This window comes from Erinaceus europaeus, chromosome 4 (assembly GCF_950295315.1).
Source record: "Erinaceus europaeus chromosome 4, mEriEur2.1, whole genome shotgun sequence".
Lineage (NCBI taxonomy): Eukaryota > Metazoa > Chordata > Mammalia > Eulipotyphla > Erinaceidae > Erinaceus > Erinaceus europaeus.
The window spans coordinates 32,155,320-32,443,677 of record NC_080165.1 but is presented as its reverse complement, the minus strand read 5'-3'; the positions used below and the strand labels follow the sequence as shown (position 1 = coordinate 32,443,677).

At 42.7% G+C, this 288,358-nt stretch overlaps 5 protein-coding genes and 1 long non-coding RNA gene across 17 annotated transcripts; 4 read left to right on the top strand and 2 right to left on the bottom strand.

The window, feature by feature from the left end:
- The first annotated feature begins 56,070 nt into the window (after positions 1-56,070).
- LOC103114578 (N-acetyllactosaminide beta-1,6-N-acetylglucosaminyl-transferase-like) lies at positions 56,071-82,816 on the top strand. Of its 2 annotated transcripts, XM_060189175.1 has the most exons (5): positions 56,071-56,182; positions 56,361-56,408; positions 61,892-63,001; positions 72,087-72,190; positions 82,508-82,816. In XM_060189175.1, the coding sequence occupies exons 3-4, from the start codon at positions 62,080-62,082 to the stop codon at positions 72,146-72,148; spliced, it is 984 nt and encodes a 327-aa protein (XP_060045158.1). In that variant the 5' UTR covers positions 56,071-56,182; positions 56,361-56,408; positions 61,892-62,079; the 3' UTR covers positions 72,149-72,190; positions 82,508-82,816. The 2 variants fall into 2 exon arrangements, with proteins under 2 accessions (XP_060045158.1, XP_007524335.2); XM_007524273.3 differs by lacking the exon at positions 72,087-72,190 and having other exon boundaries at positions 82,508-82,812.
- LOC132538027 (uncharacterized) lies at positions 82,266-94,041 on the bottom strand. The gene is made up of 3 exons (XR_009549438.1): positions 93,992-94,041; positions 82,589-82,668; positions 82,266-82,285 (listed from the first exon to the last, which is right to left on the bottom strand). It is a non-coding gene; the product is annotated as an uncharacterized LOC132538027 (long non-coding RNA).
- On the top strand, positions 91,544-169,373 carry GCNT2 (glucosaminyl (N-acetyl) transferase 2 (I blood group)). 3 transcript variants are annotated; one of them, XM_060189174.1, is made up of 4 exons: positions 91,544-92,808; positions 155,192-155,284; positions 158,785-158,847; positions 167,142-169,373. In XM_060189174.1, exons 1-4 carry the CDS (start codon positions 91,890-91,892, stop codon positions 167,330-167,332), a joined length of 1,266 nt encoding a protein of 421 aa, XP_060045157.1. In that variant the 5' UTR covers positions 91,544-91,889; the 3' UTR covers positions 167,333-169,373. The 3 variants fall into 3 exon arrangements, with proteins under 3 accessions (XP_060045157.1, XP_060045156.1, XP_007524325.1); XM_060189173.1 differs by lacking the exon at positions 91,544-92,808 and adding an exon at positions 121,401-123,167; XM_007524263.3 differs by lacking the exons at positions 91,544-92,808; positions 158,785-158,847 and adding an exon at positions 121,819-123,167.
- A 28,240-nt stretch (positions 169,374-197,613) lies between these two features.
- On the top strand, positions 197,614-210,020 carry PAK1IP1 (PAK1 interacting protein 1). 3 transcript variants are annotated; one of them, XM_007524264.3, is made up of 10 exons: positions 197,614-197,772; positions 200,185-200,347; positions 203,585-203,705; positions 203,779-203,853; positions 204,601-204,653; positions 205,438-205,583; positions 205,673-205,770; positions 208,311-208,410; positions 209,307-209,427; positions 209,572-210,020. In XM_007524264.3, the coding sequence occupies exons 1-10, from the start codon at positions 197,689-197,691 to the stop codon at positions 209,766-209,768; spliced, it is 1,158 nt and encodes a 385-aa protein (XP_007524326.1). In that variant the 5' UTR covers positions 197,614-197,688; the 3' UTR covers positions 209,769-210,020. The 3 variants fall into 3 exon arrangements, with proteins under 3 accessions (XP_007524326.1, XP_060045155.1, XP_060045154.1); XM_060189172.1 differs by having other exon boundaries at positions 197,615-197,772; positions 200,182-200,347; positions 209,307-209,423; positions 209,571-210,020; XM_060189171.1 differs by having other exon boundaries at positions 197,615-197,772; positions 200,182-200,347.
- A 4,757-nt stretch (positions 210,021-214,777) lies between these two features.
- TMEM14C (transmembrane protein 14C) lies at positions 214,778-223,910 on the top strand. Of its 3 annotated transcripts, XM_060189170.1 has the most exons (7): positions 214,853-214,902; positions 214,981-215,050; positions 215,790-215,853; positions 216,378-216,454; positions 218,134-218,235; positions 222,243-222,330; positions 223,411-223,910. In XM_060189170.1, exons 3-7 carry the CDS (start codon positions 215,831-215,833, stop codon positions 223,466-223,468), a joined length of 348 nt encoding a protein of 115 aa, XP_060045153.1. In that variant the 5' UTR covers positions 214,853-214,902; positions 214,981-215,050; positions 215,790-215,830; the 3' UTR covers positions 223,469-223,910. The 3 variants fall into 3 exon arrangements, with proteins under 3 accessions (XP_007524337.1, XP_060045150.1, XP_060045153.1); XM_007524275.3 differs by lacking the exon at positions 214,981-215,050 and having other exon boundaries at positions 214,778-214,902; XM_060189167.1 differs by lacking the exon at positions 214,981-215,050 and having other exon boundaries at positions 214,798-214,902; positions 215,776-215,853.
- A 4,067-nt stretch (positions 223,911-227,977) lies between these two features.
- On the bottom strand, positions 227,978-287,422 carry MAK (male germ cell associated kinase). Of its 5 annotated transcripts, XM_007524265.2 has the most exons (15): positions 287,317-287,422; positions 279,664-279,976; positions 275,416-275,470; positions 272,507-272,628; positions 270,852-270,931; positions 269,748-269,880; positions 268,148-268,319; positions 266,542-266,709; positions 262,534-262,845; positions 261,091-261,263; positions 255,278-255,426; positions 240,024-240,155; positions 236,742-236,816; positions 233,101-233,220; positions 227,978-228,374 (listed from the first exon to the last, which is right to left on the bottom strand). In XM_007524265.2, exons 2-15 carry the CDS (start codon positions 279,762-279,764, stop codon positions 228,220-228,222), a joined length of 1,947 nt encoding a protein of 648 aa, XP_007524327.1. In that variant the 5' UTR covers positions 279,765-279,976; positions 287,317-287,422; the 3' UTR covers positions 227,978-228,219. The 5 variants fall into 5 exon arrangements, 3 of the variants coding, with proteins under 3 accessions (XP_007524327.1, XP_007524328.1, XP_007524329.1); XM_007524266.2 differs by lacking the exon at positions 236,742-236,816; XM_007524267.2 differs by lacking the exons at positions 233,101-233,220; positions 236,742-236,816.
- Between the last annotated feature and the right edge of the window lie 936 nt (positions 287,423-288,358).

The following is a 288,358-nucleotide window of genomic DNA, read 5'->3' as shown; positions in this document are numbered from 1 at the left end:
AATTTACATCCACCTGTCTGGGTCAACTGTACCCCAACTTACAAAATCCAGACAATTTTGACCTGATATAAAGAGAGCATGCGGGGCCTGGTGGTCACACACCTGGTTAAGTGCACACATTACAGTGCGCAAGGTCACGAGTTCAAGCCCCTGGTCCCCAGCTGCAGGTAAAGCTTCATGAGTAGTGAATCAGGGCTGTAGGTGTCTCTATCTCTCCCTCCCTTGCCCTCTCAATTTCTCTATATCAAATCAATAAGTAAAAATATTTTTTAAAAAAGAGCATGCCACTTAATCACATGGTTAGCTTTACTGACAAGGGCTATGTAAACACATGCTAGTAACATTCAAAGATGTCTTAAAAATTATGACATTTCCTTAAGGAAATTGATTCACTCCAACCTATAAGTGGATTATATGGAATAAATCTTTATGAGAAAGTTTCTTGTTGTATTTTGGTTTTATTAATTAATTAATTAATTAATTTTTTAACATTTATTTATTCCCTTTTGTGGCCTTTGTTTTATTGTTGTAGTTATTGTTGTTCTTGACGTCGTTGTTGTTGGATAGGACAGAGAGAAATGGAGGGGAAGACAGAGAGGGGGAGAGAAAGATAGACACCTGCAGACCTGCTTCACCGTCTGTGAAGCGACTCCCCTGCAGGTGGCGAGCCGGGGACTCAAACCGGGATTCTTACACCAGTCCTTGTGCTTTGTGCCACATGCGCTTAACCAGCTATGCTACCGCCCAACTCCCTGTTGTATTTTGTAAAGTGCGAAATGAGTCTTACAGTGCTATTTATTGTCTATAAAACCTTCTCAGCATGTAAAAAAAAAATATTGACTTCGAAAATTTAAATGCATAAAAGTCAGATAAGGAATATATTTATTTTAGCCATAGACTATGTAGGCCATGAAGATCAAAAGAATTCAGCAGGGGGGTGGGAGGTAGAGTACTGGGTTAAGCGTATATGGCACCAAGCACAGGGACCCACACAAGGATCCCGGTTTGAGGCCACTGGCTCCCTACCTGCAGGGGGGCCACTTCACAAGGGGTGAAGCTGATCTGCAGGCATCTGTCTTTCTCTCCCCCTCTCTGTCTTTCCCTCCTCTCTCCATCCTATCCAACAACAACAGCAATAACAACAATAACAACAACATTTTTGTTGACAGTAACAAAATGGAAAAAAAAATGTCCTCCAGGGACAGTGGATTTGTAGTGCAGATACCGATGCCTAGCAATAACCCTGGAGGCCAAAAAAAAGAAGAAGAAAGAATCCAGCCAACTCTCCCTTTTGCCTTTACACACTGCAATGGGAAATAGCACCAGGAAATTTATAAACTCTCCAATTTTCCAGATATTTGATTGTTTTCTTTGTAACTGAAACAGCACTGAAGAGTCTTCAGTGTCTGCACACTGTACATTCCATCTAAATTTCATGCACTGGTTTATACTCAGTGCTTATTTTGTCTGTATGAGATGGGGAAAACTGACAGGCATTCTTTGCACAGTATTTTCTCATTCTAAGCAATTATCTCTAGAGGAGGTGGCCTGGTCTAGGTCTTTGAATTATTCAACTCATACTCATAGAAAATCTTCCATGGGCCTTGCACTGTTACAGACTTGGAGCTAGAATGACGGCAATAAAGGACAAGGATCCCTGCCTGGTGGAGTTTTTGATCTAGAATAGGAAGTCAGGCAATCAACAAGATGCATCAATAAGCTGTGTTGGAGAATAGTGGAGCTAAAAGGAAACAAAAATGAGAAGAGAGGGAGCCAGGTCAGGTGGCACAGGGGGTTAAGAGCAAGTGATGCAAAGCCAAGAGATGGCCTAAGGGCTTAAGGATCCTGGTTTGAGCACCCAGCTCCCCACCTGCAGGGGGTTCGCTTCACAGGTGGTGAAGCAGGTCTCCAGGTGTCTGTCTGTCTCTCTCCTCCTCTCTGTCTTCCCCTCTTCTCTCGATTTCTCTCTGTCCTATCCAACAATGACGACAGCAATAACAACAACAACGATAAACAACAAGGGCGACAAAAGGGGACAAATAAAATAAAATTTTAAAAAAATGAGGAGAAGTAGTTCAGAGGTGCTGGAAGAGTATACCACCTCTACTTAGATAGGAAGGTCTGAGAAGGTGGGGTGGGGAGAAAATGACCTATCCACCACTGGGGACTATTCCAGGAAGAAGAGTCAGCAAGTACAAAAGCTGCAGGCAAAAGATGTGATTGGAAGAGGCACACAGTGAGAGTAAGGACTGATCAGGCTAGAAAGGAGTTGAGAAATGGGTGTGTTTAGAGCTGCTTAGGTGTGAGCCCCTTAAGAGTCCCATGAATATTAAGGGCTTCTCCTAGGAGGAGGAAGCAGTCACGGAAGGGTCTGAGCCAAAGAATGATGTGACGTGACTCATGTTTTAACAGGGATGCTTTGGCTGCTCTGTCACTGGAGGGAATAAGTGGAGGCAGCAGAACCGGTTTGGAGATTGTAGCAATAACCAGACACTTTGACAGCACCCAGGGGTGCCAGCAGAGAAATGAGATGAGACCCCAGACAGCCTGAAGTTCCCCAGTTTTCAGTCAAGGAAATTCAGCTGGAGAGCACCCCTGAGTAAAGTCTATGAAGAGTGGAGAAAAGCCACTGAGCATGGACTCTAGAAATCAAATGTTCAGAAGAGAGAATAAACAGTTACGGCAAACGTGAATTCCACTTGGAGAATTTTTTTTAATCTTTTTACAGCTTTGAGAATTGTATTTTAAAACTCACATTCAATTCTTTTTAGGAAAAAATGCATTTGTAGTTCACTTGCTCAACAAAGTTTAACCTTTTTTAAAGAAAAAAGTTAGCTAATACTGCCATCTACTGGAATGTTGTTCCAAGCTCACTTGGATTTACTCTCCCTTTGTCAGTATTTTATACGTGAATTTTTTTCCTCTGCCACATGTAGCAAGTTGGATGTTTTGCTCTCAATTTAATCTCACTGTAAGTATTATTTTTAAAGATTTATTTATTTATTCCCTTTTTTTGCCCTTGTTGTTTTACTGTTGTAGTAGTAGTTGTTGTTCTTGATGTCGTAGTTGTTGGATAGGACAGAGAGAAATGGAGAGAGGAGGGGAAGACAGAGAGGGGGAGAGAAAGATAGACACCTGCAGACGTGCTTCACCGCTTGTGAAGAGACTCCCCTGCAGGTGGCGAGCCGGGGACTCGAACCGTGATTCTTATGCCGGTCCTTGCGCTTTGCGCCACGTGCGCTTAACCTGTTGTGCTACCGCCTGACTCGCTCATTGTAAGTATTCTAAGAAATACACAAAGGATCAAACATGATAAATCTGACCTTTGGCTTCTTCTAAGCTGCTGAATTTGACAAGATAAGTTGTAGATGGAAAGATGGACGGAATAGCTGCTTCCAGAGAAAACGGAAAATCTCATTAGTTTTAACTTTGCATTTAGCTCTCAATCACAGAATCTTAGATGTTCTAATCCATTTACTCCATAAATAGTGAGGGCTGAGTTCCAGTGCCTGGTGTTGAAGAGTAAACTCACAGGTGTTCACCTATGGACTTCCACTAAGGGGATGATGGTAGAGAGACTTCCAGAGAAGACACTGGCCTCCTGTGATCAGTACAACATACAGTGCACTGTGGATCCTAATGCCACTGTCCATGATCATTAATTCACAGTCTTTTGACTTCCCTCTCCCTCCCCCTCTCTTTTCTAGTTTTTACTAGATAGGACAGAGAGAAATTGCAAAAGGCTGGGAGGATAGAGGAGAGAGATTGACATCTACAGACCTGATTCACCACTCCTGAAGCATTCCCCATCTGCAGGTGGGGAGTAGGAACTCAAACCAGGGTCCTTACACATGATACTACGTGTGCTTAACGAAGTGCACCACTGCCCCCCCTCCACCCCTAGCCCCCAGTCTCTGATTTCTCTAGGGAGAATGTCAGATGGTGTGACCTGAATGTGAAATTTGTCAGTCAGACGTGTGCAAGCCCTTGAACCTCATCATTCCACTTATAGGAATTTATCTGACAGGTGTTATTGCAAATGTGTAGTGCTGGTTGGATAGCATACATCGCTTCTCACTGAGTAAAGTGCTATGTGCTATCAATAAGGTACTCTTTATATAAGTAATGACAATAGATTCATGTGAATGAAAACGTTCAGGATGAGACTAGGGTCAGCAAAATAGCTCACCTGCATAGTGTACCTGCTTCGTACCTAATTCGAGTCTACCTACCTTATCCCACCACACTCCCACATTGGAGGAAGCATTGGTGCAGTGGTCTCTCTCTTATTCTCTATCTTTTTTTTTAATTTTCTTTTTTTCCCTTTTGTTGCCCTTTTTTTTTTTTATTGTTGTTGTAGTTATTATTATTGTCGTTACTGATGTCATCGTTGTTAGATAGGACAGAGAGAAATGGAGAGAGGAGGGGAAGATAGAGCGGGGGAGAGAAAGATAGACACCTGCAAACCTGCTTCCCCATTTGTGAAGCGACTCCCCTGCAGGTGGGGAGATGGGGGCTCGAACCAGGATCCTTATGCCGGTCCTTGAGCTTTGGGCCACCTGCACTTTGCCCACTGCTTAACTGCCTGACTCCTCCCAGAAATAGTTTTGTAGAGGTATTTTTAATTTTATTTTAAATGAGAAAGATATAGAAAATGACCCACGGATTTTTTTGTTTAATCTAAACGATCTAGAAATACATTAATAAGTTTTACATTAATAAGTTCCTGGTCATAATATTGTCGTTGCAAAGAACCTGAGTGGCTGAGAGGAAAATGAGAAATAGAGAGTGTTTGCTACTTGCCATGTTGTATATGCAGAATTTTCGGACATGTCCATGTATTTAATTAATTTTTTTTAACATTTTTTTTATTATTTCCTTTTGCTTCCCTTGTTGTTTTATTGTTGTAGTTATTGTTGTAGTTATTGTTGTTGTTATTGATGACATTGTTGTGGGATAGGACAGAGAGAAATGGAGAGAGGAGGAGAAGACAGAGGGGGAAGAGAAAGATAGACACCTGCAGATCTGCTTCACCACCTGTGAAGCTACTCCCCTGCAGGTGGGGAGCTGGGGGCTCGAACCGGGATCCTTACGTCAGTCCTTGCGCTTTGCACCACGTGCGCTTAACCCACTGCGCCCGATTCCCTGTCCATGTATTTTCTTTCCTATATATAAACTTAACTTATTTAAATCTTTTTTTTTTTTTGATAGAACAGAGAGAAACTGAGAAGGGAAGATCAAAAGAGAGAGAAAGAGAAAGAGAGACACCTACCTGCAGCACTGCTTCACCACTTAAGAGGTTTCTCCCCAACAGGTGGGAGCAAGGGCTTGGACCTGGGCCCTTGCATATATTAATATGTGTGCTAAATTGGGCGTGTCATCACCCAGTCCCCTAAACTTTAATTCTTTTTTTTTTTTATTTAATAATGATCAACAAGACCATAGACTAAAAGGAGTACAATTCCACACAATTCCCACCACCAGAGTTTCGTATCCCATTCCCTCCATTAGAAGCTTTCCTGTACTTTATCCTTCTTGGAGTATAGACACAGGATCATAATGGGATGCAGAAGGTGGAAGGTCTGGCTTCTGTAATTGCTTCTCCACTAGGCGTTGGCAGATTGATCTATATCTCCAGCCTGTTTCTTTTCTTTTCTTTTCTTTTCTTTTCTTTTCTTTTCTTTTCTTTTCTTTTCTTTTCTTTTCTTTTCTTTTCTTTTTTCCCTCCAGGGTTATCACTGGGGCTTGGTACCTGCACTACGAATCCACTGCTACTGGAGGCCGTTTTCCCCATTTTGTTGCCCTTGTTGTTGTGCTAGTTGTAGTTATTATTGTCATTGTTGCTACAGATATTGTTGTTGGGTAGGACAGAGAGAAATCGAGAGAGGAGGAGAAGACAGAGAGGAGGAGAAAACAGACACCTGAAGACCTGTTTCCTATAGACCTGCTTCCTGCAGACCTGCTTCACCGCTTGCTAAGCGACCCTCGGCAGGTGGGGATCTCTGGGCTCGAACCAGGATCCTTAAACGCTGGCCCTTGCGCTTTGCACTTTGTGCGCTTAACCCGCTGCACTACAGGCCAATCCACTCCCACCCCCCAGCCTGTTTCTATCTTTCCCTAGTAAGACAGAGCTCTGGAGAGGTAGGGTTCCAGGGTACATTTGTGATATTTTTTTTATTTATTCCCTTTTGTTGCCCTTGTTGTTTTATTGTTGTAATTATTATTGTTGTTTTTACTGATGTCATTGTTGTTGTATAGGACAGAGAGAAATGGAGAGAGGAGGGGAAGACTGAGAGGGAGAGAGAAAGATAGACACCTGCAGACCTGCTTCACTACTTGTGAAGCGACTCCCTTGTAAGTGGGGAACCGGGGGCTCGAACCAGGATCCTTACTCAGGTCCTTGCGCTTTGTGCCACTTGCACTTAACCTGCTGTGCTAACGTCCGACTCCCCAGTGATAAATTTTAATTCTTTTTTAATTAGACTTTTTTTTATTTAAGAAAGGAGACATTAACAAAATTATAGGATGGGGGGGTACAACTCCACACAATTCCTGCCACCCAATCTCTATATCCCATCTCCTCCCCACTAGCTTTCCCATTCTCTATCCCTCTATCCCAGGGTCATTGTGGGTTGCAGAAGGTGGAAGGTCTGGCTTCTGTAATTGCTTCCCCGCTGAACATGGGCATTGACTGGTCGATCCATTCTCCAGTTTGCCTTTTTCTTTCCCTAGTAGGGTGGGTCTCTGGGGAAGTGGAGCTCCAGGACGCATTGGTGGGGTCTTCAGTCCAGGGAAGCCTAGCTGGCATCCTGATGGCATCTGGAACCTGGGGGCTGAAAAGAGAGTTAACATACAAAACCAAACAAAGTGTTGAAGAATCACGGACCCAAAGGATGCAATAGTGGAGATAAAGTGTTGGGGGGTACTCACTACAAACTCAAGTGTACTACTGCTTTCAGGTATATTTGCCCTGGTTTATGGATACTTGTGGACATATGCTCTATCTCCTGGAACCTGGTCTATATCTAGGTTTTGGGACTTTGTTAGGAAGTGAACCACCTGGGGTGGAGTTAGAGAATACTATGAAAGGAAAGGTCTCACCCAAGTGATGAAGCTGAAGGGTTGTCATTCCACACCTGAAGTCTCTGGACACAGTCTGAAGTGAAGCATGCTGGGGTGGCACTCGTTGTGTTGATCAGGTTGCGATCAGCGGATGCAATATTATTTGATAAGAATTGGGAGAAGCATGTGGGAAAGTGGGCCCTACCCTAGGGTCCCAGGGCTGGGGGAAGTTTAGGCTCTATAGTGGAAATGTGAGGTTCCTGCTGTCTTAGGGTTCAAGAAGACAATGGATAGTTATTGTTAACATCACATTATTTGGTAATTGGGTTAACTTTGAAAAGTCCCTTTTTTAGACATACAATCAGTTTCCCCCCTCACATATTAATTAGTGATTTGATTTATATGACTACAGTTTAATGGGTGTGTACATAAACACCATTCCCACCACCAAAAGATTGTGTCCCATCCCACCCACCCCCCCACCCCCGCACCCCCCCCACCCCCGCTGGCCCAGGAAGCCGCATGTCCATCCTCCCCCTCACCACAGGGTTTTTACTTTGGTGTCCTACTTTCAATTTAGTCAGATTCTGCTTTTAGTTTCCCTTTCTGATCTTCTTTCTCAACTTCTGTTGATGAGTGGGCTCATCCCATACTCATCTTTATCTTTCTGACTTAGCTCACTTAACATAATTCCTTCTAGCTCTGACCAAGATGGGTCAGAGAAGTTGAGTTCATTGTTCTTAGTAGCTGCTTAGTATTCCATTGTGTATATATACCACAGCTTTCTCAGCCACTCATCTGTTGTTGGGCACCTGGGTTGCTTCCAGGTTTTAGCTATTATGAATTGTGCTACTATGAACATAGGAGTACACACATCTTTTTGGTTGGGTGTTATGGAGTCCTTGGGTATAACCCCAGGAGAGGAATTACTGGGTCATAAAGGTCCATGTCTAGCCTTGTGAGAGTTCTCCAGACTGCTCTCCACAGAGGCTGGACCAATTTAAATTCCTACCAGCAGTGCAAAAGGCTTCCTCTGTCCCCACAGCCTCTCTAGCATTTGTTGATTCTGTGCTTTTTGATGTATGCCATTCTCACAGGAGTGAGGTGATATCTCAGTGTTGTCTTTATTTGCATTTCTCTGACAATCAGCGACCTGGAGCAGTTTTTCATATGTTTGTTAGCTTTTTGGATCTCCTCTGGAGTGAATGTTCTGTTCATATCCTCTGCCCATTTATGGATGGGGTCATTTGCTTTTTTGGTGCTGAGTTTGCTGAGCTCTTTGTATATTTTGGTGATTAGTCTCTTGTCTGATGTATGGCATGTGAAGATCCTCTCCCATTCTGTGAGGGGTCTCTTTGTGTGATAGTTTCTTTGGATGTGCAGAAGCTTTTCAATTTGATGTAGTCCCATTGGTTTGTTTCTGCTTTAGTCTTTCTTGCAATTGGGTTTATTTCATCAAAGATGTCCTTGAGGCGTAGGTGGGAAAGTGTTTTACCAATGTTTTCCTCTAAGTATTTGATTGTTTCTGGTCTAACATCCAGGTCTTTTATCCATTTGGAGTTGATTTTTGTTTCTGGTGAGATAAAGTGGTTCAGTTTCATTCTTCTGCATGTTTCAACCCAGTTTTCCCAGCACTGTTTATTGAAGAAAGCCTCCTTCCATTTAATACTTTGGGCCCCCTTATCAAAGATTAGATGTCCGTCCATAGGTGTGGATAAATTTTAATTCTTAGTGAAATGCGAGAGAAAAGACCTAGAATATCACTGTAGCACATACAATGCTCAGGATCAAACTCAGGACTTCATGCTTTTTATACACGGTGTCATTTTTCAAGCTGTGTGATTACTTTAAATAGATTGTATTCATGAGATCATGAGATAGCTCACCTGGAAGGGTACACACTTTATCACATGCAAGGACACAGCTTTGGCCTCCTGGTTACCATATGTAGCACTATGTAAAAGGGAAGGTTTTGCAAGGAATGGAAGGGTGCTGTTGTGTCTCTCCTTTCTTTACCTCTCTCACCCTCTGTCTGGAAAAAAAAAAGAAGGATCCAGTGAGAAGGGTAGAGTTACATAGGTTCAAAGTCCTAGTGAAGACTTGGTAGCATAAAAAGAAAAAAAAAGCAGGAAGAGGAGGGACAGGCAGAGGAGGAGGAGAAGGCAGAGATGAGAGGGGGAAGACTTATTTATTTTTGTGAGAAGAGAGGGAAACCAGAGTACCGCTCACCTCAGGCACATGTGGCGCTTGGGATAGAACTTGGGGCCTCAGGCAAGTAAGCCCTATCTTCTGCTGCTGAACTCTCTTTTTGGTTATTCATGCATTTTCTTTTTTAGTTCTTTTTGATTTTTTTTAAATTATTGGACAGAGACAGAGAGAAATTGAGAGGGAAAGATAGAGAGAAAGAGACAGAGAGACACCTGCAGCCCTACTTCACCACTCGTGGGACATATACTTAATGGACTACTACTTTGCAATTTAAAAAGATGGGATTGTGTCCTTTGGGACAAAGATAGGTGGAACCGGAAGTGATTGGTGAAATAAGTAAGGAGGTAAAAGATAACTACTGATGACTTCTATATTCATATGTGGCATATAGATTATCAAAATATATGATCTTGAGGGGCCGGGTGGTAGCACACTTGGTTGAACACACATGTTACAATTCTCAAGGGACTGGGACTCAAACCTGGGGGTTTGAGTCCCCGGTACCCACCTGTAGGGGGAAAGCTTCACGAGTGGTGAAACAGTGTTGCAAGTGTCTCTCTGTCTCTCTTTCTCTATAACCCCCCTTACCTCTTGATTTCTGGCTGTCTCTATCCAATAAATAAATAAAGTTAATTTTTTTAAAAATATGAACTTGAGGGAAAAAAAAGAGTGGTCATACTATCTTTAAGACTTGTTTGAGAACTATGGTGGTTATGGGGGAGGGGACTCTTTGGGGAGATGCCCAAACTTCGTGGTGGATGTGGTATGGAACTATCACCCAGTACTCTTATAATCTTGTAAATCATTATTAAATCACTAATAAAAAATTAGGGAGTCGGGTGGTAGTACAGCAGGTTAAGTGCACGTGGTACAGAGCTCATGGACCAGCGGAAGGATCCCGGTTTGAGCCCCCGGCTCCCCACCTGCAGAGGAGTCACTTCACAAGTGGTGAAGCAGGTCTGCAGGTGTCTTTCTCTCCCCCTCTGTCTTCCCTTCCTCTCTCCATTTCTCTCTGTCCTATCCAACAACGATGACATCAACAACAATTATAATAACTACAATAAAACAAGGGGAGGGAAAGACAGAGGGGGAGAGAAATTTAAAATAATAATAAAATAATAATTATTATTATTATAATAAAAATTAAAAATTTTATTTATAAAAAAAACAACCACTGACAAAGCCATAGGATAAGGGGGATACAACTCCACACAGTTCCCACCACCAGAACTCCATACCCCATCCCCTCCCCTGGTAGCTTTCCTACCCTTTAATCCTCTGGGAATATGGACCCAGGGTCATTATGGGGTGCAGAAGGTGGAAGGTCTGACTTCTGTAATTGCTTCCTCGCTGAACTCCCAGCCTGTCTCTCTCTTTCCCTAGTGGGGCAGGGTTCTGGGGAAGTGAGGCTCCAGGACACATAGGTGGGGTCATCTGCCTGTGAAGTGAACCTCCTGCAGGTGGGGAGCCAGGGGCTTGAACCAAGATCCTTCCGCTGGTCCAAGCACTTCATGCCACATGCACTTAACTTGCTGCGCCACTGCCCAGCTCCCATGAAAGGTTTCTTCCATAACCATCTTGTTACCTCCCTCACATAAACAGAGATTTTACATAGGAATAAACTTTGATGCCTGAAAAATCTTAGAGGCATTTAAGTGGAGAGGAGAGGATCACTAGGCCTAAGCACGAGCTTCGCAAAGGTCAGGCTCAGGAAAAAACTAGTATAGTCATGGGACCTTTGGAATATAACTAAAATAGGCCTACTAGCTATCTTCAAAACAGACCCCAAATCTTCACCTGCAATATTCCAGCCTTTAGGTTCATGATTAGTCAACAGTTTGTTTGGCTTTATATGTTAACTCTTTTTCCAACCACAAGGTTCCAGATGCTGCCATAATGCCAACTGGACTTTCCTGGGCAGACGACCCCACCAATGTGTCCTGGAGCCTCACTTCCCCAGAACCCTGCCCCACTAGGGAAAGAGAGAGACAGGCTGGGAGTTCAGCGAGGAAGCAATTACAGAAGTCAGACCTTCTACCTTCTGCACCCCATAATGACCCTGGGTCCATATTCCCAGAGGGTTAAAGGGTAGGAAAGCTACCAGGGGAGGGGATGGGGTATAGAGTTCTGGTGGTGGGAACTGTGTGGAGTTGTATCCCTCTTATCCTATGGTTTTGTCAGTGGGTTTTTTTTTATAAATAAAAATTTTTTAAAAATAAAAATAGTGCATATATCAGCTTCATGTCCTAACAATTCTACACTTAGTCCTTAAAAAAAATAATAAGAGCACAGATCATCAGAAAGACTTCTTGAAAAGTATTCACAGCATTACTCACAATAACCCCAAACTGCAAATAGACAATGGAACTGTAAGTTGGGAAATGAATAAACCAAGTCTGGTGAATTCCTATGTAGACCAGGGCATAATAAATGTCTGAAATGGCCAGTGCCTAACTATCATTTCAGCAAATGTCCTGAAGGAGCAAAGACCATGTAACTGTGTCACAACTCTGTCTCCATCAAAGTCTGAATTCACAACAACAAGGGAGTTCAAAAAAGAACTGCATGTTATTCTGAAAGCATAGAGTAAACTTGGATAAGTCTTCCCCCAAACAAGAGTTGGAAGATCTGTTATCTTTTATAAGTTTCCATGTAGTTAATACAAAAACTCTACCAAGTAGTTAAAACTCTTTAATTGTTCAACATCTTGGACACCTAGGATTGTGTGTTTTCTGTTCTTGCAAACACTCGAGTTTACTTTCTTAATAAGAGAAAATTCCATTGAATAAGAGATCTTGGGTGCTAGGTGGAACCCCTTAGTACAGCGAGAGATGCATCGATGGGCAACTCTGGGTGAGTCAGAAGTCAGTGTGTAACCTCTGATCACAAGTCTCAAATGTTTCCTTATTTTAGCTGATTTATATTTCAAGTTTGACACTCCATAGCAAAATTGTAGTGTTAGAACTTTTCTTTCTTTTCTTCTTTCTTTCTTTCCTTCCTTCCTTTCTTTCTTTTTCTCCTATGAATTATTTTTGGACAAATAAGTTAGGCTTTCCCACTGTAGAAGAGGACCAGGGACTTGAACCTAGGTTCTTGTGCATGGTAATGTATACATTCTACTGGATGTACTACCATTTGGCCCAAGAAGGAAGCATAGTAACAGTTTTTTCAAAGCCATTTGAAATTACAACCAACGCAACGATTGCCACCTCAACATGCTTCACTTCAGACTGTGTCCAGAGACTTCACATGTGGAATGACAACCCTTCAGCTTCATTACTCGGGTGAGACCTTTCCTTTCATAGTATACTCTAATTTCATCTCAGGTGGTTCACTTTCTAACAAAGTCCCAAAACCTAGATATACACCAGTTTCTGTGAGAGAGCATATCTTCACACGTATCTATAAACTACTGCAAAATATATACCTGAAAGCAGAAGTACACTAGTGTTTGCAGTGAGTACCTCCCTAACACTTCCTCTCCATTATTCCAAGCTTTGGGTCCAGGATTCCTCAACAATTTGTTTGGCTTCGTATGTTAACTCTCTTTTCAGTCACCAGGTTCCAGATGCCAACAAGATGCTGGCTAGGCTTCCCTGGATTGAAGACCCCACCAATGTGTCCTGGAGCTCAGCTTTCCCAGAGACACACCCTACTAGGGAAAGAGAGAGGCAGACTGGGAGTATGTACCGACCAGTCAACACCCATGTTCAGCGGGGAAGCAATTACAGAAGCCAGACCTTCTACCTTCTGCAACCCACAATGACCCTGGGTCCATGCTCCCAGAGTGATGGAGAATGGGAAAGCTATCAGGGGAGGGGGTGGGATATGGAGATTGGGTGGTGGGAATTGTGTGGAGTTGTACCCCTCCTACCCTATGGTTTTGTTAATTAAGCCTTTCTTAAATTAAAAAAAAAAGAAAGTAATTACAGACACATTGTATATCTTTCCAATATACTGCAGAATGCATCTCCTCCAAATTATATACTAGCTGGATTTGAGGGGAAGGGAAAAGATGATGCATTTTTAGTTACTGGGTTGATGAGGGAGACTGAGTGCTCTGGATCAAGAGTTTTGACCAGATTTGGATTTTGTAACTTGCACAACAAAATGCCACCCAGACTTCTACAGCCCAGGCAGGAATTCTATCCACTTATTCCTGGGTGAAGCACATTCAGCTTAAAAGATTCTTGTCAAGCTAGAATTGGTGAGTGAAATAAACCCATCTCACTGGATGTATCTGTGTGACCTACCTCCAGCCCTTCAAATTCTCAGAAGGTATCAAGAATATGCAGATGCATTACTCAGCTGGAAACAATGAAATGTTGCCATTTGTAACAACACAGCTGAAGTTGGAGAGTGTAATGCTCAACAAAAGGAGAAAGACAAATACTGGGTGATCTCAGTCATATGTGGGATGCAAAGAAACAAAGCAAGAGAACAGACAAGAAAGCAACCACTGAACTCAGAGTGCAGAACTATGACTGCTAGAGAGGGGAGGCCTACAAGGGCACAACGGGTGTGTGTGGTGTACACCAATGGATGATGGGGGTGGGATTTCAGCACTTTAATATTGGAAGTGGTGTAACAATTCAAATTTAATTTTTTAAAACTGTCATTAGGATTATCACTGGAGCTGAGTACCTGCAAAATGAATCCAGTCATCTTGATAGCTTCTTCCCCAGACCCTTTCTTCTTATTTGATAAGACAAAGAAATTGAGAGGGGAGTTAAAGAGGGAGAGAAAAAAAAAATTGAGAATTGGAACCCTGGTCCTTGAGCATGGTAACATGTGTGTTCAGCCAGGTATGCCACTTCCCCCCCACTCCTCAGCCCCCACCCCCATTCCCAACAATTTAGTTTTGAAAATGTATGCAAAGCACTTCTGAAACATACAATGTTATGACCCAATGTCACCTGAATATGTATTATGTAATATGTAATAGGCATTATGCAATATGTAAAAAATATAATATTTTTAAATAAAAGTATGATAATAATAAAATAAAATGCTGCACTGAACAAAGTCAAAGTGTAAAGAAACTTCCTTGCTCCTCTTTCCCCCACATCACACCTCAGTAGCAGCTGGCATTAGCAATAGACATTTCAGGGCATTAATTGTAAAGATCGTAATTCTCTTCACTTTTTTTTTTAAAGGAGACACTTTTTTTTCTTTTTTCTCTCTTTATTTCCTTTTGTTGCCCTTGTTGCTTTATTGTTGTTGTTGTTGTTGTTGAATAGGACAGAGAGAAATGGAGAGAGATGGGGAAGACAGAGAGGGGGAGAGAAAGATAGACACCTGCAGACTTGTTTCACTGCTTGTGAAGGGACGCCCCTGCAGGTGGGGAGCCCGGGGCTTGAACTGGGATCCTTACGCCAGTCATTGTGCTTAGCGCCACCTGCGCTTAACCCACTGCGCTGCCGCCCGACTTCCTCTCTTCAGCTTAATAAAATTTCTTTCCGTGGTCCGGGAGGTGGCACAGTGAATAAAGCGTTGGACTCTCAAGCATGAGGTCCTGAGTTCAGTCCCCGGCGCACATGTACCAAAGTGATGTCTGATTCTTTCTCTCTCTCTCTCTCTCTCTTCCTATCCCTCTCATTGGTAAATAAATAAATTTAAAAAAAAAAGAAATTTAAAATTTCTTTCCTGTGCAGTTTTACTGGTATTTTGACATTTACCTGATCAAATAATGTCAGCATTCCTATCGGTAGTATGATGACACCCAAATTGGTTCAAGATCTAGTTCCACATTTTAAATGTATTCTTATATTAAAATTGCCTGAGAAGAATAGCATTTTGAAATAAAGAGACATCTTCTAGTTACCACAACATAGATTTCAGTCACATTCATATTCCTTAATGTTCAGTGTGTAGATCCACTAAACTAGAAGCTCAAGAAACAAATAAACTTGTTTTTATTTACTGCCACAGAAGCAGTATAGACCATTAAAAACAATATGTATTCATAAACAAGAAAATGATAGCATGGCAATACAAAATTAAGAAGGACATTATAACTGGACTAGGACATGCCTGGCTGATTTCTTGCCAGCAACACATTTTCATCAAGTCTCATACATATTCAGCAAAATAAATGGCATGCCAATGAATTCAAAACCAAAACATTTATTTCCCAGCATCTGTCTGTGGGAATTATGTAAAATACTTAATGCAATGTGTTTTCACTGCAATCCTATTTTTGTTTCCCAATCACTGAATTTTCATTTAAACCAATATGTTTACCTGAGACCCGGGTGCGTGTGCTTATGAGTCTGAAATACAGTTATAGATACAGGCAAAATGTGTTGGAGACCCAAGTGATGAATTTTGATACAACTCATCCAATTTTCCAAGACATGAATTCTTATTTCCATGAGACACAAGCTCCTATAAGAGTGAACACACCAATTGTGAGGCTGGTGAGAGAAACATGCTATGTATGTACTGACATTTGGAAGCTTCCCTTAAAACCTTGTAACCCAAAAGATGAGGTGTCCTAGTTGGGGAGTCCTGGGATTCCCACACAAACACGATGAGCCTAGACCTCGACTAGATCCCTCTCCCCATTATCACTGGTCATCTCCATCAAGAACAACATAATGGACCCTTTGGTGGTCCCCATAAGACCTTGCCTTCAATGTGGATCAACAATGGTAGAGAATGTTCTATCCTCCAAAGGAGGGTTGAATGGATGACATACTCTATCTACCACCTGAAGAAGATGGGTCCTGAAATTGGGCAGCTTGGAACGTTCCCACTGATGACCACAGAATGCAAGTTCAGTCCTACAGGGATGTAGAGGTTACATAAGTTCTTATGCTGAATATGGGCCCCAGATCAAATCAGTGGGGTTTACAGTCAACAATATTTATACACTTTTCCCATATTTGGGAGCTACTCTCTTCCCTGATCCAGCTGACTACCCCCTTTTCCAGCCATGACATCATCTCCCCAGACAATAACCTGGGCCCACCTGCATATCAGATGTCAGGCTCAGGCAAAAACTAATAAAATCATGGGCCCTTTGGAATATACTTAAAATGGGGAGTTGGGCGGTAGCACAGCAGGCTAAAGCGCAAGGACCGGCTTAAGGAATATACCTAAAATAGACCTACTACCTATTTACAAAACAGAGGCCCCAAATCTTCATCTGCAATATTCCAGCCTTTAGGTTCATGATTAATCATCAATTTGTATGGCTTTATATGTTAACTCTTTTTCAGCCACCAGGTTCCAGATGCTATCATGATGCCAGCCGGACTTCCCTGGGCAGAGAACCCCACCAATGTGTCCTGGAGCTCTGCTTCCCTAGAACTCTATACCCCATTAGGGAAAGAGAGAGACAGGCTGAGAGTATGGATCGACCTGTCAATGCCCATGTTCAGCGGGGAAGCAATTACAGAAGCCAGACCTTCCACCTTCTGCAACCCATAATGACCCTGGGTCCATATTCCCAGAGGGTTAAAGAATAGGAAAGCTATCAGGGGATGGGATGGGATATGGAGCTTTGTTGGTGGGAATTGTATCCCTCTTATCCTGTGGTCTTGTTAATGTTTCCATTTTATAAATAAATTAATTAAAAAAATAAAAAGGGGAGTCGGGCGGTAGCGCAGCAGGTTAAGCACATGGACCAGAAGAAGGATCTTGAAGCACATGGACCAGAAGAAGGATCTTGGTTCAAGCCCCTGGCTCCCCACCTGCAGAGGAGTCACTTCACAGGTGGTGAAGCAGGTCTGTCTGCAGGTGTCTATCTTTCTCTCCCCCTCTCTGTCTTCCCCTCCTCTCTCCATTTCTCTCTGTCTTATCCCTGGAGGCAAAAAAAAAAAAAAATCACTGAAATAAAGAACTGTTTTTTTTTGAAAGGATAAACAAAATTGACAAGCATTTAGGTAGACTCACTGAGGAAAAAAAAAAAGAGTAGGGAGTCGGGCGGTGGCACAGCAGTTTAAGCACACATGGCACAAAGCGCAAGGACTGGCGTAAGGATCCCGGTTCAAGCCCCTGGCTCCCCACCTGCAGGGGAGTCACTGCACAGGCGGTGAAGCAGGTCTGCAGGTGTCTTTCTCTCCCCCACTCTGTCTTTCCCTCCTCTCTCCATTTCTCTCTGTCCTATCCAACAATGACATCAATAACCGCAACAATGCTAAACAACAAGGGCAACAAAAGGGAAAATAAATAAATAAATGTAAATAAATAAATAAATAAATAAAGAGAGAAGACCCTAGCAAACAGGGTTAGAAATGAAAGAAAATTTACAACAGGTGCCACAGAAATACAAAGCATTGTAATACTACTGTGACCAATTTTACACCACTAAGTTAGGACCTAGAGAAAACAGACAAAGTCTCAGAAACATACAACCTCCCAATAATGAATTAGGAGAAATAGACAAGTTATGAGCAAGGAGATTGAAGCAGTAGTAAAAGGTATCTCCTAAAATAAACTCCCAAGACCAGATGGTTGTACTAGTGAGTTCTACCAACCTTCAAAGGTGACCTATTAACTGTCCTTCTCAAGCTTCTCCAAAAATACAGAAAATTCTACTAAACACTTTTTTGAAAATGTACGCATAATGAGTAAATAGAAAGAGCCAGGTGGCATATGATTTATAGATATAATTTTATTTATTTATTTATTTATTTGGAAGATCAGTGGTTTACAGTGTAGTTGTTGGCACATCTCACCAAGACAGATATCTACAAAACACTTTCACTCCCAAATTAGGTCCATCATCCTGCTCCAGGACCTGAAAGTCTCTACCTCCTCTGCCCCCAGTACTCCCTTTCTGCCCTTCTTTTTCAGAGTTATTTGCTTTGGTGCAATGCACCACCAGTCCAAGTTTTACTTTGTGGTTCTCCTTTCTGTTCTTAAGCCAGAAATAGAAGGATGAATATGGGATGATATCATTCTTGGAAATAACATTTCACTCAACACGATTCCTTCAAGCTCCATCCGAGATAAGGTGAAGAAGATGACTTCATCATTCTCAATAGCTAAGTAGTATTCTAGTGGATACACACGACAACTTTCTTAGCTACTCATTTTTTGTTGGACACCTGAGATGCTTCCAAGTTTGGGCTATTGGAAGTCGTGCTGCAGGGGCCCAGCTGTGGCACAGTGGGTTAAGCGCACATGGCTAAGGATCCCGGTTCGAGCCCCAGGCTCCCCACCTGCAGGGGGGTCACTTCACAAGCGGTGAAGCAGGTCTGCAGGAAGCAGGTCTATAGGAAACAGGTCTTCAGGTGTCTGTTTCCTCCTCCTCTCTGTCTTCCCCTCCTCTCTCCATTTCTCTCTGACCTATCCAACAACAGCGATAGCAATAACAATAATAATAACAACAACGATAAAAAACGAGGGCAACAACAACAAAAAAGCCTCCAGGAGAAGTGGATTTGTAGTGCAGGCACCGAGCCCCAGCAAATAACCCTGGAGACAAAAAAGAAAAGGAAAAAAAAAAAAAGAGAAAAAGGAAAAAAGAAATTGTGCTGTTACATAATTTGTAATAACCAAAACCTTGAAACAACCCAGTTGTCTAACAACAGATGAGTGGCTAAGCAAGTTGTGGTATATATACACAATGGAATACTACTCAGCTATAAAAATGGTGATTTCATTGTTTTCAGTCCATCTTGGATGGATCATGAAGGAATCATGTTAAGTGAGATAAGTCAGTATCAGAAGGATGAATATGAGATGATCTCACTCACAGGCAGAAGTTGAAAAATACAATCAGGGGCTGGGTGGTGGCACACCTGGTCAAACACAAATGTTACAATGCTTAAGGACCCAGGCTCAAGTCCCCAGTCCCCACCTGCATGGGGAAAGTGCTGCAGGAATCTCTCTGTCTCTCTCCCTCTCTATCTCCCCTTCCCTCTTGATTTTTATCTCTATCCAATAAATAAATAAAGATAATATAAAAAAGAGTTTTTAAAAAAGAAAAATAAGATCAGAAGGGAAAACACTAAGCAAAACCTGGACTGGTGTTGGTGTATTGCACCAAAGTAAAAGACTCTGGGGTGTGTGAGGGGGAAGGGTTCAGGTCCTGGAACATGATGGCAAAGGACCTAGTGGGGGTTTAGTTGTTATGTGTAAAACTGGGAAATGTTATGCATATGCAAACTATTGTATTTACTGTCGACTGTAAAACATTAATCCCCCAATAAAGAATTTTTTTAAATTGTGCTACTTTTGAAGTAGGGCACCAAAGTAAAAATCTCTGAGGGCGAGAGCAGAAGCTTGGCTTCACTGGGGGTTGGGGGCTGGGATGGAGCACAGTCTTTTGGTGGTGGGAATGGTGGTTATGTACACTCTATTAATTTGTAGTCATATAAATCACTATTTAATTAATATGAGAGGGGGAAATTGATTGAATGTCTCAATCTTTTTAATGAACAGACCATAGCCCGAGTCTTTGACATATTGACTCTCTTAAAAGCTTAGACCACAGACCTCAATAAGTCCCTCTCTCCATTGTTACCAGTCATCTCTATCAGCAACAACAAAATAGATCCCTTTGTGGCCCCACCATAGGACCTTGCCCTCAACTTGGATCAACAACAGTAGAGAATTTCCATCCTTCAAAGGGAGGCTGGACAATATACTCTATGCTACACCTGAGGAAGATGGGTCAATACTGAGGCAGCTTGGAATGTTCCTACTCATGACCACAGAATGTGAGCTCAGATCTACAGGGATGCAGAGGTCACACAGGCTCCTAAGCTAAATATGGGCCCCAGACCAAATCAAATCAATGGGATTTACAGTCAACGATATTTATACCCCCTTTCCCTTATTAGGGAGCTACTCTCTTCCCTGATGCAGCTTTCTGTTCCTTTTCCAGCCATGACATCATCTCCCCAGACAATAACTTGGATCCACTGGCATAACTAGTATAGCCACAGGCCCTTTGGAATATAACTAAAATATGCCTACAAAATGGAGGGCCCCCCAAGTCTTCATCTGCACTATTCCAGCCTTAGGTCCATGATTGGTCAACAATTTGTTTGGCTTTGTATGTTAATTCTCTTTTCAACCACCATGTTCCAGATGCTAGCAGGATGCCGACCAGACTTCCCTGGACAGACAACACCACCGTGTCCTGGAGCTCTGCTTCTCCAGAGCTCCACCCTACTAAGGAAAGAAAGAGACAGGCTGGGAGTATAGATCAACCAGTCAACACCCATGTTCAGTGGTGAAGCAATTACAGAAGCCAGACCTTCTACCTTCTGCATCCCACAAGGACCTTGGGTCCATACTCCCAGAGGGTTAAAGAATAGGAAAGCTATCAGGGGAGGGGATAGGATACAGAGATCTGGTGGTGGGAATTGTGTGAAGTTGTACCCCTCTCATCCTATGATGTTTCTGTTTTGTAAATAAAAAATAAAAAAATGAAATTAAAAAAAAGCTTAGACCAGGGAAAACTGAAGCAATCAGTGGCACAGCTATATACAAATAAATTATGGTGATATTGTGTCTGATACAGTAAATCCTAACAATGGGATTTTTCAAAGTTAACCCAATTGCCAAATAATATAGTCATAGCAATAACTACCTATTGCCTTCTTCAACCCTAAGACAGCAGGAACCTCCCGCTTCCTCTACAGAGCCTATATTTCCTCCAGTCCTGGAACCCTTAGAGTGGGGCTCACTCTCCTACATGCTTCTCTCAACTCATACCAAATGATATTGCATCTGTCGATCTCAACCTAATCAATGCAAGGAATATCACCTCAGCATGTTTCACTTCAGACTGTGTCCAGAGACATGAGGCATGGAATGTCAACCCTTCAGCCTCATTACTCAGGTGAGACCTTTGGAGACCTTCACTTCCTAACAAAGTCCCAAAACCTAGATATAGACCAGGTCCCATTGAGATAGGGCATATGTTCACATGTATCCATAAATTGGGGCAAAATATATACCTGAAAGCAAAAGTACACAATAGTCTGTAGTGAGTCAGCATCAAGTTCATAATGAAATAGTGTCTACTTAGATACCCTCCTCACCTACTTCTTATTACAGTTCTCTCACTCACTCCAAAGCTAACCTCATCAAAGCGAAGATTGCAAAAGCTGAATAAGGGCAAGAGACTGGCATACTTTAATGATGACTCTTTAGTCACTATCAGGCCATTCCACCAGCTGGGGCCCTAATTGGGGAGTTCTGAGACTCCCAAACAGACATGATGGGCCTAGGCCTAGAATAAACCCCTCTCTCCATTGTTACCAGTCATCTCTATCAGGAACAACACAATAGACCCTTTTCTGGGTCCCCATAGGACCTTGCCCTCAACTTGGATCAACAACAGTAGAGAATTTCCATCCTCTGAAGGGAGGCTGGACAATACACTCCATGCTATGTTGTTTTCGCCGGGCTGGCTTCACGGGCGGGTAACAGATGACCAGGGACTCATGGTTGAGCTGTAGGCAGTATCTCTTTATTCATGCAGGATGCAGCACAATCTAAGCCGAGCTAAGCTAAACTAACAACTACAAACAACAATCTTGTCCTTATAAATATACTAGCCCAGTAGGGTGGGAACAGGATGCGACGCAGAGAGGGTGGAGAGAAAAGTGACTGGTGAAAATCAGTGTGAGACAAGGAGAGGGGGCGGAGCAAAAACATATCATGAACCAGTGGGGATTGAACCAATGCCCTGTAGTGGTTATGTAAATAGAATACAGTGGTTATGTAAATAGAATACAGTGTTAAGCAGGGGGTATTAAATCAATGAAACAGAAGGGGTCTCATGCATACCAACAATGCTACACCTGAGGAAGATGGGCCCTGATATTGGGGCAGCTTGGAACGTTCCTACTTATGACCACAGAATGTGAGCTCAGATCTACAGGGATGCAGAGATCACATAGGCTCCTAAGCTGAATATGGGTCCCAAATCACATCAATCGATGGGGTTTACAGTCAACAATATTTATACACCTTTCCCATATTTGGGAGCTACTCTCTTCCCTGATCCAGTTTTCTGGTCCTTCTGCCAGCCATGACATCATCTCCCCAGACAATAATTAGGATCGACCTGCATATCAGATTTCAGGCTCAGGCAAAACAAACAAACAAACAAAAAATAACAACAACAACAAAAAAAAACACTAGTATAGCCACAGGCCCTTTGGAATATAACTAAAATATGCCTATCAGTTATCTACAAAACAGAGACCCCCCCCCCCAACTCTTCATCTGCACTATTCCAGCCTTTAGGTCCATGATTTGTCAACAATTTGTTTGGCTTTGTATGTTAACTCTCTTTTCAACCACCAGGTTCCAGATGCTAGCAGGATGCCAACCAGACTTCCCTGGACAGACAATCCCACCAATGTGTCCTGGAGCTCTGCTTCCCCAGAGCCCTACCCCAAAAGGAAAAGAGAGAGACAGGCTGGGAGTATGCCCATGTTCATCAGGGAAGCAATTACAGAAGCCATACATTCAACCTTCCACATTCCACAAGGACCTTGGGTCCATATTCCCAGAGGGTTAAAGAATAGGAAAGCTATCAGGGGAGGGGATGGGATACAGAGTTCTGGTGATGGAAACTGTGTGAAGTTGTACCCCTCTTATCCTATGGTTTAGTCAATGTTTCCTTTTTATAAATAAAAACTTAAAAAAAAAACTAGTATAATCACAGGCCCTTTGGAATATAACTAAAATAGGCCTACTAGCTATCTACAAAACAGAGGACCCCCCCAACTCTTCATCTGTACTATTCTAGCCTTTAGGTTCATGATTACTCAATCTCACCAAAAAAACAAGTCCCTAGGTATATATTGTTAACATTTACCTATTTATTTAGGGGATGGAAGATAAATCTCCCCATAGAGCACATCCCTTGCCATCCATATGGCCTGTGTTGAAACCTTGGCACTCCATGGAAACACAGTGGCAGTGAGGGGTGCTTTAGGGCTGGAGTATGTGCATGCCTGTGCCTGTGCCTATTCCTGTGTGTGTGTGCGTGTGCATGAAATAGAAAGAATGAAACAATCTTCCTGGGAACAATGAAATCAGGCACAGACAAGGACCCAGTACAGCAGAGCACACTTATTTATGAGGGAGAAAGAACCAGAGCATAATTTTAACACACGTGGTACTGGGGTCAAATTCAAGACCTCACATATGTTAAATCCTGCCGGGCTGGGCTAGCTTCACGGGTGGTAGAGAGACAACCAGGGACTCATGGCTGAGCTGGGAAGCAGTATATCATTTATTAATCAGATACATCACCTTTTATGCATCTCTTCACCGGAAGTGGCAAGGGAAAGGAAATGACTAGGAGAGGGGGCGGAGCAAAAAAAAAAAGAGCACAAAAAGAACATAGAAAGCTTCCATCTAACCAGTGGGGATTAAACCAATACCCTGCAGGCAGGGCGGGACCCAGGTAAAACAGTGATTATGTAAATAGACCACATCTTAAGTAATACAGGCGAACCTAATGTGATGATCAAAACAGAAGGTCTTATAAGCAGAACTTAGAAGCATACCAACAAAATCCTATATTTTACCCCTGAGTCATCTCTCTGCCTGAACTCTAGGTGAAAGAAATACACATTAAAATTATAAGTCATGGAGGAGTTGGGAGGTAGTGCAGCGGGTTAAGTGCATGTGGCGTGAAGCACAAGGACAAGCTTAAGGATCCCGGTTCAAGCCCCCCAGGCTCCCCACCTGCAGGGGAGTTGCTTCACAGGCAGTGAAGCAGGTCTTCAGGTGTCTATCTTTCTCTCCCGCTCTCTGTCTTCCCCTCCTCTTTCCATTTCTCTCTGTCCTATCCAACAATGACGACATCAACAACAACAATAACTACAACAACAATAAAAAAAAAGGGCAACAAAAGGGAAAATAAATAAATAAAAATTGTAAGTCATGGGTTGGGGTAGATAGCATAATGGTTATGCAGACTCTCATGCCGGAGGCTCCAAAATCATAGGTTCAGTCTCTCGCACCACCATAAGCCAGAGCAGAGCAGTGCCCTGGTAGAAAAAAAAAATGGGATGCAGAAGTTATACAGACTCCTGTACTGAATATGACTAGACATGGACTCCAGATTGGATCAATGGTGTTTATAGTTAATGGTATTTATTACTTTCCCCAGATTTGGGTGTAAATATAACACAGCTTTCTCAGCCACAACACCCAACCAAAAAGATACGTGTGCACCTATGTTCATAGCAGTACAATTCATTGTCTAAAACCTGGAAGCAAACCAGAGGAGGGATCCAGACATAGTCCTTTGTTGGTGGGAATGGTGTTGATGTACACTCCTATTAACTTATAGTCTCATAAATCACTATTTAATTAATATGAGAAGGAAAAAATGGATCAAATGTCTCAAACTTTTTCATGTGTAAACCATAGCTCTGAAAATATGTTCCTTCAATCCAAGCAATTAAAACTTCAAATTGGTAATCAGATTGAATTCTAACAGTGGACTCAAATTGTTAATACATTTCTAATAATGACTTGTTCTTTGAAATATTAAATCTCCTAAAAGCTTAGACCAGGGAGAACAGAAGCAACTGATGGTGTTACTTTATAAGATACAGCTATATGTAAATAGCATAATAGGACATAAATCATGGTGAGGTCTTGTATGATACAGCAAATATCAACAATGGGATTTTCAAAATTAACCCAGTTGCCAAATAATTTGGTTACAGCAATAACTATCTGTTGCCTTTTTTTAAAATAATTATACCTTTTATTTATTTATTCCCTTATTGTTGCCCTTGTTGTTTTATTTTTGTAGTTATTGATGTCGTCATTGTTGGATAGGACAGAGAGAAATGGAGAGAGGAGGGGAAGACAGAGGGGGGGAGAGAAAGACACCTGCAGACCGGCTTCACCACTTGTGAAGCGACTCCCCTGCAGGTGGGGAGCCAGGGGCTCGAACGCCGGTCCTTGAGCTTTGCACCACGTGCGCTTAACCCGCTGCACTACCGCCCAACTCCCATCTGTTGTCTTCTTAAACCCTTAGACAGCAGGAAACTTCCCCTTTTTCTATAAAGCCTATATTTCTCCATCCTGGAAACTCTAGGATGGGACTCACCTTTCTGCATGCTTCCCTCAGTTCATACCAAATGATACTGCATCTGCTGATCCTAATGCAATCAATGCTACTAGTACCACCTCAGCATGTTTCACTTCAGACTGTGTCCAAAGACATCAGGCGTGAAATGTCAACTCTTCAGCTTCATTACTCTGGTGAGACCATTTCCCAGCTCATAGGACTCCTTAATTCCAGTTCAGGTGGTACACCCCTTAACAAACTTCAAAACTTAGCTATAGACCAAGGTCCATGAGATAGGGAATATGTATATGTATCCATAAATTAGAGGAAAAACATATCCCTTAAAACAAAGGTGCAAAATAGTTTGCTGTGAGTCAATAAATGAAGCAAGTAGAAAGACCCAAAACGACACCATAAAGTACCTAACGAAATAATTTCTAATTAGACCTAGATACCCTCCTCACCTGCCTCCTCCTATTACATGTCACTCTAAAGCTAATCTTGTCAGACAAAGTAAGAACGACAAAAGCTCAATAAAGGCAAGAGACTGACATACTTTAATGATGACTCTTTAGTCACTTCAAAGCTACTTGCATCACCTGGGGCCCTAGTCAAGGAGTCCTGGGATTCCCACACAGACATAATGGGCCTAGATTTCTAACAGATCCCTCTCTGTCACTGGTCATCTCGATCAGGAACAACATAATGGACCCCTTTATGGGTCCCTATAGGACCTTGCCCTCAGTGTGATCAACAATGGTAGGGAATGTTCCATTCTCCAAAGGGAGGTTGGATAACATACTCTACCTATCATCTGAGGAAGATGGGTCCTGAAATTAGTGCAGCCTGGAATGTGCCTAGTCATGACCACAGAATGTGAGCTCTGACCTACAGGGATACAGAGGTTACATAGGCTCTTGTGCTGACTATGGGCCACAGATCAAATCAATGGGGTTTACAGTTAACAATATCCATATACTTTTCCCATATTTGGGAGCTACTCACTTCCCTGATCCAGCTTTCTTTTCCTTTTTCCAACTATGACATGATCTCCCCAGTCAATACCTTGGGTCTTCCTGCATATTAGGTGTCTGGCTCAGGCAAAAACTAGTAAAGTCATGGGCCCCTTGGAATAAACCTAAAATAGACCTACCAGCTTTTTCCAAAATGGAGACCCCAAATCTTTATCTGCAATATTCTTGCATTTATGTTCATGATTATTCAACAATTTGTTCTCTGTCCTCTCCATCAACAATGGCAGCAATAACAACAGTAATAACAACAACAACAATAATAAACAACAAGGGCAACAAAAGGGAAAAAATAGCCTCCAGGAGCAGTGGATTAGTAGTACAGGCACCAAGCCCCAGCGATAACCCTGGAGACAAAATAAATAAATAAATAAATAAATAAATAAATAAATAAATAAAAGTCATTTGTAGAATACTCACTCTTAGACCTTGTGAAAAAAAGTGGAGACTCAGAAGAGTCTCTGAGGGGTGGGGTGGTGGCACACCTGGTTGAGCACACATGTGACAATGCACAAGGACTAGGTTCAAGCCCCTGGTTCCCACCTGCAGGGGGCAAGTTGTGTGAGTAGTGAAACAGTGTTGTATGTGTCTTTCTTTCTCTTTTCCTCTCTATTTCCCCCCTTTCCTCTTGATTTGTAACTGTCTCTGTCCAATAAATAAATAAATGTAATTTTAAAAACATAAATTATTTGTAGAGTCTGGGAGATAGCATAATGGCTATTTAAAAGACTATCGATAATGCTTGAGGCTCAAGGTCCCAGGTTTAATTTCCAGCACCACCATATATCAGAGCTGAGCAGTGCTCTGGTGAAAAAATAAAATAATAAAATAAAAACTTCATTTGTGAACTCATGATATTATCATATAAAGGAATTCTCAATAGAGCAATAATTCACAGCCTGTTTCATCTCAATTATCTAGCATTTCCAGAATTATTTGCTCACTACCTCTTTCATTCACAAAAATTCTTATTGATGCTTTGTGAAAAACTGACTTGAAGATTTCATCTTCAGGGACTGGGTGGTGGCGCATCTGGTCAAGCACACATGTTACAATGCGCAAAGACTCGGGTTTAAACTTCCAGCCCCCACCTGCAAGAGAAAAGCTTTGCTAGTGGTGAAGCAGTGCTGCAGGTGTCTCTCTGTCTCTTTCCCTATCACCCCCTTCCCTCTTGATTTATGGCTTTCTATCCAATAAATAAAAATAATAAAAAAATTTTTAAAAAGATTTCATCTTCAGTGGTCCAAGAGGCAGCACAGTGGATAAAGCATTGGACACTCAAGCACGAAATCCTGAGGTCATTCCTGAGGAGCACATGTACCAGAGTGATGTCTGGTTCTTTCTCTCTCTCTCTCTCTCCTCCTATCTTTCTCATTAATAAGTAAATAAAATGTTTTAAAGAACTATCTTAAGAGAATGATCTGAAGGGGCTGGGCAGTGGTGTACCTGGTTAAGTACACATAACACCCACCACGTGGAGGGACCCAGGTTTGAGCCACTGCTCCCTACTTGCAAAGGGGATGTTTCACAAGCAGTGAAGCAGGTCTGTAGGTGTCTATTTTTCTCCCTCCCTCTCTATCTCCCCTCTGTTTTCAATTTGTCTCTGTCTTATCAAATAAAATAGAAAGAAAAGAAAAAGAAATGGCTGCCAGGAGTGATAGATTCATAGTGCCAGAACCAAGCCTGAGTGGTAGCCCTGATGGGGGGCGGGGGGAGAGGGAGAATAATATGCATTAGAGAGAAAAAGGGATCATAGCAGAGTCAGTGGTTCTTACGCCATGGGCTCACCACACACATAGCCATATAGAATCCCTTACTCTCTCCAGGTTCTGAGCAAGAATGCAAGAGCAAAGCATGAATACCACTTTAACAGCAGCCCTGCAAGATGCAATTTGGGGTATAAACCTGTCAGCTGGTGGCTGTTTAAGATGAGCCACATTTAACTTTCTGAGCCTAATTCCTTGTTTAATTTATGGAGCTAATTTTGCCCTTACTTTAAGTATTGTTGCAAGAACACAGTGCAGTGGAACATTTACTAGGCAGTAGCTATCTTTTTTCTTTTTTAATATTTATTTAATTTATTTATTCCCTTTTGTTGCCCTTGTTGTTTTATTGTTGTTGTTATTGGTGTCGTTGCTGTTGGATAGGACAGAGAGAAATGGAGAGAGGAGAGGAAGACAGAGAGGGGGAGAGAAAGATAAACACCTGCAGACCTGCTTCACCACCTGTGAAGCGACTCCCCTGCAGGTGGGGAGCCGGGGCCTCAAACCGGGATCCTTACACCGGTCCATTAACACTTTGTGCCACGTGCACTTAACCCGCTGCGCTACCACCCGACTCCCAGACAGTAGCTATTATTAATATTATAATAGTGGTTTATAACAGATGAGGAATTTTATAAATGTATCCCAAACCTAAACTGGAGTCAGTTAATTATTTTTGCCTTGCTTTCTGTTCTTTAACCATTTGTTACTAGTATCTAGGCTGCTATAATGAAGTGTCATAAATGTGGTGACAAAGTAATAATTGCTTGTGACCTGAAAGGTGGCACAGTAGTTAGAGTTATGGACTTAAAACATAAGGTCCCAAAGTTAATGCCTGGCATTGCATGTGCCAGAGTGATACTCTGATTCTCTCTCTCCTTCTCTCTCTCCATCTCTTTCTCTAGCTCTCTCTCTTTCCTATCTCTCATATGAATAAATAAGTCTTAAAATAATAATAATTTATTCTCTTATTTGGACATCTGAAGTCTGAAATTAATATCATAGGACTACATTGAGGTGTCTTGAGGCAATACTCCCTCCAGAGGGTCTTGGGAAAAATGATTCCTGCCTCTTCCTGTCCCTGAAGGCTCCTGGAATTCCTTGGCTCATGGCCACATTGTTCCTGTCTGGATAAAAATCTGCTTTGAGGGGTCAGGCGGTAGCGCAGTGGGTTAAGCTCATGTGCTGCAAAGCTCAAGGACCGGTATAAGGATCCTAGTTTGAGCCCCCCGCTACCTACCTGCAGCGGAGTCGCTTCACAGGCGGTGAAGCATGTCTGCAGGTGTCTATCTTTCTCTCCCCCTTTCTGTCTTCCCCTCCTCTCTCCATTTCTCTCTGTCCTATCCAACAACAACGACATCAATAACAACGATAATAATAATCACAGCAATGGTAAAACAAGCAGGGTAACAAAAGGGGAAACATGGCCTCCAGGAGCAGTGGATTCATGGTGCAGACACTGAGCCCCAGCAATAACCTTGGAGGCAAAAAAAAACAAACAACAATGCTTTGTATAAGGACATCAACATTGCACTTTGAGGCTCTTCTGATAATTCTGGATAACCTTTCCACTTCAAAGACCTAAATCCATCTGCAACGTCCTTTTTTGTAACCTACAGCCACATGTCCAGCTTCTGGGCATAAGGATGTAAGCAGCATTTGAGGGGCCATTAGTCAACCTTTCTTACATCTTAAGAAAAGAATTCATACTGTTATCCTGCTGTCCAAAAAAGGGGCTGCTCCTGGGATAGTCATGTAATTACAATGCTCTGGGAGAGTTCAGAGGTTGGGACAACCCGCAGCAGAGAGCCTCAGGGGTGAGGGCACCTTCACAAGATGTAATCGCTTTCCCTGCACCTAGGGGTTACAGGCAGGTCAGTGCAGGGAAAACTGGATGAGTCAGATACCAGGAAAAAATAATTGCCTGCCAGTCCCCATCTGGGTGTGTAGATTCTATGCAATCAGAATGATGAGGGAGAAGAAGATGGATATTTTACTACACCATGATGAACTAGGTATTTGATTGCAGCAGCTCAACACTGGCACAAAGGGGAAACCTGATACTCATTTCAATTCCTCATTCCTTTGTTTCAGGGGATAGTTCTACAGGTGAGGGGTGTGGCCATAAAACCAGGAGGTGTAGTCGAAGGGTCACAGAAGCTTGAGGTCATCAGCAATTTTTTTCAGGTCGTCAACAATTCTGAATTTCCTGGCTCTTGATGGATTTTCCCTGAAATTCCACCCAAAACAGTTTGCTTCTCAGTCACTCCTTCTAGCTCTTCTTCACGCTGGGTTTTAGCTCTAAGGAAACGTGAGACAGACTTGTATCACCTTATCTCCAAATCCCTTTCTGCTCAAACCAGTCCTTAGAGCTTATCACTGTTGGGGAGCAAATATACATCACTCCCAAACATATCTTTGGGAAAAGGAGTAACTTCCTATGAGGGAACCCTGAGGACAAAATGTAGATCAGCCTTGAGATAAAGGCTTGCAGAGAGAAGCTGCTCTGTGGAAACAGTGGAGCATCACCACAGCCCTCGACAGCAGCTTGGACTAGCTTTCCTGAGACAGTTCCACAATCACTTGGAGGTTTTTAGTTGCGTCCTGGGACCACGTGGGTGAGCTTTCTCAGCTTCCGGTGAGCCTCCCAGGTGGACAGGAGACACTAGTGATGCTAACACTCTTCTCTTATTATCTTTTTATTTAAAATATATATTTTATGGGAGTCAGGCGGTAGTGCAGCAGGTTAAGCGCACGTGGCGCAAAGCTCAAGGACTGGTGTAAGAATCCCGGTTTGAGCCCCTGGCTCCCCACCTGCAGGGGAGTTGCTTCACAGGTGGTGAAGCAGGTCTGCAGGTGTCTGTCTTTCTCTCCCCCTCTCTGTCTTCCCCTCCGCTCTCCATTTCTCTGTGTCCTATCCAACAACGACGACATCAATAACAACAACAATAATAACCACAAGGGCAACAAAAAGGAATAAATAAGTAAATAAATATTTAAAAAGAAGAAAGAAAAAAACAGAAAAAATATTACATATATATATATTTTATGGGGACAGGGAGTGGTGCACCCAGATAAGTGCACACATTCGCATGCACAAGAGGAATGCTTCACAAGTGGTGAAACAGGTCTTTCTCCCGGTCAGTCTCCCCTCCCTTCTCAATTGATCTCTGTCTATCAAGAATAATAGAAAGGAAAAAAATACATATATATATATATGGTTAATAGGAGAGAAACAGAAAAGAGAGCAGAGCTCAGCTCTACTTACGGTGATATGGGGAATTGAACCTGGGACCTTGAAGCCTCAGTCATGCAAATCTTTTTGCAAAACATTATGCTATCTTCCCCAATCCACATTTCTCTATTATTAATCTGCTTCATGCTTGGTTGATTATTTCTCCCCCAGCCTTGAAGAACCCAGAGGAGTGGAGAATGACACCCCCCTATGATTTATTTTGAGCCCCACATGACATCCTGACATACAGAGTAGATAAGAAATAGTAGCTGCTGTTTTTAGCACTTGGACTCATTTATTCATTGATTTACCACAATTGAAAGTCAGGTGCCAGGGAGGTGAAGAAAAAGACAGGAAAAGGCACCATCTGAAGAGCAGACCTGAGCAGCTTAGGGTGCGGAGTGTTGATGCCCAGGTGCTGGGAACACGTGGGGATAGGGGCCTGGGGGCAGGACATGTTGTCTACTGTGAACAAACCAGGAGAAAAGACACAATGCATGCAGTCACCTCTGCTTACAGCACTCACAATCAGAGGGAAACATTTTAGCATTCATCACTTTGTTGTTAAATGTTTTTTAAAAAATATTCTTTTTTATATTTCTTCTCTTTTATTTCATTTTTTAAAATCTTTATCTATTTATTTATTTATTTATTTATTTATTAGATAGAGACAGCCAGAAATCAAGAGGGAAGGGGGTGATAAAGAGGGAGACAGAGAGACACCTGCAATACTGCTTCACCACTTGCAAAGCTGTCCCCCTGCAGGTGGGGACCAGGGGCTCAAACTTGAGCACTACAACATGTGTGCTCAACCAGGTGTGCCACCACCCAGTCCCTGTTGTTAAATATCTTTTCTATTTAAAGTTTTTATTTATTTATTTACTTATTTATTAAATAGAGACAGCCAGAAATTGAGAGGAAGGGGGAAATAGGGAGAGAGACAGAGAAAACTTCAGCCCTGCTTCATCACTCATGAAGCTTTTCCTCTGCAGGTGGGGGCTGGGGTTTAAACCTGAGCCCTTGCACGCTGTAACGTGTGCACTTAACCAGGTGCGCCACCACCCAGCCCGCAGTCATTAAATATCTTTAAAGCAAATAAAGGCGTGGTGGGGCTAGGTGGTGGTGCATCAGATTAAGTAAACATATTACTTTGAGCAAGCACCCAGATCCCACCTGTAAGGGGAAAGAATCACACGTGATGAAGCAGAACTGGAGGTCTCTCCGTCCCCCTTCTCTCTCAATTTTTCTCAATTATAGGCCCATTCTCAACTCTGACACCATCTTCTTAGACAACGTTTTTAGCATGTTAACTATTGTGCTCAGGCAAAAATTATTAAAGTTATGGGAACCTTAGAATATACCTAAAATGGACTTTCTAGCTTCTTCCCACACGAAGACCTGAAGATTCACCTGCTCTCTTCCTACTTTTGGGTTTCTATTTATTAAACTATTTGTCCTGCTTTATATCTTACTGCCTTTTAGCCACCAAGATGCAGGTGCTACCATGACGCCATCCTGACTTCCTGGGAAGACGACCTCATCAGTATGTCCCAGAACCTCATCTCTCCAGAACTCTACCCAACTAGGGAAAGACAGAAACAGCCTGGGAGTATGGATCGACCTGCCAAGATCCATATTCAGCAGAGAAGCAATTACAGAAGCCAGACTTTCTGCACCCCATAAAGAATTTTGTTCCATCCCCCCAGAGGGACAAAGAATAGGGACATTTCCAATGGAGGGGAATGGGACACTGAACTCTAGTGGTGGGAATTGTATGGAATTGTACCCCTGTTGTCTTACAGTCTTGTTAATCATTATTAAATCACTATTAAAATTTTTTTTAAAAGACTTGTGGAATCAAAAACAGTCTTTAATGTATGTCCTAATGTCTCTCACCTCCTATAAGCAGGATTTAACTTTTTTTAAATTTTTTAAAATTTATTTATTTGTTATTGGATAGAGACAGAGAAGAATTGAGAGAGAAGGGGGAGATAGAGAGGAAGAGAGACAGAGAGACACCTGCAGACCTGCTTCACCACCCGTGAAGTGACTCCCCTGCAGGTGGGGAGCCGGGGGCTCAAACCGGGATCCTTTTGCCGGTCCTTGTGCTTTATGCTACGTGTGCCTTTTCTTGTTTGTATACAGACCTAGTGAAGTTCTCTCACCTGGTGATAGCAGATGGTCCCAATTTTTCCTTTCGATTGGTATCCCCCAAACAAGCGTTACTGCTCCCCTTAAAACATGCCCGCACCCCTGCGTTTAAATCCCTGCCTTTGCTTACCAGAGGTCTTTAGCAAATCACCCCAAATCAGGTGACTTAAAACAGCACTATCAGGAGTCAGGCGGTAGCGCAGCGGGTTAAGCGCATGTGGCACGCAAAGCCCAAGGACCGGGCGTAAGGATCCCGGTTTGAGTCCCCGGCTCCCCACCTGCAGGGGGAGTCACTTCACAAGTTGTGAAGCAGGTCTGCAGATGTCCCCACCCCACCCCCCCAACCCCCACCCCCCGTCTTCCCCTCCTCTCTCCATTTCTCTCTGTCCTATCCAACAACAACAATATCAATAACTACAACAATAAAACAAGAGCAATAAAAGGGAATAAATAAATAAATATTAAGAATATATATATATTTTAAAAGTACTATCATATTTTCCTACAGTTATGGGGACAAGAAGTCTAAAATTAAGGATCAGGCAAGGCAGTGCTCCTCTCATGGCCCCAGGGAGGGTTCTTCATGCTCCCTCCACCCCCACCCCTCTGCCCAGCTCCTAGTATTGTTGATGAACTTCTATACACCCTGGGGGGACCCTGGCATGTCCATGGATCCCCAACAGCTGGGGGACTTCCACAGACCCTATGGACCCCAACGTACAATGGGAAGCCCTGACACATGTTATGGATTCCCCCAACATACACTGGGAGCCCCTGAAATCCCTGGCTATGGTTATCATTGTCCACCCCACTTTCACCCCCCTTGCCCTGCCTCTGTCTCCACATGTTTTTTTGTTTGTTTGTTTATTTATTTATTTAATTTATTTATTCCCTTTTGTTGCCCTTGTTGTTTTAATTATTATAGCTATTTTTGTTGTTGGATAGGACAGAGAGAAATCGAGAGAGGAGGAGAAGACAGGGGGAGAGAAAGATAGGCACCTGCAGACCTGCTCCATTGCCGGTGAAGCGACTCCCTCTGCAGGTGTGGAGCCCGGAGCTGAAACCCAGATCCCTAGCCAGTCCTTGCGCTTTGCACCGTGTGCACTTAACCCACTGTGCTACCACGTGGCCCCCCAACATGGTCTTCTTACACAGACATCAGCCATGGATTCCTGGCCCACGCTAAGCCAGTATGGCCAAATCTTAACTTGCTTGCATCTACAAAGATCCGATTTCCAAATAAGATTACATTCACAGTTCCAGGTGGAATTGCCACTGCCGGTTCCTCTGTCAGATTTCCCAATTCCCTGTGTAAGCAGAATGCTGCAACCCAGGCCCAGCTGAGGTCACACCGGGCCTTAGAAGGGAAGGCGTTAAATCCCCAAAGCCCAAAAACAGTAGGTGAGGGGCAGGGTAATTCTCTTTGCTGAGGATCCACAGTGTGAGTTACTGACTTGGAAACCTGGTCACATCCCAGGAGGTGATGTAAACTTACTGCCAGGATGGTGAGTGGGTTAAATGGTGACACACAAACAAACATCACCATATTTAGCCCCAGCACCTGTAAATATGATTTTTTTTCTCTGGGGAAGGAGGGCGTGTTCCTGCAGGAATCATGTGGCATCATAGAGAACAAAATTAGATCACCTTGAATTATCAGGTGACCCCAAATCCACTGACTTGTGTCTTATTTGAAAAGCACAGAAAAAGACAGAAGGATGAATATGGGATGACCTCACTCTTAGGCAAAAGTTGAAAAACAAGATCAGAAGAGAAAACACTAAGCAGAACTTGGACTGGAGCTGGTGTATTGCACCAAAGTAAAAGACTCTGGGGTAGAGGGTGGGGAGAGTTCAGGTCCTGGAACATGATGGCAGAGGACATAGTGAGGCTTGTATTGTTGTGTGGAAAACTGAGAAATGTTATTCATGTACAAACTGTTGTGTCTACAGTCGACTGTAAAACATTAATCCCCCAATAGAGAAATTTTTTAAAAAAGGAAAAGCACAGGGAAGTGATATTGTGACAACATAAAGGCAAGAGATGGGAGAGATCCTGGAGCGGCAGAGAAACCAGAGAGGCAGGAACAGACCCTCCCCTGGGACTTCCGGAGAAGCATCCAGGGATAATTGGATCTGACTGACTACCATGAACCCAGATGACAGCACTTCAAAGCAAGGGTCAGGGAGTCCAGTTAAGCGGGTTAAGCACATGTGGTGCGAAGCAAGGAAGGGCGTAAGAATCCCGGTTCGAGTCCCTGGCTCCCCACCTACAGGGGAGTCGCTTCACAGGCGATGAAGCACGTCTACAGGTGTCTTTCTGTCCCCCTCTCTGTCTTCCTCTCCTCTCTCTATTTCTGTCTTATCCAACAACAATGACATCAATAAAAACGATAATAATAACCACAACAATGGTAAAGCAAGGGCTAACAAAAGGGGGGAAAATGGCCTCCAGGAGCAGTGGATTCGTGGTGCAGGCACGGAGCCCTGGAAATAACCCTGGAGGCAAAAAAGGGGGGGGTAAACTGGACAGATATCCAAACAGGCACATCAAATAGTTTATTCTAGTCCAGATGCCAGTCACTTAAGATCTACAGATGAGACAAAGTAGGCACAAAACCTGGTTACAGTGGGGTGACACCCATGGAAGGTGCTTTGACCTTTATGCTTCCAGTGTTAAATATTCTGAAGCAGAAACTAGAAGAACACACCTCCCTCTAAAATTTCAGATTCCCTTCCTCCCTCCCTCCCTTCAGCAGTGAAAGAGACCACAGTTCCAAAGCGCCTTCAACATGGTGGAGGCTGGGCTCACATCTGGACTGTGCACATGGCAAACCAGTACACTATTTAAGTGAGCTATTTTTTGGGCCCCAAATTAGTTATCTTTTTACCAGTAATCTGAAGAGATCCCCTAGCTGTAGAGAACAATTTCATTTACAATTTTATTGTAATGTACATAATAGCCAGAAGATGGCGCCATGCTACTGTCTTTCACTGTTCCCACTATTTTTATCTACTTATTTAACAGAAACAAAGAGAACTAGAGATGGGGATGTAGAGGGAGAGATAAAGAGAGACACCTGAAGGGAGTCGGGCTGTAGCACAGCGGGTTAAGAGCACATGGTACAAAGCGCAAGGACACACATAAGGATCCTCGTTCCAGCCCCTGGCTCCCCACATGCAGGGGAGTCACTTCACAGGTAGTGAAGCAGGTCTGCAGGTATCTGTCTTTCTCTCCCCCTCTCTGTCTTCCCTTCCTATCTCCATATCTCTCTGTCCATCCAACAATGACATCAACAACAATAATAACTACAACAATAAAACAACAAGGGCAACAAAAGGGAATAAATAAACAAAAAAAATTAAAAAGAGAGACCTGTAGACCTGCTTCATTGTTTGTGAAGCTTTTACCCTACAGGTGGAGACCAGGGGCTTGAACCTCGGTCCTTGTGCCTGGTGACAACGTGCACCAAGCGTGGTGTGCCACCACCCTGCTCTGCCATTCTTTTTTTTTTTTTTTTGGCCTTCTGGATGCCATTTTTCACATTTTGTTGCTTTTGTTGTTGTTGTCGTTGTTGTCATTGCTGTTGTTCTTGTTGGATAATACAGAGAAATTGAGAGAGGAGGAGAAGACAGAGAGTGAGAGAGAAAGATAGACACTTGCAAACCTGCTTCACTGCCCATGAAGCGACCGCCCTGCAGGTGGGAAGTCGGGGACTCCAACTGGGATCCTTATGCGGGTCCTTGTGCACTTAACCCGCTGCACTACCGCCGGGCCCCCTCCAACTATTGTTCTTTCTAGACTGTTGCTCCCCATTGGCTTGGATCAACAGCCTTCTGGTTCTTGTCAACGTGAGGAAAGTTGGTGCTTACTGATTCTCACAGGGTTTGATATTAATTTTTCACAAATATTTTTTTATTGTGCAAACTTCCTTCAATACAATTAACAGATATTGTCACTAATATACAAAAATTATAGAATGGAATGATTGTAGGGCTTGGTGGTGGCTCACCTGGTAGAGGGAGCAAGAATGGAGTAATTGCGATAATTTTTAAATTTTTGTTCATCATTTTCATTTTCAAAAGATTTATTTTATTCTGGGCCAGGAAGTGACACACCTGGTTGTGCACACATTACAGTGTGCAAGGACCTGAGTCCAAACCCCTGTCCCCACCTATAGGGTAAAAGCTTCACAAGCTGTGAAACAGTGCCATAGGTGCCTTTCTCTCTCCCTCACCCCCCATTTTTAATATTTATTTATTTCCTTTTGTTGCCCTTGTTGTTTTATTGTTGTAGTTATTGATGTCATTGTTGTTGGTTAGGACAGAGAGAAATGGAGAGAAGAGGAGAAGACAGAGGGGGGAGAGAAAGAGAGAAAGATAGACACCTGCAGACCTGCTTCACCACCTGTGAATCTACTCCCCTGCATGTGGGGAGCCAGGGGCTCTAACCGGGATCCTTATGCCGGTCTTTGCGCTTTGTTCCACATGCGGTTAAGCCGCTGCACTACCGCCTGACTCCTTCTCTCTCTTTCTAACTCTCTCCTCACTCTCAACTTCTCTCTGTATCTATCCTAGATAGATAGATAGATAGATAGATAGATAGATAGATAGATAGATAGATATTCTAAAAAGAAATTCAATAAACCCAGGCAACATTAAGTGCTAATTAAAAAATACATACTTATTTTACATGAGAGAGAGCTTTGTAAGAGAAAGAGAGAGAGAGAGAGAATGAAGCCAGAACCCCACTCTGGTACAGTCAATACTGGGGATTGAACCAGCAGCCTCAGGCATGCAAATCCAGAGCTCTACCAACTGTGCTATTTCCCCCTCCACTGTGATTTTTTTCTGATGATAAAGTTATTTTCCACCCAAATAATGCAGCCAATAACTGTCAGAGCTAAGACTGCTTCTAACCATTAACCCATAGTCAGTTTATACTCCACGTGACTTCCCGCGGTTTTGGATAAGTATTATCTCAAGAACTTGATTCAGTGGTGGGTACAGTGAGTTTTTACACACACCCAAGCTCCTAAAATCTCATAAAGGTGTAAACCAATGTTAAACCAATTTAAAATCGTATAAAAGGGCCAGGCTGCAGCATACTCGGTGAAGCACACACATGACAGTCTGCGAGGACCCTGGTTCAAGCCCTGGTCCCTACCTGTAGAAGGAGAGCTTCATGAGTGGTGAAGTAGGGCTGCAGATATCTGTCTGTCTCCTCTCCTCCTCACTCTCCCCCTCTTTTCTCAATTTCTCTCTGTCTCTACCCAATAATAAATAAATGTTTATTTTTTTAAAGTCTTGTAAAAGACTGGAGCAGTAGTTCACATAGTAGGAATGATAGCCCACATGGTAGGGCACCTACCTTGTCATAGGTCTGACCCAGGTTCAAACCCTAGCACTACACAGGAGTGACATGGCCCCAGCGGAAGCGCTGAGCTATGGCTTCTCTCCTTTTGCTCCCCCCGCCCGCCCCCACTACCTCCATCATTCCCACCCCCATCCGTATCTCTATCTGGAAAAGTCAGCCCTGAGCAGTGAAATTGTTCATGTGCAATGACCCCATTACAGCAGAATAAAAAGAACGTATTTACTAGAGACAGAAGAAGTAGCACAGATATCACCTTGGCTGGAAAAACAACTGAGGCTCCAGATCAGATGGTGAATAAGAACCAGCGGGGCGATGGGAGTGGAGAGTCCTAGGGACCTGGGTGCTGGGTTGGTGCAGCTGCTGAGAGGAGGTTGTCTGTGCTGCCCGGCTCTGAGCAAACCCTGGTCATGGATAAGAGAAACCCCCACAATTCTCATAACCTTGTGCTCTCAAGGACTGAAAAAGAGGGGGGACTCCCTTCAGGTCAAGAAGAGCACAACTTTCTAAGCACTAATACAAATGTGTAAGGCAAACGAACACAGACCTGTAACATACATGTGAATTTGTGTGTAATATCCCCACCTGTATCAGCGCAAAAGGGGATTGTCCAAATCCCACAGGTTCGCCCTCAGGGAGTGACTGTCCATCATTTCCCTTTCAAGATCACTGTCAATGTTAATTGCACCTGCTCTAGATACCTTGCTCTGGAGTCCTTGAGATGTGGTTAGGCAAAATTAGATATGACACAAGTGTAAAGGATGACTGCTTTCAAAGATTTGGCATGAGAAAAGTAGAGATATATTTATTAAATCAATGCATATATTATTATTTTAGTTATATTTATTTATTTATTATTGGATAGAGACAGAGAAATTGAGAATGGAGGGGGGATAGAGACTTAGAGAATCAGAGAGAGAGATACTGGCAGCCCTGCTTCACCACTTGTGAAGCTTTCCCCCTGCAGATAAGAAATACTGTTATTATTTCGTTGTTATTCTTTTTTTTTTTTTCTTTTCTTTTCCAGAGCACTGCTCAGTTCTGGTTTATGTTGGTGCTAGGGACTGAAGCTGGAATCTCAGTGCTTCAGGCATGAAAGTCTTTAGTCTAATTACTATGCTATCTCCCCAGCCCCAATAAATATATTATTAGTTTAATCATTGTGTTGCTCTGATAATTTTCTTATCAATATACACTAGCTGTGTTATTTTATATCATACAAATTCATCATGCTATAATTACATTATAATGTGTGCTAATATGCTGCATGTTAGTTATAGAATTATGTATTAATTGTTTAGACTATTAAATACATTAATAACCATACATTATATCATAGGTTACATGTTACATATTGTGTTATATTATTGTACAAATCATGAGCAAATTGCTGTAATAAGTTGATGTGGAATTGTATGAACAATATATTGTCAAACATTTTATTAGAATTAATTCTACTGCAGTGGAGAGATAGCATAATGGTTAGACAAAGAGATTCTCACATCTGAGGCTCCAAAGTCCCAAGTTCAACCCCCCATAAGCCCAAGCTGAGCAGTTCTCTGGTTAAATTTTTTTTTTAATTTAAATTCCACCGATTTTTTTTTCTTACTTCTGGGTGAGGCTACTAAGAAGCACTATCTTAGCTGTCACTGACTTGCTCTAAGAAGAGGGTGTCCAGAGGATCACACTGGTTTGAAATGGAGGGTGGGGGTTGGGGGCAGGGGTGGGGAATGGAGCACCTATTTGAGGATTCTTCCTATAAGAGCACTGGTGTCCTATTCTCAGTGTCACACATTTCCCAGTCCTTCACTAAGCCCTCAGGGGCCATATTTTACCTGATGCTCAACACACATTGCTTCCAGAAGTTTCATGGGGTTTCCAGAAGCTTCACCAGGAAGATCATTCTCAAGAGAGTCTGAGCCTGGGTGACCCTAACTCAGCACCCTATGGGGCTTCTCCAGCACAACCTCTCTATTGAGTTGCCATGGAAGGTCAGGGTGATGATGGGGTTTTAGAGTGACAGGGTCAGCAACCAGAGTGGTGTACTGAGGTCAGAAGAGTCATCTGGGCTGACAGCCTGCTTCCTTTAAAGGAGGTTGTTGTAGTACCATAAAATAAGGCTACAGTGTTCCCTGTCATTCTTCCTTTTTTTTTTAATAAATATTTTTATTTAGTTTATTTTAGTGAGAAAGAGTAGATACAGAAGGGAAGATACCAAGAGAGAGAAAGACCAGAACACTGCTCAGTTCTGGCTTATGGAGGTGCTAGGGATTGAACCTGGGACCTCAGAGCCTCAGGCTTAAAAGGCTTTTGCAGAACCATTATGCTGTTTCCTCAGCCCACCCTTTTTTTTTTTAAACAATTTTTATTTACTTGTTAGAAAGATAGGAAGAGAGAAAGAACCAGACATCAATCTGGTACACATGCTACTGGGAATTGAATTTGTGATTTCATGCTTGAGAGTCCAGTGCTTTATCTACTGAGCTACCTCTTGAACCACTCCCCACCCCCCTGTCATTCTTTAGGAATGAATGACAAGGGCCAAGGAGATAGCATAGCAGTTGCTCACCAGACTTGCGTGTCTGAGGGCCCAGGGGTCATAGGTACATATCCTGTCATCACCATATGCCAGAGCTGAACAGTATTCTTGTTTCTGTTCACATGTGATGTGTGTGTGTGTGTGTGTGTGTGTGTTGATGATAAATGAATAAAATATCTTTGAAAGGAAATGAGTGATAGAGACTGTGTGGTGGCACATTCAGTAGAGCACACACCATGTTCAAGGACCCATGTTCAAGCCCCTAGTCCCCACCTATAGTGGAGAAATCTTCACCTAGGGGTGAAACGCTCCCCTCCACACACAATGGCAAGATCATAACACAACAGTAAAACCACTGTTCTGAGAGAGGCAACAATTAGTATTTATTAGCATAGATCAGGGACATCTATGAAACCACACTTTTGCTTTTCAAGGGAAAGTTATGCAATTAATTTTTTTTAATTATCTTTTATTTATTGAATAGAGACATCCTGAAATTGAGAGGGAAAGAGAAGATAGAGAGGGAGAGAAACAGAGACACCTGCAGCCCTGCTTTACCACTCGCAAAGTTTTCCCCCTGCAGGTGGGACCAGAGGCTCGAACCTGGGTCTTTATGCATTGTAACTAACATGTGCGCTCAACCAGGTACACCACCAACCAGCTCCATTTTTTTTTTTTTTTTTTTTTTTTTTACCAAAGCACTGCTCAACTCTGGCTTATTGCAGTGTGGGGACTTTGGAGCCTCAGGCATAAGAATCTCTTTGCATAACCATTATGCTATTTGACCCACCCTGCAAACTTGTCCTCCAGCAGGCAGTATTAACAGGAAAAATAACAGCTTCTCTGTAGACCATGCATTCACAAGATATTAATCACCAAACCCTGTCAAGCTTAGCAGTGAGAAAACCTCTGTTGTGATCATTGTAACAATATCCACTTCACAGCATCAACAAGGACTATGCCCTCCAGAGTTTTTTTGTTTTTAACTTTTTATTTATTTATTCCCTTTTTGTTGATCTTGTTTTATTGTTGTAGTTATTATTGTTGTTGTGTTGTCTTCATTGTTGGGTAGGACAGAGAGAAATGGAGAGAGGAGAGGCAGAGAGGGGGAGAGAATGACAGACACCTGCAAACCTGCTTCACCACTTGTGAAGCAACTCCTCTGCAGGTGGGCAGCCTGGGTCTCCAACTGGAATCCTTATGCCGGTCCTTGTGCTTTGCCACATGCGCTTAACCTGCTGTGCTACCTCCTGACTCCCCAAACATAGTTTTAAAAGCAGTCATGCAGGCAGTTCTGTGGAGTTGAGTGTGATAGTTGGGATTTTACTGAGGACCGGCTGGGCAGTCAATGTGGTGCAGTTACCTTGGACCATAGTGAAAATAATAGAGAGAGATGGGACATGACTCAGCAAATAAAGTGCAAACATTATTATGCATGAGAACCAGGGTTTAAGGCCCTGGCTAGCACAAGGGATTGTCTGGAAGGGGATCATTTCACTAGTGATGGAGTGCTGCTACTGTGTCTCGCTCTATCCATCTCTGTCTTATTGCCTAGACAAAGGGGGGGGTGGCCACTGGAGGGCCAGGTGGTGGTGCACTCAGTAGAGTGTACACTTTATCATGTGTAAGGACTTGAGTTCAAGCCCCTGGTCCCCATTTTTGGGGAGAAGCTTCATGAGGTATAAAGCAGTGCTGTAGGTGTCTCTCTTTCTCACTCCATCTCTATTTATCCTTTCATCTCAATTTCTTTTTTTTTTTTTGTCTTCATTTTATTTATTGGATAAAGACAGCCAGAAATCTAGAGGGAAGGAGGTGATAGAGAGAGAGAGGGAGTCAGACCGTGGCACGGTGGGTTAAGCACATGTGACGCAAAGCGCAAGGACCAGTTAGGACAATGACAACAATAAAACAACAAGGGCAACAAAGGGAATAAATAAATAAATATTTTAAAAAGACTTTGAGAGTTAGTGCAGATAATTGCAAAACCACACACACACACACACGTACGTCACCAAGTGAAGTCATCAGGAAGTCTGGTCAACAGGAAGAGCACAGGACTTGAATGCATGGCCGCCAAGTTTCCAGCTCCATCTCCTCCTCCTCCTTTTCTTTTTTTTTTTTTTTTTCCCTCCAGGGCTATTGCTGGGCTTGGTGCCTGCACCATGAATCCACCGCTCCTGGAGGCCATTTTTCCCCTTTTTGTTGCCCTAGTTGTTGCAGCCTCGTTGCGGTTATTATTGCCATTGTTGACGTTGCTTTGTTGTTGGATAGGACAGAGAGAAATGGAGAGAGGAGGGGAAGACAGAGAGAGAGGGGAGAGAAAGATAGACACCTGCAGACCTGCTTCACCGCCCGTGAAGCGACTCCCCTGCAGGTGGGGAGCGGGAGGCTCGAACCAGGATCCTTACGCCGGTCCCTGCGTTTTGCGCCACGTGCGCTTAACCCACTGCGCCACCACCCGACTCCCCTCCTTTTCTTTTACTGCAGTTTGAATGTAAAATGCAGACAGGAGTTGATCCTCAAATCTAACTTCCCCACTCCTATTTTTTTTTTTTTTGTTTTAAATTTTATTTTATTTTATTTACCAGAGCACTGATCAGCTCTGGCTTATGGTGGTACAGGGACTGAACCTGAGACTTTGAAGCCTCAGGAAAGAGAGTTTTTTTGCATAACTATTATGCTATCTACCCCCACCCTATTTATTTTTCTTTATTGGGGGATTTATTTTATTTCTTACATATGAAAGATAAACTTTCAGGCAGGGATAGATACCATAGTGGTTATGCAAAGAGACTCACATGCCTATGGCTCCAAAGTCCCAGGTTCAGTACCATCATAAAATAGAGCTGAGCTGAGCTCTAGGGAAAGAGAGAGAGAGAGAGAGGAGAAGAAGAAGAAGAAGAAAGAGAGAGAGAAAGAAAGAAAGAAAGAAAGAAAGAAAGAAAGAAAGAAAGAAAGAGAGGATGGAAGGATGGAAGGAAGGAAAAGAAAGGTAGACAAAGTTTCACATAAGAAGCCAGGGTACCTCTCTGGTACATGTGGCACTGGGAATCAAACTAGGAACCTCAGACTTTCAAGTTCAGTGCTCTACCAGATATCTTCATTTCTCTGTTTCGGGAACTATTCATACAGGTAGAAGGAGGGGCTTGAAACCCAGGAAGTGGGATCCAAGACAAACAAAATGATGACCTGAGGACATGAGGTATTCCCACTTCCTGAATCACAGTGGGTTTTCTGTGACTTCCTTCCTATAACAAAACTTGTAACTATTTCCATTATTCTGTAGGGCCAAAGCAAGTAGGAGCAGGGAGAGAAATAAAAGTCTCTGATTATTAGTCTCCAAAGTAAGTGTTTTGTTGTGGTCTGGGAGGTGGCACAGTGGATAAAGTGTTGGACTCTCACTGAGGTCCAGAGTTCAATCCGTGGTAGCACATGTACCAGAGTGATGTCTGGTTCTTCCTTTCTCCCTATCCCTCTCATTAATAAATAAATAAAATATTTAAAAAACTTAAAAATCTTGCTTAAAAAATAAAATTTTGCTACTTTCAAGCTGTGTGTGATTAACTTCAGACTAGGGTGAAGGGAGAAAGTCTCTAGGACAAGACCAAAAAGAGTTTAAATAATAAGTGTTTTGTCTTGTTTTGTTTTACTTTGCATTACTTTGCTTTGTTTTGCTTTTGCCACCAAATTTATCATTGAAGCTTGGCGCCTGCGTGACTGAACTACTCCTCGCAGCCATATTTTAAATAGAAAATGAGAGACAGAGAGAAATAGAGAGGGAGAGAGACACCGTCAGCACTGCTCTACTGCTTGTGAAGCTCCCTCCCTGCAGGTCAGGACAGGGAGCTTGAAACCAGGTCTTCATGCTGGGCAATGTGTGTGTTTCACTGGGTGTGCCATCACCAGGACCCACCTTTCCCCCAAATCAGTAACTGCTCTTTGCATAAACCACTCTTGGAGACAGAGTTCTAGCCCACCTCATTAACCCTCAGATGACCTCCTCCCTCCAGGGCCAAGGAAGGCTCTGACAAAGGAGGGGTGACTTGAAGTCAATAAATTCAGTTCAGCGTATCAATACTCTGCCAGAAGTTACCATGCTAAAACTACATTTGGAAAAGAAATGAATGGCTACAAAACTCACATCTCCATTTGTCCTACTGGTCTCTTTTTCATTTTTTAATTATCTTTATTTATTTATTGGATAGAGACAGCCAGAAATCTAGAGGGTAGAGGGAGGAAGAGAGGGAGAGAGGCAGAGAGACACCTGCAACACTGCTTCACCACTCTGCAAAGCTTTCTCCCTGCAGATGGGGACTGAGAACTGGAACCCGGGTTCTTGTACATTGTAACATGTTCGCTCAACCAGGTGTACCAGCACCTGGCAGGTCTTTTTCTTTTAAAGTAATAATATTTTTTAAAATTTATTTGATAGAGACAGAGAAATCTAGAAGGAAGGGGTGATAGGGAAAGAGAAAGAGAGAGACACTGCTTCACTACTTATGAAGTTTCACTTCCGTAGGTGGGGACTGAGGGCTTGAAGACAGGTCCTTAAGGATTGTAGCACCTTCACTTTACAAGGTGTACCACTGCCTAGCCCCTAGAGTTAGATTCTAGGGTTGAGGAGCTAGCATGATAATTATGCCAGATTTTCTTTTTTTTTTAATTTATTTTTTTATTTAAGAATAAAAAGGGTAAATTAACAAAACCATAGGGTAGGATGGGTACAACTCCACACAGTTCCCACCACCCAATCTCCATATCCCATCCCCTCCCCTGATAGCTTTCCCATTCTCTATCCCTCTGGGAGTATGGACCCAGGGTCGTTGTGGGTTGCAGAAGGTGGAAGGTCTGGCTTCTGTAATTGCTTCCCCGCTAAACATGGGCATTGACTGGTTGATCCATACTCCCAGTCTGCCTTTCTCTTTCCCTAGTAGGGTGGGTCTCTAGGGAAGCGGAGCTCCAGGACACACTGGTGGGGTCTTCAATCCAGGGAAGCCTGGACAGCATCCTGATGGCATCTGGAACCTGGTAGCTGAAAAGGGAGTTAACATACAAAGCCAAACAAATTGTTGAGCAATCATGGACCCAAAGCTTGGAATAGTGGAGAGGAAGTGTTAGGGAGGTACTCACTGCAAACTCTAGTGTACTTCTGCTTTCAGGTATATATTTTGCACTAGTTTATAGATACGTGTGAACATATGCCCTCTCTCACAGAACCTACTCTACATGTAGGTTTTGGAACTTTGTTAGAAAGTAATCCACCTGGGATGGAATTAGAGAATATTGTGAAAGGAAAGATCTCACCTGAGCAATGAAGCTGAAGGGTTGTCATTCCACACCTGAAGTCTCTGGACACAGTCTGAGCTGAAGCATGTTGAGGTGGCAATCGCTGCGTTGATTAGGTTGCGATTGGCAGATGCAATGTTATTTGATATGGATTGGGAGAGGCATGTGGGAAAGTGGGCCCTGTCCTATCCAAGGACTGGGGGAAATATAGGCTCTATAGTGGAGATGTGAGGTTCCTGCTGTCTTAGGGTTCAAAAAGACAATGAATAGTTAATGTTATCATCACATTATTTGGTAATTGGGTTAACTCTGAAAAGTCCTTCTGTTAGGGATTGCTGTATAGTACCTAGTATCTTATATAGCTGTGCCACTGGTTGCTTCTGATCTACTTGGTCTAGGCTTTTGAGAGAGTCCACATATCAGATACACAGCCTTTATATTAAAAAGACTCAGTCTGTGTTTTAAAAACTTCGAGACATACAATTAATTTTCCCCCTCATATTAATTAACTAGTGATTTATATGACTACATTTTACTAGGAGTGTACGTAAACACCATTCCCACCACCAAAAGACTGTGTCCCATCCCACCCAAGCACCCCCACCCCCCACTGGCCCAGGAAGCCGAATGTCTACCTTCCCCCTCACCACAGGGTTTTTACTTTGGTGCCCTACTTTCAATTTAGTCAGATCCTGCTTTTAGTTTCCCTTTCAGATCTTCTTTCTCAACTTCTGTTGATAAGTGGGATCATCCCATACTCACCTTTATCTTTCTGACTTAGCTCACTTAACATAATTCCTTCTAGCTCTGTCCAAGATGGGTCAGAGAAGGTGGGTTCATTGTTCTTCATAGCTGTATAGTATTCCATTGTGTATATATACCACAGCTTTCTCAGCCACTCATCTGTTGTTGGGCACCTGGGTTGCTTCCAGGTTTTAGCTATTATGAATTGTGCTACTATGAACATAGGAGTACACACATCTTTTTGGTTGGGTGTTATGGAGTCCTTGGGTATAACCCCAGGAGAGGAATTACTGGGTCATAAAGGTCCATGTCTAGCCTTGTGAGAGTTCTCCAGACTGCTCTCCACAGAGGCTGGACCAATTTACATTCTCACCAGCAGTGCAAAAGGCTTCCTCTGTCCCCACAGCCTCTCCAGCATTTGTTGATGCTGTCCTTTTTGATGTATGCCATTCTTACAGGAGTGAGGTGGTATCTCGATGTTGTCTTAATTTTCATTTCTCTGAAAATCAGCAACCTGGAGCAGTTTTTCATGTTTGTTAGCCTTTTGGATCTCCTCTGAGGTGAATGTTTTGTTCATATCCTCTGCCCATTTTTGGATGGGGTCATTTGCTTTTTTGGTGCTAAGTTTGCTGAGAGCTCTTTATATATTTTAGTGATTAGTTTCCTGTCTGATGTATGGCATGTGAGGATCTTCTCTCATTCTGTGAGGGGTCTCTTTGTTTGTGTGATAGTTTCTTTGGATGTGCAGAAGCTTTTCAATTGGATGTAGTCCCATTGGTTTGTTTCTGCTTTAGTCTTTCTTGCAATTGGGTTTATTTCATCAAAGATGTCCTTGAGGTGTAGGTGGGAAAGTGTTTTACCAATGTTTTCCTCTAAGTATTTGATTGTATCTGGTCTAACATCCAGGTCTTTGATCCATTTGGAGTTGATTTTTGTTTCTGGTGAGATAAGGTGGTTCAATTTCATTCTTCTGCATGTTACAACCCAGTTTTCCCAGCACCATTTATTGAAGAGAGCCTCCTTCTTCCATTTAATGCTTTGGGCCCCCTTATCAAAGATTAGATGTCCATAGGTGTGGGGTATGCCAGATTTTCATGCCTGATGCACCAAGATGCCAGGTTCAATCCCTAGCACTACCATAAGCCAGAGCTGGGTAGTTCTCTGGCAAAAATCAATCAATCAGACAGTCAACCACTCTATGCTAGTGGCCAGAAAATAGCTTACCCAGTACAGATCACAGATCACATGTTACCATGTATGAGGACCCAGGTTTGAGCCACTGGCCATCATATAGAACCATGTGAATAGTTGTAACTTCATGATTGTTGGAACAGTGCTGTGGTGTCTCTTCTCTCTGTCATTTTCTCTCCCTTTCTAACTCTCTCCATCTCTGTTCTTCACCATCTATTCTAGTGACGACCCTGATAACAAGATAAATGATAATAATATTAATAAGAGAAAGAGAAAATGAAAGAAAAAAAGAGTTCTATGCTTACTTTCTACTTCTAACAGTGCACATTCTGAAATATTTCCTTTTAAAACATACTTAAAGAGGGAAAAAAGTGAACTGAGGGGCCGACTGGTGGCACACCTGGTTGAACACACATGTTACAGTGCACAAGGACCTGGGTTCAAGCCCCCGATCCTCACCGGCAGGGGGAAAGCTTCATGAGTGGTTAAGCAGTGTTGCAGGTGTTTCTCTGTCTCTCTCCCTAAGTATTACTTCTTTCCCTCTCAATTTCTGGCTCTCTCTATCCTAAAAATCAAGATAATAGAAAAAGAATCTCCTTAAAAAGATTTTTTAAAAAATGAACTGCATTGTTGCTTTATTTACAATTCATAGGAGGTACAATTCTGCTTTTAACAATCTATATTATCCCCACCTGTACCAAGAAAGTTTCACCAGAGGTGAAGCAGGTCTGCATGCCGGGATAGCCTGAGGGTGCTTCTTCCCGAGCTAGTGCTCTCTGGGTTGGAGAGAACTCAACTGGAGCTGATCTAGGCTGTTGCGTGGGAGAGGGATCAGGAACTCGTGCTGCACTAACTTCGCAGGAGATACACTCTGGAACTCTCAGAGCCAGAAAGCAATTTCCAAGTGTCTTTAATCAGAAGAGCAGCTGTTTTTATACTCTCCAAGTAGGGTGGAAACAGGATCTGACATAGAGAGGGTGGAGTAAAAAGTGACTGGTGGAAGATCAGGGTGTGACAAGGAGAGGATCAGGGTATGACAAGGAGAGGGGATGGAGCAGGTGAGAATTCTACCACTAAACCATCAATGCTCTGGAGGGAGTGTGGTGCTTTATATAAATGTAAAAGTGATTTATGTAAATAGACCAAAGCTTTGAATGGGATCAATTCAATCCCTATATAGGCATATGGTTAAGCAGAAGCCAGGGGTAGCTGGCATACTACCCAACATCTGCAGGTGTCTCTCTGTCTCTCATCTTCTCTATCTCCTCCTGTCCTCTCAATTTCTTGCTGTCTTTATCCAATTGTAAATAAATAAATAAAAATATTTTTTAAAAAGAATCTACATTAGTGGGGCTGAGCGGTGGCACAACCAGTTGAGGGCACAGGCTATGGTGCACAAAGACCTGGGTTCTAGCCCCTGTTAAGAGGTTATGTGAGCCCAGGTGGTATAGAACCAAGCAGAAACAAGCCTCTACCTTTTTTAATATTTATTTATTTATTCCCTTTAGTTGTCCTTGTTGTTTTATTGTTGTAGTTATTATTATTGTTGTTATTGACATTGTTATTGTTAGATATGGCAGAGAGAAATGGAGAGGAGGGGAAGACAGAGGGGGAGAGAAAGACACCTACAGACCTACTTCACTGCTTGTGAAGTGACTTCCCTGCAGGTGGGGACCCGGGGGCTCAAACCAGGATCCTTACACCTGTCCTTGTGCTTTGCGTTACCTGTGTTTAACTTCCTGCGCTACCACCCAACTGCTCTACTACTCGCAAAGCTTTCCCCCTGCAAGTGGGGACTTGGGCGGGGGTTAACCTGGGTCCTTGCACTTTGTAACACTTATGCTTGACTAAGTGAGCCACCACCTGGCCTAGCCTTTGCCTTTGATGGTCCCCTTACACTGTCACAGCAGAGGCTGGGATGTGGATGAGTAGGGAATCACTGGTCTCTTTACAACCAAAAAAGAGGAATTCATTTTCTTTTCCATGGCTGACTCCAAAATGTCTGCAAATTCATCTTCACTTTGCCCTAAATTATGAACTTTTTTCTACAGTGGGTGGTCCATTTTCCCTGGATCTTGATGCTGTCTTGTCAAGTGTGGAGAAGAACAATTAAGAAGGTTGATGGAGGTGGGGTGGAAAAGGGGTAATCTTGGTTCCTGCCCAGGTTCTTGTCATCCTGGTGTACCTGCTGGGAGTTTACCACCTGCACCTACTATTCATACAAAGGCTACCAGAGATTACTCATTCATTTTTTAAACCAGAGTACAGCTCAGCTCTGGTTTATGGTGGTGTGTGTGTTGGGGGGGGGTTTGAACTTGGGACTTTGGAGCCTCAAGCATGAGAGTTATTTTGCATAACCATTATTCCATCTATCCCTGCACTTTTTTTTTTTTTTAAATAGGTGAGAGGTAGTACAAGATAGAGAGACACAAAAAGGGAGAGACACCTACATCATTGCTCCACCACTGCCATTGGTTGGGGACTAGGGGCTTGAACCCAAGTCCTTGGGCACCCTAATGTGTGCACTTTATTGGATCTGCCACTACCTGGCTCCAGTCAGGGTTATTCCTAAAAGTGCTTTTTCTACCTGAGCACTTACCTCACCCCTGTGGAGAACAGTCATAGATGGAACTGAGTCTGGCTTTAAGACTTTGAGCAGAAATCACATTTGAGGATTAAGGAATTCTGTAGCTTGTAGATGTTTTGGGCAAAGTGACAAAGGAAGCCCCAGACCCCATCTCCAGGGGTGAAGTTTCTTTTGTTGTTGTTGTTGCCCTTGTTGTTTATCATTGTTGTTATTATTGTTGTTATTGCTGTCATTGTTGTTGGATAGGACAGAGAGAAATGGAGAGAGGAGGGGAAGACAGAGTGGGAGAGAAAGACAGACACCTGCAGACCTGTTTCACCGCCTGTGAAGTGACCCCCCCCCCCCTGCAGGTGGGGAGCCGGGGGCTGGAACTGGGATCCTTATGCGGGTCCTTGAGCTTTGCACCACCTGTACTTAACCCGCTGCCCTACAGCCCAGGCCCCCAGGGGTGAAGTTTCATAAGTGGTGAAACATGTGTTACATGCTTCTCTCTTTCTCACTCCTTATGTATCTCCCTTCCCCTCTCAATCTCTGTCTTATCAAATAAAACAAATACATAAATAAAAGGGAATATATATTTAAAATTTAAATGATAAGGCAACCATGGTTCTATTTTATGAGCTAGAACTCTGGATAGATGTTAAGTGAATTTACAATTAATTCAGAGGTGCTGCATTTTTCATCTCTGGTTCCTGGGAAAAGCACCTGACTCCACTTGAACATGTATACAGAAGAGTAGTAGGGAGTTGGGCGGTAGCACAGCGAGTTAAGCACAGGTGGCGCAAAGCGCAAGGACCAGTGGAAGGATTCCGGTTCGAGCCCCCGGCTCCCCACCTGCAGGGGAGTCGCTTCATAAGCGGTGAAGCAGGTCTGTAGGTGTCTTTCTCTCCTCCTCTCTGTCTTCCCCTCCTCCATTTCTCTCTGTCCTATCCAACAGCGACGACATTAATAACAACAACAACAACAACTACAACAATAAAACAATAAGGGCAACAAAAGGGAATAAATAAATAAATAAACATTTTTAAAAAGGAGAGTAGTAATGTTCATCGTGTAGGAAAGCAAAAGTATTCTGTAATGAAATATGTCCTGGGAGTCGGGCGGTAGTGCAGCGGGTTAAGCGCAAGTGTGCGAAGGGCAAGGACTGTAGTAGGGATCCCGGGTCCAGCCCCTGCTCCCCACCTGCAGGCGGTGAAGCAGGTCTGCAGGTGTCTATCTTTCTCTCCCCCTCTCTGTCTTCCCCTCCTCTCTCCATTTCTCTCTGTCCTAACAATGACGACATCAAAAACAATAACTACAACAATAAGAACACAACAAGGGCAACAAAAGGGAAATAAATAAATATATAATAATAAATAAATAATATATATAAAGACATATGTCCTTTCCACTTTTTTTTTTTTTTGAGTCAAGCAGTTCTTTTAAATAACCCCCATTATCTGTTTCTTATTGTGGTAAAAGGAAACATGCGGTATGTCAATTTTCTTATTTCTGGGTAATTTTTGAAAATGCTAAGAAATCTTTTTCTTTACATTCATCTGTTAACTTCATGTCCTAACACAAGACCTTGGCTAAATCTACTATCATTAAAGATGCAGCTGTGATTTCTTTTCAACTACTAGCTCTCTTTTAAGAATTTTACTAGTGGGAGTCGGGCTGTAGTGCAGCGGGTTAAGCACAGGTGGCGCAAAGCACAAGGACCGGCATAAGGATCCCAGTTTGAACCCCGGCTCCCCGCCTGCAGGGTCTGCAGGTGTCTCTCTTTCTCTCCTCCTCTGTCTTCCCCTCCTCTCTCCATTTCTCTCTGTCCTATCCAACAACGACAACTACAACAATAAAACAACAAGGGCAACAAAAGGGAATAAATAAATAAAATAAAATATTTTTTTAAAAAAAGAATTGTATTAGTAGGGAGTTGGGGGATAGCACAGCAGGTTAAGTGCTTGTGGACAAAGCACAAGGACCGGCATAAGGATCCCAGTTCGAGCCCCCGGGCTCCCCACCTGCAGGGGAGTCGCTTCAAAAGCGGTGAAGCAGGTCTGCAGGTGTCTATCTTTCTCTCCCCTCTGTTTTCTCCTCCTCTCTCCATTTCTCTCTGTCCTATCCAACAACGACGACATCAATAACAACAATAATAACTACAACAACAATAAAACAACAAGGGCAACAAAAGGGAATAAATAAATATTTAAAAAATTAAAATTGTATTAGTGGTTCACAGATTGTAAAATTATAGGGATACAGATCTACACTGATCCTCTCATCAACATTTTATGTCTCCGGGACTCTCCTTCCCCCATATCAGTAACCACTATATTCTCATGAAGTCATAGAGGCAATTGCAGTTCTGTTCCTTCCTCTTGCTCTCTCTCTCTCTCTCTCTCTTTCTCTCTCTCTATTTTTAAGTTCATGTGTTTCAGTTCTACAACCAGGAAACTTAAAATTTCAGACCAAGTTTTCAAAATGTAAACCTTTTCTCTGCTCATCAGTTTTTGGCCAGTTTTGAACTGATTCACAAATAGGTTGACTGGAATTTAATTTGTGTCATTCTGAAGTCCCAGAAATGATAAAAACAAAACAAAACAACACAAGCCAACAAAGAAACAAACATACAGGGTGGGGGAAGAGGGTAGATAGCCTGATGGTTATGCAAAGATACTCTCATGTCTGAAGCTCCAAAGTCCCAGGTTCAATCCCCTGCCCACCATAAGCCAGAGCTGGGCAGTGCTCTGGTGTTTCTCTCTCTCTCTGTCTCTGCATCTCTCTCAAAAATAAAATAAAACAAAATAAAAAAAGAAACAAAAACATACATAACACAAAAAAGGGAACAGTTTAGTTTTTTAGTATTTATTTATTTTCCCTTTTGTTACCCTTTTAAAAATTGTTGTAGTTATTATTGTTGTTGTTATTGATGTCATCATTGTTGGATAGGACGGAGAGAAATGGAGAGAGGAGGGGAAGACAGAGAGGGGAGAGAAAGATAGACACCTGCAGACCTGCTTCACTGCCTGTGAAGTGACTCCCCTGCAGGTGAGGAGCCAAGGGCTTGAACTGGGATTCTTATGCTGATCCTTGCACTTTGAGCCACGTGCGCTTAACCCGCTGTGCTACCGCCTGACTCCCACAATTTAGTTTTATGAAGCAATCAAAGTTCATTCAGTATGTAGTATAAATTCACATAATCCCAGCATTAAAAAAATAATGATAATAAAACTTCATGGTCAAGTGCATGACCCAGTTTGGCCCAGCCTCCACCTGACTGAAGAAAACTTTCATGTGCTTCCAATTCTCTCTTGTCTCTATCTCTGTCTATCTGAATAAGTCAGCCTAGAGCAGTGAAACCCTGTGATAATGCTCCCCCCTCCAAAGAGAAAGAGAGAGAGAGAGAGAGAGAGAGAGAGAGAACTTAAAGGCATGGCATTTCTTTCTGTATTTTCTGGAGTGATTTTAAGAAGGTCCGGCATATCTTGTTGTCTCTACCCCTGTATTCTCTCTCTCTCTCTCTCTCTCTCTCTCTCTCTCGATTTTTACTTATTGTTCAATTTATTCCCCCCCCCCCCCGTTGTTGGGACTTCACTGCTACTGGCTAGCTTTTTCAGAGTGAGAGAGAGAGTTAGAAATCACAGCATTACAGCTTCCTTCAGTGTGGTAGAGACTAGCTTTTATTTTTTAAATTTAATTAATTAATTAATTTTCCCTTTTGTTGCCCTTGCTTTTTATTGTTGTTGTAGTTATTATTGTTGTTATTGATGTCGCTGTTAGGACAGAGAGAAATGGAGAGAGGAGAGGAAGGCAGAGAGGAGGAGAGGAAGATAGACACTTGCAGACCTGCTTCACTGCCTGTGAAGGGACTCCCGTGCAGGTGGGGAGCCGGGGGCTCTAACCGGGATACTTCTGTGGGTTCTTGCACTTTGCACTACGTCCGCTTAACCCGCTGTGCTACTGCCAAACTCCCTAAGGGTTAGATTTGAACCCAAGATGCACACATGGAAAATCTGGTGCCTGATTTGAGGTGAGCTATTTTGCTGGACCTCCATTCAGTTTTTTTTTTTTTTTTTTTCCCCAGAGTGTGTTGTTCAGCTCTGGCTTAAGGTGGTTGGGGAGATTGAATCTAGGACTTTGGAGCCTCAGGCATGAGAGTTTCTTTGCATAACCATTGTACTATCTCCTCTGCCCTCCAATGAGTTTTATAAATTGCTTCTAGTCATTCAGGAGAGAAGAATCTGGAAAAACACAGAGCACTTGACCACTTAAAGTATAGAACAGAATTCATTCCAGGATGGTGTGTGGGAAGCGCCTACAGTCTCTATCTGCCTGACCTAGGCAGATCTTGGGGCTCAGAAAAAGATTTGCAAATCAGGAAATCTTGGAATTTCCAGGTTGGGGTATCTCCTAAATCTCGCAGTTGAATTATGCTTTCCTTTCCCTTGCGGCCAGGCAGTTGCAAAGAAACCAGTTCAAAATCTATTACAACTTGACACTAGATTGGAAGTGCTAGGGTGTTCACCCTGAAACTAAGTTAAATTTAGGGAGAAACTTAAAAAGGTTTGCCAAGGAAACCTACAATTCCATCTCCTGGGGTAACCTCAGAGTTACTTAAGTGAATCAGAGGAGTCTTAGGAAAACCCAGAATATGAACCTATGTTAAGAGTATCCTACTGGGAGATGCTGACACCAGGGAAAGTTACTACACAGAGTAACCTCTCCCAAAATTCCAAGTCAGGGCACAGGACCCCAGCAGAGGAGATGAGAGGAGGAAGACACAGGGGTGGCGTCATGGCTAAACCTCTCAGAGCCAGGCACCTCCTCCTTAGGGCAGCCTCAGAGTATCTAGACCCAGCCTTAGGGGTGGGACTAAAAGCAAACTGAACTTTGCTCTTCCACATTCCTGCTTTTATTATTCAACTTGCAAACACTACAGCTAATGTCTTCACCTGTAAGAGCAGAGAGAGAGAACGCTTCTGGCAACGGCAACTGTAGCCTTCCAGGGAGAAGAGGTAGATTGGGCGGGCTGGGGAAATCTTGGGGGTGAGGTTGGGGAGTAGGCAGAGAGAGGGCTGTCAAAGGCTACTTACTGATCATATACTTACTGGTCCCAGAGGTATTATAGGACCATGGGCTTGTGCTCACACAGGCCACACTAGTTTTATTTTATTTTATTATTTTTATTTCCAGAACCTAGCATGGTGCCTGGCACAGAATACAAATTTCAACAGTGAAAGGGTAAGTGTGCTACAGGATTTTTATTCCCTGAGGTTTTCCAAAGAATAACGTGTGTTAACAATTTTGTTGTGTGGTGTACTTATTAAGGATGGTGATATTTTTTGTTCCTCTTCTTAAATCACTCATATCCAGACACAATTTAGTTACAACTGTTACTTTTTAAATAATTTCTTACTATAATGCCTTGCACCAATTTCTCATGCTCCAGCGGGAAGGACGGGGTGGGTTGGGGTGTTTTCAGACATGAATTAAGGTACTTGGCACAATCCGACATTTCAAATGTACTTTACTTAGTCATTCCTTATTAGGAATTTTATCTGGTAATGAAGGAAACTTAAAGAGAAAAGAAGAGAACAAGCCCAAGATGATCTAGGTAGCAATGAAGTTGTTTCGCATTTCCATTACAACTCATCTTCCAGATTTAAAGACAGAAGCAGGTTTTGCCAAATTCAAAGCTACATTTTTGTTTCCCTTATTTTTCTCAATTTGGGTCTTTGATTGTGTCTGGGGAAGGTCTCTCTCCATCCAGTGGTAGGAGTGGGTACCCATGCCTTCTCTGTGAAGTGTGAGCTTTGAGAAAGTATGGAGTAGGGGCCGGGTGGTAATGCACCTGGTTGAGTCCATAAGTTACAGTGCCCAAGGATCCAGGTTCAAGCCCCCACTCCCCACCTGTAGGGGTAAAGCTTCAGAAGCAGTGAAGCAGGGCTGCAGGTGTCTGTCTCTCTCCCTCTCTATCACTTCTTTCCTTCTCAATTTCTGGCTGTCTCTATCGAATAAATGAGAGAAAGAGAGAGAGGGAGGGAGGGAGGGAGAGAGAGAGAGTGAATGGGATATGCATGCAGGGTAGGGGCAGCTTCTGTACTTCTCTCTAATAGAACTTATGTGGGGAGCTTGTTGGCCTTGGACTCTTGGAGTTAAGCATCTTCCAGCTGTTAGCTCTTAGCAGTGACCTGGATCCCTCACATGAAGAATGGAGCCCTGGGAGACAGGGCAGAACTGGAAAAGGAGAGCTGGTCAACCTAGACCTGGGACTAGGCCCTTCTCACTGACTCCTGTCTCACCTATGTGAAATCTTTCTGTGTGAGTTGGCGGATGGAAGTTAGCTGTGGGGGCTGAGACTGACCTGTATGAATCCCTGGGTTGGATCTGCACCTCATATGCAGATCTGTGCTGCTCTCACAGGCCAGAAAGATGCCCTGGCTTCCCTCTTCCTCAATATCAATAAGTCTTGAAAAACTGAGGTCTTGGGTTCAGACTTCTCCTGTAGACATAATCTAGGACTAATCTTCAACTGGAAAGTGCCCTTGGAGAGCAGAGTTCTACCTCTGAGTGCTAGGGAAGAACCCTTTTCTCTTGCCTTTGTCAGCTCTCTGGCTTTAGCTCACCCTCTGCTTATCTACCTTGCGTTTTGCCCTCAGGCCTCTGTTCATTGCTGGCCACCTAGCTCCACCAGGAGTCCACTGTGGACTTGATTTTCAAATTGCAGGAGTGTAGAAGGGGTAGGTAATAATAAAGCACAGATGGGGGTTAGAGGTCTCTCTCGAGTAGTTATGGAGTTAGCTGTCTATGAGATGGAAGGTTTTTTTTTTTTTTTTTTCTTTTCTTGTTTGTTTTTTCTCAAATTCACCCATGAGAGTGTTGTAATGTTTCTGGTTAAACTACGCAGAAGCTCAAGGGCTTCCAAATTGGGGATTCTGTCAGTCATGACTCTTTGCCACCCCCCCACCCCCACCCCAGATACACAGGGCTTTTAACTGTTGTTTCAGGCTCTTTCCTGCTATTATTAAACAAACAAACAAACAAACCACACTGGTGAGAGTATCTTCAGATAAATCACAGGAACTGCTGTCATATAGAGAAAGTAAGGAATTTATTTGCATGAAAACAACTTGGGCTGGGAAACTTGCTGGCAAGTTTCAAAAAAGGAAGTGGGGTCTGATTCAGTGCTTAGTACTGTTGGGGTGAGGCGACAGTCTGTGCATATGAGTGTATTCCAGGAAAAGCATGCATATTTATGAGGGGGGAAGGCCAGCATGCCCTGCAGAGGAATGCAAGAATCACAAAGGGCAAGTACAGCAAATGGAGAAGAATCATCCTAGGGGTATACTGTAGGCCTAGGAGGTTTTCTCTGTGCAGCCTCCACTTCCTAGCCCAGGGTCTAGGTGTCCTGGTTCTGCCTCGGTCCAACAAAGGCAAAAGAATGTAACAGGTCAGCTGCTCCCAGAAAGGGATTTTTACACTCTACAAACTATAAACCTCGGGCCAAAATTTGCATTTCTCTTAGGGATTTATTCATTTATTAACATGGGGGGAGGGGAAGAATGAGAAGTGGAGCATCACTGAAGCATGTGGGATGGGAGTGGGAGGCACAGGCCAGGAGGAGCTGCAATGGATAAAGCCTTGGACTCTCAGATGCAAGGTCCCATTGGTTTTCTTTTTCTTTTCTTTTTCCTCCTTTCTTCATTTCCTATTTCATTCTTTTTTGTTTCTGTCAAGGCTTCACCACTCTGGGCCGATTTTTTTTTTTTTCCAGCTAGAGACAGAGAGACAGGGAGAGAAGGAAGGACATTGAAACTTCCTGCAATATGGTGGGAGCTGGGGGTCACATGCATGAAAAAAACAATAGCAAAAAAAAAAAAAAAACACCTCCCAAGTGAGGCCCCAGGTATAGTTTGTTAGTTTTTGCTTTTAACTCCAGAGTCCGTGTCAGTATTATTCAGGAAGAGGTGCACAGTTGCAATAAATAAATAAATAAATATCAAGAACAAAGCAGCAGGGCACTGAATGTCACCGATGTAAATATATAAGGAGAGAGAGGCAGAGACAAACAGTCTTAGAGAAGCTGGAAGGCCAGCAGGCATTCCTGAGATTGAAACCAGAATTTGGGTGACCTCATAGTGGTATACACGTTATCATGACCAAGGACCTAGGTTCAAGCCCCTACTCCCTACTTGCAGGAGAGAAGCCTCAAGAGTTGTGGAGCAGTGCTGCAGGTGTCTCTCCTCTTTGTCTTTCTACCACTCTTGTCTTTCACCTCTATCCAGAAACAGGGAGGAGAAGGAGAGAAAGCAGAAAAGAAAACCAGGATCATTTGTGTAGATCTTCCATTTGTCTTCTGTTTTCTAACATGGACATAGATGATATATATATATATTTTTTTAATATTTATTTTATTCCCTCTTTTTACCCTTATTGTTTTATTGTAGTTATTGTTGTTATCGATGTCGCTGTTGGATAGGACAGAGAGAAATGGAGAGAGGAGGGGAAGACAGAGAGGGGGGAGAGAAAGAGACACCTGCAGACCTGCTTCACCGCTTGTGAAGCGACTCCCCTGCAGGTGGGGAGCCGGGGGCTCCAACCGGGATCCTTAGTCTGGTCCTTGCATTTCAAGCCATGTGAGCTTAGCCCACTGTGCTACCGCTTGACTTTCGAATCATTCAATTCTAAAGTATTCCCTGATGCTCATGAATTGGACCTGGAGCCAGTGTCTCAGTGCATCAACTTTCAGTTGAAGTAGGAAAACAAGTCCAGTGTGTGTTCTCAAGCAGTGGTCATTAATGACCAGAGAGGACTGGAGGTGGGGCGGGGGTGGGGTTACTACACTATGTCAACACTGTAGCGTGAAGTTCAAGTGCAGGTTGCAGGGTTCTTGGCAAAGTCAAAATGTGTATGTCTTTGGACACATGATAACTGAGATACAGGATGTGAAAAGCATGTGGTATATTGTCTTTCTTTCTTTCTTTCTTCCTTCCCTTTTGTTGCCCTTGTTTTATTGTTGTAGTTATCATTGATGCCATTGTTGTTGGATAGGACAGAGAGAAATGGAGAGAGGAGGGGAAGACAGAGAGGGGGAGAGAAAAATAGGCACCTGCAGACCTGCTTCACCGCCTGTGAAGCGACCCCCCTGCAGGTGGGGAGCCGGGGGGGGGGGGGGCTCCATCCCGGATCCTTAAGCCAGTCCTTGGCTTTGCGCCATGTGTGCTTAACCTGCTGCGCTATCTCCTGACTCCCAGTACACTATCTTTCTAATGAAGATGTATGGGAAGAACAGTTAATCCCGTGTGCCTACATGTACAGATACAAAGCCAGATTACAAATCATTAGTATTTGGAATCTCACACTAATGTGATCAGGGAAACGGGGGTGGGAGGGAGGAGGGATGAAAACAGAAGCATGAGACCGGTGAGTAGCAAATACTTGCTTGTCCAGAAAACCCAAATAAGGGTTTGAGCCTGGGGCTAACACAACTCAGTTGTACACCCACATGCAGGCAACTACCAGCAAGACCAGTGGTGCCATTCGAGATGTGAGACCCAGCTGACGTGGCTCCAAGAAGGAGTGAGAGAGGAGGGAAAGGGTTTCCAAGGAAGAGTGACTACTGTATGAGTGTGTCTGTGAGAATGAATGAGTAAGCAAGTGGTGTGGGGAGTAAGTGTGAATGGTAGCAAATGCCCTCTGTGTGTGTGTGTGTATATATATATATATATATATATATATATATGGAGAATGTGAGTATGCAGGAGTGAGTGTGTGCATGGAAGTGTATGTGTAGATGAGCATGTGTGTCTGTGTGTGTGTTTGTGAGTGGGAACCTTTGTTGACAACTGTCCAGCTCTGTTAGCTATGGCTGCTGACTTATTTATTTTCTTTCTTTCTTTATTGGCTAGAGGCTGAGAGGGAAGGGGGTGACAGAGAGGGAGAGAGACACCTGCAGCACTGCTTCATCACCTGCAAAGCTTTCCCCTTGCAGGTGGGGACTGGGGGCTCAAACCCAGGTCCTTGTTCACTGTAATATGCACTCAACCAGGTGCCCCACCACCCGGCCCCTTAACTCATGTTTTCTTGTTCTGATACTGACCTATGAAGGTAGTAAAATGTGACTCATAGAGGCCCTCTCCACCTCCAGACGGCGGGTGATCCTTGGGTTTGTGTGACATAAACTGCCATCACTGATGTCAGTTCTACCCTGGACAGTGCTGGGTGACACGTGTATGTATCTATATTTTCAGCTGGTCTTCACTATTCACAGCTGGGCAGCAGTGCACCTGCTCTTGAGCCTGTTTTAGTGCTCCCTAGGTAGCAAAAACAGTAGAACCCTGGAAAGAATTGGAGTGGTGACCATGCACAGACTCTGGAGACAACACCCCCCAGTCACATGTGGGGCAGGGAAAAGGAGGGGTGAGTGGCTGGCGTGAGCACAGTGCTCACTGTCAGAGTTTTCCACCGATTCCTAAACTAGGCTGGATCTGTGGCTTTGACTTGGTCACTGGGGTTAAGCAAACAAACCAGGCAGCTGAGCGCAATGATTAACAGGAAGCAGGAGCAGACGCAGTTGCCAGCTTTTGGTCAAGTTCACGGCTCACAGAGATGACTTGCAGAAGGGCCACCCCGCCCCTCAGTGACGCTGTGGTGGGGACTGACAGGGGATTGTGGAGAATCTCATCCTCCTACAGCACCTTTTGTGTGTGTGTGTGTCGGAACAGGCTACAGGTCATCAGCTAATCCGGAAATGTGTTGACGGACAGGCACAAATGAGAGAAGGAAGGAGGAGGACAGGGACACCACCAGGAGGCACCCTCCCAGAAGACACTTGTGAGTTCTGGAAAGAATGTAAGTAAAGTGTCTGCACTTTGACCAGACCTCAGGAGACAGTGACTCTTGACTTTGAATAATGCGCTCTTGGAAGCACTGTCTTTTCACCGTGTCTCTTCTTACTGCTCTGATTTTTGTATTTGTTTACAATAACAAACTCTGGGAGAACAAACGTTTTCTGCGGGCATCTCTGTCCAATGCTTCAGTCTTAACTGAAGTCTGTCACCAGATCTCTGAGGGAAAGGTGTTTAACCCAGGAGAGAACGCCCTGAGGACTCCCGTTGGTGAGGCTACTTGTTCTGAGTATCTGGCTCAGGCTCACTACTTCACAGAAGCGCTCTCCACAGAGGAGGCTGACTTCCCTCTGGCTTATACAGTGACCATCCACAAGGACTTTAGCACTTTTGAGAGGCTCTTTAGAGCCATCTACATGCCCCAGAACGTGTACTGTGTTCATGTGGATGGAAAGGCGAGGGCTGAACTCAAAGAGGCCGTGGGAAGGATGCTGAGGTGCTTCCCCAACGCCTTTCTGGCTTCAAAGACGGAATCCGTGGTCTATGGGGGATTCTCCCGGCTGCAGGCTGACCTGAACTGCCTGAAGGACCTGGTGGCCTCTGAGGTGCCCTGGAAGTATGTCCTCAACACCTGTGGGCAAGACTTCCCCCTCAAGACCAACAAGGAAATAATCCAGCACCTGAAAGTGTTCAAAGGGAGAAACATCACCCCGGGAGTGCTGCCTCCTGCTCATGCTGTCGGAAGGACAAAATATATTCACCGGGAAATACTGAGTGACAAAACTTCCTATGTGCATAAAACAGTACAACTAAAGACCCCACCTCCTCACAACATGACAATCTACTTTGGCACAGCCTATGTGGCCCTCACCAGGGATTTTGCTGTCTTTGTCCTTCAAGACCAGCGTTCACTGGACCTCTTGTCTTGGTCCAAGGATACCTACAGTCCTGACGAGCATTTCTGGGTGACACTCAATAGGATTCCTGGTATGTACATCTCTTGATTTTTGTTTTCATGATTGAAGTTGCGTAAACTTAAGTCGCAAAGTGCTTAAGCAATAGTAAAAGGAAAAAGTGATATTTCTTTTTGAAATTTATTTAATTTATTTTTATTTTATTTATAAAAAGGAAATACTGACAGAACCATAGGATAAGAGGGATACAACTCCACACAATTCCCACCACCAGAACTCTGTATCCCATCCCCTCCCCTGATAGCTTTGCTATTCTTTATCCCTCTGGGAGTATGGACCCAAGGTCATTATGGGATGCGGAAGGTGGAAGGTGTGGCTTCTGTAATTGCTTCCCCGCTGAACATGGGTGTTGACAGGTCAATCCATACTCCCAGCCTGCCTCTCTCTTTCCCTAGTGGGGCGGGGTTCTGGAAAATCGGGGCTCCAGGACACATTGGTGGGGTTGTCTGTCCAGGGAAGTCTGGTTGGCATCACGCTAACATCTGGAACCTGTTGACTGAAAAGCAAATTAACATATAAAGCCCAACAAATTGCTGACTAATCATGAACCTAAAGGCTAGAATAGTGCAGATGAAGAGTTGGGGAGTGGGTATCTCTGTTTTATAGACAGCAAGTAAGCCTATTTTAGTTATATTCCAAAGGGCCTGTGGCTATACTAGTTTTTTTTTTCCCTGAGCCTGAAATCTGTTATGCAGGTGGATTCAAGTTATTGCCTGGGGAGATGATGTCATGGCTGGAAAAAGAATCAGAAAGCTGGATCAGGGGAGAGAGTAGCTCCCAAATATGGGAAAGGTGTATAAATATTGTTGAAAAAGTGATATTTCAAAGATCTTTGCAGCAGCTGTGTTTACCGATGTGTCTGACTGTGGCTGTATGTCACTTCATATGCTGTAGCTGTCACAGCAGGGCTGAGAGTATTTTCTGAGTATTAAACATTAACCTCAATTCTTCGTTCAGTATGATGGTGTGAAATCAAGAGTAAATATTATAAACTAAACTTAAGTGGCAACCTGAGCATTTTATTAATACTATGCACCTGTTCAAAGTTTCTTTCTCTCTCTCTCTCTCTCTTTTTTTTGCCTCCAGGGTCATCGCTGGGACTCAGTACCAGCACTACGAATCCACTGCTCCTGGCAGCCATTTTTCTTTTCTTTTCTTTTTTTTTTATTGGATAGGACAGAGAGAAATTGAGAGGGGAAGGGGACATAGAGAGGAAGAGAACAGAGACACCTGCAGGTAGGGAGCCGGGGGCTCAAACCGGGATCCTTGCACAGGTCCTTGCGCTTCATACCATTCGGATTTAATCCGGTGGGCTACCTACCACCTGGCCCCCTCCAATTGAAAGTTTCCATCTTTAACTTTGTTTACTTTCAAAATGAGAGCAACACACAACTTTTTTTTCCCTTTCATTTGTAAGTTCTTCCTTGGAATACAACCCACAATTTAAAGCACCATAAAGATTCCCAGGCCCATGCTTTCATTCTATAGACAAAGAAATTGGAGTACAGCTATGGAATATGCTCAGATTAGCCAGCTCACAAGTGAGCTTGCCAATTATAAACCAGGTAGAAGTCCCAATGCTCTGGTGACCCCATCAGATCGTTGCCATATCCAAGCCCCAAACCTTATCTCTGCTTCTTCTTCTTCTTCTTTTTTTAATATTTATTTATTTTCCCTATTTTCCCTTATTTTCTTCTCTTTTTTATTGTTGTTGTAGTTATTATTGTTGTTATTGATATCATCTTTGTTAGATAGGACAGAGAGAAATGGAGAGAGGAGGGGAAGACGGGGGGGAGGGGAGAGAAAGACAGACACCTGCAGACCTGCTTCACTACCTGTGAAGCGACTCCCCTGCAGGTGGAGAGCTGGGGGCTCAAATCAGGATCCTTAGGCTGGTCCTTGTGTTTCATGCCACGTGCGTGCGCTTAAACCGCTGTGCTATCGCCCGACTCCCTTCTCTCTGCTTCTTTTCTAAAAGTCTGCTTCAGAGGTGCCTTCTGCCCAAGGATGCCATTTTCAAGGACACCCTCAAATGATTCATTCTGAGCTGCTCTGCTGGGAATGGGGGCGTCACCTGAGCCCAGAGATCCCTGATGGGAACCAGAGTTACTTCACATCAAGTCTGCCAGCAGTCTGGCTCTCCACTTCAACCTAGCTTCCTGGGCTCTGTTGCTTTGCCCTCTATTTAGGCCCCAAGTGGCCCCAGGCAAGTGTGGCCAGGGTCACTGGGTTTAAAAATACAAAACAAACACAATTGCCTAGACATTGCAAATCCTTTAAGAGGTGGCAGGTCTCCTGGAAGCCTGTTAGAACAGGATTCCTGCATGGCCTTCTCACAGATGCACTGAAGGACAGACATATCACAGAAAAGAATTTGTGGTGGTTTGAACCACCAATGTCCAATTAGCTTGTACTTTTTCATTTCTGACCCACTTCTGCTCTCTGATTGCATCCCAGAGAAATGTAAGATGTCCCTCTGCCTCAGCCATGGTGAGTGCCAATTAGGAGAAAGGTCCACTCCGGGCCCAGGTACAAATTTACTCTCTGCTTTCCCTCTCAGTCAGTGGTCAGTGCCAAATGGACAAGAAGGACTACTTCTTATGGACCTGTCTTATTGACAATGTGGTCCTTAGATTTGAAGCTTTCAGAACTGACGGGTGATACCTGCCTCACTTGCCACAAAGAAACAATTCTGATTTGGTTCTGGGGCCACTTCCTAGAATTCAGATGGCTTCCCAAGATCTAAAGAACTACATCAGCAAAGGAAAGAAGCCTTTGTTGGTGAAGGTGGGAAGAAAAAAGAAAACAGAATACCTGCAGAAAAGAAAGAATGTGGAGGGAGTCAGGCGGTAGTGCAGTGGGTTAAGCACAGGGGGCGCAAAGTGCAAGGACTGGCTTAAAGATCCCGGTTCAAGCCCCTGGCTCCCCACTTTCAGGGGAGTCGCTTCAAAAGCGGTGAAGCAGGATTGTAGGTGTCTTTCTCTCCCCCGTCTTCCCTTCCTCTTTCCATTTCTCTCTGTCCTAACAACAACGACATCAATAACAACAATAATAACTACAACAACAATAAAAACAAGGACAACAAAAGGGAAAATAAATAATTAAAAAATTTAAAAAAAAAGAAAGAATGTGGAGGTTGTGGGCCTGGTGGTCGGACCTCCTGTTTGCCTCCCTTGACCTCTCATGGGTCAGTGTGTGTGTGTGTGTTTCTTCCTTTTTTTTTTTTATTTTTTTTTTATATTTATTTGCCCTTTTTGTTACCCTTGTTTTTTTTAATTGTTGTTGTAGTTATTATTGTTGTTGTTATTGATGTCATCATTGTTGGATAGGACAGAGAGAAATGGAGAGAGGAGGGGAAGACAGAGAGGGGGAGAGGAAGATAGATACCTGCAGACCTGCTTCACTGCCTGTGAAGCGACTCCCCTGCAGGTGGGTAGCAGGGTGCTCGAACCTGGATCCTTATGCGGTCCTTGAGCTTTGCACCACGTCCGTTTAACCCGGTACGCTACCGCCCGACTCCCCAGTACTGTGTGTTTCTATGCCATCCACAGGGAGGCTGGTGTCTAGGGCACTTGTTCTGCTGAGTTCTGTCATTATGTCTGTGAATGTGGTATGTGGTCCCACAGGAAGGAGCACGGAACCATGTGACCCTGAGGGCTCACGCTGGTTCCCAGTGATGGGGTTTTGTCCTCACTATAGCCAGAGGGATTTAAGTTCCTCAAGCGCAGACCTCAAAGAGCTTCCAAGACTTCACAGAACTTTCAGGACTGTCAGATATATGACAGGGCTGAGGGAGCAGAGTTTATGTTCAATGAGCTCCATTTTTATTTATTTACTTTCTGTATATATTTTTCATTTATTTTCCCCTTTTCGTTGCCCTTATTTTTAAAAATTGTAGTTATTATTATTGTTGTTATTGATGTCATTGTTGGATAGGAGAGAGAGAAATCGAGAGAGGAGGGGAAGACAGAGAGAGGGAGAGAAAGACACCTGAAAACCTGCTTCACTGCCAGGTGGGGGTCCTGGGGGCTCGAACTAGTATTCTCATGCTGGTCCTTGCGCTTTGCGCCAACTGAGCTTTACCAGCTGCGCAAGTCTTATTGTTAGGGAGACATCCGTGTTTCAGTTCGGAGTGCTTCAGCTCTGAGTGTTACAGCTCAGAGGTAGCCACTGTGCAGGGCAGGCAGTTACATTTATTTCACCATAGCAGAATAAGGTGGGTTGAAGCAGCTTTTACCCTTTTCCATTTGGGCATGGTACAAGCTGATTGGTTACAGAGCAGGAATGAAATGGGTGCGCTCTGATTGATTGGCTACAAAGCAAAAAAAGAGTCAAAGGGGCTGATTGGTTACAATCGTAGTCTGCCAAGGTGCAGTCACAAGCCTGCAATTTACTCATTTCATTATTCCCTACCCACTAAGCCACCTCTCCAGTGGAAAAAGCCACATTTCTCTAACCTTACGTCTTCCTTGTTGCACTGGAGATGATTTGCTCTCCGACTGTGGGAAAGATTGGATAATATATGAATTGTACCTGTCAGTAGTTCTTCAGTTCTTTGTAGGAATTTACTAAATGTTTCAGGGTACTGCTTCTTAAAGGTTTGATTTTTTAAAAAAATATTTATTTATTTATTCCCTTTTGTTGCCCTTGTTGTCTTATTGTTGTAGTAGAGGTTTGATTTTTGAGTATATTGTTACTATTCTAAAATTTTTCCGTGGCAAAAAGCAAACAAACAAACAAACAAAAAAAACCCCACTCACACACACACTCATAAACATTTGGTTTTGGTGCAAGGATGTCCCATATTAATGTCCAGTATACTCTCTCCCCTACTTTTAAATTTAATTACTTTATTTGTTTATTTTATCATTAGGGCTTTGTACCTGCATGATGCACCACTCCTTGTGGCTCCCCCACTCTTTCTTTTCAGGATAGAGGTAGAGAAGGGAGAGATAAAGAGGGAGAGACACATGCTGCACTACTTTACTGCTGGTGAAGCTTCCTCCCTGCACGTGGAAAATGCGGGCCTGAACGGGGTCCTGGAGCTTTGCAGAAAGCACTATGTTTCACTTCAGGTTTAGCTTCTAAGTAGCCTACAGGATGTGCATATGCCTGCCTTGCCCTTCCAAAGAGCAGTATCTAGAGTGTGGGTTCCCTCTTCTGCCAAGGGTAATATAAATTAACCTCTGTTGTGCACATAGAAGGCTGAAGTTGAATGATTTCCATTCAGTTCTGGTAAAGTGAAATAAACAGTTAAGGGAATTTGTCAGAGTCCCTTTTCACCATGAGAGGCTTTAAAATTAAACTCTCCAAAAAATGTAGTTAAAGTGGTTTGTTTGGTCAGGGCTTGAATTCCCTGGGTAATTGCTAGGCCTTTTGGCCTTTACTCTGTTTTCCCTGAAGCCCTTCTTTGCATGCCTGTCTCTGGGACCCCCTGACCCTCTGTCTGTCTTCTGTACCAGGAGCTCTGTAACCTCACTTTCCTGGTCTGTTTTGTGAGGCTTGAAAATACTGTATTTGAAAACTTAAAATCACACACAACTGCTGGTAAGGAAAAGAAAAAAAAAACTTTATTTAAAAGAAAGAAAGAGAAAACCATTGGCTCAAATCATCCTCACTTCAATTGGGGGGGGGGGTGGCTGTAAATATGGGTTAGCTACTCAATTCATTTCTAGACTCTAAACCCGCTCTTCCCCTGTGGTCCCGTAATTTTTTTTTTCCTCCACGGTTATTGCTGGGGTTCGGAATCCACTGCTCCTGGAGGTCATTTTTCCCCCTTTTGTTACCCTGGTTGTTTTACCATTGTTGTGGTTATTATTATCATTGTTATTGATGTCGTTGTTGGATAGAACAGAGAGAAATAGAGAAAGGAGGGGAAGACATAGAGGGGGAGAGAAAGATGGACACCTGCAGATCTGCTTCACCGCCTGTGAAGCAACTCCCTTGTAGGTGGGAAGTCCAGGGCTCAAACCAAAATCCTCCCGCGGGTCCTTGCGCTTTGTGCCACGTGTGCTTAACCCACTGAGCTACCGCCAGACAACCCCCCCCCCTCCCACGCCCGTCTGTACTTTTTAATAAAGTCTCCTCTCTTATGTGTTGGACTCTGGTCAGTCATATGCTAAAAGTTTATTTGTAAAGTTGGGCTGTTCTCTTTTTTCAGTGCAGGATAAGTAAAAAAAGAATTATAACTATGTTATTTTCTTTTATTTATTTATTTTCCCTTTTGTTGCCCTTGTTGTTGTTGTTGTTATCATTAGATAGGACAGAGGGAAGTGGAGAGAGGAGGGGAAGACAGAGAGGGAGAGAGAAAGATGGACACCTGCAAACCTGCTTCACCGCTTGTGAAGCAACTCCCCTGAAGGTGGGGAGCCTGAGGCTCGAACCAGGATCCTTACACTGATCCTTGCTTTTCGTGCCACATGTGCTTAACCTGCTGCGCTACTGCCCAACTCCCTAGAGTTATTGCCTTAAAGCGATTTTCTTTTTCTTGAAGGGTATTTTAAACTACAGTTTTTTCTCTATAGTAAACTAGAATAGCAGCCTTAATAGGCATTCAAATTTAGTTCCTTTCTTAAGCCAGTTTTTTTTCTTGAAGGATATTTTAAACTACAGTTCTTTCCACTATAGTAAACTAGATTTCCAGCCCTAATAGACATTCAAATTTAGTTCTTTTCATAACAATAATGTTATTTAGACTATAGAGTTTCCCTCCCCACCAATAAATGTAAATAAAATCTTTTTGAACACTGATAAACAATAATAGATATAGACCAGACTTTCTATCTTTTTTTTTTTATTTTTTTTTTTATTTATTTTTTCCCTTTTGTTGCCCTTGTTTTATTGTTGTAGTTATTATTGTTGTTGTTGGGTAGGACAGAGAGAAATGGAGAGAGGGAGGGGAAGACAGATAGACACCTGCAGACCTGCTTCACCGCCTGTGAAGCGACTCCCCTGCAGGTGGGGAGCCAGGGTTCGAACCGGGATCCTTATGCCGGTCTTTGTGCTTTGCGCCACCTGCGCTTAGCCCACTGTACTACAGCCCGACTCCCCAGACTTTCTATCTTAACAGTAGTAGGTGCTAACTAGAATTTTTGTAATGACTTCTGTATTTAAAAAAGTTTTGGGGGGGAGTCAGGCGGTAGCACAGCGGGTAAGGATCAGGGTTCGAGCCCCCGGCTTCCCACCTGCAGGGGAGTCACTTCAACAAGCTGTGAAGCAGGTCTATGGGTGTCTGTCTTTCTCTCCCCCTCTGTCTTCCCCTCCTCTCTCCATTTCTCTCTGTCCTGTCCAACAACAACAACAATAATAACTACAACAATAAAACAACAAGGGCAACAAAAGGGAATCAATCAATAAATATTAAAACAACAAGGGTAATAAAAGGGAATAAATATTTTAAAAATTAAGTTTTTTTATTATCTTTATTTATTTATTGGATAGAGACAGTCACAAATCGAGAAGGAAAGTGGTGAGAGAGAGCAAGAGAGACAGAGACACCTGCAACACTGCTTCACCACTTGAGAAACTTCCCCCCTGAAGGTGGACTCTGGGGGCCGGAACCTAGGTCCTTGTGCATTATAACATGTGTGCTCAACCAGGTGTGCCACCACCCAGTCCCAGAATTAAAAAAAAAATTTTAAGCTTTGTTTATTTGATTTGATAGTATAGAGAGAAACTGAGAGACACCTGCAGCCCTGCTTCACCGCCCTTGTAGCTTTCCCCACGCAAATGGATTTAACTAGATTTTTTTTTTTTTTTTTGGTGTTAACTACTGCTCAGCTCTGGCTTATGGTGGTACCGGGCATTGTACCTGGGACTTCGGAGCTTCAGGCATGAAAGTCTTTTTGCATAACCATTATGCTACCTACCCCTGCCCCATGATTATATATATTATCTCCACTTGCTCAGTTACAGGTTTTACAACTCGGCCTTCATGGAGTCTGCTGGTATGGGCTTTAGGTACAGTATCTGCAAACCTAGAATCATTCAGTGCTGACAGCAAATTGAATTTGAGTCACATTATGTTGCTGGTATTAAATATATATGGATGACAACAATAATAATAACAAGGGTAACAACAAGGGCAACAAAATGGGAAAAATGGCCTCTAGGAGCAGTGGATTCATAGTGCAGGCACTGAGCCCCAGCAATAAAAACCTGGAGGCAAAAAAAAAAAAAAGAAAAAAAGAAAGAAAAGAAAAAAAAAAGTAAATTTAGTTCTGCTTTCATGCAAATTTAGACTTTTGCTATGGTCCAAGTCACTGACAGTTTAGCAATAAACTAAGAACATCATCAGCTGCTTAAAAAAAAAAACTTTCTTGAATACAATTCAGTGAATTTGGGACTAAGTGCACAGTTGGGAAATTCTTAGCCCCAATAGGTTGTTAAAGATACTCATAACATCCTAACACTTCACCAGTGGTTGTTGCTTGTAGCAGGGAAAGGCACAGGTCTTCTAGAAGGGACAAGAATCAGTGCACTATATGAGCTGTTACATCTGGCTGTTGACAAATTGCCCATTTTCTAAGTTAGCAGGTTTATTTAAGTATAATTCAAAGATACCACAAAAATTAAGTCACAGCTCAGTATCACAAAAGCTGATCAGTTTCAATTATACACTTCAATGATCTTTAGCACATTTACATAGCCATGCAAACATTATCCCAATGCATTTAGATTTTTATCAGGGCCAGGTGGTGGCGCACCTGGTTGAGCACATATGTTGCAATGCTCGAGGACCCAGGTTCGAACCCATGGTCCCCACCTGCATGGGGAAAGCTCTGCAAGTGGTGATGCAGGGCTGCGGTGTGTCTGTCTCACCTTCTCTATTGCCCCCTTCCCTTTCTATTTCCCGCTGTCTCTATCCAATAAATAAGTAAAGATTAAGAGAAAAAAAAAGAGATTTCTATCACCAATTATCAAATGCCCCAGTGTAGACTCTTATACTCACCCCTGAAGTCAAATGCAGCAGCACCAGTACTTGGGGGTATTTGAGGAAGGATTTCTTTACCCTCAGGCAAAGGGAGAATGGGTGAGCAAAAATCTCTCAAATCCATTGCCCTTGGGAAAACAAATGCAAAGTGTTTTTTTTTTTTTAGGGCCAGAACATGAGGAGGAGCTTCAGGGTGGAGGAAAAGGAAGTCTGCTTCATCTTGTGTAATCAGAATCCTGGACCTCAGCTGCAGCCAGGGATGTGTTGCAGGTGGTTAATGTGTTAACTAATAATGGTCTAATGAACCTAGTTATGTTTTGCTATTAAGAAAGAAGGCATTAAGAAAACTGCAGGTACATGACTCTAACTGTAAAATGAACCTCACACCTATTTAAAGTTGCCTCCTGTGTCCACACCCAAACCGTGTGTGTGTGTGTGTGTGTGTGTGTGTGTGTGTGTGTGTGTGTGTGTAAAAATAATTTGCCCTCCTGAATGCCCCTTCCAATCTGCTACCCTTCCCTCCAGAATATGTACTGCTCATGAAGTCCATGGATGTTGAAGCATGAATCAGTACATCCTTTTTATAAATTACCACCACTGCTCTTTCTCTTTTTTAAAAAATATTTATTTATTTATTCCCTTTTGTTGCCCTTGCTGTTTTTTATTGTTGTAGTTATTATTGTTGTTATTGATGTCTTTGATGTTGGATAGGACAGAAATGGAGAGAGGAGGGGAAGACAGAGAGAGGGAGAGACAGATAGACACCTGCAGACCTGCTTCACCGCCTGTGAAGTGACTCCCCTGCAGGTGGGGAGCTGGGGGCTCGAACCAGGATTTTTAAGCCGGTCCTTGGCACTTTGGGCCACGTGTGCTTAACCCACTGCGCTACCGCCCGGCTCCCCCACTGCTCCCTCTTATGGAGGAACCCGTCTCCAGGAAGGACTCATTAGCTATAATCCTGGCTAGTGCTTCTGTGGTTTTTGTTCATTATATATTTCAAAAGAGTTGCCCTTGTCTATGTGTTCTCTGTGCTTCTGCACTTGCTTACTTAGAAACAGGAAGAACTTGATTAAATCCGCCACTATTTGCTGCTTCAAATACAAATTATTGTGTTAGTGAACCTGACAGACACAGGCCAGTGTCTGGTAGGGTTTCATTTGTTTTAATCGCAGCAGATTCATAAATGGGTTTCCCCAAATTAGGAGTGAAGTAAACTTCAAATTCCCCATAATTTTTACAATCCTAATGAACTCCCCCCTCTGGCCTTGTTGAAAAAAATCAGAATGTCTTTTATGAAGGGGACATCAATGTGTAAATCTTGTAGATTTTTCCATTCAATTATTGAGTCATGCACAATTATTTTTAGCTGTTCTTACAACTTTGCTGGTGTCAGCCCTGCTCTGCAGGACCTTAGACTCTCCAGAGGTCTCATGAATCAGGGAAATGCTGGGCTGCAGTGGGGTTAAGACTTGCCCTGCTTTCCAGCTTTGAAACCACAAAAGGGAAGTTTAGGACAGAAAAGAACTGTGATCAAGGGCAAGACAGGATTGGAAGTGACGTTAACGCAGTGATAAGGTGCTATGGAAGCCTGGAAATGTTCTGTAGGGTCTGAGCACAACTAGAATGATCTCCACTACAGTGTGTGGTGTGTTTTTAACTTGTGTTCACTGGAAAGGCAGCTTGTTATATTTGGTGCTGCTAGCTGAGCCTCCCATCTTGTCATGTGATAGTTTGTCTACATAGTGGTCTGACGTCATGGGGGCACCTGAGTTCCGGAGGAGGGGAGCACCTTGGCCAAACTCTTGTGTGAGGAGGCTTTTCCAATTTTGCAGGTGTCAAAGCACAATGTCAGTGTGAAACAGTTAAAAAACACTATTTTAATAAGCCAGTCCACATTGAAAACCACATTTTCAAAATTTCAGAAGCACCAAGTCCCCTTCTGGTTATAAAAACTAGGAAAGAGCTGAATTTGGTAACAAAGCCTTGAGTTTTATGATAGGACACAATTATTTTCTTTCTTTCTTTTTTTTTTTCTTTTATTTTGTTTTTAACCAGAACATTGTTCAGTTCTGGTGTATGGTGATACAAAGGTTGAACCTGAGGCCACAGAGCCTCAGATATGAAATGGAATCACTTTGTGCCATCAGGGCTATCTCTAGGGCTTTATGTATGCAAACGAATCCACTGCTCTCGACAACCATTTTTCCTTTTATTTGATTCCTTTCTTTTCTCCTCCTCCTCCTCTCCCTTCTCCTTATATTATTAGAAAGAACAAATAGAAATCGAGGGGCAGGAGGGAGATAGAGGGGAGAGAGAGAGACCTGTAGACTTGCTTCACCACTCTTGAAGCTCCCCCCATCCCCTGAGTGGTGGGGACTGGGCGGCTGAACCGGGATCCGCACACATTGTTACATGTGTTCAGTTGTGCGTCACTGCCCAGCCCCATGCATAAATGATTTCATTACTCCAGGGCAGACTATTTTATTCCAGAGAGAACCAGCACCAGAGCTTCCCTCCGATGGCATGAGATTCACATGCAATGTTAGGATTGAAACCTGGACTGAGTATATGGCAAGATACATGCTGTATAAGGTGACCTATCTTTTTTTTTTTTTTAATTTTATTTATTTTCCCTTTTGTTGCCCTTGTTGTCTTTTTATTGTTGCTGTAGTAGTTGTTGTTGTTACTGATGTCATTGTTGTTGGATAGGACAGAGAGAAATGGAGAGAGGAGGGGAAGACAGAGAGGGGGCGAGAAAGATAGACACCTGCAGACCTGCTTCACCGCCTGTGAAGCGACTCCCCTGCAGGTGGGGAGCCAGGGGCTCGAACTGGGATCCTTATATCAGTCCTTGGGCTTCGCACCACGTGTGCTTAACCTGCTGCGCTACCGCCCGACTCCCGGTGACCTATCTTCTAACCCCCACTCCCACTATCTTATCTATCTTCTTTCTTCCTATCTATCTATCTATCTATCTATCTATCTATCTATCTATCCATGCATGTTGAAAAATCCGTTTATATTGCTTATTTTCTTTCTTTCTTCCTCTCCCCCTTTTAAAACATATTTTATTGGGGGCCCAGCAGTAGCGCAGTGGGTTAAGTGCACATGGCACGAAGCACAGGGATCCTGCATAAGGATCCCAGTTCAAATTGATGGCTCCCCACCTGCAGGGGGGAGGGTCTCTTCTCAAGCGGTGAAGCAGGTTGGCAGGTGTCTATTTTTCTCTCTCCTTCTCTGTCTTCCCCTCCTCTCTCGATTTCTCTTTGTCCCTATCCAACAGTAATAACAATGGCATCAAGCACAACAAAAATGGTGGAAAATGACCTCCAGGAGCAGTGTATTCATAGTGTAGACACCTAGCCCCATCGATAATCCTGGAGGCAAAATTTTATTTATTTATTTATTTATTAATGAGAGGGATAGAAAGAGAGAGAAAGAGAGAGAACCAGACATCTCTCTGGTACATGTGTTGCCAGGGATCAAACTCAGGACCTAATGCATGAGAGTCCAACACTTTATCCACTGCACCACCTCCCAGACCACTATATTGTTTATTTTCTTCTTCTTTCCTCCTCCTTCTCTTTCCCTTCCCTCTCTTTCTCCCTCTCCTTTCTTTTCTTTCTTTTTTTTTCAACATATCTGGGACATAACTCTCATTTCATTCATATATATATATGTATATATATATATATATATATATATATATATATATATATATATATATATATATATAAAAAGAGAGAGAGAGAGAGAGAGAGTCACAGTACTTCTCATGTGGTACCTGGGTTCAATCTGTACTACATGTATAGAAAAAAGCATGTACCCTTTCCAGTGATCTATCTCTCTGACTCTATTTATCTTTCTCTTTTAAAAAAAGATTTTATTGCAGCCTGGGAGATAGTGCTGTGTCTAAAGCCTTCAGTTTTTTCTCTCTCTTTTTGTTAGTGATTTAATATTGATTTACAAAATTATAATATAATAGGAGTAAAACTCTATACTGTTCCCACCACCATTATTCTGAATCTCCAATCCCTCCCTTGTAAGCTACAGCAGTTCTTCTAAGGTGGCAGATATGGGCTAACTATTATTTCTACAACTGCCTGTCTATATTTGCCCATTTTTTGATTATTAGTGGTTTAATGATTATTAACAAGATGGTGGGATAAGAGGGGTACATTTCCATACAATTCCCATCACCAGAGTTCACTATCCCATCCCCTCCACTGGAAGCTTTTCCATTCTTTATCTCTCTGGGGCTATGGGCCAAAATTCTTCATGGGATGCAGAAGGTAGAAGGTCTGGCTTCTGTAATTGCTTCTCCACTGAGCATGAATATTGGCAGATCAATCCATACCCACAGCCTGTTCCTATCTTTCCCTAGTGAGATAGGGCTCTGGTGGGGCAAGGTTCCAGGACATATTGGTGAGGTCATCTGTCCAGGGAAGTCAGGATGGCATCATGGTAGTACCTGCAACTTGGTGGCTGAAAAGCAGTAAGATATAAAGTGGTACAAATTATTTAATAATCAGGGGCCTTAAAGATAAGAATAGAGCAGATGGAACTAAGGTTCTTAGTGTGTGAAGAAGCTAGAAGGTCCATTTGAGTTATACTCCAAGTAACTCTAGTAATTTTTGCCTGAGCCCAATAGCTAACATGCAGGTGGGCTAAAAGTTGCCCATTTTTTTAAAAGGTCCCATCTTCTCTTCCTTTCCAAGTCACAAATATTCCTATTGCTATATCCAAATGTCCCTCTCATTTTCTTCTTCTCTCTTTGGGTCTTGATGGAGTTGGAGTTCAGAACCCTCTGGTCATCTTCTACTTGTCATTTCTCCCCTTCTGGGAGTATGGACCAAAGATCTCTATGGGATGCAGAAGGTGGAAGGTCTGGCTTCTGTAATTGCTTCTCTTCTGGACATGGACCTTGACAGTTCGATCCATACCCCTAGTCTGTCTCTCTCTTTCCCTAGTGGGGCCTATTGACCTGCTACACCTATTCCTACTTCCAATGTCCTTTCTTTCTTCCTTATCTCTCTCCAGGTTTTGATGGTATTAAAGTTCGGAGCTTCTGGTCATCTTCTCCTATTACTTCTCACCCACTGGGAGTATGGATCAAAATTATTTTGGGGGTGCAGAAGGTGGAAGTTCTTGCTTCTGAAATTGCTTCTCCACTAGATGTGGGTATTGGCTGCACTATGAGTAGGAAAGAGAAATTAAGAAAGGAGAAGGCGATAGGAAGAGAGAAAGAGAAACACCTGCAGACCTGCTTCACCACTCATGAATCTTCCCTCCTGCTGGTGGGGAGCAGGGTCTTGAACCTGTGTCCTTTCTCATGGTAAGGTGTGCATTTCAACCAGATGCACCACTGCTGACCCCTAGCATCTATCATTAAAATCCAGCCTTTCTGTCTCTCTGTGGGTGTGTTTTTGTATCCTGATGGATATGGGTTCTTTCTGGGCAAGCGTGGGGGTGCCTCTTCTTGGGCGCATACTCTCTGAGTTGGAGAGATTGCGACCGGAGCCAGCCTGGGCTGCTACTCACTCAGCGACATGAGAGAGATGACCCAGAGACAGAGCTGGTGGTGGTGAGGCGATTCAATTCTTTATTGATCAGATAGCCAAGGCTTTTAAGAGTCAGACCCGGAAGTGGCAAGTCGGAAATGGAAATGGCTTGACATAGTTTGGAAAGGGGCGGAGAAAGGCAAAAGGGGCTGGGAAAGGTAGGAACTTCCTTAGCAATTGTTGGGAGGGTTTTAGCTGGTAGGATTAATAATACCCTGCAGGCAGGGAGGGTTTTGAGGGTAGAAAGAAGAAAGATCAAAGGAATGGAATGGGTGGGGATCTTTCAGGCAAAACAATGATTATGTAGATAATAAGGGAGCAGGCCATAGTATCAGGAATACAAGGTGCTTTATGAGACAGGGAGTCTGATAAGACGAGGCAAACCTTGGGGGGTTGTGTCCTTCCTCACTCTACCTCTCAGTAGAGAGAAAGAGACTGACAGGATGGGTGTCCCCTCAAGTCAAGCCCTGCCATGCTCAACCACATCCTCACAGGTTTTCATTTACTCAGTAGATTGCAATCCATTGCTATTTTTCCTTACTTTCTTCTAAAATTATTCCAGACTTGAGTAGCAGGGTTCTTTGGCTGACTTTCCAGTTCTTTCATTCCTAGGGCTGTCCCAGATGTCTTGTGAGAAGTATACCTTTGTGAGCTTGGCTATCTCCTTCAGGAATGAAATGGCATTCAGAAACAAGATATGGGTGTTTGTGGGCGTTGCTGATTCTCCACCCTGCTAGGGTTCAGAGCTAGGACAAAATGTATATGTTTACACAGAATATCTGTATCCATGAACAACACAGACACACCCACATATGTTCTCAAACTCATACCGCAACTCACACTTGTCTCTGCCTGTACATTCACACCCATGCCCACCTATATTTTATATGTATATATTTGAAACCACAAGTTCACCCTGACATCTCCAATTCCACCCCAGTGTTACAGGATTTGTGCTCTCTATACTCCATCAGTGACAAAACTGGTTCTGAGAACCACAAATGTTATATCATTTCTTTTTTATTTTCTTTTCTCTTCTTTTTCTTCCTCTATCTCTCCCTCTTTTCTCTCTTTCCTTTTTATTTTTTAAATATTTATTCCCTTTTTTGTTGCCCTGTTGTTTTGTTATTATTGTAGTTATTGTTGTTGTTATTGATCGTCGTTGGATAGGACAGAGAGAAATGGAGAGAGGACGGGAAGACAGAAAGGGGGAGAGAAAAATAAGACACCTGCAGACCTGCTTCACTGCATGTGAAGCGACTCCTCTGCAGGTGGGGAGTCGGGGTCTTGAACTGGGATTCTTACTCTAGTCTTTGCGCTTTGCGCCACATGCACTTAACCCGCTGTGCTACCACCCGACTCCCTCCTTTCTTTTTTCTACCCAAGCATTGCTCAGCTATGGCATATGGTGGTGTGAGGTACTGAACCTGAGATCTTGGAGCCTCAGACATGAGAATTTGTTTGCAAGGCTGGGGAGACAGTATAATGGTTATGCAAACAACTTTCATGCCTGAGGCTCTGATATCCCAAGTTCAATTCCCAACACTACCTATAAGCCAGAGCTGAGCAGTGCTCTGGTCTCTGTCTCTCTCAGTAATATATATATATATATATATATATATATATATACATATATATATATTACTTATTTATTTATTTATTTTTTAAAGAAAGAATTGTGTTTCGGGAGATGGTGCAGTCAATAAGGCATTAGACTCTCAAGCATGAAGTCCAGAGTTCAGTCCCTGGCAGCATGTATACCAGAGTGATGTCTGGTTCTTTTTCTCTCTCCTTTCTCAATAGTAAATAAATAAAATCTTGAAAAGAAAACAAAGAAAGAATCTGTTTGCATGGCAGCTGCATTAATGCTATCTCCCCACCTTCCATCAATTTCTCAGTCCCCTCAGGGCTTAGTTGAAGTGAGGACCTTTGAGACCATGTCACTTCACACCCGTTATAGCCTACACTCTAGGGAGAGAGAAGGAGCTCAGGATGAACTTTGAGACATCTATAATTTTTTTCCTGTGCTTTACTTGTCCATCTGTAAAATGAAGGCAGTTACTGTCCTATTTCATAGATTTATTGTGAGCACTGAAGGACAGTAATCATTGAGTATTGGACTGTAAAGGCCTAACTAGAAGCAGATGGGACACGACTAAATAAAGGTGTAGCGTCTGAAGGTATAAGCAAAGTGGAGAAAACTAGAGGAATCTTATAACACCTGAGAATAGAAGTACTGGTACAATGGCCATTTCTAGACTTGAGGAGCCAGAAGTTAAAAATTGTACATACTTTTTTTTTTTTTTTCCCACCAGGATTATCTCCAGGGCACAAGAAATCCACTACTTTCAAGGGAGGGGATTGGATATGGAGTTCTAGTGGTAGGAATTATATGCAATAGTACCCCTCTTATCCTATTGTCTTGTCAACACTTCCATTTTATAAATGAAAGAAAGAAAGAAAGAAAGAAAGAATGAAAGAAATCCACTGCTCCCAGTGGCCATTTTTTCCTTTTATTTAAAAAAAAAGTATAGACACAGATGTCAGGCTCAGGAAAAAAACTAGTATAGTCATGGGCTCTTTAGAATATAACTAAAATAGGCCTATTAGCTATCATCAAAACAGAGACCCCAATCTTCACCTGCAATATTCCAGCCTTTAGGCCCATGATTACTCAACAATTTGTTTGGCTTTATATGTTAACTCTTTTTTCAGCCACAAGTTTCCAGATGCCTCCATGATGCCAAGCGGACTTCCCTAGGTAGAGACCCCACCAATATGTCCTGGAGCCCTGCTTCCCTAGACCCTTGCCCCACTAGGGAAAGAGAGAGACAGGCTGGGAATATGGATCAACCTGTCAATACCCATGTTCAGCGGGGAAACAGTTACAGAAGCCAGACCTTTCACCTTCTGCACCCCATAATGACCCAGGGTCCATACTCCCAGAGGGTTAAAGAATAGGAAAGCTATCAGGGAAGGGTATGGGATACAGAGTTCTGGTGGTGGGAATTGTGTGGAGTTGTACCCCTCTTATCCTACAGTTTTGTCGGTTTCCTTTATATATATATAGTGTAGATAAGCCCTTCCGGAGCCAGACTCGGGGCTTCAGTCAAAGCAGGCAATGTACCCTACCTGTCCTATGTAACTAGCAAGTGATAAGTCTCAAGGAGTCAGGACTGGGACAGCCATCTAACACTGTCAAACCAACTGAGAGCCAGAACCCAGAGCATGGAGCCCAGAACATTCCAAGGATCAGTCTTCTTGCTAGGTGAAAGAGAGGAGGACTTGACAGACAGCAGGGAAGCCATCAACCTGAGTCAGCTCTGGGTAATCGGTCATCTTTGTAAGACTGGTAGCAGACTCTGATTTATCTCTTTCTCTGTCTCTCCTTTTACCAGAACACTGTTCAGTTCTGGTCTGTGGTGGGGTGGGGGATTGAACCTAGGACTTTAGAACTGCAGGCACAAGAGTCTCTTTGCATAACCATTATGCTATCTTCCCAGCCCTTGAATTCTTATAATGGTGCTGCTGTTTCCATCATCCCCTGGGCCCAGAGCCTTCCTTTACAAAGGGAAATAATGTGGATTGAAAACAATCCACATTATTTAATAATTATTTGTATAACTCTCTGAGCCCCATTTAGAAGATTTCCTTTGAGAAGGTTTCTGGAAGAAGATCATGCCACATTTCATTCATCCATCCCTTTTTGGTAGACATTGTATAACACAGAAAGCACACAGGGTGGGTAGCCCCATGGACCAGCTGCAGACTTAGCACGGCAAGGGTCCTGGCCAGCCGAGTCCTGGATCAGAGAGTAGGTCACCCGAGCACCCAGAAGCTATATTTATTCTCAGTGCTGACAGAGATGAGGTACATGAGGAATAATTTCTGCCTGGCTGGGAGTATGGATCGACCTGTCAATGCCCATGTTCAGTGGGGAAGCAATTACAGAAGCCAGACCTTCTTCCTTCTGCAACCCACAATGACCTTGGGTCCATACTCCCAGAGGGTTAAACAATAGGAAAGCTATCATGGGAGGGGATGGGATACGGAGTTCTGGTGGTGGGAATTGTGTGGAGTTGTATCCTTCTTATCCTATGGTTTTGTCAGTGTTTCCTTTTTATAAAAAAAAAAAAGTGGAAAAAATTTCTGCCTGGGGAACATTTAGTGACATGTGGAGTTATTTTTGGCTATCACAACTTGGGGGTTGGGGATGGGTATAAGGGTATTGTTGGCACCTTGCAGGTAGACGCCAGGGATACTGCTGAACACCCCAGAGTGCACAGAGCAATTGCATAACCAGGAATTCTCTGGCCCAAATGCCAATATCGTATGGCTGGTTATTGAGGTCTATGATGGGTGTGGCCACAGTGAACACTAAATTAACTGAGTAGATTTCTGCAATAATCTAGCCAGGTCGTAAATTCACCTATGCTTAGCTTCGGCACATACTCTCATTGGCCAGAGTTGCGTTGACCCACCTTTCCTCCAGCAGCAAAGGTGTGACTCTGGCTGGTTAGTTTCCATCTCAAGCATGCCAACCACCACCTTTACGTGGGCTGGTTTCACTCTATGACTCAAACCGATGGCATAAAATTACAATATGTTTTTATTGGGGATGAGGAGTCCATGTGATAACTCTAGAAGCATACAATTCAATTAGCAGTAAAAAAGAGGAGAGAGAAGTAAGAACCACTGGCTTGGAAGATTTGGTGGTGGCTGCAGCCTGATGTCGAAAGGACAGAGGGCCACTTCTCCTGGGCAAGGGTCCTTGAAAGTTTGTGTTGAAGAGGTATTCAGGGTCCTGGGAAGAGTCCAGAAGCCATCTCAGCATTAGTCTCATCATATGCTATCAGGACCATGTGTGACTGGGCTTCACTGGTCGTCATTTTTTTAAAAATATTTTTACTTTATTAAATTAAAAACCAGAGGGCTCTGTGCCCCTGAGTTCAGTCCCTGGCATCTCGTATGCCAGGGTGGTGCCGTGGTTTTCCTCACTTCTCTCCTTTCTGGCAAATAAATACAGGGGCCCGGGCTGTGGTGCATCCGTTTAAGCGCACATAGTATCGAAATGCAAGGATCCAGATTGGAGCCCGAGTTTTCCCACCTGCAAGGGTCTGGACACTTGAAAAAAGGCTGCCAGGAGCAGTGGATTCCTAGTCCAGGCACAGAGCCCCAGCAATAACCCTGGAGGCAAAAAAATAAATACATAAGTCTTTTACTAAGAAATGTTCATTGACTTCTTATTTTGGGTAATTTGCTTTTCAGTTGTGACATTACCCACCCACCTCCACTCCCATTTCAGATTCTTCATATTTATAATTGTTGCATTTACAAAACCAGAAGATTGCTGTCACTTTCTGCGCATATGTTGATATTTGCCTGTTTGACTCTTGGATTATTGTCTTTTGCAAGTATTTGCTTAGTGTCTTCCGTATGCAGAATGGGTTACCATGGTGCCTTTGCTACTTCAGCTGACACTGTGGTGATACAGCCTTATGGGGTCACCTTCTGAGCTTGCCACCTGGATGTTTAAAAATCAATATATTAAACGTCCTCTCCCTTTCTGAGATGGGAGTCTGAAATAAAGTGTTGGGCTTGTGACATAGACAACAGTGTCTGTTGCTAATTAGATGAATGGTATACAGGTAAAATGATTGGGTCCCAGGAGAAGGTAATTTCCCCCAGTGAACCCTACTGGAGGACTCTCCAGTTATGAGAGAATTGTTGTTTTGGTTTAAGATGTGCTTTGGAAAGTCTTGTTCTTCTCTTTAGTATTATGATCATCATCATCATCTTAAAAAAAAAAAAAGCAAAAAGAAAACAGACTCTAGTTCTAATCCATCCAAAACAGATCTACTTAATTGACTGCCCAGAGTAAACAGGTTGTCACCTTCTCTACTTTCTCATGAAAGGGAAACAAAAACAAAAACAAAAACAAAAACCTGGTCCCTATATTTTATAATAAGAACAAACACTGAAGGTCTGGCAAGATAAGTCAACAGGGATTGCACCTGCTTTGCCATGCATGCAACCTAGCTTTCAGTCCCCCAGAGCACCACAGCACTGGGGAAGTTCTAATGAGGTGATCTCTCTCTCTTCTTTCTATCTGAAAAATTCAGCTGGAGTGTGAAGCCCAGGTGATGACAAAAACCAACATTTATCTATTTCAATAACAAAAGCAAACCACACAGAAATGATCTTCCAAAGAAAGCTATGAGTGTAAGGGGAGTTGGGCCATAGCGGCCGGCTCCCCACCTGCAGCGGGGTCACTTCACAGGTGGTGAAGCAGGTCTGCAGGTGTCTATCTTTCTCTCCCCCTCTGTCTTCCCCTCCTCTCTCTGTTTCTCTCTGCCCTATCCAACAACGATGACATCAATAACAACAACAATAATAACTACAACAATAAAACAAGGGCAACAAAAGGAAATAAATAAGTAAATATAAAAAAATTTTTTAAAAAAGAAAGCTGCAGGTGAGCCCAAGAATTGACACCACCACTCACTGTTTCTGCTGTTACTAACAGCCTCTCAGTGCTGCTTAGGGAAACCATTCAACCAGTGCCCTCCGTCCCTGCTGGTATTTGGCATTCTAAACCTGGAGTCTCTGTTCAAGTTGGTGTTGTTTCAGTTCCTTTGCCAATGAAGGATAGCAACTAAGCTGAGAGTGGGGGGGATAAACAAGTTCCAGAACAGTAATGACAGTTTGCATTCATACTTGCAATTAAACAAAGAAAGGAGGCTTGAGGGCATGAGGGCAGAGTTCAGGGATGGTGCCTTATGTATGGAGCAAATGAAAACATTGCATCTGTCAACATCTAATTGTTCTGGATCAGCAAAAGCTTTGACCCCGTCAAGATGGCTGAGGCCTCTAGACTTCACCTTCAAACTCTGACCCCCACTTGGAGATTGTGGATTGCTGACTTGAAAGTTTTTCTGGCTTGTTTTTGCCCAAGGTTAACCCTGGGGCTCTGTGCCTGCACTACAAATTCACTCCTTCTGGTGACCATCTTTTTTGTTGCTGCTGTTGTTGTCGGATAGGACAGAGAGAAATTGAGAGAGACTGGTAGACAGAGAGGAAGAGAGAAACTTAGACACCTGCAGACCTGCTTCACCGCTTGTGAAGTGACTCCGGGGCTGGAATCGGGATCCTTTTGCCAGTCCTGACACTTTGCACTATGTGCACTTAACCCGATGCCCTACCGCACGCTCCCGACTTGAAAGTTTTTATCTGCTGCCATGCCAGGTAAGTTCTTGATTCACAGCTCTTGAAAGGTATTTCTCCCTGTTGGGTTTAATGCTTGTATTCATATTTTGGCTATTTTTTCCACCTAGAATACTTTCTCTGAGGCCCTAGTGTCTAGACCAGAGTGTCCAGATGTCTTTTCTGGCCATTCACCTCAGAGAATACTCCATTCTCTGAAATCTTAGAGAAGTTAGTGATCCTTCAAGTTTGGAATGGACAGGTAGCCTCCCCATCTTGTTGGTTATGATGTCTGTGTAGTTCTGTTTATTTAGCAATGCTGGTACCTCGTGTATGCATGATTTTTTTTTTCTTTTTCCTCCTCCAGGGTTATTGCTGGGCTCGGTGCCTGCACCATGAATCCACCACTCCTGGAGGCCATTTTTTCCCCCTTTTGTTGCCCTTGTTGTAGCTTCGTTGTGGTTATTATTATTGCCCTTGTTGATGCAATTTGTTGTTGGATAGGACAGAGAGAAATGGAGAGAGGAAGGGAAGACAGAGAAGGGGAGAGAAAGACACCTGCAGACCTGCTTCACCGCCTGCGAAGCGACTCCCCTGCAGGTGGGGAGCCGGGGGCTCGAACCGGGATCCTTATGCCGGTCCCTGCGCTTTGCGCCACATGCGCTTAACCCACTGCGCCACCGCCCGACCCCCTACATGCGTGATTTTTTTTACGGCTCCAGGACATACATATGCTATGGCACTCCCATACAGAGGTGGGACTCGAACCTGGGCTGTGTGTATGACAAGGTATATTCCTTACCTGGTGAGCTATCTCTTTGACCTCAGTTAAATTTTGAATCCTAAAAAAGACATAACCTCCTGTAGGATGGGATCAATGCTTCATCCTTCTAGACTCCCTCACTGACACTTAGTAGATTTGCTGTAGACACTGAATCACAGCTTTTTAAATTTTTAGTTGGGAAGAACTGTTGGAGAAACTAAATTCCTCAAGTAAATGTCAAGATCTAATTAGCTTTACTAGCTGCTCATGAACCAAGACAGCTTCTCATCTAGCAAATAGAAAGACTTTGGGGATCCTTGTATATATATTTCTAGTGGAAAATACTTTTTTTAAAAACTGATTTAATAATGATCGACAGAATGGTAGAATAAGAGGGGTACAATTCCACACATATTCCCACCACGAGAGTTCCGTACCCTGCCCCCTCCATTGGAAGATCTCCTATTCTTTATCTTTCTGGGAGTATGGACTGAGGATCACTACAGGGTGCAGAAGGTGGAAGGTCTGGCTTCTGTAATTGCTTCTCTGGAAATGTAAGAAAAGGAAGAGCGACCTGTTGAATGGTCACTTTCTCATGATACTTTGGGATGGGGAGGTTATCAGGTAGAGTGACCTAAAGTTCATAATAATGGAAAATTTCACTGTACTACAGATTACCTTGCTCCCATTGACTGGTAAATTCCAGGCTGCATTAGCGTTCCCAGGAACAGGAGTTACAATTGCAGTTGATTAAATTTCACTTTGGTGATGTGAGCTTGGTACAAGTGACTCCATATTAGGCTTATTGTCTTATTACTAGGACTCATCTTTTAAAAGATGAATAAGGCCCAAGCTCTCATACTCAGTCTAAATTAGAGAAGTGACTGCCACCCAGGCCCTGGTTTGAGCACTGAGCACCAACACCTTGGAGATCATTTGTAATGCCTGACACAGGAGAAAACATCTTGCATGATTTCCTCAGGAGATTTGATTGCAACTTGTGCTTTTTAAAAATGTGGCCTGGTCTATCTGGTCAATCTTTTCTTAAAAAAAAAAAAATTTGTGTACCTATTAATGAGAGAGAGAGGATTATAGCATAACTTTGCCAGGGATCAAGCATGGAACCCCTCTCTCACAGGTCCTGCACTGTAATGTTGAGTCACATTTGGATCAGTAGTTGCTCAGTCTGATCAAAATAAAATAAAAGACTCCAGTTCTGGTTAAGGGGTGGGGAGGGGAAGCAGAACCAAGGCGGTAGTGAACTTATTAGGTGCTCACATTACAGTGTGCAAGGACCCAGGTTCAAACCCCCAGCCACCACCTGCAGTGGGGAAAGCTTCATGAGTGGTGAAATAGGGCTGCAGGGGTTTCTCTGTCTCTCTCACTTTCTACCTCTTCCTCTCTTCGCAAATTTTCTGTCTCGACTGGGAGTATGGCTCAACCTGCCAATACCCATGTCCAGTGGAGAAATAATTACAGAAGCCAGAACTCCTACCTTTTGCACCTCCAAAATTATTTTGATCCATACTCCCAGTGAGGGAGAAGTGATAGAAGGAAGAGCATAAGAGAGTTCTGAACTCTGGCTCCATCAGGACTCAGAGAGAGAGGAGGAAGAGAGGAAGGACATTTGGATGTGGTAATAGTGTCATGAATGGCTTGGAGGGGAAGAGAGGACTTGACTCTCTTAACCCCCTGGGAGAAAAAGGGGGCAATGATATACAAATGTAGACAGATAGTTGTAGAGCTAATAGTTAAACCTTGTCTGCAACCTTAGGAGAACTGCAGTGGCTTGCAATGGGAGGGATTAGGGACTCAGAACTCTGGTAGTGGGAACAGTGTGGAATTTTGTTGACATAATTTTGTAAATCAATATAAAAATCACTAATAAAATTTAAAAAAACCACAACTTAATTCTCTCTGTCTCTATCCAAAAGAGAAAGCGAGAGAATAGCAGGAAGGCAATAAACATTTATCTACATTATGTAAGAAAAAAAATAATTCTAGACTTTCCACTAATTTACTGATTTCTAATTCATTAGTTCCTTAGTGACCATGGGACTTTCAACTCTTCTTCTAGTGCTATTTATTTTAGAAAAAAAAATGATCTGGGGAGTCGGGCAGTAGAGCACTGGGTTGAGTGCACATGGCGCCAAGCGCAAGGATCGGCGTGGGGATCCCGGTTTGGGCCCCAGCTCCCCACCTGCAGGGAAGTCACTTCACAGGTGGTGAGACAGGTGTCTGTTTTTCTCTCCTCCTCTCTGTCTTCCCCTCCTCTCTTCATTTCTCTCTGTCCTATCCAACGACGATGACAATGGCAATGATAACTATAGCAATAAAAAACAAGGGCAACAAAAGGGAAAATTTTAAAAAATCTGTGTTCTTTGAATACCTATAGGACTTTGCTGCCTGTGGGTCTGGAAGACGTTTTCAGGAAACACTGATAATGAGTCCTGCAAATCAGCTCATGTACCTCTATAATTGCGCCTTCTCTGATGTAGGTGCAGCTCAGGTTCAACGACAGTTTGAGCCCAGCCCTGCTGCGCTGGAGGGGGCTGTGGTGCTGTGCTGTCTTTTCCTCTGCCTCTATATATCTGAAAAAGTCAACCCAGAATAATGAAATTGAGAGAAAGAGAGAAAAGAATGTGGGCAGGCAGCTTCCCTTTACATCTTTTTATTTTGTATGAATCATGTGTGTTTTGTACAGCTCTGCTATACATCTTGCTTGTTTATTCACATTCACACTGAGTTTGCATTAGTGTGTACACGACCCCAGGTCAAATTGCCTCATGCACAGTATGCCTTGGGGCTGACCCACATTTCTCACCAACATTCATATTCTTGCCCCTACCCCCTTACCTGGAGTCTTTGCCACAGGATCAACTCTGAATTTCTCTTGTACAATTTTCCTCCTGGTGTGGCATATCCTGGCATGGGGACACTCATTCTTCTGTAGGTCCTGCTACCAAGCAGGTGCTACCCCAAGTCTCTCCCCCCAACCCCCAGTCTCACTGGAGAGCCAGCTGGATGGGCAGAGGAGGTTATTCTTCTCTCTCTCTGCTTAGCTTTGTTTCATTGAGATTCTGAGTCCCCATCATTTTAAAAAAGAATTCTATCTTCATTTTGTAGCTTCATAGTAAAATTCTCAAGCAATGTAAGAAAAAAAATTCTGAATGGAACAAGATTTCCTGGTAGCCTCTGGGCACTGTAAACTAGTCTAGCCTGATTAATTGGCTAGTTTGGGAGCTTGCTTCCAATTGTCCTCAAAATTGCTTCCTAAGTGAGCAATAAGACATGGTTGCTAGGCCTTGAGGCCATCCATGTCCTTACCTGCAGGAAAAGGCTTTGTTTCAGCAGCAACAAAATAGTGTGTGTGTAGCCTACAATTCCTCTCCTGAGGATATATCCTAAGGAACCCAACACAACCATCCAAAAAGATCTGTGTACACATATGTTCTTAGCTGCACAATTTGTAATAGCCAAAGCCTGGAAGCAACCCAGGTGTCCAACGACAGATGAGTGGCTGAGCAAGTTGTGGTATATATACACAATGGAATACTACTCAGCTATAAAAAAAAATGTCGACTTCACCATTTTCAGCCGATCTTGGATGGTCCTTGAAAAATTTATGTTAAGTGAAATAAATCAGAAACAGAAGGAAGATGAATATGGGATTGCCGGGCTAGCTTCACGGGCGGGAGACAGACGACCAGAGACTCATGGCTGAGTTGTATGCAGTATCTCTTTATTCATGTGGAACGCAGCACAGTCTAAGCCATCTATCTAAACTATCTATAATCACAATACTGTCCTTATATATATATACTCGCCAAGTAGGGTGGAAACAGGATGTGACGTAGAGAGGGTGGAGTGAAAAGTGACTGGTGCAAATCAGGGTGTACTATGAGAGGGGGCAGAGCAAAAAGACATCATGAACCAGTGGGGATTAAACCAATGCACTGGAGGCAGGACAGTGCTTAGTTAACAGTGGTTTATGTAAATAGAGTACAGTGTTGAGCAGGGGGGATTAAACCAATGAAACAAAAGGGGTCTTAGAAGCATACCAACATGGGATGATCTCATTCTCAGGCAGAAGTTGAAAAACAAGATCAAAAGAGAAAACACAAGTAGAACCTGAACTGGAATTGGTGTATTGCACCAAAATAAAAGACTCTGGGGTGGGGGGCGGAGGGAGGGAGAATATAGGTCCACAAAGCATGACAGAGGACATAGTGGGTTATATGGAAAACTGAGAAATGTTATGCATGTACAAACTACTGTATTTACTGTCGAATGTAAAACATTAGTTCCCCAATAAAGAAATAAAAAAAAAATAGTATGTGTTTGTAGGATATATTCTGGAACAACAGTCCTAGAGACTTTCTTTATTGCAACAAATACTTCTTTTTTCTTAAATAAAGTTCTCCCATAGGGATTTCTTTTTTTTCATATTTCAGTATAAAAGCACCAACTTTGAAATTGGAAACCTCAGAGCTGGATCTACTATTTTATTCTACATTCTTGTTAGTGACTTAGTAATGGTTTACAGGATTATAAGATCCTCAGAGCTGGATCTACTATTTTATTCTACATTCTTGTTAGTGACTTAGTAATGGTTTACAAGATGATAAGATCACAGGGATATCGTTCCACACTGCACCCACCACCACAGTTCTGTGTTCTTCCTGCCCTTCCCCCGGCCCACCCTGTAAGGATAGTTTAACAGAATCTTAGGAATGGTTTGGCTACTCTTTTCAAATTCATGTCTTCCAGTTCCTTATATTACACATATGAACAAAACCATCCATTAGTTGTCTTTCAGAGAAGTGCATATTATTTGATAACAGAAGCAAACCATAGCAATGGCAGTCCTTGAGCACAAAAAACTGAAGGAGAGAAATCCTTGACTTCTCCTCTTCTCCTCTTTCCGCATTTTCGTTCACTGCATAACTAGAAAGTGGAAGGAAGCACAATTCTTATTTTTAATGTCAGAACATGGTGTGGGGAGTTGACTTCAGGACCAAAGGATGAAGAGGGAATAAAAAAAGACAACTCTACTTTCAACACGCAAGGCTGTCTGAACAGTGGATAAGAATACAGAAGACTGAAAGTTCCCAGTTTGACTAGTGTCTGCATTTCTTTCTTTCTTTTTTTAAATTTTTTAATGTTTATTTATTTTCCCTTTTGTTGCCATTGTTGTTTTTTATTATCGTTGTAATTGACGTCGTCGCTGTTAGGACAGAGAGAAATGGAGAGAGGAGGGGAAGACAGAGAGGGAGCGAGAAAGACAGATACCTGCAGACCTGCTTCACTGCCTGTGAAGTGACTCCCCTGCAGGTGGGGAGCCGGGGGCTCGAACCGGGATACGTGTGCTTTCCACCATGTGCGCTTAACCCGCTGCGCCACTGCCCGGCTCCCCGGATAAATCCTAAGGAGGGAATGGGAAGGTATTTACTACAGTCAGGTGCTTTCAGATCACCTTAATTAAAAGACATGGATCTCTATGAAAAGTAGCTGGTGGAAAAGTGAGACGTTCAAGGTGAGAGTTTATGAGCATAACTTACCTGAGTTCTATAATTCTCAGGTACCTCTCATCCTGATAATGTTATTTATGACTAGGATTCAGGTTCTCTCCAGGGAATACTTAGAGTATATCTAAATTGAGAGCTCCCCTGGATTTGCTCCTCCGATTATGGCATTATAGAACATTCTATGATGTTTGCTAAAGTGGATGCCATATGTGGAGAGGGCTGTGATCTAACTGCTCTGGTCTAGGGGACAGGGCAGGGCAGGGCAGGGCAGGGCAGGAAGTTGTGCCATGGGACTAGGATAAAGGAAGCTTTCTTCTATTTCAGATCTTTCCCTTCATATTGTTTTTCTCATGAAAGCAGCACATGGAGATTGGACTGGCAAGCTCCCCTGTGGGTGAAGGAGTAGGGGTGGCTTCACATCCATAAGCAACAATGGGGTGAGGGATGAGGCTTGAGGCTGTGAGTGGGCAGCAGGAAACATACCCTGACTGAACACATCCTTCAACTCAGCTCTCATGACATTCGTTCTCTGCATGGCAATAACAAGGGGGACAAACAAAAACATGGGAAACGAAAAGAAAAGCTATCTGAGAAACTCGATCTGCAGGGAAGGAGTTTTCAAGAAACAGTCAGCCATGTGAGGGAGAGGGAGGGAGGCTGGGCTCCAGCAGTCTGCTCCTGGGATTTAGACAAAGGCAGTCTGAGCCCAGATTGCAGGCGGGATCTCACTAATAGCAGCATGGGGAGAGAACACCGCTGGACTCCCAGGATGAATAGGAGTCAAGTCACAGCCTTGCTGTCCCGGTAGGAAGCACTGGAGTATGTACCAAAATAAGAACTCGCAGCATAAAAGCAAGTTTAGGGAAAGACGTGCAGGTCTTGAAGGTCTTTGAAATCTCCTTCTTCTGTGAGGCATGCCTGCATCCATGCGGTGCCTCTTTATAATTTCTATCTCTTGTGTGGTCATTTTCATCGTGTTCTATGTGTTCGCATTTGGGAGAGAGCGAAGCTTCCAGAGGCTAAATAGCTCAGACACTTTGATCCTGACTCAAGTGTGCACATCGTTTATTGAAGGCAAGACTCCTCTGCTGTGGAGAAACAAGCTCATGATTCACGAGAAGTCTTCCTGCAAGAAGTATCTGGCCCAGAGCCACTATATCACAGCTCCCTTATCTAAAGAAGAAGCTGAGTTCCCTTTGGCATATGCAATGGTTATCCATCACAATTTCGATACCTTTGCCAGGCTCTTCAGGGCGATCTACATGCCCCAGAACGTGTACTGTGTTCATGTGGATGAGAAGGCGACAGCTGAACTCAAAGAGGCCGTGGGAAGGATGCTGAGGTGCTTCCCCAACGCCTTTCTGGCTTCAAAGACAGAACCCGTGGTCTATGGGGGAATTTCCCGGCTGCAGGCTGACCTGAACTGCATCCGAGACCTGGTGGCCTCTGAGGTGCCCTGGAGGTATGTCCTCAACACCTGTGGGCAGGACTTCCCCCTGAAGACCAATAAGGAGATAATCCAGTACCTGAAAGGACTTAAAGGGAGAAACATCACCCCGGGGGTGCTACCTCCTGCTCATGTTGTCGGAAGGACAAAATACGTTCACCGGGAGCATTTGGGCAAAGAGCTGTCCTATGTGATAAGGACCACAGCGCTGAAGTCACCGCCGCCCCATAATCTCACTATCTACTTTGGCTCTGCCTATGTGGCCTTGTCCAGGGAGTTCACTGACTTTGTCCTCCGCGATCCACGGGCTGTTGATTTGCTCCAATGGTCCAAAGACACCTTCAGTCCTGATGAACACTTCTGGGTGACACTTAACCGGATCCCAGGTATGTGAAGTCCGTAGTTACTGTGCCATGCTGGAAGGGGTTTCTTGAGAATCGATTCATTTTCATTGGAATTAGAAGATGGGAGTTGGGGGCACTTGTTAGAGCACACACATTATCAAGCACAAGGTCCAAGTTCAGACCCCCAGTCCCCACCTGCAGAGGGAGAACTTCACAAGCCATGTAGCAGTGTTACAGTTTCTCACCGTCTGCTTTTATCTCTCTCCTACCCCCATCAAAACAGAAAGATGAAAGAGAGAAATGAGAGAGAGGGAGGAAGAAAGAAACAAACAAAGAAAAAGAAAGAAAGGAAGGGATAGGAAAAAATGGTCAAGTGGATGGTGTAGCGATAACCCTGGAGGCTGGTGAAAAAAAAACAAAAGAATTAGAACACAGAATTGGTAGAATTGAAATGCATAGTCCTTCTTTTGATCATTTCTAAATAAACAGGGTCTCTGTGTGATGATATACCATTCGCTCAGTGATCATGATCTTTCACGACATCCTCTTATGAAAACTTGACAATGGTAGATATGATTGTTCCTAATCCACTCTGGTGTTCTTTTCTTTCTCCAAATGTATCTATTTGCTCTTGTCTTTGCCTGACCATGTTCTTGCTGCTCCAACTGTCACAGCTGCCCCGCAATCAGACATCCCCAGCTCTGAGCACTCAGCTGACCAGCGGCATCTCCTTCCAATTTTATCACCACCTGGTATAGTGATTTATATGCTGGGATTTCTCTTTGACTTCTTCTGCATTAGTCCAATAAATCTGGAATCATTCTTCTTCTTTTTTTTTTTTTTTATTTGTGAACGCAGTGGGTTCCGAGAGTGTAGGATTACAGGAAATATGTCCACTCAACACCTGGCACCACAGTCTTAGAAACAATTTGCTTGCTTCTGGGTTGTTTGCTTATTGATTGCAAATTCATGTATTACTTCTTTAGACTCCACATACGAGTGGGATTTCTTTCACCTTTCTTGTTATTGTGGTGTACTCAATGCTTAGAAGCTCTGTAAATGCTTAGTAGTATGCATAATCAGATGAATGAATAAGTGAGTGGATGAATAGTAAAGTGAGTGAATGAATGGTAAAGTGGGAGGTTTACTGAGCACCAAGGCTGCATCCATGGAACCCAGTGAGTTGAAAAGTATTTGCACTCGGGGACCTTAAGAGATAGCTCACCTGGCGTAATTTTTGCAGCGATAACTTGTGTGATCCAGGTTCAAGTCCCCAGAGTCACAAGGGCGGTGCTATGTTAGTAGAGGAAGCTTTGGTGCTGTGATCTCTCCCTCCTCCCTCTATCTCTGTGAATGGAAAAAAAAAAAAGGTGGCTGCAGCAGTGACATCCTGCATGCGACTTTGGTTCCACAGGAAAAGGAAAAGGAAAGAGAAAAAGAAAATTCTAGTATGTGAGGGGCCAGGCGGTGGTGCACGTGGTGAAGCACACATAGTAGGAAGCACAAGGATGCTAGCAAGGTTCCGGGTTCAAGTCCCCACTCCCCACCTGTAGGGGTGGTTGCTTCATGAGTGTTGTGAAGCCAGTCCGCAGGTATCTCTCTTTTTCTCTCCCCCCCCTTTAAAAAAAGACTTTATTTACTTATTTCTTTTTTGTTGCCCTTGTTGTTTTTATTGTTGTAGTTATTGCTGAAGTCATCATTGTTGGATAGGACAGAGAGAAATGGAGAGAGAAGGGGAAGATAGAGGGGAGGAGGGAAAGACGCCTGCAGACCTACTTCACAGCTTGTGAAGCGACTCCCATGCAGGTGGTGGGGAATATAGACACCTGTAGACCTGCTTCACTGCCTGTGAAGCGATTCCCCTAGGTGGGGAGCTGGGGGCTCGAACCCGGATCCTTATACCAGTCCTTGCGCTTGTACCACCTCCGCTTAACCCACTGCGCTACCGCCTGACTCCCTTCTCTCCCTTTCTATTGCCCCCTCCTCTCCCAATTTCTCTCTGTCCTATCAAATAAAATTAGGAAAAAAAAAATGGCCGCCAGGATTCATAATGCTGGCATGAAGCCCCAGTGATAACCCTGGAAGCACACACTCACAGAAAAGAAGGAAGAAAGGAAGAAAAACTCTAATATGTGGATTCATCTACACACCATGTCATATGTGTAGGTTTTGTTATAACGCAGGGCCAGTGATGAAATCCAAAACCTCACACATCTTCAGCAAAGCACTCTATCACTGAGCCATCTCCAAGTCCAAGAAAGAAAGAGAAATTTAAAAAAATTGTCCATGGGAGTCGAGCTGTAGCACAGCGGGTGAAGAGCAGGTGGTGCAAAGTGCAAGGACCAGTGTAAGGATTCTGGTTGGGGCCCCCAGCTCTCCACCTGCTGGATAGTCACTTCACAAGTGATGAAGCTGGTCTGCAGGTGTCTATCTTTCTTTCCCCCTCTCTGTCTTCCCCTCCCCTCTCCATTTCTCTCTGTCCTATCCAACAATGATGGCAATAATAATAACTACAACAATAAATCAACAAGGGCAACAAAAGGGAATATATATATAGTTTGTCCATGAAGTTCCTGCTATTTTGTCTATTAGTCTCACTTGGTGCTAGGGATCAAACCCAGAGCCTCAGGTAAATAAGGCAGGTTCTCTACCATGGAATCACTTCCCTGATTCCTGGTTGTTGTTGTTGTTGTTGTTGTTGTTTTTCAGAGAATAATGAGATTCAAGGAGCACCTTCTTCCATTCTTATCAAAACAACTCTCCCTTTACTAATGTACCGAATCTGTTATTATTTTTTTAAAAAAAAAAGTGATATGAAGCATGCTAGGATTTCTTCTGGAAGAAATGGCTCACTTTGGACTCAATTAGAAGTACAAAATGGATTTCTGATGAACTCGACAAAGTACAAAATGGATTTCTGATGAACTCGACAGCATTATTATCACCAGAGAAAAGCAATCATTGTTCTGTTGCTGGGGAGCTGCCAAGTTGGAAGCACTGGTCGGTGGTGCTTTCAGGCTGCAGGGCCACAAACACATTACTGTTTTCTGGAAAATCCTCTGCTCCCCAAATCCCAGTGGGAGCAAGTCTGCCTTCATCCTCTGCTTTCCCTCCTCCTCTGTCCCTTCTCCTCATACCACTGTCTTAGCCTTTCATCTGCCGTTTGCATCGCTGGTGGATATTTTGGGAGCATTAAGTACTTAGAGGCTGATTTCTTTCCCCCCAAGTCATTTTTTTAAACTTGTGACTTATATTGGTTTAAAAGATTATAAGATTACAGGATATAGTTGCACACCGCACCCACCACTAAAGTTCTGTGCCCCCATTCTCCCAACAATGGCCACCCCACCATAGTTTTCACAAAGACGTAAGAGACAGCTTGTTTCTATTTTAAGGCTGACCTTTATAGTTAAACCTTTACTGCATTTATATTTGCACAGTTGTTCTATGGTTTGTAAAAGCTGGGTTCTAGCAACATGTTTTCTTAGAACTCATACAAAGAGGAAAGTATTTTGTAACTTGAAAGACCTGAATTGTTGCATTTTAAAATAAGAGAAACAAGGGCTTGGATTTTGCTAAATGTTTGGGTTTACTTTGGCAGAAAGTACATGTTATCAGTGACAATCTGTATAAGAAAATTACTATTTAAAATAAATAATAGAGAGGGGCCAGATGGTGCTCAAAGACCCAGGTTCGAGCACTTGGTCCCCACCTGTAGAGGGAAACTTTCGGAGTGGTGAAGCAGTGCTGTAGGTGTCTCTGTCTCCTCTTCCATCTTGATTTCTGGCTGTCTCTATCCATAAACAAATAAAGATTTTAAAAAAAGTAATAGGGTCTGGCAGTGACATACCTAGTAGAGTGCTCATGTTACCATGTGCAAGGACCCAGGTTCAAGCCCCCCTTCAGGGGGGGAAGTTTTCACAAGTGGTGAAGCGGTGCTACAGGTATCTCTCTGTCTCCCTCCCTATCACCCCTTCCTTCTCTCAATTTCTCTTTGTCTCTATCCAAAATAAATAATATAATTATTTTTAAAATAATAAAACTTAAAAAAAAAAAGTAATGCAGGGCCCGGTAGTGGCGCACTTGACTAAACTAAGTGTCTACATTACAGTGCATAAGGACCTGGGTTCACACCCCCAGTCCCCACTTGCATGGGGTAAGTGTCACGAAGGGAGAAGCTATGCTGCGGGTCTCTCTCTCTCTCTCTCTCTCTCTCCCCTTGCATCTCTATCCCCCTTCCCTCTAAAATATCTTGCTGGCCTATCAAATAAAATAAAGTTTTTTTTTTGTTGTTTTTTTTTTAAGTAATGAGAATCGAAGGGCAAAAACTGACTTCCACTTTCTTCTTTTTTTTTTTTTTCCTCCAGGGTTATTGCTGGGCTCGGTGCCTGCACCATGAATCCACCGCTCCTGGAGGCCATTTTTCCCCCTTTTTGTTGCCCTAGTTGTTGCAGCCTCGTTGCGGTTATTATTGCCATTGTTGATGTTGCTTTGTTGTTGGATAGGACAGAGAGAAATGGAGAGAGGAGGGGAAGACAGACACCTGCAGACTTGCTTCACCGCCTGTGAAGCGACTCCCCTGCAGGTGGGGAGCTGGGGGCTCGAACCAGGATCCTTACGCCGGTCCCTGTGTTCCACTTTCTTCTTTCTGAGCCTTCTCTTCTTTCCTGCGCTGCTTGCTTCCTGGCAGACTAACAGATGAAGCCTAGCTTGGGTGTGCAGTGTGTATGCTGACCTGCCTCGAAGCAGCTGTGCTCTATAGACATTGCTCTCCTCTGGGAATCTCAGGTCTCTCTGCAGCTAGCTGTTGAGACCCAGGGAGGCGCCCCCTGGCCTGCAGAAGACATCCTGCTATAACCACAGAAGTACCTGCACCTTTCTGTGGGAAATATACAGACCCTGAAGTCATAGGCCAGGGTTTCATGGCACATGGTCTGAGTCAGGACTTAGTGTACAAAATGCAGGTCTTTGCTCCCAGATGACTCAGACCATCTCAGTACTCTATTTTCAGTGTTGCATCTTCGGGGGAACTGTTTCTAGTAAATGGTATAAATAGTGCTGTTCCTTTCCAAGTCTCCTTCCCTTAAACAACACAAGTGTAAATGCTTGTTTTACAGAATTTTGGTGGTGGCTGCTGTAAAAACTATGTTTGCCTTGTAATCCTACAATCTTTTAAACCACTGTAAGTCACAAATAAAAAATGACTTGACAAAGTCAAAATAGATAAGCCCATACTTGTGTTAGAAAGAACTTCACTGTTCAAGTTCCTTCAAATACCCACAAAAGTAACCAAATCAAGACAGTGGCTGGGACAGAGAAGTAAATGATGTCAGAAAACAAAGCAAGAATGGCGAGACTCCAAAGAAAGGCTGTTCTAGAGGTAGCCCCAATCACCTACTTCACCTTGCTTTCTTTTTTCGGGTTGTTTATTGAGAAAATGACTTCCCTCTGAGAGGATTGCACTACTCCATTCTGTCACAGACAACACTGGGAACTAACTCCAGGCCCCACACTTACACGCCACACCCTCTACCAACTGAGCCAATTTCCCAGCTTCTCTGGTTTCCGATGTTTAGTTTCTCTCCATCTGGGTGAGAACTAGGAATAATGCTGGAATAAAAAACATACTCAAGACATCCAGCTTCTCCTTCAGAGGTGGAGGTAGAAAGACAAGTTTTCTGTCTCACCTGACCATCTTCCTGAAAGAAAGCCCCAGGAGCAGAGACTGCTTTGATCACAACTCAGAACCCACCCATACACCCTAAACCCCGCTGCATAGGCAGACTTTGTCCTCTTTCAGATCTTTATAATCCATGCTACAGGTCACCTTGAGAGAAGCTGGTTTTTTGTTTTTGTTTTTTTTCTCCTGGCTTTTCTGGTTATTCCTGTAGGATTCTCTTCTGCTTATTTGTCTCAAGAGCTGAGTATAGGGCCATCTGGATTTTAGTTTTAAGGCATGTGAGATCCTGTTTCCTGCAGAGGTGATGGCAGCCCATGCTCAGGCTGTGTTTTGTTTTGTTTTGTTTGTTTGTTTGTTTGTTAGAGAGACACAGGCAAGAGAGAGAGAAAGAGACCATAGCACCAAAGCTTCCTTCAATGTAGAGGGATTTGGGCTTAAACCTGGACAGTCCACTATCCTAGTGAGCTATGTAACCACCACTACCACCTCCCCCTAGGCTGTTCCCCCCACACACACACACACACACACACACACACACACACACACACACACACACACACACACTCCAGGCCTGGGGTGACTGGAACGAAAAGCAAAACCCCCATTCACTTTGGCTTTCCCTTAGCTCCCTGCTTAAGTTTTATGTTTTTGACTTTTGTTCCTGCATTCATTACTCTGACCTCTTCCCATGTCATACTGGTTTTCTTCCATAAGACTGTTTTCACTTGTCTTGTTTCCCTTTTACATTTTTTGTGTCCACTTTTCCCCCCCAGAGGCCTTTTGTCAAATATGATCTTAGTCTCGGAAGTGACCACCCGGTCATATTTCCTTATTTTTTAATTCTAAAAATAGTTTACTTCCTACTTCAGTTTATTTTGCTTTTATAGCTTTGGATTTTTGTTTGCATGTGCAGTTTCTTCTTGATAACTGTAAAGCTACCTTTAAATGATAGCTCTTTGAGTTGCTTAAATAGGTAATGGAACTTAGCATATTACATAAGGGACTCTGAATGATTCTGGGTTGTATGTTTAAGAAGGCCTCCTGGTAGACCATCTTTGCCGAGTTCTAAGTGGGTCCCAGATAGGGGACTTTCTCTGCAGAAACTATAAAAGGCCCAAGCAAACTGGGACGAAGTACCTCCCTACCTCTGTTGTCTCTCTGAGTTGATTTCATTCAGGCAGGTCTTCCATATGGATGTTGGTTTTGTTCTATTTTATTTTATTATTATTATTTTTTCCCTCCAGGATCATTGCTGCAGATCAGTGCCTACACCATGAATCCACTGCTCCTGGAAGCCAATTTTTCCCATTTTTGTTGCCCTTGTTATTATTATTGTTATTGTTGCTATTGCTGTTGTTGGAGAAGACAGAAAGAAATTGAGAGAGAAGGGGTAAATAGAGAGAGGGGAGAGAAAGATAGACACCTGCAGATCTGCTTCACAGCTTGTGAAGCAACCCAACTGCAGGTGGGGAGCTGGGGACTCAAACCAGGATCCTTTTGCCCCTGTGCTTCCTGCCATGTGCGCTTAACCCACTGTGCTACCGCCCAGCCCCATTGTATTTTATTTTATTTATTCTTGTCATTTTCAGGGCTTCATTTCTCCAGGCTGACTTTTTTTTCCACTAGTGATTTAATATTGATTTACAAAATTATAAAATAACTGGGGTATAATTCCACCCACCACCAGAGTTCAGTGTCCCCATTCGCTCCATTGGAAACTGCAGTCATTCTCCCAAGGTCACGGACATGGGTTGACTATTATTTCTTTTATGTATTTATGTATTTATGTATGTATTTATTTATTTATTTAAGAAAGGAGACATTAACAAAATCATAGGATGGGGGGTACAACTCCACACAATTCCTGCCACCCAATCTCCATATCCCATCCCCTCCCCACTAGCTTTCCCATTCTCTATCCCCCTGGGAGCATGGACCCAGGGTCGTTGTGGGTTGCAGAAGGTATAAGGTCTGGCTTCTGTAATTGCTTCCCCGATGAACATGGGCGTTGACTGGTCGATCCATACTCCCAGTCTGCCTCTCTCTTTCCCTAGTAGGGGGTTGACTATTATTTCTATAACTATCTGTATTTATATATATTTGCTCTTTTTTTTTTTCCTATGGCCCTGCCTTCTCTTCCTTTCTAAGTCATACCTACTACTTCTGAGTGTCCTTCTCTTCCTCCTCTTCTTCCTACTCCTCCACATTCTTCTTTTTCCCATCTTCTCTCTCTGGGTCCTGATGGAATTTAAATTCAGAGCTCTCTGGTCATCTGTCTTCCCCTAACATTTCTCCCCTCTGGGAATATGGACCGAATTTTTTTTTTTTTAAACCAGAGCACTGTTCAGCTCTGGCTTATGGTTGTGCGGGGGATTGAACCTGGGACTTTGGAGCCTCAGGCATGAGAGTCTGGACCAAAATTCTTTATGGGGCACAGGTGGAAGTTCTGGTTTCTGTAATTGCTCCTCCAATGGACATGGGTGTTGGCAGGTTGATCCATAACCCCCAGTCTATTTCTATCTTTCCCTAGTGGGCCAGGCTGACTTTTTCAAATAGAAAGAGTGAGAAGGAAAGATACCACAGCCCCAAAGCTCCCCTCTGTGATGTGATTGTTATTATTATTATATCCTTCTTCTATACAATAGCAGTTGATTTGGTAAAGGTTTCTGGGCACCTGGATGCTTGTCTGGGGTGCTGGAATGAATAAAGGAGTGACTGGGCATAATGGGGCCTGCTTGTCAAGTATATCCCAGAAGTGAGACAGATAAGGAGAGGAGAGATTATAAGCTCTGACAAGTGTCCCATTGCCAATTCTGGGGGGACCTCTGTAAATAAGCATTGGTGCTTGGTCATGGAAGCTTCTTCTAGAAGCTTCCGTAGATTCCTCTATCTGCAGTGGAACCCCCTTCAGTGGGCACAAGAATTCATTACAGTTCACGCCTCTGCGGCCCCACCAGTCATCCCAGTCTACAAGCTACCATGTAGCTTCCTCATGCCCTGCCTCTGGGGGACTTGCAGGGGTGCTCCCCAAGCCCTCCTGACAGTGTGAGCATTGCTTTAAGTCTTAGCTGGAGTTACAGTCTCCAAACACTCTCCCTGGTTCCCCCAATGCACTGGCTCTGTGTTCACGGCACTCTATCAGCCTTGTGATGCTGTGTTGGATGGACTCTGTGCTATGCGCCAGGGCAGTCCCACTTTGCTTGCTTTTGTTTCTCTTAAACCCACTGCTGGGCTGGGGAGACAGCATGATGACTATGCCAAAAAACAAACAACAACAAAAACCCAAACTTTTATGACTGAGGCTCTGACGTCCCAGGTTCAACCCGCAGCACTATAAGCCATAGTTAAGCAGTGCTCTCATCTTTCTCTCTGTGTGTATATCTTTGTGTATTTCTCTCATTAAAAATAAAAAGTGGGAGGTGGTGCAGTGGTTAAAGCACTGGATTCTCAGGCATGAGGTCCTGAGTTCAATCCCTGGCAGCATATGTACCGGAGTGATGTTTGACTCTCTCTCTCTCTCTCTCTCTCCTTCTATCTTCATGAATAAATAAATAATTTTTTTTTTAAATAAGTGGTCTGGGAGGTGACGAAGTAGATAAAGCAGCAGACTCTCAAGCATGAGGTCTTGAGTTCAATCCCTGGTAGCACATGTACCAGAATGATGTCTGATTCTTTCTCTCTCCCTCCTCCTGTCTTTCTCACAAATAAATACATCTTTCAACAAAAAAAGTTTAAATAAATAAATACTATTAAAGTAACTAAACTCACTGCAACCCCTCACATGAACATCGTTCAGGTGGTGGATTCATTTAACTTGCACAACTTGACTGTGTAACAGATACCCACTCATAGACACACCCATGCACAGACACACACCGTAGCCACTCACTCAGAGGCCACCCACACCACACACATACACACATTATGCTCATGCACATACAGAGGCACAGGTGCAAACACACCATACAGAAACACCACACACAGCATCAACACATTACACACTTACACATACAGAAACACATGCACATATACCACATTGCACCTGAGTTCATTTGTAGTCTGCATACAAGTTTAAATGGCTGTGGCTACTTGGTTGAGCACTCTGTATCTCTCCCCCCCCCCCCCCCAGTGAATCTGGGATCCAGAGTGAGCCTGAGGTAGGAATGAGGCCCCTGTCTGTCCTGTGGTGCCTGCTTCCAAGGTCATTAGCTTCACTGGCACAGTGTGTATCTTCTTTCTTTCTTTCATTTTTTTTTTTACCACCAGTGTTATTACAGGGGTTCAGTGCCTGCACTACGAATCCACTGCTCCTGGCAGCCATTTTTTTTTCTTTTCTTTTCTTTTGATTTTTTTTTTTTTTAGTTTAGTTTCCCTTTTGTTGCCCTTGTTGTTTTTCATTGTTGTTGTAGTTGTTATTGATGTTGTTATTGTTAGATAGGACAGAGAGAAACGGAGAGAGGAGGGGAAAACAGAGAGGGGGAGAGAAAGACAGACACCTGCAGACCTGTTTCCCCTGTAGGTGGGCAGCTGAGGGCTCGAACCAGGATCCTTTCGCCAGTCCTTGCACTTCATGCCACATGCGCTTAACCCACTGCGCTACCGCCTGACTCCCTTCTTTTGATTTTTATTTGGCAGGAAAGAAAGAAATTGACAGGGGAGGGAGATAGAGAAGAGGAGAGAAAGATTGACACCTGCAGACCTGCTTCACCGCTCAGGAAGCATTCCCCCTACAGGTGGGGAGCGGGGGCTCAAACCCATATCCTTGTGCAGAGTGATACGTACACTTAACTGGGTTCACCACTGCCCACCCACCCCCCATATTGTGTATGTTAACATGGCCCCTCCCTCAAGATTTATTTATGTTATAAGTGAGGGCAAGAAAGAAAAGGAGGCCAGAACACTGCTCCTCTCCTGCTTGTGGAGTGCTGAGGGTCAAACCCAGGGCCTTATGCCAGTCAACTTCTCTACATGTGCTGGTTGGAGGAGAGATGATCTACAGTAAGAGCGAGGGGAAAGTTGACCAAACTGTGGGGGCTTTTCCCAGGAATTTCTCAGTAGGACTGACTAGTCACTGGCAAAATCAGAACACAGATTCCGTTCATATGTCTATGTTCCCTCACTACTAGCTATACAGAGTGTTTTACTCTAAAGTTGACTCACTTAGCAGCCCATGGGGTAATGTACTGGGGTGAGTTAGTTAACAAAGACAAGGCCACTGTGCTGAACAGTGTTTGTCACAGAGCTGTGATAGTCACAGAACCACGGTTGACTTGGACCTGTGACTACAGCACGATGAAAGGCTTGTCATGTGGCCAAGTGTGTAAAAGGGCGTTGTTTTATAATGCCTCTGTGAGAAACTTGTATTCCAATAGATGGTTCTCTTCTGTTCTTGTTATCCACTATTGAGTCAAGGCTTCAATAATAGTCAGTTTTAGAGTCACTGTTCTCAATAAAATGTAGACTTAGGGACATTTTAAGTTTATTTGGTAAATATCTACCTCAGATCTTTGCTCTGTTCACTTTCTGGCTCTTACTGTTCTATCACCCTTGATGACCTCATTTACTTCTGCAGCTCAGCTTGCTTCTATGCTAATGGTTCAGTCTGCAAAGTGTGCGCCCCCCCCCCCCCAGTTCTAGCCCCCTCTTCTCCCTGTTCCTGGGTTTTTCCTGAAGGCCTCACCAGAAGCACCCCCATTCTGTTCTCACCCCTGCCTCCCTGCTCTCCCAATAAATCCACTTCATCAAAACCAGTGATGACACCATTGGTCTCCTGTTCCATCTGCAACCAGCACATTCCCGTTTCTGTCTGACAGTTTATAGGAAATCACCCTCCACTTCCTGCCATCAGGCCTCAGGTCTCTTTGCCCTCTCTCTCCCTCTCCAAACCATCCTCACAGATGACATATTTTTTCTCTTTAGGCAAAGCCCTAAAAATAGCTTCTTGGTCCCAAAGCTCAGAGAGTTATTTGGTGTAAATGGCTCAGATGGCATGGTGGATACAGCATGATCCTGTGGGCTACCACCTCACCCTCAGTGCCACCACTGCCTTCCTACAAGGCATGCCCTGGGTCCCTGCCATTCTCCTCATCTCTCCCATTTATATAATGGCCTAATGGACTGCAGCCAATAGCTGACTGCTCATTAAGAAGCTTTCTTGATCTTGTTTTTCTCAATGTACACTTTCCAGATCCTACATCTTTTTGTCACTCTAGTCTCTGCACTATAATTGTGTTTGTCAATATCATATGATCTGACCTGACCATAATCTCTTTGGGAGCTTTTGAAGTTTTTGGCAGTTCAACATAGCAGCAGCCATTGGAAGGAGAATGAATATATACTGAATTGAATCAAATGGGAAATAACTTCTTGGCATTGTTGTAGGGCTTCAATACTATGCGCTGACTTTTTCAGAGAGAGAGAGAGATGGGGATGGAGGTGGGGGTGAGGGTGGCAGGTGAGGAAACACCACAGTACTGATGCTTCCCTAAAGGCAGAAGGAAATAACACTTAACTTGCTCTGTTACCCAGTAAGCAGCAAAGCTTCACACCTTCCACCATACACACACTCATCCACACACACTTATACACACATTCACCCCCACTCACGTGTACTAATAGCCACTCATTCACACACTCACATGCCACACATCATGCACTCTTAGGACACACGTACATACACTCCCACATTCACATTCTCATGTCACCATCACACACACTGGAACATAAGCTACACACTACTGCTTACACAGACTCACACATCCTAGAATTTTATTTTTTATGATTATTTATTATTGGATACAGAGAGAAATTGAGAGTCAAGGAGGAGATAGAGAAGGAGAGAAACTGAGAGAAACCTTCAGCCCTGCTTCACCACTCGTGAAGCTCCCCCTCCCCCCCCCCCCGCAAGTGGGGACCAGGGGCTTGAACCAGGGTCCTTGTGCACTGTAATGTGTGCATTTAACCAGGTGCACCACCACCTGGTCCCCCTAATTTTTATTTTTCTGATTCTTTTTCGCCAGAGCACTGCTCAGCTCTGGCCTTTGGTCAGACCGGGAATTGAATTTGGGACTTCAGAGACGCAGGCATGAAAATCTTACCTAGCCCTCTATGCTATCACCCTGACTTATACCTAGCCTACTTCACTTTGCCATATCCTGGAAGGTCCACTTCAGTATCTTCCAGCATATCCCATCTTTCCAAGCATTTACTAAGGTCCTTTCTTCCACCAGGCTATCAGCAATGGGCCCATTCTCTCTGTTTTCATTTTTCCCAAATGCCTTCCTCTCACTATCCTCAGGTTCTTGGGCTCTCATGCTGTCAAGAGGCCAGTTAATTTCCAGACAAGGTTTTTCTATTAGGGACCTTCACATAGACACAGGGGAACCAGCTCATGGCAGCTGAACAACAGACAGCATGTGTGCTCAGATAGGGCTCCCCACTTTGAGTGCATACCTGGCTGTGGATAGGGTACATGGCCAGCAGAATCCTTTGTTGGGGGTGGTGAGTGATGCCCTGGTTCTAGGTCGGCTTGAAATATTGCCTAAGCATTTTGTCAGGCACATTCTGGGTGGAGGTTATGGCTCACGGCTGCCAATCAGGAGGATGCATACAAGTCACCAGGAGGGCTTCTGTACTGACTTCTCACAGGCAAGCCCTCAAGCTTAAAGGGAACTTGGTAGTCAGAGGATTCTTTGTCTTGACTCACAGGCAGGTAGCAGGCAGGAGTTCAAACCTTGTTTGTACTCTGTCTCATTCTCATCTTGGATGTATCTCAATGCCAAGTTCACTCTGGGCTGTGTCAGATTAAGCCAGATGTTTCAACCCCAGGTCACTGTCTGTGAGCTTACCAGGGACAGCACATGCACTAGACAGGATGGCGGAGCTACTCGCTACAGAGACCTTGCATTAAAGAGCAGAGTTGGACTTCCATAAGACCACTTGTTGTTAACTATCATCTGGCGAAGAAAATGACCCTGCTAAGAGTTAGGGTAACTTTGGCAAGTGTTGGAAGTGGGCAATCTGCACCCATGGCAGCAAGTACAACAATTGTTTCCCTCCCACCACCCTGTTTGTTTGTTTGTTTGTTTGTTTTAGTCCTCATTACATTTTCCAGTTCATCACATCTATTCTTTTTTTAAAAGTATTTTTAATATTTATTCATTCTCTTGTTGCCCTTGTTGTTTTATTGTTGTAGTTATTATTGTTGTTATTGATGTCGTCGTTGTTGGATAGGACAGAGAGAAATGGAGAGAGAGGGGAAGACAGAGAGGAGGAGAGAAAGATAGACACCTGCAGACCTGCTTCACCGCCTGTGAAGCGACTCCTCATAAGGTGGAGAGCCTGGGGCTCAAACCAGGATCCTTACTCTGGTCTGTATGCTTTGTGCCACGTGTGTTTAACCCACTGGACTACCACCCGACTCCCTCATCACATCTATTCTTATAACTACTTCAGCACAGGTTACCTGCATTTACCTGTTAGGACAAAGAATGATCTGAAGGCAAAGTTAACTGAGTAAAGAAAAAGTAGTAAAGAAAGTAGGTACCAACAGTTATTATTTTTTTTGAGGGTACCAATAGTTATTATTTTTTTGATTAATGGTTTACAGTCAACAGTAAAACACAGTAGTTTGTACATGTGTAGCATTTCTCAGTTTTCCACATAACAATCCAGCCCCCTCTAGGTCCTTCTCTGCCATCATGTTCCAGGCCCTGAACTCTCCCTACCCCCACCCCAGTGTCTTACTTTGGTGCAATACACCAACTCCAGTCCAACTTCTGCTTTGTGTTTTCCCTTCTGTTCTTTTTTTTTCAACTTCTGTCTATGAGTAAGATCCTCCCATATTCATCCTTCTCTTCCTGACTTATCTCACTTAACATGATTCCTTTAAGCTTCATCCAAGGTGAGGTGGACGTGAATTTATCATTTTTAATAGCTGAGTAGTATTCCATTGCATACCACAACTTACTGAGCCACTCATCTGTTGGACACCTGGGTTGTTTCCAGGCTTTGGCTATTACAAATTGTGCTGCTATGAATATAGATATACACAGATCTTTTCAGATGGATATGTTTGGTTCCTTAGGATATATCCCCAGGAAAGGAATTGCAAGGTAATGGGGTAGGTTCACTTCTAACCTTGGGAGAATTCTCCAGACTGCTTTCCACAGGGTTTGGACCAATTTACATTCCCATCAGCAGTGCAGGAGGTTCCTTTACCCCCACAACCTCTCCAGCATTTGTTGCTGCTACTTTTTCTGATGTATGGCAGTCTCACAGTAGTGATTTTTTTTTAATAGTTACACCTTCTACACAAACAGGGAAGATGCCAGCAAGAGAGCTGAGGCAGTTAGAGCATTTAACTTGCTAACATGAGGTTCTGAGTTGCATTGCATGTGCTAGAATGATGCTGATTCTCTCATTAATCTCTCTTTCTCATTAATACTTTTTAAATTAAAAAATTTATTTATTGCATAGGGACAGCCAGAAATCAAGAGGAAGCAGGTGATAGAGAGGGACAGAGACAGAGAGACATCTGCAGCTCTGCTTCACCGCTGGTGAAGCTGTCCTCTTGCAGGTGAGAACTGGGGGCTTGAACCTGGGTCCTTGGCACAGTAACATGTGTGCTCAACCAAGTGAGCCACCACCCGATCCCATTAATACATTTTTTTTTAATGAAGAGGTCATTTGATGTAGACCCCAGATCTGGGAAAGGGGATTGAGCCTGTCACTTAGGTATGAAAGTCTTTTTGTATAACCATTTACTATCTCTCCCCACACCCCCCTTTGCCCATTTTAAAAAATCAGCTTGTGGGGGCCGGATGGTAGTGTGTCGGGTAAAGCACATGTAGTGTGAAGCCTAAGGACTGGTACAAGGATCCCAGTTTAAGCCCCCGGCTCCCCACCTGCAGGAGGTCGCTTCACACGTGGTGAAGCAGGTCTACAGATGTCTGTCTTTCTCTCCCACTCTCTGTCTTTCCCTCTTCTCTTGGTTTCTCTGTCCTATCCAACAACAACAATAACAGCAACAAATACAACAATAACGGAAAAAAGATGGCCTCCAGGAGCAGTGGATTCTGAGTGCAGACACTGAACCCTGGCGATAACCCTGGGGGGGGGGGGAAATCAGATCATTGGTGTTTTTTTTTTTTTTTTTTTTTATGAAGGTGCTTTTTTTCTTTGATGCTGATTCTTTATTTACGTTTGCTTTTGTTGTTTGTGTTTTTTGGTGTCAGATACAAAAGATCATTGCCAAAGGTTAATATTAAGGAATTTACTGGGGCCAGGCAGTGGTGCACCGGCTTAGGTGCTCACATTAAAGTACTCAAGTACCCAGGTTCAATCCCCTGACCCCCACTTGCAGAGGGAAAGCTTCATGAGTGGTGAAGCAGGCTTGTAGGCATCTGTCTCTCTCCTCCCTATCTCCCGCTCACCTGTCAAATCCTCTCTGTCTTTATCCAATAATAAATAAACAAAATATTTTAATAATAAAAAAGGAATTTACCACCTGTGATTTTTTTTTCTAGTCCCCCCCCACCTCCACTTAAGTAGTTTATGGGGCTTCACTGCCCCAGGCCCATTTTTTCAATCAGAAGGATGGGGGATACCACAGCAGTAAAGCTTCCCCCCAGTGTAGGAGTCCTCCCACATGGTCTGCCTCACCAGTTCTCTGGCAGTTTCATGGATTCAGATCTCACAATCAAGTCCTAATTCACTTTGAGTTAATATTTGTGCAATGTCAGATAGTAGGCCTCTTTCATTCTCTGGTATGTGTCTGTCATGCCCCCCCCCCACCATTTATTGAAGAGACAGTCTTCAAAATATAGATTCATTTTATGATTTTTTTGTGAGGTGTCTTCAGAGAATGGATGGATAGAAACTGCTTGGTCAGATTTTTTGCTTCTGAACTCTGTCCATTCATGATATACAGGCCCCATAATCTTTCTCTTCAGCTCTGTTCAAAGGGTGAGAACTTAACTGGTGATTCAAGAATAAACTGGTGAACTAGGGCAGGGTAGATAGCATAACAGTTGTGCAAAGAGACTCATATTTGAGGTTCAATCGCTTTTACTGTCGTAAGCCAGAGCTAAGCAGTTTTCTTTTTTTTATTTTTTATTTTTTATTTAAGAAAGGATTAATTAACAAAACCATAGGGTAGGAGGGGTACAACACACAATTCCCACCGCCCAATCTCCATATCCCACCCCCTCCCCCGATAGCTTTCCCATTCTCTATCCCTCTGGGAGCATGGACCCAGGGTCATTGAGGGTTGCAGAAGGTAGAAGGTCTGGCTTCTGTAATTGCTTCCTCGCTGAACATGGGCGTTGACTGGTCGGTCCATACTCCCAGTCTGCCTCTCTCTTTCCCTAGTAGGATGGGTCTCTGGGGAAGCTGAGCTCCAGGACACATTGGTGGTGTCTTCAATCCAGGGAAGTCTGGCCGGCATCCTGATGACACCTGGAACCTGGTGACTGAAAAGAGAGTTAACATACAAAGCCAAACAAATTGTTGAGCAATCATGGACCCAAAGGCTAAGCAGTTTTCTAGCAAAAAAGAAAAAAAAAAAGTTAAAATGGTGAGCTTAACTATGACTTTAAAAAAAAAATTAGACATTTAAAAAATTCATTTAAAAAAATTTTTATATTATCTTTATTTGATAGAGACAGCCAGAAATCAAGAGGGAAGAGAGTGATAGAGAGCAAGAGAGACAAAGAGAGACACCTGCAGCCCTGCTTCACCACCCGTGAATCATTCCCCCTGCAGGTGGGGGCTCGAACCTGGGTCCTTGAGCACTGTGACATGTGCGCTCAACCAGGTGCACCACCACCCAGACCCCGTGTGTTAAACTATGTAAGCTGAAGAAGCTCTGCGGTTCTACTAGTGTTAGTTCCTCTTCTAGATATTGTCTCTTCAGCGAGTCCTTCCCTTACCACCAATTCTGGTACAATTCTTTTGTTACTGTCTTAGTTGAGGTGGAGGACTTCTGATTTCAGTTCCTTGGAGTTACAGAGGGAGGTTTCTCTTGCCCCCCAGTACTCCAGATGCTCTCCCATGTCACACCCCAGGCCTCTCTCCATATGCCTGGCCAGTTTCACCTAAGTCTGAGCTACCTGCTTCCATTCTACCTCCAGCCCTCTTTCTTTCTTTCTTTCTTTCTTTCTTTCTTTCTTTCTTTCTTTCTTTCTTTCTTTCTTCCTTCCTTCCTTCCTTCCTTCCTTCCTTCCTCTTTCTTTCTTTCTTTCTTTCTTTCTTCCTTTCTTCCTTCCTTCCTTCCTTCCTTCCTCTTTCTTTCTTTCTTTCTTTCTTCCTTTCTTCCTTCCTTCCTTCCTTCCTTCCTCTTTCTTTCTTTCTTTCTTTCTTTCTTTCTTTCTTTCTTTCTTCCTTCCTTCCTTCCTTCCTTCCTCTTTCTTTCTTTCTTTCTTCCTTTCTTCCTTCCTTCCTTCCTTCCTTCCTCTTTCTTTCTTTCTTTCTTTCTTTCTTTCTTTCTTCCTTCCTTCCTTCCTTCCTTCCTCTTTCTTTCTTTCTTTCTTTCTTTCTTTCTTCCTTCCTTCCTTCCTTCCTCTTTCTTTCTTTCTTTCTTTCTTCCTTTCTTCCTTCCTTCCTTCCTTCCTCTTTCTTTCTTTCTTTCTTTCTTTCTTTCTTTCTTTCTTTCTTTCTTTCTTTCTTTCTTTCTTTCTTTCTTTCTTTCTTTCTTTCCAGGCATTACCTTTTCACATTCAAGCATTCTCTGTACTTCTTCAATCTCATCAAAGCTCCCAGTGCAGTTTCCCTGCAAAAAAACAGCCTCCTCTTTTTTTTTTTTAAGCTTTGGGTTTTTTAAAAAAACAATTATTATCTTTATTTATTTATTGGATAGAAACAGCCAGATTGGAGGTCGGGCGGTGGCGCAGTGGGTTAAGCGCATGTGGGCAAAGCGCAAGGACCGGCGTAAGGATCCGGGTTAGAGCCCCCGGCTCCCCACCTGCAGGGGAGTCGCTTCACAGGCGGTGAAGCAGGTCTGCAGGTGTCTGTCTTTCTCTCCCCTTCTCTGTCTTCCCCTCCTCTCTCTGTTTCTCTCTGTCCTATCCAACAGCGAACAACATCAACAATGGCAATAATAATAACCACAACGAGGCTACAACAACAAGGGCAACAAAAGGGGGAAAAAATGACCTCCAGGAGCGGTGGATTCATGGTGCAGGCACCGAGCCCAGCAATAACCCTGGAGGGAAAAAAAAAAAAAAAAAAGAAACAGCCAGATATTGAGAGGGAAGGGGTGATAGAGAGGGAAAGAGATTGAGAGACACCTACAACAGTGCTTCACCACTCACAAAGCTTTCCTCCTGCAGATGGGGACCAGACACTCAAATACTGGTCCTTGCACATTGTGATATACGTGCTCAACCAGGTGCACCCACCCCCACCCCGGCCTGCCTCCTCTTTATTCTGTACAGAATCTAGAACAATCATGGCGTTTAGAGCTAGAAGGAGCGTTGAAGAGCATCTAGCTTCAATCCTTAAAGCTGTCCGAGTCTGGAAGTTGACAGTGCGCGAGTTCAAATGCCTGGCTGATTATATATGCTCTGTAAGATGAGCTCAGACTTTCTAGCTTTGTGGTTCATTCACTATAAACGTTAAGATTTCTATTCATAAGACCCTATGTTTTTCTTTTTCTTTTTAAATTTTTTTTAAAGATTTATTTTCCCTTTTGTTGCCTCCCTTTTTATTGTTGTTGTTGTAGTTATTGTTGTTACTGATGTCGTTGTTGGATAGGACAGAGAGAAATGGAGAGAGGAGGGGAAGACAGAGAGGGGGAGAGAAAGATAGACACCTGCAGACCGGCTTCACCACTTGTGAAGTGATTCCCCTGCTGGTGTGTGTGTGTGGGGGGGGTCTCGAACTGGGATCCTTGCGCTTTTCGCCACTTGCGCTTAACCTGCTGTGCTACTACCCGACTTCCAGACCCTATGTTTTTCTATTAACCAGCCCCTTTTTACACAAAGAAGATCTCTTGATTTCTATGTGTGGAGAGAGGGGCTGAGGCAGTTATAACGACGTTTCATTTGTTTCTCTCTGTGGCTCTACTGTTCCAGACTAAGTTCTTCCATCTATAAAGAGTCAGACAGAAAGGCAGAGAGGGAGAGAGGGACCGCAGCATGGAAGTTCCCTTCAATGCGGGGGTGGGGTGGGGTGGGGTCCAACTTGAATTGCACACATGGGAAAGCAGTGCACTATCCAGGCAAGCTATTTTGCCGCTCCTGAAGTGATGTTCCTTTTATTAAGCTAGTATCAGTCATTATCATGTTGTTTCCAACATTTTTATATCCACTAGGGGGTCATGTGTGCCATCTGCTGATTTAAGTACATTGTGTGTGTGTGTGTGTGCGCCTTCGGGGTTATTGCTGGGGCTGTGTGCCTGCATCACGAATCTACTGCTTCTGGAGGCCATTTTCCCCCATTTTGTTGCCCTTGTTGTTATTGTTGCCATTGATGTTGTTGGATAGAAATTGAGAGAGGAGGGGAAGACAGAGGGGGAGAGAATGATAGACACCTGCAGACCTGCTTCACCGCCTGTGAAGCGACCCCCCTGCAGGTGGGGAGCCGGGGGTTTAAACAGAGATCCTTACACTGGTCCTTGCGATTTGCGCTATGTGCCTTAACCTGTTGCATTAGCGCCCGACCCCCTTAAGTACATTCTTTCTAATTCCCTGTAAAGCCTCCACCCTAAGTTAACCATTGCCCTCAGTGGTTGGGGATATGTGGGAGAGGAGATAGGAGGGTCTTTATGCCTGTAGTTTGTGAACATTTTTAAATACTTTTGTTGGGGAAACATTGCTGTACAAGACAGTAGTTGTCATATGTGCATGGTTTCTTGCCATCACCCCCTTCCCCCCATCAGTGTCTATGCACCACACTCATCACCAACTGATATCTTCCCCTACCATCATCCTAGACATTTCCTTTAAATTTCTTGTTTTTGCTGAAATAGACTAGAATGAGTTTGAGTTTCACCCTGTACTTAGCTTTTCATCATTTCTGTATAAGTGTTTATTGTTTTTGTTTGTTTGTTTGTTCTGTTTTTTTCCTTCCTTTGGTGTAGGGGATTGAACCTGAGACTTGGGAGCCTCTGGCATGAGAGTCTCTTTGCATAACCATCATGTTATCTACCCCATGTAGCTTTTCTTCCTTTCTTTCTTTCTCTTTCTTTCTTTCTTTCTTTCTCTCTCTTTTTTTTTTCCCTCCAGGGTTATTCCTTGGGTGGAATGCCTGCACCATGAATCCACCGCTCCTGGAGGTCATTTTTCCCAATTTGTTGCCCTTGTTATTATTATTGCCATTGCTGTTGTTGTTGGATAGGACAGAGAGAAATCGAGAGAGGAAGGGAAGACAGAGAGGGGAGAGAAAGACATCTGCAGACCTGCTTCACCACCTGTGAAGCAACCTCTCTGCAGGAGAGGAGCCGGGGGCTTGAACCAGGATCCTTATGCTGGTCCTTGAGATTCACACCATGAGCATTTAACTAGGTGTCCTACTGCCTGACACCCCCCTACAACTTTTTTTGACACCAAGGTTATTGCTAGAGGTATCCACTGCTCCCCAAAACCATTTTTTCCTTTCTATTTTATTTGATAGGACAGAGAGAAATAGAGAGATTCTATGTCCTAGGCTACAATTCCAGCTTACCTTTCTAATTAATACCCAGCGCATGGCAGGCTTGAAATAATGATGCTTCACAGAATAGCACTCATCAGTAGCAAAAACACTGAACAACACAGGAAGGTATTGTGAAGGGAACTATCAGCTGTGAGGATCCCAAACCCTGATTGTGCAGAGGTGAACAGCAACTTCTCCATGGCTTTTTGAGGAAGAAGTGCAGAGTTTAAGATTGTCATCTAAAAAGGAAAAAAAAAAAAGAACTATGAATTAATTAATATATGACCACCTTCATCAGTGGGAGAACCAAACACAAAGATCTTTTTCAATTAAGTACAAATACCGGACTTACTTGGGAGGTAAATTTGTTCCAATTCAAATTTCTAAATAGAAAAAAAATCTTTAAAAATTTTTGTTTTAATTTATTATTATTATGATGATGATGATAATGATGATGATGTTGGTATTCTGCCCGAGTGAACTGTCTGAACTTGAGTAAATGATGGGTTTTGTGGGAATGAAGTGAGTCTGAATGTGGACTGAATAAGCTGGAGCAAGTCAAGATTTTAATGGGGCTATTACAGCTTAGAAGTTGGAGGGATGGAGCTTAGTGGAGCTTTGGTGAAAAGAGGGGTGGGGGGAATTGGAGGAAACCACTATCTGTTTATGACTTTTGTTTCTATTTGCTTGAAAATGGTCAGGAGATAAAAAAAAAAAAAAAACAGCATGTTGAAAATATAGATTGCTGGCCACAGCTACATTGTGATGTGTGGAAATACCATCCCCGTGCAACTGTTGTTCAATTATGGGTGTGGACAGGTTTGGAGAGTGAGGAGGTACCAGAAAACATCTAGGTTCAGACAGACTTTGGCTTGCAGGGGCCTCACCTGAGCTCATAATTAAAAAAAATAATAATAGTAGGAACAAAAGAACCATCCTATTTATGATGAGTCTATTTGCTTTTGTTTTTTGTTTTGGCTATTTTGGTTTTGTGTGGAACCAGAAACTAAACCTGACTTCTGGGAAGCATGCATTCTGCCAGTGAGCCCTCTCCCCAGACCCATGAATTTGCCATTTGAAACGCTCAGAGTAGATATTTAGAAACATAAAAGTTAACATAGACAAATAGAAACTTTCTGCTCCCTGCACCTTTAACAGATTGTATAGCCAAAGATAGAAACTTTTCTGTTTGTGGTTTCTGTTTTTGCTTCTACTTGGGAACTAGAACTAAGTCTAGGCAATTGAGAGAGGAAGTTTGCTAGCCCAAGGAGGCTTTGGGTGAAGAAGGAAACCTGAGAGCCTGTGGTCTGGGGGGTGGTACAGAATCAAAAGGAGTCCACACAGAAGATTTCTCAGCTAGATTACTTTCCTCAGTTCCAAGGCACAGTGAGCCTAAGAAAGGCCGTCAGGGTAGCACAGAGCCAGGCTCTTCACTCTGTGAAGTCCCTGTCATCAGCCTTCCCTGGGGGCACCAGCAGCTGACTCTCTAGAGAGGTGACATAGTCATTTGTTGTTTGAAATAAAAGGCTCAGGAGGCTGTAATTGGGAACGAAAGGCAGTTTACCCTTGGTGGTGGTAGTGGTGGTGGTGGTGGTGGTGGTACGTGTGTGTAAGGTAGGGTAGTGAGCACATAGGTGCCCACTGTAGTGGTCTGCAAGGACATCCCCTTCCCCAATTTATTCTATTTATCCTGGGATCTTTAGGTGGCAGAATGACCCTGGAACATGACTTCCCTGGGAAGGTGGACAATGAATGGCTAGAGCCCCTATAAAGCTAAGTTTGGCAAAAAGAGAATGTGGTATGCCCTGAGATCCACTGGTTTCTTTTTCTGGGCAAGGTATTGTTCTAGGCTTTTTACACCTGAGTCAATTCTCATAAGCAGCTGTGAGATTAGTGTCATTTCTGGAGAAAGGAAATGAGGTATGTATCCTGCACTGAGCATTGACCCAGATGGGTATGTCGGAGCTTCACTGACCACAGGAAGAGCCACATACAATTCTCTCATTTCACATGACAATGTCTGGAAGACAAACATTATTAAGCTTCTCTGTGAGCTCCCAGGAGGATGAGCTCTGAGCACCTCTGCCTTCTTCAAAGACGAAATCTAGCACCTTACAGAAAGAAAGAAAAAGAATCAGTGATTACACAGACTCCAAGGTTGCACAATCTAGGCCCAGAGGAACAGGATCACAATCTAGGGCAGAGATCAGCAAACACCCTGCATTGAAATCCAACCTCATCCTGTGCTACCCACTAGCCAGGAATCGCTTCACATTTTTTTAATGGCTGAAAAAAAAATCAACAGAAGACTATTTGACAAGATGAAAACCCTATGGCAAAAGTATATTGGTGTCCACAAATAAAATGTAAGGTATTTAAGGTAGAGCTGAGAGATAGCATCAGTTACCAGGAGACAAGCAAGCAAAATATACCTGGCTATTCACAGAAAAAAAGAAGTTGACACTTGATAAGGGTATCTTGTTGCAAACACATTTGCCTGTGAGTCTCCTAGAAAGTGGAAAGCTTGCTTTTCTATGCACAAAATGTTTGGTTAGAAATGAGTTTGAGAGTCTGAGAGGCAGCTTAATTTTTATGCAAAAAACTTGCATGGCCTAGGGTCCCAGAAATCTGTTTCAGTCCACCATGTCACCAAATGTCAGAGCTGAGCAGGGCTCTAATTGAAAAAGTTAATTAAAAAAATAAAAAGCTCTGATTCTCATTCTCTTTTTCTCATAAATAAGTCTTTTTTTTGGGGGGGGCAGACCAGGAGGTGGTGCAGTAGCTAAATTGTTGGACTTCAGTTCAATCCTGGGTTTGATGCTGTGGCTCTCCCTCTTTTCATTTTATTTTTTTTTATTAGTGATTTACAAAATTATAAGCTAACAGGGGTACAACTCTGCACCATTCCCACCACCAGAGTTCTGGATTCCCAGTCCCTCCACTGGAAGCTACAGCAGTTCTGTCAAAGTTGCAGACATGGGTTAACTGTTATTTCTACAACTGTCTGTATTTGGATGTACTTGCCCATATACTCTGGTTACAGAGCTAGTTAGCTACCATTAGTAAATAAAAAGGATTATGAGAAATGTGGTTCAAAGATATCTTTTAAAATAGAATATGGACAATACAGGTTATTAACTCCTTTATATATTATCATCCTACTTGTTTTCAGAGACAACAAAGAAAAGGACTTAGGCTGGCCCAATGTTGGAATGATTTTAGACATCAGTCCATGAGGATACTGATGGGCAGTATATATGAGAGGTGTTGATGTGCCATGATAGCATGGTCACTGGGCTGCATAAGTGCAGGCACCTTCCCCTGTATCATCTCCTTTTGCTCTGCTTCTGGAGTTTTCTTGCTCCTTATCTCAATTAATCCCTTGGTCTCTTGCTGATGGTGAGATGCCCATACTTGCTGTCCCCTCTGCTAATGTGACTGTTATGGTTTAGGAAGAGTTAACATGATTGTGTCTAAATACAAAGAGGTAGTGGTAATACTTAGTACTAATAGTACTCCTTTTGAAATTGTCTGTGGGCAGGAGCTTTGATGTTTAAACTAGATGACCTGAGCTGCATGTGCATGGATACAGATTTCCAAAGTATGTTTACTATATCATAACAAACAGTTTGGGAACTTTTTAAATGCAACTCAGATGCTTTTCATTTCTCTTAAAATATCCTGAGATCTGGGTGGTGGTAGATTGCATAATCAATCCCCCCACCACCATAAGCCAGATCTGATCAGTGCTCTGGTTTAAAATATATATATCTCCAAAGAGCTTGTAGTACACACACACATACACACACACACACACACACACACACACACACAAACACACACACAGCTAGTCATGACTCTCTTTGCCTCCACCAATCTCATTTATTTCTTTGATTCATGTTTTTTTTTTCCGCCTCCAAGGTTATCACTGGGGCTTGGTGCCTGCACTATAAACCCACTGCTTCTGGAGGCTATTTTTCCCCCCTTTTGTTGCCCTTGTTGCTTATCATTGTTGTTATTATTGTTGTTGTTGTTATTGCTGTCGTTGTTGGATAGGACAGAGAGAAACTGAGAAAGGAGAGGAAGACAGAGAGGGGGAGAGAAAGACAGACACTTGCAGATCTGCTTCACTACTTGTGAAGTGACCCTCCTGCAGGTGGGGAACCAGGAACCCTGTGCGGGTCCTTGTGCTTCATGCCATGTGTGCTTAACCCACGGCGTTGCCCCCATTTTTTTTTCCTCACTACTCTACTGAAATCTGTTTACCATGTGGTACAGTCAGGTATGAGTGGTGTTTATCTGACTGAGAGGTGGCAGGCTTACCCACTCTGCATTTTGGGGCGCCTGGATCCAGCTCTTATTGCTGGGAGATCCTGCTTATTTCCTGTGTCTCTTCTGCCTGCAGGAGGCCCAGGTTTGGAGATTGCTGTGGAGAACACACTCCACCGTCAGTGGGAAGTAGAGTGGCGTGGCCTCGAGGGGAGGAGTCTTTAGCAGCATCTCCTCCTGGTAGCCTAGTAGTGGGCGCTTAGCTCACAGGAAGATAATGGGAAGGACATGACATGAAAGGGATGACTATTCCACTGTGTCTTCTGGAGCTCTGGAGAGCCTTGCCTGATGTTTGAACTCAGCTGGCCTTGTGTGCTCAGAGCATTTTCTGATGGTGAAGATCATTGCAGGCAAAGGCAAGGAAGGACTCAGGATTTGCGCTTGATGACAGTCTCAGTGTCACAGTCCAGGCAGAGTCAAAAGAGCAGAGATACATCTGGTGAGAGTTGGTGGCTCTTCTGGCCTAGTTATTTGCTGGAGGAAAATGCCTGTCAGTTGCCACAGATACCAGGCAAAATAATTTGCTACGATTGCCAGGGAACCAGCAACACAGTGATCTCAGGCTGTTCTTGGGACAGCTTGTGCGTGAGTTTTTCTGTTCTCTCTTTTTTGAGCGGATTGTGGCAGTGCTCTCTTGCCATCTGCAACCTGCTTCCACCAAGATCAGTAGATTTGCTTTTGCATTGGCATCCCATCAGAGTCCTTGCTGTGGATAAGTGGGACTAAGGCAAAGAGGGAGAAGAAACTCACCTGCCTACTAATACTTCTACTTGCCTCCTCTCCTTAATCCTCACCTCAAGTCTTTCAGGAAAGGGGAAGCAAGAATGGAAGGAAAGGACAGGTACCACAAAAACTGTTCACAGCTCACTGCACAGAGGAAATTCAACCAGATTTTCCCCCAGGAGAAGGGTTAGTAATGGGGAAGGAAGATAGTGACCTTATTGCTATTTTTTTTAACCACTACATGTTTGAATGAACATAAATTAAACCACCAAAAATCTTCAGAACAGAAATAAAAATATTGGTTTGTGGTCTGGGAGGTGGTGGCAGTGGATAAGGCATTGGACTCTCAAGCAAGGGGTCCCAAGTTCAATTCCCGACAGCACATGTTCCAGAGTAATGTCTAGTTCTTTCTCTCCTCCTGCCTTTTTTATTAATAAATGAATAAATCTTTAAAAATATATGTATTCGTTCATGGTCAGCTCTGGCTTTTTTTTTTTTTTAACCAGATAGAGTGAGACAGAGGTAGAGGGAAAAAAACCCCACAAGATTAGAACTTCCTTCAACATGTCGGGCAGGAGTTCAAACATGGATCAGACACATGGCAAACCAACATGCTATTCTAGTGAGCTGTTCTGCCAGTCCAACTCCACTCTGATTTATGGCAGTGCCAGGGATTAATTCTGGGACCTCTTGGACCTCAGGCACAAACATCCTGTGTTTCGATACCTTTAGTTATCTCTTAACTTTATTTATTTTATTTGATGGGACAGAGGGAAATTTTAGAGGGAAGAGGAAAACTGGAAGGAAAAGAGACAGACAGACACCTACAGACCTGCTTCACCACTTGTGAAGCTTTCCCCCTGCAAGTGGGGACCAGGGGCTTGAACCCAGATTCTTGTGCACTGTACTGTGTGCACTTAACCAGGTGCACCACCACCTGGCCCCTCTTCAGTTGTTTCTCCCCAAGCCTCAATATTTTTTTTCAAAAGAGAAATGGTAATTATTTCTACATTTTTCACTATACCAAATATCTACCAACAGAAGTCTGCATCTTCAGCTAGAATTACCTTTTTTAAATGTTCTTAGCCCTCTGAAAGGAGCAACACTGTTATTTTCTGTGTCACAAACAGCCTGAGCTTAGAGCGGTTGATCAGTTTTATTAAAGCCTAGCTATGACAGTATGGCCTGCCGCATCTCTGCTCAAGGACCTGTAGTAGTGGCCTAAATGATACTGGCTGCGCCTGGCAGCTGTGGAATTAATGTTTACCTTCAATCCAGTTGACTGATTTTGAAAATAATATTTTTGTTGGCTTTAGTTTCCTCCTCTATAAAATAGAGGGTGTGTCAAGTGACTCCTATGAGTCCTTTGGGTTAATCTTCAAATCAGTATCCCTGCATACTTACTCTCCATCCATCTTAATTTGCAACATGAAAGGGCAGGGAGACTGGGGGCCAGGAGGTGTTGCACCTGGTTAAGCACTCACACTACAGTGCACAAGGATCCAGGTTCAAGTCTCTGGTCCCCACCTGCAGGGGGAAAGCTTCACAGATGGTGAAACAGGCTGTCTCTCTCCCTCTCTGTCTCCCTCTCCCCTCTCGATTTCTCTCTGTCTCTAGCCAATAAAAATAAATAAATAAATAAGTAAATAAATAAATAAAAATAAAAGGACAGGGAGACTGAACATTCATTTTGCACAAAATATTGCCCTAACTGGGCAGCAGCTCCAGGCAGTACAGACAGGTAAAGAGCCTGCAGTCTGTGACTGGGGTAGAATGACAAGTGTCACCATAGGCCAACCACAGAGGTTGCCACAAGGGGTCTTTTTAGCAGATTGTTTCTACCCTACCCCCATCCCTCAGGTCAGTCCCATACTGCTGAGCACCCCATAGGGTCACCTGCCCCGAGGGAGCTGAGAGCCCCTGTAAAATGCAACCTGACCTGTCGGGCTTCCCTAGCTGGCTCCCAATCACACTGACTTTAGATAATTCCAGGAATTCGCAGCAGCCTGAAGCCTTTGTTCTTTTTCCAGAGAAAGGAAGTGGGAGAGGAGGCTGGGTTGAACCCTCAAATCTGATTGTGTCAGGTATGTAAAGAGACTGGGTGACTAGGCGGCACCACATATTGTGGATAATAACCATGCCAACCGTGCCAGTCACCTGAAGCTCTGTATGAAATGGGAACCAACTTCTTTCTATTCTCTGGGCACAATGACTATCGCCTTTCTCTCTGGCATGCAAGCAAACTAAGTTGTGTTGTCTCACTATATGACGTGGGTACACACCTGTTAATTGAAAGGTACCTTTAATCGCCTTTGGCCTTCATCCCTTGCCCCCAAGAGCGGAGTTATTTCTCTCTTCCTGTAACCTGCGCACATGTATGCTGTGGAACTCCATCAGAAATAATTAGATTTAATCCCACTCCACCTACCTCACCCTCGGATCTTTTACTACTGACAGTCCTCTACTTAGACAAATGCAAATGCATATATTTCTTTATCTGCGTCTGGCATTGCCCCGAGATAGAACACAATTAAAACGAAGTGACAGAGAAACCGGAAGAGGAATAAACTGGAGTGGCAGAAGTCCTAAGTGCTGCGACTTCCAAGGATTGTTAGGAGGTTACGGGGCTAAACCAGAGAAAGAATTGCTTATTCTGAAAGCCATGGGGAGAGCCGGTCTGGAGGGATGGGTGGAGGGGGTGGGGTAGGAGCGAGAACAGTGGCAGCCCAATGAAAGCCCCGTCATCCTTTCCGGACTGTAATTGGTGAGATCCACCACTTGCGTTTCGTATGCAAATAGGAGGCTGGGAGGGCCTTACGGGCAAGGGCCGCTCTCTGGCTTTGCTGTAGAGGGATCAACACCCCGCCCGAAGACCAGAAGGCCGGCGTAGAGAAGCATCGCTGGCAGGATGGACGAAACGCACAGGCAGAGTACACGGGAGGATTGAAGGGCTCAGGAACAGGAAACCCCTCTGAGAAGCTGTAGAAATTCAACGCTGGCCAGAGAAGTTCCATTCGCCTTCTCCATGCACGTGTAGCTTCAGGGACTGATAATTTCTCAATCCCTGGAGAGATTCTCTCCCTTGCCCGCCCATTGCAGAAAGTGAAAATTATGAACTTTTGGAGGTACTGCTTTCTTGCTTTCATCGTGTTTGGTGTGGTTCTTTTTTTGACGTTTTACAATAGCCAATTAAGCCTACCAAAAAGTTATGGGAAGCTAAACAGTTCCAGTGAAAAATATTTTAGAGAACATGCCTGTGATTACGCCTTAGAAGAGAAGACAGCCTTTGTATGGGGAGAGACATTGGCATCGCCTTTAAAAAGTGTCCCTTGCAAGGATTACCTGACCGAGAACCATTACATCACCAGCCCCTTATCACAGGAAGAGGCTGCCTTCCCCTTGGCTTATGTCATGGTCATCCATAAGGACTTTGGCACTTTTGAGAGACTCTTCAGAGCCGTCTATATGCCTCAAAATGTCTACTGTGTTCATGTGGATGAGAAGGCAACAGCTGATTTAAAGAAGTCGGTAAAGCACCTACTGAGCTGCTTTCAAAATGCTTTCCTTGCTTCTAAGCTAGAGTCAGTTGTGTACGCTGGCTTCTCCCGCCTGCAGGCTGACCTGAACTGCCTGAAGGACCTGGTGGCCTCAGAGGTGCCCTGGAGGTACGTCCTCAACACCTGCGGGCAGGACTTCCCTCTGAAGTCCAACAAGGAGATAGTACAGTATCTCAAAAGCTTCAAAGGGAAAAACATCACCCCAGGAGTGCTGCCTCCTGCTCATGCTGTCGGAAGGACAAAATATGTTCATCAGGAGCACAGAGGCAGGGATGGCTTCTTTGTGAAAAACATGAACGTGTTGAAACCCCCACCTCCACATCAGCTGACCATCTACTTTGGCACAGCCTATGTAGCCCTCACCAGAGAGTTTGTCAACTTTGTGCTCCATGACCAAAGAGCCATTGACCTCCTGTCTTGGTCTAAGGATACTTATAGTCCTGATGAGCATTTCTGGGTGACACTCAATAGGATTCCTGGTAAGTACCAATTATCATTTCTGTGTTTCTTGCCTATGGATGGACTTTGTTGGCATTCAGTAGAAGTAGAGAACTGACTCATTTGGAGTTATTTGGGGGAAAAGTTGTTTTGAATGTTTAGAAAATGATGTGTCAGTTGCTTTCTGAAGAACCAGCACTGCTAACTGTAACTATTACAAGTTAGTGATTTGAGAGCTCTGCTGAGCCTCAGAATTCTACACACCGCCTGTGAGTCTGTGGCCCACACTGCTGACATCTGACTCCATCTGTGAGCGAATGCTTTTCTTGGTCTCTGACAAGTTCCACTGTAAAGTCGTAGACTGATTTTTTTTTTTAATTTTTATTTATTTCCTTTTTGTTGCCCTTGTTTTTATTGTTGTAGTTATTATTGTTGTTATCGTCATTGCTGGATAGGACAGAGAGAAATGGAGAAAGGAGGGGAAGACAGAGAGGGAGAGAGAAATAGACACCTGCAGACCTGCTTCACCGCTTGTGAAGCGACTCCCCTGCAGGTGGGGAGCTGGGGGCCTGAACCCGTATCCTTCCTTCCAACCTTGAGCTTTGCGCCACGTGCGCTTAACCCACTGTGCTACCGCCGGACTCCTGTAGACAGATTTTAACAAGCATCAAAGAGCATCTGAGTTGAAGTTGGGAGTGCTTCTTTCAGAAGATGCTACACGGTGTTAAATGGTGCTTGGAGATCATGGGGTTTCTTTTGAATATTTGTATCCTCTTTGGATGATCACTTCAGTTGAAGGTCTCTCATCTAAGACTGAAGCAGAACACGGGTCCCAGCCAACTTGGTCCAGTAAATCTAGTTTGAGATTTTAGTACCTAGAAGAAATGGACAAGTTGGGTTGAAATATAGAGATGCAAATTTTGAAGTCACTGATTTTAATTAGAAACTCCAGTTAGCCATCTCTTGTTCCATATACTATGGAGTCCTTTCCACAGTTTACTTCCATTTTTATTAGGGTCTGAGTCTGTCAAGCCACCCAAGGCAGAAAGCAGCATCAAACTTCCCTTTGAGAAGTGGATTTCTTTCCACACTTCTGTTTCTCACATGTTGTCTGCAATCACATCACCAGACTGCTTTGTGGTGTCTGCTGCATCAGTGCAGAACTCCACCGTGTGTGGTGCCAGGCTGTTCCTACCATATCTCAAATGCCTCCATGGCCTTACCTGTAATCTCAGTGCTATGCCAGTAACTCAGCATTCCTTCAAGTTGCAGAATGAAGGTCAGAAACCTACTCAGAGGGCAAAGAGAGGACAGCATGCCTTCAGAGATAAGCTAGCTGGAGAACAAGATTTGTGGGAGAGCAGATAAACCACTGTCATCAGAGTAATTATTTTTATTACTGCTACAAATATTATAATTTACAAATGACTACTTTAACATGTGGAGATTTTCCTGCATGGTATCTACTGTTGTTTGTGTGTGTATAGTTTATATCAGATATTATATTTAGCATCATGTGTCTTAACTGTGAAAAACAGGCATGGTGATCCTTATGTGAACATGATTAAAAGAGTGAGAGAGAGAGAGAGAGAGAGAGAGAGAGGGATAGCCTACCCATCCCCACACAGCTTGCTCAGAGCAAAAGAGGTCCACTCCTTGACTGCAGCTTGTGCTGTTTCTCTTGCTCCTTGAAAAGAAAAACCTACATCTTTCCTCCTTCCTATATAAAGTAAATTCTATGTAGGATCCCAGAAATAAGCAAAGACAACATGGAGAAAATAGAAGTGAGATATGGAGTGTGTGGTATGCATGAGAGTGTGCACAGTGTGTGTACAGTGTGTGCATATTATAAGTGTATGGTGTGCACTTCTGTGTACATGTGCTCTGTGGAAATGTGTGTAAGTGTGTATGTGCATGTTGAAGCTTAGTCAGATCACAGCCTATGTCACAGGAGGTGTGCTTGCTGGGGCCAGCACCAAACACTCCTTAGATGTAACTTCTGCTCCCACTAAAACAGGCCGTACTCTGGTTTTTCCTCCTCTCGCCAGAGAAATATCAATGTGACCTACAGTTAAAATCTTCACAGAGGCTGGGGGTGAGACTTGAACCTAAATCACTGTTACAATAAGCAAAAAATAAAGTGACTTGAGGACTCTGTCTTCACACAGAATAGAACAGAGGCCTTCAAAAGAGGCAAATATTTTGACTTTTGTTTATAGCAATTAACAGATAATGACTGAGTCCTTTACTCTGTGTCCTGAGGGCACCTCTGTAAGAAGACAAACATGACTTGATGGAAATAAATCTTAGGATTTGAGTAGTTGAGTTTTGGTTTAGTACACTGGGTTACTTTTCACCTTTCCGAACCCTCAAAAATGTAAAATCTCCCCCTTAGCTATCTGGCACTATCACAAAAAATTTTTAAAAGTCATTTAAAAAACAATAGGTTGGGGGTCGGGGGGTGGCGCAGTGGGTTAAGCGCATGTGGCGCAGTGCATTGACCAGCGTAAGGATTCCAGTTCAAGCCCCCAGCTCCCCACCTGCAGGGGAGTCACTTCACAGGCGGTGAAGCAGGTCTGCAGGTGTCTATCTTTCTCTCCCCCTCTCTGTCTTCCCCTCCTCTCTCCATTTCTCTCTGTCCTATCCAACAATGAACAACATCAATGATAGCAATAATAATAACCACAACGAGGCTACAACAACAAGGGCAACAAAAAGGGGGAAAAATGGCCTCCAGGAGTGGTGGATTCATGGTGCAGGCACCGAGCCCAGCAATAACCCTGGAGGAAAAAAAAAAATAGGTTATCTCATCTATTATTATTATTGTCATTGTTGTTATTATTCATTTTGAGTGCCTGAATTATTCCACCATTCCTGGTGGTCTTTTTATTCTTTGATCGAGGATGAAAGTTGGACAATTAGAGAGAGAAGGGAGACAACTGCAGTAAAGCCTCACCACTAGTGAAGCTTCCCCCTGGCATCTGGGAAGCAGAGGCTTGAACCTGGGTCCTGACTCTTGGTAAGTTGTCCACTCTACCAGGTTAGCCACCACTGACCCCTTGACTTTTATTCAATCTCACCTTCTAGCAGTTACTGACAGCATTGCTTCCTTGCATATCCTTCCAAAGACATTTTATCAAGTTATAAAAAAAAACCCTTCAATAAACAACTCATGTGAAAGCTAGCACATAGGCATTTTTATGTTCACCATGTTATAATCCAAGCTTACCTCAACACCAGTTTTATATTTATTTGTTTATTTATTCCCTTTTGTTGTCCTTGTTGTTTTATTGTTGTAGTTATTATCAATGTCATTGTTGTTGGATTGGACAGAGAGAAATGGAGAGAGGAGGGGAAGACAGAGGGGGGAGAGAAAGAGAGACACCTGCAGACCTGCTTCACTGCCTGTGAAGCGACTCCCCTGCAGGTGGGAGCCGGGGCCGAACTGGGATGCTTATGCCGGTCCTTGTGCTTGGCGCCACGTGCGCTTAAATGGCTGCGCTACCGCCGGACAATTTTAAAAATACGTTTATCAGTGCTTTAATAATGGTTGGCAAGCTTATAAGATTACAGGGGTATAATTTCACACCACCACCACAAAAGTTACGTACCCCTCTCCCAGCACATTACGGAAGTCTGAAAGACAGGGTGGTTACTATTTTTTTTTCTAAGTTAGTATTATCTATAGTCCACCTATGAGCAAAAACATCAGTAATTGTCTTTCACCTCTTTACTTACTCTCCACTAAGTATAATCTTTTCAAGTTCCATCCATTTTGTGCTAAAGGATACAATACTTTCTTTTTAAATTGCAGAGAGAGTAGTATTCCATTGCATATATAACCAATCCATGACTTCCTTATTCGGTCATTTGTCAGTGGACATTTAGGCTGCTTCCCCTCTTTGGCTATTGAGAATAATGCAGCTAAGAGTATATTGGTGCAGATGTCTTTCAAATTAGTGTTTTCATGGCCTTTTTTCCTATAATTACCACCAGGGTTGTTGCTAGTTTTATCAGCACCTGCAAGATAAATGTATGGATTCCTTTCTTCCTTCCTTCTGCCCTCCTTTTTTTTTCTCTCTCTCTTTTTCTTCTTTCCTTTTGTAGATAGAGACAAAGAAATTGAGGGTGAGTAGGGGAATAGAAAGTGAGAAAGAAATAGACCTGTAGCACTGTTTCACTGTTCATGAAGCTTTCCTCTGCAGTTGTGGATGGGGGCTTAAACCTAGGTCCTTGAGCAGGGCAATGTTTGCATTCTACTGAGGGCACCACTACTGGGCACCTTCTATCCTTATGGATATGTCTGTAGGAATGGTGTTTCTGGATCGAAAATAAAAAAAGTTGAAAACAATAGTATTTATTGACATTTTCATAGATATCCATCAATATCTGAAGTGCCATGAACAGGCATTCATTGTATCTCTTAACACTTCCTTAGGTAGGGACCATTATCTATATTTTCTTTTTAAAGTATTTTATTTATTTTATTTTTGATAGAGGTGCAGAGAGAGAAAGACACAGAAAAACCAGAACACTGCTCAGCTCTGACTTATGGTAGTGCAGGGGATTGAATTTGGGACTTCGGAGCCTCAGGCATGAGAGTCTCTTTGCATAACCATTATGCTGTCTACTCCTGCCCTATCTATATATTCCTGTAGTGAACTTTTATTTTCTTTTTTGTGTAGTACACTTCATTGACCCTTGGTTTATTCTTACCTATGAGAAGCAAAATGCTATATGTACTTAATTTAAATATGTTATATGCAGACATTAGGAAGCTTGTTTTATCTTAAAGTCTCAATTTTCTTCTTATTCCCAAACACTTTTTTTTTTTTAACCAAAGCATTGATCAGCTCTAGCTTATGTTGGTGCAGGGGATTAAGCCCAGGACTTTGGAGCCACAAGCATGAGAGTCTCTTTGCATAACCATTATGCTATCTACCCCCCTCCTCCACCCTCCAAACGTTTTTAAAACGATATTCTTCATGAGTGAGAGACAATAGAGCGTTGCCATCGCCATATGTAAGTAAGGCTAGAACTCAGTGTCTCACACATGCAAACCACTGAGCTGCCTCCCTACATTCAAAAGACCCATAAATCTAGGTCTGAGGCATTTGGGGACAGAACACTCAGACAGGGGACAGGGTTCCTTTTCTCTCACGGCTTTGCAGAAGCTTTTTCTTATCTGAAGTGGATTCCTGTGGCATGACTACCCCCAATTCTCTGTTCCCATTTCCCTTTACTTGATGTTTCACAGTATACCTTCCTGTAACTGCGTGGCACACTTCTGCAGTTTCTTAAATTTTCTTTTAAATTAATTATTTATTTTTAAAATATATATATTTTTATTTACTATTGGTCAGAGACAGAGAGAAATTGAGAAGGGAGGGGGAGATAGAGAGGAAGAGACATAGAGAGACACCTGCAGCTCTGCTTCATCACTCATGAAGCTTTTCCCCTGCAGGTGGGGACCAGGGACTTGAACCTGGGTCCTTGTGCACTGTAATGTGTGCGCTTAACCAGGTGCGCCACCATTGGGCAATTTATTTATTTTTAATGAAAGAGAAAGATACAGAGCCTTGCTCCGATCTGGTGTATGGCGGTGTAGGGGATTGAACCTGGGAACTCGAATCCTCAGGCATGAGTCATTTGCATAACCATTCGGTTGTCTCCCCTGCCCTATTTCGGCAGTTTTCATATGATTTTTCTGGATGGTTTTTCATGATGCTCTGAGTAGCTGCTTTCCAGCTCTGTCTGATGAACTCGTATTCATCTGGGCTGCAGGAGATGGAAGCCAGTACCTCATATGTGGGAAGTGTGTGCTCTACCACGTGAGCTAGATCCCTTGTCCTTATAATTCATGCTAGATGTCACCTCTCCTGGGAGTCATTTCAACAGTCCACTTCCCAGATGTTTTTCTCTTCCAAACCCAGGGCCACTGTTTCACCATCTGGGTTGCCCCGTCTGGGTCTGTGAGCCATCACTACTCTTTCACTTTGCTCCATCTAGAGATAAATTGTCTATCATGGGCAGGATAGGACTGCAGTGGTGAGATGGTGGGGGTCTTGGACCTCAGGGACAGAATGAGCATCCTGGTGGATAAGAAGAATTATAGAAACCATAAGATACTGCTGGTGTATAATTCCGCTTTAGACACACAGTGTGATAACAGTTAAAACATGTAGTAATCGCAAGCAACAGTGTTCCACTGGAAGGGTCATGGTGAATAAACCTTTCTCAGAAAAAATAAATAAATAATCTGGTTTCCAGGCAGCCATCCAGGACTTTTTCCATTGAGACCCTTGACTTCCCCAGGCCCACCCGACTTCACCAGATTTTTGTCTGACCCCCAGGCTGGCCAGTGTCAGTGTGTCCTAGGCTGCTCAAGGTCACACAGTAGATTCCCTCTGTTCTAGTGTGACATAGTGTGTTCCTTAGTTTCTGGCATCAATAAAACTCTATGTAAAGAAATGAAAGGTTGAGGAAAGATAACAAAAGAAAGAAACTTGAAACACGTCTTTAGGTGGGGCCCACAGTGAATGTAAACACTGGGCTGCCTGAAAGGTATGTGCTTTCTCCACAGAGGTTACCCGCCTGGAGTCTGGGCGTGGTTGGACCTGTCCCAGACATTTTCAAAATATGCACTGTGCTCTCTGTTCATCAGCTCAAATTTAGAACTCCATGTCTACAACCGCAAAGGATGCATTCAGGCATGCTGATTGCACCCAAGACCGAGAATTAAGAGATCTAGAGGGACTGCTTGAATCATGCATGTCTCAGTGAACAAATGTCATCAGAACATTCAGATTGACAATAAAGTTGTTTCTTTGTAGTCAGATGACATTCCACTCTGGCACTTATTTTTGTTACTATGGAGATAAACTGTGGTGGCAGAGGAAATTATACAAAACAAATAATTCCGTGGGCTCCTGTCCATGATTTTCTTTCAATTTCAGTATCTCTTTATTTAGGGAATATTGATTTGAAGGATTGTTGCAATCGCAAGGGGAGATTTTCCCCAGATAGGTGTTAGTACATCTCACCCTCCACCAGACCCTCATCCTGTTGAGTCCCCAAATATGCCCCAATAGACTCCAGTTCATTGGGGTTAAACAGAGCTCTAAAATAATGCAATTTCTATTTAGAAGCATGAACCCACGTGGTACACCTGAAGATGATTTTCCAAAATATTGAATTTCTGATGTGAACATGTCTGGTTGGTTTTTCTTCTAGGGGAAAGGGTCTGGGCTCTCTCAGGCTAGCAGTTTGGTTACCGTCACAGGGAAGAGTAAGAATCTCCAGTGAACTCTGGCTCCTGGGCTGTAGGGCCTGCTGAACTCTGCAGGGAGACATCAGGCAGACTGTGAGGTGCTTACATAATTAAAGAATCCTGGGGCTGTAGCATTGAAAGGCTCATTTATGAAGCCTCGAGCAATAACTGCTGTAATAATTGGATTGCTGTAAATATTGAATGACCCTCTTCCTTCTGCAATCTCTGCCCAAACATTTTTGCTCCCATACCTGTGAAAGAATAACCCATCCTTCTCCTCCCCCCATTTCATTCAAATTACAAAAAACAAACCTTTTCTTAGAAATAGTTGAATCTTTTTAAAAAATATTTTACTTTTTAAACTTTATTTTATTTGATAAAACAGAGAGAAATTGAGAGGGAGGGGAGATAGAGAGGGTGAGAGAGAAACAGAGATACCTGCAGCCCTGCTTCACTATTCCACTCATGAAGCTTTTCCCTGCAGGTAGGGGGACCAGGGGTTTGAACCTGGGTCTGTGTGCATGGTAGGTAATGCACTTAACCAGGGGCGCTACTACCCAGCCCCAAAATAGCTGAATCTTAAAAAAAAAAAAAAAAAAGATAGCTTTGCATTTAAACAAACCTTTAAACAATAAAACAAGGTACTAATTACTTATCAAAGCTGTGATAAATGTATGATCAAAATCTAAGTTATTTCTTTGACATAAATTTCCATTTCTCTGAACCTTCACTATAACAATATCTCCTTCTGATCTCTGTGAGTGTACATGGTTCCATGAGATGAACTCTGGAGCCAAACTGTGATTAGCTCCATCCATTATTTGCTAATTATTTTAGTGGGGTAGGTAGCATAATGGTTATGCAAAGAGTCTTCAATGCCTGAAGCTCCGAAGTCCAAGATTCAATTCCCACCATAAGCCAGGGCTGATCAATGTTCTGGTTAAGAAAAAACAAAAGTTAAATATCTTAGACTGACCTTCTGTGAAAATGAAAACAATGAATACATCTTTGTTTATAGCAAAGCTATGAGACTTAATAAGATGATGTGTATATCCAGTGGTTTTCAGCTAGAGTGTGTCTCAGAATTTCCCGGAGGGTCTACTAAAAGACTATTGCTAGTCAAAGTCGAGCTCTAGAGTCTGTATTCCTGTAACCTCAGGTGATAACTGATGCTTCCTGTATAGGAAGCACATTCAGAAAACCGCTGACAAATATACTTTTTTCAGACCCTGTCACATTTGTAGATTTGCACCAAATGTTGGTTGTAGTCATTTCCATCTAGAAATTCCCCATGACTGAGAAAAGAGGCAGCCACCAGGGAAAGAAATGAGGGTGTTTACAAGGAGAGATTTGTGGTGTCGATTGTGTATTGCAGGTGTTGAGAAAGTGGGCCAGAGTTCTATTGTTGGAGAAAGGCTTTGTTAAGATACCCTGAATTATGGAGCAAGATCAACTTGACAATGAATTTCAGCTTAACATTCATTAGTTTTGTGACCTTGGATTTCCCCAACCTCGGAGTTCTGTCTGTAAACTCAGTAACAGTGCTACTTAGTAAAGCTATTTTAATTTTTTTTTTTTTTTTAACCAGAGCACTGTTCAGCTCTAGCTTATGGTGGTTTGGGGGATTGAACTTGGGGCTCTGGAGCCTCAGGCGTGAGTCTTTTTGCATAACCATTATGCTATCTACCCTCTGCCCAGTAAAGCTATTTTGAGAACCAAATGAATGAAAGCACTGGGTATAGAAGTTAAATATTTATCTACTCATTAAAATGAGTATGAATCCACTCATATATGGTAAGAAGATAAAAACATGACCTGGTATTCCTAAACCAATAATGATTCTTGGGTGTTGCATAAAACTAGTCAATACACTATAATCTTATAACCCAGTTTTAATCACATATAAAAAGTGGGAAAAAACAATTGTCCTAAATCCCTTTCCACTATAGAAGTATATAAAGAAGTTACAGTATGGCTCCCCATTCATGTGAAAGTAGAAGTAGATAGGCCCTATGAGAAAATGCAGGAAAAGGGGGCCAGGTGGTGGCGTGTCTGGTGGAGCACACTTGTTACAGTGTGCAAGGATCCAGGTTCGAGCCCCCGGTCCGACCTCAGGGGGAAGTTTTGTGAGTGGTAAAGCAGTGTTGCAGTTGTCTCTCTGTCTCTCTCCCTCTCTGTCTCCCCCATCCTCTTGATTTCTGGCTCTCTCTAGCCAATAAATAAATAAAGATAATTTTTTAAAAATGTAGGAAAATAAAGTGGTTTTACATGCTGATAAGGGCACCTATTTATTATAGTTTGAATTTCCCTTAATGTTGTTATTGGGTTTTTGTTTTTTTTTTAATTTAAGAAAGGAAACATTGACAAAATCGTAGGATAGGAGGGGTACAACTCCACACAATTCCCACCACCCAATCTCCATATCCCATCCCCTCCCCACTAGCTTTCCCATTCTCTATCCCTCCGGGAGCATGGACCCAGGGTCATTGTGGGTAGAAGGTGGAAGGTCTAGCTTCTGTAATTGCTTCCCCGCTGAACATGGGCGTTGATTGGTCGGTCCATAATCCCAGTCTGTCTCTCTTTTTCCTTAGTAGGGTGGGTCTCTGGGGAAGTGGAGCTCCAGGACACATTGGTGGGGTCTTCAGTCCAGGGAAGCCTGGCCGGCATCCTGATGGCATCTGGAACCTGGTGGCTGAAAAGAGAGTTAACATACAAAGCCAAACAAATTGTTGAGCAATCATGGACCCAAAGGTTGGAATAGTGGAGAGGAAGTGTTGGGAGGGGTACTCACTGCAAACTCTAGTGTACCTCTGCTTTCAGGTATATATTTTGCACTAGTTTATGGATATGTGTGAACATATGCTCTATCTCTCGGAACCTGGTCTATATCTAGGTTTTGGGACTTTGTTAGGAAGTGAACCTGGGATGGAATTAGAGAATCCTATGAAAGGAAAAGTCCCACCTGAGTAATGAAGCTGAAGGGTTGTCATTCCACACCTGAAGTCTCTGGACACAGTCTGAGCTGAAGCATCTTGGGGTGGCAATCGTTGTGTTGATTAGGTTGCAATCGGCTGACGCAATATTATTTGATATGAATTGGGAGAGGCATGCGGGAAAGTGGGTCCTACCCTAAGGTTCCATGCCTGGGGGAAATATAGGCTCTATAGTGGAAATGTGAGGTTCCTGCTGTCTTAGGGTTCAAAAAGACAATGGATAGTTATTGTTATCATCACATTATTTGGTAATTGGGTTAACTTTGAAAAGTCCCTTTGTTAGGGTTTGCTGTATAATACCCAGTATCTTGTATATAGCTGTGCCACCAGTTGCTTCTGATCTACTTGGTCTAGGCTTTTGAGAGAGTCCGCATATCAAAGACACAGCCTATATATTAAAAAGACTCAGTCTGTGTTTTAAAAACTTCGAGACATACAATCAATTTTTTCCCCTCTCATATTAATTAACTAGTGGTTTATATGACTACACTTTACTAAGAGTGTACATAAACACCATTCCCCCCCACCAAAAGACTGTGTCCTATCCCACCCACCCACCTCCACCCCACCCCTCCACCCCCCCCCCCTCCAGCCCAGGAAGCTGAATGTCTACCTTCCCCCTCACCACAGGGTTTTTACTTTGGTACCCTACTTTCAATTTAGTCAGATCCTAAACTAAAAGTTTCCCTTTCTGATCTTTTTTTTTGAAAACTATTAAGAAACCTCACTTGGTTCTATGTACTTGTAGTAGTATGAGATGTGTATTGTCCATTAGGAGAATGTTTTTCTTACTATATGCACTTAACCTGGTGCACCACTGCCAGCCCCCCAGGAGAATGTTTTTCTAAAAGGCAAAGAATGGGGCTGGGTGGTGGTGCACCCGCTGAGTGCAGATGTTACCATGTACAAAGACCCAAGTTCAAGCCTCTGGTCCCCACCTACAGGCGAATAAGCTTCACAAGCAGTGAAGCAGCAATATAATTACCTCTTTTTCTTCTTCCCTTTTTCCCTTTCCTCTCTTAGTTTATCTCTATCCTGTCAAGTAAAAAGAAAGAAAGGGGGAATATAATCACTGGAGCAGTGAATTTGTCTTGCAGGCACTGAGCCCCAGTGATTACTCTGGTGGGAAGAAACAAACAAAACAACAGAAAACATCCATAGTGTCCCTAGCAACAACAAAAAACATCACTGGTGTCTCCAGAACTCTGTTTTTCTGTTTGTTTGTTTTTCTAATACCAGAGCACTATTTAGCTGGTATTGCTAGGGATTGAATTTGGAAGCTCAGATCCTGAAGCATGCATGTTGTATGCATAACCATTATGCTGCTGTCTCCCCATACCAATTCTGTTTTTTGAGATTACATGAAAAGAGCAGGAATTGGGATTCATAACTTATTTACTGGTTTATTTTAATTTTATCGTGTACCAGGAAAGACTTTAAGATGTCTGTTTACAACATAAAATGACTTCTCAGAAAAAGAAATAAGCATAACCAAGACTTAAAAGAGAAGAAATGAGAGCACTTTTCCACAATCACTCTACACAGGTTTTTGTTGGCCCAGTCACATCCTTCCCATTCAGGGTGGCTAGCTTCCTCATTGTTACATGAGTGTTCCTCTCCTGGTTCCTTGCAGTGAAAAGAAATATTTAAACTCTATTATGAATTTCAAAACAGCAAGGAGTATAGTAATCCATCAGCCAGTATCAACAACCTTCAACTTAACACACAATTCAATGCAAAAAGGCTTTAAAATCATGGTAAATATTTGTAATTTTTCAGAACTGGACATCTTCCTCTTTTTTAAAAAAAAAAATTAGTGGTTTCTTTTTAAAATTTTTTTTTATCTTTATTTACTGGATAGAGACAGCCAGAAATCGAGAGGGAAGGGGGTGACAGAGGGAGAGAGACACCTGCAACACTGCTTCACCACTTGCAAAGCTTCCCTCTGCAGGTGGGGAGTAGGGGCTTGAATCTGGGTCCTTGTGCACTGTACCCTGTTTGTTCAACCAGGTGCGTCACCACCCAGCCCCATCTTCCTCTTTTAAACAATTGTTGAAGTCCTGGGCAGGGGTAGATAGTATAATGCTTATGCAAAGAGACTCTCATGCTTAAGGTTCCAGAGTTCCAGGTTCAGTCCCCTGCACCATCATAAGCTAGAGCTGAGACTTCAGTGGTCTTGCAGGACCCTGTGGTAAGAGAGTTTTGACTTTGACATCCCAACCTAGTAGGAAATAATCCACTTTCTTGTCAAGACCTCAGGGGCTCAGCACAGCAGACAGGGATACTTTCCAAGCAACTGAATTGTTAGTGATGGCTAACCATGTATGGAGGTGACTAAAATCACAAAAACAAAGCCCAAGTTCACATTAAGCATGTTCCCAGATTATGTCCCCATTGGTGGGATCTCAATATGCATACAACATCATGGAGGCCCTCTACTATGTGGGTCATGTGAACTAGGCACAGTGTGAGAGAGCGACTGTGACCCTTTGTGCTACAATAATTTTCATGTAGAAGCACAATCATATGAGCACCTTGCTGGACCCAGAGGGACACATACATCCTTATGTTCATAGCTGCCTTACTCACAATAGCCAAAATATGGAAGCAACTTTGATGTCCACTGACTGGATAATAAAACTATGGGATATATAGTCAATGGAATACTACTCTGCAATTAAAAGTTATGTCATTGTATCCGTTGGTACAAAATAAATTGAATTTGAGGTGATTATGCTTAGTAATATAAATAAGGAGGTGAAAGACAACTACCGATGGTTTTGCTCATCTGCAGGCTATAGAGAATTGGGACAGGTGAACTTGCAAAAGTTAAATAAAGGAGCCAAGCTGTCTCTAAGAGTTTGTAAAAACAATAGTGGTTATCATTAAAGAGAAGGATGGGGGCACAAAACCTTGGTGGTGGATGTGATGTGGAACTGTTACCCCTCTAAACTTACAATCTTATATGTCATTATTAAATCACTACTACTAATAATCAGTAGTAGTGAGAAGAAGTGGGAAGGGAGGAGTAGTAGGAGTATCGGTATTAAAAGGACAAAGTAGGAGGGGGAGGGGCAGTAGTAGTCATCATTGTCATCGTCTGGCCAAATGTGGAAATTGGGATCTAAGTTATTACCCAGCATGCCCCTTTACCTGGTTGTTTTAATTCGGCACATTTCCCCTTTCTCCTGGAAGGTGTCTTCAGGAAGTAGCTGTAAGTGCTAAGCTAGACCAAGGTGTATTACGTATGTTGTAGTAACTGTATATATGTGGGGGGGTGGGTGGATGGGAGCAGGGGCACTTGGAGCTAAATCACCCAATTTCAAGTCTAACTGCATATTCTAAGTTAACTAGGATTTGCAGAGGGTGATTTGGTCTCTAAATCTCAGTGTCTGTGTTTGTAAAATGATGGCTTTAATGGGGCTGAGGCTGTAAGTGAATTCCTTGTATTGCTACAGCCAAGTCGTTTTTACTCTACAGTTAATGAATAACAACTCTATCTAGTGCCTAACAAGTCTTAAGTGACTGACAAGCCTACAACGAAAAGCTTTTAGGTATGTTTGCCTGAACAATCCCTGTGGTTTAGAATAAATAGCAGAAATACCATGAGTGTAACTAGAAGAGTCAGAACAGCCAAAGTTGTGTTTCATTTTTATTCCGGAAACATATACCATAACCTTTACGAGTCCTTTCAGTCACTCAGAGCAGGCAAGAGTATCACAGTGGGCACATTACATACCCTAGTGTGATTCTTTTCTTTTTTTTTTAATTTTTATTATCTTTATTTTGTTTGATAGAAACAGCCAGAAATCAAGAGACAATGGAGTGATACTCCATGCAACACTACTCCATGCAACACTACTTCACCACTTGCAAAACTTTCCCCATGCAGGTGAGGACCAGGGACTTGAACCCAGGTTCTTGCACACTGCAATGCAAACTCTCAACCAGGTGTGCCACCACCTGGCCCCCACTAGTGTGATTCTTAGCAGAATTCACAAAGAAGTGTATTGTGTAGCTTTGTAGATGGCTTGAGGCTTACCTTTTCCTGTTTAATGAATGCATTAGGCTTTGGTCTTGACTTGAAGATATACATAATTCAGAGTCTCTAAGCTACCGAAGTAACTTAGACAAGTGGATTCATCAGCATCAACATGCTTGTGGGCAAAGCCTTCGAATCCCAACATTAACCCTGTAACCTTTTAAGTGAACTAGCAGGAGAAGGCAAGCAGTGAAAGAATAAAGCCAGAAAGGAGGAAGTGTCAACATGCTGAGAAGTCTGGTGCTATATTTGGTTGTTTTGTAAACACATTTCTGCTCATTCAGTAGTTTAAATATTTCACTGAAATACGAATATATACAGAACATCCCACACATCAGGATTGGAGTGATCACTAGATTTCCTTTCTGACTCTTGATATGTTGTGCTACTTGGGCTTCCAGGGCCTCAGTGTTTCTGTCGCTGACTCCTCTCTCTCTCTCTCTCTCTCTCTCTCTCTCTCTCTCCCCCTCTGTCTCTCCTTCTCTCTCTCCCTCTCCCTCCCTCCCCCCCCACAAAACCCCAAGAGTGACAGTCCCCTGCACATATACACACATGCAATTTTGTCAGTTTTGTGTCATTGTGTAACTTCTTTTTAAAAAATATTTATTTATTTGTAGCCCTTGTTGTTTTATTGTTGTAGTTATTATTGATGTTGTCGTTGTTGGATAGGACAGAGAGAAATGGAGAGAGGAGGGAGAGAAAGACACCTGCAGATCTGCTTCACCGCTTGTGAAGTGACTCACCGGGCCTGGCCCTTTGTGCCACATGCACTTAACCCGCTGCGCTACCACCGGACTCTCGTCATTGTGCAACTTCTCAGCACCCAGCACTTTATTTATTTATTTACTTATTTATTCCCTTTTTGCTGCCCTTGTTTTATTGTCATAGTTATTATTGTTGTCGTCGTTGTTGGATAGGACAAAGAGAAATGGAGAGAGGAGGGTAAGACATAGAGGAGGAGAGAAAGACAGACACCTGCAGACCTGCTTCACCGCCTGTGAAGTGACTCCCCTGCAGGTGGGGAGCCGGGGGCTCGAACCCGGACCCTTTTGCCGGTCCTTGCGCTTTGCGCCACGTGCGCTTAACCCGCTGCACTACTGCCCGATTCCCCACCCAGCACTTTGTATCCTGCTATCAGCTTACACAGATATTTCAGAAAGATGTGCTGGGCCTAACCTGGGACTTCCTGTGTTTCTATAACTAAGACTGACAGATTTCATGAGTCTAATTGGAGAAGCCACAGATCCTAGATACATTGCAAGACCCTTACTCTTAACATTTCTTTTAACAATTTCTTTAGATGTTCTTCATATTTGCCGAAGAATGTAAACAGAACTGTCGTGCTGTTCTTTGTAAGGATTATATTTGCCCTGGACATATCTGTAGTTTCCAGAATCAGTAAGCCACATAAAAATAGAACCCACTACAAGTGACAGCAAGTTAAATTCACCAGTGAGCTTCAACTCCTGTCTTGGGTTTTATGTAGGGATTCAAATACTAGGCGACAGCTCTAAGCAAGCATAGTTTTTATCTTTGGCTTCTTTTACCTGGAATTGGAGGGAATGTTTTACAAGTTGTGAAAAAATTATTGACTTAGGGGGTGTGACCTGGAGTTGATCCCTGAAGGTGCAGAAGACTCTGCTTATCAAGCCAGATAAAAATCTGTCTAGTGGGGTCATACAGACCTTTCCTAGACAACAAACAAAGCAGTGCAGGGCACCATGATCTCTTGATTCTAAGAAAGAGAAAGGTGGTTGTGAAATCCCTCCCTTGTAAGAGTAAGAAGGGAAACCAGTAAGGCAAATGTGTGTGTGTGTGTGTGTGTGTGTGTGTGTGTGTGTGTGTATGTGTGTGTGTGTGTGTGTGTGTGTATGTGTGTGTGTGTGTGTGTGTGTAACAGTTACGTAAAATCTAGAAATACAGATTTCCAATTCCAGTTATGAATAAGCCTCTCTCAATAGCAGATCTGAGAAAATGTGGTGTTTTCATGCTGCAAAAAACAACAGAAGCACCTGCCTTTCTGAAATTCAGTAAAACCCAAAGAAACAGTTTGTTTTGTTTTGTTTAACTAATGAAACTTTTTTCTAGCCTTAACCGTGTATTATATCAGTGCTACCCAAAGTTGTTAAGTTTAAGGAAACTCAAACTATACCAGCAATGCTTTTATGAAAGGCTATTTGCAATCTACATTCAAGTAGGTTAGCTAAGTAGTTAATAACCGTGTTATATGAATTGAAGTTCATACAGATGTAGGTATTTGTACAAATTTTTTTTTTTGGTGCAATACACCAAATGTAGTTCAAGTTCTGCTTAGTGTTTTCCTTTCTATTCCCATTTTTCAACTTCTGTCTGTGAGTGAGATTATTTCATATTCATCCTTCTCCAAGAAATGGTTTTTTAAGACATTTCCTTGTCATCTGTACTGATGTCCATTGGCCAAAACCAGGGACATATTCCAGTGGTGGAGGCCATCTACGCCTCTTGGTAGAGCAACTAGTCTTCCTGAGTGAAGGGATCATAGAGCATAAGGGTGAGCTCACCTACTGTTTCCAGTTTACACAAGTCAAAAATGGTATCCTTTTCCCAGTTAAAACACTTGGTAAAGCAAAATAGTTACTCCAATCCACTTTTAATGTTTTTTTTTAGTAAGTTTTGGAAATATGCATTTGGCTTTAATTATAAAAGTAATTTAGCAAGTTAAGAAATTTTCAAATAGAGGAGTCAGGTGGTGGCACACCTGGTTAAGCGCACACATTACAGTGCACAAGAACCCAGGTTCAAGCCTCTGATCCCCATCTGCAGGAGGAAAGCTTCACAAGTGGTGAAGCATGACTGCAGGTGTCTCTCTTTCTCTCTTCCTTTCTATCTCCCCATCTCCCCTCCCTTCTCAATTTCTGTTTCTACCCATAATAAATAAATAATATTATAAAACAAAGAAATTTTGAAATAGTTAACTGCCATGGTCAAAAATGAGGGAAGTATAGATCACAAAGTAAAGATCTTCAATCAATTGGATACTGAGATATTTTAGTATTTTCCTTTTGTCTCGGTTTCCATCTAAAAACACATATTGTTCCATACTTTTACTGTTTTGAAAAAAATTTTTTATATTTATTTATTTTCCCTTTTGTTGCCCTTTTTATTGTTGTTGTAGTTGTTATTGTTGTTGTTATTGATGTCATAGATAGGACAGAGAGAAATGGAGAGAAGAGGGGAAGACAGAGAGGGGGAGAGAAAGACAGACACCTGCAGACCGGCTTCACTGCCTGTGAAGCGACTCCCCTGCAGGTGGGGAGCTGGGGCTGGAACTGGGATTCTTATGCTGATCCTTGTGCTTTGCGCCACCTGCGCTTAACCCGCTGTGCTACCGCCCGACTCCCTACTGTATTTGTTTGTTTGTTTGTTTATACACGACTCTTCTCATTTAGACATCAGACATAGTTCCTCCATGTCAGGAAGAAGTCACCATAACTTATAAACATTACATGCAGCACAGTGCTCTACAATTTATTCATGTACACTTGTTTGTTTGTTTGTCTGTTTTAGCAGAGCATCCAACTATGGACAGTTGGGCTGTCTTAGCAGAAATAATAGTGAGTTACTGTTAAAAATGTTAATGTGTGATGACTGATCATTCCACATCACTTTCTATTTTTTTAATATTTATTTATTCCCTTGTGTTGCCCTTGTTTTTTATTGTTGTTGTAGTGATCATTATTATTGTATTGATGTCGTTGTTGGATAGGACAGAGAGAAATGGAGAAAGGAGGGGAAGACAGAGAGGGGGAGAGAAAGACAGACACCTGCAGATCTGCTTCACCGCCTGTGAAGCGACTCCCCTGTAGGTGGGGAGCTGGGGGCTTGAACCGGGATCCTTACACCAGTCCTTGTGCTTTGCACCAGGTGCGCTTAACCCGTAGCGCTGCCTCCTGGCTCCCTCCACATCGCTTTCTATGCTCACACGCCATTTCAGGTCTTAAGTGGGGTATGCTCATGACAGCTCTGCAAGTCACCATCCACACTCTTGGCTGCAGATGGGGAAGCTAAGGAATAGAGAGATTAGGTGGGCCCCATAGTCCCATGAGTCATATAGAACAGCGCCTGAGTCCAGGAATGCAGTTTCACTACCATGTCACAGGGCTTCCCAGTAAACACCCACAGGTAGCTACCCTAGCAGACCCAGCACTTGGCATTGCCAAGTCCAGTAAGGGGGCTCCTTGTAAGGGGTTTTTAGGCTAAGTACCAAGCTGCTCTTCCCAAACTTGCCAATTTATGCTGTTCTGCAAACTAACACCCATACCCTCCTACTCTACTCTCTGTCCACTAGTGCCATCTTTTCTCTTTGCCAACTTGATGAGTGTAAAAAGGGGAAATAAAGGATGAGTTTGTGGAAGCCTCTGTACCTACTGCTCACAAATGCCACAAATTTAAGAAAAAATAGTCTGTTTTGTTTTTTAAAAAACAGTATTTATTTTTAAAAAAAAATATTTATATTTCTTTATTAATGAGAGGGGTAGGAGGAGAGAGAAAGAACCAGACATCACTCTGGCATATGTGCTGCTGGGGACTGAACTCAGGACTTCAGGCTTAAGAGCCCAACCACAAAATCAGTATTTATTTAAAAGAGGAAATGCTATCTTAAGATTTCTTTTTCTTTTTTCTTTCCCATATCACTTGATATGTGGGGGTGGTGTTGGAGCGTGGCCATCTTAGGGTTTTTTAAATTTATTTATTTATTTATGTATTCCCTTTTGTTGCCCTTGTTGTATTATTGTTGTAGTTATTTTTGTTGTTGTTATTAATGCTGTTGTTGTTGCATAGGACAGAGAGAAATGGAGAGAGGAGGGGAAGACAGGAGGAGAGAAAGATAGACACCCGCAGACCTGCTTCACCACCTGTGAAGTGACTCCCCTGCAGGTGGGGAGCCGGGCCCGGGCTTGAAGATGGGATCATTACCCAGGTAGTTGCGCTTTGCACCACCTGTGCTTAACCCGTTGCGTTATTGCCTGACTCCCTATCTTAGGTTTTAAACTTGAGCTCCTAACCAGTTTGAACTTGCTTTTTTTCCTCTTTTGTTTGAATAGAGTATAATGGACACATAAAACATTTCATCTGAATACATATATATACATATATATGTATGAAAGGAATAGATCCACACATTACTCAACTTCCTGCATCAAAGTATAGTACTCTTTAGAGGAAAGTGATAAAATGTTTCATAATATAAAATATGAAAGATCTGTATCTAATTAAAATTTACTACATGGGGCCAGGTGGTGGAGCACGGGGTTGAGTGTGCATAATACGAAGCAAAAGGACTGGTGCAAAGATCCCAGTTTGAGCCCCCTGCTCCCTGCCTGCAGGGGGTCACTTCACAAGCAGTGAAGCTGGTCTTCAGATGTCTCTCTGTCTCTCTCCCCCCTCTCTATCGACCCTCCTTTTAATTCCTCTCTGTTCTAAGCAATAAAGAAGGAGGAGAAATGGCTGCCAGAAACAGTGGATTCATAGTGCTGGCATCAAGCCCCAGCAATAACCCTGGAGGCAAAGAAAAAAAAATACTACATAATAAAATGAAATAAAATATGCAATTTGCAGAAAACAACATAGATATGCTGTGTAAGTTCGAGTGTATCGTGGAAACCATGAAAGTCAAATGAGAAAACAAAATATTTTATCAATACCCAACTGTAATTATTAAAGATGAAAATTAATACTATGGGGGCCAGGTGGTGGTGAACCTGGTTAAGCACACACATTGTAGTGCTCAAGGACCCGTGTTCAAGTCCCTGGTCCTCATCCGAAGAGGAAAACTTCACTAGCGGTGAGGTAGGGCTGTAGGTGTCTCTTTTTCTGTCTCTATCACCCCTCCCTTCTTTCTCTCTGTCTCTATCCAATATCAAATAAATACAAATTAAAAAAAAGAAAAAGAATACTATGACACCAATGATAACCATTACTGTTCATCGCTTGCCAGACCCGCCAACTCATTCAGAAGTATATTAATAAATTAGGCTGGTATCGGATGTCTGAATTTGAATTCTCTAATTCAGCACTTAGTAACTGTGTGGCCTTGAGAAAGCAATGTAATATCTCTGTTTCCTGTGTTGTCATATGTAAATTAGAAACTAAGTTTTATGAATTCCCTAGATTCTTTGTAATTTTCAAATAAGAAAAATGCACAGGACTTGTTTTAAAAAGAAGTCACATGACTGAGCAAGCACCAGTCCAGTGCCGGCATTTGAACTACAAGGGAAGAGATGTGCAGGGGGAAAAAAAAATTATCAGTCAGGTATGCAACATAACAATTCAATATTCATGTCTGTTGTGAAATAAGCCCCACAGTCTAGTTAACTTGTCACATGCATGCTTCCTTTTTTTTTCTGTGCTAAAATCTTTAAGAAACTACTTTCTGAGAAACTTTAATTAATTATTAATGATAGTCAGCATGCTGCATAGGACATCCCAGAAGTTGTTCCTGAACTTGTCTCTTTAGACATTTGTAAAACCAAGAGTTATCGAAAGGGCTAGAGGACTTCCTGTGAGACTAGTGCCTGCAAGACCAGTTCAGGAATGCCCTAAGCCTGCAAGGCAGCTGACTGTGTGGGCAGTGAGTGGTGAAAGATGAAGCCTAGGAACCTGGTGTTGCAATCTAACATCAACAGAGCCAGGAGGATGGGCGAGGAGGCCAGGTGGGGACTGAGTGGCCAAGGAGTTCTGCTGCTTGAAACCCCATGAAGCATGTTAAAACCATGGGCTGCCCAGATAGTTGTGGGATACCTTCTAATTTTTAAAATCTTTTAATGTATTTATTTATTATTGGATAGAGACAGAGGGAAACTGAAAGGGGAGGAGGACATAGAGAGGGAAAAAGGCAGAGAGACAACTTCCGCCCTGCTTTACCGCTCGTGAAGCTTTCCCCCTGCAGGTGGGGACCAGGGGCTTGACCTTGGGTCCTTGCACATTGTAATGTGTGCGCTTAACCAGGTGTGCCACCACCTGGCCCCATACCTTCTTTTTTTTTTTTAATTTTAGTTATGTATTTATCAGAGACAAATTGAGAAGAGACGGAGAAGTTGAGAGGGAAAGAGACAGACACCTGCAGCCCTACTTCACCACTCATGAAGCTTTCCCCCTGGAGGTGGGGACCAGGGGCTTGAACCTGGGCCCTTGCACTCTGTAATGTGTGTGCTAGTATGTGTGTGGGGGGGCGGTTGGGTGGGTGTGTCCCACTCTTTGGGGTTTGGACTGTCAAATCAAACTGGCTGACACACACACACACACACAGACCCCACCCCACCCCACCCCACCCAGATCTGGTTTATAGGCAGTCAGCGTGCTACTGTAATCTGTTGACCAGATTGCACAACTCCTTTTGTACCATGGTCAGCATTTGGCACTTTTCCTGACTGGAGTGTGATGTGTGGTAAGAGTGATGGTCCCAGCCTGGTTCCAGAACTCTGCACTGCTAATTGGGGCAGGCTGTTTGATAAGGAGCAAATTGAATCACAAAGCCAGCTCAGAGTCAAGCTTTTGAAGGAGGAGGAGGACACCAAACCAGCTTATAGAGGCAGAAGTAGCAATGTAAAAAGAGATAGGGCTGAGGAATAGGAGTTCTAGTGAGCTGATGGGCAGTGTGGGGGAGAGGATTGCCAGGCAGCAGGTAAATCTGCTTTGATCTGTACCCGGGTGGTGAGTGGTTGAAGGCCGTCTTGAAATGACAGAGAAACAGACCAGAGCAGATGGTTTACAGGAATCAACCAGACCATGGTAGGAGCCAACAAAAGTCAGTGCTGTCATAGACAATGAGATCTGCCAATGGCTCCAGAGTCAGGTAGGGCTGCAGCACAGAACACCTAGCACCCTGCTGGAAGGTCTAACTAGTGAGCTGGGTTGATCAGGAGAGTGAAGGGGCCTTGGGAAAGTTTGGTTTGGTGCCAAAGGAAGGAAAAGTATATGTGCAGTTAGAAGAGTGAAGCCCGGGAGTTGGGCAGTAGCGCAGCAGGTTAAGCGCACGTGACACAAAACGCAAGGGCCAGCGTAAGGATCCCAGTTCGAGCCCCGGGCTCCCTACCTGCAGGGGCGTCACTTCATAGATGGTGAAGCCTGTCTGCAGGTGTCTGTCTTTCTCTCCCCCTCTCTGTCTTCCCCTCCTCTCTCCATTTCTATCTGTCCTATCCAACAACAACGATAGCAATGAAAACAACAATAATAACTACAACAATGATAAAACAACCAGGGCAACAAAAGGGGAAAAAACAGCCTCCAGGAGCATTGGATTCATGGTGCAGGCACCGAGCCCCAGCAATAACCCTGGAGGCAAAAAAAAAAAAAAAGACTGAAGCCCAAAGTCTGGGGGAGATAGAGGACACCAGACTGACAACACCTGAGGCCCCAGATTCAACCCCCCCCCCCATCACCATATGCCAGGACTGAGCAGTGCTGATGTCTCTTGCTTTCTCTGCTGTCTTTTTCTCATGAAAATAAATGAATTTGTCACCCCCCCAAAAGAAAAAGAAAGTAGGGCTACAATATAATTGCATAATGTGTTGCTTTGCCATGTGTGCAATCCAAGTTTAAGCCCAGCACCCACCTCATTGAAGGAAGGTTTAGTTCTCTCTCTCTCTCTCTCTCAGAGTGGGCCTAGAGTAATGAAGTCCCAGTAGCAACGATACAAGTAGAAGACCAAAGCCTAGAACTTAGTGCCTCCATTTCCCCAGCAAGTACCGACATCATCATCAAAGACTGTTTAACATGACCCCCAGCTGATAACAGCTAAGGAGAAGGGTGCAGCAGGTTGTAATCAAGGTCAGTCTCCGTTTAGACTGTTGTGAAATTTGAGCTGCTTGAGGCAGAGGCTGCACATTTCCTACATGTTGTGTCAGCCTTCCTAACTCACTCACACTGCCCAGAAAAGGTTCTTGTCTTGTATTTATTTTATTTTTATTTATTTAGTAGTATGGTGCTAGACTATAAACCAACCCAGAGTCTTGTACCTGTGTGACCACTAGGCAACCTCTTGGACTTACTTTGAGAGAGAAACAGACAGACAGACAGACACTGCAACTCTCCACCGCTCATAGAATGTCAGGGCTTAAACCCAAGGTATCACACATTGCAAGGTATGAAATCTAATGGGTCAGCTATCTCCCAGACCCTTTTCAGTAGGAAGACAAAAGATCCATTTTGAAAAATATATATATTTATTTATTCCCTTTTGTTGCCCTTGTTGTTTTATTGTTGTAGTTATTATTGTTGTTGTTATTAATGCCGTTGTTGTTGGATAGGATAGAGAGAAATGGAGAGAGGAGGGCAAGACAGGGGGAAAAATAGACACCCGCAGACCTGCTTCACCGCCTGTGAAGCAGCTCCCCTGCAGGTGGGGAAAAGATCCATTTTTAGTTGAAATATATTTGGCATATAGCATTGCGCAAAGGTATCCAGCATGAGACTTTGGTACAGGAATGTATTATGAAATAATTGTCATTGTAGAGATAGCACTTTTGTCATGGTATTTAATTAATGACCCTTTCTTTTAAGTGACTGGAAGCCAAGGTCGAGTCTCTTAGCTAGTTGGGTGATTATATACAGTATTGTCTATGCTCACTGTATCATGCATTAAACCACTCAGGTATACTTATTAATCATTGCAAATGTGTACTCTTAAATAACATAACACCTGTTCACTCACTTCATTCCTAGTAACCATCATTTCACTCTCTACTTTTGTGACTGACTTTTTAAAAAATTTTTATTTATAAAAAGGAAACACTGACAAAAAACACAGGATAAAAGGGGTACAACTTCACACAATTCCCTCCACCAGAACTCCATATCCCATCCCCTCCCCTGATAGCTTTCCTATTCTTTATCCCTCTGGGAGTATGGACCCAGGGTCATTATGGGGTGCAGAAGGTGCAAGGTCTGGCTTCTGTAATTGCTTCCCCACTGAACATGGGCATTGACAGGTCTATTCATATTCCCAGCCTGCCTCACTCTTTCCCTAGTGGGGCAGGCTCTGAGGAAGTGGGGCTCCAGGACACATTGCTGGGGTCATCTGCTGACCCATCTTGGATGGAGCTAGAAGGAATTATGTTAAGTGAGCTAAGTTAGAACGACAAAGACAGTAAGGGATGATCCCACTCATAAACAGAAAGTGAGAAAGAAGAACAGAAAGGGAAACTCAAAGCAGGATTTGACTGAGTTTGGAGTAGGGCACCAAAGTAAAAATCTCTGGGTTGAGGGTGAGGGTGGATGTTCAGCTTCACTGGGGTGGCGGGGAGAGGGGGGAGGATGGGATGGAACACAGTCTCTTGGTGGTGGGAATGGTGTTTATGTACTCTCATACTAACTTGTGGTCATATAAATCACTTTTTTTTTTTTTGCCTCCAGGGTTATCACTGAGGCTCGGTGCCTGCACTATGAATTATGAATACACTGCCCCTGGAGGCCATTTTTCCCCCCATCTTGTTGCCATTGTTGTTGTTGGATAGGACAGAGAGAAACAGAGAGGAGGGGAAGATAGAGGGGGAGAGAAAGAGAGACACCTGCGGACCTGCTTCACTGCCTGTGAAACAACCCCCTCCATGCAAGTGGGAAGCCAGGGGCTTGAACTGGGATCCTTACTCTGGGCCTTAAGCTTCGCGCTATGTGTGCTTAACAAGGTGTGCTACCATCTGACCCCCACTAAGTCTAACTTTTTAAAGTTCAACATATAAGAGAGATCATGCAGTATTTTGTCTTTCTGATTCATCTCTCTCAGCATAATGTGCTCATGTTCCCTCCATGTTTGTCCTCAAAAATGATAGAAAGTGGGATTGGGTGGTGATGCACGCACTTGAATACATATGTCACAATACTCAAAGATCTGGGTTTGAGCCCCTCCCCCACCCCATCTGCAGAGGGGAAGGTTCTTCAGTGGTAAAGCAGTGCTGTAGGTATATGTCTGCCTCTCCCCCCAACCCATCTCCCTTTTCCCTCTCAATTTCTCTGATTCTTTCCAAAATACATTTAAAAAATAAAAATACAAGAAAATACATTTAAAAAACGTTCTTTGTTCTCAAGTTTTATGAAATATTCCATTTGTAGATGACACATCTAACTCATCCGTTCACCAACTGATGGACACTGGAGTGTTTCCATATCTTGACTGTTACAGTAATGCTGTAATGAACACAGGAATGTAGATAGCATTTTTGATTTCTGTTTAAATTTCCTTTGGAGGGTCTGAGTGGTGGCACACCTGGTTAAGCACACATGTTGCAATGTGCAAGGACCCAGGTTCAAGCCCCTTGCCCTCACCTGCAGGAGGAGAGCTTTGCAAGTGGTAAAGCAGTGCTGCGGGTGTCTCTCTGTCTCTCCCTCTGTATCTCCCCCTTCCCTCTTAATTTCTGGCTGTCTCTATCAGTACATAAATAAAGATAATAAAATTTTTAAAAATTCCTTTGGATAAATTCCCAGCTGTGAAATTGCTAGATCTATTTTATGTTTTGAGTAACCTCCATACTGTTTTCTTTCTTTCTTTCCTTTCTCTCTCTCTCTCTCTTGTTCGGGACAGATGTGGACATGGATGCTCTTTGTCCTCCTAGGCAGTTGCTATAGGACAGCATGACTGGGCCAATGTGTAGAAGGCAGAAAAAACAATTGGGATGCTGAGAGACAGAACACGATCGCCTCTCCTATCACTGTGACTAGCTGGGAAACTGAGGCATCGACAGTTCTGTCTGATTCCCAGAGCATCCTACCCACAACATTGGCAGCTGGGTGAATGACAGCCTGCATGCACACACTCCCTCTTCTGCATGAGGGTATTTGCTAGGGTCTTCTACATGCCGTGCTGTAAGGAGGTGGTTTGAGAGGCTTCTGAAAATGCACATATTTCAGAGGGAACGTACTAGTTAAAGAGCAGATACCAGGCATTCAGATTTGTGCCTGTGAGTATAGAACATAAGTGAGAGGGGAAGACTGCTTCCACCATGAAGGCCCAAAAGAAATGAAAACCATTCCTTCTTACTGGGGAGACCTACCTGTCACCAAACTTGCCAGCTAGTGGGGGGCACAGGGTGCTCTGGGACTTGGTGGGGATGCCTGTTCTGGCACTGAGCCAGTGGGCCAAGTACTCGTATTACTAGCAGGCTCTAGTTTAAGCACACTCTGATATCACCTAGAATTTTCCCCTGGAGTACCCTGTGCTCAAGAAAATGACAAAGTAGTCATTTACATTTGTCTCTTTGTTCCCCTCTCCACTTCTACTTTTAAAAATGTCATCTTTAAGTTCATAGTTATGAGTCACATATAAGCAGAATCTTTGAGTCTTGTCACCAGACAGAAAACATAGAAACTGGTCTGCTTTCCACTGGCAAGAGAGCTGATAGCTGTGATGTAGTTATTGTAAAGAGGCCATCATTAACTATAAGTGCCATGCTCGAATTCTTGAATAATGCAATGTGTTTCTGAGGAAGAGTCTTTGTGATGATCAATATTAATGAGGATAAAAAAGAAAAACATCTTGCCCCTTTAAAATGCAATTCTCTAGAGGAGGCTAAGAAACTTTTCATATGGCAATATTTCACTCACTTTTCTGTTGTGGTCATTAAATCAATATAGACTCATAAAGATCACATCCATTTTGATTAATCTTGTTGATAAGATTAAAAATGCATGAAATTGGAGCCTGGTGGTGGCTCACCAGTGGAGTCAGCATCAGCATGCTAATATGTATGGAGCCCCAAGGTTAAGCCCCAAGTCCTTGCCTACAGGGTGAAAGCTTCAAAAGCAGTGGAACAGTGTTACAGGTGTCTCTCCTCTCTGTGCCTGTTTCCTGCTTACCTCTATAAGGGAGGGAGGGAGGGAAAGAGGGAAGGAAAAAAGAAAGAGAAGACAGAAAGAAAAAGGGGGGACAAAAAGAAAATAAAAGACCACTTGGAATGGTGGAGTTGTGCAGGTACTGAGCCCCAGTGACAACCTTGGTTGGAGAAGAAACAAACAAACAAACAAACAAAAACTGGGCAGTAGAGCAGTGGGTTAAACACACTTGGTACAAAACACAAGGACCAGTGTAAACATTATGGTTCAAGCCCGCGGCTCCCCACCTTCAGGGGGGTCACTTCACAGGCGGTGAAGCAGGTCTGCAGGTGTCTATCCTCCTCTCTCTGTTTCTCTCTGCCCTATCCAACAGCAACAACAAGGACAACAAAAATGGGAAAAAATAGCCTCCAGGAGCAGTGGATTTGTAGCGTGGGCACCAAGCCCCAGTGATAACCCTGGAGGCAATATATATATATTCTCTTTCCTTTTTAGACTGCCTTCTCCTCACCCTAACTTAGTCCAAGCAAGTTTATTCAGACTTCCTCTAAAATATGTTCTAATAATTTTTAATATATATATTTTATTTATTTATTTATTCATGAGAAAGATAGGAGGAGAGAAAAGAACCAGTTATCACTCTGGTACATGTGCTGCTAAGGACTGAACTCAAGATTTCATGCTTAAGAGTTCAATGCTTTATCCACTGTGCCACCTCTCAGACCACCTAATAACTGTTTTTTTTTTTTTAAAGTTTCTTTCTGGATAGGCAAGTGCAAAAATAATTTTTAAAAAATATTTATTTATTTTCCCTTTTGTTGCCCTTGTTGTTTTATTGTTGTTGTAGTTGTTATTGGTGTCTTCATTGTTAGATAGGACAGAGAGAAATGGAGAGAGGAGGGGAAGACAGAGGGGGAGAGAAAGACAGACACCTACAGACCTGCTTCACCGCCTGTGAAGCGACTCCCCTGCAGGTAGGGAGCCGAGAACTCGAACCCGGATCCTTACGCCGGTGCTTGTGTTTTGTGCCACCTGCGCTTAACCAATACTGCGCTACTGGCTGTCCCCCTCAAAAATAATTTTTAAGCTTTATTTTATCTGTGACATATGAGAGAGATTTCTGAGCCAAAGAAAGTCAAGCTAGAGCACCGCTTTCTTACATGTGGCCCTGGCATTCCAACCTCATGCTCAGTTGAACTATTTCCTGTACCACCAAAATAATTTTTTTATTATCTTTATTTATTTATTGGATAGAGACAGCCAGAAATTGAGAGGGAATGGGGTGATAGAGAAGGGGAGAGAAACAGAGAGATACCTGCAACACTGCTTCACCTCTCGTAAAACTTTCCTCCTGTAGGTGGGGCCTAGGGGCTCGAACCTGGGTCCTTGTGCATTGTAACATGTATGTTCAACCAGGTGCCCCACCCCATGGCCCCTCACCAAAATAATTTTTTAGAACAAAAAGGCAAATTAAGTTAATAGGAAAGAATATTGCATAGTAAACAGTATATCCTTTAATGTTATACATCCAGAGACAAAAAATTTGAAGTTTAGCAGCAAGAAAGGAAGAACTTGCCTTATAGAGAACTCACAGGGTAAACAGTTGAACTATTTACAGAGAGGCTATGCAGAATTTAATTTTAGTTGAGAAATCTTGGTACAATTTGTGGTTTAGATCTTCATATAAATATGTGACATTAAGGCAAAAGGGCTTTTTTCCATCTGAAAATATGAGCTTTTATTAATTTTTTAAAGATTTTATTTACTCATGAGAAATGATAGGAGGGAGAGAGAGAAAGAACCAGACATCACTCTGGTACTTGTGCTGCCGGGAATTGAACTCGGGACCTCATGCTTAAGAGTCCAATACCCTATCCAGTGTGTCACCTTCTGGACCACTTAACTTTTTTTTTTTTTTTTTTTTTTTACCAGAGCACTGCTCAGCTGTGGCTTATAGTGGTGCAGGGTGTTGAACCTGGGATTTTGGAGGCTCAGGCACAAGAGAATCTCTTTGCATAATCATTATGCTATCTACCCTTTTATTTATTTTTTCAAAGAGAAAGATATATTTTATGTGCCTGATCCAATTCACAGTATTGATCTCATGGAAGTATTCATTCTTTCTCTCTTTTTTATGTTTTTATTTATTTATGATTGGATAAAGTCAGAGGGAAATTGAGAGAGAAGTGGGAAGATAGAGAGAGAAAGAGACAGTGAGACACCTGCAACCTTGCTTCACCCATTGGGAAGCTTTGCCCCCTCCCTGCAGGTGGGGGCCAGGGGCTTGAACCTGGGTCCTTACACACTATAATGTGTGCACTTAACCAGGTGTGCCACCACCTGTCCCACAAGCTTTCATTCTCTTAGATAATTGTTTTCTGACTAGTATGTATATTCATTTTACACTTGCCACATTAACAGTTTACCACAAACTAGTAGCGTAAACAATATAAATGTCCATCTTAGTTCTGTAGCCAGAAGTCTGACATGCATCTTCTGGTAAAACCAAGGTGTCTAGCTCCAGTCTTTCTGTCTGGTCTGCAATGATCCATTTACCTACTTTTCCGGCTTCCAGAGCCCTATATTTCTTAGATCATGAACGTTCCCTCCAGCTTCAAGTGACAAGGGCAAGACAAGTCTAGGGCTTCTTATATCACCATCTATCCACGATCCTATGGTTAGCTTATATTAAGCTTCTGGATAATAGAGGGCCATCTTCTATTCAAAATGTCCTTATTAGCAACCTGAATGCCTTTTTGCTGTGTAACATTTTTTTTTCTGTGTAACATTTAAGGTCTTCTGAAAAAGGACTACTGTTTGGGTACAGTTTATTTGCATAGCCATTATTATGTTTAAATTGTGTTTCTCATGGGTGAAAATCAAAATAATATAATCCTCCTGTAGCTGAATAGTTTGTATTGATTCCTATTCCTTTTCCAAGAATGGAAATCTTGGGGTATATTATTCCATGATTGATTGAGCCCTGAGAAATCTTTGCAGTGTTTTGTTTCTTTTCTTTACCTTTTTTTTTTTTCTTTTACCATTGTTATCTCTGGGGCTCAGTGTCTGCACAATGAATCCACTGCTCCTAGTAGCAGTTATTTCCTTTTCAATTTTTTCCCTTTAATTTTTTTTTTATGTTACAGGACAGAGAAATTGGGGAGGGGGAGAGAGGGGGATAAAGAGAGACACCTGCAGTGCTGCTTCACCACTTGTGAAGTTTCCCACTCTGCAGGTGGGGACTGGGAGCTTGAACTGAGTTTCCTGTGGGTGGTTGTGTGTGCACTCAGTTGGGTGTGCCATCACCTGGCCAGCCCTGCAGTGTTTCTTTAATGTTTCATTTTTATGTCCCCAGGGAACACTGGGTAATTTCTGAAAACATTTTTAATTGCCACAATTGGACTTTATGTACCATTAGCTTTTAGTGGGTGGGACAGGCATGCCACTAAACCTCATACCCCGCCTCTGAGTGCTCTAGCCCTGCCCAAAGCATTGATAGTGTCAGGATCAAACAGCCCAGGTTTAACAAGATGCTAGTCAAAAGCTTCCTCCATTTTTAATGGCCAACTCTTTATATTTCACAGGCAAATTGGATAATGTGCAAGTACATGATAGGTCAGCCACTCACTGATAATAGAGCAACTGAAAGAAATGGAAGGTCAGAGAGATAATTCACCAGTTAGAGTGCCAACATTGCCATGTGCCTGATCCAGGTTTAGAGTCCCGACACCCCACGTTATCTTTTCTGGATGGAAAGAGGCAGTTCCCACCCCTCAAAAGAAAGCAATTGTTCTAAAAATATCTGAGAGTGTGGACCCCGGATTGGAGGGTATGCAGGCTGTCCTCCTCATGGACCTCGAGTGACGTGCTATTTGTCTCTGTCCCTGTGCCTGAGAGCAGCAGACGCTCAAGGACATTAACAAAGAGCACAGTGTAATGAAGCTGGTTCTGGAAAAACAGGTGGAGTGAACATTATATTTTCCTAATAATCCAGCTTCCTATAAGAGTAGATCTGGGGGAGTCAGGCGGTAGCACAGCCGGTAAAAGCACAGGTGGCGCCAAGCTCAAGGACCGGCGTAAGGGGAGTCACTGCACAGGCAGTGAAGCAGGTCTACAGGTGTCCATCTTTCTCTCCCCCTCTCTGTCTTCCCCTCCTCTCTCCATTTCTCTCTGTCCTATCCAACAACGATGACAATAATAACTACAACAATAAAACAACAAGGGCGGCAATAATAACTACAACAATAAAACAAGGGCAACAAAAGGGAATAAGATAATTTTTTTAAAAAGAAGAACAATAACTCAATTCACTAAAGAATAAAATTTTTTTTTAAAAAAGAGTAGATCTGGATCTACCGTGGATCCACCCAAGGACACAGAACAACTTATTTTCTGGGCTTTTATTATATGATGGAAATCTTCTGGAAAATTCTAAGCTGTTTAATATAGTAGGATTGAAAGTAGATTCATTTATAGACTGTGAGAAAATGGAACCAAAATTTTCAACTTTTCACCAGTTTTATAGTTTCATATGATTATTTTTCTTTCTCTTTAATTTTCTCTCCCTTTCTTTTTTTTCTTCCTTCCTTCCTTTCTTTTTTTTCTCTCTTTCTTTCTGATGTATTTCTTTATGTTTAGCAGATAGAGAAGAACCAGAAAATCACTATGGAGTATGTTGTGCTAGGGATTAAACTCAACACTTCATGCATACAAGGGTGCCACAGGATTTATTTAGCACTGCTTTAGTATATGCATAGGCAGCACTCCAAGGACATCAGTGAGTTCTCCTTACTAGCAGTGAGACAAGGCATTTAGCCACCATGTGTTCACACCAGAAACCTTTTGGATTTTGTACTGATAATGAAAAATTGGATGTGAAAGACAATAAGCTGGAAGGAAGGAAGGAAGTGCAGCTTAGAGGCGTGGTGATGACATTTCTGCTTTCCTTCTGAACAGGTGTCCCTGGCTCCATGCCCAATGCCTCATGGGCCGGGAACCTGAGAGCCATCAAGTGGATGGACATGCAAGACAAGCACGGAGGCTGCCATGGTAAGGCTCTCCACCCTCCTGAGATGTTGTGTGGACAAAAGGGTGGTTGTGGGATGCAAGGTTGCCCAGGACAAAATGTGTAGACCAATCTCTTGAGTCGTAGAGTAACTAAGACACAGTCCTTGCAGTAGAAATATAAGTACCTCACAGACACTCCCCAGTTTGTACTCACTGTGAGAGAGGGAAGTTCAAATTATCATTTGCTTTCTTGCTAGTTTCTACTGTCTTAGGCTTGTGAATTCCTCTTTCTCTTCCTTCTGGAAGTGGTTAAGAGGTCAGGATGAGAAGTGATGTCATCAGGGGCCCAGCAGTGGTGTACCTAGTTAAGCACACATAGGACAAAGCACAAAGACCCACACAAGGATGCGGGTGTGCCCCCCGCTCCACAGTTGCAGGGGGACGCTTCACAAGCGATGAAGCAGGGCTCCAGGTGTCTTTCTCCCTCCCTCTCTATCTCCCCTTCCTCTCTCATTTCAAGTTTATTTCAGTGGATTTGCAGTGCCAGCACCGTATCCCAGTGATAACCAACCCTGGAGGCAAAAAAAAAAAAAAGAGTGATGTCATCTCCATCACCACATCAGCCATGTCTCTCCACAGACTCCAGTGTTTACAGTCTCTCTTCCACCCCGCCCATTCTCTAATGCTAGGTGCACAGAAGCAGGAGATTTCTTTTCCAAATGGACACCGAATAGAAACCCCAAGCCACAAGCCATTTTCATTATTTTAATCTCAACGTTTTTGTCAGTGTAATGCCAGGGAGGAAACCAGGGCCTCATGCTCTACCACTAGGCGAACAAACACCTCATCCTAATTTTCACATTATTATTACTTTTTAAGAAGCTAAGCCTAAATGAACGATGTTCCTTTATCACCATCTTTTTTTTTCCCTTTTTCAGTTTTTTTTTTTTAAATTTATTATTGGTCCTAACAAAGTCCCAAAACCTAGATATAGACCAGGTCCTGTGAGATACAGCATATATTCACATGTATCCATAAATTAGGGCAAAATATATACCTGAAAGCAAAAATACACAATAGTCTGTAGTGAGTCAGTATCAAGTTCATAATGAAATAATATCTACTTAGACTTAGATACCCTCCTCACCTACTTCCTATTACAGTTCTCTCACTCACTCCAAAGCTAACCTTATCAAAGCAAGGATTGCAAAAGCTGAATAAGGGCAAGAGCCTGGCATACTTTAACCATGACTCTTTAGTCACTATCAGGCCACCCCATCAGCTGGGGCCCTAGTCGGGGAGTCCTGAGATTCCCAAACAGACATGATGGGCCTAGACCTCGAATAAATCTTTCTCTCCATTGTTACTGGTCATTTCTATCAGCAACAACACGATAGACCCCCTTTGTGGGTCCACAGAGGACCTTGCCCTTAACTTGGATCAATAATGGTAGAGAATGTTCTCCATCCTCCGAAGGGAAGACAACATACTCTATGCTACACCTGAGGAAGATGGGTCGATATTGGGGCCGCTTGGAACCTTCCTACCGCTTGGAACATTCCTACCGCTTGGAACGTTCCTACCACCTATGACCACTTACTTATGAGCTCAGATCTAGAGGGATGTAGAGGTCACACAGGCTCCTAAGCTAATTATGGGCCCCAGATCATATCAAATCAATGGGGTTTACAGTCAACAATATTTATACCCCTTTCTCAATTTGGGAGCTATTCTCTTTCCTGATCCAGCTTTCTGGTCCTTTTTCCAGACATGACATCATCTCCCCAGACAATAACTTGGATCCACCTGTATATCAGATTTCAGGCTCAAGGGAAAAAGGGGGGGGGGGGAAAGAAAACTAGTATAGACACAGGCCCTTTGGAATATAACTAAAATATGCCTACTAGCTATCTACAAAATGGAGACACCCCCCCCCCCGACTGTTCATCTGCGCTATTCCAGCCTTTAAGTCCATGATTGGTCAACAATTTGTTTGGCTTTGTATGTTAACTCTTTTTTCAGCCACCAGGTTCCAGATGCTAGCACTGATGCCGACCAGACTTCCCTGGACAGACAACCTCACCAATGTGTCCTGGAGCTCTGCTTCCCCAGAGCCCTTCCCCACTAGGGAAAGAGAGAGGCAGACTGGGAGTATGGATCAACCTGTCAATGCTCATGTTCATCAAGGAAGCAATTCCAGAAGCCAGACCTTCCACCTTCTGCATCCCACAATGACCTTGGGGTCATCCAGAGGGATAAAGAATAGGAAAGCTATCAGGGGAAGGGATGGGATACAGAGTTCTAGTGGTGGGAATTGTGTGTAATTGTAGCCCTCTTATCCTATGGTTTAGTCAATGTTTCCTTTTTATAAATAAAAATTTTTTAAATGTTTTATTGGGTAGAGACAGAGAAGAACTGAGAAGGGAGGGGGAGATAGAAAGGGAGAGAGACAGACAGACACCTGCATCCCTCCTCCACTGCTTGTGAAGGTTTTCCCCCTTAAGGGAGGACCAGGGGGACTTGAACCTGTATCATTTCGCACTGCAATGTATGCACTTTACCCAGTATACCACCACCTGGCCCCTTTTTTGATTTTTTTACTCGTGATTAGAGTGGGTTACAAGATTGTGTTATTACAGGGCATAGTTCCACACCACGCCCACCACCAAAGTTCTGTGTCCCCACCTTCTCACTTCCAAAGATAACCACCATAGTTTTCACAAGTCTTAGACAGAGTTTGCTTTTGTTTTTTATGACTTCATGTCTATCAGTTTTCTAGATTCCACATATGAAAGACACCAGAGCACTACCTTATGACTTATAGTGTTCCATTTGGTTTTTGTCTTTTTTTTTCTTCTTTTTATTGATTTATTATTGGATAGAGACAGAAATTGAGAGGGGAGGGAAGGAGAGAGAGGGAAAGAGACAGAGAAACACCTGCAGCCCTGCTTCACCACTTGTGGAGCTTTCCCCTGCAGATGGGGATCAGGGGATTTGAACCCACGTTCTTGCACAGTGTAATGTGTGTGCTTAACCAGGTGCACCATCGCCTGGCCCCTCTTTCTTATTCTTTGTAGTGCCAGGAATCAGGTCTAGGGCCATATGCATACAAAGCATGTGCTCTATTAGTTTTTACATTGAACAGAAACTAACCAAAAAAAAAAAAAAGAAAGAATTTCCATTCATCCTGTTGTCCATTCTGTTCAAACTATGCTTTGTACATAGTGGGCATTTACTTGATGTGCAAAATCCCACAGACAGGATGGACTAGCCAACAGACGTGAATTTCTCACAGTTCTAGAAGCTGGCGTCAGATACAGGTATCAGCACAGTGGGTTTCTGCTGAGAGCTCTTCTTCACAAGGCAGTCTGCTTTCCGCTGCATCCTCACATAGTTATTGCTCTGAACGTGTCTAAGGTCCAGATCTCCTCTTCTCAAAAGCATGTTAGTCTTATTGAATCAGAGTCCACTTTCCCTAGTGGCTTTATTTTAACTTGATTACTGCTGTAAAGACCTATTTCTAAACATAGTTCCGTTCTGAGGTCCTGGAGGGATAGGACTTCAACTTGGCAATTTTGAAGGATACAATTCAGCCAGAAGAGCAGGTGATAAGTTTTTTTTTTTTTTTCTCCCATGAGTGAGTGTGGAAGTCCCCCTTCCTTCCTGTGCTAACTAGATTTTGCCTTCATTTTTTTTTTTACTCCACACTGGTCATTGTACCTACATTGAATATTTCAGATGAAAAACTCCCAGTGGGTTCAGCAAGACCATTTACCTACATCATATACCTGCTTTGTCTTGCTTGACTCAGGTTCAAGCTTGGCCCCTACCATACTGGAGGAAATTTTGATGCTGTGGTCAGTTTCTCTCTTCTCTGTCTGTCTCTCTCTTCTCTCTCTCTTTCTTTTTTTATTTATAAAAAGGAAAAATTGACTAAGCCATAGGATAAGAAGGGTTCAATTCCACACAGTTCCCACCACCAGAACTCTGTATCCCATCCCCTCCCCTGATAGCTTTCCTATTCTTTATCCCTCTAGGAGTATGGACCCAAGGTCATTGTGGGATGCAGAAGGTGGAAGGTCTGGCTTCTGTAATTGCTTCCCCACTGAACATGGGCTCTCTTTATATGAAAAATCCTGGAGCAGTGAGGCTCTGGTGATGACAAAGAAAAAAGACGAAGGGAAGAAAGGAAAGAAAGAAAGAAAGAAAGAATAAGGGGGCCTCTCAACTGCCAACTCTCCACAGCTTTCTATAACCCTGCCTTCTCTTACCTGTCATATGAGACTTCCATCCCCATGTAGAGGCAACAACCACCCAATCCTGTCGCACCTATTTTTAAGTGCATTCATCTCTTTCTCTTTATCAACTCAGTTCCCCCAGAAGACAGCTCACCTACCTCCTCATCGTGCCTGCCCCCTAAGAGGAAAAAATGGAGAGGAAATTGTTTTGCTCTCTGATCTCCTGGGTCCTTACTTTAAAAGGCAACACCATCAGTCTGGTCCCCATAGTCAGGACCTTTGGTCTTCTCCACATCCTTCACATTCCCTGTCACCTCCCTCTAGGGCCTCACTGTCTTTGATCTACCTTTCCACCTTTTTTGCCAACTGTCACACTAGAGGGACCATGTGACTTTTTTTTTTTTTAACCTTGTACCGGGCTTTTGTGAGGGGACCTCTCCCAGGTACAGGCCTTCTGACGGGCCCGCTCTGTTGCGCACCAGAAATGGGTGTCAAGAAGGGTGTACTAGGGAGTCGGGTGGTAGCGCAGTGGGTTAAGCGCAGGTGGCGCAAAGTGCAAGGACCGGCGTAAGGATCCGGGTTCCAGCCCCTGGCTCCCCACCTGCAGGGGAGTCACTTCACAGGCGGTGAAACAGGTCTGCAGGTGTCTTTCTCTCCCCCCTCTGTCTTCCCCTCCTCTCTCCATTTCTCTCTGTCCTATCCAATAACAACCACATCAACAACAACAACAATAATAACTACAACAACAATAAAAAAAGACAACAAGGGCAACAAAAGGGAAAATAAATAAACAAAAATTTTTTTAAAATCTTTAAAAAAAAGAAGGATGTACTTTGGGGCATCAGTGGCAAGTACTACAGGACTCTCTTAAGTGTCTGTTGCTAGTGATGCGACATAAGATGACCCAGGGATTGCGTTTGCTAACAATCTGTTTATTGAACAGCAAAGCAGGGTTTTTAAGGAGGAATTGTCTGTACCATATATGAGAGGCAAGGGGTCGGGGGGGGGGGGGGAGGGGGAGGGTCAGAATCGGTTAAAGGAACGAGGAAGCAGGGTTATTTGTACCCAGCAGCCAGAGGGGGGTCCTGAGGGCAGAGAGAAGATGGACCAGGTATGATCAAAGGAACGGAAGGGGTGGGGAAGTAGGGACCGGACCTTCAGTTACTGTTTGATAGAGCAGAACAATGATATATAGATAACAAGGGAGTGTGCTATTGTCAGGGAATGTAGGGTCCTTATGAGGCACAGAGACTAATAGGTGGGGCAGATCCTGGAGGTCATGTCCTTCCTTGCTCAAGCTGTTAGTAGAGAGAGACTGATAGGACGGTCGTGCCCCTCAGGCACCCACTTTTCAATGGGGGTGGGGGAGTCCCGCCATGCTCTACCATATCCTCACAATTCCCTACAGCCTTGAGCTCCTCCTCTTCCTTCCTGAAAGCTCTATTTTTTTTTTTCCTGTCTCTTGTTACCACCTGTATCAGCTTAACCCAAAGAGAAAGTATAGGATATGACAGATGGGTCTGTGAAAAGAGTCCTAGCCTGTAACTGACTGAAGGCATAAAGCTCATATAACTCCAGTCTCACTCAGGCACATGTGCATTTGTCTTCTCTCAGTACTTGTTACACACCAGGGAACATTATTTATTTATTTACTTACTTATTTATTTGCTTCCTTTTGTTGCCCTTTTTTATTGTTGTAGTTATTGCTGTTGTTGTTGATGTTGTCATTGTTGAATAGGAGAGAAATGGAGAGAGAAGGGGAAGACAGAGAGGGGGAGAGAAAGACACCTGCAGACCTGCTTCACTGTCTATGAAGCGACTCTCTTGCAGGTGGGGAGCCAGGGGCTCGAATCGGGATCCTTCCGCCGGTCCTTGCGCTTTGCACCACCTGCACTTAATCCGCTGCGCTACTGCCTAACTCCCACTAGGTAATATTTAAAAGTGTTATAGGATGGGGACAAGGTGTACACATGTTATAATGCACAAGGACCTGGGTTCAAGCCTCCAGTTCCCAACTACAGAGTGGAAACTTCACAAGTGGAGAAGCAATACTGCAGGAGTCTCTCTTTCTCTCTCTCTGTCTCTTTCCTTCTCTACCTCCTCCTTCCCTCTCATTTTCTCTCTATCCAAAAATAAATAAATAAAATAAAATATTTTTTTGTAACTTTCTAGGTTTTAGTGCATAAAAATTGTTTTCTGGGGGCTGGGTGGTAGCGCACAGGGTTAAACGCACATAATGTGAAGTGCAAGAATGGGCCCAAGGATCCTGGTTCAAATCTTCAGCTCCCCACCTGCAAGGGGGTCACTTCACAGGTGGAGAAGCAGGTCTGCAGGTGTCTCTATTTCTCTCCCCCTCTCTGTCTTCCTCTCTCAGTTTATCTCTATCCTATCTAACAACAACAATAGCATCAACAACAATAACAGCAACAAAACAACAACAATGGAAAAAGATGGCCACCAGGAGCAGTGGATTCATAGTGCAGGCACCAAGCTCCAGTCATAACCCTTGAGGCAAAAATAAATAAAACAAGATAAAATAAATAAATTGTTTTCCATGGTGATATGCATCCATATCCCAATGTTGTAAGGCAGTGATACTACAATTAAAAAACAGAAAGACAATAAAGAAACAATTGTTCCCTTAACTGCAAAATAATGAAAAGGGAAAGATACAGAGTGGAAGAGGTAGGCCGTCTATGCAAATTAGGAATGCAACCTAGCTTTTCCCCTGCCACTGCACATTTGTTCCAAAACCACATTTTTCATTCTCACAGCAGCCCAAACCACAGACCTGCATTCTAACTCCATTTTCACTTGGAGCTCTGTCTCTGGTTATAGTCTCTTTGTCACCTCTACTAGTTTCCTTCACCAATTGAAGTACTGTGCACTTCCTGTTTTTCTTCCCCCAAACAGACAAGAAACTACAAGGTGATTGGATATTCAGTCACTGTGTTCACTGCAATATCCCCACACTTGAAGTACATTGGTATTTTTTTACTAGTAATTTCCAAAGGCTGGTTTTTGTTTTGTTTTTGTTTTTCCAGCTTCCTCCTTCTGATAGTTTCCTTCCCTGGACCCTAGTGCCACTGTGCCCCATGGCTAGCTATGCTCTCTAGTATTTTTTTTTTCAGCCCTGCTTCACCACTTGTGAAGCTTTCCCTCTGCAGGTGGGGACCAGGGGCTTGAATCTGGGTCCTTGCGCACTGTAATGTGAGCGCTTAACCAGGTGTACCACCGCCTGCCCCCCCTTTTTATTTAAGATTTTATTTATTTATTAATAAGAAAGCTAGGAGGAGAGAGAGAAAGAACCAGATATCACTCTAGTATATGTGCTGCCGGGGATTGAACTAGTGACCTCTTGCTTGAGAATCCAGTGCTTTATCCGTTATGCCACCTCCCGGACCACTCTAGCATTTTAACTTCTGTTGCCATTTGACTTTGGAGGGCTGATGCTTCTAATGTTCATCAGCCTCAAAAAACATGCTCTACCATTTGTGTTTCTCTGAACAGAACACTGGTGGGAAATATTTCAAAGCTGCCCTCCCCCCCACTGTGGGATCCTATCCACTACTTTCCAGGAGACCCTCTAACTTCTTTATTATTATTATTTTATTACCGTTATTTATTTACTGGATAGAGGCAGTCAGAAATCTAGAGGGAAGGGAGTGATAGAAAGGGAGATAGACAGAGAGACACCTGCAGCCCTGCTTCACCACTCATGAAGCTTTCCCCCTGCAGGTGGGGACCAGGGACTCGAACCCGGGTCCTTGAGCACTGTAACCTGTGCACTCAACCATGTGTGCCACCACTCAACCCCGACCCTCTAACTTCTAACTCCTTCACTCACATCATTATTTTCCAGGTGTCTGTTTCAGCTTTCTGATATACCCTCCATCTGTCAATCTTATGGTAAAACATCCTGTCCACCGTCTAAAGGTGATCATTTGAACTGAGGGAAAAACTTTCAGGACATTTGACCAAAATCCTTTTACCGGTTCCTTTGTCTGGCCCTCCCTTTCTTCCATGTTGGAATATCTCATACACAATCTGCCACTATTTTGTTGTAAGAGATCAATTACCCAGGCGGTGGCATACATGGTTAAATGGACACATTACATGAAATGCAAGGAACCTGGTTCAAGCCCCTGGTCCCCACTTCACGGGGAAAGCTTCATGAGTGGTGAAGCAGGGCTGCAGATGTCTCTGTGTCTCTTTTCCTCTCTGTAGTTCCCCTCCCCTCTCAATTTCCCTCTGTGTCTATCCAATAACATCGATGTGTGTATGAGAGCAATTGCCCACCTTCATATCCAGCCCACCAACTGTACCCCTAACACTCACTGGCAGGAGAGTGTCCCCCTGACTGACTCTTGTCCCTTTCTCAGTGAGCATGTCCTGTCCTGTATCCTGGATCCTGCTGTCCTAACCCCCAGTGATGCATCTCTAAATGCTCATCTGTTCTGTCCCTTTGTATAAGCATGGTTGCTGCTATGCACCCCACCTCAGCTGGTCTTTAACCCCACATGCTGGCTTCTCCCTGCAATACTGACTTTCTACTACCTCGCCCTGTCATATGACTCAGTCACCAGCCCTGGCAGCCTTTCCACACTCTCCTAATATCCTAATTCCTCTTTGAAACTAGTTTCTGGTTTATATTAAGTTATCTCTACAGTCTCCTGATGGATTGCTAATGCATGCTACAAAGGTCTGCAAAGCTAGGTCCAGCTTCCTCTTATTCTTGTTTTTTTTTTTCTATTTATTTATTTTCCCTTTGTTGCCCTTGTTGTTTTTTATTATTGTTGTTGTTATTGTTGTTAGATGAGACAGAGAGAAATGGAGAGAGGAGGGCAAGACAGAGAGGGGGAGAGAAAGACAGACACCTGCAGACCTGCTTCACCACTTGTGAAGCGACTTCCATGCAGGTGGGGAGCCGGGGGCTTGATCCAGGATTCTTACACCAGTCCTTGTGCTTTGTGCCACCTGCGCTTAACCTGCTGCGCTACTGCCTGACTCCTCCAACCCCACTTTAAAAAAAAAAAACAGTGCCAAGGAATGACCCAGGGCCTTGTGTGCATGAATGTAGATAAGCAATCTTCTTGACCCATTTTTTACTGCATATCTTTAGAAAGACATCAAAGCACCACTCTACCATTTGTGGAGTTCCCTTGTTACTATCCACTAGGATCAAACCCAGGGCTTCAAGCATGGTAGGGCATGTACTTTACACCCAAGCTATCTGCTGGGTCTCCCCTCAACAGTTTTTTTTTCCCCAGAGACTTTTCTCTAGGCCAAAATCACCTTCTATTAACCTGATGGTGTCCAATCTATCTGGCTGGCAACTCTACATCCTTCTCTGCCCTTTTATTCAAAAATCTACCTCTTACTAGGTTCTATTGTAGAACAGAGATCATAGAACTTAACATTGTCAGGGCTGGGTGGTGGCATACCTGGTTGAGTGCACATTTTACAATGCACACAGACCCGGGTCCGAGCCCCCAGTCCCCACCTGCAGAGGGAAAGCTTTGCAAGTGATGAAACAGGGCTGCAGGTGTCTCTCTGCCTCTCTTCTCCTCTATCTCCCCCTTCCCTCTCAATTTCTGAGTGTCTATCCAATAAATAAAGATAATTTTTTAAGAGCTTAACAGTGTCTGAGATCCTAGATCTTCTGGAGTTTATATTCTTGTCTGGGGGGAAAGACAGTATGCAAATATTATTTTATTTCTGGGCATGGATCTGCATGTCATTTCTAATGAATGTTGAAAGGAAAAATGAATCAGAGAAAGGAGGGAAGGAGATTAGAAACCAGCAGAAGATCTTGAGGCAGGACCTGAGTTGTGAGAAGAAGCTTGAAGAACATCCAATGGAAAAGAATCAAAGTCTTTTTGGTAGTGCATGTCCACTGTGATAGGGCCAGGAAGGAATGGGTGATTAGGGCTAATAATGGCTGAGGTGTGGTCTGGGAAGTGTGGTACAGTGGATAAAGCATTGGACTCTAAAGCCCAAGGTCCCAAGTTCAAGCCCCTCTCTCTTTCTCTCTCTCTCTCTCTCTCTCTCCCCATCTCTCTCTCGTCAGGAAAGAGAAATTGAGAGGGAAGGTAGGTCCTTACAAATGATTAAATGATTATATGGACATTCTACCAGATTAGCCACCACCCAGCCTTTCTAATTCTGTTATGTTTTCCCCTCTCTCTTTCTCTCTCTCTTCTCTCCCTCCCTCCCTCACTCCCTCTCCTCCAACTCTCAAATAACTAACTAAATATGGGGCCAGGTGGTGGCATACCTGGTTAAGTGTACACCTTATAGTGCTCAGTGACCTGGGTTCAAACACCTGGTCCTCATCTGCATCAGGAAAGCTTCACGAGTGGTGAAGCAGGGCTGTAGGTGTCTCCTCCTCTCCTCTTATTTTTCTCTCTGTCTCTATCCAATAATCAATAAATAAAATGATTTAAAATTTTTAAGAAAAAAGAAATATTAAAAAATAAGTAAACAAATATTAAAGAATCTAGCAACAGTAAAAAATGAGTGAGCGGGGCTGGGCAGTAGCGCATCAGGTTAAGTGCACAAGGATCCTGGTTCGACCCACGGCTCCCCACCTGCAGGAGAGTCACTTCACAAGTAGTAAAGAAGTAGGTCAACAGGTGTGTCTATCTTTCTCTCTCCCCCTCTGCCTTCCCCTCAGCCCTCAATGGTTAAAGTATAATGGTTATGCAAAAGGGATTTTTGTGCCTGAGGCTCTAAAGTCTCAGGTTCAATTCCCAATACCACCATAAAGCAGAGCTGAGCAATGCTCTGGGAGAGAGAGGGGGAGGGAAGGGGCGAGAGGGAGAGAGAGAGAGAGAGAGAGAGAGAGAGAGAGAGAGAGAGAGAAAGATGAGTTCCTAAGGAGAGCTGAGCAGGTTGTGGGGGGGGTTGCAGATGGGGTGAGGAGGGGGATGAGTCTCTAAACACAGGGCCTGACACTTGGACCTTGGAAGCATTGGCTGGGTTGCTAATGTTGCTGGACACAACAACAGGAGAGAAGCTGTTTAAAGGTGGCAACATGTGTCTTCCATGGGAAACACTCACTCTCATGGACATGAGGTAGAGGCATTGGGGCTAGTTATTATTATTTTTTATTACCTTTATTTATTTATTGGATAGACACAGCCAGAAATTGAGAAGGAAGGAGTGACAGAGAGAGAGGGAGAGAGAGAGAGAGAGAGAGAGAGGGAGAAAGACCTGCAGCACTGCTTTACCACTCATGAAGCTTTCCCCTGTGGATGGGGACCGGGAACTTGAGCCTGGGTCCTTGTGCATTGTCACATGTTTGCTCAACCAGGTGCACCACCACCTGGCCACGGACTAGTTATTATTATAGTCATCAGATGAGGATGGAGATGCTTGAGCCAGTATGGAGCAGTGGAGGCGGGTCTACTGCAAGTCCCTTTTAACATCCCAGAAGTTGAGCTACAGAAGGTGCTGGTGGGTCCTGCAGTGATCTTGCTGTGTTGGATTCCAGGTTCATTTGCTTCAAGTGCTTATTTGTATTCCCCTGAAGAATTTAGCTTCCTCACAGCCAAGCTCATGCTTGTCACCCAAATCTGAACCCCACTGCTAGACGCTCAGTGTGAGGTGCCCCTCTGCCAGCTGACTGCCATTCAGGTTCATGTCATGTTCTCTCTCAGGTCACTACGTTCACGGCATCTGCATCTACGGCAACGGAGACCTGAAGTGGCTGTTGAACTCTCAGAGCCTCTTCGCAAACAAGTTTGAGCTGTCCACCTACCCCCTGACCCTGGAGTGCCTGGAACTGCGCCACCGGGAAAGGACCCTGAACCAGAGTGAGGTCACCCTGCAGCCCAGCTGGTTCTTCTGAACAGTGGCACCACACGAGGTGGATATGAGGGGAGGCTCCCCTGTGAGGCTTACTGCTTGCCACCAACCCAGGGTCTGGTCACTCGGTGATGTGTCAGCACGTCTTCTGCACACTGGTCCTGCACACCCTCCATTCACCGGTCAGCACCATCTTTGCATTCTGGTCAACGTCTCCTCGCCACACTCCACACACACAGGATGGTGACCAGACACCTTGTAGGCTCCTGGCCCTTCCCTCTGTATGCAGCTCTGATCAGACCCAGATCAAGACCCTTCCCATAGGATGCTCCACTAAAGAAGGAGTATCCATCACACTGTATCTTTGAAGGACCCTCATAGTCCCACTATAAATAAGAGCATGTGAACACAGATACACTTTCTGGGAACTTACTGATTCCTTTCAAACCTAGGAGCAGCTCTAGTTCCTGCTCCCCAGTGCTGGCTCCTTCAGCTCACTGTTATAAGACCCATGAGAACAATGTCCCACCTCCTACTCAGTGAGAAGCTCCCAGAGCCTGGGCCTGTCTCCTGGCTTTAAAATGTGCCGTGTCTGCCCCCTTCCATGTTACTCATTTCAGAGAGTGAACTTCCTGCAGAAAACAAGAGCTGTGGTCTTGTTCCAGTCTCAAGGTCAATCCATAAGAACAGTCACTGTCCTTTTCTGTCACCCCCACCCCACACATCGAGCGACACCAATCACTGTCCTGTGAGTTGTGATCACACTCCCAAGATCCTCAGGGTAGCTTTTCCTTGTCTACTGTAATGGAGGGGCCTGGCAATGAGGACTGTCAGCTGTGGGGGAACAGCTCTGTTGTCACCCCTTACCTGATTGATTTTGTCTGTCCACATTCAGTATGTGTCTATCAATATTTCCTGAGTCTTCTCTACATCAGACACGCTGAGGCAAGGAGACTTAAGATAGCAACTATTTACTCTAGAACCTTGGCCCCAGGCCTGGGAGATATATAGTAGAGTGGTTTATTCAACAGACTTTCATGTTTGAGTTCCAGAGATCCCAGGTTCAATCTCTGACATCACCATAAGCCAGAGTTGAGTGGTGCTCTGGTAAATAAATAAATACACCATGATAACAGGTGTCAGAGCCAGAAAGTCTGTTCTAGAGGATGCCAGAGTTGTTGATTTTAACTTGTTCACGTGCATGGTATAAACTGTGAAATTAGTAATTCTAAATTGAGGTTTAAATCAGGTTATTTCAAAGAGAGAAAGGCATGAGGACAGAACCTTCAATGCCCAGATGCCCTGCACTTAGACCCATGCTCTTCCACTTAGCAGAAGGAATAGAGCCTCGGAATGACAGTGCAGATTAGGAAGCAAATTATCCATCTGCGGCTGAGATACTGATCTTCTTAGTTCTATTTCCATAGGTAAAAAGGAGAAGGTGAAATTAAGCCATACTTCATGCCCCAAGGAAGATAATGTGCAAGAATGGTCTTGGTGTTGATACTGAGAAAAAAGTCCTGTTGCCTCAGGAAAAAAAATGAAGTCAAGTTTTAGTTCCTTGATACTTATTTATTCGAATTAAAGTTTTATTTTTTACAGTGAATGACCTGTTCAGTTAATGTCATTCCTCCCCTCCCCCCACCCCACCACCACCAGTTGTGCCTGTTGAATGTTAATCATGTTTAAAGGGAACAGATTTAGAAGGAAAGTCTTTTTTCCCCTCAAACTGAAAAAGATGGCATTGTAGTGTATGGTTTCAAGTGATGGAGTAAGAGCACACCCAGAGCTCACAGCAAGTCTCCAAGTCATCTTTTTCCAACTTACATAAGTGACACCACCAGGAAGGCGAAGTGTTCTACACTGGATCCTTCTCATGTAGGATGAGAACTCTTTTAGAATAGAAGATGTTTACATGTCCATGTTGGTCATCTCTCCTGGGTCTGAAATACTTTAAGATGAGAAGAATGGAATGTTGGTACTCCTAGCTCCAGGGATGACCTGAAACTACTGACCCTGTCCTTGATTTTTCATGATGTTCTATATTGTTTTGTTGGAAATAAATTAATATATTGTTTTCCACATTTGGAGTATCTGTGTGTGTTCGTGTGTGTGTGTGTGTGTGTGTTCATCAAGGTATTGCATATACATATTTAACCACTCTGGGCCAACGTTTTCATCCAGATAGAAATACAGAGACAAAGAAAAATAACAAAACAAAATAGAAACTCAGAGACACAGCAGCACTGGGACTTCTTCCCCTGCCACTATAGCACTACCCATGTGGTACTGGGGATCAAACTTGGGCCAGGCACACTACCTAGGAGCTATTTTTTCCAGTGTCTATTGTATGTTTTTATTTGATGGCTGATAGTCCTTAGAGAGCATGTTGAACAAGATAACTATGCTCAGATTAAAAAAAAAAAAAAGGAATATATTCATACATAGGCACATACCTGGCTAAAATATACTCTGTCTGTCGGGCTAGCGTGGGGGTGCCTATTCTGGGGTGTATACTCTCTGGGTTGGAGAGAAAGTGACCAGAGCCAGCCTGGGTTGCTACTCACTCAGCGACACTAGGGAGATGACTCGTGAGCAGAGCTCGAGGTGGCGAGGCAATTCGATTCTTTATTGATCAGAGAGCCAAGACTCTTAAAAGGCAGACCCGGAAGTGGCAATTCGGAATGGAAATGGCTTGGCATGGTTTAGAAAGGGGCTGGGAAAAGTAGGAACTTCCTTAGCAACTGTTGGCAAGGGTTTTAACTGGTAGGATTAATAACACCCTGCAGGCAGGGAGGGTCTTGAGGGTAGAAAGAAGATAGATCAAAGGAATGGAATGGGTGGGGATCTTTCAGGCAAAACAGTGATTATGTAGATAGGCCATAGTATCAGGAGTGCAGGGTGGAGCAGGGGGAGCTGGCTTAATGTTTTAAGGAATGCCAGGCTCCTGGAGGCAGGAAAATGCAGGGTGCTTTGTGAGGCAGGGAGTCTAATAAGATGGGGCAAAACTTGGGAAGTTTTGTCCCTCTTCGCTCAACCTCTCAGTAGAGAGAGAGAGAGACTGACAGGATAGATGTCCTCTCAAGTCAAGCCCTGCCAAGCTCAACCACATCCTCACCATTTCCCGGCAGATGTCCTGAACAATAATTCAGCTTTCTCTTTAGGGGGCATTGACATGAGTAACGGCATGAAAGAGAAAATTATAAATACCATGGAAGACAAGCTTCATTTCAATTGGGTGCTATTATTTTAAAGTTTGAGGCAAGAATAAGTGAATATATATATATAGGCTTACTTTAGTCACTCTCTTCTCCTTTCTTCTTCTCAAAGCATAGTAGCCAGGGAGATAGTGCAGTGGAAGCGTGCAGTGCTGGGGAATTATGTAGATGCAATCACATCTGCCAAGCTGTCCCCTCAGGCTTTGCCACTTCTCACGGTATTTTTGCAGTGCCTTTTTCAACCAATCCTGTCCCGACACGTCACTCCTGGTTGTTGCCCTATAAAGCCCTTCTTCTTCTGTCCCTCCTCTCTCTTGCCCACTTTTCACATTGGTGATTAGACGCAAGGCAGGGTGGTCTGGGAGGTGGCCATTTTTGCTACCTCCTCATGGCCCGAACCACTGTGCTCTCACCCAACTCTGAGGTGCCCGTGGAATAAAGATTTGTGTTCCCTCTTCGCTCCGGATCTCCTCTCTTCTCCATGGCACAGCCCAACAGTGCAGGACTTGCAAGTGTGAGTTCCTAAGTTCTATTCCTGATACTGCATGTCCTAGTGATGCTCTGGTGTGTTCTCTCTCTCTTACATATTTTTTTAAAGACATAAAATAGAAGCATAGATTTAGGGAAAATATTCATGTGAATGCTATCATAATTACTTGATTATCAAATGCTAAAGATCTATAGCAGCCTTGAGTGCCAAACTTTCTTTTTACATATATAATTTTGCTTATTTATTATTGAATAGAGACAGAAATTGAGAAGGGTGGGGAAGATAGAGGAGGAGAGAGACAGAGTGACACCTGCAGCTCTGCTTCACCACTCATGAAGCTTTCCCCCTGCAGGTAGGGGCCAGGGGCTTGAACTTGTGTCTTTGTGCACTATCATGTGAGCACTTAACCAGTTGCACCATCACCTGGCCCCCAAGTCCTAAACTGTCTAAACAAACTTAACCTCTAATAAGCAGTTATTTTTTATAGTGACTTAATATTGATTTACAAAATTATAACGGTTTATAATTAAACACCTTCCCTAGCATCAGAGTTCTGTGTCCCCATTTCGTCCATTAGAAACTGCATTAGTTCTCCCAAGGCCACAGATATGGGTTGACTATTATTTCTGTACTTATCTATCTATAGTTATATATGTATTTGCCCCCACCCGTGGTTCTGCCTTCTCTTCCTTTCTAAGTCACAACTACTACTTCTAAGTGTCCTCTTCCTCCTTCATTTTCTTTTTTTTTCCCTTTTTTTTTAATTGGGGAATTAATGTTTTACATTCAACAGTAAGTACAATAGTTTGTACATGCATAACATTCCCCAGTTTCCCATATAACAATACAACCCCCACCAGGTCCTCTGAATCCTTCCTGGACCTGTATTCTCCCCACCCACCCACCCCAGAGTTTGGTGCAATACGGCAATTCCATTTCAGGTTCTACTTGTGTTTTCTTTTCTGATCTTGTTTTCAACTTCGGCCTGAGAGTGAGATCATCCCATATTCATCCTTCTGTTTCTGACTTATTTCACTCAACATGATTTTTTCAAGGTCCATCCAAGATCGGCTGAAAATGGTGAAGTCACCATTTTTAATAGCTGAGTAGTATTCCACAACTTGCTCAGCCACTCATCTGTTGTTGGATACCTGGGTTGCTTCCAGATTTTGACTACTACAAATTGTGCTTCCAAGAACATATGTGTACACAGATCTTTTTGGATGGGTGTGTTGGGTTCCTTAGGATATATCCCCAGGAGAGGAATTGCAGAATCAAAGGGTAGGTCCATTTCTAGCCTTCTGAGAGTTCTCCAGACTGTTCTCCACAGAGGTTGGACCAATTTACACTCCCACCAGCAGTGTAGGAGGGTTCCTTTGACCCCACACCCTCTCCAGCATTTGCTGCTGTTACTTTTCTGATGTATAACATTCTCACAGGAGTGAAGTGGTATCTTGTTGTTGTCTTGATTTGCATTTCTCTGACAGTCAGAGACTTGGAGCATTTTTTCATGTGTTTCTCGGCCTTTTGGATCTCTTCTGTGATGAATATTCTGTCCATATCCTCCCCCCATTTTGGGATGGGGTTATTTGTTGTCTTGTTGTTGAGTTTGGCAAGCTCTTTATATGTGTTGGTTATTAAACTCTTGTCTGATGTATGGCATGTAAAGATCTTCTCCCATTCTGTGAGGGGTCTCTTGGTTTGGGTAGTGGTTTCTTTTGCTGTGCAGAAGCTTTTTAATTTGATGTAGTCCCATAGGTTTATACTTGTCTTAGTCTTCTTTGTAATTGGATTCGTTTCATTGAAGATGTCTTTAAAATTTATGCGGAAAAGAGTTCTGCCAATATTTTCTTCTAGTATCTGATAGTTTGTGGTCTAACATCCAAGTCCTTGATCCACTTGGAATTGACTTTTGTATTTGGTGAAATACAGTGGTTCAGTTTCATTCTTCTGCATGTTTCAACCCATTGTTTGCAACAGCATTTGTTGAAGAGACTCTGCTTCCCCCATGTAATGGTCTGGGCCCCTTTGTCAAAGATGAGATGTCCATACGTGTGGGGCCTCCTTCATTTTCTTTTACTTCTCCTTCTTCTTTTCTTTTCTCTTTCCACGTCCTGATGGAATTGGAATTCAGAGCCCTCTGGTCATCTTCCCCTAACACAACCCCTCTGGGTGTATGGACCAAAAAATTTTTATGAGGTGCAGGTGGAAGGTCTGGCTTCTTTTATTGCTTCTCTGCTGAACATGGATGCTAGCAGGTTGGTCCATACCCCCAGCCTGTTTTTGCCTTTGCCTAGTGGGGTAGGGCTCTGGAGAGGTGAGATTTAGGACACATTGGTGAGGTCATCTGCCCAGGGTGCTCAGGATGGGATTATAGTGGTATCTGCAACTTGGTGGCTGAAAGGCAGTTAAGACATGAAGCAGGGGTGGTCAGGCGGTGGCGCAGTGGGTTAAGCACATGTGGCGCAAAGCGCAAGGACCGGCTTAAGGATCCCAGTTCGAGCCCCCAGATCCCCATCTGCAAGGGAGTCCCTTCACAGGTAGTGGAGCAGGTCTGCAGGTGGCTCTCTTTCTCTCCCCCTCTCTGTCTTCCCCTCCTCTCTCCATTTCTCCTATCCAACAATGAACAACATCAACAATGGCAACAGTAATAACCACAACGAGGCTACAACAAGGGCAACAAAAGGGGGAAAAATGGCCTCCAGGAGCATGGATTCATGGTACAGGCACCGAGCCCAGCAATAACCCTGGAGAAAAAAAAAAAAGACATGAAGCAGGACAAAATGTTTAATAAACAGGAACCATAAAGTAAGACTAGAGCACATGAGAATAGGGATGTTAGGGTGAAAAGAAGCTAGGAAGTCTACTTTAGGTAAGTTTTAGGTAAGTTTCTAATGGCCCATGACATTAGTAATTTTTGTTGGAGCTTGTTAGATAGCATGGAGGCAGTCTAAAAATATTGTCTGGGAAAGATGATGTTAGTTGAGAACAGGACTAGAAAGCTGGATCAGGGCAGAGAGTAGCTCCCAAACTTGAAGAATATATATATATATATATATATATATATATATACATACAATTAACTATTTGCCACGTTGATCTGACACAGGGCCCATATCTATTCATATTTAGCACAGGAACCTGTATAACTTCTGAGTCCTTGTCAATCTGTGTTCAAAGTCCATGGTCACAGCTAGGAACATTCTAGGCTGTACTCATTTCAGGACTGGTTTTCCTTGAGTGGCAGAGTAGAATGGGCCAGCCCCTGGACAGTGGGGCAGTCCCTACCATTGCTACTTTACAGTGAGGGCAAGGTCCTGAAGAAGCCCACAAGAGGGCTTATTGTGATATTCCTGATGGAAGTGACTAGTGATGGTGGAGAAAGGATCTATTAGAGTCTGGGCCCACTGTGTCTATGGGGGAATCCAAGAATTCACTGACTAGGACCCCAGATGATGGAGTGACCTGTCAGTGACCGTGAAGACCATCATTAAGTGAGCCAGTCTCTTACCCTTTTCCAGTTTTTGTAGTCCTTTCTTTACCTGACAACCAGCTTAGGTTTGTGAAAAGCATTGAGTGCCATTTGTTGTATTCAAATCAGTATTAGGTTTATGAGGTGTGCCTCAAGTTAAGAAGGAAATACCCTGAGGATCTTAGTGGCGTCTAATTTAACCTTGAGTTTCACTGCATTTACTTGTTTGGTGATTCTAATAAAGGTTGTCATAGAGACAATAATTGTCCTTTAGTTGATAAATATTCTTTGTGATGGGGTTCAAACCTGGACCACAAGTATGGTGAGACTGATGATCTCTATCTTCAGCCTAGAACCATAGTTCTTACGTTCCCTTTAGGAAGTTTAGATAGCTCTGTTGTATTTGGGTTTTTTATTTTTCCAGCTGCTATCTCGGTCCAGCAGAGTGGGTAATTTCTTCTGTCCTTTAATTAAGTTTATAAATTATGTTTAAGTTTCATTCAAGATTTTTAAAATATATATATTATTTGATAGGACAGAGAGGCATTGAGGGAAGAGGGGAAATAGGGAGAGCAAAAATGAGATACCTGCAGCACTGCTTTACCACTAGTGAACCTTCCCCCTGAAGGTGGGAACTAGGGGTTCATATCTGGGTCTTTGCTCATGGTAACGTGCATTTCACGAAAGCCCCCATCTCATTATGTCTGATGCTATCTAAAGACTTGGATTCTTGGGTCTGTGTTTGAACCTGGGTGACACCCAGAAGCTTGAGGTTATAAAGGCATAGCAATTCGTAATTTGTTGATGGGGTTCCTGTGTGAAATGCAGATGGGGTCTGAGTATACAGTGTGACAGCACTGCTTTGCATGTTCTGCATCTGGCAGAGTACAGATTCTGGCAAACTGAGAGCTGGGAATTGCCCCCAGTGTTTATTACAGCGAAAAGTGAATCCCAGTATGCACTGCAATCGTGAATGGGGTCCCCTCTTCTCCTTTAAAGCTTTTATTTTCCATTTCACACTGCAGTAAAGTTATAGGCGTTGGGTTCAGAATCTGACAGACTATCTGGAATGACGACATATTTAAATAATCTATTTTGCTATTGGTAATATAAAGGAAAACAATAATCCTGTGTGTGGATCTTATTGAAGTTTTTCATTATTTCTAATGATTAAATAGTGTTTTACACCTCACATTTCGTTTGCTACTTGTCATAGTGAACAGTTTTTTATGCCTTTCCTCTTTGATTTTAGTCATCTTCTTTCTTTTTTTTAAATATTTATTTATTTATTTAAGAAAGGAGACATTAACAAAATCATAGGATGGGGGGGGTACAACTCCACACAATTCCCGCCACCCAATCTCCATATCCCATCCCCTCCCCAATAGCTTTCCCATTCTCTATCCCTCTGGGAGCATGGACCCAGGGTCATTGTGGGTTGCAGAAGGCGGAAGGTCTGACTTCTGTAATTGCTTCCCCGCTGAACATGGGTGTTGACTGGTCGGTCCATACTCCCAGTCTGCCTCTCTCTTTCCCTAGAAGGGTGAGTCTCTGGGGAAGCTGAGCTCCAGGATGCATTGGTGGGGTCTTCAGTCCAGGGAAGCCTGGCCCGCATCCTGATAGCATCTGGAACCTGGTGGCTTAAAAGAGAGTTAACATACAAAGACAAACAAATTGTTGAGCAATCATGGACCCAAAGGTTGGAATAGTGGAGATGAAGTGTTAGGGAGGTACTCACTGCAAACTCTAGTGAACTTCTGCTTTCAGGTATATATTTGCCCTAGTTTATAGATACGTGTGAACATGTGCTCTCTCTCCTGGAACCTGGTCTCTATCTAGGTTTTGGGAATCTTCTTTCTGTTTTCTATAGTCTTGTGTTGACAGGAATTTAGAAAATGACTTTAAATAGCAGGTGCTCACGTAGTTATCCTTAGGTTGTTTCCAACAAGAAGTTCACTTTAGAGGCTAGAAAGTGGCTCAAGATAAAAGCAGGACAGAAGCAAACATAGAGCATCACAAATAGCAGAACAGTAACCCAGTCTCTCTCTCTTTCTTCCTCACAGTAGAAACAAATAAAGGGCAGTTTAGTTGTTGTGTATACTGTCTGAGGTTTGATGTAGGTTTCTTTTTAAATACTCTTTATTGAGTTGCAAGCCAGAACACCAGAATACAAATATAAATCAGAGCATATTAGGATTCTAATCATTTGTTCAATCTAAGTTACTATCTCTTTGCTGCTTGGTGGAATTATGAGTGACCTAAGTTCTTAAAAAAAATAAATATTAGGCATTTATATGTGAATGAGTAAGAGAAGGGGAGAAAGAGAGAACCAGAGCATCACTCTAGCATATGAGAGGTCAGTAGTCGGGAATCACACTCAGGACCTCATGCTTGAGAATCTAATGTGTCATCTCCCTGGCTTTGTGACTTTGGTTTTTACATGCATTATTCACAAGGGTGAACTGGAAAGGTTGGTACTCCTAAAACTGTATTGTGAAGAGTAGTGGAATCTGAGCAGGAATACATCCAGACTGGCTAGGCAAGTAGCTAAAATTTGGGAAGGACAGATCCCTGAACTAGAAAGTTGCTATTGTAACTACTCCCTCTTCTGGCCAGTGGTGTGGGGACTAAGCCGTCAAGACACTAGAAAGGGCAGTAGAGGTCAACATCCCAAGGCATAATTCTGACCTAGGGGTAGGAGTAACCAGATATTCTGGAAGGAGAGTCAGAGGTTGATGGTGCGTCTTGCCCAAAGGAACTAATCTAAGTGATAGGATCAACAGCAGTGTCTGGAAGACCCACATTGGCATGAGTCAGAAAAGCTGACTACAGCTTGAAGGATCCTGGGACTCAATTTGGACAAATCAAGAGTCTTTTTTTTTTTTTAACTTCTTTATTGGGGAATTAATGTTTTACATTCAACAATATGCATGTACAAACTATTGCAAATACAATAGTTTGTACATGCATAACATTTCTAGCTTTCCATATAACAATACAACCCTCACTAGGTCCTCTGTCATCCTTTTTGGACCTATATTCTCCCCCCTACCCACCCACCCCAGAGTCTTTTACTTTGGTGCAATACGCCAATTCCAGTTCAGGTTCTACTTGTGTTTTCTCTTCTGATCCTGTTTTTCAACTTCTGCCTGAGAGTGAGATCATCCCATATTCATCCTTCTGTTTCTGAAGTCAGGAGTCCTTAAGAGAGGAAGACTGGAGCCCCGGAGGTGGTGCAGTAGATAGTACTGAACTCTCAAACAGGAGATCCCAAATTCAGTCCCTGGCATTACATGTACCAGAGTGATGCTCTTGTTTTCTCTCTCTCCATTTCTCTCATGTTAATAAGGAAGGAAGGAATGAAAGAAGGAAAGGAAAGGGAAGGAAAGGAAAGGAAGAAATAGATAGATAGATAGATAGATAGATAGATAGATAGATAGATAGATAGATAGATGATAGATAGATAGATTAATTCAGCCACCAAGTTGCAGGTGCTACTATGATTCTTCTGACTTCCCTGAGCAGATGACCTCACCAATTTGTTCTGAAGTCTCACCTCTCCAGAACCCTACTCCCCTATGGAAAGATAGAAACAGGCTAGGGGTATGGACCAACCTGCCAACATCCATATCCAGAGGAGAAGCAATTAAAGAAACCAGAACTCCCACCTTCTGCACCCCGTAAAGTATTTTGGTCCATACTCCCAGAGGGATAAAGAATAGGGAGGCTCCCAATGGAGGGGATGGGGCACAGAACTCTGGTGGTGGGAACCATATGGAATTGTACCACTGTTACAAGCTTGTTAATCATCATTAAATCACTAATGAAAAATTAAAAGAAAAGAAAAGGAAGGAATGGAGGGAGGGAAAGACTGGTACCATCTATCTACTGCTAGGAAGAATCAACCACAACATGAACAGAACTGATGCCATTATGTGAAATTGCTGGGAAAAATTTAGTAAAAGATTGGTCAAAGTGAATTATTCATGAACTACAGGTCATTTGTTTCCATTAGAGTGAATTACTAGTGAACTTTAGACCATCAACTGTACAACAGGAGGGAAAAAATGTAGAGTTTCAAAGGCACCCAAAAACTTCCCTTTTAAAATAATGCTAGATCTGGTTATATAAATACGACACAGTATTCATGTGGCTCTTTCACTCAGTTTCTCCTAATGTTAACCCACATTTAAGGAGCCAGCGTTGTCTGCTTTCCTATTCTTTACTGGCTGTGTGAAGTGTGGGGCCAGACTCCTTCCACTTTTGCACAGGACTGCTCCACTTTTTTTTTTTAATTTGTATTTATAAAAAGGAAACACTGACAAAAACCATAGGATATATACAGTACAACTCCACACAATTCCCACTACCAGAACTCAGTATCCCATCCACTCCACTGATAGCTTTCCTATTCTTTATCCCTTTGGGAGTATGGACCCAGGGTCATTATGGGGTGCAAACGGTGAAAGTTCTGGCTTCTGTAATTGCTTCCCTGTGGAACATGGATGTTGGCAGGTCTATCCATACTCCCAGCCTGTCTCTCTCTTTCCCTAGTGGGGCGGGGCTCTGAGGAAGTGGGGCTCCAAGACACATTGGTGGGGTTGCCTGTCCAGGGAAGTCTGATTGGCATCATGGTAGCATCTGGAACCTAGTGGCTGAAAAAAGAGTTAACAAATAAAGCCCAATTGTTGACTAATCAAGAACCTAAAGGCTGGAATAGTTCAGATGAAGAGTTGGTGGGTCTCTGTTTTGTAGATAGTTAGTAGTCCTATTTTAGTTATATTCCAAAGAGCCCATGACTATACTATATTTTTTTCCCCTAAGCCTGACATCTGATATGCAGGTGAATCCAAGTTATTGTCTGGGGAGACGATGTCATGGCTGGGAAAAGGATCAGAAAGCTAGATCAGGGAAGAGAGTATCTCCCAAATATGGGAAAGTTGTATAAATATTGTTGAGTGTAAACCCTATCGATTGGATGTGATCTGGAGACCATATTCAGCTTTGGAGGGCTGCTCCACTTTATGGTGAGTCTCTGTGACTCAAGGGAGCCACCGCATTGACCAAAGGACTGTAAGGAATCAACCTTAACTGATACTTCCTCTTTATTGTTTGTTTGTTTCTTTTTTATCTTCACTGGGGCTTCACTACTCCAGGCTTTTTTTCAGGCAGAAAGACACAGAGAGAAAGATATCACAGTACCAAAGTTGCCTTCAATGAAGTGGGGGCTGGTCTCAAACCTGCATTGTACGCAGGGCCCAGCCAGAGCAAAATCCAAGTGAGCTATATTGCTAGCCCTCAACTGACATTTTCTAGTGAAAATTGTATTGTGGGAAGGGAAACCTTTTAGTTTATCTAGAAGAAAATTATGAAAGAAGAGCAGCTCTGCAGGCATATCACTTAGAAATGAAGGAGAGGTTCCACATGTATAGAGATGTGGTCCAAGAGGTGGTGCAGTGGATAAAGCATTGGACTCTCAAGCATGAGGTCCTGAGTTCAATCCATCGTAGCACATGTATCAGAGTGATGTCTGGTTCTTTCTCTCTCCTCCTCCTCCTCCTCTCTTTCTCAATAAGTAAATAAAATATTAAAAAGAGAGATTAATTAAAGATGCAAGTGTGGCTTGCATCTTACAGATCCCTGATTGGTTCACTGTCTCATACATAACCAAGCCAATGTAATGGATCATGAAGAATCAGGGGGGAAAAGCACATTTGAATGTTGTAACCCCTTTGGAGGCTGCCTTCCAGATGCCCCACAGCGGGGAGGCATGGCAGCCTCACGATTTGCATTCAGGTTTCAGACCCAGTTGGAAGTATTCAGGTTTGACTTTTCAATTGCAGACCCTAAGTGAGAGTTGGCAAGGGAAAGACAAATGGCTTAAAGAGTAACCACAGGGGCCAGGCAGTGGCACACCTGGTTAAGCTCCCACATTCGTGTTCAAGGACCTGGGTTTAAGCCCCTGGTCCCCACCTGCAGGAGGGAGAAGACAACACACGTGATGCAGGGCTGCAGGTGTCTCTGTCTCTTTCCTTCTCCATCTCCCCTTCTCCTCTCAATTTCTCTCTGTATCTGTCCACTAATATATGAAAGACTTAAAAGAAAAATACCTTAAAAAACAATAAATACGGGAGTCAGGCGGTAGTACAGCACAGTTATGAATTAATTAATGTATTAATTAGTATAACCCTTTTAAAGATGTTATAGAATTATGTGTATTTGCACAGAATGTCAACATATACTGTTGCCTAAAAAAAGCCTACTGTGGGAGTCGGGCGGTGGCGCAGTGGGTTAAGCACACATGGCGCAAAGTGCAAGGACTGGCTCAAGGATCCCGGTTCCAGCCGACAGCTCCCCACCTGCAGGGGAGTCACTTCACCAGCGGTGAAGCAGGTCTGTAGGTGTCTATCTTTCTCTCCTCCTCTCTATCTTCCTCTCCTCTCTCCATTTCTCTCTGTCCTATCCAGCAACAATGACATCAATAACAACAACAATCATAACTACAACAATAAAACAAGAAGGGCAACAAAAGGAAACAAATAAATAAATTTTTAAAAAATCTATAGATGGTGAAGTGATTTGCACTCAATCTCTTCCTTTCTCAAAATTAAAAAGGAGAAAGAAGTTCTGGTGTGGGAATGAAGTAATATGATATTGATAAATTTAAGCACAGCACCATACTCTGATTTTTTTTTTTTTTTTTTGGAAATGGCTAAGACAGCAAGGATCTGTTTTTCATTGAAACATCTTTCCATGACTCACCCTTTCTGGATAGAGAGGCAGCAAAGAAGAGAGAGAGGGAGAGTAAGAGGGCATGAAAGAGACCACTGTACTAAAGCCTCCTCAGTGTGGTGGGGATAGACTCGAGGCTGGGTTATGCCCATGGCATGGTGAAACAGCACACTGCCCAAGTGAGCTGTTTCGCCAGCCCAATGAAGTCTCTCTTATGAAATACTGTGTGATGGTTAAGTGAGGATTCTAAACTCCAGCAAAGAGAGCCACTGTTCTCAGAAGACAGGCATACTCTCTGATCTGAGTTCCACCAGCAGCATTTGCTCTCAGACTTTCATAATGAAAACCTATTTGTCTATAAACTTTTTTTTCTTGACTGCATTGTTTAAATTGTACAGGTAAATACCCAAGACCTGAGAATGGTCTTAAAGCTATTTCCTTCAACTGTAAACAAGAAATGGGGCCGGGCAGTAAGGCACATATTACTGTGTGCAAGGACCCAGGTTCAAGTTCCCCAGTCCCCATCTTCAGGAGGAAAGCTTCACAAGTGGTGAAACATTGCTACAGGTGTTTTCCCAGCTGTGTCTCTCCCTCTTTATTCCCCTCCCTCTCAATTTCTCTCTGTCCTATAAAATAAAATAATAATGAAAAAGAATGTTATCACATTAGTGACTTTCATAAGCAAGAAGGAAAGCAAAATCTCAAGAAGGAAAAGAAATTCAATAATCTGATGTAGCTCTGCAGGCTGGGCTTCTATGTGTGTGAGGCCATGTTTGCCCTTGGTACTGCAAATGCCAGAGAAGAGTGGTGTTCCGGTTTCTCTCATAAAATGCATGAATTATTTATTTATTAACATGAGAGGGCGCAAACATGAACATCACTCTGGCACATGGGATGCAGGGGGATTGAACTCATGACCCCATGTTTTCAAATCCTTTTCTGTGGTCACTGTGCCACCTTCTGAGCACCTGAGTATCTTTTTTTCCCCTAAGTATTAAAAAAAAAAAATCTTGGCTTTCTTCTACTGGACATAATGAGAACGTTGTGCAGTTTGACCCTGACGGTCTGGGAATCACTTTGAAGGGCGGTGCTGTGGGTCATCATTGATGAAGCTGATAATAAACTGAAACCTCCACTTCTCTGTTTAAAGATATAACAGTAACCACTAAAAGACAAACAGGCCATTTCCCAAGAGCCAAAAAAAGGAAGGGGTAAAAGGAAGAAGAAAAAAAAAAGTGCTAAAACCTCAGACAATGCAACACTGTTGAAGTCTGCTAAAAGCATGAAAAATCAATTGAGTTTTACAAGAAAGAAGTCAAGAAATCTAGCAAAGGCAGTGTATATAAGAGGCATACCTAAGTGGATTCAGAAAGGTGAAAGTGAAAGCTTAAACCAAAAAAAAAAAAAAGTATCAAGCAATTGAGAGTCTTGAACACTATGCATTTATGCACTTGGTATGAAATTCAACCATAGGGGCTGGGTGGGTGTTGGTGCACCTGGTCGAGCACATACATTACAGTGTGCAAGGACCCGGATTGAAGTCCTTGGTTGAAATCCTCTGCAGGGGGAAAGCTTCATGAGTGGTGAAGCAGGGCTGCAGGTGTCTCTCCTCTCCCCCTTTCCTCTCAATTTCTGCCTTTATCCAAAATAAATAAATAGGAAAATGAATAAATGTTTAAAAAATAAATTAAATTGCTGTACAATGGTCATCACACATTATCATGGTGTCATCACAACAAAAGGAGCAAGTAACACCTTGCGTAGTGACAGAGAAGTGTTTCTCTGTCCCTGTAGGTTTCTCTCTGGCTGGTCAAGCAATCAAACATCAGACCAACTTAGTTACATATGTACAAAGAATCTACATGAATGTGTATTATTCATTCAATCAAACGGGGCAAAATGAGGATATGCATGTCCAGAGTTAAGGAATGGGAGATAGGTCTGGGGCTTCAAAGGGAAAGGAGTGAGACTCACATTATAAGGACAGGATGACTTCCATGATGAAGAGCAGATGCTCTGTCAACCAGACAGGTCTCTCTAATAGAAAGGTTATTTCTGGCAAGAGTCCTGATGGGTGATGTGTGATACATTCAATTTTCATTCTAGTTAGGAGAGTGGTGAATATTTCTCATGAGCTTGCAGCAGGGCCTTGGTTGACCTCAACCTGAAACAAACCACAGCCCAAGTGACATGTCTTGGGGGGTGGGGGGGGTTATTTTAAACATCTTGTGGAGGCCCATCTTTCAACTGCAAAATGCTAACTTCCCTAGTATGTTATTACCTGGCACCATTAATAACAAAAGGAGACATCATTCAACAGAACAAAGGTAGAGAAAAGGCATCAAGAAGAGTACAGAGTGCAGCTATCTATACACATTTTAAAAGATATTTGCCGGAGTAGGGCGGTAGTGCAGTGGGTTAAGTACAGATAGCGCAAAGCGCAAGGACAAGCTCAAGGATCCCAGTTCGAGCCCCCAGCTCCCCACCTGCAAGGAAGTCGCTTCACAAGCAGTGAAGCAGGTCTTTCTCTGCCCTTCTCTGTCTTCCCCTCCTCTCTCCATTTCTCTCTGTCCTATCCAACAATGACAACAACAATAATAACTACAACAATAAAACAACAAGGGCAACAAAAGGGAATAAATAAATAAATATTAAAAAAAAAAAAGACATTTGCCCACAATTAGAGACAGATGCCTTCCGCTCTTGCCAGATCGGCTAATTACAGGCAGACAAATGCGGGAAAGCAGGCACACCCAGAGTGGCAGTGAAAAAGTCCTAAGTGTGGCAGGCTTTGAGTAAGGAATTTGATGTTTAAAAATGGACCTCTAGTCCAGAGCCCCTGCTCCAGAAATTTCTCTTTAGCTCAAAACCACTCAGAGAGGTAAAAGAATGTGTGTTAATATAAAGCATTTAAAATGTCAGTGAATGAGGAGCAAGCTGTGAAGGCAACTGTCTTGATATGCCTACTAATAGGTCGCAAAAAACAGAGCGACACACAGCCTGCTGTTGTCCAAGTGCCTGACTCTAGAGAAAAACCCAGTTAAATGAATTTAGTTACAGAGCAGAGTAAATACTATTGGGCTTAGATCTATGTGGCCAGGACTTTCTAAGTGGGGACTTTCTAATAGATCTTTGTGTAGCTTCAGAAATCACCTCCTTTTATCATTAAAATAGTAAAACACCTTTTTTTAAAAAAAAAAAAAAAGATAGTGAATGCCCACTGACACAGAAAAGGAAACAAAATGCTATTTCCTGTTCCATTCTTTTTTTAAAAATTTTTTTAATATTTTACTTATTTATTCCCTTTTGTTGCCCTTGTTGTTTTATTGTTGTAGTTATTATCGTCGTTGTCGTTGGATAGGACAGACAGAAATGGAGAGAGGGAGGGGAAGACAGAGAGGAGGAGAGAAAGATAGACACCTGAAGACCTGCTTCACCGCCTGTGAAGCGACTCCCCTGCAGGTGGGGAGCCGGGGTTCGAACCGGGATCCTTATGCCAGTCCTTGTGCTTTGCACCACCTGCGCTTAGCCCGCTGCACTACAGCCCGACTCCCCTCCTGTCCCATTCTAAGTATTTAAGATAACATCCATTAAATGATGATAATGTAAAATCTAGAAGCAATAATATAGGCCTAGATTTTGTAGGGTAGCAAAATCTACCACCCTCCCCAGCCAAATGTCTCTTTTGGTACCAGAATTATTTGACAGGGGGCCCTGAAGGTTGTTGTTGACCTTCTGTAGGAAACAGGAAATACTGCCATGTATAAAAGGTCATCTCCATTTGTCAGGATGTTTCCCATGTTCAGTCTAACACCAAATCCCTTTAATTCATCATTGGGGAAGGTGGCAACTTAATATGCATAATGGCAATATACTTGTGCACTGTGCCTTTCCTGGTGACCTCCCCAAACTTGACACTGCATTCCAAATTACTTTTTCTTTTCCTCTTCCTTCTCCTCTTCCTCTTCCTTTCATTTCCCCTTCCCCTTCCCCTCTTTTTTTTTTTTTTTTTTTTTTTGCCTCTTTTTGTCTCCAGGGTTATTGCTGGGGCGGTCAATGCCTGCACTAAGAACCCACTGCTCCTAGAGGCCATTTTTCTCCTTTTGTTGCCCTTGTTGTTATTGTTACTGTCATTTTGCCATTGCTGTTGTTGTTGGATAGGACAGAGAGAAAATCAAGAGAGAGGGAAAGACAGAGAGGGGGAGAGAAAGATAGACACCCGCAGACAGGCTTCATCACCTGTGAAGCAACCCCCCTGCAGGTGGGGAGCCAGGGTCTTGAACTGGGATCCTTACAGCTGTTCTTGCACTTCACGCCATGTGTGCTTAACCTGCTGTGCTACCGCCCGGGCCCCCTCCTCCTTCTTTTTAAGATAAAGTGATTTAAATAATTGACAAGCCATTTTAGCAAGCACTCAATTAGGTTTGTATCCCAGGAGTGAGAGGTCCCAGCTTGTCTCCCACTCCAACCCTCCTCCCACTTCCCCACCCACCCCCATTCCTGCCAGCAGGAGGGGCAGGGAAAATGAGGTCATAAATTATTTGCAAGTCAGTATTTCTTTGGTTATCAGCATTTACTGTCTGGTATTCAAACAGGGAGCATGTGGGCATTTGAGTGAGAGTCTAGCAATGTCAAGAAGGTACTCGGTACTCGTGGCATAGATTCACTTCAGCCAACAGTACTTCAGGATGACCCCTAGTTTCATCTGGGGTGCAGCCAAGCAGAGTGGGGTTCATTCCTCACCCACTCACCCCAGCACAGCCCTGGGCAGATGGGAGGAGTGCAGCTGCTGGTACCAGTCTAAGGATGGCCCTGGCTGGGCAAGGCACCCAGCATTACAACTGGAAAAAGGGTTGGAGGTGACAATATCACCACACCTTGGCAGGATAATTTCAAACCCTGAAGTTTAAAGCAAAGATGTTTATCACTTTATCTGTCTACAAACACCTCTTTTCTTATTTCCACAAAATAGAACATTAAGTGGTCTGGGAGATGGTGCAGTGGATAAAGCACTGAACTCTGGCATGAGCAGCACATGTACCTGAGTGATGCCTGGTTCTTTCTTTCTCCTATCTTTCTCATTAATAAATAAAAAATATTTTAATATATATTTTATATATTTGTTGAATAGAGACAGAGAGAAATCAAAAAGGATGAGGAAGATAGTGAGGAAGAGAGACAGACTCCTGCAGCACTGCTTCACCACTTGCAAAGCTTTCCCCCTGCAAGTGGGGACTGGGGACTCGAACCTGGGTCTTTGCACATTGTAACATGTGTGTTCAGCCAGATATGCTATCACCCAACCCCAGTAAATAAAATCTTTAAAGAAAAAAAATAAACAGAAATAGAATACAATACTAATGGCCTTAAAGTAGGAAGAAACAGCTCACTTTTGTGGTGCTAGGAATAATTCTTTTGTTGAACTATGACCAAACTCGAAACTTTTCTACCCAGAAACTTCATGAAAATCAGATTAGGAGTTCATAGTTTTTACTCCTAAGCCAGAGATCTCCACTGAGAGTGAGAATACCTCTCGACTGTGCCAGAGATGGTGAGTGCGTACATGTAAGGGCATTGAACATAAAGAAGTAGTGAGTAACTTACTACCTGACTCCTGTGATGGCCGGTGGAACAGGCTACATTGCAGTCATTTGGAAGAATTCTGAAAACCCTTCAACTGACTGTCCCCAATTCTGGGGAGCAGTCAGAATTTGGGAATTGCAAGGGTTACTGGGTAACTGGGAAGAACACAGGTTCTCACATTCATGAGCAAGCATGATAGACTCTAGTTTACTCTCCACATATGTACTTCGCATGGGCTTGGCATTGTCTCTCTAGACTGAGGAGTGCTCAAGCTAGGAGCTTGTCACATAGCTATCTGGGAAAAGATGAAACTAGGAACCTGTCATGCAGACCTTTGGGAAAATAAATTGCTTAATGATGTTATTTTGGAGTCTTTACAAGGGACAGACCACCACACCCCTGTGATTCTTTCTGTCATAATTTGATGCTTTTCTTCTCAAATTGGATGTCTGCTAAGAATAACTTTGGAACCAGAATCTGATAAGCTTTAATATATATATATATATATATATATATATATCCTGGAGGCGGGCAGTAGTGCAGTGGGTTAAGTGCACATGGCGCAAAGCATAAGGACAGGAGCAAGGATCCCAGTTCAAGCCCCCAGCTCCTCACCTGCAGGGGGTTCACTTCACAAGCAGTGAAGCAGGTCTGCAGGTGTCTATCTTTCTCTCCCCCTCTCTGTCTTCCTCTCCTTCTATCTGTCCTATCCAACAACAACAACAATAATAATAACAACAATGACAAACAACAAGGGAAACAAAAGGGAAAAAAAATAGCCTCCAGGAGGCTATTCATAGTGCAGGCACCGAGCCTCAGTGACAACCCTGAAAGCAATATATATATCCATCCCCTGGGGTTGGGTGGTGCTGAACCTGTTTGAGTACACATGTTACAGTGTACAAGGACCCACGGCTCTGCCTACAGGGGTAAAGCTTCCAAGAAGTGAAGTAGTGCTGCGGGTGTCTCCTTCTCTCTCCCTATCTTCCCCTCCTCTTTCGATTTCTCCCTGCTTCTATCCAGTAAATAAATAAACATGTATTAAAAAACCATGTCCTCTGCAGGTTGAAAACTGTATCTCAGCTAGCTGGTAGACAGAATTCCACCCCCCACCTCTCTTTCATATACTTTTGTGGAGTTTAAGAAAATATTTAATTTTTTCAGAGTTATACTTTACCCTAAAGTTACTGAAGCAAAAATCATAAAACATTCTGCTAGAAATAGATTTTTAAATATTTTATTTATTTATTAAAGAGAAACATAGGAAGAGAGAGAAAGAGCCAGACATCACTCTGGTATATGTGTGGCTGGGGATTGAACTCAAGACAACATGCTTAAGAGTCCACTGCTTTATCCACTGCACCACCTCCCAGACCACTAGAAATACATTTTAAAGAAATATTTTTGTGTGGGTCACTGAGTTAAGCTTAGCTGGGGAGGGGGGGTACCTATCATGTGTACAACCTTCAGGTTCGGGCTCAGCCCCCTCATCCCACACCCTACTGGGGAATACTTTGGTGTTGTGCTACCTTTTCCTCTTTCTTTCTGCCAAAATTGAACCACAGTATAATGGAAAAAAAATCCCATGGTTCAGTATTGTTTTTGACAAGTGCAGTAAATTTCAAGTCCAGAAATTGTACCTTGCATACGGATTGCCTGGAAATGATGTTCAAAGTCTAGGTTCTGACAGAGTAGACTCAGAGGAGAGCTCATTCTGCCTCTCTAGCCAGCCTCCACCCATTTAAACAGTAAAACTCTATGAAGTGTCCACATTTGAAAATATTCTTTTTGTGCCCAAGAAATAGCTTACCACGGAGGTCACCAGAGTCCTGGTACCACATAGACACAGGAAATTCCTGTTTGTGGTGTTTCTTTTCGTGTACGTGTGTGTGTGTGTGTGTGTGTGTGTGTGTGTGTGTGTGTCTGAATGGGGGGAGGAAGACTCAGAGCAATGAAATAATGCATATGTGAGGTCCCAACTCTACACATAAAAAATACATTTAGTCATTTATTTTAGAGTGTAGATATGGGCCCTTTGTGTTTGAACCTTGACCTATAGCTTGTTAATAACTAACTATTCCATTATTAATTAACCATTCCACTATTCAAGTTCATAGTGTAGTCTATATCTACCTGTGTGTGAAACTTGATAGTCATGACAAACCAAATCATCCCATCATTGCCCCATCACTTACTGAGCCCCTGCTGTGTGTAAAGCACCACAATAGCATTTGAGATAGTGTGAAGCCTATATCTTAGTGGATGCCCCCACACCTCTGAGAATTAAGGCTTCATTTGGGGGTCCTCTCTCTGGTCTGACTGGCTGAAAGAAAGTTTGAAACACTGCATGGAAGTAAAGTCAGAATTCAGGAAAGTGGGAGAGAGAAGAGGAAAAAAGGAAGGACATTCAGAAGTAGCAATAGGTGTAGGTGTGACTTAGAAAGGAAGAGAATATAGGACTATAGAAAAAAATGAGCAAATATATATATATAGGAATATATAGATAGATAGATAGATAGTTATAGAAATAATAGTCAACCCATTATCTATGACCTTGGGTTCTGAGAACTACTGCAGTTCCAATGGAGGGAATGGAAACACAGAACTTGGGTGGTAGGAATGGTGTGGAATTATATCCCTATTATCTCATACATTTATAAATCAATATTAAATCACTAAAAAGAGAAGGGGGAGAAGGAGAAGAAGTAGAGAAGTGGTGCCATGGATGAGGTGTTAAGACTCTGAAGAATGGGGTTCTGAGTTTGAGCCCCAGCATCGCATGATGGTCTGATCTTCTAATACATAAATAATCTTAAATAAAAAAAAAAGAAAAGTTCTGGGGGTCGGGCAATGGCACACTGGGTTAAGTGCACATAGTATGAAGTGCAAGGACTCGAGAAAGGATCATGGTTCGAACCCCTGGCTCCCCACCTGCAAAGGGGTCACTTTACAAGTGGTGAAGCAGGTCTGCAGGTGTCTAGCTTTCTCTCCCCTTCTCTATCCTCCCTTTCTCTCTCAATTTCTCTCTGTCCTAGCCAATATAATGGAAAAAATGGCCACCAGGAGCAGTGGATTTGTAGTGCAGGCAAAGAGCCCCAGCAATAACCCTGGAGGCGAAAAAAAAAAATTCTAGGCCTGTGAAAAAATCAACCAAATTGTCAACCTCTATTGCTGACCAGAAAGGAAGTTCAGGAAGATCAAAGAACAAATACTAAGACAAGAATCTCAAAAACAAAGTTAGGATAAAGTTTCACTACCCTGCAGCTTCTCGGTTGTAGTGACAGTTCCAATCTCTCTCAGAGTTGGAACAAATGAAAAATTTCAGCACTTTAAGCCCTACAAGCCCAGAAACTTGATCACAGTACTGTTTGACATAGTAACTAATCATTCCCCTGATTTCCTAAGGTATACAATCTCATTCAAACTTATAACTGATAAAATAGCTATACTGGAGTAAAATCTGTCAGATGGCTCCTGGGTTCGAATCCTGGCTTTGTTTAGCTAACAAACTCTTTTTTTTCTAGTTTTCATTGATTCCTCTACTTTCCATCAGCATCTTCTAAGAGTATATTAATGAGAAAAATCAATGTAGATGTGTGTCTGTGGGGGGGGGGATAGCATAATGGTTACGCAAAAGTCTTTCATGCTTGCGGTTTCAAAGTCCCAGATTTCTTCTTTAACAAATCAAGCAAAGTTAGGCCCTTAATAAATTATTTGTTGAGGGCCATCAAATTTGATTTGCCACCCATGTGACCCAGGCTTGAACCTGGCTCCTGCCACACTGGGAAAAACTTTGGTGATGCAGTGTCTTTCCCTCTCTTCTCCACTTTATTTCTTTCTTTTTTTCTTTTTTAATATTTATTTATCTACTCCCTTTTGCTGCCCTTGTTGTTTTATTGTTGTAGTTATTATTTTTGTTGTTGTCGGATAGGACAGAGAGAAATGGAGAGAGGAGGGGAAGACAGAGACGGGGAAGAGAAAGAGAGACACATGCAGACCTGCTTCACCGCTTGTGAAGCGACTCCCCTGCAGGTGGGGAGCCAGGGGCTTGAACCTGGATCCTTAAGCCGGTCCTTGCACTTTGCGCCACGTGCACTTAGCCCGCAGCGCTACGGCCCTATTCCCTCTTCTCCACTTTCTGTCTGAAAAAGTTAACCATGAGTGGTGAGGCACTGTCAGCAAGAAAAGAAAATATTGAAAGCATGAACAAATACATGCCTGGCTCAAGTGTAAAAAGCTTTTCACTCAGTGACTGAAAAGCAAGGTGAACTCTGGTGATACGGCATTAATTAACTCCAAACAGTTGTCTGTTGACAACTGTAGTTTTCTCAAGAACGAGAGTAAGTGGCTTTTTACATCTTGTGTTTGGAAAAAGAAAAGAAGCTTGTCAGGAAGTAGACAAAGTTTGAATTTAGCTGGGCAGCTATAAGATCTTGTGTGTTTTTCTTTGGACAACTGAAAACCACTTCCTTCTTCAATTAAGGAGAGTGATGGAGCCCAAGGAAATGTAAAAAGCAGAACACTGTGACTTAGTCTGTGGTTTGGAAAAAGTTCTCTTCTTGAAGGTAATTCAGCATTTGTAACCTCAGAATGATTTCATGCTTTTTAAACTGACAGGTACTAGCCTGTTTGAGATGTAATGAAATTTTATCTGTGCTTAGATCCAGAAACATTCATACACAGCTTTGCATATCACATTAGGGTGATGTGCAAAAGCTAAATAGACTTGTAAAACACCTGTCACCTTAGAACACCAGGACTAGGTTTTATTAAAGTCTTCTGTTTAATTCTATTAATTTCTAACAGTTAAAAAACAAACAAGGGGGTTGGGCGGTAGTGCCGTGGGTTAAGGGCACATGGTGTGAAATGAAGCACAAGGACTGGCTAAGGATCCTGGTTTGAGCCCCCAGCTCCTACCTGCGGGGGGTGGGGAAGGTCGCTTCACAGGCGGGCGGTGAAGCAGGTCGGTAGGTGTCTATCTTTCTCTTTCCCCTCTGTCTTCCCCTCCTGTGTCTATTGCTCTCTGTCCTATCCAACAACAACAACAATAATAACAACAACGATAAAGCAACAAAAGGAAAAAAAGAAAAGCTTCCAGGTGCAATGGATTCATGGTGCAGTCACTGAGCCCCAGCGATAACCCTAGAGGCAAAAACAAAACAAAACAAAACAAAACCCGCTTTGAGTTGCATCTGTTTTCCTTCTAAAACTGAAAGAGAGCCAATCGCTCCCCTCCCCTTAGACTAGATTTGGCCTAATATGTACATGGACAGAGGGAATGGCCTGGGATTGATTAATTGAACTGAATGGAACTCCAGAAATTTGCATGCTAAGTCAAAGTCTTCTAAAGGACAGCCTTGGGAACTCAAGCCCCTACCTCAGTCCTGAAGTCTATAGCGTACAAGAAACCTATTTAAGTTTTTCTATGGATCTGGGCCTATATTCTATTAGAAGAAAGATTTAGGAATTTCAAACTCCTCCTAGATTACTCCTTCCTTTCTATCTTCCCCACCTTCACCTGTATAAAAGGAGGAAGTGAACTTGAGTTGATAAATGACATCCTCAGATTACATACCTAAGCAGAATTCTTTTCATGCAAAAGCTGGTGTGGCAGAGTTTGACTTTCTGTGGTAACAGGCAGTGAGCCCTCTTTATATATATATATATTTTCCCTTTTGTTGCCCTTGTTTTTTATTATTATAGTTATTATTGTAGTTATTGATGTCATCATTGTTAGATAGGACAGAAATAAATGGAGAGAGGAGGGGAAGACAGAGAAGGGGAGAGAAAGATAGATACCTGTAGACCTGCTTCACTGCTTGTGAAGCGACTCCCCTGCAGGTGGGGAGCCATGGGCTTGAACCTGGATCCTTAAACCAGTCCTTGCACTTTGCGCCCCATGTGCTTAACCTGCTGTGCTACCACCCAACTCCCAGTGAGCCCTCTTACTAGGCTTCAGAGCCAATTATATTTTTAGAAGATTTTTGTAAAAAAAACTGGAGTAAAAATTCAAATAACAAGTTTGGTGTCTAATATTTGAATTGTAAATGGGTAAGTGCCAGTGTTGGTATGCATGAGACCCCTTCTGTTTCATTTGGTTTAAATCCCCCCTGCTTAACACTATTCTATTTACATAACCACTGTTAACAAGTTCCACCCTCCCTCCAGGGCATTGTGGTTCAGTGATAGGATTCTCTCCTGCTCTGCCCCTTCTTTGTCACACTCTGATTTTCACCAGTCACTTTTCTCTCCACCCTCTCTATGTCACATCCTGTTTCCACCCTACTTGGGAAGTATATATAAAGACAGCATTGTGAGTTTTAGAGTACTTTACTTTGAGTTTAACTTAGCTCGTCTTAGATTGTGCTGCGTCCTGCATGAATAAAGAGATACTGCCTACAGCTCAACCATAAGTCCCTGGTCGTCTGTTACCCGCCCGTGAAGCCAGCCCGGAGAAAACAACATAACCCTTCGAAAACAACATGCCAGTCTGATCAGAGATACTGAATATAGCAGTAAACCTTACTGTGTAACAAGTTCAAATTAACTTCTTTTTCATAATATAGCCCTCTATTTTTTATATTTATTTATTTATTTTCCCTTTTGTTGCCCTTGTTTTATTGTTGTAGTTATTATTGTTGTTGTCGTTGTTGGATAGGACAGAGAGAAATGGAGAGAGAAGGGGAAGACAGAGGGGGGAGAGATAGACACCTGCAGACCTGCTTCACCACTTGTGAAGTGACCCCCCCTGCAGATAGACACCTGCAGTTGGGGAGTCGGGGCTCGAACTGGGATCCTTCCGCAGGTCCCTGCACTTTGCGCCACCTGCGCTTAACCTGCTGCACTACCGCCCGACTCCCAGTCCTCTATTTTTTATTATCTTTATTTATTTGATAGAGACAGCCAGAAATTGAGAGGAAGAGAGAGATAGAAAGGGAGAGAGACAGAGACACCTGCAATTCTCCTTCACCACTTGTGAAGCTTTCCCCCTGCAGGTGGAGACCAACGACTTGAACCCCGGTCCTTGTACATTGTAACATGTGCACTCAACCAGGTGCGGCACTACTCAGTCCCATCAAATTAACTTCTAAATCATATTGAGTACAAAATTTACCAAACAACAGTTGAGTTTTGGGAGGGTAATGAGGGAGAACACCAAAGGTATTCCGAAAAAAACAGAATATGTAAATACATGGTTCTTAATGTTTTGTTTTAAAAAAATGGATAAGGGCAGATTCCTTTCTCACCAAAATTAACATACAATATGGAATAAAATGCAAGGAAACTTCCTTTTTTTTTTTTTAAGTTAGATGATGAAGTTTTCAAGAACTGTCTTACTTATTCATTTTTTGTCTCAGGACCAGAGAATACCCACCACAAGATTCACTCTTTGGAACTTAGTTTCTAATGTAAACAGTAATAGAAAATAATTTAAATAGAGGCCAGGGGGTGGTGTACCCGGTTGAGCGCTCATGTTATAAAGCGCAAAAACCCAGGTGCAAGCTCACGGCCCTTTCCACATGCAGGGGGAAGGAAAGCTGTGCAAGTGGTGAAGCAGTGCTGCAGGTGTCTCTCAGTCTCTCTCCCTCTCTATCTCTTCCTACCCTCTCAATTTCTGGCTGTTTCTATCCAATAAATAAAGATAATAGAAAAAAAAACAATTTTTTTAAACATTTGTTAATAAAGACAGCTAGCACAAAAAAAGAATCACTACGAATGCAGGTTTTCCAGAGACTGTGGGTTGTGGATCTGAAATGCTTCTGGTGAACCATTCACACATGGAAGCTTGAAAAGCTTCCAAGCATGGGGCTCATGCTTCAGGAGCTCTTGCACTTGGAGGCACGCCCATGGCAGGGCCTTGCCTGCACTGCAAGGACAACCGCAGCACCCAGAGAGGTCCTTTCTACAGGCTCACTAGGTTCAATTGGAGCTGAGTCTGAGTTAAACATGTAGGAGAGAAGAAATGATCTCGAAAACAAAGGATGAACAGCTGCAGGACAGGCATCTAGGTGTGTATGCCTCCTCACATCAAGTATCCAAGTTCAGGCATCTGTGCCACGGCCGTAACTCAACTGAACCTTGTGTCAGACGCTGCCATTTCTTTTTCTTTTTCTTTTTTAATCTTTATTGGATAGAGAAAGTCAGAAATTGAGAGGAAAGGGGGAGATGTAAATCTATGCAAATTAAGGCTCTTCCCTGTCCTACTAGGGAAAGAGACAAGCTGAGGGTATGGATCGACCTCTCAAGGCCCATGTCCAGCAGAGAAGTAATTACACAAGCCAGAACACCTACCTTCTGTACCCCAGAGAGATCTTTGGTCCATATTCCCAGAGGGGGAGAAATAACAAGGGGAAGATGACCAGAGGGCTCTGAACTCCACCTCCATCAGGAACCAGAGACGGGGAGGAAAAAGGGAGGGGTGTTTGGATGTAGTAATAGGCATAGGCTTGACTTGAAAAGATGGGACCTTAAAAAAGATGAGCAGGGAGCATATCTAGGTCTAAGCAGAAACTATTTGATTAGGTACCTTATGATGTCTTTTTAGGTCTTTCTGCCTGCTTGCTACATTTATTGACTCACCGCAGACTACTGTGCACTTTTGCTTTAAGGTCTATGGTTTCCTCCAACTTCTGGATACATGTACCTCACCTACCTTCTACTGCACTCTCAATCACTTCAAAGCTAACCTTGTCAGGCAAAGTAAGGACTACAAAAGCTGAATAAAGGCAAGAGACTGGCATACTTTAATGATGACTCTTTCGTCATTACCAGGCCACCCCATCACCTGGGGCCCTAGTCAAGGAATCTTGGGAATCCCACACAAACATGATGGGCCTAGACCTCTAACAGATTCCTCTCTCCAGTGTCACTGGTTATCTCCATCAAGAACAACATAATGGACCCCTCTGTGGGCCCCATATAGGACCTGGCCCTCAATGTGGACCAATAAAGGGTGGGGAGTATTTCATTCTCCAAAGGGAGGTTAGATAGTATCATCTGCCTGTCACCCGAGGATGATGGGTCCTGAAATTAGTGCAGCCTGGAATGTTCCTAGCCGTGACCACAGAATGCAAGCTCACACCTATAGAGATGCAGGTTACATAGGCTCTTGTGCTGACTATGGGCCCCAGATCAAATCGATGGGATTTTCAGTTAACAATATTTATACACCTTTTCCGTATTTGGGAGCTACTCTCTTCCCTGATCCAGCTTTCTGGTCTTTTCTCCAGCCATGACATCATCTCCCCAGACAATAACCTGGGTCCACCTGCATGTCAGAGGTCAGGCTCAGGCAAAACTAGTAGATCATGGGCCCTTTGGGATACACCGAAATTAAACCCAGCCTTTTCCAAAACGGACTCCAAATCTTCATCTGCAACATCCCAGCCTTTAGGTTCATGATTACTCAACACTTTGTTCTGCTATCTTAACTCTTTCTCAGCCAACAGGTTCCAGATGCTACCATGAGGCCAACCAGACATCTGGTTGTCTGGTGGACAGACAACCCCACCAATGTGTCCTGGAGCTCCGATTCCCCAGAGCCCTGCCCCACTAGGGAAAGAGAGAGGCAGGCTGGGAGTATGGATCGACCTGCCAACGCCCATGTTCAGTGGGGAAGCAATTACAGAAGCCAGACCACCTTCTGCATCCCACAATGACCTTGGGTCCATACTCCCAGAGGGTTAAAGAATAGGAAAGCTACCAGGGGATGGGATGGGATGGGATATGGAGTTCTGGTGGTGGGAATTGTGTGGAGTTGTATCCCTCTTAACCTATGCTCTTGTCAGTGTTTCCATTTTATAAATAAAAAATACATAAACAAATATAGACAGCCCGTATCTACAACCTTGGGAGAACTGCTTACAATGGAGGGATTGGGGATTCAGAACTGGTGCTGTAACCCTGTATCTCATAATTTTATAAATCAATATCAAATCACTAATTAAAAAAAGTAAAACAACAACAACAAATTATGGCTCTGCAATCTTGTGCCTTTTGACTTCACACGTAAACACAAGTGGGGGAGGGTGATTAAACTGGAATCAACTTGAGAGTCTCGGCTCCCCTGACCACCACGTCCCGGGGTCGCTCCTCTGCGGGTCTCCCGGGCTGGAGCCGGTGCAGACCGAGTCGGGCCAGGTGTGTGGGCGACCGCCCGCTCCGTAAGCCAAGCACTCGAGCACTGGCAGCGCAGGCCAGAGGTCTGTAGTGAAAGCTCTGGGGCGTCTAGCAGAGGAACTGGTGTTCCCTCTTTTTTTTTTTTTTTTTTTTTTTGCCTCCAGGGTTATCGCTGGGGCTCGATGCTTGCACTACGAATCCTCTGCTCTTAGAGGCTATTTTTCCCTATTTTGCTGCTCATGTTGTTATAGGTGTTGTTGTTGATAGGACAGACAGAAATCCAGAGGAGGGGAGACAGAGAAAGGGAGGGAAAGACGCTTAACCCTCCGCGCCACCGCCCAGCCCTCGGTATCAACCCAAACACCGACTCGCCCCCACCCCCGACTCAGCTCGTGACTACCCAGCTCTTTCCCGAACCTCCCGAGACCGCCCCTCTCTCCCCGCCCTCGACGTCACAGAGACGAGGGCTTCTGCGGAGGAAGTCCCGCCCCACGTTCTGAGGACGTGCCTCGCTCATAGATTCCCAGAATGTGCCTGAAAACCTCCACATTTTTTTTCTCCTCACAAAGAGAACCTTCTCCTGTAGTATCCTTCCATATCATTCCCTCGGAAATTCCACGGTAACTTTGAGCGCTGAAAGGATTTCCACGGATACAGGCACGCAAAAAACACCCGTGTGGCATGACGTAGAACTCACGCGCCCAAAAGGGAAGGACCCTTTCCTCGCGCGTCGACTCGGTCACATCCGTGTCGCAGCCGGCTGTGTGAGAGGCACGCGGCGAGTGATGGAGCTGGTGGCTGGCTGCTACGAGCAGGTCCTTTTCGGCTTCTCTGTGCTCCCGGAGCCTGCGGCGAACGGAAACCACAAGGTGAGAGCCAGCCCGGAGGGTCGCGAAGGGGCGGGGAGGGTAAATGTGGGTCCAGTATTCCAGTTTAGGAGGCTCAAGCATTGAGCTACTCTGTAGAAGCACTGTGCATCGCTACTGTTACAGCAGACATCCTGACCTCGGTGCACGAAGGAAGCAGTGTCTCCACTACTGGGTTCTAATCGCGGGATCATTATTTTCGGTGGAGATAGAAAAAAAAGATGTGTGAGTCATGTCCTAGAGATCGTCCACGTAAAGGGGAGAGGATCGAGGAGACACACGGCGAGAAGTGAAAACAAAACGTGCTGTCATTTTATTAGCCCTGTCTAGTTGTTGTTTTGCAAGTAATATTTCTCAGAGACCAAATGAGTACTAATTTACGAAGAAATCAAGATGTCTGTTCAGAGTGAGAGCATTGAAAGTACTGGTCTTGGTTAGTTGCTTTAGTTAATTTTGTTTTCTGGTTAGCGTGCTTGGTCTTTGGCTCAAAGGTGACATGTTTTGCGTATTTAAAGGTAATGCTATTGTGTTCTCCTCGGAATCAAAACCACTTGTGTCCCAGACACATCGTCTTCCTCACAGCAATCTTCAAAGGAAGATCTAGTAATTCTCGTTTCACAGAGGAGCCTGGAGTTGAGATAGTTTGGTTCACTGACCTGCTCAAGTCCACATAGCTAATAAATGCCATATCTAGGACTTATTTCTCACATGTTTCTGACACTTAAAAAAATTTTTTTTGACACTTGAAACTCTTAGTAATACTAGTAGTTGTATATTTACAATACATTTATTTTTTTGGAGTACTCCTAAACTCAGACAGACAGAAGTCCATATAACTGAAATTCCTTCTGCAATATTCACAAGCAAAGGTTGTTCTTTATCTTGTTTACTTTTAAATCTTATTCTGTGATTGATAACTGTAGCAACTTCTCAAGACTATATCTTTATGATAGAGACAGGCTGGAGGTATGGATCGACCTGTCAACACCCATGTCCAGCAGAGAGGCAATTACAGAAGCCAGACCTTCCGCCTGTACCCATAAAAATCGTTGGTCCAGATTCCCAGAGGGATAAAGAATAGGGAATCTTCCACTGGAGGGGGGCGGATTTGAAACTCTGGTGGTGGGAATTGTATGGAACTGCACTCCTCTTACCCAAAATCTTGTTGATCACTATTAAATCACTAATAAAAAAAAGAATATATCTTTATGTAAAAAAGACTCCCTAGGCTCTAATTGAAGGATATAATGTAGGAATTAATTTGCAATAACATATGTCAGAACATGTCCAAAGAAGTTTGGTGGGGCCTTTTCTTCCTTGGTTTTTGTTGGTGTTTTGCTGATACTTTCGATGCCACTTCTTCAATTTAAGGGCTGTGTGTGTGTGTGTGTGTGTGTGTGTGTGTGTTTGTCAGCTGTCATTCTTTGTCTATCCAAGCAGCTGTCTTACCCAACCCCAGCATTAAAAGACAATGAGTGTAGAGTTCCTGTTTGTTGTTGTTTGCTTGTTTGGTGCCAGGAATCTATCCCAGCGCCTTACGCATGCAAATCAAGTGCTTTGCAACCAAGGTGTATCTCCAGCCAATGTAAGAAAAAGCTTACACTTCATTGTGTCATTCTCTAAAGCTCATGAAGGGGTGCTAGTGTAAATGCTCTGAAAGGATACCAGTGAAAGTATGCTGCTACCCTGTTTGTTTTTGTTTGTGACAGCAACACTGATTTGTTTATTTGTTCCCACCTTTCCTGTGGGAATCATTGTTCCATTAGAAAAGGGATGTACGTGTGATCTTTGTTGTTGTGTGTGAGAAGAGGGGAAGCTAGAGAGGGACAGAGACAGAGACATTTGCAGCCCTGCTTCACCACTCATGAAGCCTTCCCCCTTGCAGGTGGGGACCAGAGGCTTGAACGTGGGAGGCTGGTGCACTGAAATGTGTGCACTAAACCAGGTGCGCCACTGCTTGGCTCCTTCTGTCTCTATCTTTAATAATAATAGTAGTAATAGTAATAATAATGCCAAAGCACTGAAGCCTTCTCTTGTGTAGTGGAAGCCAGACTGGAACCTGGGTTGTGTGCATGACAAATCAAAACATACTATTCAGGTGAGCTACCTTGTCCATATGTAGAGTCTGGAAGTCTTGTATGTAAGTAAATATTAAGCAATTAGTGTAGGACTGGGACTGTAAATCCCTGGTGGTCCAGTCTCCCTAGAATAGTTTGGTGTTATGGTACTCAGCTGTTCGACAGTGCCACTCCTATCTCCTTTCTTTATCTTCAGTATTCAGTTCTCAGGCTTTAATTTATTTGTCACTAAATAATTCTTTGCTTGTAGTTTTCATTGACTGTGAAAACCACTTAACTGTTTCTGAAGAACTGTGGCGAGATTTTGTCACTGAGTTTACATTTTGCACTTCAGCAGAAATGGACTCCCTTGGCTGACTTCACTCACCATGCCCATACTGCCTCGTTGTCAGCAGTGGCTGTAAATAGTCGTTTTGCAGTCACTGGGAGCAAAGATGAAACAATTCATATTTATGACATGAAGAAGAAGGTAGACCATGGGGCTCTAGTGCATCACAATGGTAAGAAAATTGTATCTATTAAGTTAGTGCTGTTAGGGTTGTTAGTATTTCACCACTTGACTTCACTTTTCACATTTAACATCTATTGTGTAGCGGATTTTATGCTAGGAAATGAAAAGTATGTGGTTCTTTGTCCTTTGTGTTACTTATAGGTTGTATCTAGGGGCCTCTGGAGTGAGGGGAAGGGGTAGGAAGCCAAGTTTTCACTGAAAGCTTCTTTAAGATAACAGCTGGATTATTTTAAGAGGGAAATATCAGTTGTTAGACAGGTGGAGTTATTGCAGAGGAGAAGGCCTTCCAGAGCAGGCAGGAGGAACCGCACGAGTAATAGCTCTTTAACTGTAGGGACTGTTAGGGACCAGTCAGTCAAGGAGGTAACAGTTGTAGCTTCAGTTCACAGATGAGGAAACCCAGGTTCTTCAAAGATGCTACACGACTAGCTCAAGGTCACAGAGCTGAGGAACCGGGCCGGGCCTTAGTCTGTACTTTTGTCCATTGCTGTGCATGGGAAAGCCAGGCAGGTCAGAGTTGTGGGAGGTAAGATGGAAGTGGGTAGCCGAGTAGATGGTACCGGACTCGGTTCCCCTGAGATTAGGAGATGAGAGCTTGAGCAGGAGGCGGGGAGTGTTGCAGGCTTGAGGAAAGAGCTGATAGTCAAGAGTGTGGGAGAGCTACTTGCTGGCAGCCAACAAAGGACAGGAAAGCCTGATTAAAGTTGAAGGTAAACATTGAGACATTTCTAAGGAAAGCAAAGGAAAGGAGAGTTACATGGTATATGCAATCAGAAGATCAATTTGCAAAGAAATTGGGACTTTTTAAAAAATATTTATTCCCTTTTGTTGCCCTTGTTGTTTTATTGTTGTTGTTATTATTGTTGTTATTATTGATGTCATTGTTATTGAGTAGGACAGAGAGAAATGGAGAGAGATGGGGAAGAGAAAGATAGACACCTGCAGACCTGCTTCACCGCTTGTGAAGTGACTCCCCTGCAGGTGGGGAGCCAGGGGCTCGAACCGGGATCCTTACGTCGGTCCTTGGGCTTTGTGCCATATGTGTTCCCAGAATTGGGACTTTTGATACAAGAATTGCTTGTCAACCTAGAGGGCATGAAGGGTCTACGGTTTTCCGAGAATGTGCAGGTGGCTGGTGAAGAAAGGCAGGCAAGCAGAGATGGGCAGATGTGAATGAGCAGACTCACTTCACTACGAGCAACTCCAGGTGGTAGCTGTATCCCACTATAGGTGTGAGAAAGAGGCCTGTGGGGCTGGATAGCATAATGGTTATACAAAGAGGCCCTCATCCCTGAGCCCCCAAAGTCCTACCATAAGCCAGAGCTGAGCGGTGCTCTGGTTAAAAAAAAAAAAAAAAGGGTGGTGTGGTGTGGGGGGAGAAGCAGAAATTGTTGGAATTAAGGTCAGGGGGTAGTGACTCTCAAGTCATTAATGGGTTTTTGTATCAATAGTGATGGTGACAGATCAAAGGATAGCAAGACTTTTGTTTTCTTGGCATTTCCTCAAGGGACAGAAAACTTAGCATAGTCAAATCAGGTTTGTACTTAGGATAACTCAGTCATGTTGGTGTTCTTCAGTGACAGGTCGATAAAACAGGAGACCTGAGCCCTCATGACTCGGACAGTTCAGAAGTTTCACACCGAGCATTGGTTTCTAATTTGGGGCAGTCAATGTCTTTCTTCCATTAACTAGTCTTTAGCTATAGCTAGCTGTCTTGCATTTCAGCAGAGGTGAAACGCAACATAAATTCTTTCTTCCACTCAGTATCTTTTTAAAAAATAAAAAATTATTTATTTGTTTTTGTCTCCAGGGTTATTGCTGGGGCCCAGTGACTACCCTATGAATCCACTGCTCCTGGAGGCCATTTTTTTCCATTTTTTTGCCCTTGTTGTTTATCGTTGTTGTTGTTGTTATTGCTGTCATTGTTGTTGGATAGGACAGAGAGAAATGGAGAGAGGGGAAGACAGAGAAGGGGAGAAAAAGATAAGACACCGCAGACCTGCTTCAGCATCATTTGAAATGACCCACCTGCAAGTGGGGAGCCGGTGGCTGGAACCAGGATCCTTACACTGGTCCTTGCGCTTCATGCCATGTGCCCTTAACCCACTGTGCTACCGCTCAGCCCCCTCCGCTCAGTATCTTAATTCCACTTCATATCAGTGAAGTTTCTCTGTCCCCTAGACTTGACAGCAGTAAGTTAAATTTGTTCTGTCCAAACCCATTTCTCAATGAGAAAGAGACTCACATTGAAGAAACGAGTTTGGATGGAGGATGAATGAAGTAGCGTGTGCTGACTTTTCTTCATTCCTTGTGCAAGACTTGGCTGTAGATAAGCTCTTTCCTGGGACCAGAGGGAGCCATGAACAGAAGGAGCAGAAGATGTGGGAAATCAATTTTCAAATTAAGTACTAGGGTAATAGGGAAACTGAGGGAACATAGGCAAAGATGGCTAAAATCTCCCACTAAGAAGAAAAGTGGTGTGGAAGCCCACATTATTCATGCTGTTTTCTGGTATAGAATTTTTCATCAGAAGATTGTTTTTTTATTTGTTTTTATTTTTTAAATATATAAAAGTCAGTGCAGTGGATTGACAGAACATATACAGACAGGCAGTAATAACCTTAGAGTCCATGACTTTTATTTTCTAAGGGACAATACGGTAAATACTTAGTTTTCTGCTCAAATATTCCAAGCCAACCATATTCCAAGTTTATAACTATGGAGACAGAACAGGAAAATGAGTTGATTAGTTTAAATCTGTATCTCCAGATAGAGAAACTGCTGAAAATGTTTGCTCTTATATTAAAAAAGTTTTCATTTAAGACTTTTAAAGTACATTTCACAAAATACTGAGCCAGTATGTTTTTTAAAAAGCCATAGCAGAGTCTTTACATCAAAGTGGAGTTTCTTACAAAATGAATATTAAAAAAAGTACTTTTGTTTAAGAATAGGAAAGCTTTCAAGGGAGGGGATGGGATAAGGAACTCTGGTAGTAGGAATTGTACCCCTTTTATCCTATGGTCTTGTTGATATTTTATAAATAAAAAATATTTTTGTTGGGGAGACTAATGGTTCACAGTAAATATAGTTGTTGATAAACGTGTAAAAATTCTCAGTTTTCTGCGTAACACTCTTACCCGTAGCCAGGGTCCTCCTGCACCATCATGCACCCCCTGAAGGCACCCCCTCCCCGGTATTTATTTTGCCTACTTTGGTCATTCCACAGGCACAATAACTTGTCTGAAATTTCATGGCAACCGGCACTTAATCAGCGGGGCAGAAGACGGACTCATTTGTGTGTGGGATGCCAAGAACTGGGAATGTTTGAAGTCCATTAGAGCTCACAAGTGAGTTCAGTCCTGTCCAAGTGTAGATTCTAGGTGTGGTCAAGTTGAGAACTAACCATTGGTTTTCTTTTAGAGGACATGTGACCTTTCTTTCTATTCACCCATCTGGCAAGTTGGCCCTGTCTGTAGGAACAGATAAGACACTAAGGTAAGTCATTAATGCTCCAAAGCATCTTTACGGGGCGGGGGGGAGAGGGGGCAGGCAGTGACGCACCTGGTTAAGCACACAAACTACAGTGCGTTAGGACTAGGATTCAAATTCTTGGTCCCCACCTGCAGGGGGAAAGCTTTATGAGTGGTGAAGCAGAGCTGCAGGTCTCTCTGTGTGTCTCTCCCTATCTCCTCTTCCCCTCTGCATTTCTTTCTGTCTCCATCCAGTAATGACTAAATTAAAATTTTTTTAAAAAGCATCTTTACAAAGTTGTGTTCTTCGCTCCCCAAATACAGGAACACTTTGCCAGAGTATCTTTACTGTAGCAGTTAGGTAGTGTTTCTGTTCTACTTAAGATATTAAAGGCTGAAAGATAGTAAACCTTTTCATGATGTTAGGAGGAAAGTAACACATTTTATATTTAGATGTTCATATTCGGTTGTCGGGAAAATACATCATAACCTCTGACAACATTTCTTTCCAGTGGTTGTAAGTTACGAAGTGGTGATCCTCAAAAGAAATGTCATGGGGGGGGTGGCATTTGGAAAACATAAGTAGGTATGAGAACAAGACAACCTTGAGTTTTGCTTGAATATCAGATGTTGCTGTAAGAAGGGTAGACATTCTTCTTAATAGCTTAGTATTCAGTAAATTGTTATTTAAGTAAGTCTTCATTATGCTTATCTCTACACTTAGTAAAAGGTAGTTGATGATCATGCCTTCAGTAAGCTTCCTGTTTTGCAGAACTTGGAATCTTGTGGAAGGAAGATCTGCCTTCATAAAAAATATAAAACAAAGTGAGTATTTTTAACAGGAATGCAACCTAATACTAGCTTGAAGGATTAAGACTGTGTACATGTATGCATCCATTTCCGCACATGATACAGAGCAAATGCTTAAGTTGCTTTCTTTTTAAAATTATTATTATTATTTACTTACTATGGTCAGGGCAGAGTGAGCCAGGGTATTGTCCTAGTTATGCGGTTCCAGGGATGGAACTCAAAACCTCATATGTGCAAGACTGGTGCACCACTCACTGCACAGCCTCTAGAGCCACTAGGTTGTTTTCTTTACCATTTTGTATTAGATGCTTGTCTTGTCACGGGTCTGCCATCTATCAGCGGTATGCTGTTTAATTTTAACTTGTAAAATTTGGATGATTGGTATGCTATGAAGATCAAGTGGGGTAGTGGGTGTTAAAAGGCAGTATACATATCTTGTGTATTAGTACTGCTTTGTTTTGTTTTGGTCGACTCCGGGCATAGTTTTCAGACATGTGGTTTCACAGCTCCCGAGTCTCCTTTTCATTTCGGTGGGAAGACACATAGGTAGAGACACCACAGCACTGGATCGTCCCCTTTGCACACATGGCAAAGTGCATGACCTACCTGGTAAACTTTCTCCCAGAGCTGATTTTTTTTTTTTTACACAGATAATAGATTAGATTTAGATTGTTCATTAGCATGGCAGATCATGAGTCCGAACATCGCTCTAGTATATTTGATTATGGTATCACCACCTCCTGGCCTACACTGTCATCTTTTTGTGAAATAAAAAGTCTTTGTCCTTTTCAACTTACAGATGCTCACATAGTGGAGTGGTCCCCGAGAGGAGAGAAGTATGTAGTTGTTACACTGAGTAAAATCGATGTTTATCACCTTGACACTGCCTCTGTCAGTGGCACCATCACAAATGAAAAGAGAGTGTCTTCTGTTACATTTCTTTCAGTAAGTTCCACCAATTGTGGGGCTAATTGAGTGTCCGTGGTGGCGGCCGGGACTGTTGAAGGCATCCTGGTTATTCTTTCCCTTCCCAGGAGTCTGTGCTGGCAGTGGCTGGAGATGAAGAAACTGTAAGATTTTTTGACTGTGATTCACTAACGTGCCTCTGTGAATTTAAAGCCCACGAAAATAGGTATATATAAATATATATATAAGTTTTTGGTGTTGTTGTTACTAAACAATTTAACACTGATTTACAGTGTTATAATGTTTTAGGAACATAATTTCATTTATATATGTATATCACACACACACTTTCAACATTTTAGGACCTTTACACCAGAGTCTTATTCTTTGGACTTTTTCCTAGACCAGTTTTTTTCCTCTACCAGTTTTCAGTCTTGTCAATTTGTGTGTGGGGATTTTTTTTTTTTTTTTTTTTTGCCTGTTGTTTGTTATTTGTGTTTGAAAGTTCATTTGTTTTAGCTATTTATAGTCCACAAATAAGTATCTTAGTTTTATGCTGCTCACTATCTCTAGTGGTTGATACTGAGTCTCAAAGTAAATGATAGAAATTACATCGCAGTATGTAATGAAGGTGGAATCCAAGCCCAATTTTCTGTTTTTGCTTCTCTGAAATATTTCTTTTCTTTTTTTGTACCATTTGAGTCTTCTGTATATGTGTTTTTACCACTCTTACTGGAGCAACTTTTCATTCAGATAAGAAAAAGGAAAAGACACCATATCAGTGGAGCTTCTCCCAGCTCTGTGGCTCTCCCATGTGGTGCCAGACGCTGACTTGGGCCACATACATAGACTAGAACATGCTTAACTAGATGAGCAGCCTTTTTGCCCCTGACTGTTTTCCTGTACAATTTTATTTATTAATTTTGCCACCAGGGCTTCACGTCTGCATGGATTCTACTAGTCGCAATAGATTAATCCCTTTTAGTGTCAGTATCAGAGGGAGAAAGAGAGAATGAGAAACACCACAATATATTTCATCAATTGTGAAGGTCCTCTTTTTGCATAGTGCTCCCATGTGATGCTGGAGGCTCGAACCCAAGTCTTTAAGCATGGTGAAGTGAGCTAATTGCTGGCGTGCCTGCGTGCGTGCCTGCGTGCGTGTGTGTGTGTGTGTGTGTGTTAAAGGTGGTAATATACTTTAATCTATTTAACTTGTGTGTTCTATATCTTAAGTATGTCTTAGTTTACATTTTGTAAATAATCATTAGGTTTTTAAAAAGCTGTCTTTGTAAGTGCTTAGAATGGTCTAATCTGTGCAGATCTTTACTAGGAAGCAAGTGTGTTTATTTTATGAGAGGCTAGAGTACTGCTGGAACATAGTAGATACTGAAGCTAACATATTCAGTACCTAGTTTGTTTTTTTAAGCCATGAGCTTTCTTTCTTCCTTTTTTTTTTTTTTTTAAGATTTTATTCATCCATTAATAAGAAAGATAAAAGGAGAGAAAGAATCAGACATCATGCTGGTACATTTGCTGCTGGGGATTGAACTTGGGACTTCATACTTGAGAGTCTTAATACCTTATCCACTGTGCCATCCTGACCATTAGTACCTAGTTTTGTAAGATTTTAAACCTAAGAGCAACATGATCTGATTTATATATTTTTTTAAAAAATGTTAGAGGCAAAAATGGGGGAGCTGGGCAGTGGCACACCCAGTTAAGCACACATATTACTAAGTGCAAGGACTGATGCTAGTCTCTGGGCTTGAGCCCCTGGCTCTCCACCTGCAGGGGGGAAGCGTCACAAGCAGTGAAGCAGGTCTGTAGGTATCTCTGTGTGTGGCACTCTTTCTCTCTCTCTCTCTCCCTTCATATTTCTCTCCCTCTCTCCCCCCACTCACACACACACACACACACACACTCTCTCTCTCTCTCTCTCTCTCTCTCTATATATATATATATATGTATATATATATATATCTATATATATTCCCCCCCTCCATTCCTCTCTATCCTATCCAATAACAACAACAAAAAAAGGCAAAAATGGAAGCAGAGATCAGTCAGATTTCTTGGAAACACAGAAGAAAAGTGATAGTAACTCCAATTAAGTATGATGACCCTGGAGATGAATTTATCCCCATAAGATAAATGGTCTATTCTGATCTTTTTTTAATATCTGTATGGAACTTTAGTTTCTTAAAGTGAAGGGCTTTGTTTTATTTAAAAAAAATGTTTATTCCCTTTTGTTGCCCTTGTTATTCTATTGTTGTAGTTATTGTTTTTGTTGGATAGGATAGAGAGAAATGGAGAGAGGAGGGGAAGACAGAGAGGGGGAGAGAAAGATAGACACTTGCAGACCTGCTTCACCACCTGTGAAGCGACTCCCCTGCAGGTGGAGAGCCAGGGGCTCGAACCGGAATCCTTACACTGGTCCTTGCGCTTTGCGCCACCTGAGCTTAACCCACTGCATTACTGCCGGACTCCCAAGGGCTTCGTTTTAAGTATCTTTTATTTCCTTTTTGGTAACCTGACGTATTCCCTGCGTTTTCAACATTTTTGTAAGATATAATTGACAGTCTGTGTTATCTTAGAATTTAGGCCCTGATGTAACTCACTGACCAGTAGGAAAGTGAAGCACAACTTGGGCACTTCAGAGAGCAGTCTAGAAGCAGCTGAAACATTGAGAAGCCTGTGCACAGAAACTGTATAGTGGTGTTATTCTGTCTGGAAGGAACTTTGATGGTGTTGCTATTTTTGCCGTAGGGTAAAAGACATATGCAGTTTTGAGATTCCAGAGCACCATGTCATTGTTACAGCATCAAATGATGGCTTCATCAAAATGTGGAAGCTTCAACAGAATATGGTTAGTATCTTTGCACAATTTACATATACATCTATAAGCTTTACTGGCAGAATTACTTTGAGGTAAATGAGTTGTAAAGGGTCATAAGACATAGATCTTCGAATGAACTTTTAAAACGTTTTCTAGTGGATCATCATGGTTTTACAGTTAGGGGTCCAGGGAGTCCAGAGAAAGCTCACCTGGTAGAAGGCATGCCTTGCCTTGCCTTGCATGTGGGCCAGTTTTGAGCCCCAGCATCACATGATGTGGTATAGCTCTATGTAAATGAAAATGTCTGTCTAGGAGAGGTGAAGTAGAGCATGTATGAGACCTCTGACTAAATAATAATAATAATATTTCACAGAGCTGTCTCAGCATTGATGAAGTTAAACAGGCAGGAGGCCAGAAGTGCTGTTCTTTTAGACAGAAACACACCATTTTCTCTTTACACTTGATGTTCTCTATCTGATGCTGTTAGAAGAGAGCCAGTGAGGTGACTCATTGGGAAGGGTGCCTGCATGATACGTACTAGATTTCTTCTGGACACTAAATGTTATATTCAAGAAAGGATAGGGGGCTGGTTTGTGGTACACCTAGTTGAGTGCGCACATTGCCATGCACAAGCCCCCCACTCCCTGTCTGCACTAGAGGGGGTGGAGTTTCATGAGTGGTGAGCAGTGCTGCAGGTTCTGTCTCTCCCTATGTTTCCATCTAACAAGTTTTAAATTAGGACAACTTGATTTTGACTGAATTTTTATTTTGATTAAATTATATTCATGAGCAGTAGAGGAAAAAGAAAAACCACAGAGCTCAGCTCAACTTTGGCATTGCTGTTGCCAGTGGTTGATTCTAGGACGTCACTCATGCAAGTTTTGTGCTGTTACATTGGACTATCTCCTTCACCCCTTCTGTTTTAGAAAGTCCCCCCATCTTTACTCTGCGAAGTGAACACCAACGCCAGACTAACTTGTCTTGGTGTGTGGCTGGACGGAGTGATGGGTTCAGAAGGAAGCCATCCTGCTGCAGAGCCTTCTCCTGGTAAGTGGAAAGGAATCTATAGAAACAGCTTGCTCCATTCTGACTTGTTGAAATGAAGGCGATAACATCACTTTATTGTTATTATCTTATGTTTATTTTCAAATGAGAAACAACAGTCTTTGAGTGCCTGACTTTGTGTTTTAGTTAATGAAGAAGAAGAGTCCAAAACCAGCAAAAAGCAATCTGGCTATACAGTGCAGAAAACAGAGAGGCAGTTGAAGCCTAACAAGAAGAAATGTGACAGTAGTAAGCCAGTGAGAGAAGACAGTGTGGTGTCAACCAAGAAGAGAAAAATGGAAGAAATATTGGAAAAAAAGAAGAGGAAAAAGAAGAAAATATAAGTGATACAGTGGATTCTAGTTTTTTTTCTAAGAGGAAAAAATGGGAACACTTTTCTGATGTGCCTAATTTTTTTTTTCTCTCTAGTAAAAGCTGGGACTGTAAATAGCAAGCACGTGTGACTTTATTTTTTAAGATAGTGGTAAAACTACTTTGGTAATCAGCATTTTATTATATACCATGGTGATAATTACTATATTAATGTGTAATATATACTTTTTATTGTGTAAAATAAAATATTTTTTCCCTCATAATATTGTAGTTTTAAGTATCCTTTACCAGAAACAGAAAGAACAGATAATTTTTCCAGATGCTTCTTTTAAATGGGAGAGAACAGCTTGCTTTGGCTTCTTTAAATGATTATAATACTTTCAGTGCAGATTTTATTTTTCTGGCAATAAGTAGGGATAAAAAGATTTTAATGGCAGAAAATATGCTAAGATAGAAATCACAGGTATATAAAATAAAATATGTATGTGTAAAGTGCATATTTATGTTTAGGGTTGTATGTATAAGGTTATTTAAGGACAAGAAAATGACCTTTCATTCACTTCAATCCATTAGAAAAAAAATTCATTGAGTTAATCTAACAAAGATAGTCCTTTTAAAAATATATGTGCCTTATTTATCGACAGGAGAGTGGACCAGAGTATCATTTTGCTGAAGATTGAATTTGAATCCTCACACTTTTTACCTGGGAAATGAAAACATTTCCCTTAGTAGGTGACTGGATGCTTTGAAAGGATATATTAATATGGAATCTGTAAGTTTGTATTAGCTGGACAGATGTTAATTTCTGAGGACACAAGGAGAATCCCATCTGGCACTTCAGTGCCCTTCTTTGTTATTTCAGGCCTAGCCAAGACTTCTAGGTAGGCTGAATAACAGTTGTGAGGAAGGCAGAGATTTCCCTTATGCTCCCTGTCTCCCTCCACATGCATAACTTCCCTCACCTGCATTGCTCACAAGATTTTTTTTTTTCCTAACCCAGGATGCACACATCATAATTATCCAAAGTCCACAGTTTGTTTGTTGTTGTTGTATATGTGGATTTGGACAAATATATGACGTGTGTCCACAATTACAGTATCACACGAAGTAGTTTCATTATCCTTAAGCAACCATGTACTGCCTATTCATCTCGCCATCCCACAACAGGAATTTTTTTTTTTTTTACTGGTCTACATAGTTGTGTCTTCCAGAATGTCATGTATTTGGATTCATACAGTATGCTGGCTTTTAATTTCTGTTGTTTTTCTATGAAATTCTGTTTTTAAGGTTTTTTTTTTAAGATGGTAGCTTTAAATCTTTTTTAAATTATTTTTATTATTTATTTATTTAAGAAAGACATTAACAAAACCATAGGATAAGAGGGATGCAACTCCACATAATTCCCACCACCTGGTCTCCATATCCCATCCCCTCCCCTGATAGCTTTCCCATTCTCTATCCCTCTAGGAGTATGGACCCAGGATTGTTGTGGGATGCAGAAGGTGGAAGGTCTGGTGTCTGTAATTGCTTCCCTGCTGAACATGGGTGTTGACTGGTCGATCCATATTCCCAGTCTGCTTCTCTTTCCCTAGTAGGGTGGGGCTCTGGGGAAGCGGAGCTCCAGTACACATTGATGGGGTCGTCTGTCCAGGGAAGTCTGGTCGGCATCATGCTGGCTTCTGAACCTGGTGGCTGAAAAGAGAGTTAACATACAAAGCCAAACACATTGTTCAACAATCATGGACCTAAAGACTGGAATAGTGTGGATGAAGTGTTGGGGGCTACTCTTTGCAGACTCTTGTGTACTTCTGCTCTCAGGCATATATTTTTCCCTGGTTTATGGACATGTGTGAACGTATGCTCTGGGGACCTGGTCTGTATCTCTGGGAACCTGGTCTATATCTAGGTTTGGGGACTTTATTGAGGAGTGGACCAACTGGAATGGAATTAGAGAATACTATGAAAGGAAAGGTCTCACCCGAGTGATGAAGCTGAAGGGCTGTCATTCCACACCTGAAGTCTCTGGACACAGTCTGAAGTGAAGCATGCTGGGGTGGCACTCTGGAGATTTTTTTTTTTTTTTTAAACGAGAGAGGAAGGTGATAGGAAGAGACAGACAACTGTAGAACTGCTTTCATTGCTCGTGAAGCTTTTCGCCTACAGGTAGGGACTGGGGGCTTAAATTCGGGTCCTTGCACATTGTACACTTAACCAGGTGTGCCTGGCCCCTTTCATTTCTTTATTGTTTTTTTAAAGATTTCATTTCATGAGAGAGATACCACTGCTTATTAGTTTCTAATATATGGTGGTGCCAGGGATCAAACCGGGCACTTCAGGGTTCACATGCATAGAAGTCTAATGCTGAATCATTATCTCCAGGCCCAGTATATTGCCTTTTTTTAGATGGGATTCTTTTACCTAATAATACGCACTTACATTTTCTTCAGATTTATTTGGCCTGACAAATTCATTTCTTCTCTAGCATTTAATGATCTTCCACTGTCTGGATTTACCAAGTTTATCCATCCACTTCTTAGAGGACATCTCATTTAGTTTCTAGTTTTGGCAGATAGGAAAAAATTTCTGTAAACATCTATTAGTAGATTTTTGTTTGGACCTAAATCTTCAACTCTTTTTGACTAAATAGCAAGGGGCAGTGATGGGAATCATACTAGTAAGAGTTTAAATTTTTTTTGAGAAGCTGCCAAACTCTTCCAAAGTCTCTGTATATTTAAAAACAATATATAAACTAATTTAATGAGAGAAAGCCAGAGTACCTGGTATATATGTGCAGGGGATCAAATTTGGGATCCCAAGTTTGAATGTCCTGAGCTTTACCTGCTGAGTTACTTCCTAACTACTCTGTAGATTTTTATTTGCCACCTATGATGACAGAGTTCAGTTGCTCCACATTTTTACTACTATTTGGTGGTGCTGGTTGTATCCTGGGTTTGGGTCAAGTTCTGTTGGGTTGTTGGAAAAGTCATGATGTATTTTTCTGATTTTCTATGCAAAAATGTGTCATGACTTTTCTGACAACCCAATATTCTATTTTGGCCACCAGGACTCTCACTGGGGTTTGGTTTACTGTGATTCTCCGTTATTCTCACTGGCTTTTTTTTTTTTTTTCCTTCTTTCTTTTTGATAAAGGGTACAAGACATAGATCACTAGAGGAGCAACACCTGCAGCACAGCTAGCTCACCGCTGTTGGAACTTTTCCCCCTGCAGGTGTGGGTGGTTGTCTTGAATCTCGATCCTTGTTCATGCAAATGTGTGAGCTCTAGTGGGTAAGCCACAATTCAACTCCTTGAGCCAGTTTCTTGAATATATAATAGTAGCTGGTTTTACACTAGTTTTAACTTTCATTTTCTTCATGGAGTGTCACTTCATTTGCTTATCTCTACCTGCACTTCTTTGATGAGGTGTCTGTTCAGGTCTTTGGCCCTTAGAAATGTTCAGTTTTATTATTTATTTAAGATTTTATTTATTTATGAGAAAGATAGGAGGAGAGAGAACCAGACATCACTCTGGCACATGTGCTGCTGGGGATCGAACTTGGGACCTCATGCTTGACAGTCCAAAGCTTTATCGCTGCACCACCTCCTGGACCATGAAAATTTCCATTTTATACATAACATTTTTTTTTAAAAAGTTTCTTGTGAGAGTTTTGCATGGGAAAAAGAAATCATAGTACCACTTTGGCACATGCAGCACCAGGGACCTAACTGGAAGCCTTAGGCACAGCTAAAGTACTCTTTCCTAGTGACTAGTGATAATGGCATTTTTCCATGTCCTTAGTTACTATCTGAATATTTTCTTTGGATACCCATATTTTAACTGGGTCATTTGTCTTGTTATTTGTTATTAAATTGAGTTGATGGTAACTTGAGTGCCATCTTAGCTTCTGGCTGCATGGTGCATTGTTGTCCTAATCAAAGCTGCTTCTCTGACAAAAGCAGAGCTCACACCTCATAAAGACAGCATTTATCTCAAACACAAAAAAGTGCAAAGTCAGGTAGGTAAATGCATTTGTTTCCTTGCCCTTGCTTAAATACCTTTACTAGAAATTCTGCTTTACACTGAAATAATAACTTGGGCTTCAACAGATGCAGCAGGGAGTTTCATGTGGCATTTGAAAAATACAGTTGAGGGCTGGAGAGAGAGAGAAGTAATAATTTTTAAATATTTATTTTTATCAGATCAACTCTGGCTTATGATGGTGCAAGGGTTTGAACCTGGGACTTCAGAGCCTCAGTCAGGAGAGTCTCTTTGTATAACCATTATGCTATCGACCCATAAAGTAATGATTTTTGCGTAAAGACTTCCATGCCTGAGACACTAAAGGTCCCAGGTTTAATCCCCAACACCACTGTAACCCAGAGCTTAGCAGTGAGCTGAAAAATCAACGAAAATAAAAAATACAGCTAAATGGCAATTTTGATAGATTATAAATAAAAAAAAGACTTTTGGTTGAGGAGTAACAATACGGGATAGAATAATGCAGAATAAAGGGTGGAGGATCTGAAGTCATGTCTGCTAAGAACACTACTGCAAATGACTGTTGTGCTGCAAGTCTACAAAGGTAGGGCTGCTCGGCGTACATGCTTGCATCTGCGCAGGGAGGAGCATATCCCTAAAACCACGCTTTGGGTAAGACAGCCCCCTCGCAGGTGTCAGGGATTTAGCACACTGGGCCAGCCAGGAGTGAACACAGTGCTTAGAGCCGGTAGATCAGCACCAGGCGCCGGTTTAAACCTGCAATGTTGGAAGGAGCTGCTGCCATAGAGAGGCGCTTTCGATTTAGCACTAGCTCTGCTGGTGTACACGGCCAATAACTACATGGCGGAGATTCGGCGGTTAACATGCGGCTCCTGCGTCGCGTCGATACCATCGTGCGGTCCCAAGGCGTGAGCCGCACCCGGCCACCAGGATGCAGGGCTCCTCGCTCCGCCTCAAAGCCCTCCCCAGGCCGCGTGCCTGGACGCAAGCCCCGCCCCCTTACGCCCCGCCCCCAGGGACGCCGGGAGCGATTCCCCACCCCGGTCCACCCCACGGCTATGCGTCACTTCCGGCGGGACGGCGACTTCGGGAGTAGCGTTAGCTGGTTGTCTTCCACCGGCTGGGACTTGCGGAAAGCGACTCGGGTACTTGGCAATTATACCTGCTTTGACCTTTGGGGTTACCTAAGAGGCTCTACTGCAACTTGTACTTTATTTTTCCAGATCCAGGCAGGGCTTAGACTACTAGAGTTGCCTTTCTAGGCCCGCGTTTTTTCTGCTTTCTTGAAATTAGGTGAGTGACCCCCCGAGGCAGCAATCTCCTAGGTTGGTCTCCCTAGGCAGGTCCGCTTCTGAAAGGGTTGCTCCCCGACTTGCAAGTCTTTAACTTCACTTCTGCTAATGATTTGATCGTACACCCCTCCCCCCAAAAAAAAATAGACGGTGTGAACGGCCATCTTAGTTCACTGGAGAGAGTGCAAGTTAGGAGAGAGAGAGAGTTGCTTTGCTAGAGGTGTAGTGCTCCACGTACTATATGACTTTCACATGTTCTCCCTTCCCTCCCTCTCCATCTCCAGTCTAACAAGAACTATTGGATGCAGAATTAAGCAGTCTCCAAGTTTCACCGGCATTGCGTAATTAAATGATTTCTTTGGGTGGAAAAAGACAATTAGAATAGTTTAAAGGTAGTGGAAGCATTTGCTTTCTGAGCAGTAACTTGGTTAGCTGATGAAAAGCGTAACCCATCTGTACCGTAACCCATCTCATTCATTTTGTGAGGCTTGTTATGTTCTTATTACTGAGGTTACCACAAAAAAAAAAAAATTGCTTGTTTTCTGTTTAGCATTTACTTTGTGCTTTGCATATTACCTAATATAACCCCCAGGAAATTTGTACACTATATAGTATTGCCTCTGCATATATAAACTTGGGGAACTCGCCCATTATTTCTTAGGCACTTGACTGGATCTGGAACTTCAACCACTGTCTTTCTTACTGCCATTAACCACTTCTGATCAGCCTCTCCTCTGCAGGTACAAGTGTGGTGCTGCGGTGTCCTGGGTGAGAAGCAACAATGTCAAAGGACTCTGGTCCATTGTAAGTGCATAGTGAATGGGAATGGAATAACAGAAGCTTCTTAAAACCAACATTTCTTTGTCATTTGAAAAGGGTCCTGAAAGATTGCTGGACAGCATAGGTTTTAGGAAGGATATGAAGGATAGGGGCATAGCCTTACGTGGTGCTGGAGATCAAATTCTGGGTCTCATGCCTGAGCTTTACTATGGTACCACTTTCCTAGTCTAGCTTTTTTTATTTTTTAAATTTTCTTTTGAGAGAGAAAGAGGGAGATCAAAGCACTATTCCACTGTTCATGGAATTCTGTCTGTTTTGTTGCTCTTATGATGTTGGGGGAGAACCCAGGCCCTCACATATGTATTGAGTGGTATTCATTCTACCAGAGAGCCACTTCTCTGAGGGGCACAGCTTTATGTCTCAAATATGCCACTGACTTGAGGCAAGTCATCTAACTTCATTTGTCCAGTGATAGGTTTATTTTGAAATGATGACTTCCTAGGCCTTTTATGTTGTTTTTAAACATGGGCTACTGTGATTTCTTTTAGAGTGCCTTTACATTGGATTGGCTTTAGCTATGCTGCATTGGTTGCTTCTGGTGGGATCATTGGCTATGCCAAAGCAGGTATGATTTGTACTTAACCGTTTATGATCTAGTATTACTCCTGATGAAGAGTGAGGCTCAGTGGCTCTAGAGTGTGATCTTGTTTACTTTTAGCCTCTGGTTTGAGTACAGGCCTCAGGTCTTCTTACACAACAGAGCCAAACTTTTTATTGAATCATTTGCTTTTGCCTCTTTTTTCCCTTTTCTTTTCTTTCCCTTTCTTTCTTAATTTCTGGTAGAGAATTAGAGGGGAAAGAAGCCGCAGCACTAGAGCTTCCTCCTCCCCTGTGGCTAACCACATACCCTACCTAGTGATCTATCTGTTCAGCTGCATTTTTGCTTCTTTATCTGAACATACCAGGCAGGGTGAAAGTAGATTGCTGTAATCATATGCTACCATATATCACCTTTCACCTCAAAGGGCTATTTAACTAGGGGGAAACTAGTTTGTTCTTACTAGTTTTATCCTTCTCTATGCTTGTACCCAACCCCAATACAAATACACATTAAATTCCTCTTTCTCTCTCTGCCACTGGGGCTCTTTGTACCTGTGCAGTTTTACCCCTCCCCTCTCTTAGTGGACCTCCTTTTTTTTCTTTCTAGATTGAGGTGGGGTGGAGAGAAAGAGAAACAGAGCAGAGGTAGCACAGCACTGCTTCACCTCCTGGGATGCTTTCCCTTTTCATGGTGCTCCCATGCTGTAACTTTAAGATTCAAACCCAGACCCTCCACATGGTAAAGTGTGTGCTCAGTGAACTGTTTCCTGGCCACCGCAATGAATTCTTAATATATATTTTTTAATATTTATTTTCCCTTTTGTTTCCCTTGTTGTTTTATTGTTGTAGCTATTATTGTTGTTGTTATTAATGTCATCATTGTTGGATAGGACAGAGAGAGATGGAGAGAGGAGGGGAAGACAGAGAGGGGGAGAGAAAGATAGACACCTGCAGACCTGCTTCACCACTTGTGAAGTGACTCCCTTGCAGGTGGGGAGCTGGAGACTCGAACCAGGATCCTTATGCTGGTCCTTGCGCTTAGCTATCACCTGAATTCTTATTCTCCATTTTTTTTTTTTCAACTCACTGATTCTCCGTGAGAGATTTGCCTTAGGTCCTGCCCATGGGACAGTTCCATCCCCAGTTCAGGTGTGGCTAGAAGCCCTTTTCTCTCTCTGTCTCTCTTTCTCTTTTAAATGTTATTATTTATCATTGGATAGAGACAGAGAAATTGAGAGGGAAGAGGAAAATAGGGAGGGAGAGAGAGAGAGAGACACCTGTAGCACCGCTTGACTGCTTGTGATACTTTCTACCTGCAGGTGCGACCAGGGACTTGAACCCAGGTCCTTGCGGACTGTAGTGTGTGCTCTTGACCAGATGAGCCACTCTGCCTGTCCCCGAAGCCCTTTTCACTTTATGTAGAAATGCGTTGCCTCTTAGGAAAGAGGAGTCTTGTGTAATGACCCTCAGCTGTCTCATACAGTGAATGGCAGCCCCCCACCCCCAACACACACACACACACACACACACACACACACACACACACACACACACACACACACACTTTCCTGCTTTAGGATTCATTGGTTAGAAGCCAAGTTGGGAGAAGCTTTTTTGTTATTTTTCTTTTGTAAGGGAATTCTAGTGAATTCTGTTTGCAAAATTAATGTCTTATCAAATGCAGCTGCCTTTGTTTCCTTTCAGGTAGTGTCCCATCCCTGGCTGCTGGACTTCTCTTTGGTGGTTTAGCAGGCCTGGGTGCTTATCAGTTGTCTCAGGACCCCAGGAACATCTGGCTATGTCTAGGTATGTCAGCCTCACTGTCTCCTAGTATAATTGTGTATCTGCACTACTCTAAAGCCCCTGGTTTGGGAGAATGTGATAGATTCTTCACCATATGCAGACTGCAGTTCACTTCTGTCCACTTTTAGTCTTTATTTCAGTCCTTTTTTTTGTTTGTTTGTTTATGGAGAGAACCCTCTGAGGCTGCCTGTTCCTGTGTTCTTCCAAATCCAGTATGCAGCCCTAGGGAAGTTTTAAAACATAGGGTTATGCTGGTTTTCGTTTAGTTCGTATGTACAATATGTGGAAAGGCTTTTGTATCTCATGACTAGATCTCCCCAGTGTAATTAGTAGTAAGCTTAGAGCAGGCAAGCACTTATGTCTCTCAGCCCTGCGGTTGCTGTTGAAGCCTGCTTGGTTATATTGAAGAATCGCATGTGTAGGTTAGATTGGCTTTAATACTGAATTTTTCCCATTTAAAATCAATTTTGATCTGTAACAATAAACTGAACATATAAGACCTTGGTCTGAATTAGGGACAGAAAAACTAACTACAGGCCACAAAGTATGTCCAGATTAGCGGAGATAGCGGGAAGTGCAGGGAAGGGAAGATTACTTATCGGGACAACTATGGCTCCATTCTTCGAGCTCCACCCATGTATCAGACACTGCTCGGGCTGTGGGGATGACACTGTTTCTGAGAACCCACAGTATGAGGAAAGTGCCGTTCTGATCTTCAAAAGTCTGGTGGGGAGTAGAAGCGTGATAGCAGAGTGGTTTGTACAGGTCACTCGGCTGATTGGGATCGTGCTGGGGAAGGAGCAGGCCCTGCTTAACAGCAAGGTCAAGCGAGCTCCGTGAATTTCAGGCCTCTCTTCTCCCATTTCTGACCTCACTCCTCTGTACTCAGCAAAAGACCTCACTATCTTTTGAAGAGAAGAAAAAGCAGAATGGACTTCTACGTGCCCTCAACTTCCTCTGTCCTTTCTGCTTTTCAAGGCCAGATCCTCCAGTTGACATTTGTGGAGCTTTCACTGACAGTAATCCCTTCTGTGCGTTTGATTTTGGACAGACTTGCCCGTTGGTGTTCAGATGTGTTGGCCTTCACTCATTACTAGAAAAGAGCCCCTGGTGTCAGTGCACATGTTACTATGCTTAAAGACCCAGGTTCAAGCTCCAGATCCCTGCCTGCAGGTGGGAAGCTTCATGATCAGTGAAGCAGTACTGTAGGTGCCTCTCATTCTTCCTTTCTACCCGTCTTTCTCAATTTCTGTCTCTATCCAAAAAATGAAGGAAAGAAGGAAGGAAATAAGAGGCACAAAGTAAGCAAGCAGGTTAAAAAAAAAAGGAAGAGAGGGGGTCGGGCGGTGGCGCAGTGGGTTAAGCACATGTGGCACAAAGCGCAAGGACCGGCGTAAGGATCCCGGTTGGAGCCCCCGGCTCCCCACCTGCAGGGGAGTCGCTTCACAGGTGGTGAAGCAGGTCTGCAGGTGTCTGTCTTTCTCTCCCTCTCTCTGTCTTCCCCTCCTCTCTCCATTTCTCTCTGACCTATCCAACAACGAATAACAACAACAATGACAATAGTGATAACAATGACAATAGTGATAACCACAGCGAGGCTGCAACAACAAGGGCAACAGAAGGGAGAAAAAATGGCCTCTAGGAGCGGTAGATTCATGGTGCAGGCACTGAGCCCAGCAATAACCCTGGAGGGGAGAAAAAAATAAAGAGAAAAAAGGCTGCTAGTAGCAGTGAATTCATTGTGTAGTCACCAAGCCCCAGTAGTTATCTCTGGTGGCAAAACAGAACAAAACGTCTTGTGACTGCTTCCTCCTTATTTGTTACTCTTCTTCCCCTTCAGAAACATCTCTAAAAATATCAGTTTATATGGTATGCCTTGTCTTAACTTTTACTTCCCACATACTTTAACCCACTTCAGTCTTCATTTCTGTCCCTTTTTGTTTATGTGAGACTGCCAGTTCTTGGGTTTCTTTTTTTTCCCCCAGAATCCAGTGCACATTTTTTAGTCCTCATGATATTTGACCTTTTAGCTATTTTTAGCATAGCTGATGAATCCATTTTCCTGTTTTCTTTCTCTTGTCAAACCATCATCCATTAAATATTGCTGTTAAGACTTGACTCTCTTTGCCTTCTTTATACTTTAGCCTTGAAACCTGGGTCTCAAATTGCCCCCAATACACGATGATAGAACATTCTCCCTAAGCACCACTCCACACAGTTGCCAGCTTGAACTCTTTAATGTTTCAAGGCCCAAGTCTGATCTTGCTTCCTCTCACACTTGGTCTTTTTGTGTTTTTCACCCTCTTGGATCGCTACTGTTCTCCAGGATGTTTATGTCTCACCCATCAGCAAGTTCTGAAAACAGTACCTCCAGCTTATATTTGCTTTCCTGTTCCTTTAGCATACTCCTATCCTAGTCATCGCTCGCTCTCTTTGATAGAATAGAGAGAAATTGAGAGGCAGGAGGAGATAGAAAGGAAGAGAGACACAGAGAAAAACCTGCAGCTCTGCTTCACTTTTTTAAAAATATTATATTGATTTTTTTTATTGGACAGAGACAGAGAAATTGAGAGGGGACGGGGAGATAGGAAGGGAAAGAGACAGAGAGAGACCTGTAGCCCTGCTTCACCACTTGTGAAGCTTCTGCCCTGCAGGTGGGGACCAGAGGCTCAAACCTGGGTCCTTGCACACTAATGTGTGCACTTAACCAGGTGTGTCACCGCCTGGCCCCCCCTGCTTCACCACTTGTGAAGCTTTCCCCTTACAGGTGGGGACCAGGGGCTTGAACCTGAGTGCTTATGCTTGGTAATACTTGCACTTAACCAGGTGCGCCACCACCTGATCCCTCCTATTCATCTCTCATCTGTATTCCTAAAGAAGTTTCTGGATTGACCAGGGCTATCAGGTTCCTCTAATTTGTTCTCTGTGGTGCAGCTTGAATCGTGTCTTCAGAGTGTAGCTCTCTATGTAACCTTCATTGCCCTTTGGATGAAGACCATATCCCTGACATGGCCACCAGGACTGGATGTGAGCTGTCCTCTTCCTTGATAGTCATGTCTTGATCTCACGCCGTGAGCTTCTTCTCACCACAGGGCCCGACATGTTGTCACCAATCTTTAGGTATGCTTCCTCCTTCCGCTTAGCTTCTCTGATTCTCATTCCCGTCTTCACTTCCTTCATGAACTCTGTTGTGATGCCCCTTGAATCAAAGGCTGGGTCTTCTTTTATGCTGTTCACATTAATTGAACCATTGTACCGATTTTATTTTGAAGGTTTCTTTTTGTTTGTTTTTCCTTTCCTGTTTACCCCATTGAACTTAAAGCACTCTAAAAGGGACTTTTTTAATGGTTGTTGTGTCCTGCAGTACCTAGTACAGTACCTGGCATATAGTAGATTTCTAACAGGTCATTGAGTGGGAAGAACACATATTGCCAAAGAGTAGGAAGAAACTATAGCACTTTTGGAGAAAACTAAGAAACTTATGACTACAGAGTGAAGGGAGATTAAATTGGAAAGACGGGAGTCGACAGTAGCACAGTGGGTTAAGCGCATGTGGCACAAAGCGCAAGGACCAGCATAAGGATCCTGGTTTGAGCCCCCAGCTCCCCACCTGCAGAAGAGTCACTTCACAGGCGGTGAAGCAGGTCTGCAGGTGTCTATCTTTCTCTCCCCCTCTGTCTTCCTTTCATCTCTCCATTTCTCTCTGTCCTGTCCAACAATGACAACATCAGTAATAACAACAATAATAACTACAACAATAAAAATGGGCAACAAAAGGGAATAAATAAATAAATTAATAAATAATTGGAAAGACAGAGTTAGCTGGGATGTTGAGACCCTGACATTCCAGCATTTGTATTTAGCCTTTGAGAGCGTGGGTGACCAGCATGCACCCGAACCTGGAGGAGGAGGCCAGGAGACATGCTCCTCTGGTCCTTATAGGATGTAAAACTCTGGTCACTTCTTTCATGCAGTGAATGATATTATTACCTTTTTGTCCTTTTCATCAGTTGCATCTGGAACCTTAGCTGGCATCATGGGAATGAGATTCTACAACTCTGGGAAATTCATGCCTGCTGGTCTGATTGCAGGTGCAAGGTACTTCCTTCTCTCTTGTTGTCATTTGCCAGAATGGAATTTAGTTTAATGCCCAGGATGCTTCTTCACATAGCCATAGTATTAGTCCTATACCGGATATGGCTTAATGTATGCACAAATATGAACGACTGTTCTGTGTCAGAGTCCACTGAGTACATTTGTTCAGTTGGAAGCGTTTGCTTTCCCATCAGTCCTTGTCCCTTTCTGTAGGGGAAGAAGTTCAGTCAAAGACATGCTCGCAGCTCGGTGCGACTCTCGGCACGGGTCGGACCCTTCTCATGCAGGTGTATGTAGCTTTCGTCATTGGAGTCTTGCCTCAAGAGGAATTTTGAATCCTGTTTTTCTAGTTAAATCATAAACCCTGAACCAGATTGTCTTTTTAAATACAGTTTTTGTGGGCAGGAGTAGACAGCATAACGGTTATGCAAAGAGACTCTCATGCCTGAGGCTCCGAAGTTCCAGGTTCAGTATCCTGCACCACCTTAAGTCAGAGCTGAGCAGTGCTCTGGTGGAAAAAAAAAGAAGAAAAGAAAGAAAAAGTAGTCAGGTGGCTCAGTGGTAGAACACAAGTTTTTTTTCTGAGATACTGGGGCTTCATGCATATGCACTGCCATCGCCGAGTGATCTCCCCAGGCCTCTTTTTCATTATTTGAGAGAGCCCACCACCACTTGGTCATTGTTGGAGTTCACCCTTGTGCTGCCTGTAGGGCTTCCCTTGTGGTGTCAGATAGCAAACCCAGGACTCTTGACGTAGTGAGATGAATGCTCTACCCGGTGAGCTAACCAGACAAGGGAATTTCTAAGTGTGTTTGGGAAAAGAAGAGACACCAACTTTACCAAAAAGGATGATGCCTTCCAGCATAATGTCTAGTCACAGTAGATGCAGAAGCATAGAAATACAGTGAGGCTGGGGAGCTGTGTTAACTCACTCTTGCAGTGGGAGGCCTGGGTCTCTCAACTCTGAACATTGGCAGTTCAAGGAGTGGGCATGCTGTCTTATCTGCTCAAAGACTTCCTGAAAGCCTGCTTCTTGGCCTATTTTGTCTTTGGTACCTGACTTTCCCCGTTTCTTTTGAACAGCTTGCTGATGGTTGCCAAACTTGGGATTAGTGTGTTGAACGGACCCCGTCAGTCGTAGTCATGTCCCAGCATGGACTCATGAAGACTTTTTAAAAGTTTGACTGTTTTTCTTACATAAAGAGAATTAAGTATTTTTTTTTCACATATTCTGAAATATTATAAGAAGAAAAAAGATTTTAAAAAAAGACACTGATTTTTTAAGGGAAAGAAATTATCTTTAGCGGCTCTGAAGAGGTGGGTAGTGGACTGAGTTGTCCTTCAGTCTTCTCTGCAGCTCACCTCTTCCATGCTCATGTTGTTTTTAATGCATCATCAAAGCACCAGGTGTGAAATAGTAGGTATCAACATTGGGGGATAGCCTGGCCCCATCTCCTAATCGGGAACCTTCTGAAAAATAGCATCTTGTGAGATTTTCTTTTTTTTACTGATCATAGAGCTCTGACTGACTTTGAAATTATGTTAAATGAAATATCAATGGAAATAAAATTAACTATTCACGATATCTTCTATGGTGTCTTTGTTGCTAGAATTGTCTAAAACGTGAGGTGTGACTAGCAGACATTTGACTGTGAACACGTTTTGTTGATGTTTGTTTAGAAATTAGCCCTTCGGTATCACTTCAAGACAAGGGAAGTTATTTGATTACACATCGTAGTGCAACTTGCTTTAAAAACAACCTGTATGGGACAGGGGAAATGGCTTTACTGGCTGGGTTTTCCCTGTTTGCTCCCTAGCACACGTGTTGGAATAGTGCTCTGGAGTCAGCTCATGTGGAACCTCTTATAAGATTTTATTTCTTTCTTACACGAAAGAAAATCTTTTTGAATTATTGGATAGAGATAGAGAAATTGACAGGGAAGGGGGAGACGGAGAGGGGAAGAGACAGATACCTGCAGCCCTGCTTCACCACTTGTGAAGCTTCTCTCTGCAGGTGGGGACTGGGGTCTTGAACCTGGGACCCCCGACGTTGGTGAGGATGTGCAAAGAAAATTCTTACTCACTGCTGGTGGGAATGCAAAATGGTAACCATTTTGGAAGCTATTCTGATGATTTCTTAGAAAAATCAAACATTCTTAACCATATAAAGATAACAGCAGTTATGCACCTTGGCATTTACTCAAATGATTTGAAAACTGGTCTCCATCATATATAATAAAAAGAAGCTGATATATATGTATGTATATCAGCTTTTTATTTAGTTTTTTATTTATAAAAAGGAAACATTGACTAAACCATAGGATAAGAGGCGTACAACTCCACACAGTTCCCACCACCAGAACTCTGTATCCCATCCCCTCCCCTGATAGCTTTGCTATTCTTTAACCCTCTGGGAGTATGGACCCAAGATCATTGTGGGACTGCAGAAGGTTGAAGGTCTGACTTCTGTAATTGCTTCCCCGCGGAACATGGGCATTGACAGGTCGAACCATACTCCCAGTCTCTCTCTCTTTCCCTAGTGGGGCAGGGTTCTGGGGAATCGGAGCTCTAGGACACATTGGTGGGGTTGCCTGTCCAGGGAAGTCTGGTCGGCATCATGCTAGCATCTGGAACCTGGTGGTTGAAAATAGAGTTAACATACAAAGCCAAACAAATTGTTGACCAGTCATGGATCTAAAGGCTGGAACAGTGCAGATGAAGAGTTGGGGGCCCCTCCATTTTGTAGATAGCTAGTAGGCATATTTTAGTTATATTCCAAAGGGCCTGTGTCTATACTAGTTTTTTTTTTTTTTTTCCCCTCTTTTTTCCCTTGAGCCTGAAATCTGATATGCAGGTGGATCCTAATTATTGTCTGGGGAGATGATGTGATGGCTGGGAAAAGGACCAGAAAGCTGGATCAGGGAAGAGAGTAGCTCCCTAGTATGGGAAAGGGGTATAATAAATATTGTTGACTTTAAACCCCATTGATTTATTGTGGTCTGGGGCCCATATTTCAGCTTAGGAGCCTTTGTGACCTCAGCATCTCTGTAGATCTGAGCTCACATTCTGTGGTCATATGTAGGAACATTCCAAGCTGCCCCAGTATCAAGACCCATCTTCCTCAGGTGTAGCATAGAGTATAATGTCCATCCTCCCTTCAGAGGATGGAACATTCTCTACCATTGTTGATCCAAGTTGAGGGCAAGGTCCTATGGGGGCCCACAAAAGGGTCTGTTGTGTTGTTCCTGATAGGAATGACCAATAACAATGGAGACAGGGATTTATTCGAGGTCTAGGCCCATCATGTCTGTTTGGGAATCTCAGAACTCCCCAAATAGGGCCCCAGATCAGCTTCTTTTCAAGCCAAACCTGGAACTCACCAAGATGCTTTTCAGTAGGTGCATGGATAAACTGGTATATGCAGAAATGAAATAATACTCAGCAATAAGCAGATGTGCTATCAAATTAAGAAATGGGAAAACCACATAGTACTGAAAGAAGCCAATCTGGAAAGGCATATATGCTGCATGATTTCACCTATCTGGGAGATGGGCGGTAGTGTGGAGGTCAAGCACAGGTGTGGCGCAAAGCACAAGGACCAGCTGAAGGATCCCGGTTAGAACCCCCGGCTCCCCACCTGCAAGGGGGTCTCTTCACAAGCGGTGAAGCAGGTCTACAGATGTCTATCTCTCCCCCTCTCTGTCTTCCCCATCTCTCTCTATTTCTCTCTGTCCTAACAGTGACATCAATAACAATAATAATAACTACAACAATAAAACAAGAGCAACAAAAGGGAATAAATAAAATTAAAAAGATTTCACCTATCTGACATGCCTTCCAGTAAAGGTAAAACTGGTAAAAAGTATATATATATATAGTAAAAAGGATAAAAAGATGAAAGGTTGCTAGGGTGAAATGAATGGGGAAGTATAAGGGATTTTTTGGGCAGTGGAACTGCTCCATATGGGAACGTAGGGTACTTTATACTTTACTGCTGTATATTTTGTCAAAGCTCATAAAGCTTGAATCCTAATGTAAACTATGGTCTTTAATGCATAGCTGTGTTTGTAGTTACGAATAGTCACTGTGTAGGCATAGAAATCACTCCGCTAAGATCTTAATAGGGAAGATAAAGGGAAAGGTAGGAACTTTTGTATATTTGCAATGACTTTTTAAAAGATGTTGTTTATTTATTAGATATTTTATTTATTAATGAGAAAGATAGGAGGAGAGAGAGAAAGAACCAGACTTCACTCTGGTACATGTGCTGCCGGGGATTGAACTCAGGACCTCATGCTTAAGAGTCCGATGCTTTATCCACTGCTCCACCTCCTGGACCACGATGTTATTTATTTAATCATGAGAGAGAGAGGAGAGAGTGAAAGAGAGCCAGAGCATCACTCTGGTACATGTGCTACCAAAGGACATGTTTGGGAGTCCAGTGCTTTAGCTGCTGTGCCTCCTCCCAGACCACTGTAATAATTTTATTTCATGAGCTCAAAACCGCTAGGAAAAAAAAGTCAACTGAAACGCCCACAAGTAGACTTCAAGGTATAGTATAAAGTTTAGAATTGAAAATATACTAGTTAGCCATGTTTATTTTAATATCTATTAGGAATTTAAAGGTTTCTCCATAACATTTTTATAGCTTTGAGATTTTAATTGAAATCATACAAATATATATACAGATATAACCATTACCACCATTGCTCTTTATATTTTAACATTTTTCAACAAGGTTGTGAGCTGAATTTCTATCAAAAATAGGATATTTTATAACATGGCTTTGGATAATGCCCACAGAAATGAGATCAGTTACATTAGCATGTGTTCAAAGTCATAAAATACATAAAAAATCTCAGCAGTTGATAACATTAAGTGATATTTCTTTTTAAAGAAATTGTCTTTTAAAATAGTATACAGTACTGATGTACAGTCCATAACACGGCAGATTTAAAGAGTAATCCTAAATTCACATGTATATTTTAAATAATTCAGAAAAGAAAGGAATCTAAGAAGAAAAAGAATATGTGCTGAATGAAACTTGCTTTCACAGCCAAGCATGTTGGCTCTTAGGAGTCTTGCCAGGGATCTTCAGCTGCGAGTTTGCTTTGGGGGCCCAGCAGACACACCTCATTTCCATGTGTCAGGAATACAGAAGCACAAGCGTTTTCAGAGTCTTGTTAGGAGTGTCTTACTGATGGGAAATGAGAGTCTTGGCTTAGTGAATGTGGAGCCATCCAGCTGTTGGGTTTGTTGTCGCCATGAACCGACAGTACTTGTATTGATCAAAAATCAAAAAATGGGCTCTGCCTACACTAAAATCAGGTGGCAACATTTTGAAATCCCTAAGTCAATAGATAAATTCATACAAAAGACATCTTGCTCAAGATTGGAATAACCACCATTTTCATAACTTCAAAGCAGAAAAGTAAGTGATAAATTAACATCTTTCTTCATTTGCCAGTGTGTTAAGAGTAGAGTCCTAGCCAGATAACATAGTTGACAGCCCACAGAATCCACGTAACTGCTATTAAAAAGAGGCTGAAAAATAGTTTAGGCATACATGTAACAAAAACTGAAGCACTCTAGGCGCTTGTCTTAAACCTATCATATTTAGTATCTATTAATTTGTAAGTCAAATACTTGATACTTTGGCAAATAGTTTATTTAATACTCTGTAAAAGTCCTACCCCATATATCAGCACTGTGGGCAATGATGCTAAGAAAATGAATTTCATTTCTAGGAAAGAAAGAAAAATAGGAAATGATTTTTGCTCTCCAGAATACCCACTATCTTATATTTTTCCCAGAATGTGGTAGAAATAGACACTTCCCAGGGCCAGTATGTATGAGGATGCAGAGCACTACTGCAGACATCCCCCCAGACTCCTACCGGTGGCCTCCGTATTTGGCCACCCAATCTGTCCTCCCATGTACAGAGGGCACAGCTTGTGCACGGGTTACAATATTGAGATTCTTGGTTGTGGGGTTGTAAGTAGGTCCTGGAAATTTGCCCCGACCAGTTTTCGTGTTCCATGTATATTCTGAAAGAAATCAGAGTCAGAAATTAGAACTGTATTCATTTGATGACCAACTTCAAAATTCATTCTCATTTTTATGGAGAAATTTTCATTTAGCTTTAAAAGATTAATAGAGTGGTCTGTAGAGTTTTCTATTTCTTCTTGATAAACACTAAACCCCAAATTTCTAGTTGCATATTATGTCGACACCAGTGAGAATTTTCATCAGCCAATTCAAGAACCAATATTTTTGGTCCAGGGTTCTGATGCCACTGCTGTTTAGGTGAGTTCTCTGAAAGGTTCATCACCTTCAGAGAGTTCAGTGGATAATACCCACTGTGTTAGTAACTGAAATCACACTGTAATGTTCCAACAGAGCTCGTAGAAAGTATATGTGGGGAGTCGGGTGGTAGCGCAGCAGGTTAAGCACATGTGGCACAAAGCAAAAGGACCAGCGTAAGGATCTTGGTTCAAGGCCCCGGCTCCCCACCTGCAGGGGAGTCACTTCACAGGCAGTGAAGCAGGTCTGCAGGTGTCTCTCTTTCTCTCCCCCTCTCTGTCTTCCCCTCCTCTCTCCATTTCTCTCCTATCCAACAATGACGACATCAACAACAACAATAAAGGGCAATAAAAGGGAAAATAAATAATAATAAAGTATATTTAGGAGTGTAAGTTCTAAAAAAGTTCTGACTTCATAGAGCTACCCACCTGAATTCCTTAATACATTTCTTCTTGACATGAAAATATAGGTTTTTAAGAGTTGAGCAACTTCTTTTTTTAATAAAGAAAACAATAGGGATAACAGAATCCCTCCCAAAGGTAAGAAATTCTAGGATTTTGAACCTTTTATCACAAGTGTTGTTTCATTTACACATTTGGCTATTTAAATATTTGTGAACATCTTAATTTGCTAAACTTCTGTTGTTAACTGAATGCTTTATAAGCTCTCATTTCTGAAACATCTCAAGCAGAAAGTCATCATCAGAGAACTCTTAATACTTGCTGTTTCTAGCACCTCTCCTGCAAGCTGGGTGTCCCAGAAGTTATGTCTGAGGAGAGATGAGATGACTTCTCTATCTGAGGTCTAAGTACCACTCATGCTGCAGTAGCTGTCATTCTTTGGATTAAATTCTCAACGTCTGTTTTGAAATAGATCTGGCAATTTTGTGAAACATAGTTGTATCAGACTTACTTGTAATGTGTGTGCTTAACCAGGTACGCCACCACCTGCCCCCTATCAAACTTACATGTATGGTATCCATCTCTTGCTTGCTTTTCTTTCTTTTTTGCATAATTTTGTGGGAGTTTCAGTCCTAATGTATTGCTTACTCAACTTAGTGAAAACCAGGCTTAAGTGAGGGACTCTTCTGGAATAGTCACCCCACTCTGTGCCCCTGAGTACAGTTTGGACCAGCGAGACTGAGAGTTCTTCACTTGGTCTGACAGACTGTTTTATCACAGTGTTTCCAAGTTAAATTCTCCATTTTAAACCAGTAAAAAGCTACCTATGAAAGGCAGGGCCAGTTGAGTGCATCAGCAATGAATCTTTGACTGTGACCCACTGGGGTACAGACAGGCATTAGCTGGTGAGGCTGGTGAGTTCACACATGAGGTAGATATGTTCACATAGAGAGGTACCATATGAGGACCACAGAAATAGCACTCAATAGATTGTCATACTTCAGGCCCCAGATGCCCCAAGTCCAACCCCTAGCACCACCATAAACCAGAGCCGAGGAGTACTCTGATAGAAATAAATCAAATGAAAAGCTTTCAGTGGTGCAGTGGCTAGAAGCTAGAACATGGGATCTAAGAGCATGAGGTCCTGAGTTCAATTTTTGGCACCACAAGTGCCTGAGTGATGTTCTGATTCTAACAAATCTTAAAACAAAGTACCTTGTTAAAGAGAACATGTGAAGGCAGGGCAGTGAGGGGGAGAAAGGCAGTAAGTCTAGTGTCAGAATAAGTGTCTACTGAAATGAGGTGGTCTCAGGTGAAGTGAAGGTGTGTGGGGGTGGGGGAGGATCAAGCAGAGAGGATTCTCCAAGTCACAACACTGCATTCCAAGGAAACTTTTTTTTTAAAACCAAATTATTATTTTTTTAAAAAAGTGTGTTTTTTTAAATATATTTTTTTAATTATCAAATGTTTGCTAAGGGAATAATGTTGTCCTCTAAGTAGGAATTTAACCTGTGTCACCAAGATGTACCTTCCAGCATAATATAAAACTTGTGCTAGTGGGAGTCAGGCGGTGACACAGTGGGTTAAGCGCACATGGCGCAAAGCACAAGGACAGGCGTAAGGAGCCCCGGCTCCCCACCTGCAGGGAAGTCGCTTCATAGGCGGTGAAGCAGGTCTGCAGGTGTCTATCTTTCTCTCCCCTTCTCTCCTCTCTCCATTTCTCTCTGTCCTATGCAACAACGATGACATCAATAAGACATCAATAACCACAAGGGCAGCAAAAGGGAAAATAAATATTAAAAACAAAAAGATTTAAAAAAAAAAAAGCTTCTCAGAGTTATTACACACAGAGAGTGACAGAGTTATTACACACAGAGCACTCAGCTGGCCCACTGTGACCACCCACTCAAGAGAAAAGTCACTCTGTCACATCCTGTTGTCAAAACGGGAGGAGATGGTAGGAAGCCAGAAGAGATGTTACATGAGGAAGCAGGAAGGAGTTATTTTTTTCTTCTCAAAGTTTGAGGGTGAGGAAGAACAGTGGACAGGAAGACTATGGGAAGGAAAGTAATTGAGTAAATATGGTAATGACCTGGTTTATTTTCTGGTGGGAACTGTCACACAAGCGTAAGCTCGGAAGCCATATCCTTACACAACAATGTTTCCTAAGGGTTTGCACTGACCACTTGGGAGTGATTAAGTTACTTCTTTCTTATACCTTTCCTCCTATCACCACCTGTAGGGAAAGCTGATAAGCAGAGCAAATGAGGAGATGAAAAGTTACAAGAAAGCATTAACTTAAAAATGAAATCAGGAATATTCATGATAATATGACGGAAGAATTAATATATAAAGGCCACCCATATCTTATAAAATATTTTTAAATATTCACTTTGCCTTCTAAGAAGAGGTACTCAGATGAAATAAAAGTGGAAGCTCTGTATTTTCTATTTTAATGTTAAAACTGGTATTAAGTCATGACTAGAGGACTCGTGAGGCTGTCTTAAAATATCTGAGGCTTCTTGTAAGTCTCCACTGTATATAAAATGTTCATTTACACATTTTGTTTCATCAGAGAGGTAATGGAGCAGTTCTCTTCACATGTAAAGTAACCGAGCACTGTTTTTTTCTTCTTTTGTTTTTGCTTCCAGGGTTATGGCTAGGGCTGAGTGCCAGCACTATGAATCTACTGCTCCTAGTAGCAGTTATTCTCTTTTTAAAAATTTTTTTAAAAAATATTTATTTATTCCCTTTTGTTGCCCTTGTTGTCTTATTGTTGTAGTTATTATTATTGTTGTTGTCATTGTTGGATAGGACAGAAAAATGGAGAGAGGAGGGGAAGATAGAGAGGGGAAGAGAAAGACACCTGCAGACCTGCTTCACCGCTTGTGAAGCGACTCCCCTGCAGGTGGGGAGCCAGGGGCTTGAACCGGGATCTTTATGCCGGTCCTTGTGCTTTGCGCCACATGCGCTTAACCCACTGCGCTACCGCCCGACTCCCTTTTTCCTTTTTTCTTTTTCATTTGATAGGACAGAGAGAAATTGAGAGGAGAGGGAGAGATAGAAAGAAAAACACTTGCAGACCTGCTTCACTGCTCATGAAGCATCCCCCCTGCAGGTGGGGAGCAAGGACTCCAACCTGGGTCCTTGCACAGATCCTAAGCACCCTTAATTGGGTGTGCCACCTTCTGCACCGCCCCCCCAACCCCCCTGCACAGTACTGTTGATGCAGTTCTACTGTGGTAGGAAATGAATAATTGCAGAAGTCAAGTGCACTTCAGAATTTTACTCCAAGAGTGTTAACAGTAAAGATTCTGGTCAGGACAGATTGTAAGTACTTGTTAAGAGTCAACTTTTTAGATCAACTATAACTAGTATTGTATTAGACTTCTGGGGATCTACACTAATATTTAGGAGCTTTAATAATGGCATCCTAATTTAAAATAATCCAGAGAATATCCATGCTCGCATCTGACCAGCCCCAGTACAGAGGTATCACCTGAATGTGACTGTCACTGGCCAACCCTGTGGCATAGGTTCCCTGATAAGTCAGAACATGGGAGGTAGAAGAGTGGGCCCTTCAGTACCTAATGCTCCTGCAAAGCAGGGAAGTGCGGTTCTCTCCTCTCTCATGGTGAGGCTCGAGGAACAGCCTTGGCCTTTGCTAAGTTCACTCTGCCAGGGAGATGGGGGGAGGCATGCGTGGGAAATGTGTCCCTCACGCCTTGCTGCTGATATAGCATACTCAGGACAGACGAGCCAAGTTCGTGCATGGCCCCACCACTGACCAACTGTGACTTGAGGTTCCTCATCTGTACCCATGAGATCTGTAAAGATCCCATGACAAAGACCAAGTGCCTATAATTAAGTACCTCCTAATTGCAGGTAGTTCTTACAACTATTGAGCTATCAAACCATATCAAAACTTATCAAGCAGGACATTTTACCCAAACCAGTAGAAACCATATTAGTAAGGTGAGACAGGACAGTGACTATATCAACTCAGATAAGGAAAAGCTTTCTGGTTAAAAAAGAAAAATTGATGAATGGAATCTAATGTTGTTGTTACCTGAAGCTGTTGTACTGAGAGGTGCCAAGTGTATCCTCTGGCCGGCTGACCCCACTTCTTTTTTGAGAAAGGAAGGAATATATCCTGACTGATTGTAAGGAGCATAACTCCCAAAGTTTCCTAGTGACATATAAAGTTTCAGAGTCAGAGAGGATTTTGAAGTACCACAGAGAAACTCAGTACTGTCCATACTAATTATGTGTTCCAGTTTTAAATCATTTGCTGCATTTCAGGCACGGCACCATCCTTCAGTCCATATAACAACCCTCTTAGATTCAGCTAACACACACCTTTGTTTCTGAGCACTTCCTAAGCTCTTACAGTTTGTAAATGACCATGCTAGCCTCTAAATCCATGCTGAGTTCATCCTGAACATGGAAATCTTTCAAAAAAATTGTATAACTCCGGTTCATTTTTCTTTTTTAACCAGGAATTTATGTCTATAGTATGATTGTACTGCTCCCAGCTGACTCTTTTATCTATTTTCCCCTTTTGTTGCCCTTGTTTTTTTTTTTATTGTTGTTGTAGTTATTGTTATTGATGTCGTCATTGTAGGGATAGGACAGAGAGAGATGGAGAGAGGAGGGGTAAGACGGGAAGAGAAAGACAGACACCTGCAGACCTGCTTCACCGCCTGTGAAGCGACTCCCCTGCAAGTGGGGAGCCGGGGGCTCGAACCGGGATCCTTACGCAGGTCCTTGCGCTTCATGCAAGGTGCGCTTGACCCACTGTACTACCGACCGACTCCCCTCTTGTCTTTTTCTATGACTATCTTAGTTATTGATTGATTGGATGGAGACAGAAACTGAGGTGGGAGGGTGAGGAAGAGAGAAAGATACCGACAGCACTGCTTTACAGACTGTGAAGCTTCGCCCTCTCCCTGCAGCTGGGAACAGGTGCACTCAACTGGGTGCCACCATCTGGCCCTGTTTTCTTGTTAATTTCAGATAGAGACAAAGAGGGTGAGACACCACAGTGCTGCTCCACCTTTCATCAAGCTTTTTTATTTCTCTTTCTTTTTTTTCTTTTTGGTGCTGTGCATAGTGCGCCCATATGGAACTGGAGGCTTGATCCTTGTGCATAGTAAAGTGTGCACTCTGTCACGTGAGCGATTCCCTAGTCACAACTCCAGTTGTTGTTGTTGTTGGTGGTGGTCTTCTTTTTCCTTTAGGATTTTATATTTTCTTCCTTCCTTTTTTCCTTTCTTCCTTTTTTTTTTTTTTTTTTTTTTTTTTTTTTACCAGAGCACTGCTCATCTCTGGCTTATGGTGGTGTTAGGGGTTTGAACCTAAGACTTCAAAGCCTCAGGCATGAGAGTCTCTTTGCATAACCATTATGCTATCTCCCCCACTTAAAATTATTATTTTATTTTTGTTTGTTCTTGCCTCCAGAGTTATCACTGGGACTCGGTGCCTGCACTGTGAATCCACTGCTTCTGGAGACAGATTTTTCCCTTTTGTTGCCCTTGTTGTTTATTGTTGTTGTTATTATTTTTTTTGTTATCGCTGTAGTTGTTGTTGGATAGGACAGAGAGAAATTGAGAGAGGAGGGGAAGACAGAGGAGGGGAGAGAAAGAGACACCTGTAGACTTGCTTCACCTCTTGTGAAGTGACTCCCCTATAGGTGGGGAGCTGGGGACTCAAACCGGGATCTTTATGTGGTCCTTGCATTTTGCAACATGTGTGTTTAACCCGCTGTGCCACTGGCCAGCCCCCTTGATTTTGTGTTTTTATACCAGAGCACTGCTCAGCTCTGGTTTATGGTGGTGTGGAGGATTGAACCTGGGACTTTGGAGCCTCAGGCATAAGAGTCTCTTTGCATAACCATTATGCTATCCTACCCCCACCCCGATTTTATGTTTTTTAAATTTTTATTGTGATATACACATACAAAGAGAGAGATGGAGAGAGAGAACGAGAACTGCAGCACTGCTTCACCACTCATAAAGCTTCCCACCTGCAGGTGGTGACTGGGGCCTCAAAGAAACCCAGGTCCTTACACATGGTCACGTGTGCACACAAACCCCCACCCCACCCCCACCCCCGGACTCCATTTCTTAACATAAGAGTTTATTTCCTGCAAGGAAGCTCCTTCCCTGCAGGGCTCTCTCTCTGTAATAGTTGCTCCCGTTCCTGTTCCCATAGGGTTGTTGTAAGGATTGAATGATACATATGCAAAGCACTCAGCACCAGAGCCGATTTCAGTGAATGCCAGCTGTCTTCCCCCATGTTCTCACTACTGGTGAACGGCCAATCTGTGGCAATGCACACATGGTTGAAGTGGACAGCTAAGATAGGAGACATGTAGGAGACCCCTGCTGGAACTCAGGGAGAGAACAAGGTCTGGGCTAAGGCAGCCACACAGGATGGAGAGATGGGGATAAAGTAGATGTCAGAATGGGAGCGGAGAAAAGAGCAATGTAAGGCCCATAGCGTGTGCCTAGACAACTAAGAACGCAGTGCAGAAGGCTTTCTGTTTGCTCTGAAGTCAACTAGTGGGAAAAAAGCAGTCTCCCTTATCAGGCCAGTTGATGTTTTCTCTAAAGCATGATGCCCATTGCTCAACCCCTATCAGAAAAATTGAGATAATTTTCTCTCGTATTCTCAGGACATCCCTGTCTTACTTGCTTATTGGCAGAGTAAACAGTGTAACTGTTCACTGAACAATATCGGTCAACGCCCATGTTCAGCGGGGAAGCAATTACAGAAGCCAGACCTTCCACCTTCTGCAACCCACAACGACCCTGGGTCCATGCTCCCGGAGGGATATAGAATGGGAAAGTTAGTGGGGAGGGGATGGGATATGGAGATTGGGTGGAAGGAATTGTGTGGAGTTGTACCCCTCCTATCCTATGGTTTTGTTAATGTCTCCTTTCTTACATAAATAAATTTTTAAAAATGAAGTAAAATAAATAATAATAAATAAAAAAGAAGTCCTAGATACAGTATCATCACACCAAGATTAAATGTGATCCCCCATCTGATAGCTGAGCAAATGACTTCATGAGTGTAATTAAGGTGTCTCAAAATACAAGGCTGGTGAGTGACAGGGTGAGGGTGTGTCTAAAAGCTATGCACTGGACAGTTAGAAGACAGTTCCTACAGGAGAGCAAAGGAACTAAGGGAAAAATGATTGACAGAAAAATAAGTCTTCTTAAATTATTTTGGCTTATTGTCTGAAATATATTGTGAGCTGCACATTTTTGGTGGGGGTACTGTTTAAACCTGTGATACTCCACCTTCATCATTCACTGTTAACCCTGTCAACTTTTTCTTTTAAATGTTTTTAAAAAAGTGAGTTTTAGAGCCTTAAAGTGAAGAAATCTTAACAAAATTAGAAAATGTTGTAATCTCTCTAGTATAATTATTATATTTTTGGAAATATATTCATAATTTAAGAAGATAAATGTGTGTATATATATATATATATATTCTTTTGAGAGCAGATGCATCTTAGACTCCTAACTACTGAAGAAAGATATTACTGGGTGCTTCTTTTTCTCTTCCTAATCTGACTTGTAAATGCACATGACATTGGTCTTCATAGTGACCTCTTATAACAGGATAAGAGGAAACTGTTGAGAAGGAAGCTTGTCAAGAGAGTCACAGAGCAACTACTGATCTACAACACCCAGAAATTACCTTGTGGCTCCTCTAATTTGTCAGGAAAACTTTCATTGCATGACAGTTTCTCAATTGGTTTAATTATGCTTTCTTCTACAGAGAAGGCAGATGGAAAGGAGGAGGAGAATGTTTTAGGAAAAGCAGAGGGGAAAAAAAACTGATTAATGGAGAGATACTGAAAGAAACATTAGTAATGAGAAAACACTCATGCCTTGTCACAGTTGTCATTTACTGGCAACTAGATATCCCAGCACAGAAGAACACCTCAATATATTAGTCTTCTGCTGCTGCAGTGAACCTCAGCTCTTAATACAAGCCCATTATATATTGTAAAAAGTATTGCTTACCTCTTTATATACTTTAAGCTGATAATTTCGAAGGATATAATCTCTGGCATGTTATAATTATAGATATTTTTAATTTAAAAAATTTTATTGATTGGATAGATAGGAGGAGGGAGAGAGAGAGAGAGACAGAGAGAGAGACAGAGAGAGAGAGTCCAGTAGCCCTGCTTCACCACTTGTGAAGCTTTCCCCCTACGGTTGGGGACCAGGAGCTTGAACCTGGCTCCTTGAGCACTGTATTGTGTGTCCTAAAGCAGGTGCACCACCACCTGGCTCCAAATTATAGATATTTTTAAATGACACTAGCAGCCTGGGAAAGGGCCCAGTCACTGGAGCACTGGTCCTAAAAGCATAAAGTTCCGAGTTCAGTGCCTGGCATCACATGTGCCAGAGTGATATTCTCTACCTCTCATTCTATCTCTCCTCTTTCTCTCTCATGTTAAAATAAATACATCTTTAAAGAAATTCTGAAAGAAAAAGAAAGAAAGAGAGAAAGAAAAAGAAAGAAAGAAAGAAAGAAAGAAAGAAAGAAAGAAAGAAAGAAAGAAAGAAAAGAACTAGTGACTGGGGAGGTAATTCAGCAGGTGCAGCACATGATGGCCTGATATTTGGAACCACATATGGCCAGATCAGTGTGCTGCTCTCTCTGTCTCATTAAATACACAGAGAGTCTTGAAAAACAAAACTATAGCATCTCTGTTTTTAAATATAATCAATCAAACTTAAGGACCATAGTGATTTTATGCCTACCAATACGGACAATTAAAGTCTTTTGTAACAGTTGTAAATTTCACATTAATTTCTTTTCTCCCTGAAATCTTTTTCTCATTCATACCTCAGTTCCCAAAACTTACCCAGATTTAATTTTATACCTCAAAGTTTTAATTTTGATCACTCAAAATGTATATAAATTGAAACCTTTAAAACATTTCTTGTAACAAGTATATTAAAATGCCCCCCCATTCTGTTAGCTATAATTACAGTGATTTGTTGTTAATAGCTAATATAAAAGGGCACATTTCACACATTTTTCTTACTAGCCATAAAATGTCAACTGTTTGGGGGAGAGGAGTCTCTTAATAATGGACCTTTTCCTAAACATAGCTGACCCTTGAACAGTGCCAGAGTTAGAAGTGATAACTTACTGATAGAACTTTTGGCCTCTCCCCCAACATAATTACCAGCAACCTACTATTGACAATGCTTGCCAATAACACTGAGTCAATTAATACATGCTTTGTGTGGTATGAATATTATGTATTATCCTTTTTTTTTTTTTTTGCCAGAGCACAGCTCAGCTCTGACATACGGTGGTGTGGGGGATTGAACCTGGGACTTTGTAGACTCAGGCATGAGGGTCTTTTTGCATAATCATTATGGTATCAACTCCCTGCCCCATGTACTATACTCTTAGTCAACTGTAACTCTTGATTCCACATGAATATTACTTATCACTAAAATCAGAGAGGATTAAGCATCAAATTTATATCCCTCCTCCACCTCCTCCTCATCCTCTTCCTCTTCCTCCCAACCTTTTTTTTTTTTTCTGGAGATGGATGCACTAAGAAACCTTAATACAAATGTGCAGTCGAGAATAAAAGATATTTGTGGTCTGGGAGGTGTTACAGTGGATGGAACATTGGCCTCTCAGGCATGAGGTCCTGAGTGTGATCCCAGCAGCACATGTACCAAAGTGATGTCTGGTTCTGTCTCTCTTCCCTCCTTTCTCATGAATAGATAAAAAAATAAAAAAATATATTTTTATTAATATTTATTCCCTTTTTTTGCTCTTGTTTTATTGTTGTAGTTATTATTGTGGTTGTTACTGTTACATTGTTGGACAGGCCAGAGAGAAATGGAGAGAGGAGGGGAAGACAGAGGGGGAGAGAAAGACAGACACCTGCAGACCTGCTTCACCACTTGTGAAGCGACTTCCCTGCAGGTGGGAGCCGGGGGCTCGAACTGGGATCCTTATGCAGGTCCTTGCGCTTTGCACCATGTGCGCTTAACCTGCTGCGCTACTGCCCGACTCCCAATAAAATATTTTTTAAAAAAGGGAATAAAAGATAATTTATTACAACTTTTTCTTTATATTTATTGGATTTTTCAGAGTTAGTGGAGTAGCCTTGTAAAAGTGTTTTTGGACTGTCAACTATTATTAAATAGGATTATCCTTCAGGCGTTTGAAAATTAAGAATTGGAGGGGGTTGGGTGGTGACATCCACAGTTGAGCACACACACTACCATGTGCAAGGACCTAGGTTTGAGTCCCCATCCCCCACCTTCATGAGTGGTAAAGCAGGCCTGCAGGTGTCTATCTTTCCTCTCTCCCTTTTTATCTCCCTTCCCATCTCAATTTCACTCTGTTCTATAAAATAAAATAAAAATAAAGTAAAAAATGGTTGCCAGGAGGTGGGTATTCATAGTACCAGAAGCAAGCCCCAACTATAATCCTGGTGGCAATAAAAAAAATTAAAAAGAGTAAAACCACTCAACTTTCAAAGGGTGTGTCCTTCAGCTGTTTACACTTCAGAAAAATGAGAAACATCTTAGTCAACAATGGGGAATCTTATTTTACAGGTAGAAGATGGGCTGGGGAAATAGCAGAATGGTTATGTAAGACATTCATGCCTGAGACTCCAAAGTCCCAGGTCTAGTCCTCTCTGCCACTATAAGCTGGAGCCAAGCTCTGGTTTATAAAAAAGAAAGAAAGAAAGGAAGAAAAAAATGTAGTATAGTTGAGATAGCTTTCTTAAGCAGATTCGTTTTAGAACAGAGACCCTATGGGGGTTGAAATTATTCCTTTAAAACTGTCTGCTCAACTAACTACCAGCTGGATAAACTTTCTGTATCTCAGGGGTATCTAGGTTGGAAGAAGCCAGCTGCAACATATTTAAAAGTAAAAACCCACAGGAGAACAATGTACATTTACACATAAAATGTATTTGCACCTTACCTGCATTATTCCTTTTGAAAGCAAATTCTGCTCCAATGGGTCCCAGTGACTTGGGGAATAATTGATTGTTCCAAGTGTATGAGTTTATGTCCTTTCCACTGGCTATCAGAGATACATTCTTGGGATTCACACCTAAAAGAACAAAATAGTCACTCTGGTGTTAAGAATGTGATTTTTAAAAAAATATATTGATTTATTTATTCCCTTTTGTTGCCCTTATTGTTTTATTGTTGTAGTTATTATTGATGTCATTGTTGGATAGGACAGAGAGAAATGGAGAGAGGAGGGGAAGACAGAGAAGGGGAGAAAAAGACACCTACAGACCTGCTTCACCACTTGTGAAGCAACTCCCCTGCAGGTGGGGAGCTGCAGGCTCCAACCAGGGTCTTTACTGTGGTCCTTGCACTTTATGCCACCTGCGCTTAACCCGCTGTGCTACCGCCCAACTCCCAAGAGTGTGATTTTTGAACTTGAATAAAAAGATATAAAACATGCAAAGACTAGAAGTGTTGGTGGTACAGTGGTGAGCACAGCTGCCTTCCAAAACAGGCAAAGATGAGAAATGACATTGGGAGAGGAGAACAGAAAATGAGTATAGCATAGCAGTGACTTTTTTTTTCTTTTTCTTGGAGTTGGGGCTGTACATGTGATTTCACCTTTTCGGGTCACTTTTTCACTCTGCTGGAGAAACAGAGAAAAGAGACACTGAAACACTAGCACTTCCTCCAGTGCCACTGTGGTACTGGGGCTTGAGCCTGGGCCGTAACATGCACTAATGAGTGTCTCTCTGGCCTGAAAATATCTTTTGATAGGCCTTCACATGACCCCAAGTCTTAAAGCAAAACAGTCTGTAATCCACATGGTGTATTTTGTAAATAATAAATGCTTTTCCTGATACAAGTAGTAGTAATGAGGTACTGGGCATTTTAGGATAAGTGTCTTGCAGAAACTGAGGTAGCACAAATACTTTTCTGCAGAAAGAAGGTATTGACATATCATTCACTTATTTGAATGTGTACTGTATGCCTAACTTATGGAACACTCAGTGTCGCAGGGAAACAGGCTCAGGCTCTCCTGGGGAACCAGATGTATCTTCACAGCTCATTTATTATCTTACACAAGTCACCTGTGAACCTGAAAAGTGGTCTGGGAAATGTATTTGGCAAAGTGACTGACTAGTTTGGATCATTTCTGATTCTCTCTCTTTCTCATAGAGACAGAAGGAGAGGGGGAGAGAGAGAGAGAGAGAAAGGGAGGTACCTGCAGCAGTGCTTCACCCTTCGTGAAGTTCCCCTCTGCAGGTGACGTCAAGGAGCTTGAACCCCAGTCCTCACACGTGGTAACATGTGCACTCTACCTGTGTACCACCACTGCCTGGACTGTTTTTTTTTTTTTTCTGAAATCTGTAAAATGTTAAGTTAATCTTGGATTCTGGTACTAGTAGTCAAACAGGTTTAGTTTAACCTGTGCTTAAGAGATTGACAATTTCTTTTTTTTTAAAAAGTGTTTTTATTTATGTTATTATTGGATAGAAACAGAGAGAAATTGAGAGGGGTGGGGGAGATAGAGTAGGAAAAACACAAAGAGACACCTGCAGCCCTACTTCACCACTCATGAAGCTTTTCCCTTCAGGTGGGGATGAGGGGCTTGAAGCCGGGTCTTTATGCACTGCAATGTGTGTGCTTAGCCAGGTGCACCACCGCCTAGCCCCTGAGATCTAATAAATTTCTAAGCTTGATTTTTTTGTTTGTTTCTTTCACCTGTTCATTAAGTCGGAATCAACACAGTCCAGGGCTCTAGGTCTCATCTGGTGTTTTCTTTAGTTCATGCAGAAGAAACCATCAGAGAAGCCACTGTGTGGAAGCTGGCCAACTGTTTCCAGTGTGAGCCTTTGCTTCTCATCAAGTGAACACCTTCTCAAGGCTGCACATTCATGAGGCAAGTGGCAATAACCTTATTATGAAGCCAGGACAACCCTGTTTAATTGTATCCCATACCTCTATCATCAACTCTAAAGTAGCATCTAAAGTAGTTTTCCACCATCAACTCTAAAGTAGCATTCCACTAAGTGAATCATTTTCTCTTTAAGTTGTAGCCCCGTCGGGATTCTGATTTCTAATAAAACCATTTCAGATAGATCTAGAGACTTAACACGAGATAAGATGCACAGGTGGCAACTACTCATATTAAAAGCATCTTTACACACACACAAACACACACACACACACACACACACACACACACACACACACACACACACACACACACACACACACACACACCGAAGGTAAGGGAATATAGGGAAACCTCTGTAGGTCAAAATAGTTTTTGAATGGGCTCTAAATATTTACATTATTTTGCTAGTCTGAATAGCATTGAATATATCTCTAAATCTTTTTTTTTTTTGCCTCCAGGGTTATTGCTGGGGTTGCATCATGAATCCACTGCTCCTGGAGACTATTTTTTCCCTTTTATTGCCCTTGTTGTTTAGTTGTTGTTGTGGTTATTATTTATTGTGTTGTTATTGATGATGTTGTTGTTGTTTAATAGGGCAGAGAGATATGGAGAGAGGAGGGGAAGACAGAGAAGGGGAGAGAAAGACACCTGCAGACCTGCTTCACCATTTGTGAAGTGACCCCCCTGCAGGTGGGGAGCCAGAGGCTCAAACTGGGATCTTTATGCCAGTCCTTGTGCTTTGCTCCATGTGTGCTTAACCCGCTGAGCTACCGCCTGACCCCCTCTAAATCATTTTTAAGTGTGTGTGTGTGTGTGTGTGTGTGTACATGTGCGTGTTTACTCTTTCAAAAAACTTATTTAGGCTGGGCAGTGGTGCACCCAGTAAAGCTCACGCATTTCAGTGCTGAAAGACCTAGGTTCAAGCCCCCTGCAGGAAAAAGCTTCACAAGTGGTAAGGCAGTACTGTGATTCTCTCTCTCTCTCTCCTTCCCCCTCTCTCAGTTTCCCACTTCCCTCTTGAATTCTCTTTGTCTCTATCCAATAAATAGTTATAATAAGGGTATTTTTAAAAAAAAATTGAAAAAGTTGGGGCCAGGTGGTGACGCACCTGGTTGAGTGCACATGTTACAGTGTGCAAGGACCCAGGTACGAGCCCCTGGTCCCCACCTACAGGGGGAAAGTTTCACAAGTGGTGAAGTAGTGCTGCAGGTGTCTCTCTGTCTCTCTCCCTCTCTATCACCCCCCTTCCCTCTCAATTTCTGACTGTATCCAACAAATATTTTTAAAAATTTTTAAAAATTGAAAAAGTTTATTAATGAGAGAAAGAGAAAAACAGAGCAAAACATGAGACAGAGAGAGAGAGAGAATGAGAACCAGAGCAGACCATCCCTCTGGCACATATGATACTAGTGAGCAAACTCGGGACCATATGCTGATAAAAAAAAATTCAACACTTTTATCTACTATGTCAACTCCTTGGCTGCTAAATATATATAGTCTTAAAGAGTTGCTATTGATATGTTTTATTTATTTATTTATTTATTTATTTATTTATTTATTACCAGAGTACTGTTCAGCTCTGGCTTATTGTGGTGTGGGGGATTGAACCTGGGACTCTAGAGCCTCAGGAATGAGAGTCTGTTTGCATAACCATTATGCTATCTACCCTCCACCCTACATTATGTTATCTTTTCAAGAAACAGATACGTCCTAGAATTTTAAATCATTTATCAGTTTGCAAGTTTTAATTGTACACCTTCTATATACTGAACACTGTTTTAGGAAGTAGAAGAAATTAGTGTACTCTCTCATCCCTTGCCTCAGAGGAGATTAAAAAGTCAGTTAGCAAGTATTTACTGAGCACCAGCCCCATGCCCTACAGCCTGTGCAGCATAGGAGAAAAAGTGGTGGATCAAATTGCCCAACTTCTACCCTGTTGCTCTTACAATCCACTCCAACGAGAGGGAGACATTGATAGTTACAAAGAGTTAGGTGCATAATCAGCAATGGATTTAAATTGTCTAGACCAGAAGTGGAGAACTGCTGTGAAGGCTCACTTGAATGATTTATATTTTATTTATATTTATTACATTATTTATTATTGGATAGAAATAGAAGTTGAGTTGGGAGGAGGAGGTAGAGAAGGGAAGAGACAGAGACACCTGCAGACCTGCATCATCATTCATGAAGCTTTCCCCCTGCAGGTGGGGACCAGGGGCTTGAACCCAGGTCCTTGCACATTGTAACTTGTGCACTTAACCAGATGTGCCACAGCCTGGTCCCTGAATATGTATTTATAGCACCATTCGCAGACTATACAAAAATTATCACCTTACAAATGAGCACTTAATGTTACTATGAAAAATGCTCCTAGATTTACTGCATTTCAAGTCCCAACTGTAGCTGCCTTGGCAGGACCAGACCAAATGATTTTGCAGGCCGCTGGCCATTCGTTCCCCATCCACGGTTTAGACTATGGTGCTGAGGAGGGCAAATAAAGAAAGAAACTAAGCTAGCCATATTTTAAAGCTTTTTTTTCTTGGTAATCATTTTTTGTGTTTCATCACTTCAGGTTAACTTCTTTTTTCTGGTAGAAATTGAGACAGGAAGGGGGAGAAACCATAGCATCAAAAATTCCCCAGTGCAGTGGAGGCCAGCTCGTATCTGTGTAAGAGATGAGTTACATCACTGCCTCACCAAGTATAGTCCTGGGAACTCACAGCTTTTGGTATGAACTCAGACGGGCAAACTGAGTTGAAAAGTGGGTTAGGAAATGCAGGAATCGGGGCCAGGTGGTGGCGCACTTGGTTGAGCACATATGTTACAATGTGCAAGGACTTGGGTTCAAGCCCCCGGTCCCCACCTGCAGGGGAGAAAGCTTCACAAGTGGTGAAGCAGGCTTCAGATATCTCTCTGTCTCTCTCCCTCTCTACCTCCCCCCTTCCTCTAAATATCTGGCTGTCTCTATCCAATAAATAAAGATAATTTGTTATTTTTTTTAAATTTTCATTTATAAAAAGAAAACACTGACAAAAACCATAGGCTTTTAAATTTAAAAAAATTTAAAAGGGGGCTACGCGCACACATTGCAGTGCACAAAGACCCAGGATCAAATCCCCGAGTCCCCACCTGCAGGGGGTAAGCTTCATGAATGGTGAAGTAGAACTGCAGGTGTCTCTCTGTCTCTTTCCTTCTTTATCTCCCCCTCCCCTCTCAATTTCTCTGTATCTATCCAATGATGAAAAAAAAACATTTAAAAAGGGCATTGCAGGAAGTTGGGTGTCATGTTAAGAAACTGGAAATGCAGTGGGAAAGGCAGGTACAGAAATGACACAGTACCCAGTGTGAGAGTAAGCACAGCAAATGTTTAACAGGCCAGAATTTCAAAAGTCCCATGGAGTTAGGTCATAGCCACCCCCACACTGGCATGCTGGCATGGAGCCCAAGTCCTGCCAGGGGAGAGCTGGTTCTGAAGCAAGGAGTGAGATTTGGAGCACTGCCACTGTGTGTCTATTTGCAACTACCTGTGATAATGAAGTACCTAAGGCTTACAGGGTGAGCGGGTAGATGTCTGCCATCCCAGTGCAAGGAACAGAAAACAGAGCCTCAGAGTCTTGCTCCCGTATATAGCTGGTCAGCCGCGGGTCAGTAACTATGGCTCTTGCGTCTCTCCCTGAAGACCAGTGTCACAGATCTGCCAGTTCTTGCAGTATAATATCATGCTGTCCTGTAATTATATGGCACATTTCTAGAGCTCCCGTGATCCCAAAGGCTATCGATGCATAATAGACCTCTATACTTTGGTTTATGGTTTAAATAGATATCATCCCAAAGGTATTCTTGTCTTTATTACTGGAACTATCCAATCAAAAAAAAAAAAAAAAAAAAGAAAGAAAGAAAAAGAAAAGAAAAAAAAAGAAAGGATAAATCCTTACTTGGGTCACTTGTCCTCTGAAGTCCCTGGCCCACAACAGATACCCAGTAAGTGCCTGAGTGATTGACTGGACTTAGTTTTGTTCCTAAACCTCACTTCTCACTGGGGAGGGGGGGGAGGGGGCATCTTCAAGACAAAAAGTACTGATAGGGGTAGCAGGAAGACTCAGTTCTTTCTAATTTAAATTCTATTTTCTAATTTTGAGTTTTATTTTGAAGTTTTTGTCACCGTTAGGCTTCTGCAAAGCAACTTTCAGTGCATTAGATCTTTCTGGCTAAAAAGGAAATGACCTGGTGGATTTCAGACATTCTGAAATATGTTCCTGGAAATCACATTGGGAAGCAGAGATGGGACGGTAGGCGTTCTGGATCCATTTCTCTTCTGCCAAAAGTTTGCAGTGGTCTCTCCCACAGGTAGACCTCCCTAGTGAGGTGATACAGAGAGGGTATCCAGGAACCTGTGTGGCACCTTCACACAACCTTGCAGAACTCACTGAAGGTTTCAGCACCACCTTGTACACACCTGTTAGCACCTGCACAATGACCACAACTCTGCAGAAGACTCCATTGGATTTCCAACTTCTCTCACCTTGCGGAAGACCCAGCCTCTCACCTGTTCTCTACTCAGCTGTGCTTAGTTCCTCACTGGGGTAGCGTATTCCTATTCACAGGCAGCTTGTCCCACGGCCTCAGATATTGAAGTGCCCTTAAACCCTAATCTCTGAATCCCTGTCTTTGAACTCTTCTTCCCAAATCTTCTTCCTTCATTGCTCCATTGTAAGCTCCCCTTCATAGCAAGATAGATCCCAAACCTTAGCTACATACTCAGTTGCTAATTTTTTCTTTTAAAAAAATGTTTATTTATAAAATGGAAATATTGACAATAGGATAAGAGGGGTACATTAGCACACAGTGCCCACTCCCCCCCCCCAGAGTTCCATATCCAATTCCCTCCCTTGATAGCTTCCCTATTCTTTATACCTCTGGGAATATGGACCCAGGAACATTGTGGGGTGCAGAAGGTAGAAGGTCTGGCTTCTATAATTGTTTCTCTGGTGAACATAGGCAGTTGCTACTTCGTATATCTATATTCTATTCTCTTTTTCAAAGCATTCTAACCAGGATCACCCCCCTCACTATTCCAGACAGGAGGTAATTACCAGGGTCTCCAGCATTTTTCCACTGTCCATATGATTATATGATCAGACTTTATTTATTTATTTATTTAGACATTTCCACTCCCAGCTGACTTTTTCAGATAGAAACAGAGAGGTAGAGAGACGCCAAGGGAAAGAAACTACAGCAGTGGAGCTTCCTTCAGTGCAGTGGTGGCTAGGCTTCTTTTGTAAAAAATTATTATTACTATTTTTAATAAATGAGCTTAGCTTTATTTTTTATTTACCTTTTAATTTATAACTGGATACAGAAATTAGAGGGTTGAGGGAGATAGGCAAAGAGACAGAGCGATACCTATGGTACTGCTTCACCACTTATGAAGCTTTCCCCCTGCAGATGAGGGCCAGAGATTTGAAACTGGGTCTTTGCATACTGTAATGTGTGTGCTTAGCCAGGCATGCCACTGCCTGGCTCCCTATTATTGTTATTTTTTAACTAGAACACTCAGCTCTGGTTTACAGTGATGCTAGGGACTGAAATGGGAAACTGGGAGCCTCAGGCATTTTTTTTTTTTTTTTACATAACCATTATCTATAACCATGCTGTCTTCTAGGTCCTCTCCTGTTATTTCCTCTCAACCATAGCTGCTTTGCAGGAAATGATTCTTGTAGTCAACTCTCTTCCTGACCTCTGGAATCACCCCCAACCCCCCTCCTTTCTGGATTACTTCATTTCCCATTCTCAACTCCCCCCTCTACTGCAAGCACTATCTTGTCCACCATCTCGGATGATTTTCAGTGCACTTAAATACTGTCTGAGTCTTGCTGGGGCCCTAAATCTTCTGCCTTGGACCAAGTTCCCATCCATCCCTTTACCTTTTTATTTGGTCTGCCCACACTGGGTTATTCCCAAATCCCCAACCTTGATCTTCCTGTTTTTCCCTGTGTCAGAACAGAGTTCCACTAATCCACTCAAGATTAAAATGCCAAACTCACTTTCTTTTATTTCCTGCCAAAAATCCATCATCAAGTTAATTTCCCTCAAAATCATCCTTCCCTCCCCCCATAGGCTGGCATTGCCTTCCTAACAGCCTCCCTGCTTCTAAACATCCCCATCAATGTTCTCTACACATAAGTTTGGTCCCTGGCCACTCATCCCTGCAGCTTTCCAGATGCTCCCAGAATAAACCCAAATTTTCTTGTTGGCATCAAGGTGCCACACTACCTGAATGCACTCACACTAGACCCCTCCACGCTCACTAAGCTTCAAATGTGTAGCCTTTTCTTCTGTTTCTTGGATAAATCATAGTGTTGTTCCCATCTCTACCCTGGAGGTCTTTTCTCAGCTACCTCATTTGACAGCTTCCTCCTCAGTTTTCAAGTCTCTTTTCAAACATTAGCAACCAGTCCTACTGCAGTGCCTACTTGTGAATCTACCAGGATCTGAGACTTTGTCTATTAAGTGCTAATAGATGTCTAGAATCTGAAAAATATTAGGTAGTTGATACAAATTACTGAGAAAATGACTAAAACAGTGAAAATTCACGCCTTATATAAAAGCCTAAGCAAAAACAGCCCACTAAGTGTTACACTTTTAGTTCTGTCCTTGATAAAATGTTCATGCCAATCTCTTCAACTTCTCTTAGATATTATGGAGACGTTTCTCCAGGCCAATCAGTTAAGAAGTGCAGCCATGATTACTCTTTGTGTTTCTCATCATTTTTAGTACCTGTAGTTGATAATATATCCCACAATGCCTGTTTTTTTTTTTTTAAATTTCTTTACTGGGGAATTAATGTTTTACATTCAACAGTAAATACAATAGTTTGTACATGCATAACATTTCCCAGTTTTCCATATAACAATACATTCCCCACTAGGTCCTCTGCCATCCTTTTTGGACCAGTATTCTCCCCCAGCCCACCCACCCCAGAGTCTTTTACATTGATGCAATATGCCAATTCCAGTTTGGTTCTATTTGTGTTTTCTCTTCTGATCTTGTTTTTCAACTTCTGCCTGAGAGTGAGATCATCCCATATTCATCCTTCTGTTTCTGACTCTCAGTCCATGTCCTCTCCTCATTTTTGGATGGGGTTACTTGTTTTCTTGTTGTGGAGTTTGGCAAGCTCTTTATATGTGTTGGTTATTAAACTCTTGTCTGATGTATGGCATGTAAAGATCTTCTCCCATTCTGTGAGGGGTCTCTTGGTTTGGGTAGTAGTTTTTTTTTGCTGTGAAGAAGCTTTTTAATTTGATGTAGTCCCATAGGTTTATACTTTCCTTAGTCTTCTTTGTAATTGGATTCGTTTCACTGAAGATGTCTTTAAAATTTATGCGAAAAAGAGTTTTGGCCAATATTTTCCTCTAAGTATCTCACAGTTTGTGGTCTAACATCCAAGTCCTTGATCCACTTGGAATTTGCTTTTGTATTTGGTGAAATACAGTGGTTCAGTTTCATTCTTCTGCATGTTTCAACCCATTATTTCCAACACCATTTGTTGAAGAGACTCTGCTTTCCCCATTTAATAGTATGGGCACCTTTGTCAAAGATTAGATGTCCATAGGTGTGGGGGCTTACTTCTGGGCTCTTGATTCTATTCCACTGGCCAGTGTGTCTATTCATGTTCCATTACCAAGCAGTTTTGATGACAAAGGCCCTATAATACAATTTGAGATCTGGGAGTGTGATGCCTTTAGTTCTGTTCTTTCAAGATTGTTTTGGCAATTCTAGGCCTTTTCTGGTTCCAGATAAACATTTGTAGCATTTGTTCTATTCTCCTAAAAAATGTGCTTGGGATCTTGATGGGGATAGCATTAAATCTGTATATGGCTCTGGGTAGTATATTCATTTTGCTGATGTTAATTCTTCCAACCCATGAACATGGAATATCTTTCCACTTCTTTTTGTCTTTTTCCATTTCCTTGAGTAGTGACTCATAATTTTCAGTATACAAGTCTTTCACTTTTTTGGTTAGGTTTATTCCTAGATATCTAATTGTTTTTTGTTGTTGTAGTAAAAGGAATTACATTTCTGGATTTCAGCTTCTTTTTTTTTTAATTTTATTTATTTATTTTCCTTTTTGTTGCCCTTGTTGTGGTTATTAATGTCGTTGTTGTTGGACAGGACAGAGAGAAATGGAGAGAGGAGGGGAAGACAGAGAGGAGGAGAGAAAGACAGACACCTGCAGACCTGCTTCACCGCTTGTGAAGTGACTCCGCTGCAGGTGGGGAGCCGGGGGCTCGAACTGGGATCCTTACTCAGGTCCTGGCGATTTGCGCCACGTGCGCTTAACCCGCTGCGCCACCGCCCGACTCCCCTTTAGTGTTTGCATTGAGGAATGCCACTGACTTTTGAATGTTAATTTTGTAGCCTTACACTTTACTGTATTGCCTGATGATTTCCAAAAGCTTCTTGCTGCATTCCTTAGGTTTTTCTATGTATACTATTATGTTATCTGCAAGTAGGGAGAGTTTGCCTTCCAATTTGTATTTCTTTAATTCCTTGCTTCTGCCTGATTGCTATGGCAAGAACTTCCAACACTATGTTGAATAGTAATGGTGATAGTAGGGCAGCCCTGTCTAGTACCTGATCTGAGGGGAAATGCTTCCAGTTTTTCACCATTGAGTATGATGTTGGCTGTAGGTTTGCTATATCTAGACTCCAATATCTTCAGGAATTTTCTATCTATTCCCATTTTTAATATTTATTTTATTTATTCCCTTTTGTTGTCTTTGTTGTTTTATTGTTGTAGTTACTATAGTTGTTGTCATTGTTGGATAGGACAGAGAGAAATGGAGATGGAGGGGGAAGACAGAGAGGGGGAGAGAAAGATAGACACCTGCAGACCTCCTTTACTGCTTGCAAAGTGACTCCCCTGCAGGTGGGAAGCCAGTACTCAAACCAGGATCCTTATGCTGGTTTTTGCACTTTGCGCCTCCTGCGCTTAAGCCACTGCGCTATAGCCCGACTCCCCTATTCCCATTTTTTGTAGTGTTTTGATCTTAAAGGGATGTTGTATTTTGTCAAAGGCTTCCTCTGCATCTATAAATATGACCATGTGGTTTTTGGTCTTTCTTTTATTGATGTGGTGAATCACATTGATTTATTTACATATATTAAACCAACCTTGCATCCTTGGGATAAACCCCACTTGGTCATGATGAACAATCTTTTGAATATACTGCTGTATTCGGTTGGCTAGAGTTTTGTTCAATATTTTAGCATCTATGTTCATCAGAGATATTGGTCTGTAGTTTTCTTTTTTGGTTGTGTCCCTGTATGCTTTTGGTATCAAAGTGATGTTGGCTTCATAGAAGCTAGAAGGGAGTATTCCAGTGTCTTCAATCTTCTGGAGGACTTTTAAAAGTAGAGGTATTAGTTCTTCTTTGAAGGCTTTGTAGAATTCATCTGCAAAACCATCTGGTCCAGGACTTTTATTCTTGGGAAGGTTTTTGATAACTGTTTCAATTTCAGTGGTTGTGATGGGCCTGTTCATATTATCTAGTTCCTCCTTATTTAATTTTGGAAGTTCATAGGTATCTAGGAAATCATCCATTTCTTCCAGGTTCTCTAGCTTGGTGGCATACAGTTGTTTATAGAAGCCTCGCATGATATGTTGAATTTCTGCAGTGTCTGTTGTGATATCTCCTCTTTAATTTACGATTCAATTTATTTGTGTCTTCTCCCTTTTTTGTTTTGTGAGTCTGGCTAAAGGTTTGTAGATTTTGTTCACTCAAAGAACTAACATTTACTTTTGTTGCTCTTTTGTATGGTTTTCTTATTTTCAATGTTACTGATTTCTGCCCTAACTTTAGTGATTTCTGTCCTTCTGGTTGCTTTAGGGTTCCTTTGTTCTTTTAGGTGCAATCAGATGTGCAATCAGGTTGTTTATTTGTGCTTTTTCTTCTTTCCTAATGTGTGCTTGTATGGCTATGAACTTCCCTCTCAGTACTGCCTTAGCTGTGTCCCAAATATTTTGATAGCTTGTGTCTTCATGTTAATTGAACTCTTTAAACATTTTGATTTCTTCCTTTATTTCTTCTTTGACCCAGTAGTTGTTAAGAAGTGTACTGTTGAGCATCCACATTTTGGGACTATTACTAACCTTTTGTTGATTGTTAAGTGTTAGTTTAATTCCACTGTGGTCTGAGAAGATGGTTGGGATGATTTCAATGCTCTTGAGTTTGCTGATGCTGTCTTTGTGGCCTAACATATGGTCTGTCCTCGAGAATGACCCATGTGAACTTGAGTAAAATGTGTATTCCATTTTGTTGGGGTGAGTGACTCTGAAAATGTCCAATAGTTCTAGTTTATTTATCTCCTCATTTAGCTCCCTCATTTCTTTATTGATTTTCTGCCTGCATGATCTGTCAAGTTTAGAGAGTGGGGTGTTGAAGTCCCCTGCTATGACTGTGTTGTTGTTAATATATTGCTGTAGCTCTTTCAGTAGACATTTGATGTATTTAGATGGCTTCTCATTGGGTGCACAGATGTTAATAATTGTTAAGTCCTCTTGATTGACTGATCCTCTGAGTATTAAGTAGTATCCATCCTTATCTTTTTAAATTTTATTTATTTTAAAGTCTATCATGTCAGATATGAGAATAGCTGTTCCTGCCCTTTTTTGTGGGCCATTGGCCAGTATGATAGTTTTCCATCCTTTCACTTTGAGTCTGTGTTTGTCTTATTGAGTTAGGTGGGTTTCCTATAGACAGCATATTGTTGGGTTATGTTTTCTGATCCATCTTCCTACTCTGTGTATTTTAATAGGTGAATTCAGGACACTGACATTTATTGATATCAAAGATTGAAGATATTTTAATGCCATTCTTGTAGTTTTTAGAGTGTTCTCATATATGGCCTATTTATGGTGGTCTGACTGTTTATAGGAGACCTTTCAGAACTTCTTTCAGGGCAGGCTTGGTGATGGTTGCTTCCTTCAACTGTTGCTTGTCTGAGAAGGTTTTGATGCCTCCATCTAGTTTGAATGACAGTCTAGCAGGATACAGTAGTCTTGGTTAAAAGCCTTTCTCATTGAATGCTCGATAGATATCTTGTCATTCTCTTATGGCCTGTAGTGTTTGTGTGTAGAAGTCTGCTGCTAATCTTATGGGTTTTCCTCTGCAGGTGACTCTTTGTTTTTCTTTTGCAGCTTTCAGGATCCTTTATTTATCCTTATTCCTTTCCATTCTAAATATGATGTGTCTTGATGTCTTAAAGTCTGGGTTAATTCTGTTTGGGACCCTCTCGACTTCTTGAACCTTTATGTCTTTGAAACACTACCTTCTGTTTTCTATCCCATTCATTTCTGAACTTTTTCCTTCTCTTTTTATTTATCCTCCACTATTGACACCAGGAGTGGTTCCCTACTGGATTCCTAAACTGAAATCTATATGGTTGCAAAAAATAAATGGTGTGGTGTGAACTCTACCTGATGAGCTACTATCCTGCTCCTTGAACTTTTTTTTTCTTTCCCAGCAGGATTATCACTGGGGCTCAAGTGTCTACATGACTACACAGTTCCTGTTGTTGATTTTTTTCCCCCCTAAACGGAGGGTGAGAGACAAAGAGGGTGAGAGTGAAAGCGAAAGGAGAGATACACTATTCCACCACTTTTGAAGCTTTCTCCTATAGAGCCCACAGGTGCACCCAGGTAGTGACCTGGGACTTGAACCTGTGCACTTTACCAGGTGAGCCACTAGACCCTGCAACTCAATTTTCCATGTATTGGTTTCTTCTTAAGAGTCCAGTCTCAGTTTTTCCTCTCATCTTCCAAGTCAAGCTTCTGGGACATTGAGGTTGCTTACTTCAGAAGCTCCTAGTGTGAGAGAGGTCAAGTTCAGATGAACCTTGTGACCTGTTCATGGTTCAGAAAAGGTGCTCAAGCCTAGCAAAGCATGAGAGAAAAGGGCCATCTCCTCCAATATTGTTGGGGTAGAGATAATTCAGCACCAACACACTTAAATATTGATTCCCTGTCAAGCTAAATTGAAATTTAATTTTAAAGTGGACTTTGAGGAGAAAGTGATACTTGCAGGCACCGCTCAATTTCTCCACCATTTGTCTAGATCTTTCTCCTAACTATATATCCAACTGTCTAAATTCAGAAACTTTGTGGGTACTCAGTTTTAGCTTCTGACTCTCAATTCCTACACACTGTCCTCTCCTAACTCCTAGTTAGAGCCAGCACCTTATACCCAGTGACAAGTCAAACCCAGAAGTCAACAGTTCTTTATGGCAGCCAATCTATTAAAATGTCCTGCTAGTCCCAGTGCCAAGTATCACTAAGTGCTACCTGTTTCTGTCTACTGTGACACTCTATCATAGAAAAATAAATAAATAAAAACACCCTACCCACTGGAGGACCCAGTAGTCAGAATGATTTCTAAAAAGCCAATCACATCATTCAACAGTGTGAAGTTCTACACTGTATACATATTGTGTTGGAGACACTGAATCATTTTCATAAAATTCAGCATGGGTATTTTGAATGTGTTTTTTTGCCTTAGCTAAAACTCACTAAGGCATTTATATTCTCTCTCTCTCTCTCTCCTTCCTTCTCTCTTTTTCTTTCCTTCTTTTATTTTTATTATTATTATTTTTTAAATTTTTTGCCTCCAGGTTATTGCTGGGGCTCAGTGCCTGCACCACAAATCCACTGCTCCTGGAAGCTATTTTTCCCTTTTTTTGCCCTGGTTGTTTTATCATTGTTGTGCTTATTATTGTTGTTGGTATTGATGTTATTGTTGTTGGATAGCACAGAGAGAAATCAAGAGAGGTCAGGAAGACAGATAAGGGGAGAGAAAGATAGACACCTGCAGACCTGCTTCACCACTTGTGAGGTGACCTCCCTGCAGGTGGGGAGCTAGGGCCTTGAGCCGAGATCCTTACTCCAGTCCTTGTCCTTTGTGCCATGTGCGCTTAACTCGATGCGCTAACACCTGACACCCCCCCCATCTTTTCTTTTTTATTCAGAACACTATTCAGCTCTAGCTTAAGGCAGTACAGGGAATTGTACTTGGGACCCCAGAGCCTGTAGCATGAAAGTCTTTTATATAACCATTATGCTATATCCTTGTCTGCTGTTAGGTATTTCTTAAGCACTTAACAGGCGCAAGAGGTTTAAAACATATCTGGTGACAGGGTGTGCCATGATTTTACCCTTCATGCCAATGGTGCCCTTTCAGGACACCTGTGCCTGACTTATTTGTATGCTAGTTCTTAGTAAACATTTTGTTTTCCCTACTTACCTGGAAGGTATCTCGATTGCTTCAAGTAGTACTGTTTAGCTGTTGGAGCAGCGGGCATCTCGGGATCAGATTTTAGGGAAATAGCAGCAGGTACGCTCTTATTTTCCCCCACTGTGTGGTTGGGACCAGAAGGGACTGACTCTGGAACCCTGGGAAGTCAACAAAGGTAACATCATGTTACATAAATATATAGACAGAAGGAAGCATTAGTGGGAGACGAGAAATAAGGGTGCTGGATGTTCTCATCCCACTCTGCACAGCTCTTCAAACCTGACAAGCAAACCTCACTTAGTTCCCATCAGAGTCCAGTTTTCTGAGAAGAATACTAAATGACACTTCCTCCAAGCTATCAGGTAGTGCATAGAATCCCTGCTGAAACTAGACCTGAGTTAGGAAGCTTTATAAGGAGCTAAAACTGCCTAGGTTTGATGTCTCCATTTCCTGCAGTGGCTTCAGCTGTGCATTGAGACCATGGGTTTCCAAGATGGCGGTGAAACAGAAGACAGTCACAGCCTCTTTCCCTGCTTACTCAGTGCTGTGGTCAGCAGGTTGTATGGGGATGGACACTAGTCTGAACATTCCTTGAACAGCTGGGATCCCAAGACACAGGAGGGCTCATAAGATTAACACCACCTATTTCTGCTGTGTTCTTCCCCTTCAGCCTGCAGCCCTCTGCCTGGATTCCATCCACTCTCAAAACTGCTCACAAGAGGTCTTTCCTCAAAGTGGTTGAACAACAGCACGTGGAAACCTGCCGCTCCTTCCCCGGGGGCCTGGTGCTCTGTCCTGTATTTTGCTTGGAACTTATTGCTGCTGTTATACACTTGAGGGCTGACGACACACACCATGCCCCATTCACAACTGTATTTAATGCCAAGGAAGTTATTTGGTGCATACTTACAGAGTACAGACACAAGTACAAATAGAAATATCAGCTTGACAAAAGTACACAATAGTCTGCAGTGAGTACCCTCCCAACATTTCATCTGCACTATTCCAGTCTTTAGGTCCATGATTGGTCAACAATTTGTTTGGCCTATGCTAACTTTGTTTGGTATGTTAACTCTCTTTTCAGCCACCAGGTTCCAGATGCTAGCATTATGCCGACCAGACTTCCCTGGACAGACAATCCCACCAATGTGTCCTGGAGCTCCACTTCCCCAGAGCTCTGCCCCACTAGGGAAAGAGAAAGACAGGCTGGGAGTATGGATCGACCTGTCAACACCCATGTTCAGCGGGGAAGCGATTACAGAAGCCAGACTTTCCACCTTCTGCATCCCACAATGACCTTGGGTCCATGCTCCCAGAGGGATAAAGAATAGGAAAGCTATCAGGGGAGGGGATGGGATACGGAGATCTGGTGGTGGGAACTGTGTGGAGTTGTACCCTTCTTATCCTATGGTTTTGTCAGTGTTTCCTTTTTTTTTTTTTATAAATAAAAAATTAAAAAAAAATTGACAGTGGCCAACATGGAGCTGAATTAACTGAGATCAACGTTGTTTTTGGGGTGCAGTATGTAGGACTTTTGACTTCTGTAACTTCTTCTTTGCTGGACTTGGGTGTTGGCAGGTCGCTTCATATTCCCAGCCCAACATGGGTATACTTCCACACTATTCCCACCACCAGGCTTCAGTGTCTCTATCCCTCCATTGGAAACTGCAGGTTCTCCCAAGGTCACAGATATGGGTTGACTATTATTTTTTTCTCTCTTCTCTTCTCTTTCTTTCTTTCTTTCTTTTTTTTTTTTTTTTTTGCCTCCAGGGTTATTGCTGGGCTCGGTGCCTACACTACAAATCCACGGCTCCTGGAGGCCATTTTTCCCCATTTTGTTGCCCTTGTTGTTACCCTTGTTATTACTATTATTATTATTGTCATTGCTGTTGGATAGGACAGAGAGAAATGGAATGAGGATGGGAGACAGAGAGGGGGAGAGAAAGATAAAACACCTGCAGACCTGCTTCACTGCCCTTGAAGCGACCCCACCTGCAGGTGGGGAGCTGGGGGCTGGAACCGGGATCTTTACACTGGTCCTTGCATTTTGCACCAGGTGTGCTTAACCAGCTGCCCTACCTCCCGACCCCCTCTTTTCCTTTTCTTCCCTTCCTTTCCCTTTCTTTTCCTTTTCTTTTCTTTTCTTTTCTTTCTTTCTTTTTTTTTTTTTTTTTTTTGCCTCCAGGTTAACGCTTGGTCTTGGTTCCTGCACTGCAAATCCACTGCTCCTGGCAGCTACTTTTTCCAACATTTTTTTTTTTTTTGGTTGTTGTTGGGATAGGATAGAGCGAGGAGGGAAGATAGAGAGGGGGAGAGAAAGACAAACACCTGCAGACCTGCTCTACCACCTGAGACCCACCCCCTGCAGTTGGGAAGCTGGGGGCTCCCGCCGGGATCCTTGGGCACATCGTCCCTGTGCTTCATACTATGTGCACTTAACCCAGTGCACCACTGCCTGGCCCCTGACTGTTACTTCTGTAACTGCCCATGTTTATATGTATTTGCCTATTTTGTGTATGGTTCTGGCTTCCATTCCTATCTAAGTCACACCTACACGATTGTTACTTCTGAATGTCCTACCTTTTTCCATTCCTCTCTCTGGGTCTTGGGGTCTTGATGGAGTTCAGAGCCCTAGTTGTCTTCCCCTAACCTTGATTCCCCTCTAGGGGTATGGAATGGTATTCTTTTAGGGGTACAGAAAGTAGGAATTCTGGATTCTGTAATTGCTTTTAAAAAATTTTATTTATTCCCTTTTGTTGCCTTTGTTTTATTGTTGTCATTGTTGTTGGATAGGACAGAGAGAAATGGAGAGAGGAGGGGAAGACAGAGAGGGGGAGAGAAAGATAGACACCTGCAGACCTGCTTCACCACTTGTGAAGTGACTCCCTTGCAGGTGGGGAGCCGGGAGCTTGAACCGGGATCCTTAAGCTGGTCCTTGCGCTTTGCACCACATGCACTTAACCTGCTGTGCTACAGCCGGACTCCTTGTAATTGCTTTTTTACTGGACATGGGAGTTGGCCGGTTGATCATCACGCCTCTTGCCTGTATCTTTCCCTAAGCAGTTTTCCATTTTCTAAAAGTTTAAAGGGAAAAGGGAAAAATGACAGAGAATATTCACCAACTGTTCCCTTGTCAGGATCTGTAAGTTTAATCTTAACTTTAGGTTTTAATTCAAGCCTTTTCCACCCTTAAAAAAATAAAGTTTAGGAAGTCGGACAGTAGCGCAGCGGGTTAAGCACACGTGATGTGAAGCACAAGGACCTGCTTAAGGATCCGATTCTAACCCCGGGCTGCCCACCTGCAGGAGAGTCGCTTCTCAGGTGGTAAAGCAGGTCTGCAGGTGTCTGTCTTTCCCTTCTCCTCCTCTCTCCATTTCTATATGTTCTATCTAACAATGACGACATCAATAGCTACAACAACAATAAAAAAACAAAACGAGGGCAACAAAAGGGAAAATTAAAAAGTATATAAAAAATAAAGTTTAGCTGAAATAAGAATGGGATGGCTTAAAAAAAAGTTCTCAGTTCATCTACATCCTATACCAATGGTCTTAAACTCTTTTGCTATAAGATACAAAGAATTTCTTGTAAGCTATGTATCTCTCTGTACATCTTTGTTACCTATAAGTTTTCATCATAAATTAAATAACTACTTGTTAACAGATAGAAAACAGTAAAATTTTATAAGATATGAGAATTGATTATCATCAGACTATTTCTATATGGGTTCACAAGTCTTTGATATCTTAGTCCATAAGACACTATGAATATGCAAAGAGTTATGTACAGGGAGTTGGGCAGTAGTGCAGCGGGTTAAGCACACATGGCGCAAAGCGCAAGGAACAGCATAAGGATCCCAGTTCGAGCCCCCGGCTCCCCACCTGCAGGGGAGTCTCTTCACAGGCGGTGAAGCAGGTCTGCAGGTGTCTCTCTTTCTCTCCCTTTCTCTGTCTTTCCCTCCTCTCTCCATTTCTCTCTGTCCTATCTAACAATGACAACATCAATAACAACAACAGTAACTACAACAACAACAACAAGACAACAAGGGCAACAAAAAGGGAAAAGAAATAAAATTTTAAATTAAAAAAAAAATAATTATGTATAGTTTTCACCCAGGGGTTTTGAAAAATCAGATGCTCTCACAGAACATTCTAGTCCACTGGAAAGAACCTGCATCTCTAGGCTTTGGTGCTGCAGCGGTTCTGAATCCCCATGCTTTCCATAGAGGCAGCATTTTCCCCTAAGACAAGTGTGTAGAAGACGGTGAGTGACAGGAAGTCTTTGAGTTGGAGGTAGTAAGTTTCCTGGTTTCTTCCCTTTATGTTTGAACCTCCAAGGTTGTTGACCCTCAAAAGTGCCACGCCAGATTTGAAACATCTGAGAGGTAAGATTTTCTTGTGTTGATGGGTGGGAGAGTAAACAGCTTTCCAAGTTCATGTATTTTAGAGAAGAGTCCCTATGGGACTCGAAGGTCTAAAAACCAACTGAGAAATATCTCAGCACACACACCCCTGTTAACATCTCCATAGACCTTCAGAGGTGTGTGCACTCCAAAATAAAGATTTCAGCATCCTATAGTGCCAAGTAGTTACTTTTTTTTTTTTCAGGTAGGAAGAAAGAGGAAGGAAGGAAGGAAGGAAGGAAGGAAGGAAGGAAGGAAGGGAGGAAGGGAGGGAGGGAGGGAGGGAGGAGAAAGAAGAAGGAAGGAAGGGCACTTCATTTTGTGAGCTGGGAGAGTTTCTCCTTCTTCTGAGTGCCTGAAATTTCTCCTTATTATTATGAGGCAGAAGTTCTAGAGTATTTAGAAGACAGGAACATAAGAAATACAAGTTTTGCAATTTGAAATTATTATGAGTAAAATGAGTTTGCTTAGAAAAATGCAGTTAGGGTACAGAGAAAATACATTGTATCCAACTAGGCAAAAGTGTAGTGTTTTCATACTTTCCAGAGGCCTTGGGATTCATAAATACAGCAATGTACTCTGAAAATGTAACTGTTTACATGAGTGTTGGTATGCATGAGACCCCTTCTGTTTCATTTGGTTTAAATCCCCAAGAAAGTTTTTGCCTCCTGTATATAGATATATTTTTCTCTCGACTCCTCTTCTGTTTCAAGGAAGAAAATGTTTCAAACATGTTCACCCCTATTTAATCTACCCTCAATTTCAAAGTTCAATAGTGCATTAATGATGATTCAGTTTATAAGAAGAAAAGGAACTGTGATAATATTAAACCTCCAGAAGGCTGTGGTGATAGCAAAATGGACACACACACACACACACACACACACACACACAAAGACTTCCATGTCTGAGGCTCCAAGGTTCTAGTTTCAATCCCCAGCACCACCATAAGCCAGAGCTGAGTGGTGCTCTATTAAAAATAAGTAAACAAACCTCTAAAAAATAGTCCAGAATAATAAGAAAAAAATTAGAATATTAAGCTAATAATTAAACGCCACCAGAGGAAGCCATACATTTTGTAGATTGTACTTTGCTTCCTGCAAGTGGGCATGTGAATTTCAAACATGAAATATATATGATCATAATTCAGTGGGACAAATTAAAACTTAACAAAATCCCTTCTTACACACACACACACACACACACACACAACCTACCTCACTCAACCACTTGTACTAAAGATCACTGCTGTGAGAAGATTACACCTTTCAGAGGTAGGCATCAAGATTTAGGTTTTGTGTAAGAAAACCACACAGTAAACAATTCACAGTTTTGTCTGCTTCCACTTATATTTGATGTGTAAGATGGTATTTATGTGAGATACTGATTACATATTTTACCACTAGGAATCAAACCTTACCTAAAGGGAGAATCCTTTTTCCTTTTTTCTTTGAAAACACCTATGCTTGGCTTCTTGGAATAGGAGGCTCCAAAATCGTAGTCCTCAAACTCTTCCCAAGTATCTCCAGCCTTGAATACAGTCTGACCCCATCGCCTCCTGGCAGTTTTGTGACTCAGGTTGCCAGTTGGCTTCTGTGGTGGAAAATCAGTCTTAGTAATTTTCCTAAAGGTCACAGCTGTTACACTTCATTTGCATTCAAGTTGTTATATTTATATATTTTATAAGAGCCCTCATTCTCCACGAGCTTTCCATAGAGTGAAGGAAATAACATCAATACGCATTTAAGAGTACCAGCAAAACTAGGTAGCACATGCTAAAAACAGGAAAATTCAAAGGAGGGGAGTTTCCTATGAACTTGATTTGAGGGGCTTGTTTACTCAGGGTCAGAAGTGACTCTCCATTGATGCACTTTGGAAAACTGCCGTATATGGCTTTGGCTGTGGGCCAGTGGCTTAACTTCAAAACCTTAGTGTCTTGCTATCTGGGATGTGGCATAGTTCCTAGAGCTTTGGACTTAAAGGCAGGGGTCCTGGATTCAAACCCCAACAGTGAATATTCTCTTTTCCCCCTCTCCTTTTCTCTCTGTTGTGTTAATTAGTACAACTTAAAACAACAACAAAGCAAAACTCTAGTGTCCTGCTCATTAGATAGGGACATAAAGTATGGACTTATACTCCTGTTCTCACACAATTGTGTTAATCATTATTAAGTCACTAATAAAAAAAAAACCGAGTCGGGCGGTAGCGCAGCAAGTTAAGCACACGTGGCACAAAGCGCAAAGACCTGCGTAAGGATCCTGGTGTGAGCCCCCAGCTCCCCACCTGCAGGGGAGTCGCTTCACAAGCAGTGAAGCAGGTCTGCGGGTGTCTATCTTTCTCTCCCCCTCTCTGTCTTGCCCTCCTCTCTCCATTTCTCTCTGTCCTATCTAACAACAATAACAATAACTACAACAACAATGAAAAACAACAAGGGCAACAAAAGGGAAAATAAATAACCCATTTTATTTGTGTTCATTATTGTTTGAAAATAGTATACAATCCTTAAGATTTGGGGTCATTTTTTTTTTTGAGTGCCACATTCCTTTAAATTCTCTCTCTGAAGTCTTTTATATCTAAGTAGTTGTTCAAGTCTGTAGTGAGTAACCTCTATTTGCTTTCATTCTTAAATTTTTCATTTCCTAAACCGTATTATTGTGCTCTCAGAAAAGTCACGACATAATTGTCTATGTATTTCTAAGAGAATTTTAATCTATCCCATGTCAAACCCCTGCCAGAGGCTGCAGAGGATTTGTCTCTTACCTCTTTTTTTTTTTTTTTTTTTTTTAATAGAAAGGCCTGGAGATGAAATCCTAATCGGATCAATGTAACTGTTTCACTATGGGCATCTTTATGGGCTCCTTACCGTTGGCATGTTTTTGACGATACTTGGAAATAGTGTTTGTGGCAGTTTCTGTTGTGCCGGCTGCTTTGGCGCTTGCTGGACACTCGTGTTCTGTGGTGGCTGGATGGACTGCAGTGGCTGCTGGCTGAGTTTTGGTGGGGGCAGTCCAGCAGTCTGATTGTTGATGTCTGGCAGGGGCTGAGGTTCTAGATCAACTAAACATGGCTTTGCTTCTGGTGGTTGCACCTGCTTACTTAAAGGCTGTTTTGTTTCCAGAAGGTGGGACGACGGACCTAATACTTGACCAACTTGAAAATAGGAGTGTTTCAATGCCTGCAAAAGCATGGGAAAAGCAAACATAAAGATGTTTCACCTAAATGTGCTCTCTGGTGTTGGGCAAGGCATCTATGACTTGCCTAGATAAACTTCAGAGATGCAGGGAGCACCCAGTTTTCCTCTTGTGTGGTGAAAAAGAAATCCAAGAAGTGAATTTTATTTTTATTTACTTTTATGATTTTTAATATCTTTATTTATTGGATAGAGACAGCCAGAAATCAAGAGGTGAGGAGGTGACAGAGAGGGAGAGAGACAGAGACACCTGCAGCCCTGCCTCACCACTCACAAAGCTTTCCTCCTGAAGGTGGGGACTGGGGCTTGAACCCTGCCTGGTCCTTGCACGCTGTAAACGTGTGTGCTCAGTCAGGTGTGCCACCACCCAGCCCTTGTGAATTTCATTTGAAAATGTGAATTTGGACCAGAGAGATAGTTTACTGGGTCCTTGCCTGCAGCGCTATCATATACTGTAGGTTCGAGTCCCAACACCGAATGGGAGATGCTTTGGCAATGGGGGAAGCTTCAGTGCTGCGTGTGGTGTGTCCACCCCCTCTGTGTCTATCTGAATGGAAAAAGTGGCCTAAAGTGGTGGCTGCCAAAACAAAAACAAACAAAAAATGCCCAAACAAGAAAAAAAAGTACATCTATGTGGCAGGGAGCTGGGGGGCTAGAATGTACCATCCATACTCCCTCTCTTACTAATAACTAGCACGCCAAATTCCTTTAAATTCCTTCCTTTGGCCATCTCTCCCTCCTTCCTTGTGACCATGCCCTTTCTCTCCCTCCCTTTCTCTCTCTCTCTCTCTCTCCCCCCCTTTCCTTCTTCCTTCCCCTTTCTCCTCCTCCTCCTTTTTTTTTTTTTTTTTTGCCAGCTCTGATTTCTGGTGATTAAATCTGGAAGCTTCGGTGCCTTAGGCATGAAAGTCTTTCTTGCATAACCATTATGCTATCTTCCGAGCCTTTAAATTCATTCCTAATTTTCATCTGGGTAAAACTGTTCTATTTGTTAATTTTTCTGTATGAAAATATATTTTAGGACTGGGGACATAGCACAGAAGTTTACACAACAGGCTTTTATTTCTGAGGCTCTGAGATCCCAGTAGGGTTCAATCTCCTGCACGACATTACACCAAAGTTTAGTAGTGTTCTGGTTAAAAAAGAAACAATAGGGGGTCGGGCGGTAGCAGTGGGTTGAGTGTACAAGGACCAGCTTAAGGATCTCATTTCAAGCCCCTGGCTCCCCGCCTGCAGAGGGGTGGCCTCATGAGCGGTGAAGCAGGTCTGCAGGTGTCTGTCTTTCTCTCCCCCCCCATCTCCCCTCTTCGCTCGATTTCTCTCTGTCCTATCCAACATCATCATCATCAATGGCAACAATAACAATAATGACAACAGCAAAGACAAGGGCAACAAAAATGGAAAAAAAAATGGCCTCCAGGAGCAGTGGATTCATGGCACTGAGCCTTAGCGACAACCCTGGTGGCAACAAATAAAATAAAATAAAAATAAATAAATAAATAAACAATAAAGAAAAAGAGGCTGGGCGGTAGCGCAGCAGGCTAAGCGCTTGCATGGCGAGAAGTGCAAGGACCGGTGGAAGGATCTGGGTTCCAGCCCCCAGCTCCCCACCTGCAGGCAGGTCACGTCACAAGCGGGGAAGCAGGTCTGCAAGGTGTCTATCCCACAACAACAACATCAACAACAATGACATCAACAATAACAATAATAACCACAACAATGATAAACAACAAGGGCAACAAAAACGGAATTAAAAAAAAAAAAGCCTCCAGGAGCAGTGGATTCGTGGTGCAGGCACCAAGCCCCAGCAATAATCCTGGAAGCAAAAAAGAAAAAAGAAAATATGTTGAGCTTTATGAACATTGGGTAGATTTGATGTGATTAATTTAAAATAAAATGCTAGATAATGTTAATGTTGTAGAGTTTGGGTTTTTTGTTTTCTTGTTCTTTTGTTTTATTGTTTAAGGGGAAGTCCCTTAAGCTGGTCACTGCACTTTGCGCCACCTGCGCTTAACTCACTGTGCTACCGCCGACTCCCCAGGAAGTTCCTTAAGATATAACCTGCATCTCCTACCCTGAGCCAATACCCACCTGCCTGAACCCTGACCTTTGATACACAGGTAATACTTTCAGAGGTGGAAAGGCCGTGTTCAGAGAGACATGGGCCCTGGATCCTACAACCAAACCTTGCCCTTATTTCCATCTCTCCTTTGCCACAAGAAGCTGGGTTGTGGGAAGGTAGACAAGACCCAGGTAAGGGAGAGGTGGCTCTGGAAAGAGTTTTTACTCTACGATATCCCCACCACAGTATTATGGCATCGCCATTATTAAATGATGTGTGTGTTTGAATAGCACCACTGCTGAGTGCAGCTCAAGTAATGTGGGAGTTTGAATATACTGAAGACACAGAGGATAATGTAAATGCTGGACTCCGTCACAGTTTGTAATTCAATGGCATAACTCCTAAGTAAATAATGGTAATTTCTGAGTACAGTCTTTTTGAATGTGTTTTATAATTTTGAGATTTTTATCTCTTATAATTCTTTCCTTTCTGTAATACTAGCTACTATCCTCCAAAAGGAAAGATTTAAAAATGAACAAAATTTCTTGTTATTTTAAGGGGATAATCTTTTCCTAGAGTATAGAGGGTATACGAAACTACTGTTCACATTATGATGTTTTTATTTTCAGTATTTCTTTCTAGTTATATAACAAGCTTTAATAATATTATAGTTCTATTTTATAGATTACTTTTAAATTTTGCTTTCATGCTTAAAAAGTCTCAGACTGGGGTCAGGCGGTGGCACACCTGATTGAGTGCACACATTATGGTATGCAAGGCGCACGCAAGGAGCCAGGTTCAAACTCCTGGTCCCCACCGGCAGGAGAGAAAGCTTCTTGAGTGGTGAAGCGGGGCTGAAGGTGGCTTTCTGACTTTCCCCCCTCTCTATCTCCCCCTCCCTTCTCAGTTTCTCTGTCTCTATCCAATGAGTGTTGCGTGCTGCCCTCTAGTGGGAGGTTGAGGTTACTTCTGTTCAGAAGAGTAATGCAGCTGTTGTATAGAGTAAACCGGAATCCACCCCAGGGGCTGGTGGTAGCCCACCTAGTGGAGTACACACTTTACTTGCTCTCATGCTTGAGAACCTAGGTTCACTCCCTAGGAGTTGGAGTTGGGGAGCTTCACCAATCGTGGAGCAGTACTGTAGGTGTCTCTTCTCTTTGTCCCTCTCTTTCTGTCTCTTGCCTTTATTAAAAAGAAAAAAAGAAGAGAAAAAAAAATGAATGAAAGAATGAGAAAGAGGGAAAAATGACCTTTGGAAATGATGGTGGAGCAGTGCAGGCAGTGAGCCCCAGTGATAACACTGGTGACAAAATAAATCAATAAAAATAAAAATTCACTCTATCCCAGTCTGCAAGCCTCAGAAAATTTACCATGATGTATTACTGAGGAGGGTATTTTATTATTATTATTATTATCCATGGTATGTTTTTATTTTCCAAATTAGTCTGTCATGTACCTGATTTTTTTTGTCATTAGAGATCGATTCTTTTCAGTCTTAACCTACTAAGTTCTCATGAGCGCCAAGAAGCATGGAGCATCCTCAGATTGGCTATCCTTGCCATCCATCCATGCTGAACATACACAAGGTGTCTTGAGCTTGGGGACTTAATTTGTGTTACCTGGCTTGCTGTTGGTCGTTTTTTGGGATCCCAACTTAACATTTCTGTCATTAGCTGAATGGCTTCATTACTGGCATTGGGGATGAGTGTTTTCAAGTTTATAGGAACACACTGGGGAAAGCGGAAGTTCATTGAGGAGGCAAGCTGATGCCCTTCTGGCCAGTCACTCTGTTTAACAGGGGAAGACAAAAAGAAAGTTGTTCCTAGTCATCAATTTAAAGCATAGCAATAAATAAGCACCTACATGTGAAAGTGCTGATACATGTATCCATACGTGTAAATGTGAGAATGAAACACCAGTTCATTATTACAAGTACTATAGAAAGAACAGCACTAGGAGTTAGGGAGAATGAAAAAAATTCTTTTATAGACTTTAAAATATTAAATTTGTATCTAATCTTTAGATCTTGATGATGCTATCTGGGTGGTTTTTGAATGAAAGGAAATGGGCTTTACAAAGAGGCTAGTATAAAGATATTTCTTATATGTTACATTCATTGTTTTAAAAAATCCATATAGCTACGGATGACAATTATGTTAACACTTCAGTAGTGAAGTTTATACATTTAATGTTTTTTACAAGGATAGAGGACATTAATTACATACACTTACATTTATTAAGTACAACTCAGAAAGTTAGGTCTAGGTGAACACAGTCATTGAAAAGTATGCAGTTCAAGAAATTAAATTTCGTGGTGCAGAGAGAGAAATAAAAAAAAAAAAACAGTAGAAAATTAGGAAGAAAGATCATCCAGAATTTGGGAGATTGTATTGAGTCAATGCCAATGGGCATCACAGAACAAGCTGGCAGTTTATAAAATTATCTATGTACTCGTCAACCAAAAGTTGATGCAAATTAAAAAGAATTCCCCAAGGGGCCAGGCAGTGGTACACCTAGTTAAGTGCACACATTACACTGCACAAGGACTTAGGTTCAGACCCCTGGGTCCTCTCCTGCAGGGGGAACACTTCACAAGTGGTGAAGCAGGGCTGTAGGTGTCTCTCTGTCTCACTCTCTCTTTATCTCCCTCTTTCTCAATTTTTCTGTTTCTATCCAATAGTAATAAAAAAAGTTTCCTTTAAGTTATTAAAGAAAGGCATTTTTTTCTCCTTTGGACTGATGAGATTCTGGCTTCTTACAGCCATCTTAGCCAAATTTTAAAAATAAAACTCATATGAAAAGTTTAAACTATGTGGTATAAAACTGTTTGAAAATAAAAATACCAGATAGATAGGCAGCATTAATAAGCAAGAGCTTTTAAGATTTTTTTTTTTTTTTTTTTGCCTCCAGGTTATCACTGGGGTTTGGTGCCTGCACTACAAATCCACTGCTCCTGGAGGCTATTTTCCCCTTTTTTGTTGCTCTTGTTGTTACTCTTATTATTGTTGTTGTCAATGTCATTGTTGGATAGGACAGAGAGAAATCCAGAGAGGAGGGGAGACAGAGAAGGGGAGAGAAAGATAGACACCTGCAGGCCATCAGGATGGGGGGGGATCCAACCAGGATCCTTAAGCTGGTCCTTGAGCTTTGCACCATGTGAGCTTAATGCTCTCCGCACTACCGCCCGACCCCTGCTTATAAGATTTTAAGGACAAGCATACTTACTTTTTTTGGAGTCCCTAGAACTTGGCAAATCTTAAAGATTTCATCAACTTCACTTGTTCCTGGGAAAAGCGGTCTTAATGTATATAGTTCAGCCATAATACTCCCAACAGCCCACACATCAATGGGAGAGCTATAAACTGAAGATCTTAATAAAACTTCAGGAGCGCGATACCTATGAAAAAAATTTTTTTTCAATGGCTATTTTTGTTATAGATCCAAAGATGGAGTGGACTAAGTTCTGTTTTGTTTGGCTACATGCTCTCATTAAGCAACACCCAGTATTTTTGTTGTTGTTGTTGTTACTTTGTGTTTGACTCCATATATGTGAAGTCACATAGTATGGGCACCTTTTTGCACCTAACCTCTGACTCTCAAAGCTACTTTTTTGTTGCATAATGTCATAAATCTTCACGATTGTTGCTGAAAACATTCTACTGGGTGAATGGATATATTATGCCACCAGTGATTAGCATTTGGGTAATTGCTGGGGCTCGGTGCCAGCACTATGAATCCACTGCTTCTCTGGAGGACATTCTTCCCCTTTTGTTGCTCTTGCTGTTTATCCTTGTTCTTATTGTTGTTGTTGTTGGATAGGACAGAGAGAAATGGAGAGAGACGGGGAAGACAGAGAGGAGGAGGAGAGAAAGATAGACACCTGCAGACCTGCTTCACCGTTTCTGAAGTGACTCCCCCCCCTTGCAGTTGGGGAACGGTGGGCTCAACCCAGGATCCTTAGGCCGGTCCTTGCTCTTTGCTCCATGTGCTCTTAACCCGCTGTGCTACCACCCGGCCCCCTTGATGTTTTTCGGTTGTTCACTGCCGTGTTGGATGTCATGTAAGTAGCATGAGGCAGAGGTTTTTCTGTATTGTTATGTATTCCCAAATAGTATCTGGTACTTAGTAGGAATTCCACAAATATTTATTGAATAAATTTATGAATGATTTTTAAAAAATTGGGGGTGGGTTAAGTGGTGGTTTACCTGGTAGAACACACACATAACCACCATACTCAAGGACTCAAGTTCAAGCCCCTGTTCCCTCAAGTGGTGGGACGGTGCTGCAGACGTCTCTCTGTTTCTCTTTGTCTCTCGAGTGCTCTCTTTCTTTTTTTAAAAAAATATTTATTTATTCCCTTTTGTTGCCCTTGTTGTTTTATTGTTGTAGTTATTATTGATGTCATTGTTGTTGGATAAGACAGAGAGAAATGGAGAGAGGAAGGGAAGACAGAGGGGGGGAGAAAGATAGACACCTGCAGACCTGCTTCACCGCTTGTGAAGCGACTCCCCTGCAGGTGGGGAGCTGGGGGCTCGAACTGGGATCCTCACGCTTTGCGCCACCTGCGCTTAACCCTCTGAGCTACCACCCGACTCCCGGGCATTGTCTCTATCTATAGAGAATGGCTGCCAGGAGACTTAGAGTTATGTAGGCTTTTCTTTTTTCTTATTGCATGAGTCAGAGTAGTTATGACCCAGTCCTTCTCTCTCTCAAGAATGCAAATTCAACCCATACTTTGTCCTATGAAGCCTCTAGGAAGACTTGTAATAATCCATGTAGGAAAGGTCTACCTTAGATATATGGACAGATGCACAGAATTACTCACCACCGAGTAGATACATAATCGGTATATGGTGGCTGTGATCTCAGTTCTCTTGCTAGTCCAAAGTCAGCGATTTTCACAAGTTCTGGACCCATGCAAAGCAAGTTTTCTGGTTTCATATCCCTATGGAAAAAACCTTGGTAACATAGAGAAGAAAAACAATAAATTGTCATGCTTGGACAGTTTAAGTATAGCTGAACTATTACAGTATCAATGAGCCTATTATAATTAGGAATGTGAACTTGGAACAAAAGAGACCATATTAATTGTCTAGGACTGGTAGGAAATAGGGATCAAACTTTAAAAATAATGTGACAAGCAAGTTTCCCATAGTGTGTAAGATAAAAATAATAATACCTGTCCATTTAGTATATATTTCTCTTTATGAATACATTCAATTCTAGGCAAGATACTATCAGAGTATGATCATCTCCACTAATCTGTACAAAGACCTTCAGGAAGAATTATCATTCTTAATTAAAACTTGCAGGGCCAGATGATGTTGCACTTGGTTGAGTGCACACGATATGAGGCACAAGGACCCAGATTTAAGTCCTCGGTCCCCACCTGCAGGACAAGTGGTGAAACAGTGATGCAGGTATCTCTGTCTCCTTTTCTATCACCCCCTTCCCTCTTGGTTTCTGGCTGTCTCTATCCAATAAGTAAATAAAGATAATTAAAAAAAAACTTGCAGAGGATATAGGACTGGTTTGTCACTATAGTTTAATATGATGCATTTTTACTTATCATTACTGGAAAATTTATAGTTAACCAATGTACCATTATGTAGAATTCCTTTTTTTAATCTTTGAAAAATGTTTTTATTATCTTTTATTTATTTATTGGATAGAGACGGCCAGAAATGAAGAGAGTAGGGGGGAGATAGATAGATAGATAGAAAGAGAGAGACAGAAAGACACCTGCAACACTGCTTCATCACCCTCAAAGCTTTCCCCCTGCAGGTAGGGACCAGGGGATCAAACCTGGGTCCTTGTGCATTGTAACATGGACTCAGTCAGGTGTGCCACCACCTGGCCCCCCTATAGAATTCTTATAAGGATTTTATTAATGACCTAAAAAGGCAATGACAAGGATCTTGAAACTTACCATGTTTATGGATAAATGCCAGCCCTTGCAATATTTGATACATAATATTCCTGATGACTGACTCAGGGAACAATTTGTTTCTGTGAAGAAATGACCAATAAATAGTTATATAATTTTGTTAATCAACCAACCAACCAACCAACCAACAAAAAGAAATGAGTGTAACGAACAAATAATGTAATCCTTATGATGGATAGCTCAAACCCACTGTCCTCATGATGGATAGTTTTATAGAGTTAAAGATCCTTTAAAAAATGAAAATTAGATAATGGTTCTGCAAAAGTTTTTCAAGCCTGAGGCCCTGAGGTCCCTGGTTCAATTCCCAGCACCACCATAAGCCAGAACTGAGCAGTGTTCTCCTCTCTTTTTCTCTCTCGGTATCTTTCCCTCTGTATCTACTCTTTCTCATTAAAGTAAAAAAAAAAAAAAATTAAAAATGGAAATTAGAATCCTTTTTTTGTTGTTTTGTATTGATGTTAAGTAAATGTATTGGACCAGAGAACTGCTCATCTTTGGCTTATGGTGCTGCTGTGGATTGAGTCTGGGCTCTCTGAACCCCAGACACGATTTTGCTCACAAGCAGTGAAGCAGATTTACAGGAATCTGTCTTTCTCCCCTCAATTTCTCTCTGTCCTATCAGATAAAATAAAAATAAATAAATAAATAAATATAGGAAAAAATGGCTGCCAGGATTGGTGGATTAGTAGTGCTGACACTGAGCCGCAGCAATAACCCTGGAGGCAAAACAAAACAAAACAAACAACAACAACAACAACCCACTTGATTTTCATGCCTGAGGCACTGAGCTCCAGGTTCAATCCTCAGCTCTACCGTAGCCAGAACTGAGCAGTACACTGATTAAAAAAAATATATATATCATTATTTTTTTCTGCTGAATTTTTTTTAGCTTTTTAAAAAATTTCCCTTTTTGTTGCCCTTGTTGTTTTAACATTTGTGGTTATAGATGTCGTCGTTGTTGGATAGGACAGATAGAAATGAAGACAGGAGGGGAAGACAGAGAGGGAGAGAGAAAGACAGACACCTGCAGACCTGCTTCACCACTTGTGAAGTGACTCCCCTGCAGGTGGCTCGAACTGGGATCCTTATGCCAGTCCTTGTGCTTTGCACCATGTGTGCTTAACCTGATGCACCACCGCCCGCCCGACTCCCTCTGCTGAAAATTTTATTAGCGATTTCATCATGGTTTACAAGCATCCTGATGAATGAATTCATCACATATCCATTCCTAAGTGATACTTTATTCCTTCCTCTGTTCTTTCAATGACCTTTCACAAGATGCTTGTAAGAACAACAGGTAGTCTCAACTTTGCTGAAAGCATATTTGCTGCTGAGTATTAAACAGTAGATAGATTTTGACTTTAAAAGTATAGCCTTGTGGTATATGTGAAATATTTACTTTAGCTTTTAAGGAATTACATATGAATAATGGGACCTGTGTCACAATTGCTTCTTCTTCTTCTTCTTCTTCTTTTTTTTTTACTGTTAGATGTTATCCTTTGATAAAGATGACAGAGATCATGAATTTAAACCTACCAGCTGAAATGGAAAGTTTTTATGTTGTAGAGTATGACATTGAAAAAAATCCAAGGAACTCAGGAAAGGACTAAATTCATTTTCATTAAACAAAGACATACCTGTCTTTCATTAATTGATAGAGGTTTTCTTTCATATATTCAAATATAAAATATAGATGGTCATTTTCTCTGATAACTTCTTTCAGTTTAATCACGTTGGCATGATTAAGTTTTTTCAGAGACTGTAACACAACAAATTTACATTGAAACTCTCAAAGCAAAGTTAGAGGTAGGAATTCACTGTGATTTTCTATTTTTTTCTGACGTCATTAGTGAATGAAGTTTTACTATTGATATATGGTAGTGATTGATAGTCACACATATAAAGGTATCTTAAGACACCAGTTTAAAATAAGCAGCAACTGCTTAAAGAGTGAATGTGAGCGCTAAAAAAAAAAAGTCAATAAAGCTACCAAAAGTTTCAATCTTTCACTTTTGTGTTGTTAAAAATTTTTAAGTATCTTTATTTATTTATTGAATGAGAGGAAAGGGGATAATAGAGAGGGGAGAGAGATACATGCAGCACTGCTTCACCACTTGCAAAGCTTGCCCCCTACAGGTGGGGACCGAGGGCTCAAACCCCAGCTCTTTGTACATTAGAACAACCAGGTGCACCACCACCCGGCTCTCTTTACCTTTTTCTTAGTCTAGTTTTTTTTTTCTTTCAGTTGTCCAATATGGCTTTCTCCCTCTCCCTCTCCCTTCCTCCCCCCCTTTTAAGTTATCTTTATTTATTTATTGGATACAGACAGCCAGAAGTTGAGCAGGAAGGGGAAGATAGAGACGGAGAAAGACAGAGACACACCTGAAACACTGCTTCACCACTTGCAAAGCTTTCCCTCTGCAGGTGGAGACACAGGGCTTGAACCTGAGTCTTTGTGCATTGTAACGTGTACTCAGCCAGGTGCACCAGGTCCACCTGGCCCCAGTCTAGACTTTTTAATGACTTAACTCTATTAGGAATTCCAAGGAAGGAGGCTATGGCGCACCTGGTTAAGTACACATATTACAGTCTGGGTGACAAGTCTAGCAGATGGAGACTTGTCTCAAGTGGCCTCCCCCAGGGCTCTGTTCTGGCTCCTACGTTATTTAATATTTACATCAATGACCTCCCAGAAACTTCTTCAAGGAAGTTCATCTACGCCGATGAAATCTGCTGTGCAACTCAGGCATCCAAGTTCAACATCCTCGAGGAAACACTCACGAAAGACATGTCTCTGATATCTGATTACTGTAAAAAATGGCGACTAATCCCTAGCACTGCAAAAACGGTATCATCTGTTTTCCATCTACACCATGCCTCGGCCTCGCGTGAGCTTAATGTGCAGCTTGGCGATACGAGAATCCGGCATGAAGCCCAGCCAGTCTATCTTGGCGTTACTCTCGATCGCACTCTGTCATTTCACGAACATCTCATAAAAACTGCAGCAAAGGTGGGCGCGAGGAATAACATCATTGCTAGACTGGCCAGCTCCTCATGGGGCGCGAGCGCTTCCATACTACGATCATCATCTCTGGCATTATGCTATTCCACTGCAGAATACTGTGCCCCAGGATGGTTCCGTAGCCCCCATATCCACTTGGTCGATTCCAAATTATATTCCTCCATGAGGATAATTTCTGGAACCATCCGTTCCACCCCGGTTCCATGGCTGCCAGTTCTTAGCAAGATCGCCCCGCCAGATATTCGTCGGGATGCGGCATCATCTAAGTTCATTTCCCACGTCTACGCTCGACCGGACCTGCCAATATACGCGGATATCTTTGCCCACCCTGTCCAACGCTTGACGTCTCGTCACCCAATCTGGTCCCCTATGCCTACACTGAACTTCTCTGTTCCAGACTCTTGGAAACAGAGTTGGCAGTCAGCTGAGGTAAAGAACAAACACCTCATCACAGACCCCTGCAAGCGTCAACCCGGCTTTGACCTAGCACGTTATGATTGGGCCCTCCTCAATCGCTATCGAATAGGCCATGGCCAGTGCGCCGCTATGTTCCATCGCTGGGGAGCCAGAGACCACCTGAACTGCCCCAGAGGCTCCAGACAGACTATGACCCACATAGTCAACGACTGCCACCTCTCCAGATTCAAAGGAGGTCTTGAAACTTTACATCAGGCTCAACCTGATGCTGTTGACTGGCTACGGAAGAAGGGCAAACGCTAGAAGAAGAAGACAGTGCACAAGGGCCCAGGTTCAAACCCTTGGTCCCCTCCTTCAGGGAGAAAGCTTCACTAGTGGTGAAACAGACCTGCAGATATCTCTCTGTCTCTCCCCTCTCAATTTCTCTTTGTATCTGTACAATAGTAAATAATATATATATTTTTTAAATTATTATTTTTAAATATTTATTTATTCCCTTTTGTTGCCCTTGTTTTATTGTTGTAGTTATTATTGTTGTTGTTATTGATGTCGTCGTTGTTGGATAGGACAGATAGAAATTGTGAGAGGAGGGGAAGACAGAGCAGGGGAGAGAAAGAGAGACACCTTCAGACCTGCTTCACTACTTGTGAAGTGACTCCCCTGCAGGTGGGGAGCCAGAGGCTTGAACCGGGATCCCTTAGCCTGTCCTTGTGCTTCATGCCACGTACACTTAACCCGCTGCGCTACCACTACCACCCGACTCCCAATAAATATATCTTTAAAAAGATACTGCATGTAAAAAAAAATTGATCCAAATCACAGCATAAAAACTAAGGAAATTGTATGTAGTAGTTTTCAAAGTTATATTTCCTTTGGTAACATAAATTCTAATGTTCTCTTTCGTGTGGGAGTACACTTTCAAATTCTGATGAGAAATTATTTTAGAAAGATAAATGAAAAGACCTAAGAGGCCCAATTATCTTTAGGTTACTTTTCACAAAAAACAAAACAAAACAAAAAACCCGAGTAATCTCCTTAGCAACTATCCTCAGAAAAGAGGCTTAAGGGAAATAATGCATCTTAAGTTTCTCATCTCTAGGCATTTACCTTAACTTCTCTCAAGTTCATGCATTCGTCCCAAGAGTAGAATTTTCTCTTCATCCTGAAATAAGTAAGGCAAAGTTTAGTATATGGGGATTGAAGATCTGGACATACAGCTACACCACTGACTTTTTTTTCCTTTTTGTGGTGGTGGTGCTTAGCAGACTACAGTGCAGTTGTTGATAATGGATATGATTTTTTTTAATGTTTATTTTTAACTTTTTATCTTTGTTTATTTATTGAATAGAGCTAGCCAGAAATCCAGAGGGAAGAGGGAGACAGAGAGGGAGACAAAGAGACACCTGCAACACTGCTTCACCTTGAAATTTCAATTTTTTTCTTTAACTTTTTTTTTAAGCTTTTTTAAATTTTATTTTTTACCAGAGCACTGCTCAGCTCTGGCTTATGGTGGTGTGGGGATTGAACCTGAGACCTTGGAGCCTCAGGCATGAAAGTCTCTTTGCATAACCATAACCATTATGCTGTCTTCCCCCACCCAAGTTTCAATTTTTCTTCAAACCTTCCACACGTGACTCCTCGTTTCTTCTTCCTCTGTCCTTAGCTATGAGAGGAGGAGCATTGTGGTTCTGAACACGGCAGACATGATGAGTGACATGTCCATGAACCTTTCTTCCCTTCCTCTTTACTCTCCCATGCTAGATTTTATATAGCAAAGTGCCAGTTTTTGCTCAGTTTGCTATCTCCTCATAGTGAGGTGTGCGTGTGGAACACTCCTGTCCAGTGAGAATGGCCAGAGCCTTCTAACTGAGCCTGAGAAAGTGTTGCCTTCCCTCATTAAGAGTGGTCATTGGGTAGAGTGCATGCCTTGCCATGCACATGTTCCAGGTAGAGCCCTTGTACCACACGGGAGGTGTTTTGGTACTGAAGGCAGCACTAGTGCTGTGTTGTATCTCCCTTGTGAACAACAACAGCAGAGCAAAATAGCCAGGAAGAGAAACTGCAAAAGAGTAAATGACTGAGGATGTAGCTTAGAAATAGAACCCATGCGGGAGTCGGGCGGTAGCGCAGCGGGTTAAGCGCATGTGGCGCAAAGCGCAAGGACTGGTGTGAGGATCCCAGTTCGAGCCTCGGCTCCCCACCTGTAGGGGAGTCGTTTCATAGACAGTGAAACAGGTCTGCAGGCGTCTATCTTTCTCTCCCCCTCTCTGTCTTCCCCTCCTCTCTCCATTTCTCTGTCCTATTCAACAATGATAACATCAATAATAACTACAACAGTAAAACAACAAGGGCAACAAAAAAGGAAATAAATATAAAACAAATTTTAAAAATGAAATTATTAAGGTAGACTTTAATCCAGTGTGACTGGTGTCCTTACAGAAAGGTGACGTTTGGACAGACACATGGACTGAGTAAAGTTAATGTGAAGAGGTGAAGGGAGAAAATGTCGTCTGTGCCAAGAGGGGCTCCCAGAAAACATCCTTCCCTCACAGTCCTCAGGAGAAACCAGCCCTGCCTTCTCCTTGATATTAGACTAAGTTTTGGGCTTCACCCCGGCACCTGTTATGGGACCAGATGTGTCCACACAATTCACATGTTGATATTTTCACTTCCAGTACCTCAGAGCAGGACTGCACTTGGAGATAGATCTTCAATAGGTGATTAAGGTTAAGTGAAATCTTTGGATAGGCCCTAATCTGTTATCATGAGTGTCTTCATAAGAAGAGATCAGGAAAGATAAATATGGGATGATCTCACTTTCGGGCAGAGGTTGAAAAACAAGATCAGAAAAGAAAATACAAGTAGAACCTGAACTGGAATTGGTGTATTGCACCAAAGTAAAAGACTCTGGGGTAGGTGGCTGGGGGTGGGGGATGGGGTAGAGAATACTGGTCCAAGAAGGATGACAGAGGACCTAGCAGGGATTGTATTGTTATGTGGAAAACTGGAAATATTATGCTTGTACAAACTATTGTATTTACTGTCAAATGTAAAACATTAATTCCCCAATAAAGAAATTAAAAAAAAAGAAGATCAGGACACAGACTCACACAGAGGAAGATAATATGAAGATGGCTTCCATAAGCCAAGGAAAAGAAGCCTCAGGAGAAACCAACCTGCTTGGAAACCTTAACCTCAGACTGGAACCTCCAGCTTCAAGAGAGAACTCTTGTTAGGCACCCACTAGCACTACCCCAAGACTGTGGAATTTTGTTAGAGCTGCCCAAGCAAACTCATAGTTAGTGAGCCACTTGGATGTGGACCCACCTGCCTCAGCCCGGCCTTCAGGGGCTAGAATCTTGGCAGAGGGTATAATCAGTAGATATCTGACTGCCACCCCATCAGAGACCAGGGACCTGAACAACCCAGCTATGCTGCTTCTGAATTCTTGACACCTAGAAACTGAGTGAATTATAGATGTTTATTCTTATTTTATGCCACCAAGCCTTCAATATTTATATATGTGTGCATATATTATATAATGCAGTGTATCTGAAAAAGAAATAATTGTTTTATTGGTAAGCTCAGGAAAATCCTATAAGCATCTCAGAACTCAATTTGATATTATGAATATCATCTGATCTTGATACCCATTATTCATTAAGTAACTGATTTGTTTTATATGGTGCTGGAAACTGAACTCAGAATCTCATGAGTGTACTTTACTGCTGAGTCACTTCGTTGGCCCACTTTTAAATTTTTCCATAAGACAGTGACATAGAGATAAAGCAAAGCACTGATCCCCCATCCACGGAGTTTCACTTGCTATACCATTGTTCCTGTTATGTGGTACCAGGGACTGAGTCCTGGGCCTCACCTATACAAGGCAAGCACTCTACCACGGTCAAATCGCCTCTCTGGCCTATGAGCCTACTATTTTTTTAAAAATGTTTATTTATTTATTTATTTATTTATTTAATTGATTTATTCCTTTTTGTTGCCCTTGTTTTATTGTTGTAATTATTTTTGTTGTCGTTGTTGGATAGGACAGAGAGGAATGGAGAGAGGAGGGGAAGACAGTGAGGGGAAGAGAAAGATAGACATCTGCAGACCTGCTTCACCGCTTGTGAAGCCACCCCCCCCTGCAGGTGGGAAGCCGGGGACTCGAACTGGGATCCTTATGCTGGTCTTTGCATTTTGCGCCATCATCACTTAACCCGCTGCGCTACCACCCGACTCCCATGAGCCTACTATTTTAAAGAAATAATAAATTCTACTCTGTCATGTGTAAGAAACTGGGTTCAAGAAACTGGTCCCCACCTGCAGGGAGGAAGCTTCACAAGTGGTGAAACAGTGCAGCAGGTGTCTCTGTCTGTGTCTCCCCTTTCCTCTCAATTTCTGGCTGTCTGTAGCCAATAAAGATAATAGAGAAAATTCTTAAGCATAAAACACAGAACACTTAATTAGTATTACTATTAATATTATTATTAATTATTTTAAACTGAGGACAGTGCTCATCTCTGGCTTATGAAGGTGTCAAGGATTGAACCTGGATTACTGGTGCCTCTGACATGAAAGCCTGTGCTTTCTCCCTGGCCCTTATAATTTTTGATTTATCACTGTAACTGAGAAAAACCAGATCATGAAGATAATATCTGCAGCAGAATTCCCTCTGGCACTATTTTCTCCAGATTATCATTCCACATTAGTCCAACAAGTATGGGTCCCAACTGGACCTCTCCTTTATTTTAAATTAAAAACTTTTTTTTTATATTACAGAATTACATGTCAACAGGTGTGTAAGTCCACACCATTCCTACCACCAGAGTTCTGAATCATCAGACTCCCCACTGCAGTCCACCACAGTTCCCCTAAAGTTGTAGACATGGGCCAACCATCACATCATCTCTACAACTACCTGTCCACATTTATTCATAATTGCCCCCTTTCCATTCTGACTCAATCTTCTCTTCCCTTCCAAGCCACTCATGACAACATAACTACTTCCATATGTCCCTGTCCTTTTCCCTCTCTCTCTCTCTCTCTCTCTCTTCTCTGGGTGCTGATGAGGCTGGATCCAGAGCTCTATTATCTTCATCCTATCACTTCTCCCCCACTGGGAGTATGGGTCAAGGTTGTTTTGGGAGAGCAGAAGATAAGAGTTCTGGCTTCTGTAGCTGCTTCTCTGCTGAGCGTGGGTGTTGACAGGTCGATTCATACCCCAGCTTATTCCTATCTTTCCCTAGTGGAGCAGAGGTCTGGAGATGTGAGTAGACCTCTCTCTATGTCTGTCTAATCGCAAGGGAGTTAAGGGCAAGAAGAGAGTTCAAAGGGCACCTGGCGATCACGACATACCTCTTGATGGCCACCAGCTCCCCGGACTCGTTGCTCTTGCCCATCAGCACACTCCCATAAGTGCCATCCCCCAGCTGCCTCATAGTTGTGTATCGATTCATCTTGGGAAAACAGTGGCACGAAGTGGTTGATTGAAGTGACTATGTGGACTCTAAGTTTGTCTTTAACTTGTTTTTAGACTCAGACTGGATGCTATACTGGTGACAAGCTTGTCATCATTAAACACAGGCTCTTCCCCAAGGCTCTGAAGGTTCAGGAGATAGAACAATAAGGAGTGTGGCAAGAAAACAGTGCTTCCATTCTTATGAACACCCTGTAATAAAAAAACAAAACAAGGATAAAAGAAAATTCTACTAAAGAATCTCTTTAAGACTATGCTATAGCACGCAAGGGTGGTGGTGGAAAATCACATAAATGCCAATAGGTGAAACAATCATCAGTATATCATCTTTGCTGCGTAGAGTTAAGTGTACATGGAATGGACTGGCAAATGTTTATTTGGTGAATGACTCCTCTGTATAGTGCTGTGCTATTTCTTCCAAGAAAGTTTAATAAATAATGGCTTAATGATTTGATGATGTACTTTTTTATTGAATATTACATGCATATTTCCAAATTATACCTTGGAAAGTCACACATCTAAATTATATAGATTCTTTGAATCAACTTAAGCTGGCCCATGGCTCCTTATGTAGAACTCCTAGGGCAAATATGTTTGGAATGTAAGAATTTGCATACTTTGGGAAACTAGTGTAGTGAATATATATAGCATATGTTATGTAATACTTCCCAAGCAGCTCCTAAACTTTAGCAGCAGAAAAACATATTAAAAGTATACTAAATAAAATAAAGGAAGATGATAGTCTCATCCATCAGGCGGCATTATGTTGCAAATGAGTCTACACATCTATTTCAAAAATATATGTTTCAGAACAATATGAATTTTGAAAATAAAGACAAAAGTTTGCGGATTTGTATATCTAGAAAGGTGCAGCTGTCAATGGATTCTGAATTTACTACTGAGATTAAAGAGAAACAGAAGGAGGGCTGGGCGGTAGTGCAGTGGGTTAAGTGTACATGGTGGAAATGCAAGGACTGGTGCAGGTATCCTGGTTCGAGTCCCCAGCTCCCCACCTGCAGGGGGGTCGCTTCACGGGCCGGTGAAGCAGGTCTGCAGGTGTCCGTCTTTCTCTCCCCTTCTCTGTCTTCCCCTCCTCTCTCCATTTCTCTCTGTCCTATCCTGCAACAGCAGCAGCAATTACAACAATAATAACAACAACAACAAGGGCAACAAAAAAATGGGGGAAATGGCCTCCAGGAGCAATGGATTTGTAGTGCAGGCACCAATTCCCAGCAATAACCCTGGAGGCAAGAAGAGAGAGAGAGAGACAGAGAGACAGAGAGAGAGAGAGAGAGGGAGAGAGAGAAAGAAAGAGAAGAAACAGAAGAGGGGTGGGGGAAGGTAGCATAATGATTATGCAAACAGACTCTCATGCCTAAGGCTTCAAAGTCCCAGGTTCAATCCTCTGCCCCACCATAAGCCAGAGCTGAGCAGTGCTCTGGTAAAAAAAACACAAAAACCACAAAAAACTCCGTTACCCCATCATAATACTTAACAGTTTATCGCATTGTTTTCAGTGCTGCATCTCAAGGAATGGTTTCTCTCTTGCTATTATCAGGGCAAAGAGCTAATAGACAGCACCCCCCTCCACCCCTGCTACACACACACACACACACACACACACACACACACACACACACACACACACGTCACCACAGATTATGTGGGGAAATTGTTGGAGTCAGCACATCCTAAATTTGATGAATGAGCCATTCCTTTTGAAAAACCACTTTCAAGATCATGATAAATATCAGATAAATATCCAAGAACTATTTCTTAATCCATATCTATCTATTATTCTTATATCACTTTTAAAAATATTTGTCATTCTTTTGTGCTTCGTGCTTATTTGCAAAGGATGACATGTTTGGAACCGGTGAAATCATTTATTAAAAAAAATTTTTTTGTAATGTGCTGATTCATCTGATTGTTTTTCTTTTATTGTAGTACTATTTCATTTCCAGGGAAAAAATTATATAAATTACTTCTCTACTATATGTGGAACTTTAAAGCTAACAAGGATTTTCTGTAGTTGTCAAAGTCCCCAGGCTTCAATAAGCAGGCTTTCTGGAGAGAGAGAAGTAAAGCATATGTATGTTGTTTACTTTAGACAGGAATGCATTTATCCACAGAGCTGACATGAAATGAGTGCAGCCTAGAATGTTCCTAGCTGTGACCACAGAATGTGAGTTAGGCCTACAGGGAAGCAGAGGTTACACAGGCTCCTGTGCTAGATATGAATAGATATGGGCCTAGGGCCCTATATCAGATGAATGGGGTTAACAGTTAATGAGATTTATATACTCTCCTCATATTTGGGAGCTACACTCTGCCCTAATCCAGCTTTATAATTCTATTCTCAACTCTGACACCATCTTTCCAGACAATATTTTTGGTCCACCTGCATGTTAGCTATCAGGCTCAGGCAAAAATTATTGAATTCATGGGTCCCTTGGAACATACCTAAAATAGACATCCTAGCTTCTTCCTACATGAAAACCTCTAGTTTCATCTGCTCTATTCTTACCTTTGGGTTTGTGTCTATTAAAAAATTTTCCCTGCTTTATATCTTGCCTTTCAGCCACCAAATTGCAGATGCTACCATGACACCATCCTGATTTCCCTAGCCAGAGGACCTGACCAATGTGTCCTGAAGTCTCACCTTCTCCAGAACCCTACCCCACTAGGGAAAGTTAGAAACAGGCTGGGGGTATGGATGGACCTGCCAACGTCCACGTCCAGCAGAGAAGCAATTACAGAAGCCAGACTTTCCACCTCCTGCCACCTCCCACCCCCTCATTCCTCTAAGGAATTTTGTCCATACTCCTAGAGGGATAAATAATAGGGAAGCTTCAGAGCCAGTTAAGCACACATAGTATGAAGCTCAAGGACCCATGCAAGGATCCGGGTTCAAGCCTAGAACTCTGGTGGTGGGAACTATATGAAATTGTACCCTTATTATCTTACAATCTTGTTAACCATTATTAAATCACTAATAAAATTTTTAAAAGAAAAGAAAGAAAAAAATGGGCAAATATATATAAATATTGTTAGAGAAATAAGTCAACCCATGTGTGTGGCCTTGGGAGAACAACTGCAGTTTCCAGTGGGAAACACAGAGCTCTGGTGGTGGGAATGATTTGGAATTATACCCGTTATCTTATAATTTTGTAAATCAATAGTAAGTCACTAATAAAAAATAAAAAAGAGGTCATGATAACAAATTCCATTTCAATTTGGAGCTTGCAAATTTTTCTCAGTTTAAACCTCAGTATAATGGTCTAGAAATGTCAGTTAATGGTTTCCCACTTATTTGAAAAATGAATTTTTCTTGGTAGGAGTTCTGTACAGTATATTTAGACCTGGGTTCCAAATAGTAAAGCATTAATATATTCAATAGAAATCAGCAACACCCCACTTGTGGTTCTTGACCAAAATGGGTTTAATTTTCCCTTTCCCTATACTTACATAATTTAGAAAGATCTTTTGGTGGTCCAGGTGGTGGCACAGTGGATAAAGCATTGGACTATCAAGTATGAGGTCCTAAGTTCATGTACCAGAGTGATGTCTGGTTCCTTCTCTCTCTTCCTATCTTTCTCATAAATAAAATATTTAAAAAATCTTTTGGGTTGTTTTATATTGTTATGGTTAACAAACCAGGATTTCTTTTCTGACTGTTCATAATTTATTAAATCAGTATTTTGCTATTTATTATCGGCCTGGTAAATAGCTTGTCATTGACTTCCAGCTGCTCTAGTTAAAGTGATGTTCACCCACCTCTTCTAAAGAACTGCACTCTCTATTGGTCTGCTGATCTTTTCTGGTTAAGCAACAACATCTGACCAAAGAACCATGGTGTTCAGAGTCAATCTGGTACTTTTAGTAGGCTTGAAATACTTTCAGTTGCTTTTTATTTATTTTTTTTAGTGTATTCCTCCATTTCTAAACAACCATTTTAAAAAAATTTATTTATTCTCTTTTGTTGTCCTTGTTTTATTGTTGTAGTTATTACTGTTGCCGTCATTGTTGGATAGAACAGAGAGAAATGGAGAGAAGAGGGGAAGAAAGACAGGAGGAGAGAAAGTTAGACACTGCAGACCTGCTTCACTTCCTGTGAAGCAACTCCCCTGCAGGTGGGGAGCCGGGGGCTCAAACCGGGATTGTTATACTGGTCCTTGCGCTTTGCACCATGTGCGCTTAACCCACTGCACTACCGCCCGACTCCCCTAAACAACCATTTTTATTAGTTTTTGCACTTGATGATGTAGCGAAAGAAATCACCTCTTTGCTCCCAAACCAAGCAGACCCATAACCTCCACCTTGAGATCCTAACCCAATTCTTTTATTTTTATTAGTGATTTTATATTGATTTACAAAATTACATGTCAACAGGAGTATAATTCCACACTGTTCCCACCACCAGAGTTCTGAGTCCTCAATCCCTCCATTGAAAGCCACTGCAGTTCTCCCAAGCTTGCAGACATGAGTTAACTGTCATCTCTACAACTATCTGTCTACATTTGTACATAATTGCCCCCTTTTCCTCCAGGTCCAGTCCTCTCTCCCCCTCCAAGCCACATATGACCCTATAACTACATTCAAATGTCCTTCCCTATTTCCTTTTCTCTCTGTAGGTCCTGACGCAGCTGGAGTTCAGAGTCCTTTTATCCTTTTCCTCCTATCACTTTTCCATCATGGGAAGTATGGATCAAAACTGTTTTGGAGGTGCAGAAGGTAGGAGTTCTGACTTCTGTAATTGCTTCTCCTCTGGACTTGGGCATTGGCAGGTCTATCCATACTCCCAGCCTGTTTCTATCTTTCCCTATTAGGCTATAGCTCTGGAGAGGTGAGGTTCCAGGACACATTGGTAAGGTCATCTGCCCAGAAAAGTCAGGATAGAATCATGATAGCACCTGCAACTTGGTGTCTGGAAGGTGGCAGAACATAAATGAGACAAAATCCTAACCCAGTTCTTCACCGTGAAAAACTAAGATGCTAGTGACAAGATGGGACATGTGAGTGGTCTCCTTGACTATATCCTAGGCTCATCCTGACTCCTGGAAGGACTTTGTGAAAAATAAACCAGAAACAGTGATGGAAAAGAGGGTGTGAATTATCTGGAAGTTCCTCCATAAAAATAATTTACTTAGAGATTTAATGAAATCATCTTCCCCCCCCCAACAATTAAGCAGCAAATTATTTTCATGTTAAAACTTAACAAGGACAAACTTTGAAGGCTAGAGAGGTAGAAAGTTATATAAGCAATTCTGGAAAAGGACCTCAAGAAGTAGACTTGATGGAACAAAAGAACAGCTTCCCAGGTGGGAACAGTAGGTCAGAGGTAAGAGGGCACCAGAAATAACAGCCCCAAATTTCATCTTTTTATAATGTAACAGCTTCCCCCAAGAAGAACTGGTTCCTCTGTTGTCTAGCAGTGCTATTAGTGTAGGAGTGAGTCATTCAGTCATGAGGATGGTCTGCCCTGACCTACATTTATTTATTATTTTTACTTATTTACATATTATTATTATTATTATTATTATTATTTTTACCAGAGCACTGCTCAGCTCTGGTTTATGGTGTTGTTGGGGGATTGAACCTGGGACTGTGGAGCCTCATGCATGAGAGTCTCTTTGCATAACCATTATGCTATCTATCTACCTGCCCTCTCGCCTGCATTTCCAGCCATTTTTGGAGTGACTATTGCAGAAAGAAGTTTTTTTCTAAGCCTAACCAACCATCTTTCAACAAAACAAAGTATTTCACTTAAGGATGGCGATCACATAGGAAACATCTATATTCAGAAAAGCCAAATAAGGATGTGGCCATTTCCCAGATTTATTTCTTTTAATTTGTATTTAAATGCATAGCTACTGTGAATTTAAGCTTTCTTCTTAATAGCTTCTGATAACTAATAAGGGATTTAGAGAGGATTAAAGATGATTAACATAGAGGGCAAATGAAGGGTAAAACTTGTGTCTGCCAGTCACTGAACAGATAACATTAGGTCTTCAACTTGTCTTTATGGAGTCCATGGCAATGTTATTGCAAATGAATGTTATTCATTCTTTAAAGTATTAGTGTCTTTTTTTTAAAAAAAAAAGTTGAATGGCTTAAAGAGCAAAACAGACAAAAATACTTCAAATTAATCAAGCCATGTTTGCAGAAATTTGAGAAAGAGCTTTTACAATGAGAAAACAACAACAACAAGGATCTGTGTTAAAAAGATACATAGTGCTTGCTTTCTTTTTTAATATTCACATTTTAAAAAATTGAACAAACAATAAAACACCCCAACCAATAGATCAAATATCCTTGCTCCCAGGATGGATTAGTGGACAATGACAGCGTTGGCAAAGGAGGGAAGAAGGTGTCTCCACGATTTTTTTTTAACTTAACAGTTGCTTGCTTTTGTGATTAAAATAAGTCACATAACTGTTACTTTATAAGAATTCCATTTGATTAGAGTAGATGCCTGCTGATTAAAAAGTTCTACACAGCACAACATAAATCTTTTAACTTGAGATTGCAAACATCTAAAAACCACTTTTATTGCTCTCCTGTCCAATTAAAATGTCTTATTTGCAGTCAAAAGGAAAAAAAAAAAAAAAAAAGGAACTGACACCGAGTCAGATCCTTTCCTTACAAACCTGGCCCTTAAAGTTCTGGGGTCATGGTCGTGGTCTGCAGGAGGGATCATTCCGGACCTGTGTCCACTCGGTGGGCACTAAATAGTCTCTTCCCAGACACTGACCTTGGTCCCCACCTTGTAGTGGTCTTGGCTCCCCTAGGAAGTGACAACTGGCCCCATGTAGTGGTCTCCGTTCCCGGATATCTTCCACGGGGTACTGTCAGGGTCCCCCTAGACCGCCTGTATGGGTAATGCTTTTCTCTGGGTTCTATGAGTTTAGACCCAGTTCTCTCTCTTTTCATATTTTGAGGAGCAGTTCCAAGCTCTATTCCGTAGTCTTTTTGAGCCCTGCCCCCGCCCCTCATCCCAAAAGTATTGCTTAGTTTTCCGTCCAGATCCAGAGCACAAAGAGCAGGGGGCAGTGGATAACACCCCTTCCCCCGCCCCAGTTGTTATTCTCAGCAGAACAGATTTTTACTCCCTTCCTCGCTTCCTCTGTCCCTTCTTCTTCCCTTGCCCCCTTCCTCCGAGGGACAACCCTGCCATACAGGGGCGCGCGGTAGGACTGGGGCAGCTGAGACCACCGGCTGCACTGTGCTCAAGCTGAACCGCCCGCCCCTCCTCTCAGCTCCCTAAAGGCACACGGACACCCCCTCACGTGCCCCCCCCCATCCCCTTATCACCACCGCCAGCATCTAGGTCCACTCTCTGCAGTCTGACCCAGGACTCCAGACCCCCACCAGCATCTAGGCCTCTTCTTCCCAATGGACTCCTGCTCCAGTCCCACCCCCCAGCCCTCCAACCCCCCTTCCCCCCTCTCCAGCCCGCTTCAGGCCCCAGTCTTTCCTGGCCTCCGGGCCCCATCTCCGTGCATCGCCCCCCTGAGACCCAGCCCCCCTACCAGTGTCCAGGCCCTTCTCTGGTGGAGGCTGGTCCAGGCAGGACCAGGTTCCGAGGGGACATGCCGGTCTGGCCAAACCAGATGGGCTGGGGGCAGATGGAGACTGCCGCGGCAGCTCGGGTCGCCTGCGCGGCTCAGCTTACCTGTACAACTTCCCTTGTGAAGCTTGGCGTCTTGTGTGTTTCATCTCCTAGGCAACGGGGGGCGTGGTCGAGCTAGGCAAGCCCCACCCCACTTTTTAGCCCCGCCTATCAAGGGGCGGGGCATCTTCGAACACCTGCTGGGGTCTGTGCACTCCAGAAGAACAAGGGATTTTACTAGGTTACTTTTTCAGTTCTTTCTGTTTTGATTTTTCTCTGTTTCACTATACAGTCTCGATCCATTAAATCTGAGTCACAGAAAGTCAGGAACCGGCACACTGGCCTCACGAAGTAGATTTCTCTGTAGGCTTCTGGGAGAAAACTGCTTTTGTATTACAATGCCTTCCATTGCTCAGCTCCTGTGGACTTCAGATCATACTTCTGAGTGCGTTTCATTTTTATTCCTTCAGACAACCTATTTAGGACCAGACAGAGTTAGCGGTAATTTTAAAACAAGAGATGATGGGGGTGAGATATTTTGTAGTAAACTGAGAGATTTTACACATAAGCCAACGAGTGTATTTACTGTAAGCTACTAATCCCAATATAATTGATATTTAAAAAGAGAAGAGAATGAATGTGTGGGTATGTGAGTAAAAAAATCACTAGGCTACATTTGTACAGGGGTTCATTCTCATATTTTGTGTAAAAACAAAGTTCAGCTGGTGTAGAAAAAAAGAGGCCATAGATGTGAAGTAGAACGCAGTCGGGTGTGGGAGAGAGTTCAGGTCCTGGAACAGGATGGCAGAGGACCTAATGGGGGTTGTATTGTTGTGTGATCAACTGAGAAATGCTATGCATGTATAAACTATTGTATTTACTGTCAACTGTAAAACATTAATCCCCAGTAAATAAATTAAAAAAAACACAGTTGCAATTATCCACTTATTAATTCTCTATTA

Bases quoted from the DNA above. Each gene is read 5' to 3' on its own strand.
- LOC103114578 (XM_060189175.1), top strand. From the start codon at position 62,080: ATGCGCTCTTGGAAGCACTGTCTTTTCACCGTGTCTCTTCTTACTGCT. The intron at 63,002-72,086 runs GTATGTACATCT...TTTTTTTTTTAG, and splicing joins GACACTCAATAGGATTCCTG to GGCCAGAACATGAGGAGGAG.
- GCNT2 (XM_060189173.1), top strand. From the start codon at position 122,243: ATGAACTTTTGGAGGTACTGCTTTCTTGCTTTCATCGTGTTTGGTGTG. The intron at 155,285-158,784 runs GTAAGGCTCTCC...TTCCGTTCTGAG, and splicing joins CAAGCACGGAGGCTGCCATG to GTCCTGGAGGGATAGGACTT. The intron at 158,848-167,141 runs GTGATAAGTTTT...GTTCTCTCTCAG, and splicing joins CAATTCAGCCAGAAGAGCAG to GTCACTACGTTCACGGCATC.
- PAK1IP1 (XM_060189171.1), top strand. From the start codon at position 197,689: ATGGAGCTGGTGGCTGGCTGCTACGAGCAGGTCCTTTTCGGCTTCTCT. The intron at 204,654-205,437 runs GTGAGTATTTTT...TTCAACTTACAG, and splicing joins CATAAAAAATATAAAACAAA to ATGCTCACATAGTGGAGTGG. The intron at 208,411-209,306 runs GTTAGTATCTTT...CTTCTGTTTTAG, and splicing joins GGAAGCTTCAACAGAATATG to AAAGTCCCCCCATCTTTACT.
- TMEM14C (XM_007524275.3), top strand. From the start codon at position 215,831: ATGTCAAAGGACTCTGGTCCATT. The intron at 215,854-216,377 runs GTAAGTGCATAG...GATTTCTTTTAG, and splicing joins TCAAAGGACTCTGGTCCATT to AGTGCCTTTACATTGGATTG. The intron at 218,236-222,242 runs GTATGTCAGCCT...CCTTTTCATCAG, and splicing joins GAACATCTGGCTATGTCTAG to TTGCATCTGGAACCTTAGCT.
- MAK (XM_007524265.2), bottom strand. From the start codon at position 279,764: ATGAATCGATACACAACTATGAGGCAGCTGGGGGATGGCACTTATGGG. The intron at 268,320-269,747 runs GTGAGTAATTCT...TTTTTTTCATAG, and splicing joins GATTATGTATCTACTCGGTG to GTATCGCGCTCCTGAAGTTT. The intron at 262,846-266,541 runs GTAACACAAATT...ATGCTTTTGCAG, and splicing joins AACGACCAACAGCAAGCCAG to GCATTGAAACACTCCTATTT.